Here is a 288,358-nt window from a genome sequence, read left to right as displayed (position 1 = left end):
GGTGCAGCGTACTCAAGTTGTGTGTAATAGAGTTTCTGGGTGTAGTAGTGCAATGACACTAACCTGAGACGGCTGACTCTCTGCATAGGCAGGTGATGGTACAAATTGTTCGTGACGCCAGTGCCAATTAAACGGTGGCACGCCGTTTGCGGATAGCAGGAATAAATTGAGGAACACGTGGTATTAAAACAGAACTCCAACTTTAGTAGTTTTCATGCAGAGACAATATTGGAATCGCAGTTCCTTGGCATACAGTCGATTTTGCAATACGGTTGATGCAGGCAATTACAGATTTAGCAAGGTGATTACAGAGTGTTGAACACAGGACTTGCAGTACAGGAGCTTGCACTCTATTTCTGTCTGATCCTGGAATATAGCAATTCTTCACCAAGGCCCAATAACCTAGTTCTGGCTTTATATCCTTGGCTATAGCTTTAGAAAGTACCTCCTCTGTTATTTTTAGTACCTCTTGCTTCTCTGCACTTTGCCTCGGTCTCTCTCTGCTGCTTCCTTCCTCAGGCTCTTTAGCTAAGATATTCCTGTTTCTGCATATGGGAATTCAGGAGGGAATCTTCTCCTGAACAGCAGGCTTCAGGCCTGGACTTGTCTCTGACATTGTCTAATCTCCAACTGTAGATTACAGACACTAGACTCCGTCTCTCTTTCCCTTCCCTGACTGGGCCTTATATAGACTAGGGCTCCCTAGCTCCCTCTAGTGACTAGAAGCTGGAATGACACCCCTAGCAGGCCTGTACATGCAAGTTTCATAGTAACAGGGAAACACACAGCATTGCATTACATGACATTTTATAAAACTGACATACACCAACTTCTCCATAACTAAGGAGGGACGACAGCACACCAAGTGACACTTTGGTAGTGACGGGTATTACAGTCCCCGTACACTACATATGCCCTATCACTTCAGGAGGCTTTAGGGGCTGTAATCCAGATAGATCCCAAAGAGGCTGATAATCAGGACCAGACCTTGAGGGAACAATTTATCACCGGGGTGTCTATTGAGCAAATAAGGACCCAATTAAAGATGCTGTCCGCCCAGCACCCTAACAGTGCCTTTCTGGACTTTAAAGAACTGGCTATAAAAATTCTGGGGTCAGCAGTATCTACGGAGTTGAGCACCCCACCTGAGTCATCAGCCTGCAGGGTGAAACCGCTTATCTCTAACCGAGCTCAGGCCGGTCAAGCTGTTCAAGTGTCAGCTACCGATACTATTGCCATGCTGACAGAGCAAGTAAATCACCTCACTAAAAGTCTAGAGAAAGTGTGCAGAAAAATAGAGGAATGGGAAAAACCCATAATGTCAGAAGAAGAGCTCCTGTCACCTCCTAGGCCGTTCCCACCTGTATACCAAGAGACTCACCCCAGGGATCCTGGGAGGCGTAATAGAAATCGCAAGCGGCCCGTGTGTACATACTGCTAAAAGGTGGGACACACAGAATCCACGTGCTGGCAGTTAAACGGGCAACCCCTGAGGCTGAGGACCACCCCTCGGGAGGTAGAACAATAGGTCCAAAAGATCCAAGTTGGATGCCCCGGTATGTAGGATCCCATCCTAAAATCAATATAGAGATCAACGGGGTCCCCTTTGAAGCCCTATTAGATACTGGGTCCCAGGTCACTACCATTCAGCTGCCTGCATTTGAAAAGTTCTGGGACAACAACCAGTTAACCCAGCCGCCTGAATCCTGGGTGGAGATTATCGCCAGCAATGGCAAACCAGTAAAGATTCACGGATACTGGGAACCCACCCTGCAGGTGGGAGAAGTAACCTTACCGCAACAGGGGGTGATAGTAGTACAGGCCGGTGACAGAGGAGGACATCCTGTCATTCTAGGCACCAATGTCTTCAAAAACTGTTATTCAGAAGTACTTGCCGTATTACACCAGACTTTGCCCACTGCTTCCTCTGCATCCAAGAGGGTGATTCAGAAGACTATTACGGTGTTAAGTGCCCAGCAGAGGTTTGCTAATGGGAAAGGAGAAATTTGTACTGCCAGGATTAGTGATATTAAGCCTGTGACTTTGCCTCCTAATCAGGGCCGTCTTTAATATTGATTGGACCCTGGGCAAGGATTTCCTTGGGCCCCCTGGATCCCGCCTTATAAACGCCTGTAGCTGGGAAACATCATAAACCTACCCATTCCCTAGTCTAGATCAATAGGCATGATGGTGGCCAGTATATAGCATTTTAACACAGTATGGAGACAGTAATATGTGGGTATTACATAGTAGCGTGCTGCATGTACCTACTATGTGGCAGTATTATGTAATGTTGGTGTTATATTATTATTAGGTGAACACTGTATGGGGTTATTGGTTATATGTGCACATTGAGAAGCAGTATTATTTATTTAGGGACTGTAAGGCCTCATGCACACAACTGTGCCGTTTTTTGCGGTCCGCAAAAAACATAAGCCGCACGTGTGCCTTCCACAATTTGCGTAACGGAACGGGCAGCCCATTGTAGACATGCCTATTCTTGTCCACAAAACGGACAAGAATAGGACATGTTCTATTTTTTTGGTGGGGCCATGGAACGGAGCAACAGATGCGGACCCAAACAACGGCCGTGTGCATGAGGCCTAAGCACAATGCAGTCTCATGATTGGTCCACACCCCTGCCTTGCAGCCTCACAGGAGTACAGGACCAGTATCTGCACACGTATGTATGGCATAATTGGGATGCACATCACACATGACATGACACAGGTCTTTACCAGACACATTATTATTACCACATGTGTCACATGCCACTACTGACTGTACAGCCGTTCAGACAGTTCACAGTTCCACTGCCTAATGTGCACTCCAGTGACTTACAGATAGAGGCAGTGGCGTTGCTATGGCTGGTGTCACCCTTTGCTCAGGGGGGCCCTCATGGTGTGGTGTGGACTGGTCATTTTTTTCTAAGGAATATAGTTTAACCGTTTATGTTCAAAAGAGAAAAAAAGAGGTCACTAAGTCAGCTCCAATCAGATATCTGCACATTGACCCAGAGTCTTGGTCTATGTGTAGATATCTGATTGGAGCTGACTTCTTATTTTTTCTTTTCACATAAATGGTTAAACTATTCCTTAGTGAAAATGACCAGTCCAGTCCACACCATGAGGGCCCCCCCCCCCCCCCCCCCGAGCAAAGATTAGTAAATGTGGCAAGTGATGGCCCCAGGCCACAGTTCAGCAGCAGAGTCAGACAGAGAGAAGAACCCAACCCCTGCCCTTGTCGCCTGGGGCTCTCTATAATAATCCCCCACAAATTTATGAATGGTCTGGTGACCTGAGTCCTGACCGGTTTCTTCAAATATAAAATAAAGTCAATATATATATATATATATATATATATATATAATGCCTATGCGCAGCGTGCCACTGCTTTTTGCTTACCTCCTCCTCAGTCTTGTCCTCCCCTCCTGGCGCGGCAGTGTAGTCTGTACTATTAGGTAGGTAGGTAGGTAGGTCACTAGGTCAGGTCAGCAGGTCAGTGACTACTTGAGACTGGTCTGGACTTCTTATCTGGTAAGTGGTCACATGATCACATCACGTGAGGCTGTGTGTGACTCACTCACCACTGCCAGCCAATCCCTTTAGCCTCTGGACCGGAGGCTGGGACTTAGTCCCTGCTGGTGCCTGCTCCGCCGTGGCGCTTCACCAGGCTGCGGACGGTGATGACTCATACAAACACTCACACCCCCTTTTACCACGTGAGACGTGAGTGACGGGGGCCGAAGTGCTTCGGCGGTCGGCGCTGTAAGTTCAAGTTGTCTAGACGTCACATCTGTGTGGGTGACTGGTGATGAGTAGACTGTCTGTGCTGCGCTTGCAGCGCTTCTGCATATTAGATTATTAGAGAGACTGAGTCAGAGTCGCGAGTTGGGCCAGCCGCCAGGGCCCCCATGAGCAACTGGGCCCGGGGCAGCTGCCCCTTTTGCCCTGCGGCAAAGACGGCCCTGCTCCTAATTCTCAAACTCTTTTATGGTGTCGTGCTGTCCTGGGAGTCCAAGGCCGAGATTATCCAGCCCTGGTGGAACCAATCCAGATGGAGAACTACCCTTATGTGAGAGCTGCCAAGTGCCTGGTGACCGTCTCCCAAGGTAAAGTACCTGTCCGTCTGATTAACCTGAGTGATCATCCTGTTGCGCTTACTAAGCATTGCCGTGTTGCCCAGCTGTCCGAGGTGTCCTTCCAAGACATCATTCGTCTTCCAGTGACAGAAAAGCCGCCAGCTGCAGTCAGTGGATGTTCGCCGGTGACCCAGCCACAGGTGCCCTGGTGGGAAGAGCTCCATGTCGGGGACGAGACTACCCCCCAACAACAACAAGAAGGGATTATACAGCTTGTCAAAGAGCACCACCAGGCCTTCAGTAAGCATGCTACTGATTATGGAGAGGTTAGTGCCATACAACACACCATACCTACTGGCTCTCAACCTCCTATCAAGGAGAGATACAGACCTTTACCGCCTACTTCATATCAGACTGTAAAAGAGATGATCCAAGAGATGAAAGACTCTAATGTAATCCGGGACAGTCGTAGCCCGTGGGCGGCACCCCTGGTCCTTGTAAAGAAGAAGGACGGTGGTATCAGTTTCTGTGTGGATTATAGGAAAATTAATCAAATAACCCACAAAGATGCATACCCACTGCCCCGCATTGAGGAGTCACTAACTGCTCTGGGCTCCTCTGCCTATTTCTCCACATTGGACTTGACCAGTGGCTACTGGCAAGTACCCATGGCCCCTGCAGATAGGGAAAAGACTGCTTTCACCACTCCCATGGGCCTGTTCGAATTCAATTGTATGCCGTTCGGGTTATGTAATGCCCCAGGAACTTTCCAGAGACTAATGGAGCGGTGTTTGGGTCACAAAAACTTCGAAACAGTGCTGCTGTATCTAGATGACGTCATTGTGTACTCAAAAACATATGAAGACCATCTGAAACATTTAGCAGAAGTATTTGAAATCCTTATCAAATATGGCTTGAAGGTAAAGCCATCCAAGTGTCACCTGCTCAAACCTGCAGTAAAATACCTGGGGCATGTGGTAAGCGGAGAGGGCGTGCAACCTGACCCTGATAAGCTCGCGGCTGTCCGTAATTGGCCGGTTCCTACTACCGTCAAGAAAGTGAGGGGTTTCCTTGGTTTTGCAGGCTACTATAGACGGTTTATCCCCCATTTTGCTCAAATAGCTGATCCTATCCAGGAACTCTTGAGGGGGCAACCCAAGAAAAGTCCTAGAACTCCTGTGCCCATTGAGTGGAATGAGGAAAGAGAGATAGCGTTCCAATTGCTAAAAAAGAAACTGACCGAGCCTCCTGTGTTAGGTTATCCAGATTATAGCAAGCCCTTCCATCTGTATACCGATGCTAGCAAGCGAGGCCTGGGAGCTGTGTTAGCCCAAATCCAAGAGGGAAAAGAGAGAGTGATAGCATATGCAAGCCGCTCCCTGAAAGGAGCTGAGAAAAATGACCAGAATTATAGTTCCTTCAAACTAGAGTTCCTGGCATTAGTGTGGGCAGTGACGGAAAAATTCAAAGATTATCTAGCCGCCACCCCGTTCATTGCATTCACTGACAATAACCCTCTGGCACATCTAAATACAGCTAAATTAGGGGCCTTGGAGCAGAGATGGGCCTCTCGCCTCGCCAACTATGATTTCTCTGTAAAATATCGTGCTGGACGTACTAATGATAATGCTGATGCTTTATCCAGGCTTCCCACAGAGACAGCTCCTGATGATGTGCGAGATGCTTGGGAAGATGTAGAGATGCCGGCCTTCTATAACAAATTTGCTCAACAGGATCAGGCTCGAGCTACCAATGACAGAGCTGCAGTTCCTTCACCCTCCAGTAGGCCTGAACCTAAAGAAGAAAGGTGGGTGAAACTACAGTCTGAAAGTAGAGTGCTGGGTGAGTTGTTGGACTTCATTACTAGTGGCAGAGCCCCTGAGAGGATTCGGCGTAAGAGTGCAGATCCTGAGCTCATCAAACTGTGGAGACAGCGCCATCAACTCTTCATACAAAAGGGCCTATTGCTACGGAGAAGCCTAGACCCAGTGTCCAACGAAAGAGTACACCAGATTCTCATACCCCGACGAGATGCAGGTATGGTGTTGGATATGTACCACAATCAATCCGGTCACTTTGGGGTCCAAAAGACTGAGGCTAATATCCGCCAGCGGTTTTACTGGGTGGGCATGAGAGAAGACATTGAGAAGTGGTGTCGGGAGTGTGTAGCCTGTGCCTTAAAATGAAGTGAGCACCATTAACAGAGGGCACCACTGAGACCCATTGTAAGTACCCGTCCTCTTGAACTTGTCGCCATCGACCATGTGAAACTGGAGCCTAGTCGCTCAGGGTATGCTTATGCCATGACTATTATTGACCATTTCACTAAGTTTGTTGTAGCGGTGCCTGTGAGAGACCAGACGGCCAAGACTACAGCCGAACTGTTCTGGAAGCATTTCCTCCTGCCCTACGGATGTCCAGAAAAGATCCTCACCGATCAAGGACCTGCTTTTGAGTCCCATCTGTTCCATGCCGCTTACACAACTGTAAGAAGATCCGGACAACGGCCTACCATCCTCAAGGTAATGGATTATGTGAAAAAATGAATCAGACCTTGATAGAGATGCTGAGGACCGTACCTCCTGAAACCAGAGGAGATTGGCCTAATCTGTTGCCACAGCTCATGTTCACGTACAATCATACCATCCATTGTTCCACTGGGTGTACCCCTTTTTATTTGATGTTTGGGCGCCAAGGGACATTGCCTGCTGATCACTCCTTGGACATACATGTACCTGATTGCATCAACCCATTACCTAATACCGACTGGGTTGCTGAGCACCAAAGGCGATTGAATGCAGCCAAAGCCATTGTTCAGGAACGGATGGACAATGTTAGAGACCGACAGCAGAGAGACTATGATCAGGCAGCCCATGCAGAACCCTTGACAATAGGGGCTGTGGTATGGTTAAAAAATAACCGTCGTACAAGTAAACTGGACAGTAAATGGGAGCAAAGTCCCTATGTTGTCACTGCAATCCCAAATGTTGGGACTCATACTTATGAGATCACCCGGGAAGGCAAGGGATCCCAAATTGTACACAGAAACCGGTTAAAACTCTGCCTGACACCAGAACCCAGTGCCGAGAGTTCTAGATCTGAATCCCCTGTGTCAGAGTCATCAATACAGCCCGAGGATCCTATGCAGGCTGTCAGTAATCTAAGGTATGACGCTGATCCCATGCATTGGCTTCTGACACCATGGTTGAACTTGCTGGTGCCTGCTCCGGCACCTACTGTATCTTCACCTCCAGAAGAGCTGGTTCAAGATGCCCCGGATCCAGTTTCCCCTCTAGTGGATCTAGTTGTTCCTGTTGTTCCTGACCAAGGTCTCACTGATGGAGACCCTCCTTTTGCTCCTCTCTCTTCTACCTCGTTGCTAAGGGAGGAGGAGACCCCTGTGTTGAGAAGGTCCACCCGGATGACCAGGGGACGTCCGCCAGTCCGTTTAGGAGACTTTGACTATACTGGTGGTGTCTCCTCCCGAGCAGTTGCTACTGGTAATACCTTGCTTGACATTTGTGCGCAAGAATGGACTCCCCCACGTGAGCCCTTGCCTGTGATACACCCACAGGAAACCCCTGGGTAGTTCCGTTATTATACTGCCACCAAAGAAAATGGACTAACCTGGCTCACCCTAAGTCCGCTGTGCCAGGTCAGCGGCCGTGCCTAAGAAGCAAGAAGACGCCCCTTTTCCTTACGTCATTTGTTCATGAAGTTACCAATGTTATGTTTTCTGTGTGAAATAATTATTTATTGTATTTATAATAGAATGCTTATGTTATGTACCATGTTATGCCGGTTCAGGAAGGTGTGTGTGAGTACGAGGCCTTACTCACGTTAAAGTCTGGGGGTGTGCAGCATACGGGTAGGTTACCCGACACTGCTAGATTGTGAGGTGTATTTCCCTTTAAGCCAGTTAGGCCTGTTGCAGGCAATCATTATTACAGCCAGCAGAGGGAGCCCCCAGTTCAGTATAAATAGGCTAGGGCCTAGCCTAGGAAGTTAGTTAGAAGTTTCTGGAGAGAGTGCTGAGAGATTCAGGGCTCAGTCAAGAGTGCAGAGATTGCACTACTGGTGTGGAGGGTCATACCCACCCAGCTTCCCAGGTTAGTTATACCTGAAGAACCCAAGAGATAGAGCCTGCCAGCAGGAGGGAAGAAGACCTCTACCAATTATTTGCTCAAGGGTTATCACCAGGAATTAGGTGTCCGGACCTTGAGGATATTGCTGCAAGTAGCATAAGAGGGAATCCCTGAACCTAGGAGGCCTGTCTCGAAGTTAACCTTGTTGTAAGTAAAAGCCTGAACCACTACTGTTAACTGTATGGTAAAGTGTGGAATAACTTTGGAACTGTATTCTCTGGCTGTTCAGCCTACTACAAATCCATGCAGTAAAGTTGACCTGTTGTATGAATACCTGGACTCCTCCATTATTCCACCTATCACTACACGGTGTGTCACCGTTCAATTGGCACTGGCGTCACGACATTTATGAACTGCCTGTTCCAGTATTTACCCAGATTGAAGACGACAGTGAATCCCAGGTTAGTGGGTTGCCCTGCACTACGACTCCCCGCATACCCAAAGCGGGTACTGACCCCCTGGGATACTGCAGACATAAACACTGCCATAATACTAAATATACAACCATAATAAATACACCAATATAATACTATACACAATATGATACTACCAAGTACACTGCCATAATGCCATATACACTAGCACAATACCATATACAGTAGATATGAGACAGATAGACAGATATGTAATAGATAGATAGATAAATCATACCTCCCAACCGTCCCGTATCTGGCGGGACAGTCACAGATTTTTCAGTGGCAGCCCCGCGGTCCCGGTATGGGAAGGTTGGTCCCACTCTCAGGCAGCTGTCCCTGATTCAGCAGAGACAGTTGCCTGTATTGATGAAGCAGAGAGCCAATCGTCTCCCTGCTCCATCATTCCTCACCCCTGCCGACGCTCCACACTGCTGGTCTGTGCAGAGGGCAATGTCGGCCGTCAGCCTCTGCTCCTCCTCCTACACAGACCAGTAGTTTTTTTTTTTTTGTTTGTTTGTTTTTTACTTTCTGTGTAGGGAGCACAATCCTGGGCATATTACTGTGAGGGGGGAACAACTGGGTATAATACTCTGATGGAGCAAAATCCTGGGCATATTACTGTGAGGGGGCACAACTGGACATGTTACTTTGAGGGGGCACAATCCTGGTAATATAACTGTGAGGGGCACAGCTGGGCATATTATCTTGAGGGAGCACAATCCTGGGAATATTACTAGTAGGGGGCACAACTGGGTATTTTACTTTGAGGGGGCACAATCCTGGGCATATTACTGTGGGGGACACAGCTGGGCATATTACTTTGAGGGGGCACAATCCTGGGCATATTACTGTGAGTGGGAACAATTCTGGGCATATTACTGTGAGGGGGCACAATCCTTGGCATATTACTGTGAGTGGGAACAATTCTGGGCATATTACTGTGAGGGGGCACAATCCTTGGCATATTACTGTGAGGGGGCACATATCTGGGCATAACTACTGTGAGGGGGCACATATCTGGACATAACTACTGTGAGGGGGCACATACCTAGACATAACTACTGTGAGGGGGGCACATATCTGGACATAACTACGGTGAGGGGGGCACATATCTGTACATAACTACTGTGAGGGGGCACATATGTGGACATAACTACTGTGTGGTGGCATAAAGGGGTTAATAATTACCATGTGGGGGCATTTAGGGGACTGGGTGTGGTTAGGTGTTTAGTTATGTTTAGATTTAGTTATGTTTAGATTAATGTTTGCAAATGCACACAGGAACACAGACCTACATTTTTGGAGACGTCCTGTAGTCTGACGAAACTAAAATGGAACTTTTTGGCCATAATGACCATCCTTACGTTTGGAGGAAAAAGGGATAGGCTCCGAAGCCTAAGAACACCTTCCCAACTGTGAAACACGGGGGCGGCAGCATCATGTTGTGGGGTTGTTTTGTTGCAGGATGGACTGGTGCACGTCACAAAATAGATGGCATCATGAGGAAAGAAGATTATGTGGAAATACTGAAGCAACATCTCAAGACATCAGCCAGGAAGTTAAAGCTTGGGCGGAAATGGGTCTTCCAAATGGACAATGACCTGAAGCATACTGCCAAACTGGTTACAAAGTGGCTTAAGGATAACAAAGTCAATGTTTTGGAGCGGCCGTCACAAAGCCCTGATCTCAGTCCTATTGAAAATTTATGGGCAAAGCTGAAAAGGCAGGTGCGAGCAAGGCGAACAACAAACATGGCTCAATCACACCAGTTTTGTCAGGAGGAATGGGCGTTTGACCCAAGTCATACAGTTTAGGGGCAATGGTACCAAATATTTATGAAATGTATGTAAACTTTTGACATTGCAGAAAGTAATAAAAATGCCTTAAAACATTCTCTCTCTCATTATTCTGGCATCTGGCAAATAATAATAATGATGGTAATCCTAATTGACCAAAAACAGGAAAGGTTTATTCTGATTTCATGTCAGATATTGAGGAAAACCTGCATATGTGTCTTTTAATATAGTGCATGTAAACTTCTGGTTTCAACTGTAGATAGATAGATAGATAGATAGATAGATAGATAGATAGATAGATAGATAATTAGACAGATCTCAGATTTCATGCTCTAAGGACTTTATGAAAAGTAAAGTAGTCAGACATATGTTTTGGGGCCTTTAAGAGCAGAGCCCCTCCATGCAGTCCTTGATCCGCAGGATAGACTCCGCTGCAATCCATCAGTGGTGGCCGCGCTTGCACGCTATAGGAAAAGGCACCGGCCTCTCTGGTGGCTGGGATCGTAGCCGTGTAAATAGGCCGGCATTTTGTCCTATAGTGCGCAAGTACCTCCACCACTGCTGGACTGCAGGGTGGTCGTAACCATGGAAACGAGCAGTGTATAATGTGATGGAAAAATGAATCCATCCAGCAAAGGAAGCAATATGGACAATCACAATACATTAGAAAGTGCCTTTTATTAACTCTCTGTACATGATAAATGCCATCTGCTGAAGTGAGACAACCCCTTTAATGGCTTCAGACTGAGCTAATGAATTTCGTGTTAGGGAGACATAAACGGTGCAGTATGAGGAGCTATTAGTGAGTAAGGGGCCCGTATACTGTCCCTGCACTGTGCATGGGGCCCTCTACTGTGGGATCCAGGACTAGAGCAGCAAACTGACGTCGTACCCCTGGTTCAGGAACAGGCACAGTGCATACGTAATTAATGTTATTAGCGTGAGAAAATATTAAATTAGTGAGGGGTCACTCTAATGATCTATGATCTGAAGACCCTGCCCCACTGACAATCACATGAGATACCAGAGGAAAGAATTGGATGTCTGTGTTTGGCATAGGAGGCCTCATGCTGTGAGATAATGAAGTAGCGAGGTCTCCCGGCTAATAAATGAATGAAAAGCCAAGATAGTGAATGGCTCTCCAGCCGAGGGAGGAAATCCCGGCTGCCCTGCCAAACCGGCTCCTGCTGCTGCAGATTTACATCCCCGTTTGCTTTTATTTAAAGGGCAGGGACGCCAAAAAGTCCAAGACAAATTCAGGAAAATGGGAGACAAGAGAGAGGCACGAAGCAAGTGCAAACACCCGACTTCTGACATTCTTGTTCAAGGCAATTTTGGCCTTAACCCTGCAGCATAAAATGACTTACGTGTGCGATCACCTCGAGAGCATGACTGTGACTGCAACAGCTGGAATCAGAGATAAAAAATAATTCAACTAACACTGTGAACAGTACAAAGGGTTAATAAAAGATAATCAATAAATTATATCTATCCCTCAAATGTGCAGAGAGCCCCTGAGGAGCCGATGCAGAGGATCAGGTAGTGGCCCTGATTAGATCATGTGTCACGGTGTAGGGCCATTTCTACCTGGGGATCTGTGCAGTGAAGATATGGTGATCAGACCAGAAGTAAAAGAATAAAAGTCTTTCTTTGCTAAGTTCAAAATAAGAGTTGTAGTACATGCAGCAGTAGTTGTACACAGTGCAATATCTCTCTGAGTCCTCAGATGATGAGGTATGGTGGCAGACAGTGTGACAAATGATGGCACCTCTGGTATGCTATCTTGCTGAGGGCTCTCTCCTGAGCCTTTGGCTAACAGCTGTAAGCTAACACTTGTGACTGTGAGTGTCCACTCTGAAATGCAGGTTTTTGGAGTTTGCCTGAACTGAACTATGGTGATGGATGTCTTAACACGTTTCCCCTCACCTGCAGCAGAGTCTGTGTAGGTGTGGTTGCTGATCATTCTGCTGACTGTAAACACTTTAGCTTTGAAGAATATCTGTAGCCGTGGACTTTGCAGTCTCCTTGGAGTAGTGTTCTTCACAGCTGGAGCTGGATCTCCGGTCCCTGAGGCCCTATGGAGCAGGAGCAGGTGGTCGCGGTGCCTCACTCCTCACATCCTATTCTAGCTCTGCCCTCTCTTGACAGGAAGTAGGACAAGCCCACTCCTACCAAGAAGGGAGGAATGGGGTGGTTAGTCCCATCCCTTTTGCCAACCATACCTCACCTGCTGGTGTACAGTGCAACCATTACATAACATTGCATTACAGAACAAACATTGCATCATTATTAATGTCTTCCTTTTTACACCCCACACATCATTAAAGCCTCTCTTCGTGCCCCCACATAATAGCAATGCCCCCCTTTGTGTCCGGACATAATAGTAGTGTCCCCCTTTGTGCCCCCACATAATAGCAATGCCCCCCTTTGTTCTCCCATCGAATAGTAATGTCCCCCTTTGTGCCTCCACTCCTACAGCATTAATATCCCCCTCATTATTAATCGTCTTGTGCCTCTTTTGTGACAATGAAAATGTAAAAATAAAAAATAATTCTCCCCTCTCCCAGTTTCTACGACCGGCGGCTGGGTGCTCTTCCTGCTGCCTTTTAGCAAGATTTCCAGCACTTGCACCACTCACAATCCTGAGGATTTATAACAGTTGAAAGAGGATCATGATAAGCCAAATTGTGTCACTGTATCTGTGTGCACAAATAAAAGTAAAAAAAAGAACAGTGCTGAGGGGACCTCCCCTTCCACATGCACCCTTGCCACCTACGTGCCAACCACCAAAAACCTCAACTCTTCCTGCTGCTCGGTGCACATTGTGCATAGCAGTAATGTCCCCGCACCACCTGTACCAGGTAATGATGTCATCTTCCTGCTCCCCACCCCTGTAGAGTAAGTGGTGGGTCAAGGAACCAATGGCTCTCTGCCCCACCATAGCTTTTAACAGACTCTGCCTCCACAGGTCACCTTCAAGAAGAAGGCGGCCTGGTCTGATGAATCATGTTACATCATGTGGACCAATGGGTGCATTTGCGTCACCTGGTGAAGAGATGGGAAGAAGACAGCCTGGTCTTATGAATAGAGATGAGCGAACTTCTGTTTTAAGTTCGGCGTCTAAAGTTCGGCTTCCGGTTAGCGGAGGATCCCGATATGGATTCCGAATTCCGTTGTGGTCCGTGGTAGCGGAATCAATACTGGCCGATTATTGATTCCGCTACCACGGACCACAACGGAATTCGGAATCCATATTGGGATCCTCCGCTAACCGGAAGCCGAACTTTAGACGCCGAACTTAAAACAGAAGTTCGCTCATCTCTACTTATGAATCATCATGTAAATGGGTAGGTACGTGTGTGTTACTTAGCTGGTGAAGAGATGGCAGCAGGTGCACTATTGGCAGAAGGTGTTCTGGTCTGATGAATCACATTACATCATGTGGACGGACAAGTGCGTGCCTTGACACCAGAAGCACTGTGGAGCAAGGGGATCTGGTCTGATAAATCATGTAGCATCATGTGGAAGGCCAAGTGCGTGTTCGTCACTTACCACGGGAAGAGATAGCACCAGGTGGACTATGGGAAGAAGGTGGCCTGGTCTGAATTCTGATGAATCATTTTATATCATGTGGACAGGTCTGGACAACTTGAGTCCTGACATCGTGTGGATGTGACCAGGGCCGTTTCTAGGGGCGGGCGGAACGGGCGGCCGCCCGGGGCGCTGTCAGAAGGGGGGGCGCCCTCTTGTCGTTTCTCTGCCGTGGTTATATATAATTGCCGGCCGGCGGCGCCCCTCATGCTGCGCCTCCTGAGCGGCTGAGCGCTTGCCGCTCCTCTAAAGAATCTCCTGCCTGCGCCTGCTGTCTCTGCTCATGTTAATGTAGCGTGGCCGAGCTCTGTTCGGTCCGCGGTACAGGAGCATTTGTTTCCTGTACCCGGCCGGACTGACAGGAAGTGCTCACTTAGTGTGCACTTCCTTTCAGTCCGGCCGGGTACAGGAAACAAATGCTCCTGTACTGCGGACCGAACAGAGCTCGGCCACGCTACATTAGAGGTGACAAACTGACAATAGAATGGAAATGAGTGACAAGGGGGGGGGGGAATGGAAATGAATGACAAGGGGGGGGGGAATGGAAATGAGTGACAAGGGGGGGGGGGAGGAATGGAAATGAATGACAAGGGGGGGGGAATGGAAATGAGTGACAAGGGGGGGAATGGAAATGAGTGACAAGGGGGGGGGGAATGGAAATGAGTGACAAGGGGGGGGGAATGGAAATGAGTGACAAGGGGGGGGAATGGAAATGAATGACAAGGGGGGGGGGAATGGAAATGAGTGACAAGGGGGGGGAATGGAAATGAGTGACAAGGGGGGGGATGGAAATGAGTGACAAGGGGGGGGGAGGAATAGAAATGAATGACAAGGGGGGGGAATGGAAATGAGTGACAAGGGGGGGGGAATGGAAATGAGTGACAAGGGGGGGGAATGGAAATGAGTGACAAGGGGGGGGGAATGGAAATGAATGACAAGGGGGGGGAATGGAAATGAGTGACAAGGGGGGGGGATGGAAATGAGTGACAGGGGGGGATGGAAATGAGTGACAAGGGGGGGGATGAAAATGAGTGACAAGGGGGGGGGAATGGAAATGAGTGACAAGGGGGGGGATGGAAATGAGTGACAAGGGGGGGGATGGAAATGAGTGACAAGGGGGGGGAATGGAAATGAGTGACAAGGGGGGGATGGAAATGAGTGACAAGGGGGGGATGGAAATGAGTGACAAGGGGGGGGATGGAAATGAGTGACAAGGGGGGGAATGGAAATGAGTGACAAGGGGGGGGAATGGAAATGAGTGACAAGGGGGGGGGAATGGAAATGAATGACAAGGGGGGGGAATGGAAATGAGTGACAAGGGGGGGGGAATGGAAATGAATGACAAGGGGGGGGGGAATGGAAATGAGTGACAAGGGGGGGGATGGAAATGAGTGACAAGGGGGGGGGAGGAATGGAAATGAATGACAAGGGGGGGGAATGGAAATGAGTGACAAGGGGGGGGAATGGAAATGAGTGACAAGGGGGGGGAATGGAAATGAGTGACAAGGGGGGGGGGAATGGAAATGAGTGACAAGGGGGGGGGAATGGAAATGAGTGACAGGGGGGGGGGAATGGAAATGAATGACAAGGGGGGGGAATGGAAATGAGTGACAAGGGGGGGGATGGAAATGAGTGACAAGGGGGGGGATGAAAATGAGTGACAAGGGGGGGGAATGGAAATGAGTGACAAGGGGGGGATGGAAATGAGTGACAAGGGGGGGGATGGAAATGAGTGACAAGGGGGGGGGATGGAAATGAGTGACAAGGGGGGGGAATGGAAATGAGAGTGACAAGGGGGGGGGGAATGGGAGTGACAAGGGAGGGGGGGGGAGAAGAGAGTGACAAGAGAGTCCCCAGAGCCAGACCAAGAGCCAGACTGCAGCCAGAGACCAGATCATCTTATTGTCCTGGTGGTAAGTAGACAATGCAATATGTTTATTATGTAATTGTTTAGTTATTAATGCTACATTGGAAACTAATTTACCTCACATTTAGGGCCCATTCACACGTCCGTATGTGTTTTGCGGATCCACAAAACACGGACACCGGCAATGTGCGTTCCGCATTTTGCGGACCGCACATTGCCGGCACTAAGAGAATATGCCTATTCTTGTCCGCTATTGTGGACAAGAATAGGACATGTTCTATTTTTTTCAGGATCGGAATTGCGGCCCCATAGAAATGTATGAGTCCGCAATTCCATTCGGCAAAAAGAGACAGCTACAAGAAGCTGGAATAACAGTAAAGGAAGCATAGCAGTTCTTTTAATTTAAAAGCTGAGAAAGGGGTGGAACATATGTGATGTCTGATAAGGGGGGGGGGGGGGCGGCAATTTTTATCTTGCCTAGGGCGGCAAAAATCCTCGCCGTGCAATGTGGTTCCACATTTTTTACAATGGGGAGACACTTATTTCATCGAGCAGTTTTGAGGGGGGGGGGGGGGGGAGTTTTTTTGACACTCGCCCTGAGAGAAATTTTACCTAGAAACTGCACAGGATGTGACACATGCCACCTACCTAAACAGTGTACAGAAAAGTACCCCCTTCACTGCCCCTAATGGCAGTGCTTTCAATCAGCAGAATAATGGCCACACTCAAAAAACGTCCAGGAACGAGGAACATGACAAAAAAGTCAAGGTGATGACTTGTCTTCAAATTCCCAGATCTCAGTCTGTTCTTCATCTGTGGGATGTGCTGGAAAAACAAGTCTGATCCATGGAGGCTGCACTGAGCAACTTACAGGATCTAACACCTCAGAGGTCTTGTGGAGTCCATGCCTCATCAGGTCTGAGGGGGAGCTACAGAATATTAAGCAGGTGGTTTTGTCTAATGGGTAAAATTCCCAATTTTCTTCCAAGATCTTAGCACTGTCAAAAGGAGGGTGCTTTGCCTCATATCTGTGACTGACCGCTCCCACCAGTCTCTGTTCCCAGTTTAATCTCCTGATCTCCAGATGAAGCTGAGTGATTGTGCGCTCCAAGATGCCATAAATTATTTCAAGGAGAAGGACCTAATTACTACTGTAAGGAGCCTCCCACAATCTACACAGAGATGACAACATCCATTACACAGTAAAGACCTACCACAGAAACCCATGAGAGGCAGCGTCCATAAGATGGGGGTAGTCTGCGGTTCTTCCTTCCTTTCTCTCCTCGTTAATTATACATCTTGTGCACATGAAGATTTATGGTTTGTTGGTTTCAGTCATAATTTCAGGATTTACATATGAATGATTTATGTTTTTGCTATAAAAAAAAATCATGACTCCCCCCTCCTAGTAAATATACCTATGCACTTGAAGAGCAGATATGCATGAGTTAGAAAATGAGCTCTTTAGTAAAATGCAGCAGTTTAACTTTACTCACAGGAGGCTCTGAATCTTGGTGGTTTCATAGTACGGGTGTAGTACCCCAGAGTGGGCACTACCATTCCTACACCCTGCTACTGTCTCTAATGGCAAACAAATAATGTCATCTGTGCATTTAATTCCAGGTTTTTTGATACTGTACCTTAATAATATTGCTATGTAACTTATGTATTGTATTACATGCAATGTTCCTGGTTGTCCAGTAGGTGGCAGTGTACCTGGCAGAGAGAGATCTTTAGATAGAATGGAACTTACCATTCCATTCTCCCCCTTTTTGGGCGGAAGTGGGCTAGTCCTGCTTCCTACCAAGGGGAGGGTTGTAGGAAGCTATAGGGAGTTGAGAGTTGGAAGGAGAGGAGATAACCAGGCGCAGTGTACCTTTACATATAGGTGTAAACCACATTACACTCACCCCAAATATACTATTAAGGTGCAACATTTCATAAATTTGCCGCAGGCACACAAATCAAAGACAGAAGTTAAACACCAAAAAACCCACAAATGATTAATGTCCCTCAAGGTGTCAGGAGTTTTCTTCCAGTGCCTGAACATACATTGGAGCATTGGCCATCTGCTTAAAAGAATATCCACATCCCACAGAGGACATCGTGGAAGTGTACTTTAAGTACAGCAACCCATTCAAAAAGGTACACAGCATAGTCTGATGTTTAGGGTCCACCCTGAGGTTGCATTGCAGAGAGAAAATGTTGCACCCCATGCCTGGATGCTTATGTCAAAGTCAGCTAGAGAAGTGTCGTGTAAGGAACATTTCTTTAAAAGAAACACCTTGGCCTATTAACTACTTCTGCTGCTCTGTCACCTGTGAGAATTGTGAAAAGTGCATTTATGTAACACCTGCCAGTCCATTGCATGCTGAGAACTGTAACTGATGTCCTTCAACTTAATCCTGCTAACCTGGCTTCATTATTCTTCGCACCACTACACTGCACCAACAACCGCAGCTGCACAAAGGGACCCTGTCTTGTACCTCAAAACCATTAACATCAAGGGCACCCCATCCTACATCAGGCAGGAGGACCCCAAAAACCAAAGAGTGACCTTAAGGGAAGAAAAGGTCCACCTTTCCCATCACTGCACAGACCAGGGGAGCAACGTACTACGACCGAAATTCTTGCTACTATCACTCCTATATTCCTCTCCCTTCTCCTGGTCTCGCCGCACATTCAGGTCACGCTGGATAGGGATACATACGATTAGTACGAGAGGGTACAGTAGATGACATCTCTAGCAGTCACCAGAGACAATGGGCCCTGTGCCATTTCTCAGGTATTGAACATGCTTCCAACGTATCTTCCAATTTACAAAGTCAGAATTTGTCCAGCTGAAAACAGCAGTCTAGAAATGACTTAAATAAATCATAGGATTCTTGATGCTGCCATATAGCGAGGCCTTGATAAAAGGCATATAAAAAGATGCATAACATAAGGGGACCTTATTGAGGATGTGTTCTTACAAGTATTGGTACACAGCAGTCTCTGATGGGTGTACTCGTTAGTGGTACAGTCTCTATTTGCCCAGCTCACAATATAAAATGAACACATGGTCTGTGGGCTGGCAGTTTATGACCACACTCCCAGGCTGGAGAGTACCATCACTTGAGAACCACCGGTCTATATTAGTGAAGGAATTATTGGCAATATGCCTAATGATCTAGGGTGGTAAAGGGGTTACCATCACTGGTGGTCTGGAGCAGAAAGGGATTATGGGTAATATTCCTGTGTACTCCCTAGGTAACTTAGTGGTTAATGGCTGTATCAATAGTGGTCTAATGCTGAGAGGTTAATAGTGACTACCCTAATGGTCTAGGTTACGAAAAACATAATGATAGCATCCCTTGTAGTCTATGTAGCCAAGGGGTTCATGATAACATCCTTGGTGGTCTGGGGTGGTCAAGGGAAGACTGGCCATATACCCTACTGGGATAATTCCCAGAGAGACGTCCATGCCCTCCTCGTGACTGCTGGACAGGTACATAGCAATTTGATGCGTCCAACATTAATTTGTTCTGAATTCAACAGTATTGCAATCCTCCTCCCAAGAGAATTATGATCAATTTACTTTTTTTTGAGTGGGAATTTTTTTATTTTTTTATAGTCAAGCTCTGTCAGCACACAAATGTATACAACTTATATGGGAAACGTGGAACAGGTGCTTCCTAATTTTGGTACTCATTCTGATACCATATTTTTCAATGTATTTACAGCAGACAACTAGGGAGCTCAGTGTATAGGAATGTCAGCTGTAAAATCTCTTTGCACTGAGCTTCCCCTAGTGATAGTTACAGGAAAATGCTGTGGACTAGGCTAGAACCCCTTTTATCTGCCTCTTTGGTATATATTCTCTTGGGCCTCAAGCTACCTCTAATATACAATACTTACTAGAAAGCAATGGTGTAATCTGCATGCCGGCCTCTATGGCTAGTAAGACTGACCAACTTCTGTCTATTACAGGTTCCTCAAATGTTTGGAAGACTGGTAAGTATTACCGTGGTGTAGAGTTTGCAGTTACACCCGGGTCCTAGTGCCTGAAGGAGCCCATAGTTCATCAGCAATATAAACAGCACATGGTAGGTGGGGGGTCCTTTCACAGATTTGGCATTGGGCCCCGGGAGCTTCAAGTTACACCACAGAGGGAGATTAGACTTCCTTCATTGGCCTCCCATACAATGGACAATACTAGATCTTGAGAATCTGATGTTTAGTGAAGAAACCGGTTTTACTGGAAAATGAAAGTGTGGAAGAAATGTTCTTCTTTTTGGAAATTCTGTACAATAATAAAACAAGGCGGTTTCTCATATACCAAAGCCAGAACCAAAAGATGTGATTTTATGTAGAGGGGGCTTCATAAACACTGCTGGATACTCAGAGAGTAGGAGCCTCTGTTATCCTATCTGGTCTAGGGTCTGCATTTGTTTATGGTGTCTGATATGAGATCTCGAGGAGGTCCATTCTGATTCCTCCCATGGACATCCTTTCTTCCATGCACACCATTGTTCTGGCCCTTATATATGAGGCACAACCATATATTGAGGTCCTAAACCATGGTTGGGGATCTCATCCTCCGCAAGAGTTTTCACCAGATTGGGTTGTGCAACCGGTTCTATGGAGCTGCTGTGGGTCTCTAAGGTGCTACCCCGTGCAACACAGCCTCCCCACCTACACTCACCTAAAGAATTATTAGGAACATCTGTTCTATTTCTCATTAATGCAATTATCTAGTCAACCAATCACATGGCAGTTACTTCAATGCATTTAGGGGTGTGGTCCTGGTCAAGACAATCCCCTGAACTCCAAACTGAATGTCAGAATGGGAAAGAAAGGTGATTTAAGCAATTTTGAGCGTGGCATGGTTGTTGGTGCCAGACGGGCCGGTCTGAGTATTTCACAATCTGCTCAGTTACTGGGATTTTCACGCACAACCATTTCTAGGGTTTACAAAGAATGGTGTGAAAAGGGAAAAACATCCAGTATGCGGCAGTCCTGTGTGCAAAAATGCCTTGTGGATGCTAGAGGTCAGAGGAGAATGGGCCGACTGATTCAAGCTGATAGAAGAGCAACGTTGACTGAAATAACCACTCGTTACAACCGAGGTATGCAGCAAAGCATTTGTGAAGCCACAACACGCACAACCTTTAGGCGGATGGGCTACAATAGCAGAAGACCCCACCGGGTACCACTCATCTCCACTACAAATAGGAAAAAGAGGCTACAATTTGCACGAGCTCACCAAAATTTGACTGTTGAAGACTGGAAAAATGTTGCCTGGTCTGATGAGTCTCGATTTCTGTTGAGACATTCAAATGGTAGAGTCCGAATTTGGCGTAAACAGAATGAGAACTTGTATCCATCCTCTGATGGCTACTTCCAGCAGGATAATGCACCATGTCACAAAGCTCGAATCATTTCAAATTGGTTTCTTGAACATGACAATGAGTTCACTGTACTAAAATGGACCCCACAGTCACCAGATCTCAACCCAATAGAGCATCTTTGGGATGTGGTGGAACGGGAGCTTCGTGCCCTGGATGTGCATCTCTCAAATCTCCATCAACTGCAAGATGCTATCCTATCAATATGGGCCAGCATTTCTAAAGAATGCTATCAGCACCTTGTTGAATCAATGCCACGTAGAATTAAGGCAGTTCTGAAGGCAAAAGGGGGTCCAACACCGTATTAGTATGGTGTTCCTAATAATCCTTTAGGTGAGTGTATATGTCACCAACAGGGGTCCACTGGTATTGTAGCAGCTACATCTCTGCCTTTTATAAATGTTTACCTCCCAAGGTCATGTACAGGCAACGTGGCCATCGCGTTATTTCTATACTGCTACCAAAAGGATGGCCACAAGCCCGACAAGTTGATTCTAGTCCAAGTCCAAACAATTGAGGGCACATCTCTTTAAAGGCTATGGACACCTTTTAAGGCAATTTTTTTTATGATTGCATTTTAAAGTCATTTTTTCAATTGCTTTTTATTAAACATGTTCCGCCATTTTTGAGAAACAAGGGTTAAAAATCGGTTTGTTCGCAGATTATCACTTCTCAGTCCCGTCAGCTGATCACCCCTGTTTTAGTAATCATGGGGGCACCACCATTGGGTGCAGCCATCATATATTTATAACCTACCCTGTGGAGGGGGCATACAGGTGTTTTGTGGGAAAACCAAGAACACATGAGAACAGCCTAAGAGTACAGATGAGCGAATCAATAGAAATCTAAGATTCATCACAAATTTTAAAAAATTTCTTCATCCAAATGAATCCAAAGTTTTGGAGATTCTCTTTAGACAAATTGCACAAAAGAGAGCCCATTTTTATATATAAAATTCAGTAGACTAATGAGGAAAATAGGGCAGAGAGGATGAAGACGGAGGATCATGACACCATGTAGGGCCCCGGCCGGCCGGCTTTCAGTCAGCCTGACAGCCAATTAAGGAGGAGATATTGGCTGGTCTATCAGGATCTATGCTAGCTCTGATGCCCAGAAGCCATTGTGAGCTCAGACACTGATGTAATAGGACATGTCTGCCATGTTTCTGACAGACACAGCAATCAGACACAAGTCAGCTGTAGTGCCCTAGAACAGGGCTACTTTGAAGTCTGGACGTTTGTGGATATTTGCCCTTATTTATCCTATGCAAAGTCATCAACTCCTTACTTTATTGCACTTTAAAAGATTAACTTGCACTGACTTGGTACTGTTTAGTACATGTAACTGAACTGCATTTTATGTTTGTTGTGATATATATCCTGTTCCTTTGCACTGTGTTTGCATGGCACTGTGGAAAGGGTTAATAATAACTGAGAGACTTTTGGGACTTTCTAGCTAATAATGAGAAGCTAATAATTTTCCAGTTACCATAAGAGTTTCAGAAGAGTATGTTATGGAGGGAAAAATACAGACTTATTTACCACAAGAACCAGACAGACTGACCTTTTGGATGTCTGGTTTAGCTCTGTTATTATGTCTGACAAGACTTGTTTTTGTCTGGAAAAACTGCTTGAAGTTCTAATGCAAGTCTTTCACAGACGAAAATTGTAACTTTGTATTTGTTTGGGCTGCGTTTCTCCACTCCACCCCTCCCACTAGAAGGCTCTAGTTCAGATAGAATCTGTATACCTGTATAAGGAGAGCAGTCAGAGCCCCTAGTTGACTGCAGTTAGGGATCTGTGCTTAGAAGAAGAGACTCTGCCAGACTACTTGAGTGGCCAGAAGAAGACGCTGAGACGGAGTATACTCTGCCACAGACCCTGGGTCACCAGCCTTGGACCAGGGTACCAGCTGTCTGACAGCGAGAAGGACATCTAGCTCAGGCCTTTCCTTAGCACCAAACCTTCTTCTTCCACAGAGGAGACTGGAGAAGCCAGCCCAGTGCCTTGCCTGTATTGTTTTGCTCCGGCGGTAAAAAAGCACAGTGGTTTACTGCAAATCCTGACTATCTGGACTTATTTCTCATTGGGGTGCCTTCCCATCCCCCAGAAAGCATCAACACATGGTGACACCTTGACCATGTGGGGACCCTGAGTAGCATTGGGGCCACCCCAAACCCAGCCACTGCACAGCCATGTTAGGGGATTGCAGGGACAGTGTAGGGATTGTGAAGAAGATATACTCTATTTAGTCAGGTAGATTGAATTACTAGGTAGAAAGTCACGTTTTATCATTAGGGACAAGATAGGGGCAATTACGGTTGTGTATGTATCACTGCCAAAGCTAAAACTGTTCACATGTGTATACAGGATGCTGCACAAAGATCCTTAAAGAGACCGTACACAATTTTATGTGCAGGAGCCAACCTTTTCCCCCAAAAGCCTGTTGCAAAATTTCTATAGTTCATACGTATGCAATAAGCACATTTTAAGAGGTGTCAGGATGCCAAAAAGTTTGTAATTCATTTGTTTTACTGACAGGCATGTGGCTCTTGTATTAGTTTAGATGGCAGAATTTGTTTTTTGTTTTCGCCTTTCCACATTCACAGCTGTAACAGCCATTTTTACGTCTCCATCGCTCTGAGAATATACATTTTTATCTGGAAGGCAGTGAAAGAAAACAGCTATACTACCAGTGAGATTTGTTTTTATGGCATCCTGTATGATTATGTTGAAGTTTAGATTTTTTTTTCTTTCTTTTTATTCTTTCAGAATAAAAACAGTTGTTGTTTTTTTTTAATTATTTGTTTTTGTGTGATTGACATTGCTTTAATAGTCTGTGCCTTCACAGCCCAGCCACTCATGCCCCATTCCAGACAAATATGCCCCACTGAAGCCACATATGCCCCATGCGAGCTACATATTCCCCAATTTAGCCACATATGTCCCATTGATGCCATATATGCCCCAATCCAGCCACATATGCCCCATTTATATCATATGTGTCCCATTCAAGCCACATATGTCCCATTGAAGCCACATATACCTCACTGAGGAGATATATGCTTCATTCCAGCCACGTATGCCCCATTTAAGTCATATGTGTCCCATTCAAGCCACATATGCTCATTCCAACCCTAGCTACCTCCACCCCAGCCCCAGATGCCTAGGAGGGCCAGCCACAGATGCCACATTTCAGACACAGACACCTCCACATATGTTTGAATCCCGTGCATCGTACTCCAGCCACAAGTGCTCTCATCCTAGCCACAGATCCATTAGAGAGCATGCCACAGGTACACACATGCATGAAATGCATCCATCCTTATCACAGATCTCCCCAGAGAGGATGCTACAGATGCCTCAACTGTAGTCACAGATGCCACCACTCCAGCCAGACAAGGTCACGACCAATGACTTCTCTAGATACTTTTTTTTAAAGTGTTCATTGATTTATGGTGGAGTTTTGCAGTTGTAGCACTTTGTGCAGTTTTAGATCACCTTTGAGAAATGAGGAGTCGAAGAGGCAGGAGGACCTCGGTGCCTCCCTGTGGGGGTCTAACTTTAAATAGTTACTGTATCTCCAGTAATGAAAAGAATGTTTAGTTCGCTGTGTAATTCCTACTGTGCTTAAGGGAACAATAGGAAATAATGAAACTGATTTACATCCAAGATTTCAATCTGTTCAAAGTAGTAAAATGGCAGTCAGGAAAATTGTCTATTTATACTTAATGCAGCGGCAAAAAGACGGAAAATAAAAACCGCCTGATCTGTCTTTTGTCAGCAGTCCTGCACCTTATAGTCCCCTGTACTCCTCTGTATAATTGGTTGCCGGAGGCAGCAGCTCTGATTTGTTTCCCATGATACAATATTGATGCATAAGTTGCAGAAAGTAAATATTTTGGTGGAATGTTACATCAGTATGGATTATACCAGGGTGTTAACGGTCCAGGAGATCAAATGACTTTGGAGCTAGTGGTTCACCATTACGATGGGTTGATTCACAAATAACATCACCTAGCTTGTACCCTGCCGGTATAGTGTCTGCATAGCCAGTGCTATAGATCTGCATTCTGTGAAGTGTCATCTGATGTAAGAAAAACTGACAGTGCACAAACGAGCATTACCCTACAGGAAGCTATATGATGTGTAATGTATGTAAATAATTACTCCACCAGCAGAATAGTGAGTGCAGCTCTGGAGTAAGAAACTCAGAATCAGAACAGGATAAGAAATGTATATATACAGTGACTCCAGCAGCAGAATAGTGAGTGCAGCTCTGGAGTATAATACAGGATGTAACTCAGAATCAGAACAGGATAAGAAATGTATATATACAGTGACTCCACCAGCAGAATAGTAAGTGCAGCTCTGCAGTATAAAACAGGATGTAACTCAGGATCAGTACAGGATAAGTAATGTAATGTATGGACAAAGTGACTCCAGCAGCAGAATAGTGAGTGCAGCTCTGGAGTAAAAAACAGGATGTAACTCAGGATCAGTGCAGGATTAGTAATGTAATGTATGTACACAGTGACTGCACCAGCAGAATAGTGAGTGCAGCTCTGGAGTATAATACAGGATGTAACTCAGGATCAGTACAGGGGAAGTAATGTAATGTATGTACACAGTGACTCCACCAGCAGAATAGTGAGTGCAGCTCTGGAGTTTAATACCAGATGTAACTCAGGATCAGTACAGGATTAGTAATGTAATGTATGTACACAGTGACTGCACCAGCTGAATAGTGAGTGCAGCTCTGGAGTATAATACAGGATGTAACTCAGGATCAGTTCAGGGGAAGTAATGTAATGTATGTACACAGTGACTCCACCAGCAGAATAGTGAGTGCAGCTCTGGAGTTTAATACCAGATGTAACTCAGGATCAGTACAGGATTAGTAATGTAATGTATGTACACAGTGACTCCACCAGCAGAATAGTGAGTGCAGCTCTGGAGTATAATACAGGATGTAACTCAGGATCAGTACAGGATAAGTAATGTAATGTATGTACACAGTGACTGCACCAGCAGAATAGTGAGTGCAGCTCTACAGTATAATACAGGATGTAACTCAGGATCAGTACAGGATAAGTAATGTAATGTATGTACACAGTGACTGCACCAGCTGAATAGTGAGTGCAGCTCTGGAGTATAATACAGGATGTAACTCAGGATCAGTACAGGATTAGTAATGTAATGTATGTACACAGTGACTCCACCAGCAGAATAGTGAGTGCAGCTCTGGAGTATAATACAGGATGTAACTCAGGATCAGTACAGGGGAAGTAATGTAATGTATGTACACAGTGACTCCACCAGCAGAATAGTGAGTGCAGCTCTGGAGTGTAATACAGGATGTAACTCAGGATCAGTACAGGAGAAGTAATGTAATGTATGTACGCATTGACTCCACCAGCAGAATAGTGAGTGCAGCCCTGGAGTATAATACAGGATGTAACTCAGGATCAGTACAGGATAAGTAATGTATGTACACAGTGACTGCACCAGCAGAATAGTGAGTGCAGCTCTGGAGTATAATACAGGATGTAACTCAGGATCAGTACAGGGGAAGTAATGTAATGTATGTACACAGTGACTCCACCAGCAGAATAGTGAGTGCAGCTCTGGAGTATAATACAGGATGTAACTCAGGATCAGTACAGGAGAAGTAATGTAATGTATGTACACAGTGACTCCACCAGCAGAATAGTGAGTGCAGCTCTGGAGTATAATACAGGATGTAACTCAGGATCAGTACAGGGGAAGTAATGTAATGTATGTACGCATTGACTCCACCAGCAGAATAGTGAGTGCAGCCCTGGAGTATAATACAGGATGTAACTCAGGATCAGTACAGGAGAAGTAATGTAATGTATGTACACAGTGACTCCACCAGCAGAATAGTGAGTGCAGCTCTGGAGTATAATACAGGATGTAACTCAGGATCAGTACAGGGGAAGTAATGTAATGTATGTACACAGTGACTCCACCAGCAGAATAGTGAGTGCAGCTCTGGAGTGTAATACAGGATGTAACTCAGGATCAGTACAGGAGAAGTAATGTAATGTATGTACACAGTGACTCCACCAGCAGAATAGTGAGTGCAGCTCTGGAGCATAATACAGGATGTAACTCAGGATCAGTACAGGAGAAGTAATGTAATGTATGTACACAGTGACTCCACCAGCAGAATAGTGAGTGCAGCTCTGGAGTATAATACAGGATATATATGTAACTCAGGATAGGCTCATGGTAAATAATATAACAGTAACTCTATAAGATATCTTATAGTTAGTGACCCCATTTTCACTTATATTTCATGCTTTACAATTATTGTCAAACCAACAGACTGTAGTTGAACCTTGTCTTTTTTGTAACAAGAGATAGGAAAAAGAAGAAGATAAGTAAATCAGATTACATGGCTGACCTCAAATAGATTGTATATTTATTTCAGCAATGTGAAACTTATCCTGATACATGAGCCATTCTTGAGTGCTCTGCCTGCAAATATGCAGTAGCTGCCAGGATGGAGGTGATGACTGATATCGACTTGAATCAGGTTCCTCTGACCGTTTGAACCTTGCACGTTGCATAGTTCGACTTCAAGAAAGGAAAACTTGTCAAATACCTGAAAGTTATCAGGTGCCCTGTGTGATCCTGAGCCAAGGAGACCCAGAAACATTAGAAACCGTCTAATGGAAGGTCATGGAGAAACATAATCCAGGCACAGGCAGTTGTATATTGACATTATGGGGCGTGCCAATCTATGCCTACTGTGCCATGCATTTTTCTTATTTGGTCATGGTCATCAAAGAAGTGTCTGCAAAGAGTAATTCTCAAATCTCCATCTATGTGGTTACATCCAACTACCAGCAGTGTACTTATGGGGGGTTTCCTTTTACAGTTCAAGAAAGAAAATCCAGGCTGAAATTCATTCATTCACCACTAGTCGGAGCTCACTGTGTATACCAAGCATGTCAAACTCAAAGGCTAACATGGGCCAAAAAAAATAAATGTAAGTTTATGTGGGCCGCATCAAAAAAAAAAAAAAAATTTTTACAATATAATGCAGACGGATCCGTTCTGAACGGATCCACCGTCTGCATTATATGAGCGGATCCGTCTCAGACGGATCCGCTCTGAACGCAAGTGTGAAAGTAGCCTTAGGGGCGAGAACCTGGGATCTTTCATCCCTTGTCCTATTCAGCTCTATTAGGGTGAATAGGACTTCACACTGTCCCTGCTGCTCTGTGCCTTGTGCACACAGCATCAGGGATGTTACCATGGCAACCAGGGCTTCTGTAGCGTCCTGGCTGCCATGGTAACTGATCGGAGCCCCAGGCTTACACAGCTGGGGCTCCGATCAGAAGCTGCCACTGCACCACCAATGAGGGGGAGGGGAGAGGTCCCTGTGGCCACTGCCACCAATGATTTTAATACTGGGGGGGTTGAGAGGGGCTGGCGCACTGTGCCACCAATGATTTTAATGGGATGGGGGGTTGAGGGGGGCACACTGCACCACCAATGATAAATTTCCCCTTTATACAGGAGGCTGGTACTGGCAGATCAGCAGTTAACCCCTCAGGTGCGGCACCTAAGGGGTTAACTGCCTCTGATCGCAGCTCCCTGTCAGCGGCAGGGTGCCGGCAATGCGATTCTGCTGCCGGCACCCGCCTCCTGTATTGTGTTAAAGACTGACTCTTACTATCAGGCCACACAGAGCGGCGCCCAGCGATGTCTCAGCACTCACCATTAGTTCTGTTCGCCTGCAGTGCTCCATTACTGTCTCCTCTCCTGCTCCACATGCTGCTGATTACTATCGGAGCGATGGGAGGAGACATCAGCTTCACTAGTGGGCGTTCCTTCTTCCTGGCTGTAGCGCTGTCCAATCGCAGCGCAGGGAGAAGGAACGCCCACTAGTGAAGCTGATGTCTCCTCCCATCGCTCCGATAGTAATCAGCAGCATGTGGAGCAGGAGAGGAGACAGTAATGGGGCACTGCGGGCGAACGGAACGGAGCGGCGCCCAGGACTAATGGTGAGTGCTGAGACATCGCTGGGCGCCGCTCTGTGTGGGAAATGGGAATAGTCCTATCATTGGTGGCTCAGTGCGCCCGCCCCTCCTCCGCCCCTCTCTCCTCATTGGTGGCGCAGTGCGCCCGCCCCTCCTCCCCCCCTCTCTTCTCATTGGTGGCAGCGGCAGCAGCACAGGGGGGAGGGAGGACAGCTTCCTTCTCCCCGTGCTGCTGAGAGAACATGAGCGCGCCGATAGCAGCGCTCATGTTCAGAGATACTAGACTGCCGGGCCGCAAAGATATTCATTGCGGGCCGCATGCGGCCCGCGGGCCGCATGTTTGACACCCATGGTGTATACACTTATTGTTGCAAACTATTAGAGCTGTAAAATTCTCGATGCTGTGAGCTCCCCCTAGTGGCAGCTTCAGAAATACACAATTTCTCATGTTACATGAATGAATGTGTGAATGCATAAATCTAACTCTCATCGGCTGTCAAGAAAAATTGGAAGATGTAGTTTTGCATGCAGATGGCTTCTTCTCCACCACCATAAACCACTCTTATGAGAAAAGTTGGTCCACATAGTGCAAATTTTCAACACAGCATTGTGCGGTATTATTGCATCCATCCGTTTCTGTACCTAACAGGGCTGAAAATCTAATTTCTTTCGCTTCAGATATACCACGGGGCCAGAACAATACAGAAAGAGAGAAGATTTGCCAGTTTCTGAACTTGCAACAGGGCCCATGGGTTCAATAGTGGAAATCCCCAATGCGATGTTGACATCGGAGCAAATGTTGTAGCTAACATTCTTTCACATGTTATTAGAATAATTTTAAAAATAATCAAGGGCTTAATATACTCAATGTACAAACTGTGCACTTACAGTGGCAAGAAAAAAATAAGTGAACCCTTCGGAATGACTTGGATTTCTGCATTGTCTACTAATAAAATGTCATAATGTAAATCGGCTAATAACACACAAACAGTTGTGCCATCCATATCTTTTATTATGTCCATCCACAGTACAGGGGGGGGGGAATAAGTGAACCCTTGGGTTTAATAACCTGTAGATCCCCTTTTAGCAGCAATTACCTCTAACTAATGTTTCTTGTAACTTCAAATAAAATTTGACCAATGTTGAGGAGGAATTTAGACCATTAGACCATTCCTCCCTGCAAATGTTGATCAATATTTCTGTGATGCCAGCGCTTTCCACGTCATTCCAAAACTGTTTGAGTGGTAGCTACAGTCTCATTCACATGGGGGGAAATATTCAATTTTCTGCCCTAACTTTGTTTTTATTATTGTGGAAACTGCAGAATAGATTAGCAACCCCAGCACTCAGCACGTCCTGCCAGCCTTAGCAGCACCTCACCTGCAATGGTTTCCTGTGGTAAACCCGGGATCCCCATCTAACCCTATGTGAATCACTCCTGCCCCATGGTTGGAGGACAGAGCAGAGACAGACTAACCAGATCATACACTAAACACAACCACATAAATTATATATATAGAACGTGACTAAAACAAATGAAACAGAAAAACCACACTGAGCAGTTACAAAATTGCTCAACACCGACCTGTGAAGAACACATAGGCCTGTAATGTCACGTACTGTCCTACTAATCCATCAGCAGTTGGATGATTTGTTTCCTCCTGAGCTATCGAAGGAAGTCACGCAAAATCTTGACTGCAACAATGGCGCCCCTCCGAGGAACGGAGGGTAAAAAAGACACAACATTAACCCTTTAAAGGGTCAATGAGTTTTCAGGAAACTTTTGCTATATCAAGGAGACGTCAAAAGTTTTGACCGACTCCAAACGATCGCTAGAATGAGGAGAGAGAGAGGCGTTTGTATATCACGCTCGCTCCTCACTGCAGGAGAGGAAGCGAGATGGACTGACAGAAAGTCAATTCCCTGCCCTGCAGCCAAAGAGAGAGTGTGATATTTGAGTGATTCTCTCTGCTCCTTCTAGCGATCAGTGGGGGTCCGAGTGTTGAGTTTTGATATGTCTCCATGACATATCAAAAGTTTGCTGAAAACTCAGTGACCGTTTAAAGGGGTTTTCCAGGTTCAGAGCTGAACCCAGACACAACCTGATCTGCACTCATTCACCATGAATGAGTGGAGCATCGGAGCATGAAATGCTCCGATGCTCTCCCTTGTCCTGCGCCGAATCCCGCAGGGCATGGGCTGTTTGTTTACATTTGGACACTGCTAGGCGGAGGCTTCCACCAAGCAGTATTCCCGGTGACGTCACCAGCTTTGATGGGCTGGCTTTAGCGCTAAAGACCACCCATTAGTGCCGGTGATGTCACTGAACTCACTGAAAGCCTCCGCCTAGGTTACCCATGGTATATCACCGGATCTCCACAAAATTCCCTTGTCCTGCACGATTCAGGGCAGGGCAAGGGGGAGCATCGTAACGCGAAAAGCTCTGATGCTCTACTCATTCATGGTGAATGAGTGCAGAACAGGTTGTGTCCAGGTTCAGAGGTGAACCCGGACAACCCCTTTAAGTGATATTAAAGGGGTTGTCCATGTGTATGCCTAATGCCTATTCTCAGAATAAAATAATGAAGACAAGGCTGGCCCCCTTTCCAGTGATGAGCAGTAGCATGCCACCCGCTCCGGTGGATGTGGGCCATATAAATGCAGGACATGGTACCATGTAGATCCGCGCAGCATCAGCAACATGTTGTGCACCTACTTCCCCCACTGCAGCAGGTGATAATCCATCTCATCTCTCAAAATGGATTTTAGTTCGGAACGGAGGATGAATGATCAATCGGTGCAGGAGGCAGGGGGTAGGCAAAGTGGTTTATAAGTGGAGAAAGCATACATTCTTCTCTAAGGGTATATTCACATGTAGCAGATGAGGTGCAGTTAAACTGCATCAAAATCACATTCAGTTTTCCTGTGACTGTAAAAAATCACAACTGCATCAATAAATGTGTTTTCAGTGCAGTTTTTACTGCCCCTTAAAGGGGATGTCCACTTTTGTCCTCTCAGGATAGGCCATCACACCCCGCACTGTTTCCGTGTAGCTCTAGCGCCGGAAGTTGCAGTGGACAGAGCTGGTTACTGCAGCGCTGCTCCCATAGAAGTGAAGGGTGTATCAAGCTCCTCAGACATATAATACTCCACAGCGATGTAACTAGAAATGACTGGGCCCCACAGCAAATTTTGGAATGAGCCCCCCCCCCCCCACCCCTTCACTACCCAATCCTTCTGTGCATCCCCCGACTCCTGTGGCTAGTCTAGATCCCGCTCTCAGATGAGGCTCGGAAGCAGCTCCCTTCATTTCCTAGTGTCACTGTATGTAATGTCATTTTAGAATATTGTTGAGGGGCCCTGACGATAAAGCCTTTTAGTCCTTTCCCTAGGTGGGCCCCTTCTGAAGCTTCCCCTATAGCTACGCCCCTGATACTCCAGTATTATAAATAGTGGGTGATCTGCTATAAATTTGGCATTCGGAAGCTGGTCTCCAGCTGTGATAAAACTGCGACTAGCAGTGGATGCTAGGGGTTGTAGTCTTCACAGCTGGAGAGCCTCATGTTGCAGACCTATAGCATTGGGGTATATAATATGTCATATAACAACCCAGTCTGCATGCAGATAAAACGCACAAGGATTTCAGAATAATTGGATAAGCAGATCAGTCCGCTCAGCCCATCAGTCAGGCTTACAGAGGCATCATCTGCACCATATTAGTGAAGGCGCCAATGAAAAATGAAATCATGCACCACGTTCACAGCCCCAGAGCGCCCTCTAGTGGACGGCTGGGACTCCGCTCTGCTATTTAGGTGCTTCTGTTTTTGCGATGGATATAATTTACTGTGTTCACAGCGGTGGAATTTGCTGACTGTCAGCTGTTTTACTGGACTGTGGACTACGGGATATTCCTGTACCCAAGCTGAACTCTTGCATCAGGGCCCACAAGCCTTTTGCTACTGCCCCTGGCTCTTAGTATAAGTTTTGATCAAAATGCATACTTTAGTTCCATTCACATCAAGGTGGCCTCCTTATGAGTGGGTCCCTACTCTGTTTTGGTGCAGCACCACGTGGTAACCACTGCCGCGACCATGCAGTACTGCATCATGTGAACAAATCACAAATGGTCACGTCTTTAAATGTGTTAAAAGGGTTCTCCATTTTGAACCCTACTTCTCAGAAGGATTTTGTGTCCTCCTGATGGGATCCCCAGTGATAAGCTGTGATCTGTGTGGAAACCTGGCAGTAAGTGTTCAATGACCCTGCAGCGCCACCACAGTGGAAATTAAGTATTACACAGTGTCCATTCACATCAATGTGTTGTCTGTGTAACAGTGGACAGGGCAGGTCCTCCAGAGTGAGAGAAGTTCTGTTCTCCTGAATAGAGGACCCCCCTCTATTAACCCATAATTCACCAACAGACAGTTTTCTAGACTGGACAGCCAATGAAACAATAGTTCAGAATTAGGGGAAATATTTCAAGTTTGCCTCAATGCAAAATGTCTACCAGGGCCACTAGGTCCTTCTACAGACTCCAGAAGCTGGGTGCAGCTGTTACCCCTGCACCCCCTATACGTGATCTTGCTGACCTTTAAGGCTGGAATCACTTGGATAATACATGACGGAAATGAATTCCCTGTTGGTCTGTATAGATTATATCATTAGTGTTAAGGTTATATCCTTATCTTCTAAAGGTTTCCAACAATCTATTTACCCTGAGTACATTTTCCAAATTTCGTCTACAAGCCCTGTGTCCCTGGCTCGGGATAACGCAGCCAGTCTGATCCTTACTGAGTGATTTAAGAGGAGACGTCAACACTTTAATGTTGGCCAGAGCCTTGGCAAAGGCTAAAGTGTTGGTTTGGCACTCAATCAGACAATCCGGCCTTGGCCAGTGTACTCTGTAACTTTACACTAGTTTTCTAGGTTTTCTAACCCAAGAAAATGAAAATCACAGCCCTCGGCATTGGGATGAATACATTGCTGTTCCTCGACATCGTGGTCAGAGTATGCGATATGTCTGACTCACATCTCCAGGAAATAGATCTTGTGTTACTTCTAGGAGGCCGAGAATTTACACGGGCGATCTTTGAAGTATATGAGAACGGATCCAAAACGGTGGAAGGTCTTAGAGGGGTTGTGAAAGAATGGGAAGAGTTTTGGCAAACCTCCTCATTTGGCCGGACCTGTAAAGGAAAGATAACTTACCTGCTACTAGGCACCCGTTTCCACTCCTTCTCCTCCCGGTCTGAGATGCCTTTGTGGCTGCAACAAATTGTTACATGATGCAATGGGATTCAGTCTCTGCCGTTGCTAGTGATTTAGGGATGTCAAACCAGATGTTCACATCAATCGATTCCATGGGTGAGAAGAAGCAGGGAGACGGTGCCAGGAACCTAGCAAGTCATCTTTCCTTTACAGGTCTGGTCAAGTGGGTCTGGTCAATTCTCACCAATTTCCTGCCGCTCCCGTTCCTGCACTTCTGTGATCCCCCGTCAGTCTCTGTTCACAGTTGGTGACAAGACTTCATCACTGGAGTCCAGTGCACAGAGACCGGCAGTCAACCAGAAAAGTGTTGGCATGGAAGAAGTAGGGCATTAGTAAGATACTATTTTTTATTTTATACCTGGAAATTGCTATTGAAATTTTTGTCTCCACAGCCAAGTCTTCTCCATTTCTACCTGCTGTGATTAGAGTGAACAGCGAAGGAGGGAGAAACAGTAAATTGAATGCAATTTGTGCATCAGCTTCCTGTAAGAGAGGAGATCCTGATGGAGCCTCAGGAGGTGATAACCCACCAGCAGTGATTAGCCTCTTCACCACACAAGGCTTCCAGGGATGCTTATATCAAAGGGGTTATCCTGGATGCAACAAAAACAGGGAAGTGGTGGGAAGTGCCATAAAATTATAAGTTGCCCAAACTGCCCATCATCCGAAGAGACAGACAGTGGTTACATTCACAGTTCTAAGCTATGGTCTGCCACGGCTGCACTTTATTTGTGGTTGTTGCAATACAGAAATCAGCTCCTTAAGATCTACACTTCTCAGGATATGCTGGGAGGTGTAATTTCCCAAACAAATTAAATGGGCTATTCCATAAATAAAATAAAAAATCTCTGGAGTAATATACACTATTATTATAACTATATTAATGCAATGCTCGCTGCTCTCCAGTGTCATATTCTACCTTTTTCACTTTTTTTTTTAGACTAATATATAGCACTGTGGTACTGGATGCAATTTCCTTCTCCAATGTCTAGAAAAGGGGTCTTAAACTCAGCCACACATAGAAACAATTTCCAGTTGACAGGCCGCTTTCATTTCAAATACGATACAATACAAAATTATTGTCACTAGAATACAGCCACACATACCTCTTCCATCCAGTGATCAGTCTCCTCTGGTATAGACATTCTCTTTCCTCATCTTCTCCATTTGGACCAGACCACCTTGATGACTTCTTTCAGATGCATCCCATCTCTGCAGAGTTTGGTACATAGAGATCTTAGATTTCTCACTTTTCCATCATCCTCCACTCGAACTCCTTTAAGCCTACGCATTTCGAACAGTTATGTTCTCCGTCATGGCATAAAGTAGATTATATTCAGAATCATTTCTGTAGTTTAATCCCTTTGGGATACCTGGTGTTCTGTTTTAGAATCCAATATGCTTCCCTCGTAAATAATTTTATTTTCCGATTACCTCCTCTCGCTGGATAATTAACCCGTTTAAAAGCAAAGCACCTCAAGTCATCTACTGTTCTGTTATGTATTTCTATAAAATGTTTTACAACTCCAGATGTATTTTCTATTTTTACTAATTCTATTACTTATTATGTGTGTTGCAATGCGTTTTTAATTTTTATTTTATTTTCTTGTGGTGCATCCCACGTGATATAAATCACATGTGGTTCACCATATTGCTTACACCACATGGTGTGAATTGCAGTTTATAAAAGATTTGATAACTTTTTTTTTTTCTGCAAATCTACTAACGTTGCATCATATATCTCCACATTTAAAAGAACCTTTCTGTGACAACCATGTTTTCCTCTCTGTTTTTGGTTTTATCATACTAGGTGCTAAAATACTCATTTATATGCTTCATTCCATTGTCATACCCTCTCACCAATAATGCTGTATGTTTTTTCTTTGAAACTTATCTCTCCTGAACATATTTCCCTGGATCTTACAAACTCACCATACGGAACTGATTTTATTGTGTGTCCAGGATGGTTACTAGCTGCATTCAGTATTGTATTTCCCCATCCTGGTTTACAATAAATAGATGTATAAATATTTCTATTCATTATGTCTCCTTTTAGTTCCAAATCAAGAAAATGTGTAGCATCTCAAGGTAAAGATACTGAGAACCTGAGGTTAAAACTGTAACTATTTATATATAATTCCCGGTATGGCCGCCCCATTGCCCCTCCATATATATCATTGATGAAGCAGCTATACCAGATCACAAATTGAGAAAATGGAGTAGAAGGAGAAAACAATAAATAATTTTTCCTAAAAAGCCACATTCAAGATTGCTAAAGAAGGTGAGAACATAAAACCCATAGGGGGACCTTAAAGGGAACCTGTCATGTGGATATTTGATTATAATCTAACTAATTATATACAATCATTAACTACTAAAAAGTACCTTAGATGTATTCACTTACTGGTGTGACAGATGGTTACCTCATAATATACACACAAAGATGCCACATGCTAATGAGCTGATTTGAGTCCAGCATGATGTCATTGAGTCCAGCGTATATTTAATTCAGAGCTATAGCCACTCCCCTGCCCACCTGCTGCTGATTCATATGGAAACAAACTGTCATTCAGCAGCAGGTGGGCGGGGAGAGTCAGGAGCTCATGAATATTCAGGACTCATCATCATTATCAGCTGGAGCTTTTCAATACAAGATGTTGGCAGATTGACTGGGTCAATTAAAGAAAGTGACCCAACATTGTGCTAAGAGAATCAGTCACTTATTTATGTTGCCCTTAGTTAGGACACCATAAAACTGGTGACAGGTTCCCTTTAAAGTTGTGAGTAATAATCACTATTAAAAATTAAAAAAAATTACGTTGGAATACATATTTAATTTCTTGCAAATTAGCACTAAATCATAAGGTATGCAAGAATATAAATCATATAAGGATATAATCACATTGCATGAAAACAAAATCCTGTTGTCCCTGAAAATCTTAAAATACTTCTAATACTAGTACCGGTTCCGAGGTACTAGTTTGAAATGAAGCCGAGTTCGGTTTCAAGTTTTAAAGTAGTTTTCCACTTTAAAAATCAACTACTGAAGTCATTCAACGAAGTCACCACTTCTTGAATAACTAACTTCGGCTCATCGGAGCCCATACATTCTAATAATGTAAGGAGACGGATCTCCGTTGTCACAGTCGTTACCTTTGACTGTGACCTTCTGTTCTTGCTCATTCGGCGCTCCTCGCTGAAGTTCTGTTCCTGTGTATTATTTGTGGTTCTTTATGGGTTAACTCCCCTGTGTGCCTATTAGGAGTTAATCCTCTGTCTGCTCCATGGGTGTGGTCTCTCTGCTGCACCCATGGAACCTGTATATAAGGCTGAGGTTTCCTCAGTTCTGGGTCAGCTCTCCTGGTGTGTGTTGTCTGTCCTGTTCCTGGTTTGTACTCTCTCCCATGCTGCTGACCCATGGGATCTGTGTCTGTCTGTCTGTGCTCTGTGAGTTTCCCTACTTGTTCATTTGCGTCCTTTTTCCTGTCTTTCTGTTCTGCCAGTTATGTTTTAGTTACTTTGTGTTTATTCTGATGTCTGTGTTCAGCAAGCCTTTGCAAAAGAGTGGCATGACAAGGCCATGCAGATTACTACTGGTGGAGCAAGTCCTTCTCTGCTCATTGCCACTCCTGCTCCCTTGTGTGAACTCCTGTTTGTATTATTAGTTGCCCTGTTTTGTATTCATATGTCTGTGTTCAGCAAGCCTTTGCAGCAGAGTGGCATGACAAGGCCATGCAGATTACTACTGGTGGAGCAAGTCCTTCTCTGCTCATTGCCACTCCTGCTCCCTTGTGTGAACTCCTGTTTGTATTATTAGTTGCCCTGTTTTGTATTCATATGTCTGTGTTCAGCAAGCCTTTGCAGCAGAGTGGCATGACAAGGCCATGCAGTTTACTACTGGTGGAGCAAGTCCTTCTCTGCTCATTGCCACTCCTGCTCCCTTGCATGAACTCCTGCTTGTGTTATTATTTGCCCTGTTTTGTATTTACCTGTCTGTTATGTTTGCCTATGTGCCGTCGGTACCTTCTGGTACCTGTTGTCCATTCGCTCCTGCTGTCACTGTCTAGTTCACGCTCCTGAGTGGACCCTGGCAACTTCCTGCGGCAAAGTCTATCCCTACCATCTAGGGCTCTAGTGAATACCAGGAGTTGCTTAGATACGCCCCTCTGGAGTATTACTAGACAGTGGCGCAGTGGGGGTTTTCTCCCACTGTGCTGACGGTACATAGAGCTCTTGTTTTGTTTGTGCAATAAACTCTTATGTGTCTGTACCTGATTTCCGTTTGTTTATTGCATGACGACGCGGTGGTCTCTCCTGGGACCTCCAACTCGTGACATCCGTACAGTATTATTCTGAAGTTTTGAACTAAGCGACTTCAGATGAAGCATCCCAAGCTCACTTTACTCATCACTAGTAGTGAAGTTTTTAAATGAATCACGAGGATTACTCAACAATCTACAGAATGTGATACATATTATTATCAAATATATCATAAGCAAACTTTAGGTATAATTTTTATCCATCGCTATAACACAACCTGCTTTATCCGATTGTGGTGTTATTATTTTCTATTTCTTCCAATGCTTTTGTGACCCGCTGGGGGGGGGGGGGGGGGTCCCGACACAGACTCACTCTATCCAATCAGTGCTGCCATTGTCAGTCTGTGCAGGTACACCCCCCCTTCCCCTTCCCAACTGGTTACCTGCCCTCTGTACCCTTACTGCAGACTGCTAGCAATTCAATCATAACTTCTAGTAGAATTTTTTTGGGGATGGCACAACATAGAGCCATAAGAATAGATGCTCCAGAATTGCTATTACATGGGGAATGCATGAAGCTATTAAAACAGGCATGTTACAGGCGTTATGTTTGAAGAAAGGAAAACCCTGCACTCCAGCATAAAAAACATATCCCATCAGTGACACTCAGTGGTGATAGTGTCACGGTTAAAGGATAACTGTCGTATTTTTAAAAAAAAATTTGGAGTATTGGATTGTGGTGATTAATATCACCTTGGTGGCCCTATTTAACCACTTAAGGACCACAGGTTTATACCCCCCTAAAGACCAGGCCCTTTTTTACAAATCGGCACTACACTACTTTCACCGTTTATTGCTCGGTCATGCAACTTACCACCCAAATGAATTTTACCTCCTTTTCTTCTCACTAATAGAGCTTTCATTTGGTGGTATTTCATTGCTGCTGACATTTTTACTTTTTTTGTTATTAATCGGAATTTAACGATTTTTTTGCAAAAAATGACATTTTTCACTTTCAGTTGTAAAATTTTGCAAAAAAAACGAGATCCATATATAAATTTTGCTCTAAATTTATTGTTCTACATGTCTTTGATAAAAAAAAAAATGTTTGGGTGAAAAAAAAAATGGTTTGGGTAAAAGTTATAACGTTTACAAACTATGGTACAAAAATGTGAATTTCCGCTTTTTGAAGCAGCTCTGACTTTCTGAGCACCTGTCATGTTTCCTGAGGTTCTACAATGCCCAGACAGTACAAACACCCCACAAATGACCCCATTTCGGGAAGGAGACACCCTAAGGTATTCGCTGATGGGCATAGTGAGTTCATAGAACTTTTTATTTTTTGTCACAAGTTAGCGGAAAATGATGATTTTTTTTTTGATTTTTTTTTTTCTTACAAAGTCTCATATTCCACTAACTTGTGACAAAAAATAAAAAGTTCTATGAACTCACTATGCCCATCACGAAATACCTTGGGGTCTCTTCTTTCCAAAATGGGGTCACTTGTGGGGTAGTTATACTGCCCTGGCATTCTAGGGGCCCAAATGTGTGGTAAGGAGTTTGAAATCAAATTCTGTAAAAAATGACCAGTGAAATCCGAAAGGTGCTCTTTGGAATATGGGCCCCTTTGCCCACCTAGGCTGCAAAAAAGTGTCACACATCTGGTATCTCTGTATTCAGGAGAAGTTGAGGAATGTGTTTTGGGGTGTCTTTTTACATATACCCATGCTGGGTGAGATAAATATCTTGGTCAAATGCCAACTTTGTATAAAAAAATGGGAAGTTAGTCTCACAAGTTAGTCTCACCATTTCTTCTTGTTGCATGTTGAAGCTCTACTTGGAACCTTGTTAAGATCCAACAATGTAAAATATGATTTTTTGCCATTTTTCAAGTGGTCTTAAACTTTTGATCAGGACTGTATGTGTGAGGTCACGGTGTGAGTAATAGGTGGGCCGAGGTAAATACAGTTCTGGTTACTCACGGTTATGTCGTCCCTGGGCAGGCTCGCATAAGTGAAAAGGAGAATGGCACAAGGATTCTCTGGGGCACGCTCTGGCGTAAGGGACACTGGCCAGATGGTGGTTGGAGGTGCCCTTGGTGGTCTGCATTAATGTGCCAGTGGCAAGGTCCCTTGTAATCGTGACGCCAGTACCTTTTGGATGGAGGTACAACCATTTACTATAGTGTTAATAGAGGAATTAAGTCTGAGGCAAACAGGGTGAAACTCCAAATGGCACTTTACTGATGATGACTCTTAATTACAATACATCCATAGGCATTAAACAGTCTCTTGATACAATCCGGCATTAAGCACAATCTCCCATACATATGGGGAAAGGGAAATGCAAATCCTCAATGAAGTACAGACTCTTGTAATACATAAGAAAGCTACTGCTCAGACTAGGCTGGTAATAATGAAAAGTCTTACACTGGTAACAACTCCGGCCTGATTCTAATTCTTGAACAACAAGGTGCTTTTCTGAATCCTGAAACTTCTATTCCAATGTTTTTCTGACAGTTGGCCTGACTGTTCTCAGGATTTGAACTGGAGATGTGAATGCTTCAAGCTATCTCCTAGACCAAATACCTGCCTAATAAGTCCTCAGGTTATGACTATCTTGCTAATCCTTTGTCTTCCATAAACGTGATAATTCCTTAAATACTCGGCTGCATACAGTTTAGACATTGGTCACCCTGGAAGAGCGATCTATAGCAGTGGATTGCTCACCTCTAGGAAGAATACTTGCAGGCCTTAACCCTGGGCTGTGGAGCCGACAGGGACAGAGTAGAGAGGCTAGGAAGGGGCCTCCCTCCAGACATTCAGCTACATGGCTGTAGCTTTCTTGTAGGCTCATGAGAGAACTGCATTCAACTGAACTCTCACTTGGATTTACCTGAGCTCAACTGCACTGGTCTGGATTTACCTCAACCAGGAACTGAACTGCTCTGCACAGCACACAACTGCACGGCACATGACTGCACAGCACATGACTGCACTGCACACAACTGCACGGCACACAACTGCACGGCACATGACTGCACAGCACACAACTGCACATGACTGCGCAGCCTAACTTAGGTCTGAGCTAAGCTATTTATACACACTGACACTGCTCCATCTTGTGGAGAAACAAGTGTAGTGCACCCTGACTAGGCCTGTGTAAAGGATGTTTACATGTAAAATCACATTGTGACATGGAGAATATGACAGGAGATAAAATACAAAATACAGGCATATCACATGACATTAATACATGGTAAAAACACGTTTGCGGGGCCCACGGTTACTTGAGTGGGACACTGCACTGGCTAGTGCATGTGAGGAGCTCAATGCTTGTGGGTAGTGAGGGCAGGCGGGATTAGACTCAGGGTGAGGGCAGTGGCGACCATCTTAACTGAATAGTGAAATTGCAGTTTTATGCAGACTGGTTGCTAAGGGCTGAATCTTAATAAATATGGGGTAAGTCAGTCTAATAGGAACTGATTCTGGAATATCGTGTTATTAGTAACTACATATATGAAAATTTAAATTAGGGTCTAAATGTGACAGTTATCCTTTAAGGCCTGTTTTGCTGCATCTGCGCCAGGACAGCTTACCATCATTGATGGAGCAATGAATTCTGAATTATATCAGCAAATTCTAAAAGTAAAATGTCAGGACATCTGTCTGTCAGCTGAATCTCAAGAGAAGGTAGGTCACACAGCAATACGAAGAACCTGAGCACTCAAGTCCTTCTACCAAAGAATGGTTAGACAAGAAGAAAGTGAAAGTTCTGAAGAGGCCGAGTCAAAGTCTTGACCTTAATCTATTAGCCGTGTTAAGGGAGGACCAGAAGTGAGCAGTTCATGGGAAGAAACCACCGACATAGCAGAGTTGAAGCTGTTTTGCATAGAGGAATGGGCTAAAATTCCTCCATGCCGATGTGCATGACTAATCAACATTTACCAGAAACATTAAGTTGTAGTTATTGCTGCACAAGGAGGTCACACCAAACGCTGAAAACAAAGGTTCACATACTTTTACCACCCAAAGATGTGTGCCATTGGATCATATTCCTCAATAGATAAATGGGCAAGTCTAATATTTTTGACTCATTTGTTTGGGTTGGTTATCGTTATCTACTTTTAGGGCTTGTGTGAAAATGTGATATAGTTTTAGGTCAAATTTTTCTATAAATATAGATGATAATAAATATAGGAGAGCCAGAACCCAGCAGCAATGATCAGGTAAGTATGATTCCCATTACAGGTCCAGCCATGTTGGGAGGTCTGCAGAAAAGATCCTCAGGGGTGAACAGCCCCTTTAAAGCTCTGTACTAAGCTATCTCTGGTACCCCCATAGAAATTAGTGGTGCGGCCGCGCGCTGGTGCGACCTATCGCTCCGTTATTTTTAGGGTGGTTACAGGACCCCCGTTCTCGTGAACAGTGATAGTCCCAGTGGTAGGATGTCCACCAACCTAATAGGTATCTCCTATCCACAGGGGACATGATACAACCGTAATACCCTTTTAATGTTATAACTGCTAGTGATGAGCGGGAGGTGCCATATTCGATTTCGCGATATTTAGCGAATATTCGATTGAATATTCGTCTTATATTCGTCGAAATCGAATATTCGTCATTATTCTATTTATCTTGAATAATATGCAATTAAATTTTTCGCGGATTGCGATTTTCTGCAAACTGTATAAGGCAACTTTCATATTGGTTGGCTAATATGTGTATTTTACGAATATTCGCTGTATTGCTATAACTTCAGTTTTTTAGAATATTACGAATATTCTAAAATACGAAGTTATAGCAATATATCGAATATTCGTAAAAATACACATAATTTAGCTAATATAGTGCTATAATCTTTATTTTTATTTTTTTGTCTCTTCTGAACTTCATTTTTGAAAAAAATTTACACTATTAAAAAAAAATACTACAGCACTATATTAGTTAAATTGCAGTCTATATGTGTATATTACGAATATTCGCTATATTGCTATAACTTAGATTTTTAGAATATTACGAATATTAGAAAAAACTAAGTTATAGCAATATAGCGAATATTCGTAATATACACATATAGACTGCAATTTAACTAATATAGTGCTGTAGTATTTTTTTTTTAATAGTGTCAATTTTTTCCAAAAATGAAGTTCAGAAGATACAAAAAAATTTAGACTATAAAAAAAAGATTATAGCACTATATTAGCTAAATTGCAGTCTATATGTGTATTTTATGAATATTCGCTATATTGCAATAACTTTGTTTTTTCGAATATTCGTAATATACACATATAGACTGCAATTTAGCTAATATAGTGCTGTACATAAAGAGGAAAATTATAAATCAGTAATGAGAATCGTTACTGATTTATAATTTCCCTCTTTATGTAGGATAGTTTATGTTATGCGACAAATAGGCAATTACATATGCGAGTGAATCGGGTCGCATAAGGGCTGTATGCTATTGGGTTGGCTTGGTCAAATAGACGAAGATAGAGAATATAGCGCGATATTTGACAATTTTACCAAGCTAACCCATTAGTGATAGTAGTAATTTTTACTATCACAAAATTTGTGATCCTAAATTACTAGCACTAATTTAGTGATATTAAAGTAAATTACTAATATGACTAATGGGTTCAGATGGAAAAAAAAACGAATATTCGTTATAACGAATATTTAAATATTATTTACGAATATTTCGCTATTTGAATATTCACGTTCATCCCTAATAACTGCTGCCAAAGGTAAAAGGTCCCCTAAACTAACTGATACGGATGCTTCTTTAAGGGGTTTCCCAGGCTCCTGACACTGATGACCTATCCTACAAAAATATACATGAATAATTTTTTTCCTCCTCCTCAATGTCCTGTATCAGATGTGGGGATTCGCTCTGGTAGTTAGGACTATCGGATGCAGTATAGAGGCAAAGTACAAGGTTCTTGAATCAAACAGCGGTGTTTATTCACACATTGGTGTATAACAAAATGCAGATAAGCTGTATCACAAAACGCAGGTGGCTTGGTGTTTGTTAACACACAAGGAAAGTCCATAAACAAAAAAAGTCACCTTTTCTCCTGGGTGTTAATTCACACCCTGTTAGCAGTTCAGCCTCATTAAGTCCATAGGCGGCCTGAGTCCTCCAGCCAGGCTCAAACCTCAAATCCCAGCACAGCCCTCAGTTCACATCACACAGACTCCTGAGCTCCACTGTCAGAGGGAGGTAAATCCACCACACCTGGCAGTGCTGGCTGGTTTTTATGCCTGGCAAAACCCGGCCTTGAACATGGGGAATAGTCACCCACCCAGCACTTTGACTACTCCCAGTAGGAGCCGTCCCGGATCAGCTATGATAGCCATGCTAAATCTCAAGGTGTCAAACAGCAATAGCTGCTTCTGACACATAAAATATCTGCTCTTTTTAAAAAAAAAATCAGATAATTTTTATTTGACATTTTTTGAAAATGACAAAAATACAAAGAAAGAAAATAGCCTGCACATTATACATGCATCAGTTGATAACAATAGTATCATAGTATTACATGATCGGCCAAAGAGTTACTTCCATGAGTATGTAATATGTCAACAGGCATATCATAAGATGCACCTAAGATCAAGTAATCTAGTTACACAGTATACCATGTACAAACCACCTTTCCATCCATTGTAATTAATGAACATAGGATCAACCCTCCCTGCCCAACTATAACCCAATTCCCCCCCCCCCCTTACCCGAGCGATGGAACGGATCCGATCTCCAACATCAGTTATTTTATTAATGTATCTTAAGCATAGCCTTTGGTGTACTTCTCCTATCTGTTTAACATTCTTCTTCACACCCATCCTGTGTAGTGCTAAACACTTTCATACATCGTACGTCTATAGCTGATTAAGCTGAAGAACAAAAGAAATCAGGGACTGTGCCTCTACCTTCTCATAGTTCAACTAAGAAGAGAGGCTAATCCGGACACTGTATCCTAAATTTCTCCCACTTATCCCATATTTTGGTAAACTTCGTTACACATTGCCTTTTAACATATACACCTTTTTCTAGGCGTATTATATCTGACATCCTATTAAGGAATTCTCCCCTAGACGGTGGTTGAGGTCTAAGCCAGAATCTGGCTATCAATTTCCTAGCCTGGAATAACAGACGCTGCACTCCCAAACGGTGATGGCGATTTTTGATGATAAAATATCTGCTCTTACTTCACCGAGGCTAGGAACCTCAGTGAAACATACCTTCCATCCACAATGATTCCAGGTACCTTCTTACACAGACTATAAATCAAGTGACTACTATAGACAATGCATTCTATGGCTCATTGTTAGTGTATCTACCTCCTATAGACAGCAGTGCAGCCTGTGGTCACTGTTAGTGTATCTACATCCTATAGACGGCAGTGCGGCCTGTGGTCACTGTTAGTGTATCTACATCCTATAGACGGCAGTGCAGCCTGTGGTCACTGTTAGTGTATCTACCTCCTATAGACGGCAGTGCAGCCTGTGGTCACTGTTAGTGTATCTGCCCAAGATGGAGCCCTTTAATGAGTATCACAGCGTTAGGCAATGTCCTCCCAGCTCCGAGGATGTACATACATTATGGTTCGCAGTGGACAAAAATGTGCAATTCTATAGAACCGCTTCGTAATTGCTGCCATATATTACTCCTCATCATTTTCAATACTTTGACTGTAATTCCAGCATCTTATTTGAATGCAGTCAATTATCTAGGCAGAGTAGAGGATACAACGGAAGAGGCTTAGAGCTCGAAGAGGCAATTATTGTGCATTAAGCACTTGTGGACTCCTCAGATTTACGATACTTAAGAGTAATTTTATGATATGTTTTAAGAACCAGTATCCAAGTTTCATGTGAGAGAATTATGGATAATCCTATCTCAAATCTAAAGCTGAGAATATATCAATATATCCTGACGTGTCTATGATAACACAGAATGATGCAGGCCATTTTTTTTCTGCTTCAGTTCATATGCGTCTTCCGGCGCCGCTAGGGTTCCCTTTAAGAGGGAAAAAGTTACTTAGTTTTTTCGTGACGCCAGTTGCCTTGAAGCAACAAGGGCAAAGGGCCTCTTTTAGTGATGTTGTGGATGGTACCCAGGTGTAAGAATGCCAGAGTGGTGTAGGGTGGCCTAAATGTCCCGTAATGGTGTTGCATGTGTCACGCTGCTCCTACATGGATACGCTGAAACCCCAGGCGTTGTCGTCCGCAGCAGAAAAAGGGATAGTGTATGAAGGGGATAATCAAATAAATTGAGATCAGACCTTGTTTATAGTTGATAACAGCTTTAATTTTCATTAAACACTTCTGCAAACGATTTACAGGCTTTGTCTTGGTTCCCAGCAGGCGTTGGCATTTACTGTGGCAGGCAAACTCCTCTTTGCTACGTCTGTTGCTCTCTGGCACTGCTGTGCTAACAGGATTGCTATAGAATTCAGCTTCTTCTTAATGCTGTACTTCACTTTCTGTGGTCTGGTCTGTCTCTGACTTTATCCAGGGAACACTTTACTCCTGGTACAGGCTTCTGCCTCCAGATCCAGCTTAGCTGATGGTGCTCCAGCTGGTACAGACAGGGCCCCGTCCTACAGGGACGAGCACCTGCTGCCTTCCCCTAGCAAGGGGTGCTCTAAACTAACTTCTAACTAGTCTCCTCCTTCTATGCAACAAGAGGGAAAAACGCCCACCACACCAACACCACGGGGGGGGGGAATGGAAAGGCAGGTTGCATGCTAGGTACCTGTAGCTCTGCCATGTATGATGCCACCTGCTGGTGAACCAGGTACATTACACTTAAACAGTTACATAACAGGAAATGTGAATACACATTTTGCAAGACCGGGAAATTAGTACATAGGATGACATTAGGTTAACCATAGGAGACAGTAGCAGGGTGCAGAAGGTGGTAATGTGCCTCTAGGTGTCACGGAACCATGAACCAGACGTACAACAAGGGATAAGTGAAAATAAGAAGGCTTTATTGAAAATAAAGCTGTAAAGCAAAAGTCCAAACGGATGGCGAAACCGAAGCAGAGTCTTTGCGAAGCCAGAGGTCAGGAACCAGAAGGGTAGTCAGACGAAGCCAGGATCAGGAACCAGCAGGGTAGTCAGACAAAGCCAGGATCAGAAACCAGCAGGGTAGTCGGACGAAACCAGGATCAGGAACCAGCAGGGTAGTCGGACGAAACCAGGATCAGGAACCAGAAGCAGCAGCAGTCTAGAAGCATGTGAACACAGGAGGACCAAGCGAGGAACTGAAGCCACAGACCTCCTATATATATGAGCTAGGCATCCAGCTCCTCCCAGTGGGAAGGAGGAGCCGCAGGGTGGGAGGTTACAAGAAACCCAGAAACCAAGATGGCCGCCAGCACATGTCAAACGAAGGAGAACAGCAAGAAGGTAAGACCATGACACTAGGGCATTACACATACACCACTGCTGCCGAAAACACCTGATTGGTGGGGGCACTAACTGTTGACCACCACCGATCTGATATTGATGGGCTATCCTGAAGAGGCTCACAGTCTAGTTGCCATATCTCACATACACACTGGGTCAAATCTCATACGAAAACAATTAACTCAGTAGGATGTTTTTAGAGTAAGGCCCGAACGCATTCGGACCTAACACACGCTCATGTGAAAGAGGCCTAAGGGAGGATATCGGAGATCCTGAAAGGAAAGCCACAAGATCACAGGGGAGAACATACAAACTCCATGCAAGGTTTTCCTTCCTTAGATTTGAACCCAAACCTACAGAGCTGCAAGGTGCCACCATGAGGCTCTGGCTATGAACTTCATTGTGTCTTTAGGGCCAAACTTGTATGCTGGTTAATCACATTATATATCTTTGTATTTATCTATAAGCACTGCATAGACATAAAGTAACATGATAACATTCTTACTGCCTGCAGTTGCCACTAGGGGGAGCTGAAGACAAGTTTATCTTTGAGTTTAGTGGGACACCTAAGGCCCAAAATCTACTTCGGTTCTAGATAGACTCTGGCATAGATTTCCTTTTCTGCCACCAAACTCCCAATGATGCACCCCAATTATTGCCTCTAAATAATTCTGACGCATCATGCACCAGCGGGTTTACTATTAAGACTGGTGTAAGAAGCCTCAGTATTAATATATTCCCCCTTAAGTGTTTGTTGAATTGAACATAACCATATTAAAGAGGTTTTATAAGAATGCTAAAATCTTGGCCCATGGCAGGGGGCTGCACAAAATGAAGGAGAAACCCCTTACTCACCTTTTATGTGCCCACCTGCTCCAGCATCTCACTTGGGTGCCAGTACCTGCAGTTACAATTGGTCCCACAGAAACAACGTCACATCCAACATTCTCAGAAAGGATTAAATCTGTCAGCCTCAGATTTCTGCCGCAGATTCTACAATGAACCTTTCCAAACCTTGCATGAGGGTGCCAATATTTCCACCTTCTGCAAAACCACTAAAGGTTCTTGGTTCCAGAGAAACCCAAAGACAAACCCAAATAGATCACTTTTCCCTAAGACTTTAACTGGCTCTTGGTATTTTAGTGGCCCCTGGACATTGGTGTAAGGTTGTGTTTAACAGTCACCACAAAAAGTGCTGGAAAAACACAGTCATCTAGCTCTAGCGTAGAAATATAAACTGTTGACAAGATTAAAGCAGAATTGTTGGCAAGAAAATATACTGTAGTTGGAGAAGTGTAGGTTGACGATGGTTACCCGTACAGTACAGAATCAGAAGTAATTGGAGTAAATTAAAATATGGGGCAGATGATCAGCAATGGTCAGTTAAACGCAATACCATAGGATGAGACAGGAATAAGGTCAGGTGTAATCAGTAAGGACTTGTTGGACAGTGAGGTGGAAATCCTAGGTGGCCCAACTCTCTGGGTAGTGGTTGGTTCTACAGGAAAATAAACTTCAAAAGGGAAAAAAATAATTTCTTTAAGGTTCGGAGCTTTCGCTGGTCAGTTGTTGACCACTGCAGTCATGATCCATCTATCATGACCTATGATAGACTATCAGGTCCACATGGTCATGGAGGACATCATGAAAAAAAAAAAAATCTTTAAGATTTGGAGCTTTCGCTGGTCAGTTGTTGACCACTGCAGTCATGATCCATCTATCATGACCTATGATAGACTATCAGGTCCACATGGTCATGGAGGACGCTCTTCATTAACAACGTCTTAGGGTACTTTCACACTTGGGTTGTTTGATTCCGGCAGGCAGTTCCGTTGCCTGAACTGCCTGCCTGATCAGGCAAACTGTATGCAAAGGCATGTCATTTTTTCTGACTGATCAGGCATTTTTCAGACTGATCAGAATCCTGATCATTCTGAAAAATGCCTGATCAGTCAGAAAAATGCATTGCAATACCGGATCAGTTTTTCCGGTATCATCAGGCAAAACGGATTCGGTATTTATTTCTTTCACATTTTTAAAGGTCTTCGCATGCATTTGAATGCCGCATCCGGCACTAATACATTCCTATGGGAAAAAAATGCCGGATCTGGCATTCAGGCAAGTGTTCAGGTTTTTTTTTTAGGAGATAAAATTGCAGCATGCTGCGGTATTATCTCCGTCCTGAAAAGTCAAAAAGACTGAACTGAAGACATCCTGATGCATCCTGAACGGATTGCTCTCCATTCAGAATGCATGGGGATAAAACTGATCAGTTCTTTTCTGGTATTGAGCCCCTATGACGGAACTCAGTGCCGGAAAAGTAAAACGCTAGTGTGAAAGCACCTTTATATACTTCTGACTACTTAAACTTTATTGTGATACTATTTATTTTCTTTGATCACAAAAAACCTATGGAGTTTATGAAAAGTCTTTAGCTGATGGACACAGATAATGGTTTGTTTGCAGTTTTCTGCTGGATGACAGCACTTAGCATCATGAAAGATGTTTTTGTGTTACAATATGTGGAATATGGACATATATTATAAGTGATCATGATGACTTTTCCATGTTTTGCAGAGTGTCTAATTAATGGTCTAATGATGTTTATTTCCCTCAGCTGTTCACAGTAGATGTTCACCTCCTCTTCTGGCTCTCACTATGTTCTCATGACTTAATGTCATTAGAGTAATTCTAAGATCTATCATGATGGAATACCATGTGTCCTTGTGATAAAACACCCAACCAGTGAAGGACCATGTGACTTGATTAAAAGGTATTGAGCAGTGTCACGACACAGGGTGTGGAGGTGGATCCTCAGAGCAACAATCCAATGTGTGCAGGGTAAACCTTAGTGAAGGATCTAAGGAGTTATGTGTTCTTTTGGCTCTCTGCAAGATGTGAATTCCTAGTTTGCACTCACTTGGAGTAGTCCTGGATTGACAGTGGTGATGTGGCGGTAGCAAACTTCCAAAAGTCCAATAACAGGCAGAGAATGGCAACAGGAGGTCAGCAGGAGTACCAGAGGCAATAAGAATAACAAAGTCTGAAACAAGTCAGGGTCAGAGCCGAGGAAGATCAGGTGTCAAGAATCCAAGGGGCAAAGAAAGCAGCAAAGTCATGAGCAAGCCAGGGTCAAAGCCATGGAACCACAGGAGTCTGTCATCAGCATTTCACGTTTGTAACCCTTCCCATAGCTTTCAAGCATGCTTACAGTTAATAAAAAACGTTACCTTTAGCATCAATCCTGGACTTATAAAACCGTCAAAAAACATCTTTGTAGCATATGCAAATGAGGGCTCGCAAGTGCCCAGGGGCGGCGTTACCCTCGTAGGTGCCCTGCTAGCTCAGCCCTTTCTTCGCTTCCCCCCGCCCCTTCCTTCCCTCCGCCCGCCCATCCTTTCCCTCTGACCGCCTATCTACTAACTTGTTGTTTCGCCGAGATACCGCGCCTGCGCACTCAGTCCGTCGGCCGGCGCATGCGCACTGCGATGCCCATTCCTTGTACGGCATCACAGTAACTATTGCGCATGCGCCGGCTAACGACGCGAAAACACAACAAAGGAGGCGGTCCATCGGCACATGCGCATTAATTACTGTGACTCCGGGAGTCCGCCGTGAGGATCACTCAGAGAAAATATAGTGCGCACTAGATAATATTGTCTCAGGGAGACAAGGATGGAGCTTGGTTTGACTCTTTTAAAGTTGTTTTAAAGTATAAGATTATTAGAGTTGAGATAAGGATACTGATGTCCGGGTGGTAAGTGTACGGACTGAAGTTCACTATTTGCATAGAGTTTTAAGGACATTGCATTGTTGTTTTACTGTGTTGCAGAGGTCTGCAATACGCCCCACCCCTGGCTAGGAGCAATCCATTAACCCGGGGATAGGTGAACACAAGTGGCAGACCAAAGCAACAAATTATATGTTTGATGAAACTCTCTGATATTTTGTGATCAGACCTGAGTCCTTTGCCTAGTTGACAGGATTAATTTGTCAAATCCTTAACGCTTCAGTACAGCCAGTCCTAGGAAAGTAGCATCATTAAAATATCAGACGGAATGGGGTCACAAGGGAAACATGCAAAGTTTATGTTGCACGGTGTAGTCCCACAAATTACTTCCTAGTTAACCCATGGGTGGATAACTTAGCTGGATGGACTGAGTTCATGCAAGCTGCTAGCCCCTTTTCCCAGGGACGGCGATAATAGCCCGTACTACATGGACATGATAAAGGGTCTTTGTCTGGGAGACAAAGAAGCATGGCCACATTTTGACCATGACCCGTCCTAGGATATGGATTACATGATACAAAGGGGTAGGGAATCCTGCAGAGTAAGTGATGTTATATGTGTAATATTATTATAGAAGACAAAAAAAAATTGTTCAATAATTTTTTTTCCCAGCAGTGTAATGTGAGAATCCAGCTTTTAACAAGAATTATTATATATGTACAACATTAACTAAGAACATCTGACATATAAAATGATTTGGGTTTAACAAAATGACTGTATGATTATAACATGTATATTGTCTTCTTATAAGAGTTGATTAATCACAGAGTGAAGACCAGAAAACATTGGAAAACAGCACAACAGCAAGATATACTATTAGCAATTCTGGGTTTGGTGTGGCTATCTGTTTCCAGGAAAGCTGTGTTTGTCTGTGCTGCAAGTTTTGGGATGAAACAAAGACAATTGTGTGATTAGGTTGGAAGACAAATGATTCAGTGGAATGTGAATGGGTGTGGCTTTGAGTTGTAGTGGAGTTGAAAATGGATAAATGGATGCTTTTAGCAGAGCTGTGTGTGCAATTCAGTTTTTATGTGTAAGGGCGTGGTTATGAGATGTTTGTGAAAATGAGTACATGAAAATGTGAATAATATGCGCATTGAGAATTTTATTTTATTTTTCTTGGAAGTTTTTGGTTTTTATTGGTGCCAACAGCATTGATCAAGCTGTACATTTTTTTTATTGAAGTCAATTAAAAGTTTTTATGGGCCCTTTGTGTGTTTAGGTCTGTATTGTCAGATCTGTTTGTTTCTATGTTTGAAGTTATGTGTTACATGTTAATTGTTGTGCTTCACATCAGAGCTCGGTTCTCATGGGCAGCTGGGACACTAATGACAGACAGAAGGTGGACCACAGCGTCCGACTAAAAGGGGTGGACTTAGATGACTGAGAGTAGGATTCATGGTAGATAGCAGTGCAACCTCAAGTGTGTTAAGTAAAGATTTGTTTAAGCATGACTTACAAGTGTCAGCCAAAGATCAGGGCATAAGAGTACACTCAGATCTTATTCCAGTCTCTACACCAGTGCCACAAATTCTTGCAAACATACAGAACCACCCAGAACTTAACAACATTAACCCTGCATTATGGTCTTCAAATGAATATGACACAGGATTCATAGATTGCACACCTTACAAAGCTACTGTAAAACCAGGTGTCATTTCAGTGTTCCAGAAACAATACCTACTGCCAAAAGAGAAACTCGATGGACTTAGGCCAATGATAAAAGAATTCCTACAAAAAGGGAATCCTGGAAGAGGTGATTTCACCCTACAGTACGCCTGTAAACCCAGTGACAAAGGCAGATGGTACTACCCGCTTTGTACAGGATTTAAGGGCCATCAACAACATCATTGTGCCTTAATCCCCTATTGTACCTGACATCACTCAATTACTATCTGCCATTCCAGCAGACGCTGTTTGGTTCAGTGTGATAGATCTGAAAAATGCATTCTTTTCTGTCCCAGTTGACAAGAAGACCAGACTAATTTTTGCTTTTTCCTTTGACAGACGTCAACTGACCTGGGGCAGAAATGCCCTAGGGATGTGCTGATTCACCTGTAGTGTACAGCATAGTCCTCCAAGCCGCGTTAGAACCATGGTACCCCCCCAAGGTTCCGTGTTGTTGCAATACGTGGATGATTTACTGTTGTGCAGTATGTCAGTGGAGGCCAACATTGAGGATGGTATATCACTGTTACAATGGTTGTTTGAATGTGGACACAAAGTATCATTAGGGAAAATGCAATGGTGTAAACAGCAAGTCGAATACTTGGGGTTTGTCCTCACAAAGGGGGAAAGAAGGATCAGTCCAGGGAGAGTTCAGTCTGTAGCGGGCCTGGTCACCCCGCTTTCCAAGAAGGAAATGCTATCCTTCCTTGGAATGATAAACTACTGCAGACAATGGATCCCAGACTGTTCCTACTATGACAATATCTTGAGGCAGGCAACACTACAGGACAAACCTGATTTAATAATATGGTCTTCAGAAATGTACAATGCATTTGATTATCTGAAATGTTCATTAATGTCAAGTCCAGGATTGGGCCTCCCTGACTACAAACTGCCCTTCCACATGTTTGCACGACAAAATTGTAAAACCATGGCGGGTGTACTGACACAAGAACACGGAGGCAAGTTGCGTCCTTGTGTATTTTTCTCAAAGGTAATGCCCACCCCTGTTCAAGGGAATGCCGGCATGTCTGTGTTCTCTTGCAGCCTGTGCTATGATGGTAGAGTTGGCAACTCCTTTCACAATGTGACGGTACACCATTTTTGCACACTACACATGATGTTGTAGGCCTACTCAAGGGCATCCACACTCAACACAGCAGGCAGCTGAGCTCATTGCACTCACTAGAGCATGTATTCTACATGCTGGCAGATCTGTCACCATCTATACTGATAGTAGATACGCACATGAGGTAGTGTGGGACCATGGTATGATTTGGCAGAGGAGAGGATTCACGGCAGCAGATGGTAAGGATCATGTCTCACAGGGCAATGCGCTGGCAGAAAAGGTGGCGAAACGAGTGGCCAAATGCAACCCCACAGGTCCATGTAACCATTGGGAGATGCCATGTCCGGCACCTCCAACCCCTGAGATGTCGCAAATGCTTAGTGATCTTCAAAGGTATGCCACTGAACAGGAACAGCAAGACTGGTGTTATCCAGTATTGCAGAAAAATCCTAAGACAGGATTAGTCTGCAAAGAGGGGGTAGGATATAACAGCATTGAGAATCCTTACAGATACTCATGGTAAGGCCTTTCCCCACCCGCCCAACAATAGTGCAGGAAGGAGACCTTGATTTAATAAGGGAAGAAAATGTCACCAAATTGATACAGGCACTTAATAAAACTGAGGAAAAAAGTTGCTTGTAAGTCTCCCTCTCTTCCACAGGAACCCACCCACCCATACAGGGTGGGGGATGAGGTAGTGACCAAAACACTGAAGAAAGGAAAATCCCAAGGTGACTTTGCATATGGCCCACCCACTACCGTGGTCGCAGTAACCAGAACAGCCGTGCTGACTGAACAGTCTCCAACTTGGATCCACGCCACCCGAGTGAAGCTTGTGAGAGCAAGAGAGGAGGCAGGAACGGAGGCAGACAGCCTTGGCCTTGAAGAAGGACAATAGGTACTAACGGGGGCAGACAGCCCTGACCTCCAACAAGGCCCAGAGGTACTAACGGGGGCAGACAGCCCTGACCTCCAACAAGGCCCAGAGGTACTAACGGGGGCAGACAGCCCTGACCTCCAACATGATGAACTCCTCACTCTTTTCTGGAAAATGGTTGAATGTACTGACTAAGATTGCTTCAATAATCTTGTTGATTTTACCAATTAGCAGTATGGGAGAAGTAGCCGCAACTAGCAAGGGCGGCGTCATCACCTTTTGGTATAATTCATCTAACACTCACGTAGCTACCTACACCTTTTGTCTTTGTGATATATTGAAAACATGTTCATATTATAACTACTGTTCCAACAACTATGTAGAAGGACAGGCCTATATATGTGTAACAGACTCATACTGGGGAAAAGGTTGTGCATATTGGGGATCAGTAGGATGGAATACAGGGACAGAAAGCGCCCTCAAAAGGAGGGATAAAAATTCTAAGTCCCTTTTGACTAGAATGACACTCCTTGAGAGAGGGACGTGTTATGTGGACACCTCCTCATTGAATTATTGCAAAAAAAGGTCAGCGGAAATGAAAATTGTACTGACAATAGAAAACCCTGGTAAATATGATGAAGGAGATTATGTATTGGGATGGTACTTCCATAAAATGTGGGGAGCTGCGACTTCCCGGGTAACACAAATGTTCAGACTTAGAGATATGTATAAGTCTAAGGAATACCAACCCATCACAGGTGTCCCCAAAAACCCACTAGCCCCACATATAGTTTCTCTAAATGAGGATACTTTGGCCACGGAGACGGGTTTTTCTGATGTTAATTTGTGGCTGGAGTGGATGAAGTATAGTAGAGCCTCTGTGAATTAAAGTAACTGTTACATATGCGGTGCTGCCAGGCCACACCTAGGTACCGTACCCCTAGTGTTACCAGAAAGTGTTGAAGAATGTTTTTTTTGACTCTTTTTGTTAATATGTCTTATAACCACAGTGCATGTACAGAATGGAAATCAAAATACCCTCTGTTGTTAAAAAAATCCTCGCCCTGGGGCAGGAATCCAGGTATATCCAGGTAACTACACATGTTACAAAGGGAGTACACATGGGAGGAATGTACAGAATTTCACCAAAGGTTATTGTCACAAATACAGCAATCTGAACATATCCCTCACTCAGAACCAAGTATACTCCATAGGAGTACTGGATCTGTGTACTGGATCTGTGGAGATGGAAAAATAAGATCCAGATTGGAAGGTGCCTGGAAAGGTGAATGTGCGCTTGCCAAAGTTATAATGAACATGCACATTTTTACTGAATCAGATATTACAGACAAAGGGGTGCTAAAGATAAACAAAAGAAGCAGCCCCCTTTCAAGTTTTGATCCCCATGTGTATATAGATGCAATAGGTGTTCCAAGAGAGGTCCTAGATGAGTTCAAAGCTAGAGATCAAGTAGCCGCCGGATTTGAATCAATATTTCCCATCATCGTTATCCACAAATCTCGGATCCGGTTATACGATCAGGGTGTAATATCGCGAGAGGTGAACTTATACTTGTACTGACCAGTTTGAATGGCTGAAATTCCGGGTCTTTATCTTTGGAGCGCTCCAATTTCTTTGTATATCTCCGGATATTAATAGACGAGCTTCCAGTGGGGGTCTATTTTTGGGGATGTCTTTGAAAAGCACCAAACGTGTTTTGGGATCTCCTTTCCCCTTCCTCAGTGGACCACTGAGGAAGGGGAAAGGAGATCGCTGAGATGCGTTTGGTGCTTTTTAAGGAATCCCCAACAAGAGACCCCCACTGGAAGTTTGTCTATTAATATCCGGAGATACTGTACTGGTCAGTACAAGTATAAGTTCACCTCTCGCGATATTACACCCTGATCGTATAACCGGATCCGAGATTTGTGGATAACGATCGAGAGAGACCAGTGACGAACGAACCAGGTGGGACTTTAATTATTGAGAACCACGGGAATATGAACAAATACCGTGAGTAAAAATCAAAAGGATAGAATATTGGGACTGCAGGATAATCGACATTCACCTGTGAGTAAAAACTTGGTGTCCGATTGGATACTTTATTGAATATTTATATCGGACAATTCCGAATATTTGAAAAGGTGCCTTGCATGGATTTTGCATGTTACATTGCATATAAGAAAGAAATGCCAATACTATTATAAGGAATAGACTGACACTTTTGGCTTGCGATATTTTTGCACATTCAGGACGTATGGTCCCCTTCTTTTTGGACTTTTTTTGAGTTTTTATTGAAGTTTTTAGATTTTTGTTATTTTTAGCGATTGATATTGTTTCCGCTGCAGCGATTGTCATTTTAATATTGCATTGTAACGTTGTATTTTAATATAATTTGCCAATTAAATATTGTGTAACAACACTATTACTATTTCTCTATTTCCATGCGAGGGAGTGCCAGTCTCATACTACATAATATATACTTTTTATTACGCCTTTGTTGATTTGAGTGAATCAATTTGAGACTAGAGCACCCAATCCAGAATTGTAAGGAGAGTGAGCGGTTTGTCTATATTACTTTTTTCATTACCATACACCTTGTTAGGGAATTCTTGGTCATTAGAGGGGGTCCCCATCTCTTGGAGGGCTTGTCCTGTCCTGTATTTCACAGACAACCAATTGATGTGAAACGACCCTGTGTAATGCTTCATTTCCCCTGTGGTGGCGCTGCAGGGAAATTGAACACCTACTGCCATGTCCAGATAAGAGCCGATCACTGAAGATCAATTCATGTTAGGGAGAAAATCTAAAGTTTGGCCCTCTATAATCTGTATATACTCATGATGAAGTACTACGGTACACGACTCTTAGAGAGTCAGAACTAGTAAGTACTTCTCCTTCTGTGTAATGAGTATGGAATGCTCCACATGAACATGGGGGGAGGGGGTGTAATGTACGTGTAGATTACACAGTGATGTACGAAACCACTAATCGCTGCGGTACAACATGTACTGTGCACTCAGGTGACTGCAGTTTGCAATGCATTAGAGCCCACGTGAACAGCAGCTACCTTTATCGAAGTAGCAGTGCTGAGTTTGTAGTTTAACATGGTGTATTAATTTATTATCTGTGATTTTACATAGGACTGCAGGCACCCTTAAAGGGGTTCTCTGGAAATTAAGAAAATGAAAATACCTAAATATTACTTTAATATAAATATATTCCCAAATATCTTTTTATTAGTTATAATGGCTCATTTTGTCTGGGGAGCAATCATTAGGAGAAATAAAATGGCCGCCGTCAAATTAGTGCACACAAAACCTGTCCTAATCACACAGGAGGATAAGTTACTTCACAGCACTGAGCTACAGGCCTGCCTCATCCTCCTCAATGCTCTGCTTGTCAGGGGTTGTCAGAGTTCATAAGGAGACATGAAGTACAGAGAGGAGGTGGGGATGTGGCTGATGAGCAGCTGCACTTGTATGCAGTCTCCATTACCACAGTGTGTCCTGTCCATCCTCTCTGTACCTCATGTCTCCTCATGAACTCCATTCCTACAGAGATTCAGCTGAAGATCATATTAAACTGTATTCAGGACCATAACCCCTGACAAGCAGAGCAGAGAGGAGTCTGAGGCAGCTCTTTAGCTCAGTGTTGTTGAAAGAGAACCAAGGGCTGAGTCCATAGGTACAGAGGGTACATGATGCCACACAGACAACGGTTCTTACCCAGCAGTAAAGTTTACTGAAAGTAGTAATGGATAATTGGCAAGGCATATATAAACAGGATAACAACAGAGCATAAATCCAACAGTAACAGTAATACTGCCTAACGCTAAACTAGCTATTGCAAAATATTCCCCCACAGTCCATAAAGCAGCCTGGCTGCGCCTGAATGTTCCTGAGCGAGATTTGTCTTTGGGGTGCACTCTTAAGTATTGCGCAATACTATTTGTAATCCAACAAGGTGAAGTCTGTATCTTGCCGCTTTCTTATATGTCCCCAAAGTGTCACTGGTACAGTACAATGAGGTTTGACGCGGCAGAGCCGCACTCACAGTTCTTGGCAGTGTCTTGGTGCTTTTCCTTGATCCCCTGGTTCACTCTAGCACGAACTTGACCGTCAGCCACGTGTTTCCTGGGGCCAATGCTTCAAGTGTCTTCCTTGGGGGTGATGTCCGTCTCCCCTGTGAGCCACAAATCCCTTTCTGACTCCACAGGGGTTCTCTCCTGACGTCCACACCTTTCACCAGGCAGCCTCCGTGTCACCGCCAGATCTCTGAGAAGTTCTGACAGACGTTCTTCAGTACCTCTTGCATGATGTTCTTTTGTTTTGGTTTCATTTTGTCTTCTCTCCTCCCTCTCCCAGCTGTCATCTATTAGCAGTGATCGCTTCCCTTTATATCCCCTCCCATACTGCTTCACTTTGCGGTTTATACCATTTCCTGGATTGTGCTCACTGCTAGATGCTGCAACTGCTGGTTCCTCAGATAAGTCTATTCCTTTATTTGTGTTTTCCTGTTGGCTTGATTCTAGGTGACCCTGACTCCCTCTGTATTGAGTGCAGGGAGCCGGTGGTCGTGTCCCTTCACTATTATAGGATTTTCAGGTGTCACTCAGTCTAGGTACCAGGGCATGCAAATTTCTATAATAAAGATCTTTGCATGGGCTGAGCAGTCAGGGAGAGCTCTAGGGCTTTTATAGGGCTCACCCATTTGTTCCTTAGTTTGGGATCAAGTCAGTTGGATCTTTATTTGTGACTTCTAGTTTTCTGCATAACCATCCGTGACACTCCATCTGGTCTCTTCCTGCTCTGCCAGGAAACCCCTCCCCTTCACAGGAATACTGTGATGCAGCAAGTCATTTTCAAAGTGCAGCCTCAAACCTGCATTTAAAGTTCTCCATAACCCTTCTCAGAGTCCTAGCCTGCCCGTAAATTATCCGTATTTTGACTTTACAGGGTAAATGATTATAAGAATTTTCTCTATAGTAAACTTTAATGTAGATTAGTCCTTTGCTGCCATCTACTGACCAAACGAATTATAGCAGGCAATTTACACTCTACATTCAATTACATTGGTAAATCATGCTTACACCCTTACATTGTGAAGTAACTTGTCCTGTGTGTGATTAGGACAGGTTTTGTGGGTACTAATAGGACGGCAGCCATTTTATTTCTCCTAATGATTGCTCCCCAGACAAAATGAGCCATTATAACTAATGAAAGGTATTTGGGAATTTATTTATAATAAAGTAATATTTAGATATTTTCATTTTCTTAATTCCCGGAGAACCCCTTTAAGAGTTTGTCTAGCCATTTATATTTTTTAAGGAAGGCTCTCCTACCAAGTGGATGGCATGCATTGCAAATAACAAAGAGGTCACAGCTCACCCGAGTGCCGAGGTACTGTCACGAGGGTGTCAAGAACCACGCCTGACTCCGTTATACCCGGGGTCAGGAAGTCGCATCGGTTGGCTGCGCGCTCGATGTAAGATAGGGCTGTTTCCTTATGGTAGCTTTCTGGGTTTGCTTTGCAACCCTTTTTGGCTCACTCAGGGGTTAAAAAAAAAATAAAAATAATTTAACTCACCTTAATCCACTTGATCGCGGAGGCCGGCATCTCCTTCTGTCTCCTTTGCTGAACAGGACCTGTGGTAGCTCCTTCTCCTCAGCTGTTCCTTGTCCAGCACTCCCAACCTCCTTATATTCCCCTCTCACACTTCTCTGGTTGCCAGATATAGAGCTTCCTGCCTGGACTTCTATACTGACCCTCTGGAGCTGTGTTGCTGCGTTCTTTAGTTGTTGGTCCAGAACGTTACCCTCCGGATCCCTGTTGGACCTTTGTGGTCTGCTGTGGTCGCCCACCTGGGTTTATGTGTTTGTCTGTATTGTCTGTCCTCTCCCTGGTGTTTCCCTCTTAGTGTCAGTGGTGCGGACTAGCGATCCCACCGGCCCGTTCACTATCTAGGGCTCATTTTAGGGAAAGCCAGGGTTTAGGCACGTGATCGCCGCACGGGTGAGGAACCCGTCTAGGGATGTCAGGGCAGTCAGGTGCCAGCCGCAAGGTGAGTCAGGGGTCACCACCTTTCCCTCTCCCTTGGGCAGGGCTTTCCCTTTTCCCTCCCTGTGCGTGACGCCGGTCATTACATTATATCTGGCCCTTATTTTGTGTAGGTAAAAAATTAAAATAAATAATATTTTTTTTTTACCTACTTAGAATCCAGTATGGATCCAATTGCTGCTCTGTCCAAACAATTTCATGGCCTGTCTTTGGAGGTGGCAGGATTGAAGGCGTCGGTCCTCCAGCAACAGCAGCAATTACAACTGACCGCAAGCCCAGCGTTTTCTACTGGTAACCAGGTTGTTGCGGAACCCAAGGTCCCTCTCCCTGACAGATTTTCCGGGGGAAGGGACAAGTTTTTGACATTCCGTGAGGCCTGTAAATTATATTTTAAACTGCGCCCTTACTCCTCTGGTAATGAAGAACAGCGGGTGGGGGTTGTTATTTCCCTGCTGCAGGGGGACCCGCAGTCCTGGGCGTTCTCTTTACCCACTGATTCCCAGGCTCTTCGGTCAGTGGATGAGTTTTTTACTGTCACGAGGGTGTCAAGAACCACGCCTGACTCCGTTATACCCGGGGTCAGGAAGTCGCAGCGGTTGGCTGCGCGCTCTATGTAAGATAGGGCTGTTTCCTTATGGTAGCTTTCTGGGTTTGCTTTGCAACCCTTTTTGGCTCACTCAGGGATCCATAGCTCCTTCTCCTCAGCTGTTCCTTGTCCAGCACTCCCAACCTCCTTATATTCCCCTCTCACACTTCTCTGGTTGCCAGATATAGAGCTTCCTGCCTGGACTTCTATACTGACCCTCTGGAGCTGTGTTGCTGCGTTCTTTGGTTGTTGGTCCAGAACGTTACCCTTTGGATCCCTGTTGGACCTTTGTGGTCTATTGTGGTCGCCCACCTGGGTTTATGTGTTTGTCTGTATTGTCTGTCCTCTCCCTGGTGTTTCCCTCTTAGTGTCAGTGGTGCGGACTAGCGATCCCACCGGCCCGTTCACTATCTAGGGCTCATTTTAGGGAAAGCCAGGGTTTAGGCACGTGATCGCCGCACGGGTGAGGAACCCGTCTAGGGACGTCAGGGCAGTCAGGTGCCAGCCGCAAGGTGAGTCAGGGGTCACCACCTTTCCCTCTCCCTTGGGCAGGGCTTTCCCTTTTCCCTCCCTGTGCGTGACGCCGGTCATTACAGGTGCCTTCAGGTGATCAGAGAACAAAGACTCTAATTTCGAATTTATGTCTTTCCTTTAGCTTTAGGTGCAGCCTCTAGACATTGGGTAGAATCATCAAGGTACTTACATGTTTTTAGTGAGGCCACAAAATAATTTTATGTTTAGGGGGACGTAAATTCTGTGTGACATAATACATCATATAGTAAATGAAGATTCCTTTATGACAAAGTTAGAACCAGCCCTGTACCTCACATGGATCCAGAGATCTCACTATTCATTGCCCCAATTGCTTTGCTAGATTCTCTTCAGACTGGCAGCTCAGAGGATGTGTCCTTTCTTCTGCAACTCTTTCCCTATCATAGGTCAGGGGTTAGCTCTCTCTCGGGGGTGTGTCCTTTCTGCTGAAGCTCTTTCCCTATTACAGCTCAGTGGGAGTGTCCTTTCTCATGAAGTGTGCCCTTTCTGCTGCAGCTCTCTCCCTATTACAGCTCAGGGGAATGTGTCCTTTCAACTGCAGCTCTCTTCCTATCACAGCTCAAGCAGTCTGTTCTTTCTGCTGCAGCTCTCTCCCTATCAAAGTTCAAGGTGCGTGTTCTTTTGTCACCGCCAGATCTCTGAGAAGTTCTGACAGACGTTCTTCAGTACCTCCTGCATGATGTTCTTTTGTTTTGGTTTCGCTTTGACATATCTTCTCCCTCTTCCAGCTGTCATCTATTAGCAGTGATTGCTTCCCTTTATATCCCCTCCCATACTGCCTCACTTTGCGGTTTATACTACTTCCTGGATTGTGCTCACTGCTAGAAGTTGCAACTTCTGGTTTCTCAGATAAGTCTATTCCTTTATTTGTGTTTTCCTGTTGGCTTGATTCTAGGTGACCCTGACTCCCTCCATATTAAGTGCAGGGAGCCGGTGGTCGTGTCCCCTCACTATTATAGGGGTTTTAGGTGTCACTCAGTCTAGGCACGTGGACATGCAATTTTCTATCATAGAGATCTTTGCATGGGCTGAGCAGTCAGGCAGAGCTCTAGGGCTATTATAGGGCTCACCCATTTGTTCCTTAGTTTGGGATCAAGTCAGTCGGATCTTTATTTGTTACTTCTTGTTTTCTGCAACACCATCCATGACATTATAAACCGCCAAAACCGTCTTAAGCATGGATCCGGTTTCAGCCTTGAAGGACCGCATGCGGGGTCTTTCAGTGGAGGTAGCAGAGCTCCGTAAAACTGTATCTCAGTTTCAGGTGACCGGATCTGCTTGCGTTCATGGAGTTTGTTCGGAGCCTAAGATCTCGCTTCCGGATACCTTCTTTGGGGGTAGTGAGAATTTTGTTCGTTTTAGAGAGGCTTGCAAACTCCATTTTCGCCTACCTTCCCATTCCTCTGGTGATAAGGAGCAGAGGGTGGGGATCATCATCTCGCTGCTCAGGGATAACGCTCAGTCTTGGGCCTTTTCGCTGCCGGTGGGGGCACGGCCCCTCTGTTCAGTGGATGAATTTTTTGTAGCCCTGGGTCAGATATATGATGATCCGGATCGTATTGCTCTGGCTGAATCTTTTATGCCAGGGTAAACAGTCCGCAGAGATATACTGTTCAGAATTTCGGAGATGGGCAGCTGATACTGGTTGGAATGATGCTGCACTCCGAAGTCAATTTTGCCATGGTCTTTCAGAGGGATTGAAAGATGCATTTGCCTTTCATGAGAGACCTACCTCCTTGGAGTCTGCCATGTCTAGGGCTGTTCGTATTGACAGGCGTCTTAGAGAGAGAGGAGAGATCACTCCTTCCTGTCATACTCAGTCCAAGGACAGTGGGGCGGTCTCATTCAGTGCTCAGGGGTCCCAGTCTCTCTCAATCCCCTCTGAGCAGGAGCCCATGCAGCTGGGTTTGCTTGCCTCTAAGAACAGAGGATTCAACTCTCAGAGGATGGTTTGTTTCTGTTGTGGAGGTATAAATCATTTGGCAAATGTTTGTCCCTCTAGGAGGTTCAGGGAGTTTTTTGAGGGTAATAAAGAAACAAAAAGAAAAAAGTCCTCTAAAAACGTTCCATCTGTTACTATTGGCAAGGTTGATGCGGAAATTGAAGGTTTTCCGTTTGCTTGTAGTTCCCGTTTTGTCCTACCTGCCAGGGTGGCGCTAGAGAGCAAGAACATTGTTTGTGAGATTTTTGTAGATAGTCGAGCAGCAGTCAATCTCATTGATAATCAATTTGCTATAACACATGGTTTCCAGGTATGCACTTTGGGAAATGACATACCTGTTTTTGCTATCGATTCCGCCCCACTTTCTCAAAAATCGTTAAAGGGCATAGTTCACAATATCCGTTTGACTGTGGGTGATGCTCATGTTGAGGATGTGTCATGTTTTGTCCTAAGCAGATTAACTACTCCTCTAGTGTTGGGGCTACCCTGGCTCACTAAACATAACCCCACCATTGATTGGCAAGCGAGGCAAATAAATGGTTGGAGTGACTCTTGCAGAGAGAATTGCCTCTCGACGTCTCTTTCAGAGGTTTCTACTAAGACTGTACCATCTTTTCTCTCTGAATTTTCGGATGTGTTTTCTGAGAGTGGTGTTTAGGAGCTGCCCCCTCACCGGGAGTACGATTGCCCTATTAATCTCATCCCAGGCGCCAAAGCTGCCAAAATCTCGTTTATTCAATCCCTCCCAACCTGAAAGGGTCGCTATGCGTGCTTATATCGCTGAGAGTCTGAGAAAGGGACACATACGACCCTCGAAGTCACCTGTTGCCGCTGTTTTTTTTTTTTGTTAAGAAAAAAGATAGTTCTTTAAGACCATGTCTAGATTTAAGGGAGCTGAACAGTATCACAATTTGTGACCCTTATCCGCTTCCTCTGATCCCGGATCTGTTTAACCAGATTGTTGGGGCTAAAGTTTTTTCCAAGTTGGATTTAAGAGGGGCATACAACCTAGTCAGGGTCAGGGAAGGGGACGAATGGAAGACGGCCTTCAATACCCCTGAGGGCCATTTTGAGAATTTGGTTATGCCTTTTGGTTTGATGAATGCTCCGGCCGTCTTCCAACATTTTGTGACCAGCATTTTTTATCATTTAATGGGGAAATTTGTACTAGTGTACCTAGATGACATTTTGATTTTTTCTCCTCATTTCAAAACTCATAGGGACCACCTACGTCAGGTCTTGCTCATTCTGCGGGAGAATAAATTGTACGCTAAACTGGAAAAATGTGTGTTTGCGGTTCCAGAAATACAATTTCTGGGTTTTCTTCTCTCCGCTTCTGGTTTTCGTATGGACTCCGAGAAGGTCCGCGCTGTTCTTGATTGGGAGCTTCCTGAGAATCAGAAGGCGCTGATGCGCTTTTTGGGTTTTGCCAATTATTACAGGAAGTTCATTTTGAATTATTCCTCTGTTGTTAAGCCACTCACTGATATGACTAAAAAAAGGGGTAGATTTTTCCTCCTGGTCGGTAGATGCGCGTAAGGCTTTTTCTAGTATCAAAGAGAGTTTTGCTTCCGCTCCCATCTTGGTACAACCTGATGTCTCTCTGCCCTTCATTGTTGAAGTGGACGCTTCTGAGGTGGATGTGGGTGCGGTCTTGTCTCAGGGTCCCTCTCCTGCCAAATGGCGACCGTGTGCCTTTTTCTTGAAGAAACTCTCCTCCATAGAGAGAAATTACGATGTGGGAGATAGGGAGTTGTTGGCCATCAAGTTAGCTTTTGAGGAATGGCGCCATTGGCTAGAGGGAGCCAGACACCCTATTACCGTGTTTACCGACCATAAGAATCTGGCCTATTTGGAGTCAGCCAAGCATCTGAACCCGAGACAGGCTGTAGTATACGGGAGTTGTAATACCCGTTACTACCAAAGGTCACTTGGTGTGCTGTCGTCCCTCCTTAATTATGGGAAAGTTGGTATATGTCAGTTTTATAAAATGTCATGTAATGTGTGTATTTTCCTGTCACTGAAACTTGCATGCACAGGCCTGCTAGGGGTGTAATTACAACTTCTAGTCCATAGAGGGAGCTAGGGAGCCCTAGTTTATATAAGGCCAGACAGGGAAGTGCAAGTGAGACGGAGTCTAGTTTCAGTAAGCTACAGTTGGAGATTAGACAATGTCTGAGACAAGTCCAGGCCTGAAGCCTGCTGTTCAGGAGAAGATTCCCTCCTGAATACCCATATGCAGAAGCAGGAACATCTTAGCCTAAGGGCCTGAGGAACCATTCAGAAGCTAGGAGAGACTGAGGCAAAGATCAGAGGAGCCAGAGGTACTGAGAGAAACAGAGGAGGTACTTATTTAAGCCATAATCAAGGATATAAAGCCAGACTTAGGTTAATGGGCCTTGGTGAAGAATTGCTACATTCCAGGATCAGACAGAGTTAGAGTGCAAGCTCCTTTGCTGCAAATCCTGTGTTCAACACTCTGTAATTACCCTGCTGTACTGAATTGCCTGCATCGACCGAATTGCAAAATCGACTGTATGCTGAGGAACTGCGTTTCCAATATTGTCTCTGCCTGCAAACTACTAAAGTTGAAGTTCTGTTTTAACACCACGTTTCCTCAAATTATTCCTGCATCCGCAAACGGCGTGCCACCGTTTACTTGGCACTGGCGTCACGAACTATTCCCTACCTATACCTGCCCTTGCAGAGAGTCAGCTGTACCAGGTTAGTGTATATTGCACTACATCACCCAGAAACACCTACTGCACACAACTTGAGTACGCTGCAAGGCCAGATGGTCTTTGTTCTTTTCAAGGTTTAATTTTGTTGTCACGTTCCGCCCTGGGGTTAAGAATGTGAAGGCGGATGCCCTGTCACGTTGTTTTCCGGGAGGGGGGAACTTTGAAGACCGGGGTCCCATTTTGGCTGAAGGCTGAAGGGGTGGTTGTCTCTGCTCTTTATCCTGAATTGGAGGCAGAGGTTCAGGCAGCCCAGGCAGAGGCTCCTGATCTTTGTCCTCCTGTGAGGTTGTTTGTGCCTCTCGCTTTACGTTTTTAAGGAGCACCATGATACTGTCCTTGCTGGGCACCCGGGGGGTAGAGCCACAGTGGATCGCATTGCTCAGAGATTCTGGTGGCCGGCTCTTCGTAAGTCGGTTGAGGGTTTTGTGGCAGCCTGCGAGACCTGCGCTCGTGCCAAAGTCCCTCATTCACGGCCATTGGGTCCTCTCCTCCCGTTACCCATTCCTTCCCGTCCTTGAACACATCTGTCCATGGACTTCATTACGGACCTGCCTCGTTCCTCGGGGAAGACTGTGATTCTGGTGGTGGTGGATCGTTTTAGCAAAATGGCGCATTTCATTCCTTTTTCTGGGTTGCCCAATGCTAAAACGCTGCCGCAAGCATTTATTGATCACCTTGTCAAATTGAATGGTATTCAGACATAGTCTCTGATAGGGGCACGCAGTTTGTTTCCAGATTCTGGAAGGCTTTCTGTTCTCGCTTGGGGGTTCGGTTGTCATTCTCTTCTGCTTTCCACCCGCAGTCGAATGGCCAGACAGAGCGCGTCAATCAGAATCTGGAGACATATCTGCGCTGTTTTGTGGCGGAGAATCAGGAGGATTGGTGTTGTTTTTTGTCCCTTGCTGAGTTTGCCTTAAATAACCGTCGTCAGGAGTCCTCTGATAAGTCACCATTTTTTGGTGCATATGGGTTTCATCCGCAGTTTGGGACATTCTCTGGAGAGGGGTCTTCTGGTTTACCTGATGAGGAGAGATTCTCCTCGTCTTTGTCATCTATTTGGCAAAAGATTCAGGATAATCTAAAGATAATGAGTGAGAGATATAAGTGTGTGGCGCATAAGAGACGTGTGCCTGGTCCGGACCTGAATGTTGGTGATCTGGTGTGGTTGTCTACTAAGAATATCAAATTGAAGGTTCCCTCCTGGAAGTTGGGTCCTAAGTTTATTGGGCCTTACAAAATCTTGTCCGTCATCAATCCTGTTGCCTTCCGTCTTGATCTTCCTCAGACTTGGAAGATCCATAATGTTTTTCACAAGTACCCTCCTCTTTGCCTCCTCCTCCGATTGTGGTTGATGGTAATCTTGAATTTCAGGTCTCTAGGATTGTGGATTCTCATATTATCCGCGGTTCTCTCCAGTACCTCGTTCATTGGGAGGGTTATGGTCCTGAGGAGAGGATGTGGGTCCCAGTGGCGGACATTAAGGCCACTCGTCTTATCAGGGCGTTCCATAGGTCCCATCTTGAGAAGATGGGCTCTGAGTGTCCGGAGTCCACTCGTAGAGGGAGGGGTACTGTCACCGCCAGAACTCTGAGAAGTTCTGACAGACGTTCTTCAGTACCTCCTGCATGATGTTCTTTTGTTTTGGTTTCGCTTTGACATCTCTTCTCCCTCTTCCAGCTGTCATCTATTAGCAGTGATTGCTTCCCATTATATCCTCTCCCATACTGCCTCACTTTGCGGTTTATACTACTTCCTGGATTGTGCTCACTGCTAGAAGTTGCAACTGCTGGTTCCTCAGATAAGTCTATTCCTTTATTTGTGTTTTCCTGTTGGCTTGATTCTAGGTGACCCTGACTCCCTCTGTATTAAGTGCAGGGAGCCGGTGGTCGTGTCCCCTCACTATTATAGGGGTTTTAGGCGTCACTCAGTCTAGGCACGTGGACATGCAATTTTCTATCATAGAGATCTTTGCATGGGCTGAGCAGTCAGGCAGAGCTCTAGGGCTATTATAGGGCTCACCCATTTGTTCCTTAGTTTGGGATCAAGTCAGTCGGATCTTTGTTTGTTACTTCTTGTTTTCTGCAACACCATCCGTGACATCTTTCTGCAGCAGCTCTCTCCCTATCATAGCTCAGGGTGGTTATCTTTTAGCTACTGCTTTCTCCCTGTAACTGTCACAGCTTCTAACAGTAGATATGACTAGTGACATTTAACGGATGGAACAGAGCATGTGTGACCACCTTATTAGGCTGACATGCACATTATTAAACATATTAAACACCAGGGGACGCCTATATGATGAAATAACATGAATAGCTCACAACTGGTGCATTTTTGTAACAGAAAGTAAATTACAAAAGTGACTAGTTTTTTAAGATGAATTATATTAAAATAACATTAAGGGTCCATTCACACGTCCGCAACTGTTTTGCGGTTTGCAAAACACGGACACCGGCCATGTGCGTTTCTGCATTTTGCGGACCACACATTGCCGGCACTGTAATATAAATGCCTGTAATAGAAATGCCCAAGAATAGGACATGTTCTATTTTTTGCGGGGCGGTAGAACGGAAGTGCGGATGTGGACACCCCTTAATGGTGGTTCAACCTCTTTGCCTGAGCACCTGACGCCTGTGCAAAATGCATTTATGTTACCCGGGGTGTCTAATGGCAGTGTGTATGGTTTCAGAGAAGTGTACACTTTTTTGGGGTGAGGGCATTTTTTCATGGTTTTCTTCTTTTTCCTCATTGTATGTATTATTATACAATTAACTGCACTTATATAATTATTTTCATTACTATGAGGATTCAGGAGGAGGATGGGGGTTGTGTTCTCATCTGCGATGCGCTGTCGTATTTATCTGTACCATCATAGGAGCAGAAAAACAAAATTAAAGTTGTGACACCAACAATGCCCAACGGACTTTATTGACTTCTAATGAGTTTCCATCAGTTCTCCCTGAAGACGAACCCATTAATTAAAGGGGTTATCCCATGACTAATATAAAAAAAATAAGATCAGACATCATATAGGACATGACAGTCTCTTTCCAACACAGCTAGAACCAGCCCTGGACCTCACATGGATCCAGAGATCTCCCGATTCATTGCTTTGCTGGATTTATACCAAGTGTCTTTTCTGCTGCAACTAAGGGTGTGTGTCTATGCTCTCCCTATCACAGGTCAAGAGGCGTGTCCATGCTCCACCTATCACAGCGCAGGAGGAAGTTGAAGGATGAAACTGAGCATGTGCGGCCTTCTCAGTGAGCCGGACAAAGAAATAAGAAATAAGGAAAAAAAAAACAGCAGGTGGCGCTATACTGATACATTTTATTGATCTCGGTGACTATCCAAAAATTTTAAGTACAAGCAATTACAAAAGTATTCAGATCCAGGTGCAGGTTTGAAAACTGTAGAATATTTTTTGAGGGACAGCCCCTTTAAATGGTGCAATTCACGCTGTGTGGGTCTGTGCAGAGAAACTCACGGAGTGCACCATTCTTCTCTGGTTTCCATCCAAGGCTCATTCATTCAACACGTCATACGACCATGTTTTGCAGATGTTAATTCGGAACAGATGTCTGAATCTGGCCTTAAAGGGGTTTTCGAGAATTTTACTATCGACCTATCCTTCGGATATCATATCGGCAGGGGTCCGACCCCCGGGAGAGAAAAGCAGCGCCCTGTACGAGCACAGCCTTCCCTTAGTTGTTTACCTGCTTGCCATCGACATTGCAGCGGCGAGCAGTTGTAATCACAAGAACCCATCGCATTCACTTCTATGGGACGGCTCGTTCCCATTCAAGTGTACGGGAAGGAGCCATCCCATAGAAGTGAATGGGACGGGACGGCTTCTTGTATTTATACCTGCTCATCGCTGCGATGTCGAAGGGAAGGCTGTGCTGGCGCGGAGCGCGGTCTTCTCTTCAATCAGCTGAGGATAGGTCATCAAGATTAAAATCCCAGAAACCCCCTTTAATGTTTTCAAATATTTCCTAATAATTTCAAAACTAAAGCCGCATGCAGGTGACAATTTTCTGGTGTAAAAGAGGTGCAAATTTTGGTGAGTGCCATATTTGTGCAAAAATTAGCCTCTTTTTTTTTTGTCACACTTGAAAAGTGGATGTGGTCAGCTAGGCGGTCACATTTACAGTAGATTTAAGTAAGGCGCCAGTTTTTTTTTAAAATGTCATCATTTTGCTCCAGGGGGTGATAAAAATTTAAGATGTGGCAAATTTATAAAAAATGTGTGATGTCTGATAAATCTGGCGTAAATTATGGTAATGCAGAGTTATGCAAAATTCCCATCATGATGACGCACACGTTTCTTGGATAGCTGGGTGACAACACGTACAGTCACATTAACCCCTTACACCGTTTGTGAGCTCAACTGTACAGTACATTCTATCTACAGGGACACACTAGCAAACAGGACAGGAGACAGATCTGAGTGGAGCTAGACAATAGAGATCACCACTGTGGAACCATCCAGCACATGGAAGTATTGTAGTATTGTTTGGATATGGCATGTTATTTGAGCACTATATGGTGGTATTATGTGGGCTATATTTTCTGGGCTATATATTCAGTATTATGTGGACACTGTATGTGTCTATTGTTTAGACCTCATATAATGGTAATATTTGGACACTAAATGGCAGTATTATAGTATTCTTTGGATTCTGCCTATTATTTGAACACGATATAGTGGTATTACAGTATGTGAGCTGTATGTTCAGTATTATGTAGATACTATATTTATTGTTTGGGCAGTATAAAATAGTATTATTTGGACACTAATTGGTGGTATGATAGTATTATTTGGATACTGCCTATCATTTGAGCACGATATGGGGGTATTATGTGAGTTGTGTATTCAGTATTATATGGACACTCTACAGGACTACTGTTTTAGACTAGTTTCACACTAGCGGCAGGGGACTCCGGCAGGCTTTTCCGTCGTGTGAACAGCCTGTCGGATCCGTCCTGCCGCTAGTTCACGTGTGCCGGCAGCAGCACAGCAGCGCATGGCGATCGGCAGCCAGACTAAAAGTACTGCATGTCGTAGTTTTAGTCCGGCTTCCTCTCGCTGTGCGCTGCCGTGCTGCCGCCGGAACTCCGCCCTCTCCCCCATTATAGTCAATAGAGGGGCAGTCCGGGGGCACACGTGAACTAGCGGCAGGATGGATCCGACAGGCTGTTCACCCGCCGGAACAGCCTGCTGGACTCCCCTGCCGCTAATGTGAAAGTACCCTAAGCAGTTTATAATAGTATTATTTAGACATTGGATGACAGTATTATAGTTTTATTTGGATCCAGCATATTATTTGAGTAATATATAGGGGTATTATGTAGGCTATATATTCATTATTTTGTGGACACTGTATGGGACTATTGTTTAGGCAGTTTATAATGGTATTATTTGAACACTGGATGACAGTAGTATAGTACTATCCTATATTATCCTGATTGAGTACTATGGTGGTATTATGTGGGCTGTGTATGCCATCTTATGTGGACACTATACGGGTCTACTATTTAGGAAGTATCCAATGGTATTATTTGGACAGTGAATGGCAGTATTGTGTGTGGAGTTTAAGGCAGTGGTATGTTAGTAGTTAGATAATGGATTGAAGTATTGAACAGTGGTAGTATATGAGCACTCAGTGGCTGTGTTATATAGCCATAACAGTATAAACATCTCGGTAAAAATGTTCTCTTTATTCTTCTTTAGGCTACATAAATATTAAAATATATAAATAATTCATTTTTGCAATTAGGTCAAACATGGCAAGTGAGGGCCCCTACTTTATTGTTTTGTTATATCCTGTAAAGCCACTGCTGTCCTTAAATGTCTGAGCCCTGTTTTGATGTGACCTAAGCAGCGCCCTATGATGTAAGACACTAAAGAGGTTATCCCATGATACATGCAATAAATGAAAATCATATAGCACCTGTACCTCACATGGACCCAGAGACCTTCCCATTCATTGCTCTGCTAGATTTATTTCAAGCTGGTAGCTCAGGGGGCATGCCCTTTATCAAGGGTCATATCCTGTCTCCTGAGCATGTGCACCCACCTCAGTGAGGTGGACAGAGAAGTTGGAAGAACAAACAGCAGGTGGCGCTATACAGGTAGATTTAAGTGAATAAGGCTACTTTCATACTTGCGGCAGAGGAATCCGGCAAAACATATGCTAACTGATTGCATTTTAAGACTGACCAGGATCCTGATCCGTCTTACAAATGCATTGCAAGAACGGATCCGTCTGTCCGTTTGTCATATGGAATTTTTTTCTAATTTTTACCGGTCTAAAGGACGGATCCGGCACTAATACATTCCTATGGAGAAAAAAATGCCGGGCATTCAGGCAAGTCTTCAGTTTTTTTGGCCAGAGATAAAACCGTAGCATGCTGCGGTTTTATCTTTTGCCTGATCAGTCAAAAAGACTGAACTGAAGACATCCTGAACGGATTGCTCTCCATTCAGAATGCATGGGGATAAAACTGATCAGTTCTTTTCCGGTATAGAGCCCCTAGGACAGAACTCTATGGCGGAAAATAAAAACGCTAGTGTTAAAGTACCCTAAGGCCCCTTTGACACGGGCGAGAATTCCGTGCGGGTGCAATGCGTGAGGTGAACGCATTGCACCCGCACTGAATCCGGACCCATTCACTTCAATGGGGCTGTGCACATGAGCGGTGATTTTCACGCATCACTGGTGCGTTGCGTGAAAATCGCAGCAAGCTCTATATTTTGCGTTTTTCACGTCCCCATAGAAGTGAATGGGGCTGCGTGAAAATCGCAAGCATCCGCAAGCAAGTGCAGATGCGGTGCGATTTTCACGCATGGTTGCTAGGAGACGATCAGGATGGGGACCCGATCTTTATTATTTTCCCTTATAACATGGTTATAAGGGAGAATAATAGCATTCTTAATATAGAATGCTTAGTAAAATAGTGATGGAGGGGTTAAAAAAAACTAAACAATTAATAAACTCACCTTAATACACTTGAACGCTCAGCCTGGCATGTCTTCTTTCTTTTTTGATGAAAAGGACCTGTGGTGACATCACTGCGCTCATCACATGGTCCATCACCATGGTAATGGACCATGTGATGGACCATGTGATGAGCGCAGTGATGTCATCAAAGGTCCTTTAGCCAGGTCCTGAAGAAAGAAGAGGAGATCCGCTACGCAACCAAGTGGATGGGGTGAGTTAAATTTGTTTATTATTTTTAACCCCTCAATGGACATTTTACTAAGCATTCTGTATTAAGAATTCTATTATTTTCCCTTATGACCATGTTATAAGGGAAAATAATAAAATCTACAGAACACCGATCCCAAACCAGAACTTCAGTGAAGAAGTTCGGGTCTGGGTACCAAACATGCCGATTTTTCTCACGCGCATGCAAAACGCATTAAAACGCTTTGCACTCGCGCTGAAAAATCTCGCATTTTCCCGCAACGCACCCGCATCTTGTACGGCCCTCAGTGGCTCTACTAAATTTTTAATTACATGCAATTACAAACGTATTGAGATCCAGGTGCTGGTTTGAAAACAACCACTTTAACACCCAGTCTGAAAATACAGACACAAGGACGAGGCGGATTAATCTTACTGCTAATAAATGTAAAGTAATGCACCGCAGTAATCGTATGGCTGCATACACATTCCATGGAATAACAATCGGTACAACAGAACAAGAGAAGGACTTGTGTATTCTGGTTCTGAGTAAGCTAAGCAGCAGTACACTCAATGTCAGGCAGCAGCTGCAAAAGCAAGTAATATTTTACGTTGTGCAATATGACCCCCTATAGGGCCAACCAACATGCTAGACACAATTTCATACAAATATTCATATACCTATCTATATATTTTGGGGAATTGAGTCAGCACAACCTGTATATAGGTGCAGACCACTATGGCGAAATACATATACAAACGGAGAATACAAATGTGATCGCACTCTATATCCAGCATTCTGCCCTGCCTCCATGCTGGATGAGACATTGGTGTACATTTTGGCCAAAGCGTAATAAGCCACTCACCACGTCAAGGTTGCCTCCATTTGAGTGGTCCCTAACGCTAGTTTCCACCTGTTCATGGGCCATGACAGCCACACAAAATCCAGGGAATGCAGGTGCAGCATGCACGCCAAGCACACTCTGCTTTTAACCCCGTCCGGTGCCATTACAGCTTTCATCGGATCCAGGGATGCAAGTACCAACATGCACGCTGAGCCCACCATATACTTCTCCTGGAGCCAAATGGCTACTGGTAGGTTCTATATAAGCAGACTCAGTTTTATACTGACTTTAAAACCAGCCTCCAGGACAGATTGACTGGTCAGGTGTGCATGACTCAAAGGAGATCGCCACGCCTCCAATATATGCTACAAAGAAAAAATTTTGGGGAATTGAGTCAGCACAACTTGTATATAGGTGCAGACCACTATGGCGAAATACATATACAAACGGAGAATACAAATGTGATCGCACTCTATATCCAGCATTCTGCCCTGCCTCCATGCTGGATGAGACATTGATGTACATTTTGGCCAAAGCGTAATAAGCCACTCACCACGTCAAGGTTGCCTCCATTTGAGTGGTCCCTAACGCTAGTTCCTACCTGTTCATGGGCCATGACAGCCACACAAAATCCAGGGAATGCAGGTCAGCGTGCACGACGTGGTTAAAAGCAGAGTGTGCTTGGCTTGCATGCTGACCTGCATTCCCTGGATTTTGTGTGGCTGTCATGGCCCATGAACAGGTGGGAACTAGCGTTAGGGACCACTCAAATAGAGGCGACCTTGACGTGGTGAGTGGCTTATTACGCTTTGGCCAAAATGTACACCAATGTCTCATCCAGCATGGAGGCAGGGCAGAGCGCTGGATGTAGAGTGCGATCACATTTGTATTCACCTATCTATATATAACCAGGAAATATTCATAGCAGTCCACAAAGAAGATGAAAAAGACAAATATATATGTGGTCAATACAAAGAACTGTGACTGAGGCTGCAGCCTCAGGGGGCAATGTCCACCGGGGACTGGATGAGATATGGACGGGAGCCATGGAGCTGGATTCGAGTGGTAAGTGCCTTTTAAAAAAAATTATGTTGAACACTTTCCCAAAGGTCAGACAACCCCTTTAATGATGAAAGGCATTATAGGGTTATGACTACCTTATTCCAGGTCCTCCTACGCTATGCATTAATAATATTGCTATGAAACTGTTATGCTCATGTAATATGCCTGGTTCACCGTCAGGTGGCAGTGTATTTGGCAGAGAGAGATCTTTAGATAGAATGGAACGTACCATTCTATTCTCCCCGTTTTTAGGCAGAAGTGGGCTAGACCGGCTTCCAACCAAGGGAAGGGTTGCATGAAGCTATAGTTCAGTTTAGATTCAGTGGTGGAGCTGGTAAGACACAAGAGATGGCTCAATGAGGAAAATAGCTCTGCACCCTCCTGCAGCAGGAGTCTCCCATGGGAAGCAGCTCATAGAGCACCTTGACCCCTTACAGATTAAGAGACAGAGTATCACGAGGGGTCAACAGTCAAAGGCACCCTGCTCAAAAGGTACCAGAACAGTCAAAGTCCAACTACCAGACTAAAGCTTGAGTTTTGCACAGCAGAAAGAAAAAAGCCAGCTATACCAGTTTGCCTGCCAGTTTAGCTCAAAACCTGCTGTAGCCAAGGGAAAGACTAATTATTGTCTGTATGCAAGTTTATTCAAGTAAGCCTACATGCGCACGAACGTGGTTTGGTTCCGCATCTGAGCCGCATTTTTTACGGCTCGGGTGTGGACCCATTCACTTCAATGGGGCCGCAAAAGATGCCGACAGCACTCTGTGTGCTGTCCGCATCCGTTGCTCCATTCCGTAGCCCTGCAAAAAAAATAGAACATGTCCTATTCTTGTCTGTTTTGTGGACAAGGATAGGCATTGTTACAATGGATCCACACAAAAAAAGGATGCCATACGGACGTCATACGTTTTTTTGCGAATCCGCAATTTGCGGACCACAAAACCCCAGCGTTCATGTGCATGTAGCCTAAAGCTGTTGAACTTAGCCTGGACTCGACTTATTCTCCACCTCCTACAACTCTCCTTTTTATTGCTTTGGAGCCTAACCCCGGGGAGCGACGGAATTCAGTTAGGAGCACCATGACACACACAAAACTACTAAGGCTGCAATATATCACTAGGCAATTCCTAAAAACTTGGGACACGATTGGCCCTAGGGGGCGGCACGTTGCACATGTATAATACAGTGTGATACAGAATTGCCGTATATTATACTACCGATCAAAGTGACTGTAAGTTCAAGTCCCCAGTGGGACTAAAAATAAAGATAAAAAAAAATATTTAATTCAATAAAACTTTGCTCCCTTATTTTGTAAAATAAATAAATAAATGAAATCAAATTTGGCTACAAATTGGAATCACTACACCCGTAACACAAACAATAAAATTATCATGTTCAAAAACTAAATAAAAAGTGATCAGAAATATGTGCCACAAAAATGATACCAATAAAAACTACATCTCGCCCTGCAAAACAAAAAACAAAAAATGGGTCTTTGAATGCAGCAACACAACATACTATAAAAATAAAATTGCGAAACATAAAAAAACTATGTAAATTGGGTATCATTGTAATAATACTGACCCACACAATATAGTTAACTAGTTAACTTGTCACCTATACAGCATGTTGTAAAAATAAATAAAAATAAAAAATTTAGAATTTTGTTTATCCTGCCTCCTAAAAAAATTAATAAAAGTGATCAAAACGTTTTATGTACCCCAAAATGGTACCTTTGAAAACTACAGTTCATCTCACTAAAAAAGCCCACACACATTCGACAGAAAAATAAAAAAAAGTTCTAACTCTTGGAATAGGGCGATTCAAACACAAAAGATTTTTTTACAATGTATTTATTGTAGAAAAGTAGTAAAAAAATAAATACATTTTTTAAACATTTGGTATCGTCAGAATAAAGTTAACTGTTGAACACCATAAAAATAAAAAGTTGCTGTTTTCTTTCCATTCCCTCCTAGAAAGAGTTAATTATTTTTTTCAACACATTATATGTACTCTAAAAGGATGCCATTAAAAATACATTTTGTTCAAAAAAAAAAACCTCTATGGGAAAAATGCTGAAAAAAATGGCAAGGTTGCAAAGGCCAAAACTGGCTGTGGCAGTAATCGTTAATTTCTAACGATAATTTGTTTTCCCTTAGTCCTAACAGTAGCACAGATGGGGTTAACTGCCCCTGTGGACTGGTAGGACCGGCGGAATTTTAATGAGCCCAAGAACCAATAAACGATCTTCAGCTCCCTGAAAGGGAGGAGATCACCCCCCAGCCCACCGTGTTTTTAACAAGCATAATGTATTTAGGGTGGGATATTTGTGTGCTGCTGTTAGGACTAAGGGAAAACAAATTATCGTTAGAAATTAACGATTCCCTTACGTCCTACCAGCAGCACAGATGGGGAGATAGCAAGAAGAATCCCCTAGGGAGGGTCCTCATGCCTGGCAGTACTAAGAACAGTCTGCCCAAAAGCCGAAAACTCTGCCATCCTAGCATCTATCCTATAATGGGAGATGAAGGTTGACTCAGAGCTCCAGGATGCCGCCTTACAGATAAACTCTAAGGGGAGGAGTCTTCTCTCCGCAACCGAGGTGGAGACCGCCCTAGTAGAATGGGCTCTCACAAACTCAGGAGGATCTAAGGATTGGGAGACGAAAGCTTCCATAATGGCCTCCTTGATCCAGCGACTAATGGTAGCTTTAGACGCTTTACGGCCTTTAGACTTACCGGCAAACAGGATAAGAAGATTCTTATCTATCCTGAACTCTCTAGATCTATCCACATAGATCTGGAGGCATCTTGAAATATCCAGCGGGTCTCTAGCTGGAGTATCAGAGGAGGAGGCTGTAAACAGAACTGGTAAAGAGATTACCTGATTGATGTTCTGGAAAGTAGGCACCTTAGGCCTGAAGTAGGGTAAAAACTTCAGGAGTACTCTATCCTGTAGGAAAATAATGTACGGGTGAATTGCAGAGAGCCTGCAATTCAGAAATTCTTTTGGCTGAAGCTATAGCCAGAAGAAAGACCATCTTTAAAGTCAAAAATTTGAAATTTACCTCCTCCAAGGGCTCGAAGGGGGGAGATGCTAGCCCCCTGAGCACTACTGAAAGATCCCACTGGGGGATAGGTTTCAGTATAGTAGGCTTTAGTCTTTCAGCTCCCTTCAGGAAGCGTTTAATGAGTGGGTCCCGAGAATGTGGCCTGTTGAGACAGGCCGAGATGGCATAAACCTGTACCTTCAAGGTAGCTGGAGATAGGCCTCTATCTAATCCATCTTGAAGAAATTGAAGTATCGCAGGAAGGGGCGGATCTGCGGACGCCACCTGTCTGGAATCACACCATGCCACGAAGATTCTCATGATCCTGGAGTAGGCCTTCTTTGTAGACTCTGCTCGGGAATGCGACAAAGTTCTCAGGACCGACTCGGAAAGCCAATTCTATGTTGGGAAGGGACTGATCAACCTCCAGGCTGTCAGGTTGAACCTGTGCAGATCTGGGCAGAGGTGAGTGTCCCACGACACCAGGGTCTGCTCCGGGGGGAGTCTCCAGTATTGTCCCCGACTCATCTGAATGAGCTGGGTAAACCAGGATCTTCTGGGCCAAAACGGTATGATGGCTATTACCGAGGCCTGATCCTGACGGATTTTCATCAATACCCTCGGTATCATGGAAAACGGAGGGAAGATGTAAGCCAGCCTGAACCTCCACGGTATTGACAGAGCATCTATCGCCAGGGGGTTGTCTTCCCTGTAGAGGGAACAGAACCTCAGCACCTTGGCGTTGAACCTGGTTGCCATGAGATCCACTTCTGGCATACCCCATCTGTGAACTAGCTGCCTGAAGATCTCCGGATGCAGAGACCACTCCATGGTCGGTAATCCTCGACTTAAGCGGTCCGCCTCGAATATGAACGGCAGATAGATGGGAAAGGTTTGTCTCTGCCCACCGAAGAATCACCCCGATCTCTGACAGAAGGGGCAATGATCTTGTGCCTCCCTGTTTGTTTATATAGAGAACTGCAGTCATATTGTCTGACTGGACTTTCACTGCTTTGCCCCGGATCTGAGGGGCAAAGTGAAGGAGGGCTAGCCGGATAGCTCGCATCTCGCGAAGATTGGAAGAAAGACGCCGCTCCAGAGGAGACCAAGATCCCTGTATTGGGGATCCGTCCAGGTGAGCGCCCCAGCCTACAAGGGACGCGTCTGTAGTCAATATGACCCAAGCTGGTTGGGTCATAGACTTCCCTGGTGGTAGCTGAAACCACCATCTGAGGGAATTCCGGGTTTGACCGGACAGGGAGCACAGGGAATCTAGCCCCGCAGGGCTGCCGTTCCATAGGTGTAAGACCTCCGACTGAAGAGGACGGAGGTGCCATAGCGCCCAAGGGACTGCATCCGCAGCCGCTGATATGAGCCCCAGCATCTTCATGAGAGTCCGGATAGAGACTCGACGAGGGACATAAAGGACCTTTGCCAGGTCCTGAATCCGCGCTCTCCTTTCTGGAGTCAACCGGAGGGACATCTCCACAGAGTCGACCACGAATCCTAAGTAATGGATTGAAGTCGATGGGCTCACATTCGACTTCTGCCAGTTGATAATCCAGCCTAGGCGGAAGAGAAAAGAGATTGCGACCTGAAGATGGTGGGTAAGGATCGGAACTGAAGAGGCTATGAAAAGCCAATCGTCCAGATAAGGAATAATAGTCAGTCCTTGAAGTCTCAAAGCTTCCACCACCGACACCACCACCTTGGTGAAGATAAGGGGGGGCAGAAGAGATTCCGAAGGGAAGCGCGGCGAACTGAAAGTGCCTGCGAACCCCTGAAATCTGGACCGCGATCCTGAGGAGTTTCCGGGACGCGGAATGGATCGGAATGTGAAGATACGCATCCTTGAGGTCCAGAGTAGCCATGACGTCCCCAGGGTTGAGGATATGGCTGACTGACCTTATGGTTTCCATGCGAAACCTTGTTTTCCTTATAAATCGATTGAGAAATCTCAAGTCGATGATCATCCGGAGATCTCCCGTCTTTTTGGGAACCAGGAACACTGGTGAATAAATCCCTAGGCCCCTCTCCCCTGCCGGCACCTCCTCTAGGGCTCCCTTGGAAATATAGTCCTGAATGTAAGCTTCTAGGACCACTTGTTTGGCAGACCCAAAGTTTCGTGTGGCGATGAATCTCTCTGGGGGGAGAGAGATAAGATCTACCCGGTACCCGAGGGAAACTATGCCCTGGACCCAGGGGTCTGCAATCAACCGGCTCCAAGAGTCTTTGAAATGGGTAAGACGACCCCCCACGGGAATCTGGGGGAGGGGTACGGGAAAATCTATGGGAGATACTGCAGGGGCAGCAGGGCTTATCCAAGAGCCTCGAAGAGGCCCATAGTCAGGAGGGTTTTGCCTCCCTGGTGGGTTTACGGGAGCGTCTCGAATATTTACGAGATGGTCCCCCCCAATCTCTGCGCCTAGACTGCTGCCCTGGACGACCTCCGCCTTTCTTCTCCTGCCTGGGGCGTCCCCGAAAGGGCTGCTGGGGGAGGCTCTTCCCCTTTTTATCGGAGAGCCCCTCCATTATCTTGTCCAATTCGGACCCGAATAGCCTATCCGGTTCGAAGGGGAGCCCACAAAGATTGAACTTGGACGCGTTATCAGCGATCCAAGGTTTCAGCCAGAGTGGTCTGCGGGCAGCTGAAACTAGGGCCATAGTTTGGCGGCCAGCTTCAGCTGCATCTGGGTAGAATCGACCAGAAAGTCCATGGCCAGATTGGCCGACTTGAAGGCTGCCAGGATATCATCCCTTCATACGCTCTGATCAACGTCCGTCTGGATTCAGTTAAGCTTAGAGCGTAAATAGGCGGCTACCTCCGTGGCCGCAATAGAAGTTGATGCGGAGGCAGCAGCCGCCACGTAACTCCTCCTAAGGGTGCACTCTGCCCTCCGGTCTAGAGGGTCCTGCAGACTAGACCCATCGTCTGCAGGAACTAGAGTGCGCCGGGACAACTTGGCAATAGCCATGTCCACCTTGGGAACGGAACCCCACGATTCCACCAAGGGTTTAGCCATCGGGTACATCAGTTTGAATTTTCTAGTGAGAACTGGACCTTTCTCAGGCTTTCTCCATTCCGTGCGCATCACGGAGAGAAGGGTCTCATCCGCTCTAAAGACACGCTGTGTCCGTCCGGCGGGATCGGAGGACTCCCCCATGTCAACATCATGGTCCCCCGATCTGATGGACTTGAGTAACTTCTGCGTCTTTTCTGGAGGTAAAAAGCAAGAAGTAGATTCTTCTTCCTCAGAAGAAGAAGACCCCGGAGAACAGGGGGTAGGTCTTTCGACCGGTGCGACCACCTCCATGGGAGTCTGAGAGGGTCCTGGTAGCCTCTCATTCAGCAGCCGCACCACTCCCTTAATGGAGTCATCCACGTATGTCTTCGTCCACTGAAACATTTCTTGCATCGTGGGTTCCGTGGATGCCATGCGACAACTCTCACATCTGGCATTCGTAACACGCCAGATGCTTCCTCTTGGCCCCAGCTTTACGCTGATCCGGATCCTTAGGGGAAGCCATAGTCCAGCACTAGCAGAAAATAGAGCTGTAAAAGAGGAAACCACAATCCCAAGCCAAGCAATACTAAATATCTCAAGGCACAGGGAACTCTGGAGCTAGCTTGTGAAAGCGACGCAACCAGAGCACTGACTGACAGGCTCTGGGCGCTTAAGAGGAGGAAGCCCCGCCCCCTGGGCGGGGCCTCAATCGTAACTAGCCCAGAGGGATAACAGAGCCTAAACAGGCTCAGCAAGCCCTAAATGTCTCCCCCACCTAATCCTGGATCCCAGGGTGACATGGGGAGAAAGTTTTAATAGAAGTAGTGAGGTTTAAACCCTCACGGCATCGCTATGGAAAAACCGGAAGTGACGTAGCGCACCTAGTGCCGCCACATGCGGCGAGAGAAGGACGGGATACCGCAGCACTCGAGTGGAAGAAGAGGGGAGGGGACACCCCCCTCCCCGACAGTACCCCAGCGGCACCCGACGGCCATAGCGCCGCTCACATGTGGCGAGGGAGGACGGGATACCACAGCTGGGTTCAAAGAAGAGGGGAGGGGACACCCCTCACCCCGACGGTACCCCAGATAGAAACGCCGACCAGCCTATAATAAAGGCAATGAGAGGCCATGGAGGGCAAACTTTAGATTTAAAGAAAAATAGAGCCCCTAGCACTCTTCAGCTCCCTGAGGGGGAGCGACACCGCCAGTCCACCTGTCCAGAGGACATAAAAAAAACACGGTGGGCTGGGGGGTGATCTCCTCCCTTTCAGGGAGCTGAAGATCGTTTATTGGTTCTTGGGCTCATTAAAATTCCGCCGGTCCTACCAGTCCACAGGGGCAGTTAACCCCATCTGTGCTGCTGGTAGGACGTAAGGGAATGTAGAATTTATTGAGAAAGGTGGAACTTGATGGACAAACCTATATTACTATGTCCTCACTCCAGTGACATCACCGTTCCCATGAGACTCAGTTTGAAATATCTGCTTTAAAGAGGTTTTATGGTTTGCATCAACATCCTGACTATGAAGGTTGCTGTCAATTTGTAATGTATTTATTTTCCCTTTATTACTTCTATGTGGTCACATGACCATGTCCATGGAGCTATTTCTTATTTCCTGTGAGGGTAGTGATAGGGGAGTGTCTATGTAACTAGTTTGGTGGGAGGAGCTATAAACTAGCTGGGCGTTGTTAGGGGCAGTGATACGGGAGTGTCTATGTAACTAGTTGGGTGGGAGGAGCTATAAACTAGCTGGGGGTTGTTAGGGGCGGTGCTGGAGAAGGAGAAGTGCATCCTGGGTTTGGCTGGATACAGGAACAGGAAGTGCTGCATACAGGAAGGAAACAAACCAGAGGGATCGGTTTACATGGTGAAAAAAGTCCAAATTGAAAAAGTAAAAAGCACAGGGAAGCTGTACATGAGGTGAGCAGCTACATGAGCATGTCTGCTAAACACCATAGTAATCCCAGAATACCCCTTTTCAGCTGTACCTGTACCTACATGAGCATGTCTGCTAAACACCATAGTAATCCCGGAATACCCCTTTAAGCTGTACCTGTACCTACATGAGCATGTCTGCTAAACACTATAGTAATCCCGGAATACCCCTTTAAGCTGTACCTGTATTCTGATGACTGGATGGTTACGATGTGAAGAACGGGTTACATTTGCTACATTACATGTATTTTTTCAGGAAATAAAACATGGATTATGGTAGAATCTCCAGTTTCTCGGTTGTTTGACATTACATATTGAGAGAACTGATCCGTCTATTTCTCCAGAAAATTTAATTACGCTATCGTGTTACCAGTAATCCGTGCACAGCCGTAAACATGTCCGAGGGATGTGGTATCATTCAGAACAATCTGGAGGGGGCGACTCTCACGGTGGGGTTATGTAGAGGTGGAATGGACAAAGGGTGGTGTGTTGCCTCAGCAAACAGTTCAATCAAATTAAAGTGAACCTGTCACATTAACCCCTTAGTGACTGCCAATAGGCTATTTTACGACGGTCACGAAGAGAGTAGAGGCTCAGATCTCACATGAAAGCCATGCTCCTGATCTAACAGCCCAGTTCAGCAGAATTACCGATCATAGCTGTTTAACACCTTAGATGCCACGGTCAATAGCAACAATGGCATCTAAGTGGTTTAGAGAGAGGGGGCTTACTATGCCTCCCATCAGTGCCCTGCGAATGCAGGGTGTCAATGTATTTGCATGGCAACTGTAACACCCCAGAGTGGTGTTATCACTTCTGCACCCGGCTACTGTCTTTAATGGTCTAATATCATGTAATCTGGCATATTTATTTCCAGGTCTCTCAAAACTGTGCATTCCTAATAATGTTGTGTAACTGTTGTAGAACATGTAAAAAACCCGAGAGATTAATTGCCAAAGAGAGTAAAACTAACCCTAAAATGTTCTTCAATTATATAAATGTTAAAAAGTATAAATCTGAAGGTGTCGGCCCTTTAAAGAGTAATGAGGCTCCCCCAGAGCAGAGAGCGACGAGGAGAAAGCAAAGCTGTTAAATATTTTTTTCTCCAATGTATTCACTGAGGAAAATAAACTGTCAGATGACATGCTGAATGTAAAAATAAATTCCCCATTAAAAGCGTCCTGTCTGACCCAGGAAGAAGTACATCAGCGACTTAAAAAGATCAAAATAGACAAATCGCCAGGACCGGATGGCATACACCCCCGTATCCTAAGGGAATTAAGTAATGTCATAGCCAGACCCTTATTTCTGATATTCTCAGACTCTATACTGACAGGGAATGTTCCACAGGATTGGCGCATGGCAAATGTGGTGCCAATATTCAAAAAGGGTCCAAAAACAGACCTCGGAAACTATAGGCCGGTAAGTTTAACATCTGTTGTGGGTAAACTGTTTGAAGGTTTTCTGAGAGATGCTATCTTAAAGCATCTTAACGGAAATAAGCAAATAACGCCATATCAGCATGGCTTCATGAGGGATCGGTCATGCCAAACTAATTTAATCAGTTTCTATGAGGAGGTAAGTTCTAGACTTGACAGCGGCGAATCAATGGATGTCGTGTATCTGGACTTCTCCAAAGCATTTGACACTGTACCACATAAAAGGTTAGTATATAAAATGAGAATGCTCGGACTGGGAGAAAACGTCTGTATGTGGGTAAGTAACTGGCTCAATGATAGAAAACAGAGGGTGGGTATTAACGGTACACACTCAGATTGGGTCACTGTCACTAGTGGAGTACCCCAGGGGTCAGTATTGGGCCCTATTCTCTTAAATATATTTATTAATGATCTTGTAGAAGGCTTGCATAGTAAAGTATCAATTTTCGCAGATGACACTAAACTGTGTAAAGTAATTAACACTGAAGAGGACAGTATACGGCTGCAGATGGATCTGGATAGATTGGAGGCTTGGGCAGATAAGTGGCAGATGAGGTTTAACACTGACAAATGTAAGGTTATGCACATGGGAAGAAATAATGCAAGTCACCCGTACATACTAAATGGTAAAACACTCGGTAACACTGACATGGAAAAGGATCTAGGAATTTTAATAAACAGCAAACTAAGCTGCAAAAACCAGTGTCAGGCAGCTGCTGCCAAGGCCAATAAGATAATGGGTTGCATCAAAAGGGGCATAGATGCCCGTGATGAGAACATAGTCCTACCACTTTACAAATCACTAGTCAGACCACACATCGAGGACTGTGTACAGTTAAGGGCTCCTGTGAACAAGGCAGACATAGCAGAGCTGGAGAAGGTCCAGAGGAGGGCAACTAAAGTAATAACTGGAATGGGGCAACTACAATACCCCGAATGATTATCAAAATTAGGGTTATTCACGTTAGAAAAAAGACGACTGAGGGGAGATCTAATTACCATGTATAAATATATCAGGGGTCAGTACAGAGATCACTCCCATCATCTATTTATCCCCAGGACTGTGACTGTGACGAGGGGACATCCTCTGCCTCTGGAGGAAAGAAGGTTTGTACACAAACATAGAAGAGGATTCTTTACGGTAAGAGCAGTGAGACTATGGAGCTCTCTGCCTGAGGAGGTGGTGATGGTGAGTACAATAAAGGAATTCAAGAGGGGCCTGGATGTATTTCTGGAGCATAATAATATTACAGGCTATAGCTACTAGAGAGGGGTCGTTCATCCAGGGAGTTATTCTGATTGCCTGATTGGAGTCGGGAAGGAATTTTTTATTCCCCTAAAGTGGGGAAAATTGGCTTCTACCTCACAGGGTTTTTTTTTTTTGCCTTCCTCTGGATCAACTTGCAGGATGACAGGCCGAACTGGATGGACAAATGTCTTTTTTCGGCCTTATGTACTATGTTACTATGTTACTATGTAACTGTTCATGTAAGGTGCCTGGAGGTGGCAGCAAACACGGCAGAGCTGTACAGAACGGACACGGAAAGAAAATACGTTTGTGTGCATGAGCCCTTACTTGAGTAAACTTGCATCCAAACAATGTTCAGTCATTCTCTTGGTTCCAGCAGGCTTTGACATAAACTGGCAGGCACACTTGATAACTCTGCTGTGCTAAACTCGGCTTGGGCCTGGCTACTGGATTTTCGGTCGGTTCTGGTATCCCTGGATTGGGGTGCTTTGGCTGTTGTCCCCCTCCTAACACTCAGTAAGTAAAATAGCAAGGAGTCAGGGGGCTCTATGATCTACTTGCCTTTGGAGAGACTCCTGCCGCAGCTGGAGAACTTTTTCCCCCTGCTGCTGCTTCTTTCATGTCCTCTCAGCTCCACTATCGAGTCTAAACTGGAATCAACTAGAACCGTAAATCCTCCCTTTGGTAGGAAGCAGGACTGGCCCAGTTCTGCCGAAAATGGGGAGAATAGAATGGTGAGTTCCATTCTATCTAGAAATCTCTCTGCCACCTGCTGGTAAACCATGCATATGACATGTACAAAACAGTTGCATAACAATAATATCAATGCACAATTGTGAAGGACCTGGAAATATATACAAAGATGACATTGGTGTTAGCAATAAAAGACAGTAGCATGGTGAAAGAATAGTAATACCCACAAAAAATATGCCAAATATCGTTAAGTGAATGAAAAAGTAAAAAAGTTACGATGCTTGGAAGGTGAGGATGAAAAGATGAAAATGAAAAAATAAAAATAGGCTGTGGGCTGAAAAGGTTATTGGGCAGTGAACTTTCTATTTTTGCACTGTAAACTTGTTCTTTATCCATTCAATCAAGACACAGCCTAACTGAGACCCTGCCAAACCTTGTTTAAAGGCCATGCACACCTTCAGAGGCAATTTTTTTTTATTTTTATGATTGCATGTCACTAATTGTTGGCTAAAAATCATTTTTTCAATTGGCCTTTATTAAAAATATTGAGGTTTTTCTGCCACAAAGGGTTAACTGTTTTTCTAGCTTTCACTTTGTGGCGGTCAGGGGCGTAGCTATAGAGGGTGAAGAGGTAGCAGTCGCTACCGGGCCCGGCACCCTTGTGGTGCATAAGAAGACGTAATAAGAAGTATTATAGAAAGTGCATGCTGGTCAAGTTACACCTCTGGCTGGAGGGAAGGGGTTAGGTCAAGAATTTGACATGGGGGGGGGGTGCCATTTAAAGGACTGAGGGAAGGGGGGCTGAACTCTTGCATCAGAGCCCTCATCTAATAACCCTTATCTCTAAACTACTGAGAGGTCATAGACACCTATTTAAGCCACATTGTTGGCTAGTAGAGAACCCGGCGGTCGGTTCGCGGCAAACTTTGCTTGTTTGTGATTCGCCGAACATATGGCGATATTCGCACCCGACATATTCTTTTACATTGTAAAGAACTTTGACCCATGACACATCCATCAGGTGGTACAGGACAGCCAATTGAAAAGTTTCAGCACATGGACATACCCCCTACCTTATAAATAGACCCGATCTGGCGGCCATTTTACATTCAGTCTTTTGTCAGTGTAGGGAGAGGTTGCTGTGTGGAGCAGGGACAGACTGTTAGGGACACCAAACGCTAGCTAATAGGGCCACAAAAGTCATTTTAAGGACTGGTATAGGTGTGCTATTGATAGGTGTGATATACTGAGGGGTGTGATATACTTATAATATACTTTCTAACATAGAAAGTATATTATAGTATATTATAGTGCAGTGGTGAGCGGTTTTGCCAAACACAAAAAATAAATATAACTGGTGTGATATACCAGTTGCCCCCCCCCCAAAAGAAAAACTGATAGAAGCGGGGTGTTATATACCAATAATATACTTTCTTTATAGTGCATTGTACAGCAGTATTTGTTTGCGGTTTTGCTGCGTTCCCTCTGCTACACACAGTGACAAACAGTATTGGAAAAAACAATTATAACTTGTGTGCGCATGCGCGTACGCGAAAATTATATTGCCGATATTTCGCATTGAAAAAAATAATGAATGGAGATCGCAAATTCAAATAATACATCTGGTATGTCACTGTCCATGTTGTGGGACTATTTGTGCACTTCTAGTAATTATTTATTGGCTGCAAATATGAGCTGAAGATGTTTCAGGTTCGCCTGCCATTAAAATGAATGGGACCTGCCGCAAACTTGCGGTTCGTGAACATTTGATCGCGTTCGCGAACCGTCCCTGCAGATGTTCGTCCATCACTAATTATCAGTAAGATAAGGATTGAGCTAAAATAAGTGTTTAGGAGGTCAGAGAGCAGAGATAAGGAGTTCGTCTGCTCCTGGTCTGACGGAAAAGACAGAAAATCCAAAGGGTGCTACCAGAGCATCTCAGCTCTGTACAGAAAAAAAGACACCATATTTTTAATAAAGACCAATTAAAAAAAAAAATTTTAGCTCAAAATGAGTACAATGCAATAATAAATTTAAAAAAATGCCCCCAAAGGTGTACATAGTCTACATAGAGATCTCACACCGTGAAATTCTGGTCAGATAAAAAGAAAACAAATGGCGTTCGAGTTTGGATCAATAACGTTTCAGTTATATTTTCTGAACCTATTTTTCAGAATGGAGCTGATTGTTGTTTTTATACTGATCAGCCATAACAGGTGAAAGGCTGGAAGGGGCAATCCTGATTTGTAATATGGCCCCAAACTTAAAGGGGTTATCTAATGATTAATTTAAGAAATGAAAATCAGACATCATATAGTATATGACAGTCTCTTTCTAGCAAAGCTAGAACCAGCCCTGTACTTCACATGGATCCAGAGATCTCCCCATTCTTTGCGCAAATTGCTCTGCTGGATTTATTTGGCAGCTTAGGGGAGTATCCTTTCTCAGAGGGCGTGTCCTGACTGCTGCAGCTAGTGGCAGTTGAAGGATGGAACTGAGCTTCTGTTTACTTCTCAATGAGAAGGACAGAGCAAACAGCAGGTGGCGCTATACAGATAGATTTCATTGAATAACTCAGTAGCTGTAATACATTTTTTATTACATGCAATTACAAAAGTATTCAGATCCAGGTGCTGGACTGAAAACTGTAGAATATTATTCATGGGACAACCCTTTTAACATCAGAAATTAACACACTTTGGAGAAGTAAAACCACTGCTGCAACCAGAACGGTAAATATGGAAATTCATAGGGAGCTCCCAAGTCTTCAACAACGTGTTGAGGGTAAGACGATGACCTCATTTATGAACGGACTGCAGGAATTGATGGCAGTGGAGAAGGGTATAGACTGAGGAACAAGGGTCTATCACTTTCACGAATGCTGACATTGTGCTATGGGTTCAGATCATACTAGGTCTCAGAAGTCAACCACTGCAGAGAGAGAGTCCTGCAGGAGAGCGAGAACGAAATTTGTACACCAGGTGCTGAAGAAAGTAGTCACTAGAGAAAAGGAAGAACAAGATGGGACAAGTGCAGCAACACAACAGGTGAAGTCAGTATCTGAAAGGGAAAAGATAATGGGGGCCTGAATGAAGTCCCTAGAAAGGATGGCGTGTCTCTGTTTAAAGGGTTTGTCACCAGATTTAACCCTATTAAGCTAGCTGACATTAGCGATGTGCTAATGTCAGCTAAACCTATTCCTACTTTTATCTATGCCCCCGTTACGCCAGAAATCTAACTATTATAATATGCTAATTAGCCTCTAGGAGCAGGGGGGGCTCCATTCTCCCACCTTTGTCGCCTCCCTCCAAGTCCTGATTGACAGGGCCAGGCAGCGCTCTCATCTGTCTGCCAGCCCTGTGCTCTGGTGAAATCTCGCGCCGTTCGGTATTTGGCGCAGGCGCGGTGAGGAAGCTGGCAGCCTGCAAGCGTCTTTCCCTCACTACGCCTGCGCCGAATGCTGAACGGTGCGAGATTTCACCAGAGCACAGGGCTGGCAGACAGATGAGAGCGCTGCCTGGCCCTGTCAATCAGGACTTGGAGGGAGGCGAAAAAAGGTGGGAGAACGGAGCCCCTAGAAGCAGGAACAACGCCCCCCCCCCCCCCCCCCCGCTCCTAGAGGCTAATTAGCATATTACAAAAGTTAGATTTCTGGCGTAACGGGGCATAGATAAAAGTAGGAATAGGCTGGTTAGGTTTAGCTGACATTAGCACATCGCTACTGTCAGCTAGCTTAATAGGGTTAAATCTGGTGACAGAAACCCTTTAAGCATTTTTTGTGGTGGTCGCTGACTCATACATTGGCCCCAGTGCATTTACCATTAGTCCATCAAACTCTTTCAATATGTTCATCCTCCACCATCACTCCCTTTCTCTGGCCCCAGATTGAAATGTCCAGTTGCATCTCTGCTACAGTTGGGTGTTGACTGCCATGAGATGCACGCCCTCCTCCTGCCACAAAACAAGACAGAAATAGGTCTCAAACGTGGTATTTTCCATGGTGGTCACTTAGGACCCAGTGTCTTTTGTTAATTTATTTTGAAAACCATGTATCATTTCCTTTTCTTTTCACTTCACACATACTTGCTACTTTGTGTCGGTTTATTACATAAAATCCCCAAAAAATACATTTAAGTTTGTGGTTGTAACGTGAAAAACGTGTACTTATTCAAGGCACTGTAGCAAGTCTCTCTTTACTTAGTGTATAATATAACTTGTTGTACATCCAGCAGGAATAAAGGGGTCGTCTCACTTCAGTAAGTTGCATGTATCATGTAGAGAAAGTTAATACAGCCACTTACTAATGTAATGTTATTATCCATATTGCTTCCTTTGCTGGCTGGATTCATTTTTCCATCACATTATATACCGCTCGTTTCCATGGTGGTGGTCGTGCTCCATGGTGGTGGTCGTGCTTGCACACTATAGGAGAAAGCACCCGCCTCTCTGGTGGCACCCGCCTCTCTGGTGGCCGGGACCATGGGAGCGCACATAGGCTAGTGCTTTTTCCTATATTGTGCAAGCACGACCACCACTTATAGATTGCAGGGTGGTCTGTAACCATGGAAACGAGCAGTGTATACTGTAATAGAAAAATGAATCCAGCCAGCAAAGGAAGCAATATGGATAACAATATATTAGTAAGTGGATTGTATTAACTTTCTCTACATGACAAATGCCACTTACTGAAGTGAGTCAACCCCTTTAAGTACAAAGTGCATATTCTGGCACCAGATGAGAAGGTATAGCTGGTATGGCTGGTTGGATGGCAATTTAATGGCATTTGTGGTTGTGGATATAGGTGTCCACTGTGATACTGGTTTGATATTTGTCTGGCCTGGTTGTTAGCTAGGGGATGGTGTCTGAGCCATAGTCCCTCACCTGCAGCAGTGTCTGTAAAGCTGTAATTTCGCTCATCACTCCGCTGACTTGCCACACTGATGCTTTCTCGAAGAATTAGATACGGTTACTAGGAGCAGGAGCTCTGACATGGGCTATCTCTCTATTCATTCTCTGGACTGGAACTCCTCCTCCTGGCAGAAAGTAGGACCAACCCACTCCTACCAAGAGGGGAGGGAAAAAGTGGTTAGCCCTGTTCCTGCCATCCATTGCCAAACATTACCCATTACCTCCTCTATGGGTAATTATGTATTATGTATTGTACATAACATAAATATAACAATACGTAATACAATAACAGCAATTGCAGATACTCCCAGGTCTGGGCTGTTGCAGGTGCCTACTGCAACTTACCTGTATAGGGCCCTGAAATTCCTGTTGGCAGCCCTGGTGACCCTAGGATAGCAGTGACCTCTTTCAGCAGGATAATGGCCGACCACACAGTGCTGGAAAAACAAGTCAAATCATGAGTAAGTGCCTCGCAACTTACAGGATCTGCTGCCAACATCTTGGTGCCAAATACCACAGGAAACCTTCCGAGGTCTTGTGGAGGCCATACCTCAACATGTCAGAACTTTATACAGAGATTTCACTTAATACAGATGGGTAGACATCAAGGATCTGGCTACCAGAGGCTTTACATCTCACTAGGTCATTATCTCTATACCTTACAAATTGCTATTGACCGGCATGTGGTTATTATAGCATATAATATATTCACATACTAACTGGTCTGCATTCTCCACCACATTCTCCAACATGACAAAGACTCTGTGCCTTTGATATTTAACAGCCCAATAAATAGTTTCTCTACTACATCACCCAACATTTGCAGTAACACACCATCCGTAACTAATGTTTTTGACCTGGAACGTTTGAAGACTTTAACTCTGTGTTATTTCCCTTTTAACACACTCACAAGCCCCATTACATGGATGATAAAAAAAAATATATATATATAGGTTTATTAGTATGACCTTGCAATTGCTACACAGATGTCTTAAAGGACCCCTATTCAGAATACAGCTCCCAGTGATAGAACCCCTACAAAGCTGTTATCACAGGGGAGATGCTGGACATGGCTCTAGGTAATGAAGGGGATGGGACCTATGAGTAGACAATTCTGTTTTCTGCAGCTCACTAGTCAGGTTGGTTTGCTGTGTAGACTGGAACAATATGAGCAGAGTCACATCAGTATCATTAGAGGGCATGGGCTCATACTTTGGGGTATTGGATTGGGATGTCATGGCCTGAGAGGGGTATTTGATGGAGGATGTTAGTCACTGCTTGGGAAAATTATTTCTCAGGAATATTTTGGCCAAGCTTTATTTTACTGCATTCATCCTTCATCAAACTGGAAGAAATTTAAGGCTAGACGCTAAGGCCACTATTAAAGGGGGTTTCCAGAGCTTAACCTCTTAAGGACACAGGGCGTACAGGTACGCCCTGATGTCCTGGTACTTAAGAACACAGGGCGTAACTGTACGTCCTGTGTAGTTCCGATCTACAGCGGGCGGTGATCGGAACTGGGTGCCTGCTAAAATCAATCAGCAGGCACCCTGGGACAATGCGCAGGGGGGTCCCGTGACCCCCCCCCCCCCCCGTATCGGCGATCGCTGCAAACCGCAGGTCAATTCAGACCTGCGGTTTGCGGCGTTTACGGGTCGTTGCAGGTCGTTGTGATCGGAGGTGCCATCAGGTCCCCGTGCTGCTGTAATGGGGACCCAATGGCATCGGCGCTGCCTTCTGGTGAAGAGAGCCTGTGAGATCCAGCCCCCTGTATTACTCATACAGCCAATGCATTCCAATACAGAAGTATTGGAATGCATTGTAAAGGGGATTAGGCCCTCAAAAGTTGAAGTCCCAAAGTGGGACAAAAAATAAAGTGTAAAAAAGAGTTGAAAAAATAAAGTTTTCCCCCAAAAAATTGAAAGTTTCAAGTAAAAAAATTGTAAAAGTAATTTCCCCCAAATAAAGTAAAAAAATAATAATAAAAAATAGGGGAAGTAGACATATTAGGTATCGCCGCGTCCATATTGACCAGCTCTATAAACATATCACTTGACCTAACCCCTCAGACGAACATCGTAAAAAATAAAAAATAAAAACTGTGCTAAATAAACCATTTTTTGTCACCTTACATCACTAAAAGTACAACAGCAAGCGATCAAAAAGGCGTATGCCCACCAAAATAGTACCAATCTAACCGCCACCTTATCCCGCAAAAAATGAGCCCCTACCTAAGACAATCCCCCCAAAAATAAAAAAAACTATGGCTCAGAATATGGAGACACTAAAACATCAATTTTTTTTGTTTTTAAAAAGCTGTTATTGTGTAAAACTTAAGTAAATTTAAAAAAGTATACATATTAGGTATCGCCGAGTCCGTAATAACCTGCTCTATAAAAATATCACATGACCTAACCCCTCAGGTGAACACCGTAAATAAAAATAAAAAACGGTGTGAAAAAAGCCATTTTTTGTCACCTTACATTGCAAAAAGTTTAATAGCAAGTGATCAAAAAGTCATATGCACCCCAAAATAGTGCCAATCAAACCGTCATCTCATCCCACAAAAAATGAGACCCTACCTAAGATATTCGCCCAAAAACTGAAAAAACTATGGCTCTCAGAATATGGAGACACTAAAACATGATATATTTTTAGTTTCAAAAAGGAAATCATTGTGTAAAACTTACATAAATAAAAAATAGTATACATATTAGGTATTTCCGCGTCCGTAATAACCTGCTCTATAAAAATATCGCATGACCTAACCCCTCAGGTGAACACCGTAAATAAAATAAAAAAAGGTGCAAAAAAAGCAATTTTTTGTCACCTTACATCACAAAAAGTGTAATAGCAAGCGATCAAAAAGTCATACGCACCCCAAAATAGTGCCAATCAAACCGTCATCTCATCCCACAAAAATCATACCCTACCCAAGATAATCGCACAAAAACTGAAAAAACTATGGCTCTCAGACATTGGAGACACTAAAACATGATTTTCTTTGTTTAAAAAATGAAATCATTGTGTAAAACTTACATAAATAAAAAAAATAGTATACATATTAGGTATCGCCGCGTCCGTGACAACCTGGTCTATAAAAATACCACATGATCTAACCTGTCAGATGAATGTTGTAAATAACAAAAAATAAAAACGGTGCCAAAACAGCTATTTCTTGTTACCTTGCCTCACAAAAAGTGTAATATAGAGCAACCAAAAATCATATGTACCCTAAAATAGTACCAACAAAACTGCCACCCTATCCCGTAGTTTCTAAAATGGGGTCACGTTTTTGGAGTTTCTACTCTAGGGGTGCATCAGGGGGGCTTCAAATGGGACATGGTGTCAAAAAACCAGGCCAGCAAAATCTGCCTTCCAAAAACCGTATGGCATTCCTTTCCTTCTGCGCCCTGCCGTGTGCCCGTACAGCAGTTTACGACCACATATGGGGTGTTTCTGTAAACTACAGAATCAGGGCCATAAATATTAAGTTTTGTTTGGCTGTTAACCCTTGCTTTGTAACTGGAAAAAAAATATTAAAATGGAAAATCTGCCAAAAAAGTTAAATTTTGAAATTGTATCTCTATTTTCCATTAATTCTTGTGGAACACCTAAAGGGTTAACAAAGTTTGTAAAATCAGTTTTTAATACCTTGAGGGGTGTAGTTTCTAAAATGGGGTCATTTTTGGGTGGTTTCTATTATGTAAGCCTCACAAAGTGACTTCAGACCTGAACTGGTCCTTAAAAAGTAGGTTTTTGAAAATTTATGAACAATTTCAAGATTTGCTTCTAAACGTCTAAGCCTTGTAACATCCCCAAAAAAATAAAATGTCATTCCCAAAATGATCCAAACATGAAGTAGACATATGGGGAATGTAAAGTAATAACTATTTTTGGAGGTATTACTATGTATTATAGAAGTAGAGAAATTGAAACTTGGAAATTTGCTAATTTTTCCAAATTTCTGGTAAATTTGATATTTTTTTATAAATAAAAATGATTTTTTTTTTCTCCATTTTACCAGTGTCATGAAGTACAATATGTGACAAATAAGTCAAAGCATTTTAAAGTTATCACCACATAAAGTAACACTGGTCAGATTTGCAAAAAATGGCCTGGTCCTTAAGGTGAAAATGAGCCCGGTCCCTAAGGGGTTAAATGAGTTGTGCAGGCAACATATATTGATGACCTATCCTCAGGATGGGTCATCAGTATCAGATTGTCAGGATCTGACACCCAGCACCCCCGCCGATCAGCTGTTCCATGGGAATGCTATTTCCTCTTTATTATACTGCCTGTCACCTCAGAGGTCTCGGTGGTGCAGTGTAATTACAAGTACTTGCTCCATTCACTGAAAAGGGGTTGTCCCACGAAAAATATTCTACAGTTTTCAAACCAGCCCCTGAATACTTTTGTAATTGCATGTAATTAAAAATGTAGCAGAGCCGCGGAGTTATACAATGAAATGTATCTGTATAGCACCACCTGCTGTTAGTTTTTTCTTATTTCTTTGACCTGCTCACTGAGATGGCCGCACATGCTCAGTTTAATCCTTCATCTGTCTCCTGAGCTGTGATAGGGAGAGCTGAGACACGCCCCCTCAGCTTCAGCAGAAGAGACACTCCCCTTGAGCTGTCTGCTTGATATAAATCTAGCAGAGCAATGAATGTGGAGATCTCTGGATCCATGAGGTACAGGGCTGGTTCTAGCATTGATAGTACTGTATGATGTCTGATTTTCAATTTTTAGTCATGGGATAAACCCTTTAAATGTAGGGAGTACTTGTATTTAAACCAAGCAACTGCTGCAAGGCAGACGACACGCATTGTAATAAAGAGGAAGCAGCATTAGCATGGAGCGCCTCCTCCTCTTCAAGGAGCTGATCGGCAGAGGTGCCGGGTGTTGGACCCCTGCTAATTAGATATTGATGACCTATATTGATCATTGTATACCAGCCACCTAACCAAGGATTGGTCATCAGTATTAAAGTCCTGGAAAACCCCTTAAAGGGGTTATCCGAGTTAACTTAATTTCTCTCTATGGCTTTATTTCTCATATACATTAGTTTTCCTAAATCACTTGCAGTACCTATCTTGTGCCGTTTCTCTGCTATACTAAACAGTCATGTGACCGCCCACGTCATCAGCTGTGACGTTCCGTTTACATGGAGCTCTCTGCTTGTCGGAGTGACTAAGCCATGTAAACGGAACGTCATCAGCCTTGGCCACGCCCCCACCTCTCTGGATTACAGTCCGTGCGGCTGTGAGTTGATCGAGCATGCGCGATCCTCACTTGTGCCGCGGCTACCTCCAAGTTCCTCCCTGCGGCTAATAGCTGATCGCATATGCGCGATCCTCAGGCCAGGCAAAACAAGCAATAGCTTGGGGCCCCGAACTGGTTGGGGCCCCGAGCTGGCCAAGCAGAGTCACAGTCAGAAGATCCAATGGTATAAAATATTCTAACCCCCAGGCGTTCCCATGGTGACGGGGACGCTTGCCTGGTTAGAATATACCATCGGATCTGAGTTTTTCGAGCTCAGTGAGATCGTAAAAAACTCAAATCCGATGGTATATTCTAACCCCCAAGCGTTCCCATGGTGACAGGGACGCTTGCCTGGGGTTTAGAATATACAGGGCGCTGTAGTGAGCTCTTTACTTGGATTATTACAGGATATCTCTTACTTTGTCTTAGCTCTGTACTCCGGTAATAGCAGAGCAGGCAGTTCGGGGGGCGGCGCTCACTCACTGTCACTGACGTCACGCGCCTGCTCCTCCCACTAGGCGGAGCAGGCGCGTGACGTCAGTGAGTGAACGTCGCCTGCACTGCCTGCTGTTGTTACCGGAGCTAAGCCAAAGTAAGAGTCAGAGACTCAGAGATTTCAAAATAATAAGAAAATAGCTCTGCATTGAGAAATGAAGTGACTGATTAGTTTATTAATATACTGCTGCTGTGAGCGTCGGGGAGGGGGATCTGTGGATGGCACTGTAGGGGGATCGGTGGTCTGTGGATGGCAGGCAGTGCCATCCACAGATCCCCCTACAGTGCCATCCACAGACCACAGATCCCCCTCCCCTAAACAGTGCCATCCACACAGATCTCCCCCCTAAACAGTGTCATCCACAGATCCCCCCTCCCCTAAACAGTGCCATCATGATGATCAACCCCTCCCACAAATATTCATGAGGGAGAGATGAGTCATTGTTGTTACTGCTGCATGTAAACACAGCAATAACAGAACCTAGAAAAGGTGTAAAGATCGTTGTTTTTTTTCAAAAAATCAAGCTTGACTAATGTATATGTATATCCTGATTAATTTTGTTAGGTTTTATTTTTTTTCCCATAACTCGGATAACCCCTTTAAGCTGAAGGCTCTTTTTGCACTCACACAGGTCTGCTCTGCACAGAGTCAGGCTAAGCAATAATGGCTTTTCCTAAGTATGTCAGCAAATACATGCTGAAAGAAACTCTTCAGGACAATGGGATGTTATGGATGTGTTCTATGCGTGCATCAGTATTCATGCCGCATATTCTGCTGTCGATGTACATGAGAATAGTCTGTGATGAGTGAGAGTGGCAATCTCTTGTGCAAGCAATAAAAGATAGTGAACTCGCTATAATAATTCCCCTGGTGACACCAGTTGTATGTAGAATTCCAGTGAGGGATTCATTGAATATCCCTTTAGGTAATTTATTGAATGTACCTTGAAAATTGATAGAGGTCAAAGGAAAATCCTCTCTCCAGCTGTGTAATGCATGTCTGACAAACAGGAAAAGACTGAAGGACACAGGATGTGAGCTCACAGAGGAGGATGAGTTACAAGATGAACGACATAATGAATTACAACCATAGATAAGTTCATAAAACCAAATATAACAATGGCTACTAGATGTCAGCAAAGTACACTAAGTATAGTGGTTAACAGATATAACAGAATACAATAATGAATTCTAGTTTAGAAGCCATGGCTGGGACAGCATACCGCTTATGCCAAAAGTATCCATAAAAGACAACTGTGGCATCAAGAGCAGTAATTGTGCTGCCTGGGAGGGTTTTGCTGCAGATTTAACTTTGAATTCCACCCCTCGACACTGAATACTACCTGTGAACGTAATCTCATAGGGATTTCTAGAACTTGTTTTCCACTTGCACATATCAATGTGTAACGCCCCGCAAGGGGGGCATTACCACTCTTTTTGCCCCATCACTACTTTCTATGGTTGATCTAATGTCATCCTGTGCATTTATTCAAGATCCTGCAAAATGTATATATTTATTTCCTATTAAACTGTTGTATTAATGTAATGTGCCTGGTTCACCAGCAGATGGCGGCAACATTGGAAGAGCTAGTTTGCCTAGAGTGAAACCTGTTTCCATTCTAGCCCTCTGGAGGAGTTAGTTCAGTCTAACTAGTGAGAGTTAGTCCCAGCCTACCCCCCTTGGGGAGAGGTTAAGGTCCAGCTTGTCCCCTGCTGGGGAAGGAAGCAGGCCTTGTCCTGTCTGGACAGGCCCTGCCTGTTAGTTTTAATGGTTGCATGTCCCCTCCTGGGCTTGCATTACCTAAAGCCAAGCTAAAGTGAGCTTGAAGTCAGGAAGAAAGATTCCCTAAACAGAGATAAAGATAAATACCAATATACAGATCAAGATAAAGACAGACCCAGACTACAGACAGTTAAGTTAGAGTCTACAGCAGAAAAGGATGAGTTCTATTTAATCCAGCCAACATAGCAGAGCTGAGAGAGTACAGACATAGCAAAGCTGATTGTGTTTGCCAGCCAAAAGTTAAGCCAAAGTCTGCTGATGACCAAGATAAAGTTTGGAAGATTGTTTCCTGATGCAAGTTTATTCAAGTAAAGCTGTGTTCAACGTTACTTCAAGTCTGGACTCCATTTCTTCTACTTCCTTCATTATCCAAGTTACTCACCCCTTTTGCACTGCAGCGAACGACATATATCGTAAAAACCTCTTAAGGGGCAAGGGATACCCCAGACACCTGGCCCCCGCCCGCTGCAAATGGAACCATGACTGGGGAGAGGGGACCCCATAGCATAATTGGCCAGAGTCAAATTAAGGTTGGTTTAACATCCCAAATGTGGCATTATAAAAACTGCAAAGCCTGCCGCTATAGCATGTGCGCCTATATGTATGGCATATATTATCATCATGATATGCAGAATATGCTGTATATTGCAGCAGGATGTATTTAGCAAAATATGCACAGATGGCCATGTTTTAAAATATTACAAAAGTAGATAAAATGACAAAAAAAATCTGCAGAGTAAACCGACCTGTGGTGGGGATTTAAGATCCGCAGCATTTCCAACTATGCTGCAGATTTCCAGAGAGAATTTCCCCCTTTGCAATGTAACCCTGCAAATTTTGCAGTGGATTTGCAGCGAAATTTGTGGCAGATTTTTATATGAAAATCTGTAATATTTTATGCAGATTTTGTTGAAGATTTCCCGCTGCATTTTAATTCCTCTTTGGGCGTAACCTGAAGGGGAGGTTACGGGTGGCTACATGTTTGCCTTGCAGATGATACAAAGGGGGCCATTATCCAGACCCCACACTATGGGGCCTATATGTACATTTAAAACACAAGATTAAAATGACTAGAGATGAGCGAAGTTTGGTCAAATTCCATTTGGCTGCTTTACCGAATTTCACCCAAAAAATCTGGTTGTGACAAATTACTTCGTCACGAAGCTCATTTCTTTGTAAGTAGTGGGTGCAATGACAGGGAGTGGCGATTGCGCCGCTCCCCATCATTGTACCCCTCCGATGCCGCATTCATACATGATCGCGGCATCTGATATACATAAGAGTTAAAAAAAAATAAAAAAATTAAAAAACACATCCATTTGCTTGTCGCCATCTTGCTTTAAGGTCTGGAGTGAAATCTCGTGTGGCCCGAGATCATACGTCATCACTGCGCATGGGATTTCGGCCAAGATCTTCAAGCAAGATGGCAGCTCGTATTTTTTGTTTTTTTTACACTATTTCAGGTTAAATCGATTCGCTACCGCGAAGCACAAGAAAATTCGGCTTCGCGACAAATTACAATCATCATGAAATTCGGATCGAAATTCACTTCATGAAATTCGATTCGCTCACCCCTAGAAATGACATATATTAATTGTTATGACAAAGTAAACCTTAAAGGGGTTATCCAATTTTTCAAAACACCTCCACATTTGCCGGGCCCCTCACCGGTAATATACTTACCCTGCTCCCCGCTCCCGGCGCCGCTCCTGGTCCCTGCACCGCCGCTGCTGCTTCTCCCTGCGCGGAAGCAGCAAATGGCAGGCAGGGACGGGGACGAGCCTCCCCAGCATCACTGGTGACGCTAGGGAGGCTCGTCCCCGCCTGCCATTGGCTGCTCCCCCCAGCACAGGCTGTTTTCATCCATGTGCAGGGAGAAGCAGCAGCTGCGGTGCTCGGCACATGTGGGGGCATTTTGAGAAATTGAATAACCCCTTTAAAATCCCCATTAAAAATATGGACACGACTACAATTCTGGCAATTTATATATACATTTTTTTTTCTTTAGAAAGCCAATTAACCTATTAGTATATTTTTGGAATGTGGGAGGAAACCCATGCAGACATGGGGAGAACATACAAACTCCATGCAGACGCAGTCTTTGTTTGTTTTTTTTGGCACCCAGGGATGAAGCGCTGCAAGACATGGTGTTGAGGATGAGACTCTCCAGAGGACACTTCTTGGTTTACTCTGTTGGTCAGCGATGGTCAGTAGAATCCAGCAGAGCATGCATCTGAAGTATCTAAGGTGGAACCCTTTGGAGGTCTCATGAAGAAAGATGGTATTGGGGGATCTTTGAGTATACTGGTTTCTGTGCTGATGTTTTTAGGTCCATGGTGAAGAAGTAGAAGACTGGATGGTACTGTAGACAAAACAAAACATAATCAGACCTCACATTACTATACAGAGTCTGGCTGAAAGTGAACTTACCCGTGTCTTTTGCATCTCAGGGTACCTACTTCCTCCTATTGCTTTAAATGCAATGAACACGGCACAGGGGGCAGTGTGGATTTGCCCGAATCCAGCGTGCTATGCAAGGCAGGCGGAATACGTGGGAACATGGCAGAACAGTGATTTGCTCTCCAATCTCGTAGTCCTAACATTGCAGTTGGTAAATTTGGGGTATGTAGGTCCCAAACCCACCCAGAAGTACCCACTTATGGGCAGGGTTACCGCAAGCCCAACCCATTTTGAATTTACGAGACCGTCCCTGCAAATTCAGGACTGTTGGCAACTATGCAAAGGGGGCATGAAAACTGTAAGTATTTAATAACGTGGACATTTTTGGGAAGTTTTGTGCCATTTCTGGACAAGGATTAATGTCCTTTACATACTGCGGGATGTGTCTAAGGGGTTAATATTCCTGAGAATGTGCAGACGCCGCTCACCATAGCCATGGAGGGCCTCATTTATACAAGACAGGAGAACAGGCCTCGTTGCTCTTGGCAACCAATCAGAACGCAGCTTTCATTTATTCAGAGCAGTTAAGGAAATGAGAGCCGCTATCTGATTGGTTGCTAGGGTTAACAAGGCAAGATTTGTAAAATGGGGCCCATGACTAGCACCTGGCCGCCATCTTAGAATTAGGCTGAGCTGCCTGCCCTCCTTGAAGGCAGAATAAGCTGTTTTTGAAAGACCAACAGACCCAGCCTCCATTATAAACCAATGGGGACCAGCAGTCACTGTTCGAATGTATAACAGAAGCCATGACACTAGTGTGAACATACCCATAGCTTTACTTATAAAAATGTACACTTTATCAAGAGGTTATTACCTATGTGTACCATTATATTACTTATTACACTGAGGTGAATAGTGCAGCAGCAGGTATAAGCTAAAATCATTCTGTCCTGCAGAGCAGGGGGCCTGACAGCAGAGGGCGCGCCAGAGTGAACAGCCAGCCGAGTCTCTATGGTGTACGCTGCGACAATGGTAACAGTCGCTAGGGCGGCGGTTGTCATGGAGACGCGACGCGACCTGGAAGCTCCTGTGATAGCAGAGCTATAACCAGTGGCGTGTGATGGTCCCGGGCTGTGGAGAACCATGACAGAGATCATCTGCCAGTGGCTGAACGAGGAGCTGGGGCTGTCCAGGCGCGTGGGTGAGTACTGCTCCGGGTATATCAGTGTGGTTGTCAGGACATGCTGGGGCTTGTAGTGTCACCATAGCTCCGGAGAAACTTGGGTGGCACTTGCTTTAGCGACCATTGCAGCTTTCACAGGGCCATGAGAGATGCACCGCCTGTATGTGCCACCCCGACAACCCCTGTGGGAGCGGTATTGGCAGCCATGATAGTTGTCACCCAGCTTTCCCAGATAGTGATATATAGCTGGAATATGGCTGAAAGGAATTTCTTGGTTTCTTCCATCTCTGTCATAGGAAAGGAGATTGGGGTGTGATCTCTGGTGGTCTCCTGCAAAAATCAGCACGTTCCAGGTGGTCTAGGGTCAAAAAAAAGTTTGCCAGTGGCTCTGGAACTATCCATGGTGGTCTCTGGCATTGAAGTGGTTAATTGGCACACTCCAGGTAGTCTAGGGGTGTTAAACAGTTAATTGGCGTGCCCCTTAATAGAAACACTAATGACGGTCTAGGGAAGGGATGCCCAACCTGCGGCCCTCCAGCTGTTGCAAGACTACAACTCCCAGCTTGCCTGGACAGCCTAGATCTACTAGGGCATGCTGGGAGTTGCAGTTTTGCAAGAGCTGGAGTGCCGGAGGTTAGCCTTAACAGGTCTGGGGCAATGAAATAGTTTATGGACTCATCTCTGGTGTGAGAGGGTGAAAGGGCGCATCCTTGGTGGTCTCTGGCAGTGAAGGGGTTTATAAGAACATCCCTGGTGGTGAGGACTTTAGTTAATGGATACATCCCTAGTGGGCTTAGGAAGTGAAAGGGTGTAAGGGCACATCCATGGTGGTCTCTGGCAGTGAGGGGGTTAGTAGTATATCCTTGGGTGTCTAGGGTCATCTCTGGTGATCTGTCAGGGAAGGGGTTAGTGGTCACCCCCCTGGTGGTGTCGGGCTTTGACAGAGTTAATAGATAGTTGGTCTAGTGCTGTGAAGGGGTTGGTTAATGGGTGCATTCTTGGTGGTCTACAGCTGTGAAAGAACTAGTGGGCACTTCTGGGGTGGTCTAGGGCTCTGACTTAATATGTACGTCATTGATGGTCTATAGGGTTCTGAAAGGCTTAAAGGGCCCATCACTGGTGGTCTTGGGTAGTGAAAGGGCAGGAGGGCACATCCCCGATGGCTTAGTATTCTAAAAAGAGTTAATGAACACGTCCTTGCTGGTCTCCAGGATTAAAGGGGTTAATAGCACCAGCCTGGGGGTTTAGGGCAGTGGGCACATCTCTGGTGCCTAGGGCTCCTAATGAATTAATAGGTACATCACTGGTGGTCTGGGGCTCTGAAAGAGTTAATGGGCACATCCCTGGTGGTCCTGGGTAATAAAAGGGCAGGAGGACACACCCCATCACTCAGTGTTTATACCCTGGGTGCCGATAATTGGTTCTTTGGGGGGGGGGGGGGGGGGGGGTCTAACCTCCTTGAAGGAAGACGCTGCTGAGCTAGGCAAAGGGGGACAGCAATGTCACCGCATGGTCACATTCCGAGAGCCATAGTATTTTTAACTCCTTCATTGACGCGGCCGCACGAGGTACTGTTTTTTGAGTAGTGATGTAGGCCTCGTGTACAAAGATGTCAGTGACTCCTGGAGGCCCTCATAACAGTGGGAGGCCCTACTTTTGGGATCCTGGGGGCCTCCAGTGAAAAGCTGATGTTCATTAGCGCACTCTATGGAGTAAAGAAATGCCGCTGCATGTGGGTACATCTGTGTGAGGGGTGTGCGGGGCATATTCCGCCCAGGTGATGACCGTTGTGTGTGTCTCCGATGGCCGCTAGCACATCCGCAATACCCAGTCCCCATAGCTCTGTGTGCTTTTTTTGTGTAAATAAGGTCCACCCGACTGTAGAGGGCAGTGGGCAGAGCTGGGCACCGGACACTTGCTTTGTCGGCAAGAACAGCTATTTCGGAGGAGCCTGCCCTGTGAGCTGCCTACAGGGGGTCTGAAGAAAGAGACCCCAGAGGCTACTCTAGTAGTAGTGAGCGGAGAGGGTCACAGGTGATGAAGGTGTAAGAGAGGAACGTAAATCCGGACCAGCGAGTACAGGAATCCTGCGAGACAGGAGCGCTACCCAATCCCAGAGACCCAGCGCGGGCGGACATACTCATTCCTCCGTCTGGCAGACCTCAGGTTGGCACAGATCCCACCGCTATGTGCCAGTGTTGGGAAGAGACTTTCTGTTGCTGTGCGGAAGATGCCAGAGAGACCGTGTCCAGGACAGTAACTAGCAAATGTGCGGAGGAAGAAACCGTATCAAGCTGTAAGGGTGGAAAAAACGTAGCATACCGCACTAACGCAGCGAGGTCAAAGCACATGGAGGCCCTCGCTGGGTCCTATATTATAGGAGTCAACTGTCTAATACTGTAATAGTTCCATACAGTTCACCTATAATACCTCTGTACAGTGCCCCTATAATACCTCTGTACAGTCCACCTATAATACATCTGTACAGTCCACCTATAATACCGCTGTACAGTGCCCCTATAATACCTCTGTACAGTCCACCTATAATACCTCTGTACAGTGCCCCTATAATACCTCTGTACAGTGCCCCTATAATACCTCTGTACAGTCCACCTATAATACCTCTGTACAGTCCACCTATAATACCTCTGTACAGTTCACCTATAATACCTCTGTACAGTCCACCTATAATACCTCTGTACAGTGCTCCTATAATACCTCTATACAGTCCACCTATAATACCTCTGTACAGTCCACCTATAATACCTCTGTACAGTCCACCTATAATACCTCTGTACAGTCCACCTATAATACCTCTGTACAGTCCACCTATAATACCTCTGTACAGACCACCTATAATACCTCTGTACAGTGCTCCTATAATACCTCTGTACAATCCACCTATAATACCTCGGTACAGTTCACCTATAATACCTCTGTACAGTCCACCTATAATACCTCTGTACAGTGCTCCTATAATACCTCTATACAGTCCACCTATAATACCTCTGTACAGTCCACCTATAATACCTCTGTACAGTCCACCTATAATACCTCTGTACAGTCCACCTATAATACCTCTGTACAGTCCACCTATAATACCTCTGTACAGACCACCTATAATACCTCTGTACAGTGCTCCTATAATACCTCTGTACAATCCACCTATAATACCTCGGTACAGTGCCCCTATAATACCTCTGTACAGTGCCCCTATAATACCTCTGTACAGTCCACCTATAATACCTCTATACAGTCCACCTATAATACCTCTTTACAGTCCACCTATAATACCTCTGTACAGTCCACCTATAATACCTCTGTACAGTCCACCTATAATACCGCTACACAGTGCCCCTATAATACCTCTGTACAGTCCACCTATAATACCTCTATACAGTCCACCTATAATACCTCTATACAGTCCACCTATAATACCTCTGTACAGTCCACCTATAATACCTCTGTACAGTCCACCTATAATACCTCTGTACAGTCCACCTATAATACCTCTGTACAGTGCCCCTATAATACCGCTACACAGTGCCCCTATAATACCTCTGTACAGTGCCCCTATAATACCTCTGTACAGTCCACCTATAATACCTCTGTACAGTGCCCCTATAATACCTCTGTACAGTCCACCTATAGTACCTCTGTACAGTCCACCTATGATACCTCTGTACAGTGCCCATATAATACCTCTGTACAGTCCACCTATAATACCTCTGTACAGTCCACCTATATATAATACCTCTGTACAGTCCACCTATAATACCTCTGTACAGTCCACCTATAATACCTCTGTACAGTCCACCTATATATAATACCTCTATACAGTCCACCTATAATACCTCTATACAGTCCACCTATAATACCGCTACACAGTCCACCTATAATACCTCTGTACAGTGCCCCTATAATACCTCTGTACAGTCCTCCTATAATACTTCTATATAGTGCTCCTATAATACTTCTATACAGTCCACCTATAATACCTCTGTACAGTCCTCCTATAATACTTCTATATAGTGCTCCTATAATACCTCTGTACAGTTCCCCTATAATACCTCTGTACAGTCCACCTATAATACCTCTGTACAGTCCACCTATAATACCTCTGTACAGTCCACCTATAATACCTCTGTACAGTCCACCTATAATACCTCTGTACAGTCCACCTATAATACCTCTGTACAGTTCCCCTATAATACATCTGTACAGTCCACCTATAATACCTCTGTACAGTCCACCTATAATACCTCTGTACAGTCCACCTATAATACCGCTACACAGTGCTCCTATAATACCTCTGTACAGTCCACCTATAATACCTCTGTACAGTCCACCTATAATACCTCTGTGCAGTCCACCTATAATACCTCTGTACAGTCCACCTATAATACCTCTGTACAGTCCACCTATAATACCTCTGTACAGTCCACCTATAATACATCTGTACAGTCCACCTATAATACCTCTGTACAGTGCCCCTATAATACCTCTGTACAGTGCCCCTATAATACCTCTGTACAGTCCACCTATAATACCTCTGTACAGTCCACCTATAATACCTCTGTACAGTGCCCCTATAATACCTCTGTACAGTGCCCCTATAATACCTCTGTACAGTGCCCCTATAATACCTCTGTACAGTGCCCCTATAATACCTCTGTACAGTGCCCCTATAATACCTCTGTACAGTGCCCCTATAATACCTCTGTACAGTGCCCCTATAATACCTCTGTACAGTCCACCTATAATACCTCTGTACAGTGCCCCTATAATACATCTGTACAGTCCACCTATAATACCTCTGTACAGTCCACCTATAATACCTCTGTACAGTCCACCTATAATACCTCTGTACAGTCCACCTATAATACCTCTGAACAGTCCACCTATAATACCTCTACACAGTCCACCTATAGTACCTCTGTACAGTGCCCCTATAATACCTCTGTACAGTCCACCTATAATACCTCTGTACAGTGCCCCTATAATACCTCTGTACAGTCCACCTATAATACCTCTGTACAGTCCACCTATAATACCTCTGTACAGTCCACCTATAATACCTCTGTACAGTGCCCCTATAATACATCTGTACAGTCCACCTATAATACCTCTGTACAGTCCACCTATAATACATCTGTACAGTCCACCTATAATACCTCTGTACAGTCCACCTATAATACCTCTGTACAGTGTCCCTATAATACCTCTGTACAGTGCCCCTATAATACCTCTGTACAGTGCCCCTATAATACCTCTACACAGTCCACCTATAATACTTCTATACAGTCCACCTATAATACCTCTGTACAGTGCCCCTATAATACCTCTGTACAGTGCCCCTATAATACCTCTGTACAGTCCACCTATAATACATCTGTACAGTCCACCTATAATACCTCTACACAGTCCACCTATAATACCTCTGTACAGTCCACCTATAATACCTCTGTACAGTGCCCCTATAATACCTCTGTACAGTCCACCTATAGTAACTCTGTACAGTCCACCTATAATACCTCTGTACAGTGCCCCTATAATACCTCTATACAGTGCCCCTATAATACCTCTGTACAGTCCACCTATAATACCTCTGTACAGTGCCCCTATAATACCTCTATACAGTGCCCCTATAATACCTCTGTACAGTCCACCTATAATACTTCTGTACAGTGCCCCTATAATACCTCTCTACAGTGCCCCTATAATACCTCTGTACAGTCCACCTATAATACCTCTGTACAGTGCCCCTATAATACCTCTCTACAGTGCCCCTATAATACCTCTGTACAGTCCACCTATAATACCTCTCTACAGTGCCCCTATAATACCTCTGTACAGTGCCCCTATAATACCTCTGTACAGTCCACCTATAATACCTCTCTACAGTGCCCCTATAATACCTCTGTACAGTGCCCCTATAATACATCTGTACAGTCCACCTATAATACCTCTGTACAGTGCCCCTATAATACCTCTGTACAGTGCCCCTATAATACCTCTGTACAGTGCCCCTATAATACCTCTGTACAGTGCCCCTATAATACATCTGTACAGTCCACCTATAATACCTCTGTACAGTGCCCCTATAATACCTTTAGACCAGTGATGGCTAACCTCCGGCACTACAGCTGTGGTGAAACTACAACTCCCAGCATGTTCCATTTATTTCTGTGGAGTTCTGAGAACAGCCACGCAAGTGTGCATCTTGGGAGTTGTAGTTTTACCACAGCTGGAGTGCCGGAGGTTAGCCATTACTCACTATACAGTCCACCTATAATACTTCTCTACAGTTCATCTATAATGCCTCTATACCAGGGGTGGCCAACCTTACAGATACAAAGAGCCACACAAAAAAAAGTATGACTACCAGGAGCCACAAGCTATACATTTACACACGAGTCACCATATTTTTCGCCCTACAAGATGTACCTAGGTCTTAACAAAGAAAAATGAGAGAAAAAAAATATTTTTCATCTGATCTGAGGTCTGATAAAAATATTTTTTTCTTATTTTTCATTAGCAGAGAAAAAAAGAAAAAATATATTTTTCATCCGACCTCAGGTCAGACTCCTAAATCAGATCCCCAAACCTCATCAGACCTCCATATCAGACCACCATAATAAGACCCCCAATGCTCGGATCAGACAACACAAATCAGTCTCCCAGTGTCAGACCCTCAGTGCTCACATCTTTCCCCCATGCTCAGACCTGACCAAGCCATGCTCAAACAAGACCTTCCCCCATGCTCAGATCTGACCCCCCATGCTCAGTTTTATAATTTAAAGGGTTTCTGCCACCAGAAATACTGTTATGTAGCTGACTAATATAAGCGATGCGCTAATGTCAGCACTACATAACAGTATGTTTTTTACATTTCTCCCTGCAGCTGTTCTGCTAAAATACCCTAACCCTAAAAACACTTTTGTAATATGCTAATGAGCCTCTAGGTGCTATGTGGGCGTAGATTCAGCACCTAGAGACTCCGTCTACTCACCCTTTATCCCGCCCAGGTCCTCCGTTCTGCCTGCCCCGCTCCTCTTGATTGATGTCCGAGTTCAATCCACCGTTGATGAAATCCCACGCCTGCGCCGTTCGCTTCTGTATTCGGCGCAGGCACAGTGAGGGAAGGACACGCCCCTGGTGCCGGCTTCCTCACTGTGACGTAGTCGGCGCAGGCGACTTCGCCTGCGCTGGAGAGTGAGCCGGCCTGACTGTTTCCCGGCTCCACAGCTAGAGCCGCACTTGAAGAAGCAAAGAGCCAGTGCGGCTCAAGAGTCACGGGTTGGCCACCCCTGCTCTATACAGTGATCCTATAATACCTCTACATAGTCCACCTATAGTACCTCTACACAGTCCACCTATAGTACCTCTGTACAGTGCCCCTATAATACCTCTGTACAGTGCCCCTATAATACCTCTGTACAGTCCACCTATAATACCTCTGTACAGTGCCCCTATAATACCTCTGTACAGTGCCCCTATAATACCTCTGTACAGTGCCCCTATAATACCTCTGTACAGTGCCCCTATAATACCTCTGTACAGTGCCCCTATAATACCTCTGTACAGTGCCCCTATAATACCTCTGTACAGTGCCCCTATAATACCTCTGTACAGTCCACCTATAATACCTCTGTACAGTGCCCCTATAATACATCTGTACAGTCCACCTATAATACCTCTGTACAGTCCACCTATAATACCTCTGTACAGTCCACCTATAATACCTCTGTACAGTCCACCTATAATACCTCTGAACAGTCCACCTATAATACCTCTACACAGTCCACCTATAGTACCTCTGTACAGTGCCCCTATAATACCTCTGTACAGTCCACCTATAATACCTCTGTACAGTGCCCCTATAATACCTCTGTACAGTCCACCTATAATACCTCTGTACAGTCCACCTATAATACCTCTGTACAGTCCACCTATAATACCTCTGTACAGTGCCCCTATAATACATCTGTACAGTCCACCTATAATACCTCTGTACAGTCCACCTATAATACATCTGTACAGTCCACCTATAATACCTCTGTACAGTCCACCTATAATACCTCTGTACAGTGTCCCTATAATACCTCTGTACAGTGCCCCTATAATACCTCTGTACAGTGCCCCTATAATACCTCTACACAGTCCACCTATAATACTTCTATACAGTCCACCTATAATACCTCTGTACAGTGCCCCTATAATACCTCTGTACAGTGCCCCTATAATACCTCTGTACAGTCCACCTATAATACATCTGTACAGTCCACCTATAATACCTCTACACAGTCCACCTATAATACCTCTGTACAGTCCACCTATAATACCTCTGTACAGTGCCCCTATAATACCTCTGTACAGTCCACCTATAGTAACTCTGTACAGTCCACCTATAATACCTCTGTACAGTGCCCCTATAATACCTCTATACAGTGCCCCTATAATACCTCTGTACAGTCCACCTATAATACCTCTGTACAGTGCCCCTATAATACCTCTATACAGTGCCCCTATAATACCTCTGTACAGTCCACCTATAATACTTCTGTACAGTGCCCCTATAATACCTCTCTACAGTGCCCCTATAATACCTCTGTACAGTCCACCTATAATACCTCTGTACAGTGCCCCTATAATACCTCTCTACAGTGCCCCTATAATACCTCTGTACAGTCCACCTATAATACCTCTCTACAGTGCCCCTATAATACCTCTGTACAGTGCCCCTATAATACCTCTGTACAGTCCACCTATAATACCTCTCTACAGTGCCCCTATAATACCTCTGTACAGTGCCCCTATAATACATCTGTACAGTCCACCTATAATACCTCTGTACAGTGCCCCTATAATACCTCTGTACAGTGCCCCTATAATACCTCTGTACAGTGCCCCTATAATACCTCTGTACAGTGCCCCTATAATACATCTGTACAGTCCACCTATAATACCTCTGTACAGTGCCCCTATAATACCTTTAGACCAGTGATGGCTAACCTCCGGCACTACAGCTGTGGTGAAACTACAACTCCCAGCATGTTCCATTTATTTCTGTGGAGTTCTGAGAACAGCCACGCAAGTGTGCATCTTGGGAGTTGTAGTTTTACCACAGCTGGAGTGCCGGAGGTTAGCCATTACTCACTATACAGTCCACCTATAATACTTCTCTACAGTTCATCTATAATGCCTCTATACCAGGGGTGGCCAACCTTACAGATACAAAGAGCCACACAAAAAAAAGTATGACTACCAGGAGCCACAAGCTATACATTTACACACGAGTCACCATATTTTTCGCCCTACAAGATGTACCTAGGTCTTAACAAAGAAAAATGAGAGAAAAAAAATATTTTTCATCTGATCTGAGGTCTGATAAAAATATTTTTTTCTTATTTTTCATTAGCAGAGAAAAAAAGAAAAAATATATTTTTCATCCGACCTCAGGTCAGACTCCTAAATCAGATCCCCAAACCTCATCAGACCTCCATATCAGACCACCATAATAAGACCCCCAATGCTCGGATCAGACAACACAAATCAGTCTCCCAGTGTCAGACCCTCAGTGCTCACATCTTTCCCCCATGCTCAGACCTGACCAAGCCATGCTCAAACAAGACCTTCCCCCATGCTCAGATCTGACCCCCCATGCTCAGTTTTATAATTTAAAGGGTTTCTGCCACCAGAAATACTGTTATGTAGCTGACTAATATAAGCGATGCGCTAATGTCAGCACTACATAACAGTATGTTTTTTACATTTCTCCCTGCAGCTGTTCTGCTAAAATACCCTAACCCTAAAAACACTTTTGTAATATGCTAATGAGCCTCTAGGTGCTATGTGGGCGTAGATTCAGCACCTAGAGACTCCGTCTACTCACCCTTTATCCCGCCCAGGTCCTCCGTTCTGCCTGCCCCGCTCCTCTTGATTGATGTCCGAGTTCAATCCACCGTTGATGAAATCCCACGCCTGCGCCGTTCGCTTCTGTATTCGGCGCAGGCACAGTGAGGGAAGGACACGCCCCTGGTGCCGGCTTCCTCACTGTGACGTAGTCGGCGCAGGCGACTTCGCCTGCGCTGGAGAGTGAGCCGGCCTGACTGTTTCCCGGCTCCACAGCTAGAGCCGCACTTGAAGAAGCAAAGAGCCAGTGCGGCTCAAGAGTCACGGGTTGGCCACCCCTGCTCTATACAGTGATCCTATAATACCTCTACATAGTCCACCTATAGTACCTGTATACAGTCCACCTATAATACCTCTATACAGTCCACCTATAGTACCTGTATACAGTCCACCTATAATACCTCTATACAGTCCACCTATAATACCTCTGTACAGTGCTCCTATAATACCTCTATACAGTCCACCTATAATACCTCTACACTAGGGCTGCAGCTATCGACTATTTTTGTAATCGAGTATTCTATCGATTAATCTAACGATTAATCAAGTACTCTAATAGCAAAAAACTAATTAAAAGAACGTTTTTCTTTATAAAAACTCCTCAGCCCCCCCAATGCCACCAGTTGCCCCCCTACTGCCATCAGCTGTCTGCCACCAGCTTCCCCCCAGTGCCACCAGCTGCCCCCCACCCAGTGCCATCTGCCTCCACCCAGTGCCATCAGGCTCCCCCCTACCTCCTTCAGCTGTCCCCCCCAGTGCCATCAGCTGTCCCCCCCAGTGCCATCTGCTGTCCCCCCCAGTGCCATCTGCTGTCCCCCCGTGCCATCTGCTGTCCCCCCCGTGCCATCTGCTGTCCCCCCGTGCCATCTGCTGTCCCCCCCGGCCATCTGCTGTCCCCCCCAGTGCCATCTGCTGTCCCCCCCAGTGCCATCTGCTGTCCCCCACAGTGCCATCTGCTGTCCCCCCCAGTGCCATCTGCTGTCCCCCCGTGCCATCAGCTGCCCCCCCCCCGTGCCATCAGCTGCCCCCCAGTGCCATCAGCTGTCCCCCCCAGTGCCATCAGCTGTCCCCCCCCCCAGTGCCATCAGCTGTCCCCCCCCAGTGCCATCAGCTGTCCCCCCCCCAGTGCCATCAGCTGTCCCCCCCCAGTGCCATCAGCTGTCCCCCCCAGTGCCATCAGCTGTCCCCCCCAGTGCCATCAGCTGTCCCCCCCAGTGCTATCAGCTGTCCCCCCAGTGCCATCAGCTGTCCCCCCCCAGTGCCATCAGCTGCCCCCCCCCCAGTGCCATCAGCTGCCCCCCCCCCCAGGGCCATCAGCTGTCCCCCCCCAGTGCCATCAGCTGTCTGTCCCCCCAGTGCCATCAGCTGTCCCCCCCCAGTGCCATCAGCTGTCCCCTTAGTGCCATCAGCTGTCCACCCCCAGTACCATCAGCTTTCCACCCCCAGTACCATCAGCTGTCCCCCCCAGTGCCATCAGCTGTCCCCCCCCCAGTGCCATCAGCTGTCCCCCCCGTGCCATCAGCTGTCCCCCCCCCCAGTGCCATCAGCTGTCCCCCCCCAGTGCCATCAGCTGTCCCCCCCAGTGCCATCAGCTGTCCCCCCCCCAGTGCCATCAGGCTCCCCCCTACCTCCACCAGCTTGCCCCCCGTGCCATCAGCGTCCACCCAGTGCCATTAGCTGCCTTCCGCCAATGCCATCAGCTGCCTTCCGCCAGTGCCATTAGCTATCCCCGCCAGTGCCACCATCTTCCCCTCCTAGCCATGTCCCCAGCGCCAGTGAAATAAAATACTTACCTCTCCTGTAGGGGTGCCGCTCCACAGATCCTTCATCTTCTTCTCCCCACGCTGCACTGTCGTCCTGACGTCACACAGCGTCAGGTCATAGTGTACGCTTACGTGCACTATGTCCTGGCGATGTGTTAGGATCCAGTGCAGCGCGGTGGGGGCCGGTGGGTGACCACATAGCAGTGAGTAATAGCAAGAGTTGCACTCCCGCTCCGTGGTCACATGACACAAACGAATCCTTGATGCAAAAAATTTGCTTCGAGAATTTTTGGGTCTAATTACTCGATTCAGTCGAGTAATCGTTTCAGCCCTACTCTATACAGTGCTCCTATATTACCTCTGTACAGTCCACCTATAATACCTCTGTACAGTCCACCTATAATACCTCTGTACAGTCCACCTATAATACCTCTGTACAGTCCACCTATAATACCTCTGATACCTCTGTACAGTCCACCTATAATACCTCTATACAGTCCACCTATAATACCTCTATACAGTGTCCATGTAATACCTCTATACAGTCCACCTATAATACCTCTGTACAGTGTCCATGTAATACCTCTATACAGTGTCCATGTAATACCTCTATACAGTGTCCATGTAATACCTCTATACAGTGTCCATGTAATACCTCTATACAGTCTACCTATAATACCTCTGTACAGTGTCCATGTAATACCTCTATACAGTGTCCATGTAATACATCTATACAGTGTCCATGTAATACCTCTATACAGTGTCCATGTAATACCTCTATACAGTGTCCATGTAATACCTCTATACAGTGTCCATGTAATACCTCTATACAGTGTCCATGTAATACCTCTATACAGTGTCCATGTAATACCTCTATACAGTGTCCATGTAATACCTCTATACAGTGTCCATGTAATACCTCTATACAGTGTCCATGTAATACCTCTATACAGTGTCCATGTAATACCTCTATACAGTGTCCATGTAATACATTTATACAGTGTCCATGTAATACCTCTGTACAGTGTCCATGTAATACCTCTGTACAGTGTCCATGTAATACCTCTGTACAGTGTCCATGTAATACCTCTATACAGTGTCCATGTAATACCTCTATACAGTGTCCATTTAATACCTCTATACAGTGTCCATGTAATACCTCTATACAGTGTCCATGTAATACATCTATACAGTGTCCATGTAATACCTCTATACAGTGTCCATGTAATACCTCTATACAGTGTCCATTTAATACCTCTATACAGTGTCCATGTAATACCTCTATACAGTGTCCATGTAATACCTCTATACAGTGTCCATTTAATACCTCTATACAGTGTCCATGTAATACCTCTATACAGTGTCCATTTAATACCTCTATACAGTGTCCATGTAATACCTCTATACAGTGTCCATGTAATACCTCTATACAGTGTCCATGTAATACCTCTATACAGTGTCCATGTAATACCTCTATACAGTGTCCATGTAATACATTTATACAGTGTCCATGTAATACCTCTGTACAGTGTCCATGTAATACCTCTGTACAGTGTCCATGTAATACCTCTGTACAGTGTCCATGTAATACCTCTATACAGTGTCCATGTAATACCTCTATACAGTGTCCATTTAATACCTCTATACAGTGTCCATGTAATACCTCTATACAGTGTCCATGTAATACATCTATACAGTGTCCATGTAATACCTCTATACAGTGTCCATGTAATACCTCTATACAGTGTCCATTTAATACCTCTATACAGTGTCCATGTAATACCTCTATACAGTGTCCATGTAATACCTCTATACAGTGTCCATTTAATACCTCTATACAGTGTCCATGTAATACCTCTATACAGTGTCCATTTAATACCTCTATACAGTGTCCATGTAATACCTCTATACAGTGTCCATGTAATACCTCTATACAGTGTCCATGTAATACCTATATACAGTGTCCATGTGATACCTCTATACAGTGTCCATGTAATACCTCTATACAGTGTCCATGTAATACCTCTATACAGTGTCCATGTAATACCTCTATACAGTGTCCATGTAATACCTCTATACAGTGTCCATGTAATACCTCTATACAGTGTCCATGTAATACCTCTATACAGTGTCCATGTAATACCTCTATACAGTGTCCATGTAATACCTCTATACAGTGTCCATGTAATACCTCTATACAGTGTCCATGTAATACCTCTATACAGTGTCCATGTAATACCTCTATACAGTGTCCATGTAATACCTCTATACAGTGTCCATGTAATACCTCTATACAGTGTCCATGTAATACCTCTATACAGTGTCCATGTAATACCTCTATACAGTGTCCATGTAATACCTCTATACAGTGTCCATGTAATACCTCTGTACAGTGTCCATGTAATACCTCTGTACAGTGTCCATGTAATACCTCTGTACAGTGTCCATGTAATACCTCTATACAGTGTCCATGTAATACCTCTATACAGTGTCCATGTAATACCTCTATACAGTGTCCATTTAATACCTCTATACAGTGTCCATGTAATACCTCTATACAGTGTCCATGTAATACCTCTATACAGTGTCCATGTAATACCTCTGTACAGTGTCCATGTAATACCTCTATACAGTGTCCATGTAATACCTCTATACAGTGTCCATTTAATACCTCTATACAGTGTCCATGTAATACCTCTATACAGTGTCCATGTGATACCTCTATACAGTGTCCATGTAATACCTCTATACAGTGTCCATGTAATACCTCTATACAGTGTCCATGTAATACCTCTATACAGTGTCCATGTAATACATCTATACAGTGTCCATGTAATACATCTATACAGTGTCCATGTAATACCTCTATACAGTGTCCATGTAATACCTCTATACAGTGTCCATGTAATACCTCTATACAGTGTCCATGTAATACCTCTATACAGTGTCCATGTAATACCTCTATACAGTGTCCATGTAATACCTCTATACAGTGTCCATGTAATACCTCTATACAGTGTCCATGTAATACATCTATACAGTGTCCATGTAATACCTCTATACAGTGTCCATGTAATACCTCTATACAGTGTCCATGTAATACCTCTATACAGTGTCCATGTAATACCTCTATACAGTGTCCATGTAATACCTCTATACAGTGTCCATGTAATACCTCTATACAGTGTCCATGTAATACCTCTATACAGTGTCCATGTAATACCTCTATACAGTGTCCATGTAATACCTCTATACAGTGTCCATGTAATACCTCTATACAGTGTCCATGTAATACCTCTATACAGTGTCCATGTAATACCTCTATACAGTGTCCATGTAATACCTCTATACAGTGTCCATGTAATACCTCTGTACAGTGTCCATGTAATACCTCTGTACAGTGTCCATGTAATACCTCTGTACAGTGTCCATGTAATACCTCTATACAGTGTCCATGTAATACCTCTATACAGTGTCCATGTAATACCTCTATACAGTGTCCATTTAATACCTCTATACAGTGTCCATGTAATACCTCTATACAGTGTCCATGTAATACCTCTATACAGTGTCCATGTAATACCTCTGTACAGTGTCCATGTAATACCTCTATACAGTGTCCATGTAATACCTCTATACAGTGTCCATTTAATACCTCTATACAGTGTCCATGTAATACCTCTATACAGTGTCCATGTGATACCTCTATACAGTGTCCATGTAATACCTCTATACAGTGTCCATGTAATACCTCTATACAGTGTCCATGTAATACCTCTATACAGTGTCCATGTAATACATCTATACAGTGTCCATGTAATACATCTATACAGTGTCCATGTAATACCTCTATACAGTGTCCATGTAATACCTCTATACAGTGTCCATGTAATACCTCTATACAGTGTCCATGTAATACCTCTATACAGTGTCCATGTAATACCTCTATACAGTGTCCATGTAATACCTCTATACAGTGTCCATGTAATACCTCTATACAGTGTCCATGTAATACATCTATACAGTGTCCATGTAATACCTCTATACAGTGTCCATGTAATACCTCTATACAGTGTCCATGTAATACCTCTATACAGTGTCCATGTAATACCTCTATACAGTGTCCATGTAATACCTCTATACAGTGTCCATGTAATACCTCTATACAGTGTCCATGTAATACCTCTATACAGTGTCCATGTAATACCTCTATACAGTGTCCATGTAATACCTCTATACAGTGTCCATGTAATACCTCTATACAGTGTCCATGTAATACATCTATACAGTCTCCATGTAATACATCTATACAGTGTCCATGTAATACCTCTATACAGTGTCCCTTTTATTGTTGTTGTTATTATTGTACTCAATTATATAGCGCTGACGTATTCCTCAGCCATGTACAGACATCATCATCTCTCACTCTCCCCACTGGAGCTCACAATCTAAGTTCCATATCAATATGTCTTTGTAGTATATAATACCTCTGTACAGTCCACCTATAATACCTCTGTACAGTCCACCTATAATACCTCTGTACAGTCCACCTATAATACCTCTGTACAGTCCTCCTATAATACATCTGTACAGTCCTCCTATAATACCTCTGTACAGTCCACCTATAATACATCTGTACAGTGCCCCTATAATACCTCTGTACAGTCCACCTATAATACCTCTGTACAGTCCACCTATAATACCTCTGTACAGTGTCCCTATAATACATCTGTACAGTGCCCCTATAATACCTCTGTACAGTCCACCTATAATACCTCTGTACAGTCCATCTATAATACCTCTGTACAGTCCACCTATAATACCTCTGTACAGTCCACCTATAATACCTCTGTACAGTCCATCTATAATACCTCTGTACAGTCCACCTATAATACCTCTGTACAGTGTCCCTATAATACCTCTGTACAGTCCATCTATAATACCTCTGTACAGTGCCCCTATAATACCTCTGTACAGTCCACCTATAATACCTCTGTACAGTCCATCTATAATACCTCTGTACAGTCCACCTATAATACATCTGTACAGTGCCCCTATAATACCTCTGTACAGTCCACCTATAATACCTCTGTACAGTCCATCTATAATACCTCTGTACAGTCCACCTATAATACATCTGTACAGTGCCCCTATAATACCTCTGTACAGTCCACCTATAATACCTCTGTACAGTCCATCTATAATACCTCTGTACAGTCCACCTATAATACATCTGTACAGTCCACCTATAATACCTCTGTACAGTCCATCTATAATACCTCTGTACAGTCCACCTATAATACCTCTGTACAGTGTCCCTATAATACCTCTGTACAGTCCATCTATAATACCTCTGTACAGTCCACCTATAATACCTCTGTACGGTCCACCTATAATACCTCTGTTCAGTGCCCCTATAATACCTCTGTACAGTGCCCCTATAATACCTCTGTACAGTCCACCTATAATACCTCTGTACAGTGCCCCTATAATACCTCTGTACAGTCCACCTATAATACCTCTGTACAGTCCACCTATAATACCTCTGTACAGTGCCCCTATAATACCTCTGTACAGTGCCCCTATAATACCTCTGTACAGTGCCCCTATAATACCTCTGTACAGTCCACCTATAATACCTCTGTACAGTCCACCTATAATACCTCTGTACAGTCCACCTATAATACCTCTGTACAGTGCCCCTATAATACCTCTGTACAGTCCACCTATAATACCTCTGTACAGTCCACCTATAATACCTCTGTACAGTCCACCTATAGTACCTCTGTACAGTCCACCTATAATACCTCTGTACAGTGCCCCTATAATACCTCTGTACAGTGCCCCTATAATACCTCTGTACAGTCCACCTATAATACCTCTGTACAGTTCCCCTATAATACCTCTGTACAGTCCACCTATAATACCTCTGTACAGTCCACCTATAATACCTCTGTACAGTCCACCTATAATACCTCTGTACAGTCCACCTATAATACATCTGTACGTTGTCTCTATAATACCTCTGTACAGTCCACCTATAATACCTCTGTACAGTCCACCTATAATACCTCTGTACAGTGCCCCTATAATACCTCTGTACAGTCCACCTATAATACCTCTGTACAGTCCACCTATAATACCTCTGTACAGTCCACCTATAATACCTCTGTACAGTGCCCCTATAATACCTCTGTACAGTGCCCCTATAATACCTCTGTACAGTCCACCTATAATACCTCTGTACAGTCCACCTATAATACCTCTGTACAGTCCACCTATAATACCTCTGTACAGTCCACCTATAATACCTCTGTACAGTCCCCCTATAATACATCTGTACGTTGTCTCTATAGTGTCTCTAAATTTTGTATGCCCCAGGTTAAATGCTTTTTTCCTCGTGTGTTAACCCTTACCTGGCTGTGATTACAGAAGTAACTAGGTTCCTCACACCCATTTGCTGCCTTATGCTCCTGTTGCTCAGCAGTGGCCTTAGGGAGTCTGAAGGAGTCCTTACTGAATTATTACAAAGGGAATCTCCTCTGTTTACTGGAGTCTCCCTTTAAGGATTACCTTCCACCCTTCTCAATAACACAGATGTTGTAGAGTCATGGGGAGTTGTGCAGAGATCCGCTCTGCTACATCTGGGCAAACAGTGCATTTGGAAAGTCTTCAGACCCTTTCACTTTGCTCACATTTTGTTATGTTGCTCCTTGTGCCCCTCATTCTGCACTTAGGCTACTTTCACACTAGCGGCACGGACCTCCGGCAGGCTGTTCCGTCGGGTGAACAACCTGCCGGATCCGTCCTGCCGCTAGTGACCGTGTGCCTCCGTCCTGCCGCTCCGTCCCCATTGACTATAATGGGGGCGGTGCGGAGTTCCGGCGAAGGCACGGCGAGAGGCTGCCGGAATAAATGTCGGACATGTCGTCGTTTTATTCCGGCAGCCTCTTGCCGTGCCTCTGCCGGAACTCCGCCCCCGCCCCTATTATAGTCAATGGGGACGGAGCGGCAGGACGGAGGCACACGGTCACTAGCGGCAGGACGGATCCGACAGGCTGTTCACTCGACTAGTGTCAAAGTAGCCTTAGTCCTCCATAATGAGAAAGTGAGAACAGAATGTCTGAAATCTTTACTAATTTACTGAAAAGGAAAAACTACAATCCTGCACTGACATAAGTATTCACAGCCTTTACTCAGGACATAAGTATTCAGCCCCTTTACTCAGGACATAAGTCTTCAGACCCTTTACTCAGGACATAAGTATTCACAGCCTTTACTCAGGACATAAGTATTCAGCCCCTTTACTCAGGACATAAGTATTCAGACCCTTTACTCAGGACATAAGTATTCAGCCCCTTTACTCAGGACATAAGTATTCAGCCCCTTTACTCAGGACATAAGTATTCAGCCCCTTTACTCAGGACATAAGTATTCAGACCCTTTACTCAGGACATAAGTCTTCAGCCCCTTTATTCAGGACATAAGTATTCAGACCCTTTACTCAGGACATAAGTCTTCAGCCCCTTTATTCAGGACATAAGTATTCACAGCCTTTACTCAGGACATAAGTCTTCAGCCCCTTTACCCAGGACATAAGTATTCAGCCCCTTTACTCAGGACATAAGTCTTCAGCCCCTTTACCCAGGACATAATTATTCAGCCCCTTTATTCAAGACATAAGTATTCAGCCCCTTTACTCAGGACATAAGTATTCAGCCCCTTTACTCAGGACATAAGTATTCAGCCCCTTTACTCAGGACATAAGTATTCACACCCTTTACTCAGGACATAAGTATTCACACCCTTTACTCAGGACATACGTCTTCAGCCCCTTTACTCAGGACATAAGTATTCAGCCCCTTTACTCAGGACATAAGTATTCAGCCCCTTTACTCAGGACATAAGTATTCACACCCTTTACTCAGGACATAAGTATTCACACCCTTTACTCAGGACATAAGTATTCAGCCCCTTTACTCAGGACATAAGTATTCACACCCTTTACTCAGGACATAAGTCTTCAGCCCCTTTACTCAGGACATACGTCTTCAGCCCCTTTACTCAGGACATAAGTCTTCAGCCCCTTTACTCAGGACATAAGTATTCAGACCCTTTACTCAGGACATAAGTCTTCAGACTCTTTACTCAGGACATAAGTATTCAGCCCCTTTACCCAGGACATAAGTATTCAGCCCCTTTACTCAGGACATAAGTATTCAGCCCCTTTACTCAGGACATAAGTCTTCAGCCCCTTTACTCAGGACATAAGTCTTCAGCCCCTTTACTCAGGACATAAGTATTCAGCCCCTTTACTCAGGACATAAGTATTCAGCCCCTTTACTCAGGACATAAGTATTCAGCCCCTTTACTCAGGACATAAGTCTTCAGCCCCTTTACTCAGGACTTAGTTGAAGCCCCATTGGCATTGATTGCCGCCTCCAGTCTTCTTGGGGATGATGCCTCGAGGTTTACACACCTGGATTTGGGTATTTTCTGCCTTTCTTCTCTGCAGACCCTCTCAGGCTCCGTAAGGTCGGATAGAGACTGTTGGTGGACAGACATTTTCAGGTCTCTCTGAGATTTTCCATTAGGTTCAGGTCAGGGCTCTGACACTAAAGGTCATTCACAGAGTTGTCCCTAAGCCGCTCCTGTGTTGTCTTGGCTGTGTGCTTAGCGTCATTGTCTTGTTGGAAGGTGAACCTTCGGCCCAGTCTGAGGTCTAGAGCTCTAGGTTCTCATTAAGAATATCATTCAGCTTTCCCTCCACCCTGACCAGTCTCCCTGTCCCCCCAGCACGATGCTGCCCCCACCATGCTTCACTGTAGGGATGGTATTGGGCAGGTGATGGGCAGAGCCTGGTTTCCTCCAGACATGACGAATAGAATTGAGGCCAAAAAGTTCCATCTTGGTTCCATCAGACCAGAGAATCTTGTTTCTTAGTTTGTGATTCCTTTGGGTTATTTTCGGTAGACTCCAGGCAGCTTTCATGTCTCTTTTACTGAAGAGAGGCTCCTTACTGGCCCCTCTGTCATAAAGCACATCTTCCATGTAAGAATTGTGGAGGCCACTGTGCTCTTGGGAACTTTTAGGGCAGCAGACATTTTTTGTCCCCTTCTCCAGATCTGTGCCTCCACACAATCCTGTCTCGGAGCTTTACAGGCAGTCCTTTCCTCCTCATGGCTTGTTTTTTTGCTCTGATATATATTGTCAGCTGTGATATCTTATATAGACAGGGCTGTGTCTTTCCAAATTATGTTCAATAAACTGAATTTACCACAGGTGCCTCCAATCAAAGTGTAGAAACATCTCAGAGATGATGGAGAGAAAAATGGCAAGTATCATAGCACAGGGTCTTTAGTTTTTCCATTTTAATAAATTTGTTCTGTTTTCACTTTCTCATTACTGGGTACTTAGTGAAAAATGATGGAGAAAACTTGTTTTTTTTTTATTTTAGCACAAGGAGCAACATAACAATGTGAAGAAAGTGGAAGGGTCTGAAGACTTTCGGGATGCACTGTGCATTCTGTAAGCAGCCTTTTTCAATGAAATCAAAGTGTTAAATTATTGTTACTAGCGAGCTTCAGATTTTGGCAGCCTCCCTATATTTGCTGTAGTTACAGAGGTATTTTACCTTAGTGGACCTTGTGTATGTCCCCAGCGTCTCACCTGTGAACACCTGGGAGGAACTTCCTGCTCAGCAGAGCGATCCTAATCATCCTGCTGAATGACTGCAGGTACAGTGCTAATGAGGAGCATTATACTGCCAGTGCGGGTGAATGGGGGATTGTGTATGTGATAGACAAGAGTTAGAGGAGTCAATCCCAGATTTAAAGGATAGATAGATAGATAGAGACAGTTACATATCAAATAGCATATTAGATAGATTCTTACCACCAGCCCCACAACATGATGCCCCCTCCACCATCCCCACAACATGATGCCTCTCCATCAGTCCCAAATTATGATGTCCCCTTTACCAGCCCAATACCATGATGCCCCCCTACCAACCCAACAACTTGAAGCCTCTTCATCAGCCCGAAACCATGATGCCCCCTCTACCAGCCCCAAACCATGATGCCTCACCACTAGCCCCAAACCATGATGCCTCTCCACCAGCCCCAAACCATGATGCCTCACCACTAGCCCCAAACCATGATGCCTCACCACCAGCCCCAAACCATGATGCCTCACCACTAGCCCCAAACCATGATGCCTCACCACTAGCCCCAAACCATGATGCCTCACCACCAGCCCCAAACCATGATGCCTCACCACCAGCCCCAAACCATGATGCCTCTCCACCATCCCCACAACATGATCCCCCCTACACCATCCCCACAACATAATGCCTCTCCATCAATCCCAAACCATGATGTCCCCTTCACCAGCCCGAATTCATGATGCCCCCCTACCATCCCAACAACTTGAAGCCTCTTCATCAGCCCCAAACCATGATGCCCCCTCTACCAGCCCCAAACTATGATGCCTCACCACCAGCCCCAAACTATGATGCCTCACCACCAGCCCCAAACTATGATGCCTCACCACCAGCCCCAAACCATGATGCCTCACCACCAGCCCCAAACCATGATGCCTCACCACCAGCCCCAAACCATGATGCCTCTCCACCAGCCCCAAACCATGATGCCTCTCCACCAGCCCCAAACCATGATGCCTCTCCACCAGCCCCAAACCATGATGATACTATCAGCAGCCCCAAACCATGATGCCCCTTCCTACATGCAGCGCAGTGGGGAAGAGATTTAGGAAGACATAGCATCTTGAAAGGACACCACAAAGGAAGCCACCCCTGTTTTAAAAAAGCCATTGTGTCCCCTCTCAAAGTTTGCCAAGGACCACCTGGATATTCCACAATGCTTCTGGGAAAATGTTCTATAGACAGATGAGAAAAGAAATTGAACTTTTTAGCACAAATGTACAACACTATGTTTGAAGGAAAAAGACTTAGTTCCCAAACCACCTCCAACCCGTTATCCAGAATGGTAACAAGTTCTCAGTGATGTTCTTCTAGTTGCTTGCTGGTTCAGCATCATGCCGAAAATAACTTTGAATGCTGCATTCCTATACTTTTAGAGTCATGGGAGCTTTTCGGAGAAGTTACTCTGTCCGGTTTGCCTCCTAGCTTGATTGAGGTTGGGTAGGTCATCATAAGCCACCTCCAGTGCAAACACAGATGAAGCTGACTCCAGTACATATTACTTCACTGTGCCTCGGTGGAAAATTGTGATGACGTACCTGGCCAGTAGGACCTCAGTCAAGCCAGGAGGGGGTCCTGCCAGCATGCCTTCTCCAAAAAACGACCTCACCCCTTATGACTTTATAAAAGTATCGTCTTCAAAGTTATTATTATTTTATTTTTATTTTTTGCATGATGCTGAACCTGCAAGCAAGTGGAAGAACATCATTGAGAACCTATTAGCGTCTTAAGGGTTGCTATAAAAAAATATATCAAAAAAATCAGATTGACCTTATCGATCCACTGCTTCCCTCATCCTGATGGTTTCTGATCCCCCTGCCAGTCGCTACACCCTGGTGCCTCTCATCACACAGGAAATGACCACTCTAGAAGCCACTCGGGAGTAGGTCACTACTACGGCCAGTGATTGCTTTAGTGGTCACTTCCTGCATGGCAGAAGAGTGTTAGGACGGGCGTGGTGGGGGATCGGTGAGGTATGATTTCTTTAAAACAATTTTAGAAAATTCTAAATTCTGAATATTTTTTATCACTTGGACCCCGGATAGTCAATCAGAACTTATTTCTCCCTGCCTGTAAGGGCCCCACTTCTGCACAGCTGTGGGCTCAAAAATGTTTTATTAGTCAAAGAAAGAAATTGAGCAGTGACCACATCGTTCACCGCATATCACAGGAGGAACAGTGTGAGGATCCAGCAAACTGTGAGGTTCCAGTGGGATCATTTTCAATAAAACCCGTCCTGTACGTGGCGTTTACACCCGCTCCCCTGTTCTGTTAGTCACCTCCAGCAAACAAACAAGCACCAGCAGGAAAACAAGCAGTTCTCAGTCCCCACAGAATTGACTTCACATGCTTGTACTGGTGCGGAGCTGAGTTGGTGCATGGCGTCTCGTTTTCATACTGTAATGATCTGTTTTTCCCCTTACTGACCCCATAGACGAGGCGGCTGATCATTGGCTGAAATGTTTGCTGACCCACGCTTACCTTTCCACCTAACCTGGTCAAGGATTTATTATGCTTTTGGTACTGACCTCTTTGGTGGTGTAACCTTTGACCCCAGGGATTAGTCCATCACTGTTCTCTCTCTCTCTCTCTGGACCTCCAGATTTCCACTTCTGGTCCTAGCTCTGGATGGAGGGTTCAGCTCTTCTGGCTCATGTGTTGGGCAGCAGGACCCAGGTCAAGTTTTTCTAGAGATAAGCTGTGACTCTGCTGAACCCAGGAACCTGAAAACGTATCTGTGGGGATGTCTTAAAGGGATTTACTTAAGACTTAGATACTGAGCGTTCCTCAGGATAGATCATTGATATCTGATCAGTGGCACGAAGCTCAGAACCCCCACCAATCTGCTGTTTCGGGCAGCTGCCCTTGCTGGTAACTGTACAGTAGTTAGAGCAGGAAGAAGAAGTCTCTGCACTCTGTGCTTGGGTAATGGAAGGCGAGCTGCAGTATGCTGGCCCCAAAAACTACACAGTGGATGGAGCCTTCTGTCCACTGTATTTTCAGCCAAAACAGCGGATCTGTGGGAGAGCCCCCACGTTGGACCCCCATGATCTGATGATCAATGTGAAAGTACCGGAAAACCCCTTTAAGTCTACTTTCTTCATCATAAAAAATCTACTAGATAGGAGGCAGGGAAGTGTTTGGACAGGGAGAGGGAGTTTATTGTGGCCCTGTTTTAATATGAATTTGATGATTTGAGAATAAATAGGCTTAACAGGCTAAGTGATAAAAATAATTACTGTGTCATTAAGCACTTCCCCCCCTGTTCACAGCACTTCCCCCCTGTCCACAGCACTTCCCCCCTGTCCACAGCACTTCCCCCCTTTCCACAGCACTTCCCCCCTGTCCACAGCACTTCCCCCCTGTCCACAGCACTTCCCCCCCTGTCCACAGAACTTCCCCCCCTGTCCACAGCACTTCCCCCCCCTTTCCACAGCACTTCCCCCCTTTCCACAGCACTCCCCCCCTGTCCACAGCACTTCCCCCCCTGTCCACAGAACTTCCCCCCCTGTCCACAGCACTTCCCCCCTGTCCACAGCACTTCCCCCCTGTCCACAGCACTGTCACAACCCTTGGCTAGGTTGTGACTCTGTGTCTGCACGTGGGTTTGTAGGGCCTGCTGGGTCCCGAAAAACCTCTTTTTAAATTTAAAAAATAAAACATTATGTGGTAGGCAATTAAGAGTGCCGTGTTTGTGTGAGGGGAGGCGGGGCTTTAATTATTTAAACCTGGCTCTCCTGCCCCCACTTGTCGGTTCGAATGCTTTCGAATCGGCTCGTGGGTTGGCTGTCCTTCCAGAGAGGTCGCGTGTCTCGTTGTTGATTCGTGTGGTCGGCTGCGTCGGGCCCATCGCTGCGGAGTATAGGTAGGTCGGGGGGATGCCCACCCGTCTCGTTTATTTATGTCATGTTACGCGGCCGAGCGTTGCCGTCTGTCCCCAGCCGCACCTGGGACTGCCCTCACTTTCCGATCCGGTTTAAGGCTCCCCCGCTCACATGCAGCGTCCCCCAGGCTAACGGTGCAATAGCCTCCTCGGTCACCCCTCACCTGTGGCTCCGCTGCGGCGAGTCACACTCCCGCTCTCATACCACCGGCTCCACAGTGCCATCGGCTCCACAGTGCGGCTCACTGGCCTTCGGCGCTCCAGCAGGTCCTGGTCTAAGAGAGGGCGACACCTACAGGCCATGCTGGTACTGCAGTCCAGGTGCTGGGCTCCTTGCTCCTCACCAGTGGCTAGGCACTAAGGCAGGCGTCTTTTAAGTATTAAATAAAGAGAGGGTTCAAGGAAGGGGGATGGCCACTTCGCCTTGCGCACGCAGCCTGGCTGCCCATAAGCCCATACGGTACGTCGGGAGTCAGTGGGTCGGTTTCGGGCGCAGCCGCGACAAACAGGTGGTTAGCTAGGGAGCGGTTGCGTGGGTGAAGGGTCACTCAGCCGGGGTTCGCTCACTCACATGTCTGTCCTTGTTTATTCAGGTCCACAGGTTGTTGGCTACTTTGTGATACTGTGGGGTTTGTGGCTGTCATGGCCGCCAGGTGAGTCAGGTGTGGTGCGCATGCGTGGGCCAACCCCCTCTTTTACTCCTGCGTGGGCTTGGGGGACTGGGTATGGTGGCCTATCAATGCCCAGGCCACTGGCGCATGTCTTGCAGGGTGGCGCCTACAGTCTTGACCTTTGGTGGGAAGTTAAAAAAAAATAATAAAAAAAAATATAATTTTTTTTATTTTATTTAGATAGAAATTTTGCTTTGCCAGGTCTGTCACGTCTACAGACTCGTTATAAAGCCCTGCCACGACTGCAGGCATCAGTCTGTCACGACTACAGACCCGCTCTAAAGCCCTGCCACGACTGCAGGCACAAATCTGTTACGACTACAGACTCATTATAAAGGCCGGCCACAACTGCAGGCAGTAGTCTTACGACAACAGACTCGTGAGGTAATACTACCACGTCTACAGGCGATGGTCCGTTACCGCTACTCTCGATGTAGGGTCCCCTCACGACTACAGGGGCTAGTCGGTCACATCCACAGACTCGGGCGCACTCCCGTTGACTACAGGCACTGGGTGGGCATCTACGGGTAGTTGCGTCACGTCTACGCACGCGGGTCAGCCACGGCCTGGGAGGTCAGCCTTCACGGTCACAGGTAGGTCCGGTCAGGCTTCAGTCTCCCAGCGGGTTCCAGTCACAACAACCAGCCCCTAGGTGAGGGGGGGCACTCCCGCACCGGCACACAATGCCAGGGAGCTGTGCGGCTCCTCACGCGGCACACGATTCAAACCAGCCGGGGCCCACGGTAAAGGAAGGGCTCCCTCTGATCCGGTGCACATTGCCAGGGAGCGGCGCTGCTCCCCACGCGGTACGAGTGTCCAGCCGGCGGTGGGTCGGCCCTAGAGGAGGGGGGGGCTCCCATTCTGCCAGGGAGCAGCGTGAGCTCCCCACGCGGCTGGGGGTAAAGGCTCCTCATCTTCAATAAAGTCTGGCACGGGCCGCCGTGCCGTTAGGTAGGCAGGGATCAGGGGAAGGAGTACTAGGCTCGGTCAGGGGGAGCAGATCATAGGCGGTGGCTGGCTTCCTGCTGCCGGCTGTACATAAGGTTCCAAGGGGGTTATTTAGGCACAGGATGTTAGTTAGTCCGTGCAGGTGATCTGCGTTATACCATGCTCTTCATGCTCGTACTCAGAGCTGTGCCCATACAGGAGCTGCTTAAGTGGTTGATAGTGAAAAAAAAAAAAAACAATTTGAGTCTCTTACGCATGGCTTCTCCGCGTTAGTTTTACACAGATGACTCCGCCATTAGAGTCTCTCACGCATGGCTCCGCCGTTAGTCTCTCGCGTATGGCTTCTCCGCTTTAGGTTTACACAGATGACTCCGCCATTAGAGTCTCTCACGCATGGAGGAAAAAAAAAAAAAAAGAAAAAAGTTTCCTCACCAGGCCCAGCTGCGCTGGGACTAGTCTCCCATCTCACCATAGCTAAGAGACTGATGGCCAATTCCTTGGCCAGTAATACTCTGAGGGCTTACAAGACAGCTTGGCGCCTGTTTCAGAGATATGAGAACACCTACCCGGGGGCCTATCACTCACCTATTGGGCTTTGTCGGGGTTTTTGCCACTCTCAATTAAACCTGTCCTATAGCACTGTTAACTATACCTGGCAGGTATTCAGCACCATTGGTACAGGCTACATCCGGACCTACCGTCACTCTTCTCCGCCCACCCGATCAAAGCGGCGTTGAAGGGTTTGCGCAAGATGTCTGTTGTGAAACGACATGGGCGTCAGCCATTTACCGGTAGCTTGTTCAGGCCGTGACAGACAAACTGCAGGGTAAACCGTTCGGGCCGCAGGTTAGCGCTCTGGTAGAAACAGCCTTGTACCTGGCCTTCCATGGATTCCTCAGGTCAGGCGAGCTCATGGGCACCAATACGCTGGCTGGGTGCTTGCAGAAAGGTCAGCTCATCCGGCGCGGGTCCATCTATGTCCTCACCTTGGCCTCGTCCAAGACGTCACGGCCGGGGGAATCGGTGGCGGTCAGATACTTTCCCACGGACAGCAGATGGTGTCCGGTGCAGGCCTTGGAGGCTTGGCTGCGTAGTATTTAGTCCAAGCCGGCATGTTCTCCCATACTTGAACTAGGCAATGCCCGGCTAACCACCGCGGCCTTTCTTAGGTACATTCGGGTTTAGTTGACAGGTTCAGGGGTCGGTCCTCTCTGGAGCACAGGACATTCCTTCCGCATGGGCGCGGCAGCTGCGGCGTCCATGCATAAGGTGCCAGTACATGTCATCAAACGGTTGGGTCGTCGCAGTTCCGCGTGTTCCATACGTTATATCCCGGATCCTTAATACGAAATGTCACTGGCTTTCGAGTTTTGGTTTTGTAGTTTCTGTTATCAAAGTCTTTTCAAACTCCTATGCATGGTTCTTTTGGCCCCTTTAGGCTACCCTTCGATAAGCAGTTCCGGCATAACTCTGCTGCTTCTAGGTAGGAGGGGGAGTATAGGCTTAGGTAGGGTACCCTCTCATCATGAGCCGATCCGAGCACAAGTGGTAGGCAATTAAGAGTGCAGTGTTTGTGTGAGCGGAGGCGGGGCTTTAATTATTTAAACCTGGCCCTCCTGCCCCCACTTGTCGGTTCGAATGCTTTCGACCCACCCAGAAGCCCTCCCTTCTTCTCAGGACTCATCATTGGTGTGGCCCCCTTTAGGCTACCCTTCGATAAGCAGTTCCGGCATAACTCTGCTGCTTCTAGGTAGGAGGGGGAGTATAGGCTTAGGTAGGGTACCCTCTCATCATGAGCCGATCCGAGCACAAGTGGTAGGCAATTAAGAGTGCCGTGTTTGTGTGAGCGGAGGCGGGGCTTTAATTATTTAAACCTGGCCCTCCTGCCCCCACTTGTCGGTTCGAATGCTTTCGACCCACCCAGAAGCCCTCCCTTCTTCTCAGGACTCATCATTGGTGTGGCCCCCTTTAGGCTACCCTTCGATAAGCAGTTCCGGCATAACTCTGCTGCTTCTAGGTAGGAGGGGGAGTATAGGCTTAGGTAGGGGACCCTCTCATCATGAGCCGATCCGAGCACAAATCCTCACCTCATCCTCCTTTTACGTTTTCTACGCCACAGCTCTGGTCCTGTCATGTGACCAACACTCTGATCTCCAACTGACACAGAACAGGAAGTCAGTTACTTCTCTATTCATTCCTATGAGACTGACATTGAGGCTGCCATAGGACAACATAGAGAAACTGACTTCCTGTCCACACATAAGATGCTGTTATTTGAACAGTCAGTGTTGGTCACATGACACAGCTGAGGATCAGAAGGGAGGTGATAACTCACAAATGCAGTCACTGGTAAGAAAATTAACTTCTGTACAGTTTACATCATGCACCTTTCTGAACAGGTTAGAGAATAAACATTTTTGTGGGAGTGCTTCTTAAAGGGATTTGGTGGACATTCCCTTTAACTCTTTCATACAGCTATAGGAAAAATTGTATTTACTTAAAGGGGTTGTCCTATCTTGTCATTTCCATGACTAGATGGGACTAAGAGCCAGCCTTAAATGTGTTGTCTCATCTCAGACAATTGGGACATATTTCTAGGATATGCCGCCATTGTTTTATAGGGACGGGTCCACGGCTGGGACCTGCACATATATCGGGAGCGGAGCACCACAAAGTGTTGGCTGGAGCACTCCAGTCCGGCCACCACCAATCGCTCTCCCTATACTCCAGAGCTGCACTCACCATTCTGCTAGTGGAGTCACTGTGTACATACATTACATTACTTATCCTGTACTGATCCTGAGTTACATCCTGTATTATACTCCAGAGCTGCACTCACTATTCTGCTGGTGGAGTCACTGTGTACATACATTACATTACTTATCCTGTACTGATCCTGAGTTACATCCTGTATTATACTCCAGAGCTGCACTCACTATTCTGCTGGTGGAGTCACTGTGTACATACATTACATTACTTATCCTGTACTGATCCTGAGTTACATCCTGTATTATACCCCAGAGCTGCACTCACTATTCTGCTGGTGGAGTCACTGTGTACATACATTACATTACTCAGGGTACTTTCACACTAGCGTTAAAGTTTTCCGGTATTAAGTTCTGTCCTAGGGGCTCAATACCGGAAAAAAACGCTTCAGTTTGTCCTAATGCATTCTGAATGGAGCATGCTGCTGTATTTTCTCCGGCCACAATTCCGGAACACTTGCCGGAATGCCTGATCCGGCATTATTTTCCTTTAAAATGTATGCGCAGACCCTTAAAAATGTTAAAAAAATAAATACCGGATCTGTTTTTCCGGATGACACCGGAGAGACGGATCCGGTATTTCAATGCATTTGTCAGACGGATCCGGAAACAAATGGTATCCGTTTGCACACAGATTTCCGGATCCGGCAGGCAGTTCCAGCAACGGAACTGCCTGCCGTATTCCTATAACGCTAGTGTTAAAGTACCCTTATCCTATACTGGTCCTGAGTTACATCCTGTATTATACTCCAGAGCTGCACTCCCTATTCTGCTGGTGGAGTCACTGTGTACATACATTATATTACTTATCCTGTACTGATCCTTAGTTACATCCTGTATTATACTCCAGAGCTGCACTCACTATTCTGCTGGTGCAGTCACTGTGTACATACATTACTTATCCTGTACTGATCCTGAGTTACATCCTGTATTATACTCCAGAGCTGCACTCACTATTCTGCTGGTGGAGTCACTGTGTACATACATTACATTACTTATCCTGTACTGATCCCGAGTTACATCCTGTATTATACTCCAGAGCTGCACTCACTATTCTGCTGGTGGAGTCACCATGTACATACATTACATTACTTATCCTGTGCTGATACTGAGTTTCATCCTGTATTACACTCCAGAGCTGCACTCACTATTCTGCTGGTGGAGTCACCATGTACATACATTACATTACTTATCCTGTGCTGATACTGAGTTACATCCTGTATTATACTCCAGAGCTGCACTCACTATTCTGCTGGTGCACTCACTGTGTACATACATTACATTACTTATCCTGTGCTGATCCTGAGTTACATCCTGTATTATACTCCAGAGCTGCACTCCCTATTCTGCTGGTGGAGTCACCATGTACATACATTACATTACTTATCCTGTGCTGATACTGAGTTACATCCTGTATTATACTCCAGAGCTGCACTCACTATTCTGCTGGTGCAGTCACTGAGTACATACATTACATTACTTATCCTGTGCTGATCCTGAGTTACATCCTGTATTATACTCCAGAGCTGCACTCACTATTCTGCTGGTGCACTCACTGTGTACATACATTACTTATCCTGTACTGATCCTGAGTTACAACCTGTATTATACTCCAGAGCTGCACTCACTATTCTGCTGGTGGAGTCGCTGTGTACATACATTATTTATCCTGTACTGATCCTGAGTTACATCCTGTATTATACTCCAGAGCTGCACTCACTATTCTGCTGGTGGAGTCGCTGTGTAAATACATTACTTATCCTGTACTGATCCTGAGTTACATCCTGTATTATACTCCAGAGCTGCACTCACTATTCTGCTGGTGCAGTCACTGTATACATACATTACATTACTTATCCTGTACTGATCCTGAGTTACATCCTGTATTATACTCCAGAGCTGCACTCACTGCTTACATTTCCTGCACTTTAATGAGAGATCCAGGGTTTATTGTTACAAGTGGAGTTGACATCAGTAAGGATATGTTTTGCACAGTCAGCATCTATTAATGCTCCCACTACATCTTATACATGAAATAAAAAGAATGCAGTAAATCCCAAAGATAACAAAAAACATTCTGATTGTCGCCCTGCTATTTGCATCCAGGAGGGGGCGATAAAGTAGCACTTATTACAGCGGTCCCTCAAGTTACAATATTAATTGGTTCCAGGACGACCATTGTATGTTGAAACCATTGTAACTTGAGTAATCGGTTCCAAAGTGTCATCCAAGATAAGAGAAAATAAAGATTTAAGAAAAATAAGCAGATAAAAAGAAGACAAAAGAAGTCCTTACATATAACAGTCAGAAATGGCTGCTAACTTGTAACTAATCCAGCTAGTTCACCAGAGAGGTGGCCTGGATTGGTTGGATCTGGGACATTGTCTGTTGAGTCTGGTTTCAACTTACGATGGGTCAGAAAAGACCACTGTATGCTGGAAATATTGTATCCTGAGGATCACTTGTACTGGGCCAGTACGCTGTGATGGTAATTGTGTCAGTAGAGTTTTTTTTTATGAGTCTTCACCCCACATATGACTGGAGCAGGGGGCGAGCGCGCACGCTGCAGCCCCCTTCATCTCTGTGGGACTGGCAGCAGTGGAGCAGTGCACATGTCTGCCCACCCCTCCGTTCCTACAGAGGGGGCACACGACCTATATTCTGGTGAAGGGTGGGGGTCTCACCAATGAGGCACAGAAGTTGAAATCTTGGAACAGATCCATTGAGGGTATGCTGCAGTCTCTGGGTGTCTGGGAGCGCCGCAAAAAAGAGCGAAATGGTCACAGCCTTAAAGGGCATCTGTCAGCAGTTTTGTACCTATGACACTGGCTGACCTGTTCCATGTGCACTTGGCAGCTGAAGGCATTTGTGTTGGTCCCATGTTCTTATGTGCCCGCATTGCTCAAAATAATGATGTTTCAATATATGCAAACGAGCCTCTAGGAGCCAAGGGGGCGTTACCGTTACACCTAGAGGCTCTGCTCTCTCTGCAACTGCTGCACAATCTGCACTTTGATTGACAGGACCAGGCAGTGAAAACATCATCACACCTGCTTGGTCCTGTCAATCAAAGTGCAGAGGACGCGGCAGTTGCAGAGAGAGCTGAGCCTTTAGGTGTAACGGCAACGCCCCCGTTGCTCCTAGAGGCTCATTTGCATATATTAATACTTCATTTTTCTCAGCAATGCGGGCACATATGAACATGGGACCAACACAGATGTCTTCAGCTGCCAAGTGCACATGTAACAGGTCAGCCAGTGTCATAGGTACAAAACTGCTGACAGATGACAGACAGGATTGGTGGTGGTCTCAGGATGGGTGGTGGTCCCAGAGGTCGGACCCCTGAATGATGGCATATCCTAGCACTATCACATAATGACCCTTTTAATAGCACTGAGCCTGGTCATATGAAAATACAGTAATGCTGAGGAAGATTTATTTATAATGGTGCAGTCCTCACTCCTGCCCCCTATATTGTGTACTGCCATACAGTGTACAACTGATTATACCGTACAGTGCCTAATGATAAGGTCTTTGCAGTACAGTCACCAACTAACACCTCCATACCATAGCCCAAATAGCTATTATATTCAATGCAACCACCACCTAGTGGAAAAATAATACAGTACCTAGGTAGCAGTGCCACACAATATCTGATAAATACCGCCATACAGTCCTCAAATACGAGTGACCAAATAACAGCCCCATACATGAATTCATCAAATAAAAGAGCTAGACAATGACCAAATAATACAGTGGGGCAATTCATACTAAAATAGTGTTTATAAGATTAGAAAAACATGGCTGCTTTCCACCAAAAATAGCGCCACACCTGTCAACAGGTTGTGTATGGTATTTCACCTTAGCCTTATCTGCGTTATTGGAGCTGAGCTGCAATACCAGATACAACCCCTGGACAGAGGTGGCGCCTTTTCTGGAAGAGCGCAGCCATGTTTTTCCTGGACATTTTTTTTGCGGTGTTCATGCACCTCAGACGGTGCTTCCCAGCCGTGGAGCAGTAATGTAAGTGCCCAGGCGGCATTGCTTGTACCTTAGCGGCACAACAGGGCAGAGCTTAGGGGTGCGATCATAACTTTGCTTAGGGCCAAATGCCAAATCCGCCCATGGGCGCGGTGGAGGCTGTTGGATGAAAGGATCAGGTTCTTAGGAAGTTGTAAATGAAGGAGAGTTAGATTAGGGATTGTGATAGACCACCCTGAAATGATGTGACCTTAGGGAATGCCTAACTTTTGGGAGTTCTCCTGATTGCCTGGGGTAGCGCATTCCAGAGAACCGGTGCAGCTCGAGAGAAGACTTGTTGGTTCGCCTTGTGGAGGATCCATTCGTAATACAGTTATTAAAGTGTACCTTTGGCCTCAGAAAATGGCTGACGTGTGTAAGAAGTATTATTGGTAATGGTGTCGGTGCTGAGACCCCCATCGAACACTGAGATGAGGGGCAGGATCACCCACTTCATCGCTCTGCCCTGGCTCTGCTGGGCTGATCCCCAGACAGGCAGGAATAGTCTAGGCTCCCAGGGGGAACTTACCGATGGCCATACACCACAGCTGATGGTTTCTCACAAGCCACATTTTTTGCGAAAATTTTCAACATTTTGTAATTTTATCCCAACTCATTTTAGTGTCGTATACATAGTAACACAGTAACATAGTACATAAGGCCGAAAAAAGACATTTGTCCATCCAGTTCGGCCTGTCATCCTGCAAGTTGATCCAGAGGAAGGCCAAAAACCCTGTGAGGTAGAAGCCATAAATTCTAGTGGAAATGGACACCAGCTCATTACTGGTCTTCTTCCAAGAGATGCTGCATTTGACCCTCCTCAGGTTTAGGGCTCATGCACACGACCATATGTATTTTACCGTCCGCAAAAAAAAACCGATCAGCAAAAAATACAGATAACGTCCGCAGGCATTCCATGTTTTGCGGAATGGAACAGCTGGCCCCTAAGGGCTCATGCGCACAAACGTATTTTCTTTCCGTGTACGTTCCAGTTGGTTTTTTTTGCATACCATGTGCGGAACTATTCATCTCAATGGGCCCGCAAAAAAAACAAAAACTGAAGTTACTCCGTGTACATTCCATTTCCGTATGTCCGTAGGACTGTTCTATTAGGGGCCAGCTGTTCCGTTCCGCAACATACTCAATGCACACGGACGCCATCCGTATTTTGTACGGATCCGTTTTTTTGCGGACCGCAAAATATATACGGCTGTGTGCATGAGCCCTAATAGAACAGTCCTATCCTTGTCCGTAATGTGGACAATAATAGGACATGTTCTATTTGTTTGTGGGACGGACATACGGAAACAGAATGCACACGGAGTGACTTCCGTTTTATTTTATTTTTGCGGATCCATTAAAGTGAATGGTTCCACATACGGTCCGCCAAAAAAACGGACGCAGGAAGAAAATACGTTTGTATGCATAGGCGGAGCTCTCGGCTGTGTGATTTGTGATCGGGGAGATGTCTTGGCTCCCACACCCACCAATCAGAAGGTTTTCTGACCTCCTACATACAGGGGGAGCTGGAATAATAATGATATGTATCACACGTCAGCGGCGTCTCCACCGTACTGTATTCTCACATTCGTTTTTTTTTAATCTCCTAGAACCGAAGACCTTTGCCAAGGAGTTTGCCACCGGATACCTGATTGGGGAAGTTCTACACAAATACGAGCTTCAAAATGACTTTGATAAGTTTTCCCAGAGCAGGTGAGGTCCACCCCTTCACAGGAGGTCATTGCTGTGATATCATCCCATTGGCGGGCTGCTATTCTGTCAAATGGAAGGCGACGGAGTGACAGATACACTTCCCTGTCTCTGTCTTGCTGCTTAGGCTACTTTAACACTTGCGGCAGAGTGATCCGGCAAGCAGTTCCGTCGCGGGATCCGGCAAAACGTATGCCAACTGATGGCATTAGTAAGACTGATCAGGATCCTGATCAGTCAGAAAAATGCATTGAAATGCCGGATTCATCTTTCCGGTGTCATCTGGCAAAACGGATCCGGCATTTATTTTTTTCACCTTTTTTTCGGTCTGCGCAGACCAGAAGGACGGATCCGGCATTTCCGGTATTTTGAATGCACTAATATGCACTAATACATTCCTATGGAAAAAAATGCCGGATCCGGCATTTAGGCAAGTCTTCCGTTTTTTTGGCCGGGGATAAAACCGTAGCATGCTGCAGTATTTTCTCCGTCCTGATCAGTCAAAAAGACTGAACTGAAGACATCCTGATGCATCCTGAATGGATGGCTCTCCATTCAGAATGCATGGGGATAAAACTGATCAGTTCTTTTCCAGTATAGAACCCCTAGGACGGAACTCAGCGCCGGAAAAGAAAAACGCAAGTGTGAAAGTACCCTTAGATGTCGCAGCCCCTATGGACCCCAGCATCTAAGAGGTTAAAACAGTTGGGAATGGTACTAGCTCTAATTCCAACTATTGCAGCAGGAACCTCTCTGTAAATGACAGCTGACTCTCGCTGCAGACGGCACAGGCTCAGCTTCTGAGCCCACCACCATGCTGTAAATGTAGATTTGACCTTAGCATCTTGCCGCCTGTGATGTAAATGTACGTTATGGGGGTAGACAACGGTTAATTATTGTATATTCTTTGTATCGATCATAAAAAGGTTTGTTATCACATTTACATAGTATGGCGCCACCTGGTGGTCAGTGTGTGTAGCAGTGTGCGTGTCCGCCCTATGAGTACTGCTTTTCATACATGCTCAGTGATGCCCTCTATGGCCAGGTCTCACCTGTTTACTGCAGGGCAGCCAATAGAAATATTTTTCTGCCTACCAGGAGCAGCGTCTCTGCAGTGACATGGCAATATGTTGTCAGCTGCCAGAAGAGGAAGGAGACTGATTCTGCCCCAAGCTCTCCCCTGAGAAACAGAGAAAAAAATTGATTATTTTTTTTATTTTTTATGCTACGCTCACTTTAAATGACTTTAGTTATAAAGAGACTTTCTATATTTGTATTTTTACAGGACAGCAACTTCCAAGCTGAACAATTTCACACGAGTGGAACCCACCTTACAACTTGTGGGCATCCCGTTTGACCAAAATGTGGCCCAGAACATCATGTCTGAGCAGCACGGAGCTGCCACTGGGCTCCTGTACCAGTTGTACGTTGCACTGCAGAAGAAGAAGAAAGCTGGGCTGACGGGTGTAGCCTTGGAGACACTAAGAGCGGCAGCTCCTGCCAAATTACAGAGCATTGGAACTGAAATGTACAAGGAGGTAAGTGCCCCCATCCGCTCCAGAGGGTCACATAGACTCCAGAACACAGTGCTAAACTATTATTTTTTTTTGTTATTCTGATTCATAGAGATTGAAGACCTTGGTCCCTCGCCAATCTGACCTAAATCTGCAGCAAGTGACGAAACAGTTTGAACTAAAAGCCAAAGAGATGGAAGAAAGACTCTCCCAGATTCAAAATAATGAGCTGAAGAAAATCCAAAAGATACAAGAAGAGCTAAGAATACAAGATATTGAAAAGGTAAATGCTGCAGTTAGATATTGCACCTTTTAGATATTGATGGTCTGTCCCTCAGATAGGTCACTATATCAGATTGGTGGGGGTCTGATTCCCGGCACCCCCATTGATCAGTTCACAGCAGGCGCTGGCACCGAAAACATGACAGTGGACGGAGCTGGAAGCAGAAGGCTCCCTCCAGTGTGCAGTGGTGGTGCCGGCAAGTGAATGGTGACCCGGTACGGCTACTACAGACTTGCGTCTTCCTCCGTTACGGTATATTCTACGGTTGATACATATTAGTAAACGGGCGTAGATCAGGTCCGATAGAGTTGAAACAATAAACAAGGTCAGAAGCAGTTTGGGTTGTCCACAAGATGTCAGAATCGGCAATGACACCTACCTGCCCAGATACGCAGCAGAACTGCCTTTACTCCTCAGCACTGAAATTGCAACATCAAGAAGGAAAAGTCTTGGAATTATAGAAATCACAGGATGCATAGATAGGTTAATGGAATGCAAATGATAAAAACTGGCAGACTAAGCAGATAATTAGAAATATCTTGATTAATTCAGTATGGAGTATGAGCGCCACGAACAGGAATACCCGCACTTCAATCTTTGACATGCTATCAGTGAGGTTATTAATGTTTGTCTGAGGAATGTTCTCCACGCTGAATGCTCTTGGGCACGCAAATCATCAAGATCCGCTGCTGACAGCTCCGTTTGCAATTGGACGACCAATGATGTCCCAGATGTGCTCGATGGGAGACAAGTCTGGTGGCTGTGCTAGCATGTATAGGTGACGCAGGCAGCTCATAGTAGTGTGAGCAACATGCAGCCTGGTATTGTCCTTTTGCAAAAACGGCTCCTGGTACACATTGGAGAAACCAGGGTACCACTAGTCCCACGACTAAGGCTACTTTCACACTGGCGTTTTGGCTTTCCGTTTGCGAGATCCGTTCAGGGCTCTCACAAGCGGTCCAAAACGGATCAGTTTTGCCCTGATGCATTCTGAATGGAAAAGGATCCGCTCAGAATGCATCAGTTTGCCTCCGTTCCGCCACCATTCCGCTTTGGAGGCTGCTTGCAGTGTTTTGGTGTCCGTCTGACGAAACTGAGCCAAACGGATCCATACTGGCACACAATGTAAGTCAATGGGGACGGATCCGTTTTCTATGACAAAATCTGGCACAATAGAAAACGGATCCGTCCTCCGTTGACTTTCAATGGTGTTCAAGACGGATCCGTCTTGGCTATGTTAAAGATAATACAAACGGATCCGTTCTGAACGGATGAAAACGGTCGTATTATCTAAACGGATCCGTCTGAGCAGATCCATGACGGATTCGCACCAAACGCGAGTGTGAAAGTAGCCTGTTAGTGTACCTGAAATGAAGACTAGAGGGATCCGGCTACTGTACATTATGCCACCCCACACCATAATCCTGGGAGTAGGAGCGGAGTGACGTTTCCTTATGAAGGCCACGTGGCCTCCATACCAATCTCCAGCTATCATTGCATCTGAGACCAAAGTGGGACTCCATTCCAGCCTCCATTGCCGTCTTGCTGTGCATCGTGATAGCCTTTGAGAGCAGTGGTGTGAGGTCAGTGCAACCCCTATAGCTGGATGTCCGGCTCGTAGCCCAATGTTGTGCAGACGCCTTCTGATGGTTTGTGTAGACCAGGGGTGTCAAACTCAAATTCATCGGGGGCCGCATCAGCAGTTTGGTCACCCTCAAAGGGCCGGAAAACTTACAGTTACTTGGATTGGCCCTTGGGGATCTCGGACGCCACTTCCACACTTTGGCCGGGGGCTCGTTGGAGCTGATGAGGTGTTTTATCCTAATGAGAAAGATTTCATAATAAGTATTTGGAGATAATATCAGCCCCCAGTAATAACAGCCCCCAGTAATAACAGCCCCTCTGTGCCAGTAATAACAGCCCCCTTTGCCAGTAATAACAGCCCCCCCTTTGCCAGTAATAACAGCCCCCCCTTTGCCAGTAATAACAGCCCCCCCTTTGCCAGTAATAGCAGCCCCCAGTAATAACAGCCCCCAGTAATAACAGCCCCTCTGTGCCAGTAATAACAGCCCCCAGTAATAACAGCCCCTCTGTGCCAGTAATAACAGCCCCCACCAGTAATAACAGCCCCCTTTGCCAGTAATAACAGCCCCCCCTTTGCCAGTAATAACAGCCCCCCCTTCGCCAGTAATAACAGCCCCCGCCAGTAATAACAAACAGCCCCCCCTTTGCCAGTAATAACAAACAGCCCCCCCTTTGCCAGTAATAACTAACAGCCCCCCCTTTGCCAGTAATAACTAACAGCCCCCCCTTTGCCAGTAATAACGAACAGCCCCCCCTTTGCCAGTAATAACAGCCCCCCCTTTGCCAGTAATAACAGCCCCCCCATTGCCATTAATAACAAACAGCCCCCCCTTTGCCAGTAATAACAGCCCCCGCCAGTAATAACAGCCCCCCCATTGCCATTAATAACAAACAGCCCCCCCTTTGCCAGTAATAACAAACAGCCCCCCCTTTGCCAGTAATAACAGCCCCCGCCAGTAATAACAGCCCCCCCTTTGCCATTAATAACAAACAGCCCCCCCTTTGCCAGTAATAACAGCCTCCCCTTCGCCAGTAATAACAGCCCCCCCATTGCCATTAATAACAAACATCCCCCCCTTTGCCAGTAATAACAGCCCCCCCTTTGCCAGTAATAACAGTCCCCCCTTTACCAGTAATAACAGCCCCCGCCAGTAAAAGTATTGTACATAATAAAAAAAAAAAAAAAAAACACATACCTACCTCCATGTCAGTGATGCGATGCAGGCCTCTTCTGGCCTGTGTCCCACGCTGTATGGCTCAGGCAGCGCGATGACGTCATCGCGTCGCCTGCTCCGGCCTCTGATAGGCTGCCGGCCTAGTGCCTGCAGCCTATCAGAGGAAGGGAAAGGGACACGCCTCTCCCTCCCCTACCGCAGCACAGGCAGGCATCTGTATCGCTGTTCTGAGGACGGCGATACAGATGACTGGAGATGAGCGCTTCCACAATGGAAGCGCTCATCTCCCTGTGCCCAGCCGCCGCCGCCAGCTCGCTCGCCTGCCGCATATCGGCGGCGGCCGCGCGGGCCACATGACAAGGTCTGGCGGGCCGGATTCGGCCCGCGGGCCTTGTGTTTGACACCCGTGGTGTAGACACTGTTTGCTGCCCTAGGCTTGGAATGTGAGAATTTTGCTTGCAGTACAGAAGGGGTCACTGTTCTCTGTCATCGTCTTCTCCATTCGAGCCGGACATCTTCTCTCAGCCGCCTCGTCTCTGCAGAGTGTGACACACGGACATCTGAGATTCCTCACATTTCTATCATCATTCCCCAACCTGGAGTCCCCACAGTGTTATCCTGCTGCTCGCTGTGCTCCCCAATACCCCCAAATACTATCCTGAAGAAAAATGAGTGCCCCCCATAGTAATACTGCTCCTCATAGTGCCACCAATAGTAATTCCCTTCTAGAATGCCCTCATTAGTAATACTGCCCCCTACAGTGCCCCCCAACAGTGATAATGCTCTCCAAGAATGCCTCCATTAGTAGAAGAGCCCTCCAGTATTAATAATACCCTCTCAGAGCCCCAGTAGAAATAAGGCCCCCTGTTGTTCCCCCAGTGGTAATAAAACTCTCTACAGACCCCTCAGTAGTAATAAGAACGTCTATAATGTCCCCTGGATTTATAATACCCCTGAAGTGCCCCCAGTATTTATAATGCCCCCTGTAGTTATATTCCTCCCTGAACCATACAGTCCCATGTAAATAACATAACACCATCTCTCCTGCCCCCTCCAAAATACAGTCCCATGTAAATAACATCACTCCCCTCCCTTCATCCCATACAATATATAGTCCCATGTAAATAACCTCCCTCCCTTCAGCCCTAACATACAGTCCCAGTTAGGCTACTTTCACACTGGCGTTTTGGCTTTCCGTTTGTGAGATCCATTCAGGGCTCTCAGACGAGGTCCAAAACGGATCAGTTTTGCCCTAATGCATTCTGAATGGAAAAGGAACCGCTCAGAATGTATCAGTTTGCCTCCGTTCAGTCACCATTCCGCTCTGGAGGCGGACACAAAACGCTGTCCGCCTGACGAAACTGAGCCAAACGTTTTCTCTGACACAGTATGGCACAATAAAAAACGGATCAGTCCTTCATTGTCTTCCAATGGTGTTCAAGACGGATCCGTCATGGCAATGGTAAAGATAGTACAACCGGATCCGTCATGGCTATTGAAGACATAATACAACCGGATCCGTTCATGAGGGATGCATGCGGTTGTATTATGGTAATGGAAGCGTTTTTGCAGATCCATGATGGATCCGCAGAAAAATGCTAATGTGAAAGTAGCCTTAAATAACCACAACTCCCAGCATTGCTCTGCCACTCCCTTCACTTACCTCTCCTCATGTAGCAGACATCACCACAGCTTCTTCCCCAGGACTTCTCCTCTTCACTGCTGTCCTTTCCTGCACTGGTCACATGATGATCACATCATCGCAGGTCCTTCTCATCCACTGCCTGTTTTACTGGTCACATGACCTGTGATGTCACCACAGGTCCTTCAGATCTTCCAGAGCATTAGATTCAATTGTATTCCTGTCCTGAGGAGGGCAATACAGTTGTATTTAACTGGCAGGCAGGACATTCGGGGCCTTGGAAAAAACATCAGGGGCCCAGGCCCCGAATGTTTTAACCTAGCAATGCCCCTGGCCACCATAATTCCTATCTAAATGCTATCTCCTTGTGGCAGGGGTCCGATCACTGGGAGCCACATGATCATTAAGGGCCGCTGCACTAATTTAGATCTCTTTCCCGTTTACTTTCATTCCCTGCCCAGCGGAGTCTGCCGGCCACCCCTGGGCAGGGACCGGAAGCGCAGCCCCTGTCAAGTAAGGGAGAGTTCACATCACCGTTATTTTTCCGTAGTTCTGATCCTGTGCATCAGTTAGGGCGGGTTCACATCACCGTTATGGATTCCATTTTTGTTTTCCATATAACATGGGTTATAACAGAAAATAACGGAATCCATAAGACAGAAGTCAAAACTGAAGCCTTCAAGAGGCATTCCGTTTTGATCCTTCATAATACAAGTCTATGGGCAGCAGAACGGACCCGTCCTGGTTTCCATTATGCAGGAGTCCAGTCCTGGATAACGGAAACCAGGACCGAACTGTTATTCTGCCCATAGACTTGTATTATGACGGAATGCAAAACAGAATACTTTAAAAGGCTTTCCGTTATAATAGAAGTCTATGGGAATCCTAATGGATCCGTCTGGTTTCCGTTATGCAGAACGGAAAAAAAGGACTTAGTTTTCCGTCTTGCATAACGAGAACCAGACGGATCCGTTATGATTCCCATGGACTTCTATTATGACGGATCAAAACGGAATGCCTCTTTTAAGGGCTTCAGTTTTGACTTCTGTCTTATGGATTCCGTTATTTTCTGTTATAACGGAAAACAAACGGAATCCATAACGGTGATGTGAACCCGCCCTTATGCACATTTGAGCCATTTGCGTCTGAGATCCGTTTTTTTTTAGACAGAACAAAAAGTAATTCATGCAGGACCTCAAACAGGAATGGCTCAAACAGATGGAAATTGTGCATAACTGATGCACAGGGTCGTTTTTTTTCCTTTATTTCTTTGTTCTTCTGACAAAAAATAGCCGTCATGTGAACTCTTCCTAAGGCTACTTTCACACTTGCGCTTGATCGGATCCGTTCTGAACGGATCCGATCATATTAATGCAGACGGAGGCTCCGTTCAGTACGGATCCGTCTGCATTAATAACTTAGAAAAATTTCTAAGTGCGAAAGTAGCCTGAGCGGATCCGTTCAGACTTTCAATGTAAAGTCAATGGGGGACGGATCCGCTTGAAGATTGAGCCATATGGTGTCATCTTCAAGCGGATCCGTTCCCATTGACTTACATTGTAAGTCTGGACGGATCCGCACGCCTCCGCACGGCCAGGCGGACACCCGAACACTGCAAGCAGCGTTCAGCTGTCCGCCTGGCCGTGCGGAGGCGAGCGGAGCGGAGGCTAAACGCCGCCAGACTGATGCAGTCTGAGCGGATCCGCATCCATTCAGACTGCATCAGGGCTGGACGGAAGCGTTCTGCTCCGCTCGTGAGCCCCTTCAAACGGAGCTCACGAGCGGACAGCAGAACGCTAGTGTGAAAGTAGCCTTATTAAGACTGCCTTGTAATACCAGGTACTGCCACTATGAGACATGTGGTGCTGTGATACTTTAATATTACAGATATCGTTCAACCCTTTTGGTTTTAATGTTTCCATTTTTGTAATCCATCTAGTTTCATGCTGCAGCAATTTATTCTTATATTTTTTTTTTTTGTATTTTTACATCTCCCTTAATTAATCTATTACCTATTGTTCGCCCTTTTCGGTACGCAAAGTTAGGTTTTGATTTAAAAAGGTTTCCATATTTTTTATCATGTTGCAAGATATCCCAGTATTTATTGATAGTTTTTTTTTATTACAGTCGTAGGTGCCTATATATACTGGGTGCTCATTTGCATTTTTCTTATTTTTCCTGATAAATAGGGTATCTCTTGGAATATGTTCAATTTCTTTTTCTGCTGTATCGATAATATTTTTGGGGTATCCTCGGTCTAGAAATGTTTTAGATATAACTTTTTTTTGTTTTATATAATCTTGATTTGTTTTAGTTATACGTTTAGCTTGTATTAGCGGACTTGGTTTCGTATACCTTAAAAAATATACGGGGCGTGGTGGCTAGTGTAAAGCAATAGATTGTCTCGATCAGTAGGTTTGGAGTATAACATGGTGTTAAAACCTCCTGTTTCCTCTTTTAGGATTTCTACATCTAGGAATTGTATTGTAGTGTCGTTGAAATTTTATTGTTTCGTGACATGAATTGAGATATTCAATAAATGTCAATAGGGCTTGTTCAGTATCTCTCCATAGAAGGAAAATATCGTCCACATAACGTAACCATGTGGTTGTGGCAGATAGTTTTCCTGTACTGAAAATAAAATTTTCCTCAAACATAGCCATGAAAATATTTGCAAAACTTGGTGCTGCGGAGGACCCCATCGAAGTCCCCCACAGCTGCAAGTAATAGGAATCGTCAAATCGAAAGTAGTTTTTAGTGAGGAGGACGAATTCTAGGAGGGTCATAAGAAAAGCTATGGTCCTGTTATCCATTGTTGCATCCTGCATAAGGATCTCCCTGATGGACTGCAGACCCTCCTGTTGGGGAATGTGGGTATATAGACTTTGTACGTCAAGGGTACATAAATATGTTACCCCTTCGCTGGTTTCTGTATTTAATCTTTCTAAGAAGTCAGTAGTATCTAACAGGCATCTATTTAATTTTTTAACCTTATCTTGTAGAAAGGAATCAATGTAAATCGATATAGGTTGTAAGAGGGATCCTATGCAGGAAACAATGGGTTGTAATGGGGGTTTTTCTCGATCCTTTTGGTTGTTCACATAGCAGTGCGTTCGCGGTTTTCTCATTTATGATATCCGCATTGGTATATTCTGTTAGTAATATTTTCAATTCTTAAGTAAATATAGTGGTGGGGTCGCCTTTGGGTTTTTTATAGGTGTTTTCATCATTTAGTTGTTTATGTGCCTCTGCTATATATGCCTCCCGATTACAACGACGATCGCCCCTCCTTTATCGGCTCTTTTCACTACTATAGAAGTATCTTTTTGTAGTGTTTCTAATGCCATTCTTTCTTTTTTTGGACATCGGACCATTTAGATATCATTAGTGACAACTCACCATCACCACCTCCTCAGGCAGAGAGTTCCATAGTCTCACTGCTCTTACCGTAAAGAATCCTCTTCTATGTTTATGTACAAACCTTCTTTCCTCCAGAGGATGTCCCCTCGTCACAGTCACAGTACTGGGGATAAATAGATGATGAGAGATCTCTGTACTGACCCCTCATATATTTATACATAGTAATTAGATCTCCCCTTAGTTGTCTTTTTTCTAAACTGAATAACCCTAATGTTGATAATCTTTCAGGGTACTGTAGTTGCCCCATTCCAGTTATTACTTTAGTTGCCCTCCTCTGGACCTTCTCCAGCTCTGCTATGTCTGCCTTGTTCACAGGAGCCCAGAACTGTACACAGTACTCCATGTGTGGTCTGACCAGTGATGTGCAAAGTGGCAGGACTATGTTCTCTCTGTAGTATATATATATATATATATATATATATATACAGTATACTGTCCTCTGTAGTGTATATATATATATATATACATTATACTGCCCTCTGTAGTATATATATACAGTATACTGTCCTCTGTAGTATATATATACAGTATACTGTCCTCTGTAGTATATATGTACAGTATACTGTCCTCTGTAGTATATATATATACAGTATACTGTCCTCTGTAGTGTGTGTATATTTATATATATATATACAGTATACTGTCCTCTGTAGTATATACAGTACAGACCAAAAGTTTGGACACACCTTCTCATTCAAAAAGTTTTCTTTATTTTCATGACTATGAAGGCATCAAAACTATGAATTAACACATGTGGAATTATATACATAACAAACAAGTGTGAAACAACTGAAAATATGTCATATTCTAGGTTCTTCAAAGTAGCCACCTTTTGCTTTGATTACTGCTTTGCACACTCTTGTCATTCTCTTGATGAGCTTCAAGAGGTAGTCCCCTGAAATGGTCTTCCAACAGTCTTGAAGGAGTTCCCAGAGATGCTTAGCACTTGTTGGCCCTTTTGCCTTCACTCTGCGGTCCAGCTCACCCCAAACCATCTCGATTGGGTTCAGGTCCGGTAACTGTGGAGGCCAGGTCATCTGGCGCAGCACCCCATCACTCTCCTTTATGGTCAAATAGCCCTTACTTTCAAATATTTCCCAATTTTTCGGCTGACTGACTGACCTTCATTTCTTAAAGTAATGATGGCCACTCGTTTTTCTTTACTTAGCTGCTTTTTTCTTGCCATAATACCAATTCTAACAGTCTATTCAGTAGGACTATCAGCTGTGTATCCACCTGACTTCTCCTCAATGCAACTGATGGTCCCAACCCCATTTATAAGGCAATAAATCCCACTTATTAAACCTGACAGGGCACACCTGTGAAGTGAAAACCATTTCAGGGGACTACCTCTTGAAGCTCATCAAGAGAATGCCAAGAGTGTGCAAAGCAGTAATCAAAGCAAAAGGTGGCTACTATGAAGAACCTAGAATATGACATATTTTCAGTTGTTTCACACTTGTTTGTTATGTATATAATTCCACATGTGTTAATTCATAGTTTTGATGCCTTCAAATGTGAATCTACAATTTTCATAGTCATAAAAATAAAGAAAACTCTTTGAATGAGAAGGTGTGTCCAAACTTTTGGTCTGTACTGTATATATTCAGTATACTGTCCTCTTCTTTGTCTTTACACAGTTTAGTGTCATCTGCAAAAATGTATACTTTGCTATACAAGCCTTCTACAAGATCATTAATAAATATATTGAAGATAATAGAACCCAATACTGACCCCTGAGGTACTCCACTAGTGACAGTGACCCAATACTGACCCCCGATGTACCCCACAAGTGATAGTGACCCAATACTGCCCCCTGTGGTATCTCTCAAACTTTCCAAGTTGTTTTACACATAATTGTTTTCCTCATCAGCTTCGCCGAGCGAGAAGACGACAAAATGAAATCATGGCGAGAATTCAAGCTGCCATTGTGCAGATCCCTAAACCACCAGCGAACCGCACATTAAAGGCCATCGAGGCACAGAAAATTCTCAGAAAGAAGAAGGAAGCAGAGGTTGTATATGGTTAACCATTGTGTATGGGGGCTTAATAGACGGTAACCAGTCGCTCCTCCAGCTTCTGAATTCACATTACCAGTGCTGGACGGGGTGACACTGGGCTACCGAGAGGAATCCATTATGAGGACCCGATTATACAGAACAAGTGCAGGTTCTCTTTAAAATGGGTTAAAAGTGTTGTCAAGCTTATATCACATAATGACCTACCCTCAGGATAGGCCATGACCGGCTGATCGGCTGGTTTGACACGCCACATCTCCACCGATCTGCTATTCGGCGCTAGAACTACTCAGCACTACCAACTTTGTAGAGGAGGGAGCTCATTACTACAGCACTGCTCCCATTAAAGTCAGTGGACCGGCGCTGCAGTGATGAGCTCTGTCTACTACATAGTTGAACAGATCTGTGTTCACCCAGTCACCCGATTGTGAGGGATGCACAGTGTCATCAAACCCCCGCCAATCAGCTTCTGATGGCCTATCCTGGGAAGAGACCATCGCTTAGTAAAAGCTGGACAACCCCTTATATCCACTATCAAATATCATATTATAGAAATGAGGGCGAGGCCGCATTTAAGGCTGCGCTATTCTAAGCAGCCAGAGAATAGATACCGCCAAATGGAGACCAAAAGGGGCGAAGGGTCACAAGGGTGCACCGGGAGCTTTCCCAGCGGATCCTTTAAAGGGACACACAAGATGCAGTCTGAAAAGGCTACGTTCACATGTTGGATTTTGATGGTGGTGTGTTTCTGTAATTTTTTTTCCCTTTTATTTAAGCCCACCCTCGAATAGCTGTAGTGGAGGGCGCCGTCTCTTACCGCTTGTTACAGCATTTTATAGATAGACCATTGATTTCCGTGGACCCCGTGTAATAACTCAGAATGTCAGTTTCCATCTGTGACTCTGTTGATAAAGTTGTACATCGTGAAAAATTAAATTAACATTCTTGTTTTTCCAGGAGGTTTATAGTGAATTAACAAAATTTGAGCAGTCGGTGAAAAAGGACGGCTTATCTCACAGTGTCACCCCCAATGGCAGGTAAGGCTGTCGGTGTGTGTATTGGCAATTCCGTTTAATGTATGATCTCTCCGTGGGATCACAGCCCCCCCCCCCCCCCCCCCATGGTGATCCATTTCCCCCCTGTCTATTAAATCAGTGTTTATTCTCTATTTCTTGGTTGGCACCAGTCTCCTGAACTCACGTTTATTAACCCTTTCACGCATTTGGACGTCCAAACTGCAAGTAACTTACTGCACTTGGACATTCAGTCACGTCCAATCTGCTTATCGGGGCTGTGACACTATAAAGTGTCACAGCCCTGGAGTCTCCGCTCTACCGGAGAGTAGAGCCACCGGGGAAGCAAGGAACCAATCAGAGTGGTGCCTTACCGGCAAGCGCTCCGATTGGCTAACCAATGCCGGTTTCAGGCTGTGATCTCCATGCTGGAGATCAGTCTGAAATCACGCATGACTACCACCATGCCCCCAGTGCCCCTGATAATTTAAGAGCCCCCCACATGCGGCCCTTGTCCCCCATCGCCCCCAGTTGCCCCCTGCATCAATGTCCTCTTTTACGGCATTGATAGCAGAGGCTCTGTAACTTACAGCTGACACTCTGCTGCAACGGCCGAAATCGGTGCTGGCACCTATCTCGGCCGTTTACCCCATAGGTGCCGCGGTCAGCAGCCGCCCGCTGCATCCATGGGGTCGAGAAGGAGGGAGCTCCCACTCTCTTCCATTTGGCCGCCGCAGCGGCCTGATGGTTGCCATGGCAACCGGACGCCTTACAAAGGCATCCGGGCTGCCATGTACCTAAGACTGATCAACAGGTGTTGATAAAGGCATGTTTGCCGAAACGCGTCCTGGCTGATTGTAGGACATACTGAGCGAATACTATAATAAAAGAATATACAGTCCTGATCAAAGGTTTAAGACCACTTGAAAAATCATATTTTACATTGCTGGATCTTAACAAGGTTCCAAGTAGAGCTTCAACATGCAACAAGAAGAAATGAGAGTGAGACAAAACATTTTTTGAGCTTTCAATTTAATGAAAACAACGAATAAACTGAAACAGGCTGTTTTTCAGCTGATCAAAAGTTTAGGACCACATGCCTTTAAAAGGCCAAATCTGTGCAAAGATGTGGATTCATTGTCATTTTCCGTCAGGTAGTCACACGTTGTGATGGCAAAGGCAAAAAAACTCTCCCTTTTTGAACGTGGTCGGGTTGTTGCATAAGCAGGGTCTCTCACAGCGCGCCATCGCTGCTGAGGTGGGACGCAGTAAGACAGTCATTTGGAATTTCTTAAATGATCCTGAGGGTTATGGAACAAAAAAGTCCAGTGGAAGACCCAAAAAAATTTCATCAGCACTGAGCCGGAGGATCCAATTGGCTGTCCGTCAAGACACTGGACGATCCTCGACCCAAATTAAGGCCCTTACTGGTGCTGACTGCAGCCCCATAACCATCAGACGGCATCTGAGACTGAAGGGCTTCAAAAACAAAAAACCTCTTCAAAGACCTCGTCTCCTTGAACTCCACAGAACTGCTCGTTTGGACTTTGCAAGAGAGCACCAAACATGGGACATTCAAAGGTGGAAGAAAGTTTTATTCTCTGATGAGAAAAAATGTAACCTTGATGGTCTTGATGGTTTCCAACGTTACTGGCATGACAAGCAGATTCCACCTGAGATGTTTTCTACGCACCACAGTGGAGGGGGCGCCATAATGGTCTGGGGTGCTTTATCCTTCAGTGGAACAATGGAGCTTCAGGAAGTGCAGGGGCGTCAAACGGCCGCTGGCTATGTCCAGATGTAGCAGAGAGCATTCCTCATGACTGAGGGCCCTCGTCTGTGTGGTAACGACTGGGTTTTTCAACAGGACAACGCTACAGTACACAATGCCTGCAGGACAAGGGACTTCTTCCAGGAGAATAACATCACTCTTTTGGCCCATCCTGCGTGTTCCCCTGATCTAAATCCAATTGAGAACCTTTGGGGATGGATGGCAAGGGAAGTTTACAAAAATGGACAACAGTTCCAGACAGTAGATGGCCTTCGTGCGGCCGTCTTCACCGCTTGGAGAAATGTTCCCACTCACCTCATAGAAATGCTTGCATCAAGCATGCCGAAACGAATTTTTGAAGTGATAAACAATAACGGCGGAGCTACTCATTACTGAGTTCATGTTTGGAAGTTGGATTTCTGTTTTGGGGGGGGGGGGGGGGTTTAGTTTTTTTTTTGGAGGTAAACTTTTGATCAGTTGAAAAACAGCCTGTTTCAGTTTATTCGTTGTTTTCATTAAATTGAATGCTCAAAAAATGTTTTGTCTCACTCCCATTTCTTCTTGTTGCATGTTGAAGCTCTACTTGGAACCTTGTTAAGATCCAGCCATGCTAAATATGATTTTTTGCCATTTTTCAAGTGGTCTTAAACTTTTGATCAGGACTGTATCTTTAAAGACACAACTGCTGGGATTTTTTACATGCAAGCTGTTTGAGAAGACACCGATTCTCGCAGCTTAGCCTAGGTCATGTGACATCACGTTCATCGATCACATGGCCTAATTGCAGCTCAGCTCCATTGTAGTGAATGTGGCTGAGCTGCGATACCAAGCACAGCCGCTATACAGTGTATGTGCTGTCCTTGGTGAGCAGAGAGAAGGTTGCGGCGCCACTGTGAGTGCCGGTGCTGGACCCCCGCCACCGGAGGACAGGTCATCAGTGTGAAACTCCCAGGAAACCCTTTACCTCACAGAGGTCTCCCATCAATTGCGCCAATTGCATTGCTAGATTTATTTCAAGCTGGCAGCTCGGAGTATATCCTTTCATCCACAGCTCTCTCCCTATCACAGGTGAGGGGTATGTCCTTTCTGCTGCCGCTCAGGAGGCATATCCATTCTGAAGCTCTCTCCCTGTAACTGTCACAGCTTTTAAGAGTAGATACGGCTGGTGGCAGTGGGACCACCTCAGCGATGTCACTGAGGTGGACAGAGAAAAAAGGGAAAAGGACCAACAGCAGGTGGCGCCATACAGAAACATTTTATTGAGTATCTCAGTGGCTCTAATAAATTATTAATTACGTCTAATTACAAAAGTATTCAGATCCAGGTGCTGGTGTGAAAACTGTAGACTATTGTTCATGGGACGACCCCTATAATCCTTATGCAGTGCGATCAGTCACAATTGCTGTGCCGAGAAATTGTAGGGGGTCACTTTGTCCTGTCCTGACTCGGTGACTGCTGGGGCTGATGGGTAAATACTGACATAGAGCAACGCTACTGTCTTTCAGGAGCCCAACCTTACAGAGCCTCAGGTCCACCGCCAGCATCGGGGCCGCCCTGGTAAAGCTGGATTGTTCTGAAGACTATGTGAAGAAAATTCAGAAGCGAGTAGAGGAGGATGCCGTCGCTCGCGAACAGCGGGAGAAGCGGCGCCGCCGAGTCTTAGTGGAACAACTTATTGCTCATGGGGCGCAGGAGGTAAAATACTTTACGTGGAGGCTGTGGCTGACCACAGACATGACATGAAGCAGTGTCACTGCTGCCCGTGTCCATGTCTATAAGGCTGTGGCTCACTGACGTGTGAGAATAGCACATATTGCCGCAGGTTTTACCATAAACACCCATTTCCGTATGGTAGAAGAGGGCATCTATCAGTGTGTATAGTGTGTGTTTTACCCTATGGGCAATGTATGCCTATAGAATGGGATTCCTCTGGACCTTCTGTGGAGAAATCTTCTAAGATCCAATGTGCACACAGATGTGTGACCACCATTAAAACCCCGTAGGGACAGGGGCGTAACTACCATAGCGGCAGACCATGCGACTGCTATGGGGCCCAGGGCAAGAGGGGGTCCAGTCTTAGTTGGAATTATCTCCTCTTCTACTGGAGGTGAAAACTTGGTCAGGACTCTACCCTCTAAAGCAGGGATCAGCAACCTTTGCCACTCCAGCTGCTGTAAAACTACAATTCCCAGCATGCTTCATTCATTTCTTTGAGGGTTCTGAGAAGAGCAGAGGAAGTAGGCATGCTGGGAGTTGTAGTTTCACAACAGCTGGAGTACCTGTTGGTTGCCTAATCCTCCTCTAAAGGAACAACTTTTAGCAAATGAAGCAGTGGAAAAATAGCCATGGGGTCATTGAAAATGCGTTAGGCAGAAACCCTTCTGTCCTGTGTGGGGAAGTCTGGTTTGATCCTTGCTATGGGGCCCTTACTTCTCTATGTGCGCCACCTCGTAGGGACTGTAATCCATCTTTTCTGGACTCCTGAATGACTAATATGACAGTTCAGCAGTCGTATTGGCTGTCACCACGCTTTCCCAGCAACAGATAGACTACAGGGAGTGCAGAATTATTAGGCAAGTTGTATTTTTGAGGATTAATTTTATTATTGAACAACAACCATGTTCTCAATGAACCCAAAAAAACTCATTAATATCAAAGCTGAATATTTTTGAAGTAGCTTTTAGTTTGTTTTTAGTTTTAGCTATTTTAGGGGGATATCTGTGTGTGCAGGTGACTATTACTGTGCATAACTATTAGGCAACTTAACAAAAAACAAATATATACCCATTTCAATTATTTATTTTTACCAGTGAAACCAATATAACATCTCAACATTCACAAATATACATTTCTGACATTCAAAAACAAAACAAAAACAAATCAGTGACCAATATAGCCACCTTTCTTTGCAAGGACACTCAAAAGCCTGCCATCCATGGATTCTGTCAGTGTTTTGATCTGTTCACCATCAACATTGCGTGCAGCAGCAACCACAGCCTCCCAGACACTGTTCAGAAGGGTGTACTGTTTTCCCTCCTTGTAAATCTCACATTTGATGATGGACCACAGGTTCTCAATGGGGTTCAGATCAGGTGAACAAGGAGGCCATGTCATTAGATTTTCTTCTTTTATACCCTTTCTTGCCAGCCACGCTGTGGAGTACTTGGACGCGTGTGATGGAGCATTGTCCTGCATGAAAATCATGTTTTTCTTGAAGGATGCAGACTTCTTCCTGTACCACTGCTTGAAGAAGGTGTCTTCCAGAAACTGGCAGTAGGACTGGGAGTTGAGCTTGACTCCATCCTCAACCCGAAAAGGCCCCACAAGCTCATCTTTGATGATACCAGCCCAAACCAGTACTCCACCTCCACCTTGCTGGCGTCTGAGTCGGACTGGAGCTCTCTGCCCTTTACCAATCCAGCCACGGGCCCATCCATCTGGCCCATCAAGACTCACTCTCATTTCATCAGTCCATAAAACCTTAGAAAAATCAGTCTTGAGATATTTCTTGGCCCAGTCTTGACGTTTCAGCTTGTGTGTCTTGTTCAATGGTGGTCGTCTTTCAGCCTTTCTTACCTTGGCCATGTCTCTGAGTATTGCACACCTTGTGCTTTTGGGCACTCCAGTGATGTTGTAGCTCTGAAATATGGCCAAACTGGTGGCAAGTGGCATCTTGGCAGCTGCACGCTTGACTTTTCTCAGTTCATGGGCAGTTATTTTGCGCCTTGGTTTTTCCACACGCTTCTTGCGACCCTGTTGACTATTTTGAATGAAACGCTTGATTGTTCGATGATCATGCTTCAGAAGCTTTGCAATTTTAAGAGTGCTGCATCCCTCTGCAAGATATCTCACTATTTTTGACTTTTCTGAGCCTGTCAAGTCCTTCTTTTGACCCATTTTGCCAAAGGAAAGGAAGTTGCCTAATAATTATGCACACCTAATATAGGGTGTTGATGTCATTAGACCACACCCCTTCTCATTACAGAGATGCACATCACCTAATATGCTTAATTGGTAGTAGGCTTTCGAGCCTATACAGCTTGGAGTAAGACAACATGCATAAAGAGGATAATGTGGTCAAAATACTCATTTGCCTAATAATTCTGTACAGGGTGTATAACTTACTGTTCACATCATGATTACAGCCTTCTTTGGACATATACTCTAGGACAGGGATGTCAAATTCCTGGCCCTCCAGCAGTTGCAAAACTACAACTTCCATCGTGCCCGGACAGCCTACAGCTATCGGGGCATGCTGGGAGTTGTAGTTTTGCAACACCTGAATGGCCACAAGTTTGCCATGCCTTGCTCTAGCTGGTGGCCTATACGCCCAGCATATCCATAGAGTCTCATGCACCCGATGAAGGCCAAAAGTATGTTCTTTTGGAGTCCATGGGGGGGCGAAAAAGGTTAGTAGACTGCGTTATTCCATACAGAGGTATAGAGGAAAAAGCCTGCACTGTGTGGGACACATTTTTTTTCCATTGATGATATATATATACTTCGCAGGTGTCAGATGTGGGCTCTAAAACTGATGTGAACATATTAAAAGGCGAATAGATAAAGGGGTATTCCGGTTATTAGAAGTTATCCCCTATCCACAGTATAGGGTATTAAATTGGATCGGTGGGGGTCCAACCCGATCACAAGAATGGGGCTCCATACCCTCTGCAGCACTACTGAAATAAAGGGAGCGGCCGATCGCACAAGCGCTTGGCCGCTCCATCCATTTTTATGGGAATTCTGGACATAGGTGAGTGATGTAGAAATGAATGGAGCTGCCGCGTGCGTGCCCGACCAGCTGCTCCGTTCATTTCAGGAGGGCTGCAGGGGTACGGTTCTCTTGTTCTTGTGACCGGTGGGGGTCCCAGTGGTAGCGATCTGACAGTTATCCCCTATCCCAGGGATGTGCAAACTGCGGCTCTCCAGCTGTTGCAAAACTACAACTCCCAGCAGGCCCAGACTGCCTACAGCTATCAGCCTACAGCAGGGCATGGTGGGAATTGTAGTTTTACAACAGCTGGAGGGCCGCAGTTTGCCCATCCCTGCCCTATCCTGTGGATACAACAACTGGAATACCACTTTAAGGACTTTTAGAGGGGGATGTTCTGCACCTGGAATGCCATAGATGCAAGGAGTAATGGAAGTATATGTGATTGATACGTGAGTGCGCCATTGTACTGCACACCGTCCCATACTGTAAAATGATGTCTTGTCAGGAGGCTTTTCGGGAAGAGCAGCTCATTACCCGTTTGATGAGGCAGTCTCAGCAGGAGCGCAGGATCGCAGTACAGCTAATGCACTCTCGACACGAGAAGGAGGTCATGAGACAAAACCGAGTTTTCCGGGAGAAGCAATATCAAGAGAGACGGGAGCAAGAATTCCAAGAGGCTCTGGACCGGGAAGCGGTATGATAGACATTTTGCCATTATTTCCAATTAGTATACAGACTTATTACTTTGCTCGATCTGTGTTTTCGCCTCTTTTTTATTCCTTTAACTTATTAAAGGCATCTGCACAGTTGAGTCCCATTTTTCTGACCACTTCCTACTTTCATCGTTGGCAGCATGTAGCTCATGAAGGACGTCACGTGTGGTCAGCTGGCTCGGCGGGTATGTAAGGTGTGCGGAGCTGGCTCGGTGGGTATATAATGTGTGCTGAGCTGGCTCAGTGGGTATATAAGGTTTGCGGAGCTGGCTCGGTGGGTATATAAGGTGTGCAGAGCTGGCTCAGTGGGTATATAAGGTTTGCGGAGCTGGCTCGGTGGGTATATAAGGTGTGCAGAGCTGGCTCGGTGGGTATATAAGGTGTGCGGAGCTGGCTTGGTGGGTATATAAGGTGTGCTGAGCTGGCTTGGTGGGTATATAAGGTGTGCAGAGCTGGCTCGGTGGGTATGTAAGGTGTGCGGAGCTGGCTCGTTGGGTATATAAGGTGTGCTGAGCTGGCTTGGTGGGTATATAAGGTGTGCTGAGCTGGCTCGGTGGGTATATAATGTGTGCTGAGCTGGCTCGGTGGGTATATAATGTGTGCTGAGCTGGCTCGGTGGGTATATAAGGTGTGCAGAGCTGGCTTGGTGGGTATATAAGGTGTGCGGAGCTGGCTTGGTGGGTATATAAGGTGTGCGGAGCTGGCTTGGTGGGTATATAAGGTGTGCGGAGCTGGCTTGGTGGGTATATAAGGTGTGCGGAGCTGGCTTGGTGGGTATATAAGGTGTGCTGAGCTGGCTTGGTGGGTATATAAGGTGTGCTGAGCTGGCTCGGTGGGTATATAAGGTGTGCGGAGCTGGCTCGGTGGGTATATAAGGTGTGCGGAGCTGGCTTGGTGGGTATATAAGGTGTGCTGAGCTGGCTTGGTGGGTATATAAGGTGTGCTGAGCTGGCTCGGTGGGTATATAATGTGTGCTGAACTGGCTTGGTGGGTATATAAGGTGTGTGATAGGCTGTCTGCACACATATACCTCGTTGCTGTCATGGGGAAAAGCGATTAATCAGAGTTGCAGGAAGGGATGTTTATTGACTTCCAGGCCCCGGGTGGCAGTATTTCTGAAACTGCGCAGTGTGAACTGTTCACGTGCTGCTGTGGTGAGTGGTCACATGGCAGCATTGTGAATAAGCGATATGGAAACTGCGGGGCGCCACGTGCCATTGATGTGAGAGGTGAGCGTTGGCTGTGAAGGTGCGCAAGAGCGTCCCAACAGGCTACAATGGTGCAGCTCACCACCAAAATGATCCAGGGGGCTACCAGATGTGCGTCTAACACAACAGTTCAGCGAACCCTACTGCGTACGGGGCTCCGGATTAGACGGACGGTCACCGCACCTCTGATAACAAGGCTTCAGTTAACCAAATATCTAAATGCATCATTGTGAACTCTCACGAAACAATAATTCTAAGATGGCATCTAACACCAGTAAAACTAAACCATATTAACTCTAACTACCCCGACTTATGTTGGAAAAACTGTGGAGCCAAAGGAACCCATCTACATTTATGGTGGTCATGGCCAGAAACTCGAATATTCTGGAATATGGTATTTGATAAACAAGATTCTTCATACAAACATCCAACCATCTCGGCATTTTGCCTTATGTTTTCTCCTCAACCATTCTATTTTACATCAACTCAAAACTGTGGGATCTCACATAATATTAGCCGCAAGAAGAAATGGAAAAGCCCAGAAATCCCCACCATCACTAAATTTGCCTATTATTCATTTTCCTTGAAGAAAACCACAAAATATTGGTCCTTATGGAATCCAAAAATTTTAAGGACTATACCAGACTCAACTTTCCCTTAATTGTAGATATTGATTATTTTATTTAAATTACATATCTGTGTGATAACAAACCCTTTATTAAACATAGCTATATTTTTGTTTATATGTATGTATATAGATTTTTGCATTTACTTGTTTAGCTATATCCAACCACCCCATCCCTTTTATTAAACCAATTACAATTCGAATATTTAATAAATATCATAATAATTTGTCTATATTTGTATACATTATATATATATATATATATATTACATTTTTTTTTTAAATAGTAAAAACAAACTAAAATCAAATATAAAATTATAATGACAAATTATTCTTCACATTTCCTACTATTTACTAATTAATCTACTACAACCTAACTATTCAAATCAGGGGAAAAAAACTGATGTAAAATGTACCGGTATATTTATTTATTTATTACTCATATAATATAACATGATTGTAACTTTAAAATATATTATAAACCAATAAAAATTTACTGTTGAAATAAAAGAAAGGCTTACATGTTCACGGCAGTATCAGAATTGGACCTCCGCTGATTGGTAAAGGGTTGTCTTTTATAAGTCCTGTTTTCTGGATGGACGTTGGCCTGTCAGGAGAGAAACATCAGAGAACTAACCCCCTGCAGCCATTGCTGGAAGAACACAAGCCGGTGGTGGCAGCGTTATGGTCTGGGGGAGGTTTTCGAGGCAGTCTCTGGGCCACTCATCCATGAGGAAGGCGCTTTTAACCTATGTGGGTATGAATCCATCCTTGCAGATCACGTCCACCCATACATGCTGATTGTCTTCCCTGGGGCAAAAGGGTTCTTATAGCAAGACAATGCGACCTGTCACACGGCTATAAATATCTGACACTGGTGGGAAGAACATGACCAAGAAGTCCTACCCTGGCCCACCAATTCCCCAGACTTGAACCCAACTGAGCATCTGTGGGACAACCTTTATGGTCATGTTCTCTCTATGGATCCTCCCCCCCCCATGTACCCTCCCGCGGCTGCAGTCAGCGTGGCTCCAGATACTAGGGATGAAACATCCGAAGTCGATTCGCATAAAACTTAGTTTCAATACTGTAAGGAGCGAGCGATCCGCACAGTATTAGAATGTATTGGCTCCGATTAGCCTGAAGTTATTACTTCGCGAAGTTTTGCGAGACTTCGCATAATAATTTCCGAGTTCGGGAAATGTTTTTTTACAGTAGGAATCAATTTCTGGAGTTATTATGCGAAGTCTCGCGAAACTTCGCGAAGTAATAACTTCAGGCTAATCGGAGCCAATACATTCTAATACTGTACAGTATTCAAACGAAGTATTATGCAAATCGACTTCGGTTGTTTCATCCGAAGTCTATTTGCTCATCCCTACCAGATACCTGTGACAACCTACCAGGACCTCATGGAGTCACCCCCAGCCTGTCTAGCTGCTGTTCGTGCTGCACACGGTGGTTACTCTGGATATTAGCTGCTGGTCATAATAATGGGACTGGACTGTGTATTATATAAAATATAATATTGGAAGACAATTCTTTATATTAGGAATTCATTAAAATATTAATTGGGATATGCACTGTGTTCCAAATTATTATGCAAACTATATTTTTCTCCGATTTTCCTAAATGGTCAGGGCAAATGACAGTCAGTATAATTTTCACCTCATCAACCGCTATAAGTATAAATCAAATTTTATTGAAAAAAAACTCCCAATGATAACAGTATTTCTATATTATTATGCACAACAGGATTTCTAAACATTTTATAGGTTGTAAAGATCTGAAAATGTGTTGAATTTGCAGCATTAAGAGGTCACATTTACTGAAAGCAAAAGCTGTTTCAATGAAAAACATCTTAGCGGGCCAAATGACATGTAACACAGGACCCCTTCTTTGCTATCACCTTCACAATTCTTGCATCTATTGAACGTGTTGCAGGATGTCAGTAAGATGAGAACTGAGCTGTAATGAGTGGAGAGAGCGGAGATAAGGAGTCCGTCAGCTCCCCAGCTGGGAGAGAAAAAAATCCAAAGGGTGCTACTAGAGCGTCTCAGCTCTGTATAGAAAAAAGGACGTCATATTTTTAATAAAGACCAATAAAAAAATATATTTCTAGCTCAAAATGAGTACAATGCAATCATTAAAAAAAAATCGCCCCCGAAGATGTACATAGCCTTTAAGGCAGCAAGGGAGCTGGCGTAGATTTAGACTGACGGTGGATGCGCCAAAGTTGTAACTTTGGCAGATCCAGCGCACGGGGTTATTATGACCAGCGCCTGAAACGCCGGTCTTAATAAATGACCCCGTATATATACTTTGCCGAGGTCATTTTCACACCTACAGGGACCCTAAAGGGACCTACCGGCTCTCTCCCTCTATGATTCCGGCCCAAAACATGACTCTTCCACCTCCTTTCTGACGTCGCAGCCTTGTTGGGACATGGTGGCCATCCACCAACCATCCACTACTCCATCCACCTGGACCATCCAGGGTTGCACGGCACTCATCAGTAAACAAGACTGTTTGAAAATTAGTCTTCATGTCTGTCTTGGCCGACTGCAACTGCTTCTGCTTGTGACCGCTGGTTAGGGGTGGGCGAATAGTAGGTTTGTGCACAACTGCAAGTCTCTGGATTTTCCTACAGAGCCACCACCGCTTCAAATACCTGCTTGCTGCACTGTAATGGCATTCAAGCAGGAGCTTTCCTAATCCGATGAATTTGTCTGGCAGAAACCTTCCTCGTTCTGCCTTTATCTGCACAAACCTGTCTGCGCTCTGAATCAGCCACACATCTTTTCACAGTACGATGATCACGATTAAAGGGGTCCTCTCACTTCAGCAAATAACATTTATCATGTAGAGAAAGTTAATACAAGGCACTTACTAATGTATTGTGATTGTCCTTATTGCTTCCTTTGCTGGCTGGATTCATTTTTTCCATCACATTATACACTGCTCGTTTCCATGGTTATGACCACCCTGCAGTCCAGCAGTGGTGGCCGTGCTTGTACAAAATAGGAAAAAGCACCAAGCCTACGTGGGCTCCCACGCTCCCAGTCACCAGAGAGGCCAGCACTTTTTCTGTAGCGTCCAAGCATGGCCACCGCTGATGGATTGCAGGGTGGTCGTAACCATGGAAACGAGCCGTGTATAATGTGATGGAAAAAATGAATCCAGCCAGCGAAGGAAGCAATATGGACAATCACAATACATTAGTAAGTGCCTTGTATTAACTTTTTCTACATGATAAATGCCACTGGCTGAAGTGACACAAACCCCTTAAAGTTTTCGTGAAATATCTAATGTTTTCATACCTTGTCCAAGGCATTGCACATTGCACTTTGACGGTTTTCGGCACCAGAGAGATGCTTCTTCTTTCCCATATTGCTGGAAACCTGTGGCCTGCTTAATAATGTGGAACGCCTTTCTGAAGTAGTTTTTTGGGCTCACTTGGCAAACTAATTATCACAAGTGTTTGAGATTGATTTCAGTGATCCACAGACTCCTGGGACACAATACCATCCATGAGGTTCATTGAAAAACAAAAAAGGACATCTTTATGACACTTAAATCCAATTTGCATAATAATTTGCAACATTGCATATGTATACGGTATATTATATTTAGTGATGAGCGAAGCGAGCTTCAGGTGTTACATCCGAAGTCGCTTCGTTCATAACTTTGGATTAATTCTGTACAGAGATCCGTCTCAGTACAGTATTAGAATGTATGGGCTCCGATGAGCCGAAGTTAGTCATTCGCAAAGTCGCGCCTGACTTCGTTGAATAACTTTGGTAATTGATTTTTAAAGTGGAAAACCACACGGAGATGGATCTCAGTACAGTATTAATCCGAAGTTAGGAATGAAGCGACTTCGGATGAAGCATCCCGACCTCGCTTCGCTCATTCCTAATTATAATGATTACATTTGTGACGTGCAGAATAGAATAAAATCCTGTCTAATATGAAAACGATCCATTGCCCTGTGATGTATGATGGCTGGTTCTTGATCTAGTACTTAGTTCTAACCTATGTATTTACAGGCCCTGCAGAAACAAGCCAAGCTGGACCGTGAGGAAGAGATCCGAAAAGTCCAGGAGCTGTATGACCAGATAGCAGCAGAGAGGGCCGAGGCTCGATACAAGAAACACTACTCCACCTGTCAGGCCATAGCGAGTCAGATTGTGGATCTGGTCACTAAAATCGGAGAGTACCGGAAGCTCACAAATAAGTAAGACTATTAATCCTATTCTTCTATTGGCCCTGATAGTGGGAATAAGGGCTCGTGGATGTTTTGTGGTCCTCAAATTGCAGATCCGCTAACCACGGATCACCGTCCGTGTACATTCCTCATTTTGTAGAACGGAACAGCCGGCTCCTTTAAGACCAGTCCTATCCTTGTCCGTAATGTAGACAATAATAGGACATGTTCTATATTTTTTTGCGGGACGGCCTTGAGAACACGGAATGCACACGGAGTCATTTCTGTTTTTTGCGGTCCCATTAAAGTGAATGGTTCCACATAGCGCCTGAAAAAAAAAAACTGAGCGGTCGTGGAAAAAAAATAAGTTCTTGTGCATGAGCCCTAAGTGATTCTATGCATGCATTTCTATATTTATAAAGTTTGGAATCTATAGATTTTGCATGTACTTTCAATGTGATATTTTTTTTTTTTCACTGTCAATGTCACTGTCCATCCACAGGAGAAATCCACTGTATAAATTGACACGCTGCAGATTTAAAATCCGCGGTGCCGCCGCACCTTTTCCGCTTTGTTTTTTGTTCATAGCTTATACAATAGCTCTGCTCTATTTATCTCAGGTTGGCAGCTCAGGAGGAGTGTCCTTTCTGCTGCAGCTGTCTCCCCACCACAGCTCTGGGCGTTTGTTCTTTTTCAGGGGGGGCATCTCCTTTCTGCTGCAGCTCCCTCCATTCAACTGTCACAGCTTCTTAACAGTAGATATGACAGGTGGCAGTTGAAGGATGGAATTGAGCATGTGTGACCACCTCAGTAGGTGGACGTGCACATTACTGTACATATTAAACACTAGGGGGTGCCGTTATGTAATGTAGTATAGAGGGAATATTTATGTAACAGAAAGTAAATCATGTAGGTATCTAATTTTTTTTACTAACCAAATTCAGTTTTGTTTTTTTTCAGCAATATTGGCTTTTTATTGTGTGAAAAAATACCCTTTTCAGGTTTATCTGAAATGTTTAATGGGGTAAAACAAAAACTCTGTATTTTTTTTGCTATCTTGCAATAATTTTTATTATATATGATGTGCCCTAGTTGGGGATCACTGTGTCTGGCACAGGACTTTGTATATGGTTGGCAGGAGTGTATTTTTATTGTTTAAAGGGGTTTTCCGAGATTGGTGGGGGTCCAACACCCAGGACCCCCACGATCAGTGGTTTGTTTCTCTCTGCTTTTCCTAGGCCACTGACATCACGTTCATCAGTCATGTGGCTGCGCTGCGATACCAAGCACGGCAGCTATACTATGTACCACGCTGTGCTTTGTGGGGGTCACGCGTGTTGGACCCCTGCCGATCAGATACTGAGATAGGCAATCAGTATAAAAATCCCGGAAAACCCTTAAGTATTCATTACAGTTTTCTTAATTTTTTTAAATATTTTTTATGATGTTTCCCCAAAAAGGTCTGAAAAAATTGGGTTGTTATATAGATTTTTATTTTATTTTTTACTTATTTTAACACTTATTTCCTCTATAACTGGAACTGCCGTAGCTTCCCCAGTACAGTAACAACTATCAGTGTCTGGGCTGTGCTGGTCTCGTGACCTGTCCCCTGGCAATCACATTATCATTGAGAGCAAGCAGTGGGGTCAGAAGTAGTAGAACATGACAGCATTTATTCAGTTGTTAAAGGGATTTTTCAGGAGATGACCCATCTTTGAGATAGGTCATCAGTATCATATTGGATGGGGGTCTGACTCTGCACCCTCGCCTGTGCCTGGTATACATTGAAGAGGCCGCACTGCTCATATGAGCGCTACAGCCTCCTAAACTGCTGATCGAAGTAAGACCTACACCAGTCGTGGACTTTATTATTTTTTTTTATTGTTTATTTATTTTTCTATGTAAAGTTGGGAAGGAGGGGTGATTTGGATTTTTGATAGTGTGGGAAGGAGGGGTGATTTGGATTTTTAATAGTGTTTATTAATTTTTTTTAAACATTTTTTTAAACTTTTTTTATTGTCATTTTTTAGTCCCCTTAGTGGACTTGCACATACGATCTTCTGATCGCTTGTACCATAGACTGCAACAGAATACTATTGCTGTATATGGGATTTTTACAGGCTGCCTGTCAGGCTGTGCCTTGGGCACAGCTCCACAGGCAGCTTGCTATGACAGCACTGGTGGTCTTCACAAGGCCCCAGGCTGTAATGGCAACTGATCGGAGCCCCTCAATCAGAGGACAGAGGGATCCGCCTCCTTCTCCATTGTTCCTCAGAAGCCACAGTTGCTATTGACTGGGATTGGAGTTACCTCTGATCCCGGTCTTTGCGGCCACTTGCCGTCTGTATTCCACAGCCACCACTCGCTGCTTATGGAATGGGCTCAGCGTGTGACCCTTCTAAATACATTTATATTGCACAAACAACATACAGTTACGTTGTGGTGTGTGTGTAAGGGTTAATTTAGATTCCAGATCTGAACCCTACATTTAATCCAGACCCCAAAGTTAAATCAAATCCCAGACCAGACACCAAAATTAATTCAGACCCCAGTCTTCTTCATTAATGCAGACCCCCATACCAAACCTGATGCCTGAAATCAGACTAAATTAGTTGAGACTCCAGATTGAATGTGGTCCCTAGTCCAGAAGCCTAGATTAATTCAGACCCCAGACCAGACCCCCAAAATAGTCCTGACCCCAAACTTAATTCAAACCAGACCCTAGTCCTCATCATTAATGCACACCTCATACCAAACTGGATGGCTAAATTCAGGCCCCGGACCAGACCTCTAAATTAATTGAGACTCCCTGACCCCTAGATTCATTCAGACTCCAGACCAGAACCCTAATAAATCCAGACCCCTAAAATAATTCAGACCCTAGATCACAACCCACAATTAATCCAGACTCTAGACTAGACCCCAAAATGTAGACCCAGACCAGACCCCTCCATATACATGCCCTCTTCAACTTTGAGTGCCTCTGCAGAGATGGTCCAAATGTTGGTAGCATCATTATGTAGTGTGCGCAGCCAATAAAAAAAAAAATGGTGTCACCCCTTTAAATCCGCCCAAGCTGTTTGCGTCCGATAAACGTGGATTTTTTATTTTTTCTCCTCAGACTCATCCCTGGTAAACTAATGCGGGAATGGAAGGAGATCTTTTTTACGGGGTTGCCTCTGTATGAAGAAGCTTCGATAGACCCGCTGCCTTCTGACCCGACTCCAGAACAGCGTGCAGAACTGGAGAAAGAAAGCCTGCTAGATGAGAAAGACTATGAAGAGTACAAGGTACGGCAAGAAATACATCAGCCATGATTGACCTGACTGTAACTATAAAATCCTAGACTTCAGGATTTTGCCTGCGATTTGGGTTCTGTTCTCATTTATGAATTTCAGATTTCTTCCACTGATGTCACCCACTAGGAGATAACTAAAGATTATTTTGGACTGTCGTAGATTTGCCTAATTTATGACAAGGCGCACACCTCGTCATAAATTAGCAAATCTTTCGGCAATGTAGGGGGCAATCTAAAAAGCCCGTCTTAGCCAATGACCCCCATACTGTACTGACATCGCCATCTATGTGCATGAAATGGATTTTGAGTTGCAGGGATTTCTGCCGCAAATCAGCTACATGTAAGGGTCCGTTCACACGTCCGCATCCGTTCCGCAATATCGGGAATGGGTGCGGACCCATTCATTCTCTATGGTGCCGGAAGAGATGTGCTCTCCGCATTTCCAGAGCGCGGCCCGCCAAAAAATAGAACATGTCCTATTCTTGTCCGCAATTGCAGACAAGAATAGGCAGTTCTATGGGGTGTGCCGGCCGGATCCGTAATACACTACAGACGTGTGAATGGACCCCAAATCTAGCAGCTTCCTTTAGAGACAGTTTCACAGAAATGGCTGAATTGTTTTCAATTTCTGCCCTATAAAAAGGCAGAAAGTGGGACCCCCACCGATCACGAGAACAGGGGCCTCGTACCCCCTACAGCTCCCCTGAAATGAATGGAGAGACCAGTCGCACATTTCCGGAGATAGGTGAGCCCTGCACTTGACTATCTGCAGAACTCCCATGGAAAAGGATGGAGCGGTCACGCGTTTATTTCAGGGGGTGGCAGGGGGTTTGAGGCCCCTGTTGTGATCAGTGGGGGTCCCAGCGGAAGGACCCCCAGAGTCCTGATAGCTATCTCCTATGATAGGGAGCCCCATTGGGGACAGTTTGATGCTAATGTCTGTAAAGTGCTGCGGAATATGTCAGCGCTATAGAGGTGCATAAAATAAATCCTGTGGATAGGAGATAACTTCTAACAACCAGAATACCCCTTTAATTCAGGTCTGACCTCTCTTGGTAGGAGTACCCCTTTAATGCCAAATACTAAACCATGAATGATGATATCCAAAATGTAGTGAGACAGTATATAATATGTGTGAACAATAATAACCGTAAGCACCTTCATTTCACAAGAGTTAACCCTATAGGTGCTGGAAGGTAAATTGCTGTTTACAGTTGCAGGACTACATTTTGTACTCCGGAGCTGTAAGCGTACAGAGATGATGGTGATAACCACGGCCTGATCGTCACTAATCATGTTCTTAAATCTACCTTGATTGTAATCTGTCCCGCTGAGGTTCGAGAAAAACAAGAGGTGTGACTTGGGTTAGACTAGGACACGCTGGAGATCTGCCCCATCAGTAGATCCTCAGGCGTACAGTATCTCACAAAAGTCAGTCCACCCCTCACATTTTTATATCTTTTCATGGGACAAGACTGAAGATCTGACACTTTGATACAATGTACAGTAGTCCGTGTGCGGCTTGTATAATGGTGTAAATCTGGTGAGCCCTCAAAATAACTCAACACACAGACATTACTGTCTAAACCGCTGGCAACAAAAGTGAGTACACCCCTAAATGAAAATGGCCAAATTGTGTCCAAAGTGTCAGTATTTAGTGTGACCACCATTATTTTCCAGCACTGCCTTAACTTTCTTGGGCATGGAGTTCACGAGAGCTTCACAGGTTCCACTGGAATCGTCTTCTACTCCTCCATGACGACATCACGGAGCTGGTGGATGTTAGAGACCTTGCTCTCCTCCACCTTCTGTTTCAGGAGGCCCCACAGATGCTCAATAGGGTTTAGGTCTGGAGACATGCTCGGCCAGTCCAGCACCGTTACCTTCAGGTTCTTTACAAGGCAGTGGTCGTCTTGGAGGTGTGTTTGGGGTCGTTATCATGTTGGAATACTGCCCTGCTGACCACTTTCTGAATGGAGGGGATCATTCTCTGCTTCAGTATGTCACAGTACATGTTGACATTCATGGTTCCCTCAATGAACTGTAGCTCCCCACAGCCGGCAGCGCTCATGCAGCCCCGAACCATGACACTTCCACCACCATGCTTGACTGTAGGCAGGACACACTTGTCTTTGTGCTCCTCACCTGGTTGCCGCCACACACGCTTGTCACCAACTGAACCAAATAAGTTTATCTTGGTCTCATCACAAGACGGTTCCAGTAATCCATGTCCTTAGGGTCCATTCACACGTCCGCGAAATGGGTCTGCGGATCCATTGGTTTTCAATGGGGCCGAAATGTGCTGTCCGCATCTGCATTTGCGGATCCGCACTTCCATTCCGCAAAAAAATAGAACATGTCCTATTCTTGTCTGGACAATTGCGGACATGAAAAGGCATTTTCTATGAGAGTGCCGGCAATGTGCGGTCCGCAAAATGCGGAATGCACATTGATGGTGTCCGTGTTTTGCGGATCCGCAATTTGCATATCCGCAAAACACATACAGACGTGTGAATGGACCCTTAGTCTGCTTGTCTTCAGGAAACTGTTTGCGGCTTTCTTGTGCATCATCTTTAGGGCTCATGCACACGAACGTATTTTCTTTCCGTGTCTGTTCCATTGTTTTTGCGGACCGTATGCAGAACCATTCACTTCAGTGGGTCAGCAAAAAAACGGAAGTTACTCTGTGTGCATTCCGTTTCCGTATGTCTGTATTTCCGTTCTGCAAAAAAATAGAACGTGTCCTATTATTGTCCACATTACAGACAAGGATGGTACTGTTCTATGAAGGGCCAGCTGTTCTGTTCCTCAAAATACAGAATGCACAAGGATGTCATCTGTATTTTTTTGCGGATCCGTTTTTTGCGGACCGCAAAATACATACGGTCGTGTGCATGAGCCCTTAGAAGAGGCTTCCTTCTGGGACGGCAGCCATGCAGACCCATGTGATGCAGTGTACGGCGTATGGTCTGAGCACTGACAGGCGGGCCCCCCACCCCTGTAACCTCTGCAGCAATGCCAGCAGCACTCATACAACCTCTGGATATGACGCTGAGCTCGTGCACTCAGCTTCTTTGGTCGACCATGGTAAAGGCCTGTTCTAATGGAACCTGTCTTGTTAAACCACTGTATGGTCTTGGCCACTGCGCTGCAGCTCAGTTTCAGGGTGCTGACAATCTTCTTATAGCCTCGGACATCTTTATGTAGAGCAACTATTCTTTTTTTTTCAGATCCTCAGAGAGTTCTATGCCATGAGGGGCCCTTCCAGTGACCAGTAGGAGAGAGTGTGAGAGCGAATGTAACACACCTGCTCCCCATTCACACCTGAGATCTTGTAACACTAACCAGTCACATGACACCGGGGAGGGAAAATGGCTAATTGGGCACAATTTGGACATTTTCACTGAGGGGTGTACTCACTTTTGTTGCCAGCGGTTCGGACAGTAATGTCTGTGTGTTGAGTTATTTTGAGGGCACACCAAATTTACATCGTTATACAAGCCGTACACTGACTACTTTATATTGTATCAAAGTGTCAGATCTTCAGTGTTGTCCCATGAAAAGATATAATAAAATATTTACAAAAATGTGAGGGGTGTACTGACTTACCTTAGTGAGATACTGTATATAGCAATCATATTTTGGACCTTTTTAAGTTATTGGGAGGAACAGAGTTAAACCATGTTTGTCCTTCTGTCAGTGGCAGCACATTACGATATATGCAATGCAGTCCCTTTAATTTGGAATCTAGTAATCCAGAAAGTCTGATAATCCAGCTTTGAACTGCAATGTAATGTGGAATTTACATAGTAACATAGTACATAAGGCCGAAAAAAGACATTCGTCCATCCAGTTTGGTCTGTCATCTTGCAAGTTGATCCAGAGGAAGGCAAAAAAAAAAACCCTGTGAGGTAGAAGCCAATTTTCCTCACTTAAGGGGAATAATAAATTCCTTCCCGACTCCAATGAGAATAACTCCCTGGATGAACGACCCCTCTCTAGTAGCTATAGCCTGTAATATTATTACGCTCCAGAAATACATCCAGGCCCCTCTTGGACTCTTTTAGCGACTTCACCATCACCACCTCCTCAGGCAGAGAGTTCCATAGTCTCACTGCTCTTACCGTAAAGAATCCTCTTCTATGTTTATATTTCATTAAACTAGAGACAGAAAGGGAGGAAGAGATCCCCGAACCTGAGACTGCCCTGATGAAAGGTGCCCATACACACTGCCGAACCCGTCAGTTTTGTCGGGACTAGTGATGAGCGAGCTTGTGTTTTCAAGTTCGGCCTACAAGGTTCGGGATCAGGTTATCTAAGAATTCCGTATTGGATTCCGCTACCACGGACCATAACTTATGGTCTGTGGTAGTTGAATCCGTAACGGAATTCTTAGATAACCTGATCCCGAACCTTGTAGGCCGAACTTGAAAACACAAGCTCGCTCATCACTAGTCGGGACCAAACCGGGCTCTAATGTGCTTGGGGATATCTTTCCTCTAATGGCAGATGTCAAGGGAATGAAGGATCGGGCATGTTTTATTTTCACATGCCCAATCTTTTATTCTCCCCATTGAAAACTCAGCAAGCGTCCAAGTGTATGGAGGAAACGGGAGGGATGGCGGTTGAGAGCTGCAGTATCTAAAGGCCCCTTTACACAGGCCAAGTATCGGGCATGAATGTTCGAGTGCTTATTTGACCCATGCAGAGGTGCCGCTAATCACTCAATGACTGGCTCCTTCTTTGTGCTCTACAGACACCAGAATGATTGTTTCTGGGCGGCAGATCATCAAGGAAAGTGGTGCCCAGAGATAGTGGGGGTCATTTACAAAGCATTTTACACTCGTGGCTCGCCTGGAGTGAAAACTACTATAGCCCCTGACTGTATTAGCTTTAACTCTCTTCTTTTGTGCCTGTTTCCCGGTGTAAAAGATGGTTAATTTGTAGGGGCCAAAATCCCGGACACTTCCAAGTGTCGAACGTGTCGCAAATTCACCTATGTGACAATTTTTTTTTCCATGAGTGTCTAAAAAGTCACAAGACAGGGGTTGAGCGATGCAGTACTAATGGCTATTCTCCATACAAAGGATGGAAATACAGCACTTACTTCCTCTGATAAGCAGGCAATTATTGGGAATGAACTGTTCATTCGTATGGCTGCCTTAAAGGGGTTTTGCCATGATGGAAGTAAAAAATTCTGATCAGATATTGTATAGTACAGTGATGCCCTACCTGCAGCTGTGTCATGCGGCCCATGCAGTGACCGAAGGCGGAGCTTGCGCACAGTTGCAGAAGAGACGCGCCTGCGCCGCCATTCTTAATTATACTGTGGGGCAGTACTATTATTAGTTTTGCGGTGACTGAAGACCCCATCTCCACACACCCGCCTGTACAGACCCCCCCTGGACTCTCAGCCAGGCATCAGAGCATGTCGAAGGAGAAGGTGAGGACGAGTCAGATGGGAGCAGGAGGTCTATGGTGGATGTGAGTGGCAAGGTGTGGTAGTGGTGGAAGTGATTGCACCTGAGCCTATTTCTTAATATGTGATCACTATTTCTGGTGCCTATGTGAGCCGCCTGGGTTGCTCCTCAGGACCCTCCTCATTTTTTGCAGGACGATCTGTTCTTTTCAGTGATACCAATTTGAAGTGTGTGCGACTTTTTGATCACTTTTTCAAAAAAAAAATATTGGGTAGTTGAAGTGACCAAAAATGGCAAATTGGCTGTTTTTATATTTTTTCCCGTTACGCCATTTGCCGTTAGCCATTAATATTGTTATATTCCACTCCTTAGTCTTGCTTAGCCCAGATATGTGCCCCCTTCACAGTAATGCTCACATGCTCCCTTCACAGTGGTAATGACCAGATGTGCCCCCTTCACAGTGGTATTGACCAGATGTGCCCCCTTCACAGTGGTAATGCTCACATGTTCCCCCTTCATGGTAAAAATGCCCAGATGCGCCCCCTCTCCAGTAAAAATGCCCAGATGTGCCTCTTCTCAGAAAAAATGCCCAGATATTTGCCTCTTCACAGTAGTAATGCTCACACACGCCCCCTTACAGTGTTTGCATTTCTTTCTGGCAAAGCTACCTGGTCCTGGCCCGCAAAATGTATACCATGTCTAGTGCAGCCCTCGGACAAAAAATGGTTGGGCACCACTGGTATAGTACATGACCATCTCTTTCTAACAAAGCTAGAACCAGCCCTGTACCTCACATTGGTCCAGAGATTTCATATTCACTGCTCCAATTGATTTGCTAGATTATCTTCAGCCTGGCAGTTCAGGGGACATGTCCTTTCTGCTGCATCTCACTCCCTGTAACTGCCACAGCTTCTAACAGTACATATGACTGGTGACAGTTGAAAATTTTAACTGAGCACGTGCGACCAGCTCAGTGAGAAGGACAAAAAAAAAATAAGGAAAGAACAAACAGCAGGTAGAGCTATATTCCAAAAGGAGGAATCTTGGCATATATCTGTCGCAGATTCGGTCGCAAAGGGGATTTGCGGCCGAATCTGCGACTTTTCCCCTATCACGCCAGGTTTAAAAAAGGGGGCGCGGATGGGGAAGGGGGCCGGCCGCCCTGTCTCATTTATCATTTTCTACGACTGTTTTAGGCGTAGAAACTGATCTAAATCTACTCTAGTAGTAGCACTATTTCTTAAAGGGAGTTGGATTTATCCCTTTAACTGCAGTGCTACATGAACAGTACTGCAGACAGTGAGTCCAGATTCCTACTTTTTATTCTCCTATCCCCCCCATCCTGTTCCCCTTCTGTGTGCTGGCAAATATCAGCTGAAATACATTGGTGGACATTTACTAAGGGACTTACAATTATTTTTAGGCGTAAAATAGTCGCAATTCCCCTTTTCTAACTGGCTGTGCGACAAAATATTGTCGCACAGCTGGTTTTACTCCATGTTCGCCAGTTGGGCATGACAGAGGAGTGTCTCAGCCCCGGCAAATTTACTAACCGCAAATGTTAGCTAAAAACTAGTTCTTACATCAGGCGCATGGACTGCCACAGATGCGCCAATTATATGATGAGGCGCGCGTCATAAATTAGATGAATCTAACTGCAGCACGGGGTGGGGGGGTGGGGACTAAGACCAGCACTCAGGAGGTCCTCTACATTATGTGTGTCCCACAGCAGGAGAACGAGTGGTATGAGAATAAGAAGTGATCCGGACTCCATATCTACTGTACTACTCATGTAGTACTGAAGCTGATAGCTTCGTCCAGGTGACAGAGGCCCTTTAACTTAAATGTTTATTAAAAAAGAAAGAATTTTTGAAAGATGATACTAAAATCATGTCTTAAAGGGGTTAACTTACAAAACAAAATCCATTCCATGTCTTGTCCATGTATTTGAATGGCTTCTGCGGGAGATGTGTAAGGTCAGCAGCAGGTTCCTCCATGTGTTTGAATGGCTTCTGCTGGAGAACGGTTTGGTCAGCAGCAGTTTCCTCCATGTATTTGAATGGCTGCAGGAGAAGTGTATGGTCAGCAGCAGGTTCCTCTATGTATTTGAATAGCTCCTACAGGAGAAGCATATGGTCAGCAGCAGGTTTCTCTATGTATTTAAATGTCTGCTACAGGAGAAGTGTATGGTCAGCAGCAGGTTCCTCTGTGTATTTGGCTGCCACAGGAGAAGCATATGGTCAGCAGCAGGTTCCTCTATTTATTTCAATGGCTGCTGCAGGAGAAGTGTATGGTCAGCAGCAGGTTCCTCCGTGTATTTGAATGGCAGCAGAAGAAGTGTATGGTCAGCAGCAGGTTCCTCCATGTATTTGGGTGCTGCAGGAGAAGTGTATGGTCAGCAGCAGGTTCCTCCATGTATTTGGCTGCTGCAAGAGAAGTGTAAGGCCAGGAGAAGTGTAAGGCCAGCAGAAGGTTCCTCTATGTATTTGAATGGCTCTTGCAGGAGAAGAGTATGGTCAGCAGCAGGTTCCTCCATGTATTTGAATGGCTGTTGCAGGAGAAGTGTTCGGTCAGCAGCAGGTTCCTCTGTGTGTTTGAATGGCCGTTTCAGGAGAAGTGTATGGTCAGCAGCAGGTTCCTCCATGTATTTAAATGGCTGCTGCGGGAGACGTGTAAGGTCTGCAGCAGGTTCCTCCATGTATTTGAATGGCTGCTGAAGGAGAATTGTAAGGTCAGCAGCAGGTTCCTCCATGTATTTGAATGGCTGCTGCAGGAGAATTGTAAGGTCAGCAGCAGGTTCCTCGATGTATTTGGCCGTTTCAGTAGAAGTGTGTGGTCAGCAGCAGGTTCCTCCATGTATTTGAATGTCTGTTGCAGAAGAAGTGTAAGGTCAGCAGCAGGTTCCTCCATGTATCTTAATAGCTGCTGCAGGAGAAGTGTATGGACCTGCTGTGATCATCAGGCCAGCTTAACCGTGTACCCCCTGAGCTCTGAGGTTTGTGGTGCAGACCTGTCCTTTTTAATTCACTTGATGTCAGCCATGTTAAAGATACACAGTGGAGATACAGCTCGGTCACTGATCACTGTTTCTAGACTGCTAACATTATACATTTCCAGAAATTGTGACGTATCCATACATAGAATTGTGTCAATTAACAGATACATTTTCAATATGACCTTTGTGTTGGTAAAGCTGCCATTGAAAGACACTTGAACGTACTGGTGGACAACAAACCTAACTTTAGCAACCAATGCCAGGAAGCTGCTGCCAAGTCGGATCATGAGATGCAAAAAAGGGGCATAGACACAGATGATGAGAACATAGCTGTGCTATCATACTGTAGACAGAGGGCAGTCATGTGTAGGTCTGGGCACCATTACATAAGATAGACAACATGAAACTGGGGAAGCTACGGAGGAAAAGTGGACCAATGTAATGAGGCTATTCTAATACAAGAAACATGAGATAACTTGAGGGACGTTTAGAAGACTTTTAAGCTGCTAATAACTGTGTACAAATATATCAGTTGTGAGTAAAGACGTATATAGAGTGCACTCGGAAAGTCTTCAGACCCTTTCACTTTTTTCACATTTTGTTATGTTGCTCCATGTACTAAAATAAATAAGTCATGAGCAGGAAAGAACTGCCTGTAGACCTCAGAGACAGGATTGTTTGGAGGCACAGATCTAAAGAAGGGGACAAAAATGTCTGCTGCCCTGAAAGTTCCCAAGAGCACAATGACCTCCATAATTCTTAAATGGAAGAGGTTTGGAACAACCTGGACTCTTCCTACAGCTGGCCTCCCCACCAAACTAAGTAATCAGGTGAGAAATGCCTTGGTAAGAGAGGTGACCAAGAAAGAACCTAATGGTCACTCTGGCTGAGCTCCAACCATCACTGCAGCATCCAACATTCTGGGCTTTATGGCCAGAAAGAAGCCTCTCCTCAGTAAAAGATACATGAAAGTCGCCTGGAGTTTGCAAAAAAGCACCTAAAGGAGTCTCAGACTGTGAGAAACAAGATTCTCTGGTCTGATGAAACCAAGACTGAACTTTTTGGCCTCAGTTCTAAGTGTCATGTCTGGTCGAAACCAGGCACTGCTCATCACCTGCCCAATACCATCCCTACAGTGAAGCATGGTGGTGGCAGCGTGGTGGGAGAACAGGGAGACTGGTCAGGGTGAAGGGAAAACTGAATCGAGCTAAGTACAGAGATATTCTTAATGATAACCTGATCCAGAGCTCTAGACCTCAGACTGGGCCGAAGGTTCACCTTCCAACAAGACAATGACCCAGAGCACACAGCCAGGACAACACAGGAGCGGCTTAGGGACAAAACTGGGAATGTCCTTGAGTGGCCCAGTCAGAGCCCTGACCTGAACCTAATGGAACATCTCTGGAGAGACCTAAAAATGTCTGTCCACTGACATCCCCATCCAACCTGACAGAGCTGGAGAGGATCTGCAGAGAAGAATGGTGGAAAATCCCCAAATCCATGTGCAAACCTCTTGGTATCATTCCCAAGACAACAGAAGGCTTTGATCACTGCCACAGGGGCTTCAACTAAGTCCTGAGTAAAGGCTGTGAATACTTATGTCAGTGCAGGATTGCAGTTTTTCCTTTTCAGTAAATTAGTAAAGATTTCGGACATTCTGTTCTCACTTTCTCATTATGGAGGACGGAGTGCAGAATGAGGGGCACAAGGAGGAACGTAACAAAATGTGAGAAAAGTGAAAGGGTCTGAAGACTTTCCGAATGCATTGTACTTACAGTATGTCTATGACTATGGTAAGGGGGCATCCACTAAGTCTAGAGGAACGGTTTCTAAATCACAGAAAATAATTCTTTACAGTAAAAGCTGTGAGACTATGGATCTCTTTACTGTAACAGCAGTCACACTGTGGAGTCTCTACTGTAAGAGCAGTCAGACTATGGAGCTCTATAATGTAAGTGAAGTCATACTATAGAGCTCTCTACTGTAAGAACAGTCACTCTATGGAGTCTACTGTAAGAACAGTCACTCTATGGAGTCTCTACTGTGAGAGCAGTCACACTATGGAGTCTCTAATGTCAGAGCAGTCACAATATGGAGTCTATACTGTCAGAGCAGTCACACTATGGAGTCTCTACTGTCAGAGCAGTCACACTATGGAGTCTCTACTATCAGAGCAGTCACACTATGGAGTCTCTAATGTCAGAGCAGTCACACTATGGAGTCTCTAATGTCAGAGCAGTCACACTATGGAGTCTGTACTGTCAGAGCAGTCACACTATGGAGTCTTTACTGGCAGAGCAGTCACACTATGGAGTCTCTACTGTCAGAGCAGTCACACTATGGAGTCTCTACTGTCAGAGCAGTCACACTATGGAGTCTCTACTGTCAGAGCAGTCACACTATGGAGTCTCTACTGTCAGAGCAGTCACACTATGGAGTCTCTAATGTCAGAGCAGTCACACTATGGATTCTCTACTGTCAGAGCTGTCACACTATGGAGTCTCTACTGTCAGAGCAGTCACACTATGGAGTCTCTACTGTCAGAGCAGTCACAATATGGAGTCTCTACTGTCAGAGCAGTCACACTATGGAGTCTGTACTGTCAGAGCAGTCACACTATGGAGTCTCTACTGTGAGAGCAGTCACACTATGGAGTCTCTACTGTGAGAGCAGTCACAATATGGAGTCTCTACTGTCAGAGCAGTCACACTATGGAGTCTCTACTGTCAGAGCAGTCACACTATGGAGTCTGTACTGTCAGAGCAGTCACACTATGGAGTCTCTACTGTCAGAGCAGTCACAATATGGAGTCTCTACTGTCAGAGCAGTCACACTATGGAGTCTGTACTGTCAGAGCAGTCACACTATGGAGTCTCTACTGTGAGAGCAGTCACACTATGGAGTCTCTACTGTGAGAGCAGTCACACTATGAAGTCTGTACTGTCAGAGCAGTCACACTATGGAGTCTCTACTGTCAGAGCAGTCACACTATGAAGTCTCTACTGTCAGAGCAGTCACACTATGGAGTCTCTACTGTGAGAGCAGTCACACTATGGAGTCTGTACTGTCAGAGCAGTCACACTATGGAGTCTCTACTGTCAGAGCAGTCACACTATGGAGTCTCTACTGTGAGAGCAGTCACACTATGGAGTCTGTACTGTCAGAGCAGTCACACTATGGAGTCTCTACTGTGAGAGCAGTCACACTATGGAGTCTCTATTGTCAGAGCAGTCACACTATGGAGTCTCTACTGTCAGAGCAGTCACACTATGGAGTCTGTACTGTCAGAGCAGTCACACTATGGAGTCTGTACTGTCAGAGCAGTCACACTATGGAGTCTGTACTGTCAGAGCAGTCACACTATGGAGTCTCTACTGTCAGAGCAGTCACACTATGGAGTCTCTACTGTCAGAGCAGTCACACTATGGAGTCTCTACTGTCACAGCAGTCACACTATGGAGTCTCTACTGTCAGAGCAGTTACACTATGGAGTCTCTACTGTCAGAGCAGTCACACTATGGAGTCTCTACTGTCACAGCAGTCACACTATGGAGTCTCTACTGTCAGAGCAGTCACACTATGGAGTCTGTACTGTCAGAGCAGTCACACTATGGAGTCTGTACTGTCAGAGCAGTCACACTATGGAGTCTCTACTGTCACAGCAGTCACACTATGGAGTCTCTACTGTCAGAGCAGTTACACTATGGAGTCTGTACTGTCAGAGCAGTCACACTATGGAGTCTCTACTGTCAGAGCAGTCACAATATGGAGTCTCTACTGTCAGAGCAGTGAGATTATGGAACTTTCTGGACGATGTGCGTTTTGATCTGTTGAATGAGCATGAATGGATCGTGAATCTATTGTAGTGTTGGGGAGGAATTTTTGATGCAGGGTTTTTGCCTTCCTAAGGATTTTAGGTTCTTCTTGATGGACATTCTTCATCCTTTTATATAATATTTCTTATGTAGAAGAAAATGAATGAATTGTTTGTATTTTTCACAAAACACTTGAATTTATTATATATTTCCTGTCGTGTTTGGGGAAGATTCACCACAATAATTACGCCTTTGAGCCACTTCCTGACACTAGGTGCCTGCACCCTTATCTACGGAGGAAGTAACAGCAGTATTTTAGGTAGGCTGGAGTTAATTACACGCCTGCTACCTGAAGTATAAGCCTTTCATCCTCCTGCAGAACATGTGTATGATGAGGCGTCCTTGCAAGTGAGCAGATCTGAAGTTTACATCAGCTGCACAATTTTAGAATCTATGACAACTTTTTAACCGTTGCCTCTTATTATCTTCGAAGTGTTATAATTCAAATATAGAATGCCAAACAGAGAAGAATCACTTTCCAGTCACCTACCTTCTCAACACACATGTAGCAAAATGCAGGAGAGACAAACACTAAATAGAGGAAAGTATTGGGACACTCCAGGAGCTTTTCTGACCTTCTATTCTACATTCATGGGCATTAATATGGAGTTGGTTCCCCCTTTACTCTTCTGGGAAGGTTTCGGAGGGTGCTCATTTCTCTAGATCATGCTGGAGCAGAACAAGGACTTCACCCAAACAGTTCCCTCGAAATTGGAAGCATACAATTGTCCACAATGTCTTGGTCTGCTGAAGATTTCCCTTCATTGGAACTAAGGGTCTAAGGCCAACCCCTGGTAAACCCCCCATAGCATTATCCCTCCTCCACCAGACTTTACAGCTGGTACAATGTAGTCAGGATGGTAACGTTCTCCTGGAATTCATAAGACTCGTCCATCAGACCACATGATAGAAATGATCCATCACTCCACAGAAGACGTTCCAACTCCTCCACAGTCCAGTAGTGATGTGCTTTACACCCCTCCATCTGACGCCTGGCATTGTGCTTGATGATGCCAGACTTGCATGCAGTTGCTCTCCCGTGAAGTTCTGAAGTTTTTGTGGTGATGTTAATACCAGAGGAGGTTTGGACTCTGCAGTTATGGAGTCAGCAGAGCGTTGGTGAATTTTATTCACTATGCTCCTCAGCACTCGGGACCCCACTCTGTAACTTTATGTGGCCTCCACTTTGTGGCTGTGGTTCCTTCCACTTTACAATAATGCCACTCACATGTGATGGTGGAATATCTAGGAGGGAAGACATTTCAGGAGGTAACTTGTGGCAGCGATGGCATCCTGTTACAGGATCCAGTCAGCTCTTTAGAATGAGCCATTATTTCACAAATGTCAGTAAAGAAAGACTGCATGGCTGTGGGCTAGATGTTATACACCTGTGGTAAAGGCAAACTGCATGGCTAGGGGCTGGATGTTATACAACGGTGGTAATGGCGGACTGGATGGTGAGGGAGGGCTGGATGTTATACACCTGTGGTAATGGCAGACTATAAGGCGAGGGGCTGGATGTTATACAACGGTGGTAATGGCGGACTGGATGGTGAGGGAGGGCTGGATGTTATACACCTGTGGTAATGGCAGACTGCATGGCTGTGGGCTGGATGTTATACACCTGTGGTAAAGGCAAACTGCATGGCTAGGGGCTGGATGTTATACACTTGTGGTAATGGCAGACTGGATGGTGAGGAAGGGCTGGATGTTATACAACGGTGGTAATGGCAGACTGGATGGTGAGGGAGGGCTGGATGTTATACAACGGTGGTAATGGCAGACTGGATGGTGAGGGAGGGCTGGATGTTATACAACGGTGGTAATGGCAGACTGCATGGCTAGGATCTGGATGTTATACACCTGTGGTAATGGCAGACTGCATGTTGAGGGTGGGCTAGATGTTATACACCTGTGCTAATGGCAGACTGCAAGGCGAGGGGCTGTATGTTACACATCTATGGTAATGACAGACTACAAGGCGAGGGGCTGGATGTTATACACCTGTGGTAATGGAAGACTGCATGGCGAGGGGCTGGATGTTATACACCTGTGGTAATGACAGACTACAAGGCGAGGGGCTGGATGTTATACACCTGTGTTAATGACAGACTACAAGGCGAGGGGCTGGATGTTATACATCTGTGGTAATGGCAGACTGCATGGCTAGGGGCTGGATGTTATACACCTGTGGTAATGGCAGACTGCATGGTGAGGGAGGGCTGGATGTTATACACCTGTGGTAATGGCAGACTGAATGGCTAGGGGCTGGATGTTATACACCTGTGGTAATGGCAGACTGCATGGCTGTGGGCTGGATTTTATACACCTGTGATAATGGCAGACTGCATGGCTAGGGGCTGGATGTTATACACCTGTGGTAATGGCAGACTGCATGGCTAGGGGCTGGATGTTATACACCTGTGGTAATAGCAGACTGCATGGCTAGGGGCTGGATGTTATACAATTGTGGTAATGGCAGACTGCATGGCTAGGGGCTGGATGTTATACACCTGTGATAATGGCAGACTGCATGGCGAGGGGCTGGATGTTATACACCTGTGGTAATGGCAGACTGCATGGCGAGGGGCTGGATGTTATACACCTGTGGTAATGGCAGACTGCATGGCTAGGGGCTGGATGTTATACAACGGTGGTAATGGCAGACTGCATGGCTAGGGGCTGGATGTTATACACCTGGACAACCCCTTTAAGGGCCGATTCAGACGACCGTATGAATGAGTCCACATCCATTCAGCATTTCAATGGGACCGCAAAACATGCGGACACCACAGCGCGTCCTGTCCGCCTCCGTAGTTCCGTTCTGCTGCCCCGCAAAAAATATAGAGCAATTGCGGACAAGTATAGGCGTTTTCTATGATAATGGCATCCATGTGCGGTCCGCAGATCGTGGAACGCACACGGGCCAGTATCCGTGTATTGCAGATCCACAAAACACTACGGTTGTGTGAATGTAGCCCAATGGCTGAGGCTAAGGTGATACTCAGAATGTTCCCTCTATTTCCTAGTTTTTGGTGGTCCTCCATAGAAATGAAATGGTTAAAATGGAGGACGTTCTTATCGTCTTTACGCCGCTCCATCTTTACTTCAGCTTTCTGCTTCTGGTGAAATATGCTGACATTAGTTTCACCTCAGAGTCGTGGATTCCACAGACCATATGACCTATATAAAAGGTAAAAATGACTCACCTCGCGGTCCGCCGGCTGTTTGTGGGGCCGGGAAGTGATAGAAAAAGATAATAAAACTATGCTGCGAGACAGTATGTGCGGAGGAACCCCGAAGGGACCGCTCTGCCGCAGCTCCCTGGAGGTCGGAGCCCCGTAATGGCATTTACTATTAATTACGTGACCTTAGAAGGTGGGAGTACCCCTTTAAACAGAAGCTGTTGCAGAGTTCTTATGGCTGCTGAAAACCGAGTAGCCGCTTTCCCTGGGAAGGCAAGGGCGGCTACATGTGATTCGCTAGGTGGGGGACCCCCATTCTTCGGCCTTCATAAGGTCTAAACTGGGGTCGTCCAGTTTCATAAAACTTGAGTCTATGAGGGTACGACCACATGTAGCGGTGGGTGCAGCGCAGCCGAAAAACCGTGCGAACCTGTGACCTTCAAATTTATTGAAAAAGGCTGCCCTGTTTAAAGGTGCTATTCCGTGTAGCGGTCACGGGCCCCGTGCAGTGCATGGCTTCTTATGGTGATACACATTGGCAGGGCGGCACTTTGCCATCCTGCGGTCCCTGTATATAACAGCACCCACAGCACAGCCATTAACAGCGACGCTCTGACCTTCCGCTGGTGCGGTGCTCGGTGGCGTCCGGGCAGCCATGCCCATATGCTGGTGTCGCGGGGACGTATCTCCGCGCTGTCTGACGTTTTCTCTCTCTCTCTCCTTTTACAGACCATGACCGGAGAGTGGATATCGTCTGATACCGGGGCGATAAAACCTGCCCCCAATAACAACGTTCTGGGCCACGTGGTTCACAGACTGAAGGATATCGTCCATCCGCCCCCAGCGCCATCAGCGCCGCCTGCATTCCCTCCATTCCCCATTAAAGGCTGCGTCCTTGGAAATATATATTCGGGAAAGAGCACCTGCCTGGAGCATTTAGCCCAAGGTACCGCTCCATCTTCTGCTATATTCAGACTGTCTGGTGACCGTTTCTTGTACGGTTTATGGGTCGGCACCCGTTAAGGCACCCGTCCCGTTAAGGTGACACATGCCTACATGCAGACCTGGCAGGTGCAGCAAAGATAAGTCTGGGTTTATGTATGGCTTAGAGCTAGGATGCCCAATCTTCGGCCCTCCAGCTGTGGCAAAACTACAATTCCCAACATGCTGGGATAGCTGTAGGCGGTCAGGGCATGCTGAGAGTTGTAGTTTTGCAACAGCTGGAGGGCTGCAGGTCGGGCATCCCTGGCTTAGAGGGTTTTCAAGGTTTTATATACTGATGACTTTTCCTTAGGATAGATCATCGGAACAGATTTTTTTTTGTCCGCGTCCAATCCGCCTTTTTGACGGTTCGGGCGTGGACCCTTTCATTTCTACGGGGCCACCCAGCCAATGTTCACATCCTTGCGGCCATTCCGCAAATGATAGAACATGTCCTGTTCTTGTCTGTTTTGTGGACTAGAATAGGCATTTGGCGCACACTTGTGAACAGGGCACTGAAGCACGATCCTTCAGCATCTGTCCCATGACACAGTCCTGCTGCTTTGCAAGTTCTGATTATGCGCAGGATGTTCACAGATTATTTACGTGACTTTCTAAATTTAAAGGGGTTGTGCAGCCAGCAATGTTGATGATCGGCCGATCCGATATTTATGACCTACCCTGAGGATAGGTCATCAGTATTACTGGCTGCACAATTCCTTTAAGCAAGTTTAATGAATATACCCACCTGGGAAGGGAAAACACAGATCACAGGACATATTACATGTCACCAGTACATAGTAAACGGAAAACGCTGACCTAGAAAGGAATTTCAGTAAACTTCACTGTAGCAACCAACGTCAGGCGGCTGCTGCCAAGCAGAGCCGAGCCGGTTCAAAGGCAGCAACTAAAGTGCATGTGATATTTGGGCATGTCTCTTGATTTTGTCGTTCGTGACCGTGTCCTTATTAGTATGGCACATAGTGGTACTGCATTAGTGCACAGACCCTTAGGGTCCATTCACGCGTCCGTATGTGTTTTGCGGATTCGCAAAACACGGACACTGGCAAGGTGCGTTCCGCACATCGCCGGCACTCTCATAGAAAATGCCTTTTCTTGTCCGCAATTGCGGACAAGCATAGGACATGTTCTATTTTTTTTTGCGGAACGTAAGTGCGGATGCGGACAGCACATTCCGGCCCTGAATGGTTTCGGCACCTGTTCCGCAAAATTGCGGAACGGATGCGGACCCATTTTGCAGACGTGTGAATGGACCCTAAGGCTGGGTTCAGACCTGAGCGTATTCGCTTTTTACAGGCGTTTTTATCGGGTGTTTGTATCGGGCGTTTTTAATGGGCGGAAACAAGCAAACGCCCATTTAGGCGCGTTCCCGCTAAAGTCTATGGGTGGGAACGCGCGACAATACGCCCCAAAGAAGCTCCTGTACTTCTTGAGGCGTAGGGCGTTTTACAGCGCGTTCGTACGCGCTGTAAAACGCTCAGGTCTGAACCCAGCCTTACAGTTAAAGGGGTTATCCAAGACTATACAATGCGCCCCCATGTGCTGGACCCCTCACAATGAATATGCTTACCTGGCTCCCCGCACCGCCACCGCTGCTTCTCCCTGTGCGCGGATGAACACATCCGGTGTCGGGAAGGGATCAGCCAATGGCAGGCGGGGACGTCCGTGTCTGTGTTGACATCCGTGACAAGATGGTCAGTGGTTCACTCATGAAGGATCCGTGTCTGGTCAGTGTGTTTGGTTTTTGGCCTCCGTGTGTTATCCGTATTCTATGGACACTGCTCGGCTGAAAATTAATTTCCAGAGCATCTCCTACCAACGGTCCGTGAAAATCAAAGACCAAACACGGATGGCAAGGGATTGCCAGCAAAACAATTCCTTAATTGAATAGTCGCTCAAAACAGGAGTCGATAAAAATTTGATGTTGTCCAACCCTAGAGGTGTCTATTCAAGGGGTTGTGTGGGACGAGAAAAACATGGCTGCTTGCTTTTTCCAATCCTGGACAACTCCTTCAACCAGGCTTGTATTGTCTGTCTTCAGCCCACGGTGTCCAGGTGCTCGGTGTGGAGGACCTAGTGCAGGCATCTGTGAAGGCCTTTCATGAGAATGAAATGAATGATGAGGTCGGCGGCGTGCCTGCAGCTGATCCCGAGGCAGCGGGTGACAATAAGGTAAAGAACACGATGGAAGGAGGACGGATGATTAGATCTTTCCCGTCTGTTGTTGTCAGGGGCATTCGTGGACAGTCATATGTCATTGAAGGGGTTTCCACCAGCCTAATCTTGTAGGTCTCAGGGGTCCTACCCTCACCAGTCACACACTGAAGTCCTGCCCTATACATGCCAGCCCCCATTGAGTTCACCGGATCCTAATATTGTGCCAAGTAGAGGAGGGTACATCACTGCATACATAGGCAGAGTTGTCATTCAGGACCCCAGGACGACTCAAGCGCCTATGTTTCCTGAAGGCCTAGAGGGATTTTTTGATGTTTACCAAGTTTTACAAGATGCAGTATTAAAACCGGTTTACAAGGCCCAATGGAGCAGATGATTCCTTCCCGATAACTGCCTGCTCGTCAGTGGAGGAAGAAAGCTGCATTTACTTGCAGCGATCCCCTCCACTGTATGGGGACAAGCAATCGTTACTGACACCGCTCGTCCTCATACAGACTTTGTCCATCAGAGGCAGCGCTTTAAAGGGGTTTTCCAGGATTTAGTTATTGATGACCTTTCCTCAGAAAAGGCTTCCAGCCGGCAATGCCAGAAACTATACAGTGTATGTAGAGCTCCATAGTTTCTGGCGTCAGCTCACATTCAGCCGTTACGCATGACCTTACCCTAAATCTGATGCAGTTTGTGTTTTTATTCCCATACAGCCGTCAGAGAGCTTTTGTGCACCTGGGCCTGAAACACAATCCTCTGAAAGTATTACTACAGCTAAAAGTAAGTCACAAAATGATGCCCATTTCAGCAGGTGAATTTGCTGGGGACTATAATTACAGCTGCCAGATGGGGAAGGAGACTGACTGAGAACTTACTGAAAACCATAATTACAGATGTCGGGGGAGGGGGGGGGGGGCGAGGAGACTAACTGGGGACCTAGCTGGGAATCGAAATTGCAGATGTCAGAGGGGGAAGGAGACCGAATTGGAATTTACTGAGAACCATATTCGCAGATGACAGAGGGAGAAGGAGACTCAATTGGAACTTACTGAGAACCATAATAGCAGATGTCAGAATGGGAACAAGTCTAACTGGGAATCATAATTACTGGTGTCAGCTGAGGACTATAATTACAGCTGCCAGATGGGGAAGGAGACTGACTGAGAACTTACTGAAAACCATAATTACAGATGTCGGGGGGGAAGGAGACTGACTGGGGACCTAGCTGGGAATCATAATTGCAGATGTCAGAGGGGGAAGGAGACCGAATTGGAATTTACTGAGAACCATAATCTCAGATGTCAGAGGGAGAAGGAGACCAAACTGGAACTTAATGAGAACCATAATCACAGATGTCAGAATGGGAAGGAGACTGAGTGACAGCGTACTGTGAACTATATTTACAACTGCCAGAGGATGGAGTAGACCGACTAGGACATTTACTGAAAAACTGACAGGGAGAACATACAAACTCCATACAGATGTTGTCCTTGGTCAGATTCGAACCTGGGACCCCAGTACTACAAGGCACCAGTGCTAACAACTGAGCCACCGTACTGCCCGTAAACCAGGCATAGAAAATGGTAAATGAGACGGGTATGAAGGCTTGACTGTTTCCCGCCCACACCACACCCACTTTTTTAGACCTGGCGTGATCGGGGAAAAGTCGCAGATTGCAGTGCAAAGGACCTTTGTGCCACTATCTGCTCCAGAAATACGCCTAATAGGCATATTTAGGCATATAGGCATATTTCTGGTTAGTAAATTACCCCTATAGAGTGCATGCAAGGGGTTTTAAGAGGTGAAGGTAGAAAACAGACAAGGTCATATGCAACACTGCAGAGCAGACTGCCCAAAATAACACAGAAAAAAAAGATGAAAGGGTATATTTTTGGATGGCAAGTATTTTAAAATATCATTGAATAGCTTTTTTGTGAACTTGGTTGTGGGTAACCCCTCTCCATACACATGAAATAGCTAACTCCTACAAAAACATGCACACTTTTTTTTTTTGCAGTTAAAAGTTTGCCATAAAAACCACTTGCATTTTTTTCCTGTATATATATATATTTTTTTTTGTGGTGTGTTTTCTTCACATAGTGAAATGCATGTTTTCAGGGTTTTTTTCCCCTATAGAGAAGGGAATGGAAAATGCAGAAAAAGATTTACCCAAAAAGCGCATGGCAAAAAAACACTGTAAAAGTCAGCAAAAAAACTCCATTAAAAAAACAATGCCTCTGATTTACTAAGGCTACTTTCACACTAGCGTTTTTGCTGGATCCACAAAAATTGCTTCCGTTACTGATAATACAACCATCTGCATCCGCTATGAACAGATCCGGTTGTGTTATCTTTAACATAGTCAAGACGGATCCGTCATGAACTCTATTGAAAGTCAATTGGGAACGGATCCGTTTTCTATTGTCAGATTGCATCCCAGGACGGAAAGCAAACCGCAGCATGCTGCTCTCCGGTATGAGAACAGAACGGAATGCGCTCCGTTCTGTTCAACTACGTTTTGTCCCCATTGAGAATGAATGGAGACAAAATGGAAGCGTTTTTTTCCGGTATTGAGCCCCTATGACGGATCTCAATACCGGAAAATATTAACGCTAGTGTGAAAGTAGCCTAAGACTAGCATTTCGTATGTCAGTCTTAGTAATCAGGTTGAGTTGTTTGAGATCCACTACATTTATTAAGGGGGCACACCTCTTAATTTTGAAACATCTCCAATCCTAGACGGAGATTGACCTTATCTACACCAGCTTGGAACTGTAAAGATTTCAGCTATAATTTATATCCGTTTTCTGACATAAATAATAGTAAATATACCAGCCCACCATAACCCGGCCCTCATCAGTACCCATTTAAGAAAAAATCTGGCGTGCAGGGTATTCACATAGGAAACCTCTACATAATATGACATACTCTAACAGCCCATGATATATCAACTTTGAATCTGTCAGCAGTTTTGACCGGGCGAAACTGCTGTCATCACTAGGTAGGGGCTGGGGAGAGCAGGATAAATGTACCTTTTGTGGAGCTTTTCTCATCAGGAGTAGTCAGTTTTATCCTGCCAGATTCTGCTCTCCCAAGTGCCCACTGTGAAGTGCTGTCTGCAATGAGCTCCTTCATAAGCCCCTCTCTTCTGCATCCAACCTGAAGACCCCCTACAGCTGTCACTCAGAGCAGAAGGGAGGGGCTGTGAAGCAGCTCAATGCAGAGAGCACCTCACTGTAAAGCCCCGCCTCCTGGACACTGGCAGGAGGAGAACCTGGTGGAATAAAACTTCATATTCACACTACTCCAGATGAGAAAAGCTCCACAAAAGGTGTACATGCACTGCTCTGTCCAGCCCCTACCTAGTGCTGTCAGCAGTTCAGCATATTTCAGTTTTTTTTTTTTCATGTATTTCTAAAGGAAATAGGGAATAGTGAATATACCGGTGGAGAGCGGTACTAGAGCCCTTATACAAGGAGAGCTATTTCTCCATTTATATATATCTGCCATAAGGCAGATGAACGCTCGATTCCTGCTAAAAGCATCCAGTATCAATTAGCCTGATTGCGACTGAAATCTGTGCCAATGTCTGCATCCCTGTTTTTTAGAGAGCGATGAATCATCTCACTCACAGACCCTGAATTCACCACAAGAGCATACAGCACCACAGGTAAGGACAGTATAGTACATTAATGTCAGTGCAGGGCACAGTGGGGCAGATTCACTGACCCTGTAGATGGCGTAACCTTAGACCGGCTGTCTAGACCTGCACCAGATTTATCACGGGGGCTCAGGCTGGATGATAAATCTGTGCTGGGGTAGACACTTTTCTCCGACTCTGTGCCCATTATTATTGGCTTACTTTCTGACAGAATTGGGCGCCAGAATTATGGCAAAATTTTGGCGCAAACACTGTATCTTAGGCCACGCCCCTTTGCACAAAAACACGCCCTTTTTCTGACTAGGCACGGATAACTTTCCTAAACCTCGAGGTGCCAAATTGCGGTGTCATTTATTCTAAAAATCTAGGTCAGCAACCAATCACAGCACAGCTCTCATTTTTCAACAACACAAATATCAAATGATAGCTGCGCTGTGATTGGTTGCTGTGGACAACCAAGGTGGTTTTTATTTTAGACGGTTTTATAAATCCCTACCCCCCCCCCCCCTTCCCCATTTGTGGGCGAGGAGTAGTGGATCACATTTTTTTTTCCCTACTTGCTTGATAAATATTGGAGATTAGCAAATTTCGTGAAATTGAGATTTGATTCAGGTACAAATAAATTCGACCCGAATCAAAAGTGCTCCAAATAGCCTGAAAATTGGTGTATGACATTCTAAAGTCTCCTAAAACTTTATTTTTTTCTCTCCTCTTTCTCTCTTTTTTATATTTTTTAAGTTTTCTCGAAAAAAAATAATCTGTTCTGTTTTGGGATTCTCCAGGCTTTTCAGTAAATCCGTCCTTTCTTCTCTCCTGTCCTTGCCCCTCTGTCACGCCTCCAATGCCGCGATCACCACTGCCCTCACACAGGCCACCGCAGGCTCTTCTGCTTATGTCCTGACCAGATGTGTGCCCTTCTCTTCTTGTTCAGCTGCATAATAGTAAATTGTAAATTAGGGTTAAAGAGGTTTTTCGGAGAGTAAAAAAAAAATTCCCTTGCCCAAAAGCCAGTTTTCGGTATACTCGCCTCGCTATTACGGTGCAGTTTGTCAGATATAGAGCTCCAAATCTCCTATGTAGACATCATTCTAGTTACCTGAAGTCACCACTAGAGGGAGCTCAGGAGCTTCCTGCATAATGTGCATGTAGCCATACAGCAATAATAGCTTAGTCTGCGCTAATCTCCTAAACTCCCTCTAGTGGTGACTTACCAAAATGTGCTTTTTTTAAAAATCTACGAGGAGAATTTATTATCCAGTTTTCTGGTGTACAAAAGTCACAAAACCCAGTTTTACGACTTTTTGACTGCCATTGCTTTTAAAAGGAGGCAGGGGCAGAGTATGGGCCATGGGTCCCGGCACTTTTATCATCATTTACACCAGAAAACTGGAGTAAATGATGACTGAAATCTTACTGCAGCTAGGAGCTGGTGTCGATTTCAGTGCCTGGGGCTGTCTTTTCTGATCAGCGAGTGTCCAACACCCCACACTCCCCATGATTAGCTCATCTGCAATAGCTCCAGGCCTGGAACCAGGTACCGGACCTATGCAGCTATGTCCTACAGACCTGGTAATGCAGGGCTTCTTCCATTCTTCCATGGATGGAGCTGTGTGGTTCCATCACCTACGTCCAGCATCAAAGCCAACAGCTGATAGGCGGGCGTGTGGGGTGTTGGACCTCCGCCAATCTAATATCGATGGGCTATCCTGAGCATGTACCATCACTATCAGAATCCTGCAGACCCCTCTTTAAATCCCCAAACTGCTCGTGTGAACAGAATGTTGTGGTACCTGGGGATTTGTATCTACCTGTGTGATTATTTCTCTGGAGACTTTAAGACGAAACTATGGTTATACGAAGTGGTCTCGCATAAGGTGAGGGGGCCATCCTATGTCAAAAATGTGGATTACTCTTAGGTCATCCTATAATGGACTATCTCTTTTCTTAAAGCTCTCAAGACGAGCGCAGCTGGGAGGGATGATGGAGAAGCTTTTGAAAAAAGGAAAGCCAGTACCGGATGAGCTGCTTGTTGAGATCCTGGTGGAGACCATCAAGTAAGAATGAAGTCTTGTCATTCCAAGTTGAAGCCCTATTAATATTTGTGAAGTCATTTAAAGGGATTGTGCACATTTGGGGGTGGGGGTTGGTAAACTTCCCTCCTGGGCAGCATAGTTACCTGCTCCCGATGCTGGCTCCCAGCTCCTGCCTCTACTGCTCCGTTCAGGTCCCTGGATGTAAACTTATGGTCTGACCTCACTGGCCGCTGCTTCCCTTGAGTCACATGACCATTTGTTATGATACAAGGGTAGCAGGTCACCTCTGCTGCCAACGATTGGCTGCAGCAGCGGTAAAATGGAAGTTTACATCCAGGGATCCGATGTGGCGTCTGACTGCAAATTTCAGGACAGGCTGTCTCTTGCCTCTAAAAAATAAAGAGGGGTTAATTAGTACTCAACTACACAGCACGGTTTCATACAATTTTATGCAAATAACCTCACGAGATTACTCACCCAGTGGAACAAACAGCGTCCGTTAAACCAATCTCATTTCTCAGAATTCCTTCTAGCAGAATCTCGTGAAGGAAACACGTAGTTGCTGCTCTCAGCGTTCATGGGGCAGGGTTCACGTCAAGTCATTCATTGTCAGGTTGTGTGGCTGAAGAAGGTCTCAGAAAAAGTGGAAGGGTAGCCCGTAACAACCAATCAGATTACGGCTCTCATTTTTCAGAGTCCTTTTGGAAAATGGAAGGGACAATGTGACTGGTTGCTTGACGTAGCTGCGCCACTTTTGATAAATCTGCAATGAAAGCCCACAACCTAAACTGATTTAAAGGGAACCTGTCATGTGGATATTTGATTATAATCTAACTAATTATATACATTCATTAACTACTAAAAAGTACCTTAGATGTATTCACTTACTGGTGTGACAGATGGTTACCTCATAATATACACACAAAGATGCCGCATGCTAATGAGCTGATTTGAGTCCAGCATGATGTCATTGAGTCCAGCGTATATTTAATTCAGAGCTATAGCCACTCCCCTGCCCACCTGCTGCTGGTTCATATGGAAAATAACTGTCAATCAGCAGCAGATAGGCGGGGAGAGTCAGGAGCTCATGAATATTCAGGACTCATCATTATCAGCTGGAGCTTTTCAATACAAGATGTTGGCAGATTGACTGGGTCAATTAAAGAAAGTGACCCAGCATTGTGCTAAGAGAATCAGTCACTTATTTATGTTGCCCTTAGTTAGGACACCATAAAACTGGTGACAGGTTCCCTTTAAGGTCCACAGTTGCAGACATTTTCTACAGCCTGTGGATACAATCTTTCTATATTTTTTCATATCTCATCCACTATGCTGCTACTGCATTACGCTGCTGATTTCCTGCACGCAGTTTCGCTCCGAAATACTGCAGCGTCTTCCCGTAGGCAGCTGTATCAGTGTATGTGTGTAAGGTTATGTTCACACAGCAGTTATTTGACACTGAGAAACTTGAAATGCAAGAGAACCCACCGCAGAAATCCAAGGCAGACATTTGGATTTGCAGTTGGATGTGAAGCGGATCTGTGTGCAGATTAGCCCCATTCAGTGTGTGAACAGCTGCACGGATTTACCATTGAAATCAATGGGAGGCAGATAGTGGGCGGGTTCCACCGTGGTTAATAACGTTGTGTGAACATATCTTAAGGGTGCATTCACACTGCATTTGCATCTGGAACACGTCAGAAGATTGTCCCAACATACTGTACAATGCACTCGGAAAATCTTCAGACCCTAAAATAAATAAGTCCCCCCCCCTCATTCTGCACTCAGTGCTCCATACTGAGAACGTGAAAACAGAATGGTAGAAATCTTTTCTAATTTATTGAGAAGAAAAGCTAAAAAAAAATCTTGCATAGACATAAATATTCAGCCCCTTTACTCAGGACATAAATATTCAGCCCCTTTACTCAGGACATTAGTCTTCAGACCCTTTACTCAGGACATACAGTGGGGGAAATAATTATTTGACCCCTCACTGATTTTGTAAGTTTGTCCAATGACAAAGAAATGAAAAGTTTCAGAACAGTATCATTTCAATGGTAGGTTTATTGTAACAGTGGCAGATAGCACATCAAAAGGAAAATCGAAAAAATAACTTTAAATAAAAGATAGCAACTGATTTGCATTTCATTGAGTGAAATAAGTATTTGAACCCCTACCAACCATTAAGAGTTCTGGCTCCCACAGAGTGGTTAGACACTTCTACTCAATTAGTCACCCTCATTAAGGACACCTGTCTTAACTAGTCACCTGTATAAAAGACACCTGTCCACAGAATCAATCAATCAAGCAGACTCCAAACTCTCCAACATGGGAAAGACCAAAGAGCTGTCCAAGGATGTCAGAGACAAAATTGTAGACCTGCACAAGGCTGGAATGGGCTACAAAACCATTAGCAAGAAGCTGGGAGAGAAGGTGACAACTGTTGGTGCGATTGTTCGAAAATGGAAGGAGCACAAAATGAACATCAATCGACCTCGCTCTGGGGCTCCACGCAAGATCTCACCTCGTGGGGTGTCAATGGTTCTGAGAAAGGTGAAAAAGCATCCTAGAACTACACGGGAGGAGTTAGTTAATGACCTCAAATTAGCAGGGACCACAGTCACCAAGAAAACCATTGGAAACACATTACACCGCAATGGATTAAAATCCTGCAGGGCTCGCAAGGTCCCCCTGCTCAGGAAGGCACATGTGCAGGCCCGTCTTAAGTTTGCCAATGAACACCTGAATGATTCAGAGAGTGACTGGGAGAAGGTGCTGTGGTCTGATGAGACCAAAATAGAGCTCTTTGGCATTAACTCAACTCGCCGTGTTTGGAGGAAGAAAAATGCTGCCTATGACCCCCAAAACACCGTCCCCACCGTCAAGCATGGGGGTGGAAACATTTTGCTTTGGGGGTGTTTTTCTGCTAAGGGCACAGGACAACTTATTCGCATAAACGGGAAAATGGACGGAGCCATGTATCGTGAAATCCTGAGCGACAACCTCCTTCCCTCTGCCAGGAAACTGAAAATGGGTCGTGGATGGGTGTTCCAGCACGACAATGACCCAAAACATACAGCAAAGGCAACAAAGGAGTGGCTCAAGAAGAAGCACATTAAGGTCATGGAGTGGCCTAGTCAGTCTCCGGACCTTAATCCAATCGAAAACCTATGGAGGGAGCTCAAGCTCAGAGTTGCACAGAGACAGCCTCGAAACCTTAGGGATTTAGAGATGATCTGCAAAGAGGAGTGGACCAACATTCCTCCTAAAATGTGCGCAAACTTGGTCATCAATTACAAGAAACGTTTGACCTCTGTGCTTGCAAACAAGGGTTTTTCCACCAAGTATTAAGTCTTTTTTTGTTAGAGGGTTCAAACACTTATTTCACTCAATGAAATGCAAATCAGTTGCTATCTTTTATTTAAAGTTATTTTTTCGATTTTCCTTTTGATGTGCTATCTGCCACTGTTACAATAAACCTACCATTGAAATGATACTGTTCTGAGACTTTTCATTTCTTTGTCATTGGACAAACTTACAAAATCAGTGAGGGGTCAAATAATTATTTCCCCCACTGTAAGTCTTCAGCCCCTTTACTCAGGACATTAGTCTTCAGACCCTTTACTCAGGACATTAGTCTTCACACCCTTTACTCAGGACATAAATAATCAGACCCTTTACTCAGGACATAAGTATTCACACCCTTTACTCAGGACATAAGTATTCACACCCTTTACTCAGGACATAAGTCTTCAGCCCCTTTACTCAGGACATAAGTCTTCAGACCATTTACTCAGGACATAAATATTCAGCCCCTTTACTCAGGACATAAGTCTTCAGCCCCTTTACTCAGGACATAAGTCTTCAGCCCCTTTACTCAGGACATAAGTATTCAGCCCCTTTACTCAGGACATAAGTATTCACACCCTTTACTCAGGACATGCGGTAAATATTCACACCCTTTACTCAGGACATAAGTATTCAGCCCCTTTACTCAGGACATAAGTATTCAGACCCTTTACTCAGGACATAAGTCTTCAGACCCTTTACTCAGGACATAAGTCTTCAGCCCCTTTACTCAGGACGTAGTTGAAACCCCTTTAGCATTGATTGCCGCCTCCAGTCTTCCATAGCTCTGTATTTTGCTCCATCCAGCTTTCCCTCCACCCTGACCAGTCTCCCTGTCCCCCCAGCATGACGTTGCCACCACCATGCTTCACTGTAGGGATGGTATTGGGCAGGTGATGAGCGGCGCCTGGTTTCCACCAGACATTTCTACCAAAAAGTTCAATCTTAGTTCCATCAGACCAGAGAATCTTGTTTCTCACAGTCTGAGAGTCCTTAAGTTGCTTTTTTTGCAAACTCCCAGAGGGTATCATGTGTCTAAGGAGAGGCTTCTTTCTGGCCCCTCTGCCATAAAGAACAGATTGGTGGAGGCTGCCCTGATGGTCTGCACACAGGGTCTTTAGAGCTCAGCCAGAGTGACCATTGGGTTCTTGGTCACCTCTTACCAAGGCTCTTCTCCCCGATCACTTAGTCTGGTGGGGTGGCCAGCTCTAGGAAGAGGTTGTCCCAAACCTCTTCCATGTAAGAATTATGGAGACCACTGTGCTCTTGGGTACAAAACATTTTTCTGCTTTGAAAGTTCCCTTCTCCAGATCTCTTCCTCCACACAATAGCTCCACAGGCAGTTCTTTCATCCTCAGGGCTTTGTCTTTCCAAATCACGTCAACTCACCTGACTTTACCATGGGTGACAGAAACATCTCAAAGATGATGATAAGAAATGGGAGGTTGAATGTCACGTGTCCTAGTGAAGGGTCTGAATACTTACTGTATGTCCTGGAGAAATTTAAGTTTTTCCATTTTAATAAATTAGCAAACATTTCTAACATTCTGTTCTCATTTTCCCATTGAATGGTATTGAATGCAGAATGATGGTGGAAAACCAAGTGAAAGGGTCCGAAGACTTTCCGAATGCACTCTATACCTGCAACGTATGCCGCCATATGGGTGTACAGTGGTATATGTCACCCATAGGCTGTAATGTTAAAAATTGTCTATACTGCGTGGGATACATTTTGTGTAACCCTCCCTTAACAACGCTAAAAAGCAAAAAAGACTATACTGTATACCTACTATACAGAGAAGAAAGGTGATACAATTTGTCTGTATCAACTCCTCAGCACTTCCCAGATCTCTGCTTGCTGTCATCCAATGGATAATCCTGGTCATGTGATGGACGCACAATTATGAAAGCCATGGTTTGTAGAAAGCTCCTCATCTGCATGTCCATCACTTCACTGGAAGTAAACATGGACATTTCCTATTGAATTAACTGCAAGCAGATATTTTAAAAGCTCGGTACAGAATGCTGAATATCAACAAAATATACAGTTGAGACCCCTCCCCCTTTAATGATCCCGAGAACTGGGGTGCCTAGTCCCTATCCGTAAGACTGTGCATGTACTATTGCAGTACTTTAGAGTATGAGATCAGCAGGGGTCCCAACAGTAGGACCCCCACCAATTACTCTCCTATAGTATATGGATATGCCATGAAAGTCCCTTGTCTGAAAAATCCCTGTAAAAGTCTGCCTTTGTAATGTGAGCAGAATATCCATATGAACTTTGCTTTCAGTCATGTCCCAGCACACACAGGATGGATTCTGGACGGATTTCCAGTTACTCTGAATCAGGCAAAGCTGCTTGAGAAATCTCTCACTGGAGCAGATCCGGAAAAAAACACAGCAAAAAGCAAGAAACCTAAAGCATCAACTTTAGTAGAAGATCCAGCTGCGGCACAGGAGCCTCCACCACAACCTCCAGGCCTGGACTTCGTGGCATTCATTGATGTATCAGACACAGTAGTGTTACAGCGTGCCGCTGCATTAACTGGTGAGAGTCATATTGTCACTGCTGGCATACAGTGGTACCCCCTGCAAAGCCCAGCATGCCCTGCTAGTCAGTCTGATCGATATGGTACTAAGGGCTCTTTCACACTTGCGTTGTCCGGATCCGGCGTGTACTCCATTTGCCGGAATTACACGCCGGATCCGGAAAAACGCAAGTGAACTGAAAGCATTTGAAGACGGATCCGTCTTCAAAATGCGTTCAGTGTTACTATGGCACCCAGGACGCTATTAAAGTCCTGGTTGCCATAGTAGTAGTGGGGAGCGGGGGAGCAGTATACTTACAGTCCGTGCGGCTCCCGGGGCGCTCCAGAATGACGTCAGAGCGCCCCATGCGCATGGATGACGTGTCCATGCGATCACATCATCCATGAGCGTGGGGCGCCCTGACGTCACTCTGGAGCGCCCGGGGAGCCGCACGGACGGTAAGTATACTGCTCCCCCGCTCCCCACTACACTTTACCATGGCTGCCAGGACTTTAGCGTCCTGGCAGCCATGGTAACCATTCAGAAAAAGCTAAACGTCGGATCCGGAAATGCGACGAAACGACGTTTAGCTTAAGGCCGGATCCGGATTAATGCCTTTCTATGGGCATTAATTCTGGATCCGGCCTTGCGGCAAGTGTTCAGGATTTTTGGCCGGAGCATAAAGCGCAGCATGCTGCGGTATTTTCTCCGGCCAAAAAACGTTCCGGTCCGGAACTGAAGACATCCTGATGCATCCTGAACGGATTTCTCTCCATTCAGAATGCATTAGGATAAAACTGATCAGGATTCTTCCGGCATAGAGCCCCGACGACGGAACTCTATGCCGGAAGAAAAGAACGCAAGTGTGAAAGAGCCCTTATTCTAGTCAAATGTATGGTCATTAAAGGGGTCGTCTCACATCAGCAAATAGCATTTATCATGTAGACAAAGTTAACACAAGGCACTTACTAATGTATTGTGATTGTCCATATTGCCTCCTTTGCTGTCTGGATTCATTTTTCTATCACATTATACACTGCTTGTTTCCAGGATCTGTCAGCTCTGCTGTGTGGTGTAGTATAGAGGATCTGTCGGCTCTCCTGTGTGGTGTAGTATAGAGGATCTGTCGGCTCTCCTGTGTGGTGTAGTATAGAGGATCTGTCGGCTCTGCTGTGTGGTGTAGTATAGAGGATCTGTCAGCTCTCCTGTGCGGTGTAGTATAGAGGATCTGTCAGCTCTCCTGTGTGGTGTAGTATAGAGGATCTGTCAGCTCTCCTTTGTGGTGTAGTATAGAGGATCTGTCGGCTCTGCTGTGTGGTGTAGTATAGAGGATCTGTCAGCTCTCCTGTGCGGTGTAGTATAGAGGATCTGTCAGCTCTCCTGTGTGGTGTAGTATAGAGGATCTGTCGGCTCTCCTGTGTGGTGTAGTATAGAGGATCTGTCGGCTCTCCTGTGTGGTGTAGTATAGAGGATCTGTCGGCTCTCCTGTGTGGTGTAGTATAGAGGATCTGTCAGCTCTCCTGTGTGGTGTAGTATAGAGGATCTGTCTGTTCTCCTGTGTGGTGTAGTATAGAGGATCTGGCAGCTCTCCTGTGTGGTGTAGTATAGAGGATCTGTCTGTTCTCCTGTGTGGTGTAGTATAGAGGATCTGGCAGCTCTCCTGTGTGGTGTAGTATAGAGGATCTGGCAGCTCTCCTGTGTGGTGTAGTATAGAGGATCTGTCTGTTCTCCTGTGTGGTGTAGTATAGAGGATCTGTCAGCTCTCCTGTGTGGTGTAGTATAGAGGATCTGTCTGTTCTCCTGTGTGGTGTAGTATAGAGGATCTGGCAGCTCTCCTGTGTGGTGTAGTATAGAGGATCTGTCTGTTCTCCTGTGTGGTGTAGTATAGAGGATCTGGCAGCTCTCCTGTGTGGTGTAGTATAGAGGATCTGTCTGTTCTCCTGTGTGGTGTAGTATAGAGGATCTGGCAGCTCTCCTGTGTGGTGTAGTATAGAGGATCTGTCAGCTCTCCTGTGTGGTGTAGTATAGAGGATCTGTCGGCTCTCCTGTGTGGTGTAGTATAGAGGATCTGTCAGCTCTCCTGTGCGGTGTAGTATAGAGGATCTGTCGGCTCTCCTGTGTGGTGTAGTATAGAGGATCTGTCAGCTCTCCTGTGTGGTGTAGTATAGAGGATCTGTCAGCTCCCCTGTGTGGTGTAGTATAGAGGATCTGTCAGCTCTCCTGTGCGGTGTAGTATAGAGGATCTGTCAGCTCTCCTGTGTGGTGTAGTATAGAGGATCTGTCAGCTCTCCTGTGTGGTGTAGTATAGAGGATCTGTCAGCTCTCCTGTGTGGTGTAGTATAGAGGATCTGTCAGCTCTCCTGTGTGGTGTAGTATAGAGGATCTGTCAGCTCTCCTGTGTGGTGTAGTATAGAGGATCTGTCAGCTCTCCTGTGTGGTGTAGTATAGAGGATCTGTCAGCTCTCCTGTATAGTGTAGTATAGAGGATCTGTCAGCTCTCCTGTGTGGTGTAGTATACAGGATCTGTCAGCTCTCCTGTGTGGTGTAGTATAGAGGATCTGTCGGCTCTCCCGTGTGGTGTAGTATAGAGGATCTGTCAGCTCTCCTGTGTGGTGTAGTATAAAGGATCTGTCGGCTCTCCTGTGTGGTGTAGTATAGAGGATCTGTCGGCTCTGCTGTGTGGTGTAGTATAGAGGATCTGTCAGCTCTCCTGTGCGGTGTAGTATAGAGGATCTGTCAGCTCTCCTGTGTGGTGTAGTATAGAGGATCTGTCAGCTCTCCTTTGTGGTGTAGTATAGAGGATCTGTCGGCTCTGCTGTGTGGTGTAGTATAGAGGATCTGTCAGCTCTCCTGTGCGGTGTAGTATAGAGGATCTGTCAGCTCTCCTGTGTGGTGTAGTATAGAGGATCTGTCAGCTCTCCTGTGTGATGTAGTATAGAGGATCTGTCGGCTCTCCTGTGTGGTGTAGTATAGAGGATCTGTCAGCTCTCCTGTGTGGTGTAGTATAGAGGATCTGTCAGCTCTCCTGTGTGGTGTAGTATAGAGGATCTGTCGGCTCTCCTGTGTGGTGTAGTATAGAGGATCTGTCGGCTCTCCTGTGTGGTGTAGTATAGAGGATCTGTCGGCTCTCCTGTGTGGTGTAATATAGAGGATCTGTCAGCTCTCCTGTGTAGTGTAATATAGAGGATCTGTCAGCTCTCCTGTGTGGTGTAGTATAGAGGATCTGTCAGCTCTCCTGTGCGGTGTAGTATAGAGGATCTGTCGGCTCTCCTGTGTGGTGTAGTATAGAGGATCTGTCAGCTCTCCTGTGTGGTGTAGTATAGAGGATCTGTCAGCTCCCCTGTGTGGTGTAGTATAGAGGATCTGTCAGCTCTCCTGTGCGGTGTAGTATAGAGGATCTGTCAGCTCTCCTGTGTGGTGTAGTATAGAGGATCTGTCAGCTCTCCTGTGTGGTGTAGTATAGAGGATCTGTCAGCTCTCCTGTGTGGTGTAGTATAGAGGATCTGTCAGCTCTCCTGTGTGGTGTAGTATAGAGGATCTGTCAGCTCTCCTGTGTGGTGTAGTATAGAGGATCTGTCAGCTCTCCTGTATAGTGTAGTATAGAGGATCTGTCAGCTCTCCTGTGTGGTGTAGTATACAGGATCTGTCAGCTCTCCTGTGTGGTGTAGTATAGAGGATCTGTCGGCTCTCCCGTGTGGTGTAGTATAGAGGATCTGTCAGCTCTCCTGTGTGGTGTAGTATAAAGGATCTGTCGGCTCTCCTGTGTGGTGTAGTATAGAAGATCTGTCAGCTCTCCTGTGTGGTGTAGTATAGAGGATCTGTCAGCTCTCCTGTGTGGTGTAGTATAGAGGATCTGTCAGCTCTCCTGTGTGGTGTAGTATAGAGGATCTGTCAGCTCTCCTGTGTGGTGTAGTATAGAGGATCTGTCAGCTCTCCTGTGTGGTGTAGTATAGAGGATCTGTCAGCTCTCCTGTGTGGTGTAGTATAGAGGATCTGTCAGCTCTTCTGTGTGGTGTAGTATAGAGGATCTGTCGGCTCTCCTGTGTGGTGTAGTATAGAGGATCTGTCGGCTCTCCTGTGTGGTGTAGTATAGAGGATCTGTCAGTTCTCCTGTGTGGTGTAGTATAGAGGATCTGTCAGCTCTCCTGTGTGGTGTAGTATAGAGGATCTGTCGGCTCTCCTGTGTGGTGTAGTATAGAGGATCTGTCTGCTCTCCTGTGCGGTGTAGTATAGAGGATCTGTCAGCTCTCCTGTGTGGTGTAGTATAGAGGATCTGTCGGCTCTCCTGTGTGGTGTAGTATAGAGGATCTGTCAGCTCTCCTGTGTGGTGTAGTATAGAGGATCTGTCAGCTCTCCTGTGTGGTGTAGTATAGAGGATCTGTCGGCTCTCCTGTGCGGTGTAGTATAGAGGATCTGTCAGCTCTCCTGTGTGGTGTAGTATAGAGGATCTGTCGGCTCTCCTGTGCGGTGTAGTATAGAGGATCTGTCGGCTCTCCTGTGTGGTGTAGTATAGAGGATCTGTCAGTTCTCCTGTGTGGTGTAGTATAGAAGATCTGTCAGCTCTCCTGTGTGGTGTAGTATAGAGGATCTGTCAGCTCTCCTGTGTGGTGTAGTATAGAGGATCTGTCAGTTCTCCTGTGTGGTGTAGTATAGAGGATCTGTCAGCTCTCCTGTGTGGTGTAGTATAGAGGATCTGTCAGCTCTGCTGTGTGGTGTAGTATAGAAGATCTGTCAGCTCTCCTGTGTGGTGTAGTATAGAGGATCTGTCAGCTCTCCTGTGTGGTGTAGTATAGAGGATCTGTCAGTTCTCCTGTGTGGTGTAGTATAGAGGATCTGTCAGCTCTCCTGTGTGGTGTAGTATAGAGGATCTGTCAGCTCTCCTGTGTGGTGTAGTATAGAGGATCTGTCGGCTCTCCTGTGTGGTGTAATATAGAGGATCTGTCAGCTCTCCTGTGTAGTGTAATATAGAGGATCTGTCAGCTCTCCTGTGTGGTGTAGTATAGAGGATCTGTCAGCTCTCCTGTGCGGTGTAGTATAGAGGATCTGTCGGCTCTCCTGTGTGGTGTAGTATAGAGGATCTGTCAGCTCTCCTGTGTGGTGTAGTATAGAGGATCTGTCAGCTCCCCTGTGTGGTGTAGTATAGAGGATCTGTCAGCTCTCCTGTGCGGTGTAGTATAGAGGATCTGTCAGCTCTCCTGTGTGGTGTAGTATAGAGGATCTGTCAGCTCTCCTGTGTGGTGTAGTATAGAGGATCTGTCAGCTCTCCTGTGTGGTGTAGTATAGAGGATCTGTCAGCTCTCCTGTGTGGTGTAGTATAGAGGATCTGTCAGCTCTCCTGTGTGGTGTAGTATAGAGGATCTGTCAGCTCTCCTGTATAGTGTAGTATAGAGGATCTGTCAGCTCTCCTGTGTGGTGTAGTATACAGGATCTGTCAGCTCTCCTGTGTGGTGTAGTATAGAGGATCTGTCGGCTCTCCCGTGTGGTGTAGTATAGAGGATCTGTCAGCTCTCCTGTGTGGTGTAGTATAAAGGATCTGTCGGCTCTCCTGTGTGGTGTAGTATAGAAGATCTGTCAGCTCTCCTGTGTGGTGTAGTATAGAGGATCTGTCAGCTCTCCTGTGTGGTGTAGTATAGAGGATCTGTCAGCTCTCCTGTGTGGTGTAGTATAGAGGATCTGTCAGCTCTCCTGTGTGGTGTAGTATAGAGGATCTGTCAGCTCTCCTGTGTGGTGTAGTATAGAGGATCTGTCAGCTCTCCTGTGTGGTGTAGTATAGAGGATCTGTCAGCTCTTCTGTGTGGTGTAGTATAGAGGATCTGTCGGCTCTCCTGTGTGGTGTAGTATAGAGGATCTGTCGGCTCTCCTGTGTGGTGTAGTATAGAGGATCTGTCAGTTCTCCTGTGTGGTGTAGTATAGAGGATCTGTCAGCTCTCCTGTGTGGTGTAGTATAGAGGATCTGTCGGCTCTCCTGTGTGGTGTAGTATAGAGGATCTGTCTGCTCTCCTGTGCGGTGTAGTATAGAGGATCTGTCAGCTCTCCTGTGTGGTGTAGTATAGAGGATCTGTCGGCTCTCCTGTGTGGTGTAGTATAGAGGATCTGTCAGCTCTCCTGTGTGGTGTAGTATAGAGGATCTGTCAGCTCTCCTGTGTGGTGTAGTATAGAGGATCTGTCGGCTCTCCTGTGTGGTGTAGTATAGAGGATCTGTCAGTTCTCCTGTGTGGTGTAGTATAGAAGATCTGTCAGCTCTCCTGTGTGGTGTAGTATAGAGGATCTGTCAGCTCTCCTGTGTGGTGTAGTATAGAGGATCTGTCAGTTCTCCTGTGTGGTGTAGTATAGAGGATCTGTCAGCTCTCCTGTGTGGTGTAGTATAGAGGATCTGTCAGCTCTCCTGTGTGGTGTAGTACGGAGGATCTGTCGGCTCTCCTGTGTGGTGTAGTATAGAGGATCTGTCAGCTCTGCTGTGTGGTGTAGTATAGAGGATCTGTCAGCTCTCCTGTGTGGTGTAGTATAGAGGATCTGTCAGTTCTCCTGTGTGGTGTAGTATAGAGGATCTGTCGGCTCTCCTGTGTGGTGTAGTATAGAGGATCTGTCAGCTCTCCTGTGTGGTGTAGTATAGATGATCTGTCAGCTCTCCTGTGTGGTGTAGTATAGAGGATCTGTCAGCTCTGCTGTGTGGTGTAGTATAGAGGATCTGTCAGCTCTCCTGTGTTGTGTAGTATAGAGGATCTGTCAGTACTCCTGTGCGGTGTAGTATAGAGGATCTGACGGCTCTCCTATGTGGTGTAGTATAGAGGATCTGTCGGCTCTCCTGTGTGGTGTAGTATAGAGGATCTGTCAGCTCTCCTGTGTGGTGTAGTATAGAGGATCTGTCAGCTCTCCTGTGTGGTGTAGTATAGAGGATCTGTCAGCTCTCCTGTGTGGTGTAGTATAGAGGATCTGTCGGCTCTCCTGTGCGGTGTAGTATAGAGGATCTGTCAGCTCTCCTGTGTGGTGTAGTATAGAGGATCTGTCGGCTCTCCTATGTGGTGTAGTATAGAGGATCTGTCGGCTCTGCTGTGTGGTGTAGTATAGAGGATCTGTCAGCTCTCCTGTGCGGTGTAGTATAGAGGATCTGTCAGCTCTCCTTTTTAATTCTCTATACTACAGCACACAGGAGAGCTGACAGATCCTCTATACTACACTTCCGTTCCGCATCTTCAGATTTGCGGACCCATTGAAGTGAATGGGTCTGCATCCGTGATGCGGAATGCACACGGAACGGTGCCCCTGTATTGCGGGTCCGTAATACGGCAACCGTCAGTAGGTATTGGTTGGGTAGTGACCCCTTTGAGAGCTGTTATAGCAGACAGATTGGATCGGCAATACTCCGTGTGCTGCCATTCATGGTCCATGTGTGCAGTAATGCTGTGTGTATGGACCCTAGTATCAGATAAAATAAGGTATAACATTCTTGTAATTCTCTTCCACAGGTGAAATCAGTGCTGGAGCAGTCTCTTCTATGAACCAAATACCGCACAGGTAGGTGTCTGACTGGTAATATGGTTCTAGTATGTTTTAAAGAGTCACTAACTTTTCATAAAAAACTTTTAATGTGTCATAGACATAGAGACATATTAAAGTTTAGATTGGTGTGGTCTGAGCGCTGAGACCCACACTGATCTCTAGAACAAGGGGAGAGAAGCACTTGTACTCTCCTTGCTGCAGAATATGGAATTGAGCCGGGCCTGTAGACTCCTATGTGGCGGTTTTGGTGCAGAGAGGAAAGGGAGCAACGATATGTGTGAACACTGCCCCTCCGATATGAATTCACAGCTTAAAGGCTATGAACACCTTTGGGGGCGATGACTGCATTTTACTCATTTTGGGCTAAAAATAATTTTTTCAATTGGTCTTTAGTAAAGATTTTCAGCAGTTTGTCATAAAAGGATTGCATAGCTGTGAGCCTCTTACTTTCGCTTTCACTTTGAGCTGTTATTTGCCCGCTATATATATCCTTTATCTTTAAAGTATGAACAGCTCGCTCGTAAACACTTATTTAAGCCATATTCTTCTCAGTAAGATAAGAACTGAGCTCTAAGGAGTGTTTATGAGGTCAGGAGATCAGAGATAAGGAGACGTCAGCTGAGCTGCCTCACAGGAAACACAGAGCTTGGTACTGGAGAATCTCAAGGCTGTGCAGAGAAAGGGGCTGTACATTTTTTAATTAAAAAAAAAGAAAAAAAGATTTTTAGCTCATAATGAGTAAAATGTAATACAAGAATTCCCCCAAAAGTGTCCTTAGCCTTTGGTAAGGGAGGGTCTACTGTGCTTTACTCAAAGAATGTCTTGACTACAGTCCAGTAGGCCTTTACACACGTTCATGATGACATCTGTGACAAGTTGGTCAGTGTTTTATCCGTGAAGGATCAATGTTAGGTCCATGTGTCCGGTTTCTGCCCATCGTGTGTCATCTGTATTCCACGTGCACTGCTAGGCTGAAAATTTCCAGAGCATCTCCTACCAGTGATCCGCGAAAACCAATGACACAACAAGAATGCCATCTGTGTTTTGTCAGTGGTTTTCATGAACCATAGACTTCAATGGGCGTGTTTGGTACATGTGTCGGACCAAAATATTGCATGTCTCTTTGATCGTCCACTGACCTATGGTCAGTGTAAAATCATAGTTGTGTGAATAATCACAATAAAATCAATGGGTGTGAATCAATGATGTGTGAAAGATGCTTAAAGAAGACCTATCCCCTCCCCTGACATGTCTGTTGTAGTAACTGCTTGCATTCCCCATATAAGGGCTCGTTCACACGAACGTGTGCTGACGGTTGCCGTATTGCGGAACGCATTTGCAGACCCATTCACTTCAATGGGTCCGCAAATCTGAAGATGCGGAACGGAAGCACGGAACGGAACACTACGGAAGCATTACGGATGTGCTTTCTGGGGTTCCGTTCCGTGCCTCCGCACCGCAAACAGCTAGAACTTGCTCTATCTTTTTGCGGAACGGACGGATCGTGGACCCATTCAAGTGAGTGCGATCCCCATGCGGCTGCCCCACGGACGATGCCTGCACGGGCACAGGCTTCACAGGTTGTGTGAACAAGCCCTAACAATCATTCAGAAGCATCTGTTCTTATGACTCTATGATCTCAAATTACTCTGTTATTTCTACTAGAAGTTTATGAATAAATTGCCAGCAGCTTGCAGTAAAGGTACAGATGGGTGTTACCAGTTGGGGGTTGTCCCTGCAAAGTCTGACACCAGCAGCACTGATTGGACAGAGTCAAATACACCAGCTACCGGTAACACTCAGCAGTACCTTTACGGCAGACTGCTGGCAATTTATTTGTAAACTTCTAGCAGGAATAAAAGAGGAATAGCACACCATAGAGTCATAAGAATAGATGCTCCAGAATTGGTATTACATGAGGAATGCACATACTGTAGTTACTAAAACAGACATGTCAGGAGAGGAACACACAGCATCATAAATCATTATTCTACTGTGAGTTCATCTCAGAGTTGCAGTTTCTGGTCCGGGAAATACAGTCGTCACACGGATTGTACCGGGACTGAATCCAGTTTCTGGAATGAATACGCTCGTGAGAAATTGACCTTAGGGAATTGCATTTAGTGGGAGGCAGGTTACTGTTACATCACTTTTTCCCCCAGAATGTATGTGGCAATGTCCCTTTAAGAAGCAGTCACAAATTGTCATATGTGTTTCAGGCCGAGGCTAAGCGGCGATGTATCGTGCCGCAGAAAGTCGCCAAAAAGCAGAGCAACAAAAAAAAATACGTTGCCATGTCGGCAACTTGTTGTGGGGAAAAATAAACCTAGATGCGCCAACTTATGCAACTTTTTAGATAGTTGTTTAGTGAATCTGAGCCATTGCTCTCAGGTGCTCCCTCTTCTGCCGGGATCGGTTACTACAGGCTGATTTTGCAGCAATTATTTGAATGGTGTATTTTCCGGCAGTAGATACTGTAGATGCGTTTCTCACTCAGACGTGATGTGCATCTATGATGGTTTACCAGCATTCTGCCATAAAGTGTGCCTTCTATGTCACTTATCGCCATCAGTGTAGAAAACCACACTGAAAACTGCAGATTTGTCGCACGGTTTTGTAGCGCTGTGACCTTCTGTACAGTGATTATTACGGTGCGGCAATGTATAGCGATCAGTGTGGCCTGCACCATCACAGTCCCCGTGAAGTGCCGGATGCACGTAGCTGCTGTGTTATTCATGTGGTGGGCAGTCACACCTCGACCACACATGAAAGCTGAAATGACGACAACCAGGTGTGAACATACACCGCTTTGCCCTGACCAGTTGTTCTGTTTTCTTAAAGGGGTTGTCCCGGCCCTGTCTCATATACAGGTTCTTCTCCAAAAATTAGCATATTGTGATAAAGTTCATTATTTTCTGTAATGTACTGATAAACATTAGACTTTCATATATTTTAGATTCATTACACACAACTGAAGTAGTTCAAGCCTTTTCTTGTTTTAATATTGATGATTTTGGCATACAGCTCATGAAAACCCCAAATTCCTATATCAAAAAATTAGCATATCATGAAAAGGTTCTCTAAACGAGCTATTAACCTAATCATCTGAATCAACTAATTAACTCTAAACACCTGCAAAAGATTCCTGAGGCTTTTAAAAACTCCCAGCCTGGTTCATTACTCAAAACCGCAATCATGGGTAAGACTGCCGACCTGACTGCTGTCCTGAAGGCCATCATTGACGCCCTCAAGCAAGAGGGTAAGACACAGAAAGAAATATCTGAACGAATAGGCTGTTCCCAGAGTGCTATATCAAGGCACCTCAGTGGGAAGTCTGTGGGAAGGAAAAAGTGTGGCATAAAACGCTGCACAACGAGAAGAGGTGACCGGACCCTGAGGAAGATTGTGGAGAAGGACCGATTCCAGACCTTGGGGGACCTGCGGAAGCAGTGGACTGAGTCTGGAGTAGAAACATCCAGAGCCACCGTGTACAGGCGTGTGCAGGAAATGGGCTACAGGTGCCGCATTCCCCAGGTCAAGCCACTTTTGAACCAGAAACAGCATCAGAAGCGCCTGACCTGGGCTACAGAGAAGCAGCACTGGACTGTTGCTCAGTGGTCCAAAGTACTTTTTTCGGATGAAAGCAAATTTTGCATGTCATTCGGAAATCAAGGTGCCAGAGTCTGGAGGAAGACTGGGGAGAGGGAAATGCCAAAATGCCTGAAGTCCAGTGTCAAGTACCCACAGTCAGTGATGGTCTGGGGTGCCATGTCAGCTGCTGGTGTTGGTCCACTGTGTTTTATCAAGGGCAGGGTCAATGCAGCTAGCTATCAGGAGATTTTGGAGCACTTCATGCTTCTATCTGCTGAAAAGCTTTATGGAGATGAAGATTTCATTTTTCAGCACGACCTGGCACCTGCTCACAGCGCCAAAACCACTGGTAAATGGTTTACTGACCATGGTATTACTGTGCTCAATTGGCCTGCCAACTCTCCTGACCTGAACCCCATAGAGAATGTGTGGGATATTGGGAAGAGAAAGTTGAGAGACGCAAGACCCAACACTCTGGATGAGCTTAAGGCCGCTATGGAAGCATCCTGGGCCTCCATAACACCTCAGCAGTGCCACAGGCTGATTGCCTCCATGCCACGCCGCATTGAAGCAGTCATTTCTGCAAAAGGATTCCCGACCAAGTATTGAGTGCATAACTGAACTTATTTATTTGAAGGTTGACTTTTTTTGTATTAAAAACACTTTTATTGGTCGGATGAAATATGCTAATTTTTTGAGATAGGAATTTTGGGTTTTCATGAGCTGTATGCCAAAATCATCAATATTAAAACAAGAAAAGGCTTGAACTACTTCAGTTGTGTGTAATGAATCTAAAATATATGAAAGTCTAATGTTTATCAGTACATTACAGAAAATAATGAACTTTATCACAATATGTTAATTTTTTTTAGAAGGACCTGTATGTACATTTTGGTGTCATTCATTACATATCAGCCTGTAGAAAACAGATTATGTTTTTTTTCTGTTATTTTGAATGTTGCAGCTATTTTTTTTTTTTTTAAAACCTTACCATGGGGGCGGCCATATTGGAGAAACAAAGTCCTTCCTGTATTGTCAGTATAGACAGTGCAGCAGGGGGTGTGCTTTTCATGGCAGCTACAATAAGTGACAGTCAATAGTAATGTTAAAGGGTTTATCCCACAAAAAAATATATTCTGCAGTTTTCACACCAGCTCCTGGATCTGAATACTGTTGTAATTAAAAATTTAATATTGCCACTGAGGTATTCAATAAAATGCATCTGTATAGCGCCACCTACTGTTTGTTCATTTTCTTATTTCTCTGTCCACCTCGCTGAGGTGGCCGCACATGCTCAGTTAAATCCTTTAACTACCTCCTGAGCTGTCATAGGGAGAGAGCTGCAGCAGAAAGGACACCCCCCGAGCTGCCAGTTTGATATAAATCTAGCAGAGCAATGAATGAGGAGATCTCTGGATCCATGTGAGGTACAGGGCTGGTTCGAGCTTTGTTAGAAAGTGACAAAGTCATGTACTATGTGATGTCTGATTTTCATTTTTCTGTTAATTGGCAGATAACCCCTTTAATAGACTCTCTCAGTCAGAGTTATGGAGTACAGCTATCCTCCCAAAAACAAGACGGAGCTGCATACCGAGCCTTATCTGTGTGCATAGTGTATAATGTAGTGTATACTGTCCATACACATTAGTGTATTGTCGGCTGAATCCGCCATTTTCCACAGGACCAGGCACCAGTCTAATATGTATAGGGAACTCCCAATCCCCCCCCTCCCCCAACTGATGATGTGGGGAGAGAGAAGGATCAGGCAAACTGAATTTTCCATCTGATCCTTTTGTTCCCCCATCAGAGGTGTCTCATATCTACCCCTTAATAAAATGCATACTGTACACTCTCGGCCTAACCGAGCATGCAATAAGCATTCAGGTGTTCAAGGTGTACAAGCAGCTTTATCTAGATCTGAGTGGGACCTGAGAAGAGACCAGAGACCTATACTTACCTGCTCCCCACCATGTTTGAGTTCCACAGATGGGGTCACGTGTGCCGCTGCAGCCAATGACTAGCCTCAGCGGTCACATGTCCACAAGTAGCACATCACTGCCGGATCACGAGCTTCTTGTGGACCTGTCACTGTTGAAGTTAGTCATTGGCTGCAGTGGTGCACATGACCCTGTCCTTGCAGGAAGTTTACATGTGTAGAGGGAAGTCCGATGAAAACAGCCGAGGAACCACAGAGCATCAGGGAGAAGGCAATTATAGTTCTATTTACAGGTTCCATTGAGGGGGAGAGATTTGAAGAAAAAATCCGGCACAAGCCCTTTAGCTCCGCTGTAATAATAATGAGATGACTCTGCTCATTGTGTCATAGTCTATACAGCAAAGCTGAATGAGCTGCAGAAATCAGGACGCATCAGCCTTTTGTGTCTGCTTCAGTGACCAATGGAGCCTTTTACAAGATTTTTTTTATTATTTTATTAAAATCACAACAATTCAAAATATCCGTCAAAGTCAAAACGCCATGGACGGGACATGCTGTGGCTTGGAAATCATGCAGATCTATGTCCCATTGTGTGATTTGGGGATGGACACCAGCCAGATGAGCGTTACATGTGAACCTGGCCTGAATGTGTCAGCCATGTGTAAGGGGCTGCACGATATAATATTGTGGCTGCTGCATCTTCACATAGGTAATACGGTTTTTGTCTTCCAGGATAAAAGGATTCCTCGAGAACTGGCACAAGCTAGAGATGTGGTTTTCAGAGCAGCCGAACGTTTTAGTAAAAGTAAATGGGGAGGTGGAGGAGGACATTCTGTGCAAGAAGATTGAAGAAGTATTTCTAACAGCTTTGTGCAATAGACAAAATCAAGGTATGCTGTTACTTTAGACCTGCAATGCGTTAGCTTGCCAGTACACCATGCAACCCTGGTAGCGGGATCCACATGGGGCTCACCACTTATTGCTGGGCAGCACTTGTGCATGCTACTTGAAACAAATAGCATGTATAGGTGCAGCCCAAAATTACAGGTACAGCCTGGCAATTAGAGGTGAGCCCCATGTGAATACCTTTGCCAGGGTCGCAACTTGTACGGGTAGCCTTACATTGAAAACCTGCTCAATATACACTAGGCAGGGTTCAGCAAAAACGCTTCTGTTACTGATAATACAACCATCTGCACCCGTTATGAACGGATCCGGTTGTATTATCTTTAATATAGCCAAGATGGATCCGTCATGAACACCATTGAAAGTCAATCGGGGATGGATCAGTTTTCTGTTGTATCAGAGAAAACGGATCCGTCCCCGTTGACTTTCATTGTGGGTCATGACGGATCTGTTTTGCTCCGCATCCCAGGACGGAGAGCAAACTGCAGCATGCTGGGGTTTGCTCTCCGGTATGAGAACGGAACGGAATGCATTGACATTGAATGGGGACAAAATGGAATCGTTTTTTTCTGGTATTGAGACCCTATGACAGATCTCAATACCGGAAAATATTAACGCTAGTGTGAAAGTAGCCTAATGTCACACAATGCTCCTAATGTACCCAAACACTCAGATAAATAATATAATGCAGTGCCCAGATAGTTCCACAATGTGACCATACAGTTCCCACACAATAAAAACCCTGCATTAGCACCTCAAAGGCTATGGTGTCACAGCCTCGGTGTTGTGCGACGTGACACATTGCCGTGCATGCTGGTTGCCAGGGGTAACGCCTTGTTGTCGCAGCATGTATGTGCTTTGCTCCCCTTCTCCTGGTTCCTCCCCTGTCTGGTGCTGGAGGGGTTAACTACCTGGTTGGGTGTGTCCACTTGGTTTTTATCACCTGTGTCTTCCATGCTGGAGTCAGTTGTACTCCAGCCTTTGTTGGTGCTGGAGCTTGCTCTTGTCCTGGGTGTTTTATCTGTTCAGTCCTTGAGGGCCACCTAGTGGGACATACTGTCACGGTGGGGAGTGGGGGAAACTCCCCACCGTACAATGGGGAGCAGACAGGATAGCAACTAGGCCTGGATGCCGGGAACAGGGAGCAGGTCACCTCCTACAGCGTCCCTAATCCTGACTCTAACTCCTAACCGTATGAGCAGACCTGGATGGTAGGACGGCTCATACCCAGGAAACCTAGGACCCTGAGCCGCCCTGATAATCCCTCAATTAGAGAAAGGGGCTGAGACAACCTGTTCATCCCAGACACCTAGCTGGCCTAGCTGCCAGAGAAGGGACAGACAGTGCACCGCTACTAAATCGGCAGGCAAGAGCCAACAGACAACACACGCTTACCTGCTGCGACAACAACTGCAACCGGACCCCATGCGGACAGGATGCATGGCGGCCCCCGGCAGAGCTGCACACTGACTTATGGTTCCCCCTCCGGGGAACCCTGAGACCCCTTTCCGGAGGAACACAACACAGGGGACATGTCTAGCAAACATGCTGGACTACAGATACTAACAGACTAGACATGTAACAACAACTAGACAAGACAACAACCACCCATACATAAACATCACCAAACATATAATATGCAAGGATAGTGAGAGGAAGGAAGACATCGGGGAGACATCGATGTCCCACTAGGTGGCCCTTAAGGACTGAGCAGATAAAACACCCAGGACAGAAGCAAGCTCCTGCACCAACAAAAGCTGGAGTATAACTGACTCCAGTCTGGAAGCCACAGGTGATAAAAACCAAGTGGCTACACCCAGCCAGGTAGTTAACCCCTCCAGCACCAGACAGAGGAGGAACCAGGAGAAGGGGAGCAAAGCACATACATGCTGCAACAACAAGGCATTACCCCTGTTAACACAGAGGCCGTTACATATGGACACTCTTGGGGGAATTTTGTAATCATTGCATTCTAGTCAGTTTGAGCGAAAATCATGTTTTCAATTGGTCTTTATTAAAAAAAAAAAAAAAAAAACTGTTTTCCTTCATCCACAGACTGTTCCTCCCCCGTTCTCAGTGAATTTGTCAGAGAATTGCTCTGTAGGTCGATCTGGATCCTTATCTGTACTTTCCTAACAGCTCATAAACACTCGTTATAGCTATCCTCATATCAGTTTACTAAGAATTTCGCCATCATGAGTGTTTATGAGCTGTCAGGAGTTCAGAGTTAAGGTCTACAGATCCAGCCGTCAGAGCAGCTCCCTGACTGAGTCACAGTCTGCAGATGTACTGAAAGTGCCGCCTATCGCTGATCCTTCATAGCAGTACATGGTAGTACATAGGGATTACATGACTGATAACAAAAAGTGCAATATTGTGGCCGCAGTAAGAAAACCATGACACGACTGAAACAGCACATTGTAAAGGTTAAATATAGAAATGAATGCGTAATTAGTGGATAAGAGCCCAGCAGAATGTGGAAGTGAAAAGCAACATGTGTTCATTCATAAAAATGTTTACTAAAACCAGGAAAAGGCAAAGTAATGCACTAAAAGAAACTCCTAATGTGTTCAGTGGCCTCATTAGGGCCCCTCGGGGTCATACTTTGCAGCCTGTACCTCCAGTAGACTTCACCGATTTACAATTAGTTGAAAGGATTTCTAGTAGTAGAAATCTTCAGGATAATTCCCTATTGAGTCTCATAGAACAGGTCCCGTCTACTACTAGAAATCCTCAGGATAATTCCCTATTGCCTCTCATAGAACAGGTCCTGTCTACTACTAGAAATCCTCAGGATAATTCCCTATTGTGTCTCATAGAACAGGTCCCGTCTACTACTAGAAATCCTCAGGATAATTCCCTATTGCGTCTCATAGAACAGGTCCTGTCTACTACTAGAAATCCTCAGGATAATTCCCTATTGTGTCTCATAGAACAGGTCCCGTCTACTACTAGAAATCCTCAGGATAATTCCTTATTGCGTCTCATAGAACAGGTCCTGTCTACTACTAGAAATCCTCAGGATAATTCCTTATTGCGTCTCATAGAACAGGTCCTGTCTACTACTAGAAATCCTCAGGATAATTCCTTATTGCGTCTCATAGAACAGGTCCCGTCTACTACTAGAAATCCTCAGGATAATTCCATATTGAGTCTCATAGAACAGGTCCTGTCTACTACTAGAAATCCTCAGGATAATTCCTTATTGCGTCTCATAGAACAGGTCCTGTCTACTACTAGAAATCCTCAGGATAATTCCTTATTGCGTCTTATAGAACAGGTCCCGTCTACTACTAAAAATCCTCAGGATAATTCCATATTGAGTCTCATAGAACAGGTCCTGTCTACTACTAGAAATCCTCAGGATAATTCCCTATTGCGTCTCATAGAACAGGTCCTGTCTACTACTAGAAATCCTCAGGATAATTCCCTATTGAGTCTCATAGAACAGGTCCTGTCTACTACTAGAAATCCTCAGGATAATTCCCTATTGAGTCTCATAGAACAGGTCCCGTCTACTACTAGAAATCCTCAGGATAATTCCTTATTGCGTCTCATAGAACAGGTCCTGTCTACTACTAGAAATCCTCAGGATAATTCCCTATTGCCTCTCATAGAACAGGTCCCGTCTACTACTAGAAATCCTTTCAACTAATTGTAAATCGGTGAAGTCTACTGGAGGTACAGACTGCAAAGTTTGACCCCGAGGGGCCCTAATGAGGCCACTGAACACATTAGGAGTTTCTTTCAGTGCATTACTTAGCATTTTCCTGGTTTTAGTAAACATTTTTATGAATGAACACATGTTGCTTTTCACTCCCACATTCTGCTGGGCTCTTATCCACTAATTATTCAATAATTTCTATATTTCTATATCCAATCTTTACAATCTGCTGTTTCACTCGGCGCATGGTTTCCTTACTGCGGCCACAATATAGCACTTTTTGTTATCATTCATGTAATCCCTATGTACTACCATGTACTGCTATGGAGGATCAGCGATGGGCGGTACCCGCGATACCCGTTACATTTACCTCAGCCCCCACCCCGTCCTGGCAGGAGGTGACCTTCCTAATTTACACTGATGAAGGGGGTGATTCACCCCTGAAACGCGTTGTGCTGACCTCCTAGTTTTATACATGATTCTCCATTTTATGTCATTAATAAATATGTTTTTAGCACCAGCAGCGGCCCGTTACCTGCCTTTTTCTCTTCACGTTCCACGACATTTTATTCTACATAACGGCAGTGGTCATCATCAGTCTGCATCTCAGCTGGAGGACCACAGGATGTAGACCACTGCACTTATGGTATAGGAAGCCTCAGACCACATCTTTTAATATTATGTAACCCTTCAATACACAGGGAAGACGCCTGAGAAGAAAGAGGAGATCCCTTCACCGCCACCACCAGCCACACCACCTCCACCACCACCTCCCTCAGATACCACTCAAGATACCCCAGCTACAATATCAGAAAAAAAGACCTCTGCTAAAAAAGGAAAGGGACGATCCAAATCTCCCAAAGGTTTTGTAACTTCTGTTTCTTCTTAATTGAGGATTTCCTACAAAAACTGTCATAATCACTGGCCGTCCATTCTGATATAGATTGTCCTCGGTGTCTCGTCAACTAAGCCAACCTGAGACTCATCCACTCCTCTGGTTCCTCATGCTTCCCTGGTGCCTGATTCCTGTCCCCTTTCTTGTACTCCCCTCATTGCTCTTTTTCTCTCATCTTGCCATCATGTGTCCTCTGCTGGACCACACATGGATGTCTATAAACCCCCACATCATGCTGACTTCTTACTAACCATCTGTCAGATGTTCCCTTGAACCTTTAAGACTGTTCTGGTCCTATTGATCCGTTCAAGTTTTCTGAACTTAACCTTCATCTTAACTTTGCTGGACCATTTCCATTAACCATTTTTATGGAACTCTGTTGATGCCCATCTACCCCAACCTCATGTCTGAAATATTCCACCACTTTAGACTGTAAGCTCTCCGGAGCAGCAATATGTTGTTAGTTTGTATATTTGCATCAACTTTCATCATTTACTCATTTGTACAGCTACAGTATACATTTGGCACCTCCTAAATAAATGCATAGGTGTAAAAATAGGGGGTACAGTGATTGCAACCCATTGGCCGTGACACCAACATCAGCTGAGTTCCTGCATCTCCTTCGACTGTGATACGTACAGATAAGGACTGGGTACTCTCCATGTAGGTCTATACCATGTCCATGGACCTTCTGGATGTAAACAAACAGTTCTAGCTTCCAGGGACCACTGTGCTGCAGCACATGTATTATACGGTACCTGATAACTGCTACCAGGGACCACTATGCTGCAGCATATGTATTATATGGTACCTGATAACTGCTACCAGGGACCACTATGCTGCAGCATATGTATTATATGGTACCTGAGGACTACTACCAGGGACCACTGTGCTGCAGCACATATATTATATGGTACCTGAGGACTGCTACCAGGGACCACTGTGCTGCAGCACATGTATTATACGGTACCTGATAACTGCTACCAGGGACCACTATGCTGCAGCATATGTATTATATGGTACCTGAGGACTACTACCAGGGACCACTGTGCTGCAGCACATATATTATATGGTACCTGAGGACTGCTACCAGGGACCACTATGCTGCAGCACATATATTATATGGTACCTGAGGACTTCTACCAGGGACCACTGTGCTGCAGCACATATATTATATGGTACCTGAGGACTACTACCAGGGACCACTGTGCTGCAGCACATATATTATATGGTACCTGAGGACTACTACCAGGGACCACTGTGCTGCAGCACATATATTATATGGTACCTGAGGACTGCTACCAGGGACCACTGTGCTGCAGCACATGTATTATATGGTACCTGAGGACTGCTACCAGGGACCACTGTGCTGCAGCACATATATTATATGGTACCTGAGGACTACTACCAGGGACCACTGTGCTGCAGCACATATATTATATGGTACCTGAGGACTACTACCAGGGACCACTGTGCTGCAGCACATATATTATATGGTACCTGAGGACTGCTACCAGGGACCACTGTGCTGCAGCACATGTATTATATGGTACCTGAGGACTACTACCAGGGACCACTGTGCTGCAGCACATATATTATATGGTACCTGAGGACTACTGCCAGGGACCACTGTGCTGCAGCACATGTATTATATGGTACCTGAGGACTACTACCAGGGACCACTGTGCTGCAGCACATGTATTATATGGTACCTGAGGACTACTACCAGGGACCACTGTGCTGCAGCATATGTATTATATGGTACCTGAGGACTACTACCAGGGACCACTATGCTGCAGCACATGTATTATATGGTACCTGAGAACCACTACCAGGGACCACTGTGCTGCAGCATATGTATTATACGGTACCTGAGGACCACTACCAGGGACCACTGTGCTGCAGCATATGTATTATATGGTACCTGAGAACCACTACCAGGGACCACTGTGCTGCAGCACATGTATTATATGGTACCTGAGGACTACTACCAGGGACCACTGTGCTGCAGCACATGTATTATATGGTACCTGAGGACCACTACCAGGGAGCACATATTTTATGTGATTACATGAATCCCTTTATGTGTTTGAACCCCTAAGCGTTAGACTGGAAAATGAATGCCACCTTGGTACACGGCTAGCTTGTTACAGACTTGTGCCCCACCAACTTCATAGACAGTTGGGGTCATTACACTCCTATGTGATAGTGACCCATGAATGTGTCCGGAATGTGCTCATCCGAAACTGGCCTTAGTAGTTAGGCTGCGGTCACATCAGCGTTCAGCCTTCCCATTCTCCTGCTCCGCTTCAAAAATCTTCTTCTGAACGGAAACCTAACGGACCCTATTATAGTCTATGGGGCCCGTAGGCTCCATTTATCTGCTGATTCTGTCCTATAATGGTGCAGGAGAACGGAAAGGATGAAAGCTGATGTGAGCGCAGCCTTAGAGGCGCAGAGATTTCATCCGGCTGTGCACTGCAATAAACACTTTTATGATCATGTTTCACTGAAGTATCAAATACGTATTTCCAGTTGGTGGAGGGATTCTGAGGTCACCTATCATGTCAGGTTAAGGAAGACCCCAAAAGGGCTGGCTCTAAGGTCATATCATAAGGTCGTATATGCGAGTTTAGCTGAAGTCTTCTATCACCTTTAATAGTATTATCCTCATGTTATAAACTCGTTTGTATGAATTACGCATCCAGCAATGGCCTCTTTATTGTATTTTATTCTCATAGAAAGCTCTGTGGAGAAGACCGATAGGAAAGACACCCCTCGTGGCAAAGACGCCGCGCCAAAGTCTCCAAAATCAGGTAGAGTAAGATACTGCCGTGTTTAAAGCTTGCATCCGTTTAACGCCATCCATGTGCTTTCTCCATGTATATGTCTGTTCCGCCCAAAAAAAATGTCGACCACGGACCCATTGAAAATAATTTGTTGACAAATAAAATGCGGGCGGCACATGGACCGTATCTGTATTTTGCGTCACATCCATGGGGTTGAATTGAATTTCAATAACCATATACCTATGTGACTCCAGATGATGCAGATCTTCTTTTTATCTAAACTGTTTTTTATTGTATGTTCTGTACATGATTATTGGAGCGGCCATCTTGGCTGAGCTGCTGCTAACAGAGATTTGCATTACAGCAGCCACGTGGACCATAGGAACCTGTAGACTGGAGATGACTCATTGACTTGTATGCAACCGTGTTGTAGAGGCTCAGACGTGCCCGCCAGATTGCTGCTAAATCCCTTGGTGGGCCCGTATTTACTTCCATCCCTCCCCTCCGGCGGCACATAATACATTCAGTATACAGTGCCTGACCTGCAGGACTACTGCCATCCCAGTCGCTTATGGCGGCATGTTATCTGCAGGAACCAGGAGGCCCTACTTCTCTCTTCCGATTCCCACGGCCTCTTTCACAAAGGCTTTGCCGAACCTATCAAGTTGCAGCTTCTTGCACATGGGCACGTCCTATAGTAGATCCCTAAGAATTATTTCAATAAACTTAGGCACTCCTTAAGATGTGTTTGAAAAGGCGTCAGCTTACCCATGGCGTGTTCACACCTTTCCACTACTCCTGCTAAGCAAAATCTTCTCTTCTATGGCAACTAGCGTTTGATAAAGGTCCCAGAGGGAGCGAAACGTCACGTGTACACACTCGAAGTTGCCTTGCCTATGAAAGCCAAATTTAAAAAAAGCACAGTATTTCAAACGCACCTTCAGGAGTGCCTACGTTTATTGAAGTGATTCTTATGGGATTGGGACCCCATGACTAGGGCACCCGAACAACAGGACACAAGTGGCACATTTTTTCCAATAGTAGACGGCCCCACTGCCGCGCCGCTCCGCTGTTTTCCTGTTGGTCGGCGCTCAGTCCCATCTTGCCTTAGTAACAGCTATATTGGACAACCTCTTTAAATAAATAGTAACACGGCTAAGTAGCTCTTTAGGCGTAGAAAATCCTTCTCTTACATCAGAGAAGTTATATAGAGTAGTGGCAAGCTTTCTGCCTGCTATACGGAGGGTCTAAGGCTCCATTCCCACCAGGGATCTGTCAAGTAGTTTAGGTTATGGCAGAAAATCTTTAAAATATTGCTGATATAAAAAATAAAAAAAAGCAACAGCACAAAAATTTAAGATCGCAAAAGAGTATTTGATTTCCCTGCAATCATAATAAGCTGTAAAATATAGTGAGCACATTATTCATGGTGATCGGTGAACGGCTTTAATAAGAATGGCGCAATTTTTTTCCCCGTCCCTATAAATAAAAGTTGATAGAAATTTAAATCTAACATAGCAAAAAACAAAACATGCTATTATGGCTATGAATGTGAGAAGAGCCAGGGGGCCCCCACATGGTTTGCCTGTATGGGGCCCTGAATTAAAGGACTAGGAGGTGTAGTTTTTAGGAGTCTAAATTCACACATTGAGATTTTGTGATTTTCAGTGGGGCTAATCCATAGCTTTTTTTTTAATCTTCAAGAATAGTGAACATTAATATTCTCATGGATGGCAGTAACAAAAATCCAGACAGATATTTTTGCAGAGCATGTGACAATGTCCACCATATTCTATGGATTTGTAGGTGGAGAGGTGGTCATATCTAATATGGAGAATGCGGCAGCTAGAATTCAGAACGGAGGTCAGAGGACCCCCTTTCATTAGATAGGTGAGGGTCCTAGGCATAAGTTTCCTCACATTTCGATGTGCATGGTAAATCCTTAAAGGAGTTGTCCCATTACAACATCTTAGCCCCTATCCATTCAGCTCCCCGAGACTGCGGAGTACAGGCCCCCCATACAGTTGAGCGGAGCAGCAGCAAGTATGCGTGTCCACCGCACCATCTGGAGTTCATGATAGCAATCAATAACATATTGAAAGAGGTTCTCCGAGACAGGAACCCCTGTTGAGATTGTTGGTCAGCATGAAAAAGTAAAAAAAAAACTGTCTCCCCTGTCACAGGTGCTCCAAGGCACCTTTTCCTCTGCTGGACCAGAAATGTGACGTGTCTACATGCACGTCACCGGCCAATCAGTGGTCTCAGCAGTGACGTGTTCACGCATGGCACGTGACATTAATGTTAGATAGGTGCAGGTCCAAAGTCTGAGACCCGCTCCCGTTTCCAGAACAGCCCCATAAAGTGAAGGAGAGCGCACCCTGCATGCACGGCCACAATCCATTCACTGCTACGGGAGCTGTGGAAATAGCCGAGCGTTGGACCGGCTATTAACGGCAGTCTAATTGTGGTGAATGGAGAGCAGGCCACGCATGCACAGTGTGCTCTCCTTCACTTTGGGGGGACCATTTTTTTGGGATAGAAGCAGGTCCCAGAGGTGGACTTATCAGACATTGATGGGATATCCTTGCAATGAAAATGAGAATATACCTCAAAGCAGGTTTCCCATCATAGAAAGTAATGGTAATATCTCTTGGATAAGCAATCATACCCTGATCGATGGGGGTCAAACTGACGGGACCCCCAGGGTTCTGGAGAATTATATTTTTTCCATGCAGGTACAGCTCCAGTGCACCGTGGATCGCTGGGAGTGCTGCGGTGCAGAAGAAAACTGGACATTAAAGGGGTTTTCTGAGACTTTTATACTGATGATTAGTGTTGATCGAGCACACTAGTGCTCGGGGGCTCGGGCCGAACACATCGGGATGATGGAAGTCTTTGGGAGAACCCAAGCATTAAACCAGACACCCCCTGCTCTGAAGAGGGGAGGGTGCCTGGTTCATAGGAAAAGGTCAGAAATTGATGGAAACACCACTGAAATGGTTCAGGAACAGCATGGGGAGGATGTCTGGATGCATCTTGGACTCCCAGGTCGTTGCTGGGAACGATTTTGAAAAAGTATGATTGATGGCCTGCTGGGGACCCTCAAAATCATTTGGAGCAAGGGCCTGCTGATCTGACCATCTGAAACATTATGGCCGAGGGCCTGCTGCCGCTTTGGTGACTCTAGATAACCTGGGACCGATCGCACGGCCCCGTGACGGCGACGATCCATTCGGATGTCTGCCCTATCAACTTTTGATGTTATTTTCAGCGCCGACCACGGTGACCATGGGTAAGCGGGAATCAGTTATTCGATTCAGGAGCGGGGAGCCTGAGAAACGGCTACGCCTACCACATCCAAGCAAGGCAGCATGTGTGCAAATTACCTATTAGGTATAATTAGGTGAGGGCCTGCTGGTGAGCTGACCCTTTAAAAGATTGTAGATGAGAGCCTACAGGTGAGCTGACGCTCTAAAACATTATATGCGACGGCCTGCAGGTGATCTGACCCTCAAAAATAATGATATGCAACGGCCTGCTACTGAGCTGACCCTCAGTCTAAAACATTATCATTGAGGGCCTGCTGCTGAGCTGACCATTAAAAAAATGATGGGAGAGTATCTGCTGCTTAGCTGACCATTGAAAAAATTTACAGTGTTCAAAGCAGGCCGGGTCGCCTGAATACTTCAGCTAGGAATAATGGAATAGGACTCCGGTTCTATTTTGTTGGTTTTCGGAACTGGGGCCATGATTAAGAGGGACGGCTGGGGGCATCCGCATTGTGCCGCTATAGGTGAAATTCGTGGACCGGCGCAAGACGAACCAAAGCAAAAGCATTTGCCAAGAATGTTTTCATTAATCAAAAACAAAAGTCGGAGGTTCGGAGACGATCAGATTCCGTCGTAGTTCCGACCATAAACGATGACGACCGGCGATCCGGCGGCATTATTCCCGTGACCCGCCGAGCTGCTTCCGGGAAGTCTTTGGGTTCCGGGGGAAATATGGTTTCAAAGCTGACAAAGTATAATGTATGTCACAGAGAAATTTTTGAAGCGCACAAGTTACACTGCAGATGTGGTCCTGGTCAGGTCACTGTCAGAAGCAGACACCGTCTACGAAAAAGTTACATTGTACGTTACAGATAAATTTTTGAAGCGCACACGTTACACTGCAGATGTGGCCCTTGTAAGGTCACTGTCAGAAGCGGACAACGTCTACGGAAAAAGTACACTGGATGTCACTGATATTTTAGGGATGCGCACACTTTACACAGGAGATGTGACGCAGCTAATCTCACTGTCCGCAGCGGACACCGTCTACGGAAAAAGTGTACTGGATGTCACTGATATTTTAGGGATGCGCACACTTACACAGGAGATGTGGCGCGGATAATTTAACTGTCCATAGCGGCCTATTACATGGTATTTTGTGCAGGATGCGCTAAAAATATATATTGCTGCTGTCACACACAAAGGTCCTTACCCCCTTAGGACTTAGGACGTACCGGTACGCCATGTTTGCCGAGTCCTTAAGGACCCAGGGCGTACCGGTAGGTCCTAACTTTAAAATTACATTGTGGCGGGGGTTAATCGGAACAGCATGTCCGCTGAAATCATTCAGCGGGCATCCTGTCACAACGCCGGGTGGGGTGGGGTCCCGTGACCCCCCGCATCGGCGATCGCCGCAAACCGCAGGTCAATTCAGACATGCGGTTTGACCTTATCCGGCGGGCGGCGGTGCTATCGGGTCCCCATGGAGCTGTAGGGGGGACCCGATGGCATGGAAGGCAGCGCAATGCCTTGCTTAGGCATCTGCGCTGCCTTCCGGTGACGAGCCTGTGAGATCCAGCCCCCTGGATCTCACAGGCCGGAAGCTGTATGAGTAATACACACAGTATTACTCATACAGCCAATGCATTCCAATACAGAAGTATTGGAATGCATTGTAAAAGGGATTAGATCCCCAAAAGTTGAAGTCCCAAAGTGGGACAAAAAATTAAGTAAAAAAAAAGTTGAAAAAATAAAGTTCCCCCCCCAAAAAATTAAAAGTTTCAAGTAAAAATAAACAAAAACGTCATTTTCCCCAAATAAAGTAAAAAAAAATTGGTAAAAAATAGGGAAAAAAAAGTTTAAATATTAGGTATCGCCGTGTCCGTATCAACCGGCTCTATAAACATGTCACATGACCTAACCCCTCAGATGAACACCATAAAAAATAAAAACTGTGCTAAATAAAAAAAAAATTTGTCACCTTACATCACAAAAAGTACAACAGCAAGCGATCAAAAAGGCGTTTGCCCACCAAAATAGTACCAATCTAACCTTCACCTCATCCCGCAAAAAATGAGCCCCTACCTGAGACAATTGCCCCAAAAATAAAAAAAACTATGGCTCAGAATATGGAGACACTAAAACATCATTTATTTTTGTTTTAAAAAAGCTGTTATTGTGTAAAACTTACATAAATAAAAAATAGTATACATATTAGGTATCGCCGCGTCCGTATCGACCGGCTCTATAAAAATATCACATGACCTAACCCCTCAGATGAACACCGTAAAAAATTTTAAATAAAAACTGTGCTAAATAAACAATTTTTTGTCACCTTACATCACAAAAAGTGTAATAGCAAGCGATCAAAAAGTCACACGCACCCCAAAATAGTGTCAATAAAACGGTCATCTCATCCCGCAAAAATCATACCCTACCCAAGGTAATCGCCCAAAAACTGAAAAAATTATGGCTCTCAGACAATGGAAACACTAAAACATGATTATTTTTGTTTAAAAAAAGAAATCATTGTGTAAAACTTACATAAATAACAAAAAATAAAAACGGTGCCAAAACAGCTATTTCTTGTTACCTTGCCTCACAAAAAGTGTAATATAGAGCAACCAAAAATCATATGTACCCTAAACTAGTACCAACAATACCGCCACCCTATCCCGTAGTTTCTAAAATGGGGTCACTTTTTTGGAGTTTCTACTCTAGGGGTGCATCAGGGGGGCTTCAAATGGGACATGGTGTCAAAAAAAACAGTCCAGCAAAACCTGCCTTCCAAAAACCGTATGGCATTCCTTTCCTTCTGCGCCCTGCCGTGTGCCCGTACAGCAGTTTACGACCACATATGGGGTGTTTCTGTAAACTACAGAATCAGGGCAATAAATATTGAGTTTTGTTTGGCTGTTAACCCTTGCTTTGTTACTGGAATTTTTTTTTATAAAAATGGAAAATCTGCCAAAAAAGTGAAAATTTTGAAATTGTATCTCTATTTTCCAATAATTCTTGTGGAACACCTAAAGGGTTAACAAAGTTTGTAAAATCAGTTTTGAATACCTTGAGGGTGTAGTTTATAGAATGGGGTCATTTTTGGGTTGTTTCTATTATGTAAGCCTCGCAAAGTGACTTCAGACCTGAACTGGTCCCTAAAAATTGGGTTTTTGAAAATTTCTGAAAAATTTCAAGATTTGCTTCTAAACTTCTAAGCCTTGTTAGATCCCCAAAAAATAAAATATCATTCCCAAAATGATCCAAACATGAAGTAGACATATGGGGAATGTAAAGTAATAACTATTTTTGGAGGTATTACTATGTATTATAGAAGTAGAGAAATTGAAACTTGGAAATTTGCAATTTTTTACAAATTTTTGGTAAATTTGGTATTTTTTTATAAATAAAAATGAATTTTTTTTACTTCATTTTACCAGTGTCATGAAGTACAATATGTGACGAAAAAACTATCCCAGAATGGCCTGGATAAGTCAAAGCGTTTTAAAGTTATCAGCACTTAAAGTGACACTGGTCAGATTTGCAAAAAATGGCCAAGTCCTTAAGGTGAAATAGGGCTTAGTCCTTAAGGGGTTAAAAGGACTTTTGGGTCTCTGAAAAGTTTTTTGTATAAAAATCTCCCTATTACACTCCCTACACTGTCTGTCCCTTCCTATGCACAACTCTCCCTAAGGCCTCCTGCACACGACCGTTGTGTGCACCCGTGGCCGTTGTGCCGTTTTCCGTTTTTTTTCGCGGACCCATTGACTTTCAATGGGTCCGTGGAAAAAACGGAAAATGCACCGTTTTGCAGCCGCATCCGTGATCCGTGTTTCCTGGCCGTGAAAAAAATAAGACCTGTCCTATTTTTTTCACGGCCAACGGTTCACGGACCCATTCAAGTCAATGGGTCCGTGAAAGAACACGGATGCACACAAGATTGGCATCCGCGTCCGTGATCCGTGGCCGTAGGTTACTTTTTATACAGACGGATCCGCTGATCCGTCTGCATAAAAGCTTTTTCAGAGCTGAGTTTTCACTTCGTGAAAACTCAAATCCAACAGTATATTCTAACACAGAGGCGTTCCCATAGTGATGGGGACGCTTCTAGTTAGAATATACTACAAACTGTGTACATGACTGCCCCCTGCTGCCTGGCAGCACCCGATCTCTTACAGGGGGCTGTGATCCGCACAATTAACCCCTCAGGTGCTGCAGCTGAAGGGGTTAATTGTGCATATCATAGCCCCCTATAAGAGATCAGGGGCTGCCAGGCAGCAGGGGGCAGACCCCCCTCCCTCCCCAGTTTGAATATCATTGGTGGCCAGTGTGCGGCCCCCCCCCCCTATTGTAATATCATTGGTGGCCAGTGTGTGGCCTCCCCTCCCCCGCCCCCCCTCTATTGTAATATCATTGGTGGCCAGTGTGCGGCCCCCCCTCTATTGTATTAATATCATTGGTGGCCAGTGTGCGGCCTCCCCTCCCCCGCCCCCCCCTCCCTCTATTGTAATTTCATTGGTGGCCAGTGTGCGGCCTCCCCTCTCCTCCCCCCCCCCTGCCCGATCATTGGTGGCAGCGGAGATTCCGATCGGAGTCCCAGTTGAATCGCTCTGGGGCTCCGATCGGTAACCATGGCAACCAGGACGCTACTGCAGGCCTGGTTGCCATGGTTACTTAGCAATATTACAATATTCGAAGCATCATACTTACCTGCTGGGCGGCTGCTGCGATGTCTGTCTCCGGCCGGGAGCTCCTCCTACTGGTAAGTGACAGGTCTGTGCGGCGCACCAATGAAATTACAATAGAGAAGGGGAGGGGGGCCGACGGAGGGGGGGGGCGCACACTGGCCACCAATGATATTAATACAATAGAGGGGGGGCCGGGGGGGGGGGGGAGGGGAGGCCGCACACTGGCCACCAATGATATTACAATAGAGGGGGAGAGGGGGAGGGGAGGCCGCACACTGGCCACCAATGATATTCAAACTGGGGAGGGAGGGGGATCTGCCCCCTGCTGCCTGGCAGCCCCTGATCTCTTACAGGGGGGCTATAATACGCACAATTAACCCCTTCAGGTGCGGCACCTGAAGGGTTAATTGTGCGGATCACAGCCCCCTGTAAGAGATCGGGTGCTGCCAGGCAGCAGGGGGCAGTCAGGTACACAGTTTGTAGTATATTCTAACTAGAAGCATCCCCATCACTATGGGAACGCCTCTGTGTTAGAATATACTGTCGGATATGAGTTTCACGATGTAACCTCAATGTGTTCTGCACGCGCGTGATAAAAAACCAACTGTGGTACCCAGACCCGAACTTCTTCACAGAAGTTCAGGTTTGGGTTAGTTGTAGTGTAGATTGTATTATTTTCCCTTATAACATGGGAAAGGTTTGTAGTATATTCTAACTAGAAGCGTCCCCATCACTATGGGAACGCCTCTGTGTTAGAATATACTGTCGGATATGAGTTTCACGATGTAACCTCATATCCGACAGTATAGTCTAACATAGAGGCGTTCCCATGGTGATGGGGACGCTTCAAGTTAAAATATACCATCGGATTGGAGAAAACTCTGATCCTATGGTATATTAACTCCTGACTTTACATTGAAAGTCAATGGGGGACGGATCCGTTTGAAATTGCACCATATTGTGTCAACTTCAAACGGATCCGTCCCCATTGACTTGCATTGTAATTCAGGACGGATCCGTTTGGCTCCGCACGGCCAGGCGGACACCAAAACGACAGTTTTTTCATGTCCGTGGATCCTCCAAAAATCAAGGAAGACCCACGGACGAAAAAACGGTCACGGATCACGGACCAACGGACCCCGTTTTTGCGGACCGTAAAAAAAAACGGTCGTGTGCATGAGGCCTTTTAACACTGAGCAATTTAGCGCAGGTTGCGCTACAAACATATATTGCTGCTGTCACACACAATAGTCCTTACAAGGACTTTTGGGTCTCTGAAACGTTTTTGTACAAAAAAAAATATTCAATTACACTCCCTACACTCTCTGTCCCTTCCTATGCTCAGCTCTCCCTGGCTACGAATAAGCCGAACATGTCTCGTGACGCGTTCCGGCCAGCCAATCACTAATGCAAGTAGCCAACATGGCTACTGGCATAACAGTGAGGTCAGTACTTAGTGAGAAACGTGCGGGGAGGAGACTCGAGCATGGCGCTCGAGCACATGCGGTACTCGGCCGAGTACCGCCATGTGCCGAGCATCGAGATGCTCAAGCCGAACAGGTGTTCAGCCGAGCATGTTCGATCATCACTACTGATGACCTATTCTCTGGCTAGGTCATCAGTATCTGACACCTGGGACCCCTGCCAGTCAGCTGTTTGTGGAGGCATCTGCACTCGCAGTAGCACCGCGGCCTTCTCTCTGCTTGCCAAGCACAGCACTATACCTTGTATAGCGACTGTGCCTGGTATCGCAGCTCAGTGCCATTGACTTCAATGAGGCCGAGTTGAACCTAGGCCACGTGACCATTGCAAACAGCTGGAAAACATCTCGGAAAATTCCTTTAAAGCAATTTTCCACTTCCTTGACTGGATGTCCATTCAGGACCCTCCATAGGTTAAAAAAAAAAAAAAGATGCTGGTGGGTTAAAAAAAGAATTGTATAAAAAAGGAATACTCACCTAGCCTTTGTTTCCAGCAGATCCTCTTCAGTATTGGTTGGGATTTGGTCTGAAAATCAAAAATGCCATAGTACAGTACATGGCAGTACTGTCACGGCAGGGAGTGGGGGAAACCCCCCACCGTGCGGTGTCAAAGGGTAAAAGGGGGATCAGCCTGGCCAAAAGGAGTAATAAGGGAGCAGGTCATCTCCTACAGCATCCCTAATCCTCTCCCTGACTCCTCACCGTATGAGCGGACCCCGATGGTAGGACGACTCATACTCAGGATTCCTAGAGACCCTAAGTCGCCCTGGTAATCCCTCACCAAGGAGCAGGGAAGAGACGACCTGTTCATCCCAGTCATGAAGGAACAGGAGTCTCTATCTGAGGCCAGGCTGCAAGGAGAGGGGAACACATACAGCATAAGGAGATGGCAGGTAAGCGAGACCAGTAACACACTTACCTGCCACAGACACACTGACTGGAACCCGTGCACAAGTGCTGGTGTCCACACCAACATTAAAGGACACAGCACACACCACAAACCACACAGGAACCCAGGACACCATAGATGCAATAACTTGAGACAGGGGAATGTCTAGTAAACATGACAACAAACACCACCAGACATGTAACACCAAACTAGACATACAAACACCCTGAACATAACCCTCTCCATACAAATAGGGACAGGAAGGGAAGGAGACATCGATGTCCCACTAGGTGGCCCTCACACAGGAAGAAGGAAAATCCAGACAAGGAGCATAAGGCTGGGTTCACACGAGCGTGTCCGGATTAGGTCCGGATGCGTCCCGGTGTGTTGCGGCAAACCCGCGCGAGTAGGTACGCAATTGCAGTCAGTTTTGACTGCGATTGCGTTCCGATGTTCAGTTTTTATTGTGTTCTGCACGCGCGTGATAAAAAACCGACTGTGGTACCCAGACCCGAACTTCTTCACAGAAGTTCAGGTTTGGGTTAGTTGTAGTGTAGATTGTATTATTTTCCCTTATAACATGGTTATAAGGGAAAATAATAGCATTCTGAATACAGAATGCTTAGTAAAATAGCGCTGGAGGGGTTAAAAAAAATAAAAAAATTAACTCACCTTCTCCTCTTGATTGCGAAGTTCCCGGTATGATGAGTTGTGGGCTAAAGGACCTTTGGTGACGTCAGATCACATGCTCCAATCACATGGTACATCACCACGGTGATGGACCATGTGATTGGAGCATGTGATCTGACGTCACCAAAGGTCCTTTACCCCACAACTCATCATTAAAGAAGTAAAGAAGAGACCGGGAACTTCGCGATCAAGAGGAGAAGGTGAGTTAATTTGTTTATTTTTTTTAACCCTTCCAGCGCTATTTTACTAAGCATTCTGTATTCAGAATGCTATTATTTTCCCTTATAACCATGTTATAAGGGAAAATAATACAGTGAATAGACTGTCACCTAGCAACCATGCGTGAAAATCGCACCGCATCCGCACTTGCTTGCGGATGCTTGCGATTTTCACGCAACCCCATTCACTTCTATGGGGCCTGCGTTGCGTGAAAAACGCAGAATATAGAGCATGCTGCGATTTTCACGCAACGCACAAGTGATGCGTGAAAATCATCGCTCATCTGAACAGCCCCATAGAAATGAATGGGTCCGGATTCAGTGCGGGTGCAATGCGTTGACCTACCGCATTGCACCCGCGCGGAAATCTCGCCCGTGTGAACGCAGCCTAACTCCGGCGCAAACAGCCAAAGCCAAGACACTGCCACCACATGCCAGAACAGCAACACGTTGCCACCGGCAACCGCAAGCATGGCACAAGTGTCACGGCGCACACCAAAGGCTGTGACAAGTACTTTCTGAGGTGTAATAACCAACATTATTATACAGATGAGCATTCAGGGTGCATTTGAAAAAGTTAATATTTAGAGGTTAGTCGGACTGGCCAAGGAAGAGCATGCCAGAGTTCAGGTGCAGCGCAGGAGAAACTTTGGGGACATGAGTTTCAGATTTTGAGCTCATTTTTCATTCACAAAACAAGGTCTACATTTTGGCCTGTAAATTTGCTGAAGTGCTTATGTGAAGCAGATCTCCAGTATAAGACCTAGTTCACACAGTCAGAGTTTTAGTCAGTGATTATCATCAGTGATTGTGAGGCAAAACCAAGTACGGGTCAGATAGTGCAAATCTATCCATTACACCTTATCACTGTGTAGGCTCCATTTCTGGTTTTGACCAATAGTCACTGATGGAAAACACTGACCAAACACTGAAGTGTGAACTAGGCCTAAGCAGTCATTATGTTCACAGACAGATGGATGTAGAATCTATGCTCTTTATCTTAAATAATAATTAGCGACCTTTTACTTTGTATTTAATAGGATCCGCGAGGGGTCGATCTCCAGGCAAAAAGACCAAATCCGTTCCAGTGACACCTGAGCCGTCTACTCCACCGCCTGTTGGTCCTCCCCCTATAATGCCGGGGTCAGCGGAGTGGGTGTATGTGCACGAGCCTCTCCCAAAGGTATGTGTGAATCAATCAAGGGGTTCATGATGGCATTTATTAACATATTCAAAGGGGCTCTGTCAGACCTGGAACCCCTCTTGAGATGGCTGGTCAGGATGCAGGTGAACGGAAATATAAAAAAGTTATGGCTTAAAGAATATAGGGAAGGTTTTTTTTTCGTTTTTGCATTTTCATTTTTATTCCCTACCTTCCTTGAGCCAATACATTTTTATATTTCCGTTCACATAGCTGTACGAGGGCTTATTTTTTTGTGGGACAAGTTGTACTTTCTAATGCCACCATTAATTATGGCATACATGGAAGCGGCAAAAAAAATCGAAATGGGGTGGAATTGGAAAAGAACGCAATTCCTCCACTGTATCACAGGTTTTGTTCCAACGTTGTTTCATTTGCGACAAAACTGACCCATGCCCTTCATCGGACAATACGATTACAACGATACCCCATATGTATAGGTTTTTAATGTCTAAATAGTGTAAAAATAAATTTAAACTTTGAAAAAAAAAAAGTTTTTTTTACATCACCATATTCTAACCCCCATAACTTTTTTATAGTTATATCTACTGAGCTTGGTGGGGGCTAATTTTTCGCGGGAGTTTTTATTGATACCATTTTGGAGTGTGTGGGACTTTTTAATCACATTTTATTTCATTTTTTGGGTAAAAGAAGCAATGAAAAAATTGCAAATTGGCCATTTTGACCCTTTCGCCGTATTGGAAAAATATTTTTATATTTTAATAGTACAGGCATTTTCGGTCACGGTGATACCCATGATGTTTATATTTTTGTTATTTAGGTATTTATTTTTTTATTATACGGAAAGGGGGGTCGAGTTAAACTTTTATATTATTTTTAATTTTTATGGGTTTTTTTTAACTTTTGAATGATTTTGAAGCTTGTATCTAAGCGTATAAAATCCATTTTTTATTTTTTTTATTTTGAACAATCATTGATTTTTAAAATGCATTTATTACTGACTATTGCTCATTTCTTATGTTGGCCAAAATAAGAATTGCAGCTTTAATGCCCTCAGCTTCTTCAGCGAGGCTGAGCGGATTGAAACCAATTACCGGCATCTTTATTGGCCTCAGAGGATGCCGGTAACAAGCCCGGAAGCTTGATCACGGCATCTAAAGGCTTTAATTGCCGCGATCGGCATTAACTGCGGGTCTCTGCTGTTTGAAACATGACACCTGCTGCATGTGCGAGCAGGTGACATGTTTGCCTATCGCTCCAGTGCCATACATGTATCTCTGGTGGTCTGGGAAGAATAGGGGTAAGTACAAGCATCTGTGGTGGTCTAGGGCTGTGATAGGGCTAATGTCTGTATGACTGGTGGTCTAGGGCTAAGAAGGGGTGTTCTTTTATATGTGTTGTCTACAGTAGGGGAGGGATATAGAGTACTGTGTGTCTGTGATAACCTAGTGCAGGGGAGCTGCGGAAAGGGGGCAGCACTCTGTAGTAGTGTTCAGTCATGGCCAAAAGTTTTGAGAATGACACAAATATTAGTTTTCACAAAGTTTGCTGCTAAACTGCTTTTAGATCTTTGTTTCAGTTGTTTCTGTGATGTAGTGAAATATAATTACACGCACTTCATACGTTTCAAAGGCTTTTATCGACAATTACATGACATTTAAGAGAGTCAGTATTTGCAGTGTTGGCCCTTCTTTTTCAGGACCTCTGCAATCCGACTGGGCATGCTCTCAATCAACTTCTGGGCCAATTCCTGACTGATAGCAACCCATTCTTTCATAATCACTTCTTGGAGTTTGTCAGAATTAGTGGGTTTTTGTTTGTCCACCCGCCTCTTGAGGATTGACCACAAGTTCTCAATGGGATTAAGATCTGGGGAGTTTCCAGGCCATGGACCCAAAATGTCAACGTTTTGGTCCTCGAGCCACTTAGTTATCACTTTTGCCTTATGGCACGGTGCTCCATCGTGCTGGAAAATGCATTGTTCTTCACCAAACTGTTGTTGGATTGTTGGAAGAAGTTGCTGTTGGAGGGTGTTTTGGTACCATTCTTTATTCATGGCTGTGTTTTTAGGCAAAATTGTGAGTGAGCCGACTCCCTTGGATGAGAAGCAACCCCACACATGAATGGTCTCAGGATGCTTTACTGTTGGCATGACACAGGACTGGTGGTAGCGCTCACCTTTTCTTCTCCGGACAATCCTTTTTCCAGATGCCCCAAACAATCGTAAAGAGGCTTCATCAGAGAATATGACTTTGCCCCAGTCCTCAGCAGTCCATTCACCATACTTTCTGCAGAAGATCAATCTGTCCCTGGTGTTTTTTTTGGAGAGAAGTGGCTTCTTTGCTGCCCTTCTTGACACCAGGCCATCTTCCAAAGTCTTAGCCTCACTGTGCGTGCAGATGCGCTCACACCTGCCTGCTGCCATTCCTGAGCAAGCTCTGCACTGGTGGCACTCCGATCCCGCAGCTGAATCCTCTTTAGGAGACGATCCTGGCGCTTGCTGGACTTTCTTGGACGCCCTGAAGCCTTCTTAACAAGAATTGAACCTCTTTCCTTGAAGTTCTTGATGATCCTATAAATTGTTGATTGAGGTGCAATCTTAGTAGCCACAATATCCTTGCCTGTGAAGCCATTTTTATGCAACGCAATGATGGCTGCACGCGTTTCTTTGCAGGTCACCATGGTTAACAATGGAAGAACAATGATTTCAAGCATCACCCTCCTTTTAACATGTCAAGTCTGCCATTTTAACCCAATCAGCCTGACATAATGATCTCCAGCCTTGTGCTCGTCAACATTCTCACCTGAGTTAACAAGACGATTACTGAAATGATCTCAGCAGGTCCTTTAATGACAGCAATGAAATGCAGTGGAAAGGTTTTTTTTGGGATTAAGTTAATTTTCATGGCAAAGAAGGACTATGCAATTCATCTGATCACTCTTCATAACATTCTGGAGTATATGCAAATTGCTATTATAAAAACTTAAGCAGCAACTTTTCCAATTTCTAATATTTATGTAATTCTCAAAACTTTTGGCCACGACTGTATATTGAGGCGTCATTAGATAATGTATGTATTTTCCTTTCTCTCCCTTCCTGACATTTAGGAATTAGACTCTTTGGTGAGGTCACTGTAGCACATGATATGATAATACAATCAATTAATACTATGAAATTTTAATTTTGCCAATTCCTATTGGACAGGAAGTTCCCCAATTCCTGGTGCCGTACTGGGAGACCATAGAAAAGACCTACGAAAACCGTGCTAAAGTTGGATTGAGGAGCCTGAGACAAGAGCGGCTCCTTTTGATTCATTATCTGTATGACATCAGGTACGTGATAACATTCACATCCTCAGTGGTCCTGTATATAAAGTAAGTGCGCCCTGACCAATCAGATTGAGGCAAGAGGTGCTTGTGACTAGTTATAGGAGTCTGTGCTTCCCAATATTTGGTGATGTTGCTTTCCCACACTACCGTCTCACCCTGTCGTGGCTCTACTAATAAACCCTAATATCTCGGGAGTATAATGCCCATTTTCATCAGTGCCATTCACTGCTTTACTTCAGGGGAACTGGAAGGTCTCATCTTTACTATGCTCTATGAAAATATGACATTATTATTATTATTTTTATTTTTTTCAGGAATAGATTTAAGGATTATTTGCAGCGGCCGGACCATAAGCAGGAGTTTGTATCTCAGTGGCAGTCCGATTTCAACTCTATTGCTGAGGATATGCGGGAAGATGAGGAGACGAAAGCAGAATTGCACCAAAGAGTTGATGTAAGTGATGAATAATGAGAGCATATGAAGCTGCTCTGGTCTGGGGTTTGTAAAACTTAAAGTATTTTAGGGGAAGGCCATGGACACCTTTGGGGGCGATGACTGCATTTTACTCATTTTGGGCTAAAAATAATTTTTATATATTAAACATTTTCAGCAGTTTTTGTAGTAAAGGATTAACTCTTTGCCTAGCTGTTAGCATCTTACTTTCACTTTGAGCCCTGGTCTGTGTACATCCCTTATCTTTGAACTACTAACAGCTCATAAACACTTATTTAAGCCATATTCGTATCAGTAAGATAAGAATTCGGGCGATAATGAGTGTTTATGAGGTCAGGAGATCAGAGATAAGGAGCCGTCAGCTGAGCCCCCTGACAGGAAATACCGAGCCCGGTACTAGAGAATCTCAAGGCTGTACAGAGAAAGGGGCTAAACATTTTTAATAAAGGACAATTAATCAATTTTATTTCAAAATGAGTACAATTCAAAGGTGTCTATAGCCTTTAAGTACAACCCCTGGTGGGGCAGGGTATAAATCTCGTTGTTGATAAATCTCCCCCATAGTTTTAGTCATATTTATTAGGAAGAAAGAAAGTTTGACAGTGGTGCAAACTTTGGAACAATTGTACGCCTGCAAATTTTGATTTTCTAATTGCAATTCCACGTGTGCCAGATTAAGAGAGAGGCGTGCATTTTAAATAAATTTGTCACAGATCACTATGGGGGAGATTTATCTAAACTGATGGAAAAGAAAACTGGCTTAGTTACCCACAGCAACCAATCAGATTGATCCTATAATTTTTCAAAGGAGCTCTGAAAAATTATAGGTGGAATCTGATTGGTTGCTGTGGGCAACTAAGCCAGTTTTCCTTTACACCTTTACAGTCTCCTATTTCTTTTACTTAGCCTGGCTTGCCCAGCAGCGCAGATGACTCTTGCGCATGTGACGGCGCAGTATTCAGGGGCAGACTGGGAACTTAAAGAGGCCCTGGAAAAAATATTTGTAGTGGCCCCGTTTTGTAGTTTGGTCCAAATTGATGGAAGGCAGGGCCAACACAAGTACGCGGGCCCAGCAATACCATATTGTGGCACATTATACCACCCCAACAGAGCCAAATACCACAGTCCATCACAAAATACTGCCGCCAACAACACAAAATACATCCCCAAAAACTTCCACTAGGAGGGCTCAGGCGGCCCCTTGGGAATCGGCCCACCGGGAAATTTCCCTGTACGGTCTATGGCCAATCCGCCCTTGGCAGTATTACAGGGCTAGGCGAGAGGAGGGAGATGATGCCTGGCCCTGTCAATCAAGGGAGGAGCTAAAGTGCACCAAGGAGCCCTGCCCGCCCCTTGGTGCACTTAATTCCTCATTGGCATACACATTAAAAGATAAATGTTTCATTAACAGAGCATCGGATCTTCACATTAAAGGTATGCTTTGCTCATCAGGGACAAACCTATCAGGTATTATGCATGGCGTGTTAGGGTTGATCCTGCTGGCAGATGCCCTTTAAAAAATAAAATGTGCCGTTGAAAAATCAGGCTCAAAAAAAATCATGTCTTCATACATTTATGTCAATGGGGAAAAGGGGTTATAACTCTTGGAGTGCAGTGAAGAAGAAGCAAAAAAAAAAAAAAAAAAAGTTTCACCCTAAAGCCAAAAAAATAAGCCGGTCCTAAAGGGGTTAACAGTAGTTTATATGTATGCAGGGGATTTGGAGCATCGACCACGAGAAGCGAGAGCAATTCTATGTTTAAGCTCTTGGTGACGAAACATTTTGTGGCTTTTGTTTTTAAGGATTTAAGAGATTGTCTGTGGGATATCTGTGACAACAGGAAGGAGGAGGCCGAGCAGGAGCGGGCCGATGTCATGAGTGACGGCTGGCTGGAAGACCACCTGGGAATCCTCATGAACCACTTCTTTTCTTTGATGCAGGTAAGATTGTTTTCTTAAAAATATTAAATATTGATGACTTAGACTCCCGATAGGCCATCAATATCAGATCGGTAGGGGTCCGACACCAGGCAGCTGTTTTTGGCAGCGCCAGAAACTAAACAGTGGACGGAACCAGAAGCAGAAGGCTCCATTGTGTAGTGGCCGAGCCCTGTACTGCAGCTCAGCTCCTGTTCAAGTGGTGTTTCGGTTGTTACAAGTTATCCCTATCCACAAATCCCTATCGGTGGGGTTCCTACTGCTGGGACCCTTACTTATCACACCAACTGTGACCCTGTACCCGGAACGCTCCTTCATTGGGTGACTGGGACGTTCTGCCAGCACCAAAATCACAGTTTTTATGCAGCAGATCATGGTGTCTAAGCAGTGATCTGCTGCACAGGAATAAGGGTTTTCTACAGGGATGAGAGATTGCTGTATTGATCGCTCGTCCCCATACAGCGGAGGCATACTAACTGTACCTCTCAATTTTTGAAAAGAAGAAAGAGGAACAGCATGTGCGGCGCACAAAGCTAATTTTTCCGCACTAGGCCACGCCTCTAACTCCGCCAAAAACATAACTGAACACCTAATCCCAGCCAGTCCCCTAAATGCCCCCACATGGTAATTATTCCTCCTTTATGCCACCGCTCAGTATTTATGCCCACTTTGTGCCCCCTTCACAGGTTATGTCCAGATATGTGTACCCTCACAGTAGTTATGACAGATATGTGCCCCTTCACAGTAGTTATGCCCAGCTGTGCCCCCTCACACAATAAGGCCAGCTTGTGCCCCCTTCACAGGATTATGCCCAGCATTGTTACCCCTTCACAGGTTATGCCCGGCTGTGCCCCCTCACAGAATTATACCCAGCATTGTGCCCCCTTCAGGTTATGCCCAGCTGTGCCCCCTCACAGAATTATGCCCAGCATTGTGCCCCCTTCAGGTTATGCCCAGCTGTGCCCCCTCACAGAATTATGCCCAGCATTGTGCCCCCTTCAGGTTATGCCCAGCTGTGCCCCCTCACAGAATTATGCCCAGCATTGTGCCCCCTTCGGGTTATGCCCAGCTGTGCCCAATCACAGAATTATGCCCAGCATTGTTCCCCCTTCAGGTTATGTCCAGCTGTGCCCCCTCACAGAATTATGCCCAGCATTGTGCCCCCTTCAGGTTATGCCCAGCTGTGCCCCCTCACAGAATTATGCCCAGCATTGTGCCCCCTTCAGGTTATGCCCAGCTGTGCCCCTCATAGAATTATGGCCAGCATTGTGACCCCCTTCACAGGAATTAGCTGACTGCTGGCCCCGGCCCCCGCACAGAACTGCAGCGTGGAGCGCTAGTAGGCGGGAGGAATGATGAAGCAGGGAGACGACCGCGGGACAGCCACTGCAATCCGGGACTGTCCCGCCGGATCCAGGACGGTTGGGGAGGTATGCGGAGGTGATTGCTGCATGTAAATGCCGCTCTCATCTCCGCTGATTATCTGACAGATACAGGTAAAAGGAGCACACAGGGGAATGAGCCCTGCCATACTGTGCCCAGGCCTGTTAACCCGGCTCTGACTACGAGAATATTACTAGAACTAGACACTGACTAAAGAGGACCTCAGTATTTCTTAACATCTTGTTCCCTTTGGTGTAAAAACAGGTGGTGCAGGTGGAAGATGAGATCAGTAGTTACCAGTATAGCCTGCGCTCTGCATCTGATCATTGGGAATGTGGTTTTTGCACAGTTCCCAGGCTCGGGCATCGCCGGTTGTGTCAGTTGTTCATACATTTCCACCGCTGGCACAATAAATCTCGCTGGCAGGTGCTGCTGCCCCCACTAAGGGAATACCAGCCTCACTCTGCCTGTATGCCACCAGCGCTATATGCCCAGCAAACGATACACATAGACGTTACCACGCGTCCTGGACATACGGTGGGGAAGGGGGGCTGTATGTGATTAGGTAACTGGTTCAGGATTACAGAGGGCCATTAATCTTTACAGGGGACCCTGAAGACATTGGGGGGAGGGGACGTGACGTTCTGCAGGAAACTTTGGTAGAATGCCTCAAATACCACAGAGGCCATTTTTAGAAATTTCTCAAACTTCTTTTTTTTTTTTTTGTTAGTTGTCTGTTTGAATTTCATTTAGATTAAAGGGATTTTTCAGGTTCTGGATACTGACTGTATCCTCAAAATAGGTCAACAATATCAGATTTATGGGGGTCTGACACCCCGCACCACCACCAATCAGCTGTTGTGCAGGAAATAACAAAGTGGAAGAACCCAAACGGCTCCATCCACTGTGTAGTGGCAGTGCCAGGGTACTGCAGCTCTGCTCCCATTCAAGCGAAGTTACTGTAGTCTGGCATCTGATAATCCAGAAAGCCTCATCATCTGATACTTTTTGCCAGCACAGAACATTAAGGCGGAGTTGAGTTTAGATTTTAGATTGTCCTTATCATACCCTACAAGTGTTTTATACAGTATTCTATGGCCATCTGATAATCCAGAAGACCTGATAATTCGATATCTATCAGGTGCCATGCAGAATTAAAGGAATTCGAGTTAGACTGGGTTCAACCTGACATCTACTGTGAAACTGCAACTCCCAGCATGCACAACATACTTGGCCGTTCCTGTAACTCCTACAGGAGTGAAAGGAGGATTCTGGGAGTTGTAGTTTCAGATCAGCAGGAATGCCAGGGGTTGGCGATCCCTGGTCTATTCTCAGGATAGGTCTTCAATATCAAATCAGTGGGGATCCTACTCCCGGCACCCCCATTGATCAGTTGTTTGGCCTCTTCATAGTATACCTAGCACAGCGCCGTATCCTGTATAGTGGCTGTATTTGGTATTGCAGCTTGATCCTATTCATTTAAATGGGACCAAGCTGCACATAAGCCATGTGACCAATGGACGTGACATCACAGTCCCACCTAGAGGCTGCAGCCTGCGGCGCTCACACAAACACTCCGGCCTCCTCAAACAGCTGATCGGTGGGCATGTTGTGAGTTGGATCTGCCCCACCTGTCCTGAGGATAGGTCATCAATATTTAATTCCTGGAAAATCCCTTTAATATTGGCAGCCAACCACAACAGGGCTGAGTTCGCAAATTGTGCATCCAAAAACCGCCTGGCAAAACTGCACGTATTTTGCTATAATTTGCCTCGATTTGGCAATGATGTTATTGGTCCCATCATTTTTACAGGTGATATACATTTTTTTAACTTTCACATGTAAAAACAGCGCATCCATGAACTTAATCACAAAACTGCGGTCATTTTCATGAAAGTCACTTCAAGCAGTATATACATATCCTTTTTTTTAGCACTGTGTGTTGCGTTCTTGGAGGATGGGGGCAGCGACTGCCTCTATGAACCCAACCTGGTCACCACACGATTGTTCACGTGGCCGCATTTCTGTAGAGATGAGTTTATTCAGTGGGCAGTCATTAAAGGGTTAAAAAAAAATCTGTACATTAATGACGTGTCCTCTCTTGCCTATGGAAATAAAGGTAGAAGTGGATCGTTTCCAAGACACAATGCGGTTTCTTCACGATTACTATGAAGGGATGGAGAATAAAATCCCGTCGGAGAACGGTCAGGAGTTTGTCCGCATCCCGCTCCTGGACATCTCTAATTCCAGCTCCCCAGAGGAATCCGAGAATCCAAGAAGGTAAATCAGAGATTCTATGCATATTAAAGAATGTATAGTTTCCCATATATATGATATTAATCACTATTGTCTACGCCATCATGTCTGTGGTAATAAATATAGGGGTAATAAGGAGTATCTATTGTATATCGTAGGTGAGGGCACTTTAGGACTGAGGGGGGAGAGGCTGCGTAGTTTTGTATTTTTTATTCAGTATTTTCATGTCAAAAAACTATTAAACTGCCACCAGGACTGATAGAGAAAGCCTGTGAGTCCTGTTTCCCTGCACACTCATAAAAAAAGCCTGTGAGTCCTGCTTCCCCGCTCACTCATAGTGAAAGCCTGTGAGTCCTGCTTCCCTTGTCCATTCATAGTGAAAGCCTGTGAGTCCTGCTTCCCTTGTCCATTCATAGTGAAAGCCTGTGAGTCCTGCTTCCCTTGTCCATTCATAGTGAAAGCCTGTGAGTCCTTCTTCCCTTGTCCATTCATAGTGAAAGCCTGTGAGTCCTGCTTCCCTTGTCCATTCATAGTGAAAGCCTGTGAGTCCTGCTTCCCTTGTCCATTCATAGTGAAAGCCTGTGAGTCCTGCTTCCCTTGTCCATTCATAGTGAAAGCCTGTGAGTCCTGCTTCCCTTGTCCATTCATAGAGAAAGCCTGTGAGTCCTGCTTCCCTTGTCCATTCATAGTGAAAGCCTGTGAGTCCTGCTTCCCTTGTCCATTCATAGTGAAAGCCTGTGAGTCCTGCTTCCCTTGTCCATTCATAGTGAAAGCCTGTGAGTCCTGCTTCCCTTGTCCATTCATAGTGAAAGCCTGTGAGTCCTGCTTCCCTTGTCCATTTATAGTGAAAGCCTGTGAGTCCTGCTTCCCTTGTCCATTCATTGTGAAAGCCTGTGAGTCCTGCTTCCCTTGTCCATTTATAGTGAAAGCCTATGAGTCCTGCTTCCCTTGTCCATTTATAGTGAAAGCCTGTGAGTCCTGCTTCCCTTGTCCATTCATTGTGAAAGCCTGTGAGTCCTGCTTCCCTTGTCCATTTATAGTGAAAGCCTGTGAGTCCTGCTTCCCTTGTCCATTCATTGTGAAAGCCTGTGAGTCCTGCTTCCCTTGTCCATTTATAGTGAAAGCCTATGAGTCCTGCTTCCCTTGTCCATTCATAGTGAAAGCCTGTGAGTCCTGCTTCCCTTGTCCATTCATAGTGAAAGCCTGTGAGTCCTGCTTCCCCGCTCACTCATAGTGAAAGCCTGTGAGTCCTGCTTCCCTTGTCCATTCATAGTGAAAGCCTGTGAGTCCTGCTTCCCTTGTCCATTCATAGTGAAAGCCTGTGAGTCCTGCTTCCCTTGTCCATTCATAGTGAAAGCCTGTGAGTCCTGCTTCCCTTGTCCATTCATAGTGAAAGCCTGTGAGTCCTGCTTCCCTTGTCCATTCATAGTGAAAGCCTGTGAGTCCTGCTTCCATTGTCCATTCATAGTAAAAGCCTGTGAGTCCTGCTTCCCTTGTCCATTCATAGTGAAAGCCTGTGAGTCCTTTTTCCCTCGTTCAGTCATAGAGAGAGTCTGTGAGTCCTGCTTCCATTGTCCATTCATAGTAAAAGCCTGTGAGTCCTGCTTCCCTTGTCCATTCATAGTAAAAGCCTGTGAGTCCTGCTTCCCTTGTCCATTCATAGTAAAAGCCTGTGAGTCCTGCTTCCCTTGTCCATTCATAGTGAAAGCCTGTGAGTCCTTTTTCCCTCGTTCAGTCATAGAGAGAGTCTGTGAGTCCTGCTTCCATTGTCCATTCATAGTAAAAGCCTGTGAGTCCTGCTTCCCTTGTCCATTCATAGTAAAAGCCTGTGAGTCCTGCTTCCCTTGTCCATTCATAGTAAAAGCCTGTGAGTCCTGCTTCCCTTGTCCATTCATAGTGAAAGCCTGTGAGTCTTGTTTCCCTCTTTAAGTCATAGAGAAAGCCTGAGAGTCCTTTTTCCCTCGTTCAGTCATAGAGAGAGTCTATGAGTCCTGATTCTCCTGTCACAGAGAACAATTACACATATAAGGCCAGGGGCGCACCACCAATGAGGCCAGGTGAGGCGATCACCTCAGGCAGCACCAGGAAGGGGCAAGATGGGGGCTGCAGAAGGGCCATGGGCAATGAGCGCTTTCATTGTGGCAAAGGGGTTAGGTTAAGAAACTGGCATGGGGGGGGGGGGGGGGCAGTTTTAGTTTTCACCTCAGGCATCAGAAAGGCTAGGTGCACCCCTGTATAAATAGTTATAAAATTAGGTGCACTACTGTGGTGGATGCAAACAGTAACAAACATCTGACTAACCCTCACACTGATGTTAAAAATGAGACATTAGCCAGTATATCCTTATATTAAGGACACACCTGGTGTAGGATGTCTCTGTGGCACTTGTGGTCTGCTGCGGGCATCCTCCATTGTATGCATTTTTTGCTGGGGATCGCCCTTAGCAACAGACCACAAGCGCAGTATCTGCTCCCCCGAGCATAAATGCACAACTGCATTTGGGGTTGAGCATTTCCTGCCTTTTGAGACCACTTATTTTTGTCATTTATATCGCACCCCTGTATAAGGCTATGTTCCGCTCAGATCGTTCATTACATATTCCTTTGTATTTAACATGAAAAATAATGCTGCATACAAAGCTATTTTTTCCATCCAAACGATGGACACCTTGTAAATAAAAGGGGTCTTTCTTGTGCTGGATCCAGCTATGCAACGTGGTTTCCATTTATGATGCAGCTGTGAACAGACGTATACAAGAGATCTGTGCAACCACAGAAACCCGTCGTTTCCGGGTTAAAGGGGTTATCCGAGGCTGGAAATGGCCCCCCATATGCCTGGGCCCCTCACACTGATTTTACTCGCCTGGCTCCCCACTCCCTACGCCGGTCCTGGTCCCCACACCGCTTCTCCCTGTGCGCGGATGAAAACATCCGGTGTTCGGGGGGAGCAGCCAATGGTAGGTGGTAACGGGGGGGAGCCTCCCTAGCATCGCGGGTGACGCCTAGGGAGGCTTGTCCCCGTCACCTCCTGTCATTTACTGCCCCCCCCCCCCCTCCCCAGACACCGAATGTTTTCATCCGCGCACGGGGAGAAGCAGCAGTGACGGTGCGGGGACCAGGAGCAGCACGGGGAGCCAGGTAAGTATATTCAATGTGAGGGGGGCCATTCCCAGCCTCAGATAACCCTTTAAAGAACCTCTGCTCTTTTCATGCATCATGTGGGTGGTGCCGCTGCTTAGTCATACAGAGTTACCTGTCAGTCATTGAGTGGTAACGCCCACGTGACTCCAATGCATAAAAAAGCAGAGGTTTAAAGTTCCCCTGGTAGACAAAAATATGTGGGTTCAACAGTGAGTGAAAGCAATGAGCATGAGTGTTTCTCAGTGTAACCCCGGGGCTCCCCCTGAGTGATCATCCCCGGTGCCGCTCTGTGGTCGGGGTGTCTTCTGTCCTCATCACTAAACATTTCTGTGTTTTTTCCTGACCTTTTCTTGTGGCACGTGGGCAAAAACTGATGTCACATTACACAGCAGGAAGCACAGGTTCTGCAGCGTCATCTTACCATCTGTGCCATGTGTAGTAAAGGGCAGGACATTCCCCCATATGAGTCAGGCTTCCGCATCTCAAGACCGAACGTATTGCTTAAGGTATGACTATATTAAAGGGGACCTCCGGTGATCTGCTTCTGGCCTCGTCATTTATATCCCCCTCCTCCATTGAAATACCATGTGTATTACAAATGAACAGTTCAACCAGTCTCCCCCCAAGTACAGAAAGTGCTCATGATATGGAGGAGAGGGTCAAACAAGGAGCACAGCTCTGAAGCCCACTCACTTTTTCTGATAGGGGCCAGTATGACATTCAGCTGCAACACCGAATGTCCTATTTGATCACATTTTGCTGATTTTTGCCTATTCTCTTGTCCATAATTGTGGCGTTTCGCCTTTTTCTCATCAATTCATTTTCTCTTGCTTTTTACTTTGAACTACATGCCCCTTCCTTATGTGTCACAGATAATGCTCATAGATTTGTGTGATATCTGACCTGGGAAAAAAAAATTCTGTGAAGCGTCAGCAGATTACAGGCTTCTTAGAAGTGTTCTGACCACTTTTGAAGAACGTCTGTGCTTTCCACCCTCTGATCATCTTTACCGCATTCTCAGGCATCAGCCGTTGTATCCGACCTGCATCTCGGGGACAGAAGTCCATGACTGACCCTGGGATTCCTGCCATGGATGTGCAACAGATCCGTACAAGGATCAGCCCTATTGTCATTCAGTGGGGCTGATACTCGGCAGTTCCATCTACCATAAGTAGCGTGGTGCTTTTCTCGCCTGTGTCATTTAAACAGTAGTGCCCCATGTGCCATCATTTAGAAAATATATAAGTCCAAGGCACTGTAACTAATAAAATCACAAATGTATTCTTTTCTTCATTAAAACATGCTTGTTTGGCACATTTTGGTAACACACGGTCTTGTCTACATTCAAATGGAGTAATGATGGTTTTCAACACATACTCAGATTCCCGTGGTTAGATGGCTGTGTTCACAATTACTGTAAACAAGTCACAGAAGATCGCTGGAGAAACTGAAGAACGCTGTTGCATAGGCAAGGTATCTTCTGGGGAAGGCTGACTCTTGCCAGACAAAGTGGGACAAATCCCCAACTTCCCTGTTTTTTCAAATACATGTACCAACCTCAACTTGTCACTCCCTGTCCTCCCACAAGTTGACGTCAGGTCAGTCCTTTCTCCCTCTCTAATGGAAAGTGATCATCACATCAGACACCAGCCTTCGACGCCAAGGGGAATGGTCTCGAGAGAAGTCATTCCTAACTATCAACATATTGGAGCTGAGAGCGATGCTACTGTCCTAGGTGCATTGGACTGACCAGCTGGCCAAACATACAGTCTGCATCCAGACAGACAATTCAACAGCAGTGGTGTACCACAACCATCAAGGGGGAAATACAGAGTCCCACAGCCATGGAGAAAACAGATGCAGATCTCCAAGTGGGCAGAACACTAGTGCCATCAGCCGTACAAATTCCAGGAGTCTGGATTTTCCAAGCAGAGAACGAGTGGACACAAGAAAATGGAAACTTCATCTTTAAGTTTTTCTGACAATTTACAACACTTGCAACTCCATCGTACATTAACCTGATGGCTTCTCACCTCAATCGGCAACTTCCCGCCTTCATGGCTTGGTTTCATGACCCCCTCACTCTGCTGATAGACACTGGGCATTCCATGGAGCCAATTCACATTCTCTTATGCGTTCCCTCCAATTCCTCTGTTACCTCGGCTTCTCAGCAAGATTCGGTGAAAGCGTCTGCCTTTCATTTAATCACTCTAGACTATCGACAGGTTTGGTATGTGTCTATGATCGCTCTTCTAGCGGACCAACCTTGGCCTTGACAATGTTCTCTCACATGGTCCTTTCCATCTCACAAAATTACCTCCACTGTGTTTAACGACATGGCTGTTGAAGCTGCTGTTTTCAGAGCCATGAGTGTCTGTCATCAAGACTGTGATAAAGGCCAGGAAACCAGCTTCCCCCCTTATCTACCACAGGACAAGGAAGTCCTTTTTCCACTGGTGCGAACAATTGTACATGTTGTTCTCTCTGCCTACCATCCTGATCTTCCTTCAGGCAGGTTTGGATTTGGGTCTCGGGCTCAGTTCTCTCAAGGGACATGTTTCCTATAGTCTATTCTTTTTTTAGCTACCTCTAGCTTCCAATTTGGCATTTTGCACCTTTTTTCAGTGCGTGGCTCATGCAGCTCTCCCTTACCGATGCCCTTTACCTCCCTGGGGCCTCAACCTTGTCCTAGACTTAATACAGCTGTCTCCTTTTGAACTCTTACAGGAGACATTTCACCTCTTTCACTCTCGTTCAAGGCAGCTTTCGTGGTCAACATCACATCTATCCATAGAGTTTCGGAATCATGTAAATCCCCCTTCTTGGTCCTTCACTAGGGCAAGGTTGTCCTCAGACTGGTCCCATCCTTTTTGCATAAGGTCGTGATGGCTTTTCACCTTAATCAGGATATTGTCTTGCCCTCGCGTTGAGACCCCACTTGGGCTAAGGAAGAATCTCCATACTCTGGAGGTAGTGCGGGCAGTACGCATTTACCTCCTCCTTGGCCCCTTTTGAAAGGTCAGCGTCTCTTTTGTTTTCTGGGACAGTCCTAGGAGTCTGGCGGCCTCCAAATCCACTATCTCCTGTTAGATCCGGCTGGTCATTTCTGAGGTATATTGCTCTAAGGGCATGGAGCCGAACCCCCTTTTGGCTGACTGCTCATTCTATCCGTTCCATAGGAGCCTCTTGGGGTGCTTCACCAAGCATCTGCACTTCAAGTGTGTAAGGCTGCTACCTGGTCATCTCTACACACCTTACCTTACCTACCTACCATACCTACACACATCCGCTGATGCAGCAGTAGGTCACAGGCAGCGGTTGATAACTGCACTTCTCTATTCAGAGCACATTCTTTTGCCACCCTGGGCACTACTTTGGAACAACCCAAGGCCTCTCTGTGTTCCTCAATGACACAGATGAGAAAAATAGATTTTGTCACTTACTGTAAAATCCTTTTCTTTTCCGTTCACTGGAGGCCACAGCTACCACCCTTTTTAATTCTATGAGATCCTTTGTTGAGTAGTTTGGATTTGCCCGAGTTTTCCGACCTGCTTGTTGCGGGTTCATTCAGTTCTAGGCTCCTATGTACTTTTTTTGTTTTGGCTTTCTCATTCTTGGTCTGCTTCTAATGTTCTGAAATACACATTAGTCTTTTGTCGGCCAAACCTGCTGAGAACTCTCAGATGTCGGGGGAGACCAGGATCGGGAGAAATATTTTTGCCCAATCCTTTTGTTCTCCCAAGAGATATGCCTCCTCCAGAAGTGTCTGTTGTTCTCTGCTCTCCTCATGGAATACACACACACGTTCAGCCATGCCAAACATGTATCTGTATGGGGAAGTTGGGAGAGAGAGGACATGGTCATGCAGAGGTACATAGCATTATAAATCAGTGCAATGCCCTGCGCTCCTGCAAGACCAGCAGTGTCCAGAACGGAGGACCCAGCTCACACACGGAGCGTTATTCCCGCACTGCCCTTAGTCCCTGTAGGAAGGGAATAGCTGATGGGAGAAGTGAACACTTTTAACTGCTTTACGTCCGCCTACTACATTGACCCCAAACAAACTACTGTGTGCAGTCCATATTGTTCATTATTGAGCTATGTATCACGGGCCCAAGTGCGTCAGGTTAACAAAAGTAATGTGCTGATTTAACAAACTTTTTAACCATTATATTTCTTGATTGTAGGATTCCTCTAGTTCCCAGAAGACCTCAGACTCCAGAGATGAACTCGGGGAAACAGAAGAGTAAAGGGGCAGCTGTGAAAGGAAAGGAGGATCCTAACATGGAGGTCGCAGGGCAGCTCTCCGAAGCCGATCAGAAGCTCATTCATGAAGCATGGCAGACAGCACTGTCAGCCATTGCTAATATGGTAAGCATGGGCTTTGGGAGTCCCACTGCAGCATGCCTGGCAAACAGCTGGTCCTGCTGGGGAAAGCTGCTGTGCCTAGCCAGACATCTTGTATTATCACATGGCATCATTCAGATGAATGGCTCTCTGTGTAATAAACGAAAGCCTGGAGTCCGCCAGAACAGAAGCCACATCTGCAGAGCGCGTGATTATTAGGACATTACAGTGCCTTAAAAAAGTATTCATACCCCTTGAACTTTTCCAAATTTTTTCACGTTACACCCTTAAACTTAAATGTATTTTATTGGGATTTTATAGCAAGTAGCAAATATGTGTGAAGTGAAAAGAAAATGATACATGGTTTTCAAAAATTTTTATAAATAAAAATCTGGATGGTATGGTGTGCATTTGTATTCAGCCCCCCTGAGTCAGTACTTTGCAGGACCACCTTTCACTGCCATTACAGCTGCAAGTCTTTTAGGGGATGTCTCTACCAGCTTTGCACATCTAGAGGCTGACATTTTTTCTCATTCTTCTTTGCTGAATAGCTTGCGCTCAGATAGATTGGATGGAGAGCGTCTGTGAACAGCAGTTTTCAAGTCTTGCCACAGGTTCTCAGTGGGATTTAGGTCTGGACTGTGACTGGGCCATTCTAACACATGGATATGCTTTGGTCTAAACCCTTCCATTGTAGCTCTGGCTGGATGTTTAGGGTTGTTGTCCTGCTGGAAGGTGAACCTCCACCCAGTCTCAAATCTTTTTCCTCCAGGATTGCCCTGTATTTAGCTCCATCCATCTTCCCATCAACTCTGACCAGCTTTCCTGTCCTGAAGAAAAGCCTCCCCACAGTGTGATGCCGCCACCAGCATGTTTCACGGTGGGGATGTTGTTTTCAGGGGGATGTGCAGTATTAGTTTACTACCACACATAGCATATTGCATTTAGGCAAAAATGTTCAACTTTGGTCTCATATGACCAGAGCACCTTCTTCCACATGTTTACTGTGTCTCCTACATGACTTGTGGAAAACTACAAAGGGACTTCTTATGGCTTGCTTTCAAAAATGACTCTTCTTGCCACTCTTCCATAAAGGCCAAATTTGTGGAGTACACGACTAATAGTTGTCCTATGGACAGATTCTCCCACCTTAGCTGTGGATCTCGGCAGGTCCTCCAGAGTGACCATGGGCCTCTTGGCTGCTTCTCTAATTAGTGCTCTCCTTGCCTCCGATGTCAGTTTAGGTGGACGGCCATGGCTTGGTAGGTTTGCAGTTGTGCCAGACTCCTTCCATTTTCGGATAATGGATTGAACAGTGCTCCGTGAGATGTTCAGAGCTTGGGATATTTTTTTATAACCTAACCCTGCTTTACACTTCCCTACAACTTTTTCCCTGACCTGTCTGGTGTGTTCCTCGGTTTTCATGATGCTATTTGATCACTAATGTTCTCTTACAATCCTCTGAGGCCTTCACAGATCAGCTCGAGTTATACTAATAATAAATTACATACAGGAGGATTCTATTTATTAATTAGGTGACTTCTGAGGGTAATTGGTCACACTGGATTTTATTTAGGGGTATCAGACTGCAGGGGGCTGAATATAAATGCATTTATTAAAATTTTGAAAACCATGTGCCATTTTCTTTTCCCCTCACAGATATTTGCCCCTTGTGTTGGTCTATCACATAAAATCCCAATAAAATACATTTAAGTTTGTGGGTGTAACTTGAAAAAATGTGGAAAAGTTCAAAGGGTATGAATACATTTTCAAGGCTCTGTATTTTGGAATAGGCAGTAAGGACTTTTTTACAAATATTCAAGAGCTGTGTCCATTGGGTGGCTCACCTGTGCATTTCCACCTGGCTTATCTCCCCTACCAGTCATTGGTAGAAGAAGAAGGGAAGATGGAGATGAAGGAGCCACTCATTGGACATCACTCCCACCCTGAGATTTTAGTGGCACGGAGCCCCTGTCCTTATAAATAGATCATGTTGTACAGTATGTACACTGTATTATATATACTATACTGTGTATAATGTGTGTGACTTGTGTCTTGTTCCTGTCCGTGCGTGCCTTTTACTGCAAATCAAACTCTGACTTTTCGCCCCCAGGTAGCAAATGAAAAACAAGCGCTGGAGGCGGAGGAAGAGAAGGAGCACCAATTGTTGGAGCTGAAGGAAAAGGAAAGATTTAAAGCCTCTCAGACCACGTCTCAAAGCAACCAAAAAGGGGCAAAAAAGAAATCGCCCAACAGGAAAAAAGGTAAGCCCCCCTCCTTAGTGGTGATGGGACTATGACTGGCATTGTCATGGAGGTGCTATCGCTGGAATTGTTATGGAGGCACTCTAGCGGACATTGTTTTGGTGGAATCACAATTGACATTTTTATGTAGTCTATGGCTTGCATTGTTATGGAGGCAGTATGACTGACATTGCTATGGAGGCAGTATGACTGACATTGTTATGGAGGCAGTATGACTGACATTGCTATGGAGGCAGTATGACTGACATTGTTATGGAGGCAGTATGACTAACATTGCTATGGAGGCAGTATGACTGACATTGTTATGGAGGCAGTATGACTAACATTGCTATGGAGGCAGTATGACTGACATTGCTATGGAGGCAGTATGACTGACATTGCTATGGAGGCAGTATGACTGACATTGCTATGGAGGCAGTATGACTGACACTGCTATGGAGGCAGTATGACTGACATTGCTATGGAGGCAGTATGACTGACATTGTTATGGAGGCAGTATGACTGACATTGCTATGGAGGCAGTATGACTGACATTGCTATGGAGGCAGTATGACTGACATTGCTATGGAGGCAGTATGACTGACATTGCTATGGAGGCAGTATGACTGACATTGCTATGGAGGCAGTATGACTGACATTGCTATGGAGGCAGTATGACTGACATTGTTAGGGAGGCCCGGCAGTTGAGGGTACGTTCACACAACCATATTTTCGGTCCGCGTCTGATCCGTATTTTTTGCAGATTGCACAGGGACCTATTAGTATCTATGTGGCTACACGGATATCATACGTGTGTAGTGCGCATCTGCTCGGCTGAGCCACAAATTACATAAAACATATTCCATTCTTGTCCGTTTTCCAGGCAAGAATATGCCTTTTTTCAATAGGGCCTGCAGAAGTGCAGGATGCACGCTGACCGCATTCGTATTTTGCGGCCGTGGAGTTTGAGGAGTTTTGTACAGTATCTCTGCTTTTTATTTCAGGGGAAAAATCACCTGGGCCTGCAGCTCCCACACCTCCACCCGCAGCCCCAGAGGACAGCTCAGAGCAGCAGAAGAAACAGGAAAGTAAAGTGAAGATGAGACAGGAATATCTTGCTGCTCTTGAATGCGAAGGTTGGTGATAGAAACAGTGCACACTTACTGTAGAGCAGAGCTGTATGCAGCAAACCCCCTAGTGACAATGAGTGTATTGGGGTCCTGCTGTAGGAGCCGTCTGTGATCAGATGCTATAATGAAGGTATGTAGTTGCTGGCCTGCCACAAGGAAATGCATTATATAGACCATAGATGCATTATGTAGACCACCCTGACTGCTTCGATAATGATCGGTCAGGGCATTCATGAACTACGCTACGCTGTCCTCTCTGTCACTGATCTGTATGGCCAGTGCATCCAGTAAGCCACAGGACACATCACTGTGCCTGTGGAGGTGAGTAGACCACCAGACCTCCTCATATTAACTCTCTTTTTTACCCAATAAATACCCCTCTTATACCATAGACCAACAGGTATTAATCCTATAGAACATTAGATATTAAAATCTCTATATCTCTTTTATACCCTAGACCAGCAGGTATAAACCAGTTTTTACTGTAGACGTTAGTAAATAAAGGATAAAATATAAACCTTACCCATCTACCCCTGACCACCATGGAATATACAGGGTGGGCCATTTATATGGATACACCTTAATAAAATGGGAATGGTTGGTGATATTAACTTACTGTTTGTGGCACATTAGTATATGTGAGGGGGGAAACTTTTCAAGATGGGTGGTGACCATGGCGGCCATTTTGAAGTCGGCCATTTTGAATCCAACTTTAGTTTTTTCAATAGGAAGAGGGTCATGTGACACATCAAACTTATTGGGAATTTCACAAGAAAAACAATGGTGTGCTTGGTTCTAACCTAACTTTATTCTTTCATGAGTTATTTACAAGTTTCTGACCACTTATAAAATGTGTTCAATGTGCTGCCCATTGTGTTGGATTGTCAATGCAACCCTCTTCTCCCACTCTTCACACACTGATAGCAACACCGCAGGAGAAATGCTAGCACAGACTTCCAGTATCTGTAGTTTCAGGTGCTGCACATCTCGTATCTTCACAGCATAGACAATTGCCTTCAGATGACCCCAAAGATAAAAGTCTAAGGGGGTCAGATCGGGAGACCTTGGGGGCCATTCAACTGGCCCATGACGACCAATCCACTTTCCAGGAAACTGTTCATCTAGGAATGCTCGGACCTGACACCCATAATGTGGTGGTGCACCATCTTGCTGGAAAAACTCAGGGAACGTGCCAGCTTCAGTGCATAAAGAGGGAAACACATCATCATGTAGCAATTTCGCATATCCAGTGGCCTTGAGGTTTCCATTGATGAAGAATGGCCCCACTATCTTTGTGCCCCATATACCACACCATACCATCAATTTTTTTGTTCCAACAGTCTTGGAGGGATCCATCCAATGTGGGTTAGTGTCAGACCAATAGCGGTGTTTTGTTTAACTTCACCATTCACATAAAGGTTTGCCTCATCACTGAACAAAATCTTCTGCGTAAACTGAGGGTCCTGTTCCAAGTTTAGTTTTGCCCATTCTGCAAATTCAGTGCGCCGATCTGGGTCATCCTCGTAAGGGTGCCATTTGTGAGTAGCTAATATCCGCCGAAGGGATGTTCGACTAATGCCACTCTCCAGTGACATGCGGCGAGTGCTACGCTGTGGGCTCTTGCTGAATGAAGCTAGGACAGCCACTGATGTTTCTTCATTAGAGACAGATTTCATGCGTCCACATTTTGGCAAATCCAACACTGAACCAGTTTCACGAAACTTAGGAAGCAGTTTGCTAACTGTAGCATGGGAGATGGGTGGTCTCGTAGGGTGTCTTGCATTGAAATCTGCTGCAATGACCCGGTTACTGCGTTCACCAGACATCAACACAATTTCTATCCGCTCCTCACGTGTTAACCTCGGCGACATGTCAATGGCTGTAAACAAAGAGAAACTTGTAAATAACTCATGAAAGAATAAAGTTACAAAAATTCGCTAGAGAATAAAATATGCACCCTCCTCTTCTACCCTAGACTACTAGGGAATAAAACATAAACCATCCTTTTTTACCCTAGACCACCAGAATGTAAGATATGAACCCTCCTCCTCTACCCTAGACCATCAGGGCATAAAATATGAACCCTCTTCTACCATTGATCACCAGGTTGTAAAATATGAACCCACCTACTTTACCTTAGCCCAACAGGAAGCAATACTGTATATAGATCCTCTTCATCTACCCTAGACCACGAGGGACTAAAATATGAACCCTCCACTTCTACCCTAGACGACCATGGAATCAAATTAGAACCCTTATCTTCTATCCTAGACCACCATGTAATAAAATATGATCCCTCTTCTTTAACCCTCAACCACCAGGGAATTAACTATACCTTTTCTTCTACCCTAGACCACCAAGGAAAATAGAAAACCCTCATATTCTACTGTAGACCACCATGTAATAAAATATGATCCCTCCTCTTCAACTCTAGACAACCAGGGAATAAAATACGAACCCTGCCTTCTACTGTAGACCACATATGAACCTTCCTCTTCTACCTTAGACTGCCAAGGAATAAAATATGAACCCTCCTCTTCTACCCTAGATTATCAAACTCCACTACCTTAGACCACTAGGGAAGTTTTGGCCCTATATATGATCATTATACTATTAGAGCCTTTTACTGATGCTTTTTTCTTATTTTATCTTTCTGTGTTCAGAGGCAACTGTGAGCTCCAGACTGGAACTGGTAAAGGCCAAAGCCTTAGAAATGTGCCAAGAGATTGTGACAAGATCGGAGCAGGCTTATAAAGACACGGACATGTGGCTGGGAGCACGATTTCTAGCGGAGATGTCAAGGTAGAACGTTTCACAATGAGTCAACTGGGCACATTTACAGGGTTATAGTTTTGGGGTCCTGGTGAGAAATCCTGTACTGCTAAGGCTACTTTCACACTAGCGTTTTGGCTTTCCGTTTGTGAGATCCGTTCAGGGCTCTCACAAGCGGTCCAAAACGGATCAGTTTTGCTCTAATGCGTTCTGAATGGAAAAGGATCCGCTCAGAATGCGTCAGTTTGCCTCCGATCAATCTCCATTCCGCTCTGGAGGCGAACACCAAAACACTGCCTGCAGCGTTTTACTGTCCACCTGATGAAGTGGAGCCAAACGGATCCGTCCTGGCACACAATGTAAGTCAATGGGGACGGATCCGTTTTCTCTGACACAATGTGGCACAATAGAAAACGGATCCGTCCCCCATTGACTTTCAATGGTGTTCAAGACGGATCCGTCATGGCTATAGAAGACATAATACAAACTGATCCGTTCATGACGGATGCATGCGGTTGTATTATTGTAACGGAAGCGTTTTTGCAGATCCATGACGGATGAGTACACAGCCTGTTGCTAAGCAACATCTCAAATATACAGTATACCATTGTCTAGAACCAACCGGGAATGCTTTGAATAGCAGCTTTATCCTAGGCAATGTCCACCATTGTCTAGTATCTTCTGATGACATTATTCCTAATATATATATATACACACAGACAGTATATAATCATGAAAAAATATTAGCCCCTCCCCCTCCTTCACAGCACGCTATCAGTTTTTGCCTCCAAAACCTTCTGTCGTTCTGCTTTATGATCTCTAATACTGGACTCCTATGTTTTCTCAGCATCGGGAAGCTGATTCAGATTGCTCATCACTGCATTGAAACCAGCACAAAGATACAGCATGAACTCGTCCTGGAACAAAGTGACTTCTACATAAACTCAGATATAAAAGTGATCCCCGATCCTGCACCACCACCGAGACCCCCACCGGTAGAGAGCTCTACGGCGGCCACCCTCACTGTCTCTCAACTCCAACGACTGCACAAGCAGTTTTTGCAAGTGGCTCCTGATGGTGAGTTATGTTTAAAGTTATTAAATGTGCAGTACTTTTCCATCATTCATTAGGGCAGGGGATGGTGGATAGTTCTGGTGCGGTGTGCAAGCCACTTTTTGTCACGTTGGAGACAAGTGAGGAATAAGCAATCCCATATCCTTTATAATCTGCATCAGCCTCACATGCCCCCAGTTACAAAATGCACCAGCCTCAGATGACCCCCGTGACAAAATGTGTCAGCCACAGATGACCCCAGGTTCGAAAATGCAACAGCCTCAGAGGTCCACAGTTACAAAATGCAGCAGCCTCAGATGACCCCTGTAAAAGGAAATATTAATTATTGATATTTATGCAAATCTCAAAAATGTATAATCAATAATAGGCGTGAGTCGTCTAGTGATGACTCCGCCTATTTATGCCTAAATATATATATATATATATATATATATATATCTGTTGCCTATACACTCCACTGAACTAAACTACGTGCGACTTACTGCTACTACTACGGCGGCGACCACTAATGACCATACACTGTACTATGAATATTAAAGTATTTATTACACAATACAATAATACAAGTCTAATTATACGCTATATCTATAGATATTTTTAAATATGGTTATAAATATATATACATATAGACACACACACCACAGTACAGCAATAACACTACAGTAAACAATATTATTAAACACAATACAAACCTAACTACACTACACAATACACAATTCCCAATTCCACCCCACACACACACACACTATCTATACATTACTTTCACACAAATATAAATACCAACCCACCCGTCTGGCTACTCACTGTCCCTACGGGGTAGAAAGGGTAAATCGTGGCACTGCAAGGGTTAATACTTGCAGGCCAGGGATGTAGCCATGAGTACAGGTTAAGGGAATACAGGGTCAATACAGCCCAGCAATGCAAGGGTTAAAGTGGGGCTGTGAACCACACAATCACTGCAATGTAGGGGTAATCACAGTGCAGGGGATGATGGACATAAAGGGGTAAACCCAGGGCTGGACACCAGGGGTTACCTGGGTCAGGGGTATTGGGGCTATTGCAGGGGCTGAGGTTAATGCTGCAGGAGGTCAGCAGCAAGGGTTAGGGGATGGTTGGTGGAGCAGGGGTTAATGCAGGGGTTATGCAGCAGGGGTTATCGGTGGTATAGGGAAAAAGGGGTTAAATGCAGGGGTTAGGGTTAACCCAATGCAGGCCAGGGGTGAATAGGGGTAAATCAGGGCAGGGGTATTAGGGGTACTGCAATGCTGGGGGGAAAGGGTTACTCAGCCATCTCCAGGGGCATGTGGGGCTCTGCCTCTCTTCCTTCAGGGAGCTGTTCCCATGTGTCTCTGTTTGTAGTCCAGTTCCAAGAGAGAGCGCCTTTGTCCTGGCTTGGGCTAATATAGGCCCAAAAGCAGCCCACCTCCCCCCTCTTCAACAGGAGGGCGATGACATCATCATGGGTGTGTGATGGAATGCTTGAACTGCCAGTTGGCCACCTGAGGCTAGCTCAGGATCTGAATCAAAGGACTTCCTGCCCAAGGTGTAAATGAGGGCATCCCCCCAGATGCCACACCATAGCATCACACACTCCCACGTCATAACAGAACTAGGCTGATTAATTATATATATATATATATATATTATATATTCAAATATCACCCTCCCCTCTACAACCCCATTTAGAAAAATGACCAGCCTCAGATGTCCCCAGTGACAAAAACGCACCATCCTCAGAGACCCCAGTGACAAAATGCGCCAGATTCAGATGCCCCAGTTACATAATGCATCAGCTTCATAGGCTCCCTGTTACAAAGTGCACCAACCTCAAAGGTCCCCAGTTAAAAAATGCACCAGCCTCAGATGCCCCAGCTTGTGCCAACCACAGATGTCCCCCTTTCAATGTTCAGTATGCCAACCAGAGATGCCCCATCATATTATGCAGCAACCAAATTCTCACACCTGCAATCTGCCAATGCTGAGCAAGTTTCTCATTCGAGGAAGTGGGCTCACTCACAATTTTGCCTAAGAACACTGCCATAGGTAAAACATGGTATCAAAACTTCCCCCAAGAGCAGCTTCTCCCAACCATTCGGGATCAACTTCTCCCAACCATTCGGGATCAACTTCTCCCAACCATTCGGGATCAACTTCTCCCAACCATTCGGGATCAACTTCTCCCAACCATTCGGGATCAACTTCTCCCAACCATTCGGGATCAACTTCTCCCAACCATTCGGGATCAACTTTTCCTAACCATCCGGGAGCAATGTAATGAACATTGCTTTTTGTAGCATGATGGAGACCATGTTACAAGGCAAAAGTGTCAACTAAGTGGTTCCATGAACAAAACATTGAAATTTTGGGTCCATGGCCCGGAAACTCCCCAGATCTCAATCCCATTGAGAACCTGTGGTCAGTTGTTGGATTGTAGAGATGCTCTTTTATGAACTCACATTATATTTTATGTTTTATAGGTCTGATGTCAAGTAAGTTATTCTCAGACGTTTTGATGGATCTTACATCAGTGGCGTTTGGGGATGACGCTCTCCCAGACTTTTGGATGCATAGGTCACTGTCTGAGGTGAGATTACATCGACAGCAATTTTCCAAGTTCCCTGGAGATGGTGATAACTTCTGAACTGTAGACCTTAGGTTGAATGGTGTCCTATGCAATACCTTCTATTGACCCCCTCATGTTGTATCATAAAATGGCCATATAAATAAACAATATGTGTGTAAGTAATACTGCCAGACGGTTTCCCATACTACACTACGTAGTTACATACTGTATGTATACTGCATGGAAAAGCATGCCCAAAATGGCCCTAAAGGGAATGTCCATTTTTTAACACTGTTGTTTTGGATAATTACATTCTTTTCTGAATACAATAGTAATAATAGTTTTACCTACAGCTAACACTAGGGGATCTTTTGCGCTGTATATATCTGCATGCAGTAAGTTCCTGTGCTCCCTCTAGTGGTGGCTGTACATGACTGTATGCAGTAATCTCCTGAGGTCCCTCTAGTGGTGGTTGTATATATCTGTATGTAGTAATCTCCTGAGCTCCCTCTAGTGTTGGCTGTACATATCTGTATGCAGTAATATCCTGAGCTCCCTCTAGTGGTGGCTGTATATATCTGTATGCAGTAAGTTCCTGTGCTCCCTCTAGTGGTGTCTGTATATATCTGTATGCAGTAAGTTCCTGTGCTCCCTCTAGTGGTGGCTGTACATGACTGTATGCAGTAATCTCCTGAGGTCCCTCTAGTGGTGGTTGTATATATCTGTATGTAGTAATCTCCTGAGCTCCCTCTAGTGTTGGCTGTACATATCTGTATGCAGTAATATCCTGAGCTCCCTCTAGTGGTGGCTGTATATATCTGTATGCAGTAAGTTCCTGTGCTCCCTCTAGTGGTGTCTGTATATATCTGTATGCAGTAAGTTCCTGTGCTCCCTCTAGTGGTGTCTGTATATATCTGTATGTAGTAATCTCCTGAGCTCCCTCTAGTGGTGGCTGTACATGATTGTATGCAGTAATCTCCTGAGGTCCCTCTAGTGGTGGTTGTATATATCTGTATGTAGTAATCTCCTGAGCTCCCTCTAGTGTTGGCTGTACATATCTGTATGCAGTAATCTCCTGAGCTCCCTCTAGTGGTGGCTGTATATATCTGTATGTAGTAATCTCCTGAGCTTTCTCTAGTGGTCACTGTATATATCTGTATACAGTAAGCTCCTGAGCTCCCTCTAGTGGTGGCTGTATATATCTGTTACCAGTAATCTCCTGAGCTCCCTCTAGCGGTGGCTGTATATATTTGTATGTAGTAATCTCCTGAGCTCCCTCTAGTAGTGGCTGTATATATCTGTTACCAATAATCTCCTGAGCTCCCTCTAGTAGTGGCTGTATATATCTGTTACCAATAATCTCCTGAGCTCCCTCTAGTGGTGGCTGTATATATCTGCATGCAGTAAGTTCCTGTGCTCCCTCTAGTGGTGTCTGTATATATCTGTATGCAGTAATCTCCTGAGCTCCCTCTAGTGGTGGCTGTATATATCTGTATGCAGTAATCTCCTGAGCTCCCTCTAGTGGTGGCTGTACATATCTTTATGCAGTAATCTCCTGAGCTCCCTCCAGCGTTGGCTGTATATATCTGTATGCAGTAATCTCCTGAGCTCCCTCTAGTGGTGGCTGTACATATCTTTATGCAGCAATCTCCTGAGCTCCCTCCAGCGTTGGCTGTATATAGTTATCTCCTGAGCTCCCTCTAGTGGTGCTTGTATATATCTGTATGTAGTAATCTCCTGAGCTCCCTCTAGTGGTGGCTGTACATATCTGTATGCAGTAATCTCCTGAGCGCCGTCTAGTGGTGGCTGTATCAATCTGTATGTAGTATTCTCCTGATCTCCCTCTAGTGGTTGTTGTATATATCTGTATGTAGTAATCTCCTGAGCTCCCTCTAGTGGTGGCTGTATATATCTCTATGCAGTAATCTCCTGAGCTCCCCCTAGTGGTGGCTGTATATATCTGCATACAATTCCCACTAGAGGGAGCTCAGGAGATTACTGCATAATGTAACTCTTGATCTATTCAAGGCACCAACCACTATAAAGAAATTAATCAGGGTACAATGTTGGCCCAAAGATAAAAAGACTAAACTGTGCTCAAAGGTGGACATTCCCTTTAAGCAATTTACTATCATAACTTAATCCACCATATGAATGCTATTCCATTTGTATTCTAGATCCAGGAAATTACCTCTGCGCTCTCCGATGGCTCGGATTGCGTTAATTGGCGAAAGTTCTTGCTGTGTGTTTCTTCTCCCTGGCCGTACCCTTCTCTGCACCAACTCCTGGAGACCCTGCAAAGATTTAAGGCTGTGGATGAGAATAATGCATGTGGCACTGTCCATGAAGAGCAGTACAATCAGGTGATTAATGAAATATATAAAAGCATCATTTGGGTGTATAGATGTAGCACGGCTGAGTTTGTCACTTGACACAATTCATCATGGTTTGACAGCCTATTTTAGTTTTTTGCAGAAGTACAGGTAAACATGCTGCATTTATAAGCCAGAACCGGTGTGGACCCTAAATATATATATGGATATTATAAAAAGTCATAGCAGAGATGTAAAGAAAGCCTTATATATTACAAAATTACAAATTTTGTCAATTTGCAGATACATCACACTACTTATCCTGTACTGATCCTGAGTCACATCTGTATTTCTTTTATTAACATTTTAAAAACATAACAAATAAATACAGAAATCCCACCAAAACATAACACAAAACCCAAACCAAAAATACAGGACATAATTGCACCTCAGCACGGTACAGACAACACCGGTCCAGCCCAAATCTCACTTCCCCATAGAACACCCACTATATACAGTATTTACAAAAATTTTCAATTTCTATTTCAATATCAATGTAATAACCTTCCTGATTCGGTTGCACCCTCCCTACACACAGCAAACTGAAAACTTACCAAAAAAAAATACAAAAATCCCACACACCAACACCGCAAATAAACACACACTTTTTTTTTTCTTTTTTCTTTTTGGCCTTGAGCTGGTCCCGCATCCTATGCCCCCAGTACATGATAACAGATGTCCATGAACCAGCCCAGAATTTCTCATATACCCCAAAAGTCCCCAATGTCCCTCCCTCATTTACCCACCACCCAACCTAACTCTACACCCAACAACTCAAATTATAAAATATATACATCACTATACAAATATACAACATATATACACACTACATACCAATATACATATAGACATTTATACTAAAATACATGGCAGACCACCCAAAGTGAGGCTTTTCAGCCACACACAACCAATAAAGCCCAAGTTCGGCGCCTGCAAGCCCTATGTCCTCATACAGCCACCAAAACCAAACAAAAATCTACAGTTTCAGCATCAGCCCACCACCAGGAAGGGAGACAACAGGCTAGGGTACCCTAAAGGCAAAACCCCTCCAGAGGAGAGAGGCTCTACCAACCCCCAACCTCTCATACTCCACAGAGCGCACCTTCACCAGGTCTCCAAGAATGTTCCCAACCACCTCATCCACAGGGAGGATTTTGCGCTGCTTCGAGACTAAACATCGTGCATGCCACATGTAGTACCTGACCACTGAGTTGACTAGGAATAAAGTGCAGCGGTCCCTACCATCCAGGTGTCCGAATGCTCCATAGGCCCATTCCAGTGACCAGCCTGGGCCAGCCGATGGAGGTCCCCACCCTGGTGTAAACCTCTGTGTTAGGCCTCTTTCCCACGGGGGTGTGCGCCCCGTGGTCGTGCTGCGGCCCGCAAAATGCGGACCCATTCACTTGAATGGGTCCGCGATCCGGCCGTTCCGCAAAAAGATAGGACATGTTCTATCTTTTTGCGGAACGGAAGTATGGGACGAAACCCCACGGAAGCATTCCGTAGTGTTCCGTGGTTCCGTTCCGCACCATTCCGCATCTCGGATTTGCGAACCCATTGAAGTGAATGGGTTCGCATCCGTGATGTGGAATGCCCACGGAACGGCACCCGTGTATTGGGGATCCGCAAAGGTGGTCCGCAATACGGCAACGCCCGTGGGAAAGAGGCATTAAAGGGACAATGAAGCAGGAAGTGGTCCATGCTCTCCAGCACACCACCGCACTCCTCTCGGGGACCCCCCCCTGTCCTCAGAGCTCCTACACTTCAGATTGTCCTTCACACAGTTTCCCATGGAAGCAGCGCCAAGTCAAGTCAAAAAACTGCAAAGGGATCCTAATGGAATTCAAAAGCCATAACCCAGATCCCAGGTGTCTCCTGTGGCAGCTCATCACCAAAGCACAAGTCCTAGAAACGCACTAGGGACTCCAGGAGCTGGATCTCCCCCATGAGGGCTCCTCTGGGGCTACAGGTCTCACACTCATCCCCAGAGCTGCAGTTGGGTGACATTGCTGCTTGGCATGCAGGGGGCCCACTGTACAGAACCTGCTGCTGCTCCTGCAGGCTGCCAGGTGGATCTTGCTGGTCACCATCATCATCCTGCTCAACTGCTTGGTCCTCCTCCACCTGGCTGTCAGGCTGCAGCCCTATCTGCCTTCTCTCCTTCTCCACTGCCATCTTCTGAAAACAATCTTCGTTTAGGAGTTTCTCCTTAAACGGGCCGCTTTTCTCTCTGATTACAGTTCTTCTTTCCTCCAACTCGCCAATCTCAGCTTGAAGGTGTTTTATTTGGTTCTGCAGCCCCTGCTTCTTCCTCTTGGGGGCCACTTTGGCACAAGCCCTCAAGCCGCTTCTCCCAGAGCCTCCTCAGGGTCTTACTGGCGTCTTCATATTCACTGGGGTGAGCCGCAGGTAGAAATGGACTCCGGAGCCCTCAGTACGCCCCAGCCTTCCTCCTCAAGATCTGCTTCACCTCTGTGAACACTCGGCTTTCGCTGAGCCCCAGAAGGGCCACTCTCACCTGAGCTGGCATTTAGGTCGTCCTTAGTGGATCCAGCCTTGCGGCTCTTCCTACTGTCCGCAGGCTCAGGGGAGACAGAAGACACATTGCTGCGACTCCTGCCAGATCTTCTTACCCCTGAGTCCTCCATACAGGCCAAACGCTGCCTCCTCCTGTCCCCTGATGGCCTGCCGTTGGGAACAGGAGCCTGGGGCTTGCTTCCCTCGCTCATGCCTGAGAACCCACTCTCTCCCTGGGAAGGAGAGAGCCGGCTTCAGGTGGATAGATTTTTCCTCCAAGCGATTCAGGAGCACATGCAGCCACAGGCGACCACACCCACAGGTAATTGCAGCTCAGGAACAGCTGGTCCAGAGCTGCACTCACTATTCTGCTGGTGCAGTCTCTGTGTACATACATTACATTACTTATCCTGTACTGATCCTGAGTTATATCCTGTATTACATTCCAGAGCTGCACTCACTATTCTGCTGGTGCAGTCACTGTGTACATACATTACATTACTTATCCTGTACTGATCCTGAGTTACATCCTGTATTATACTCCAGAGCTGCACTCACTATTCTGCTGGTGCAGTCACTGTGCACATACATTACTTATCCTGTACTGATCCTGACTTACATCCTGTATTATACTCCAGAGCTGCACTCACTATTCTGCTGGTGCAGTCACTGTGCACATACATTACTTATCCTGTACTGATCCTGACTTACATCCTGTATTATACTCCAGAGCTGCACTCACTATTTGTTAGGCTTCAGATCTAAAATGTCCCATGCCTCAGGCCACTGAGTATTCTGTATTTGTATTCTGTGATATGTCATTTTCACATCAGACACCGATGAATCATCTCATGTACAAAAAATCAACTTCCCCTCTTCGTTATGGGAGTTTTTGTGATGACAATGGTGCAAACTCGTTGACTGTTTTGACTGACAGCCAGGAAGACTGTGACTGCAGATACAGGGATAACTGCAGTCAGTCATATATACTGGTGTCCTCTCTCCTGACAGGTGGAGCTGTGGTTTACAGTAAAAACAGAAGAAACTGAACCTGAAGACCCCACAGAACGTCCTCCATTCAACAGACTGAAGCATCTCATAAGGGTATATTACTGCAGTGTAATAATTGGTTAAAGGGATTGTCTCAACTCACTGGATATGCCACCAATGTCACAAAGGTGTGGACCTCTCTGTAGAACAGGGGCCCCCAAAGTGAACGAGGGCACACCAGTATCCCAGCAAGTGCTGCACTCGCCAGTTTTTGCAGTGCAATAGACTGAATGAAGTGACAGCTCGACTGTCAATTCACTTCATAAGGGGGACTCAGGACCCCCGTTATCGGGATCAATATTGGTCCAAGTGGTTGGACCCCCAACAATCAGACACTTAACCTCTTTCCTGTTGATAGGACATAAGTTTAAAGGGTGAGGTAACAATCACAGCATCACAAACATACCTTCTTTCTTCATCAGCAAGTCCATAGATGAAATCCTGCGCAGGCGCACTGCTGGACTCAGCTTGCACCTGCGCACTCAGTACCCCTCTGTAGGCAGAGGTGTCATCAAATTTACTGCACATGTGCAATAAGCTTGTGCAGCTCGGGGTTAACTGCTAGACTCCTCTCATACCTGCGCAGGATTTCATCTTGGGACTTATCAATGTAGAAAGCTGAAGGAGGTGAAGAGAAGACTCTGAGGGGAGGAATGGAGCTCCATGTAGATGGGAGTGCCTGGGGACCATTAGCCCTGGGGACCACCCCTTTGGCTCTTCTCAACTAATTTCCACATGGCTCAAATGTAATTTCTTTTTTAGCTATGAAAATGGACAAATGACTAAGAGGTTTGTTTGTGATGCTGCGATTGTCCCTTACAGGGTGCGAGGACCTCTTTAATGCGTGAGAATGTGGTGACAGACCTCCTTTAAACCTTGGGATGACCCTATTAACCTTTCGTTTTATAAAACCTAAAATTCCCTTAACCTCCTAACAGTCCCGTTAAAATTGGAAAAACCCTCCCAAAAATGTCCCTTTTTTTTATTGTAGATTTTTAATATGTGTCTGCAGTAAATCTTGTTGGTGCACATCTCAGGGGACACTATTGCATTTTTAACCCCTTAGTGACATAATTAATTTTTGCCTTAAGGACCAATAATATTTTCCCCCTTTGTGTTCTAGCATTTTTTCTTCTATATTTTTATTTTATTTTGTTGGATTAGTTGTAGGTACTCCCTCATTCTCCTCCAGACCGAGTGGGGAAGGGGGGGGGGGGGGGCAGATGTTTTAGCTACTCATATCTCAGGTTTGGTACCAGCTAGAGATATGAGTAAGGATCTTGATGTTTCGATCCGAAACGTGTAGTTGAGAGTGTATCTAACTGTGGGAGTTTTTACTGCTTTTACTGGGAAGCTGGAGATTTCTCTTATCTTTTGGATTTACAAGTCCGCCGTGTTCCATGCATCTCCGTGCATCCCACCCAGCCAGCAGGTGAGCACTATTTTACTACATTGGACTGCAGCTAGAGATATTATTGTACTTTGTACTGATTGAAAGCTGGCATTCCAAATTTTCAGACAATACCAGAACGACAGCAATATCTTCAGTACATGGGAAGATATCACTGTTAGAAATCAGGATGCAGTGAATGCAACTGAAAGTAAAAGCAGCTTTTACCCGCGATTATTCCCAACTTGATTTCTAACAGTGATATCTCTTCTGTTGCTTGGACTAATGCTGTCATTTTGGTCTTGTATGAAAGACCAGTTACATGTTTCTAGCTGCTACCATTGAGGAGATATCACCATCTAAATCAGCCCTCCCCCCTCCACTTTCTGCCCAAGGTTGTTAAAGTGGTCTCATCACTTTAATATAGGAGCCGTGATGGCGGTCAGGTGATTGTCACAGGTTTGGCTCTCCGGACCCAGACAAACTACTTATTTATCCAGTGGAAGTTGCCATTTGCTTCTCTTTTGCATCAGCCATAGGTTAATATACTATTACGTGCTGCCATCGAAATGAACGTCCGTCCCCTAATAAATGTATGATGTCACTGGTGCTGCCCGTCAGCATTGAGGCACCAGAGCAAAGCAGCTGGGCTGCGCTAAAGTAATTCTTTTCCCATCATGGCTGATTATACTGATTGTACATATTACATAAGTTAGCAATGGTGCCTTGCAGTGCTGGGGTCTGAGGTTCAAATCTGAGCAACAACAGGATCTGTATGTTCTCCCAGTGTTTGTGTGGTTTCCTCCCACACTACAAAGACATACTGATAGGGACCTTAGATCGTGAGAGTCACTAGGGACATGTCTGTAAAACACTGCTGAATATAAGTGAGCAAAATAAATGTTGCAGATAGACTTTGTTTTACTGGATTATAATTGTTTTCTTTGCATTTGATTCTTTTTAGTTTTTCTTTGACTTGTTTGCGGAGAGCGCCGAGCCTCCTCGTCTTGACTACACAGACATGTTGCTCTATTTTGCTTCTCACCCAATTCCTATGGAAGGATTCTACCGAGCATTAAGTGTCACAGTCGGGAGACCGGTCATGCAGGCGTCAGATGATCATCTGCTTGTAAAGGTATCTGCCATGGTGGGACGGTCCCCTCCAAACCTCCCTATTAGATATCTAAAAAATCAAAAACAATATATACTTACTTTAAAGAGGATGACCACTCCTTTACTATCGATGGCCTTTACTCAGGATAGGCCATCATTATCTAATCAGCAGGGGTCCGACGCCCTGCACCCCCACAACCAGTCGGTGCTGGTACTACAGAGCTCTGTCCATTGTGCAGTGGAGGGACCATTCATTTCAGTGGGAGCAGCGCCGCAGTAACCAGCTCCACCAGTTGCACAATGGACGGAGGTGTATAGTTCCGGCCAACTACTCTGAAACAGTTGATCGTTACGGATACAGGGTTTTGGACCCCAATTGGTCAGATATTGATGTCCCTTCAAAAGTAAAGGCGTGGACAACCCCTTTAAAAACCTCCACAGTACAGGCTGTGGAAATGTGACCCTCTATGAGCTAATCTTAGGATTATTATGGATGATAGGAATGGCTCTGAAGTTGGAGGTCCCCTTCAATATACACTTAAGAGTGTCCTCTTCTCATCCAGATCATTTTTAGTCTCTTCCAGCCATGGATGCCCTAGAAGAGGATAAGGAGAGAATTATAGAGAATGACGGAGATGATGTCACCACAAACCCAGATCAGTCAATCACACTGCAGGAAGTTCTGCGAGTCTTTCAACATGGTGCCGGAGATGATGGGGATACTCATAGGTTTCGTCAGATGGAGAAAGAAACAAATAATTATCACAAGGTTAGAGAAGTCATTCTTATTCTTATTGCACACGAACGTGTGCGCTCCGTGGCCGTATTGCGGACCCCATTTGCAGATCCACAATACACGGGCACCGTTCCGTGTGCATTCCGCATCACGGATGAGGACCCATTCACTTCAATGGGTCCGCAAATCCGGAGATGCGGAACGGAAGCACAGAACGGAACCCTACGGAACCACTACGGAGTGCTTCCGTGGGGTTTCGTCCCGTACTTTCGTTCCGCAAAAAGATAGAACATGTCCTATGTTTTTGCGGAACGGCCGGATCGCGGACCCATTAAAGTGAATAAGTTCGCGATCCGCTGCGGCTGCCCCACGGTCGGTGTTTGTGCATTGCGGGCCGCAGCACGGCCCACGGGGCGCACACGTTCATGTGCAAGAGGCCTTATAGTGATGCCTTCAGATGTCTCGCTTTACTGGGGTACCCCAGAAACACATCGGGGGAGGCTCACTGTTCATAGATTCTTTGAAAAACCATGTCGTGCAGACTTTACTGCACACTTGCCGTGGAACCACAGCAGGAACATCACCTCGTCACATGCGATATTATATTTTCATATATAACAGAATATTTCCATCTCACCTGCTCCACTCCATAAGCGTGCAAGGAACCCCGGATCAGGGAGACACTTTCTTGAAAAAACAGAAAAATCCAGCACATGCACCACGGATAAAATCCAATCTCTTTATTATGATCCTTTAAAATTCCATGAGCTGATCAGAAAGCTTTACACTGGCCGTAAAGCTTTGTCATCGGCTCATGGAATTTTAAAGGAAAGTAATAAAGAGATTGGATTTTATCCGTAGTGCATCTGCTGGATTTTTTTATATTTTCATGTTTCATAATTTCATTTTTTTTACAGATAATCAAGAACATATTCAATGAAATGCAGCCAAATGCTTCAGGTGGTGTGTCCCTCCCTGCTCTCCTCAGACATCCTATATTTCATGAACTTGTGGAAGATTGTCAGCTTTATAAACTCCCAGTGAGTAAATTATTACCTCTGCTTAAGCCCTTACACATTGGACAATCCTTACTTGTTAGAAGGGTCCCTTGACAATAAGAAGATCACAGTGTTCTCCAGCGATAAGCTGTGATCTGTGGGGAAACCTGGCAGTAAGTGTTCTGTTTCCCTGCAGCGCCCCCAGAGGTGAAATGAAGCATTACACAGAGTCCATTCACATCAATGGATTGTCTGTATAATTCCAGATTGTTAGGGTGCTCATGAAGACAGTACATGTCTTATTGCCTTATTACTCTTCTGTAAGAGTTTATCCAGCATTAGAAAAGCATGGCTGCTTTCTTAATATAAAAAAAAAAGCATTGCTACACCGCTTCATGGCTTGCTCAACTCTATTGAAGTGAATTGGACTGAGCTGCAATACCACACACAACCTGTAAGCAGATGTGGCGCTGTTTGTAGAAAAAAGTAACTAGGAGTATTATTTCTCCATGTAGTGAGCACCTAATAGAAGTGAGGAGTCTTATAGACCATGCAGCGCTCCTCTGGTAAAAAGGTATGCAAATGAGCTCTCCTTCCAAAAAGAAAAGAAAGCTAAGGTAGCCATCCTATAAGTCAGTGATCGACCTTAAGACATAACTTAGGGTTGTAGCCAAGCCAGTACCTCATCTGCAGACCGCTATGCGGGGCGCAGCAGGTGTGTTTTTTCTAATCTTACAAAAGACTAAAAATGTATAAGCTCTTTCTTAATGCAGTAACACAAAAGAACAATTCTTATTTTTGCAGGATATCCAAGACGTACTTGAGAAGTCTAAAGCCACACAGTCCAATGAAGGAGACAGCGCGACGACCAGCTCGACCGCGTCATAACAGCACATTACATATCCCTGTACCCTCTGCTCAGCAGGAATTCCATCAACCTCAGTATTTTATACTTTATTGTACTGTTTTTTTAATGCTTGGGGAAAAGGAAACCTCTTTCCCATGTGAACTTGGATCTTAGAGTGACCGTATAAATGGCAGTGATAATAAAGCAACATGCTGCACAAGCCTCAGTATTATTTACTCACCTCTACCCTCCTCTGCTTCTTGCTCACTTGCTATTCGGTACCACACAACATAGCAGTATGTAGTCCCTTGCTATGGACCATTTAAAGGAATATCCCAGCTTCAGTATATTGACGACCTATCCTTAGGACTGGCCATTAATATCTAATTGGGGGGGTCCAGCTCTCAGCACCTCACCTTTAGACGACCTGCTGGTAAACGTTGAAGAGGTTGGAGTGCTCTCAGAAATACTTATCAGCCGAACTTAGTCATATGCCCTTATTCCCCCAGGCAGCATTTCATGCGCCGATGCTCTCCCTTGCCCTGCGCTGGAGCGCGCAGGGCGAGGTTTTTTTGTTTTGTTTATATTTTGACACAGCTAGGCAGAGGCTTCCGCCTAAAAGTGTTGCCGGTTACGTCACCGGCTCTGATAGGCGGGCTTTGGTGCTAACGCCCTCCCATTAGTGCTGATGACTAGTGATGGATGAACATTGGCCGGGACGATTCGCGAACGCGTGTTTGCAGCGGGCCCCATTCACTTTAATGGCAGGCGAAACTGAAAAACCTTCAGGTCACATTTGCAGCCAGCAAACACTTACTAGAAGTACACACATAGTCTCACAACATGAACAGTGATATACCAGAGGGTGCATACGTTAACGTAAAAAAAAAATTCTACCATGGAACTGTATGGTGAACGGACGCCACTGTACGGCATCAGTCTGAGGCATCTGTTAACGCATACGTTTTTGGTATGCAATAAATGGATGGCAAAAATGTGATGTGAACCCAGCCCTAGGGTCAGACTAAGCCCCAGTACACAGCGGAGCAGCGGAGAGGGGAGGCCGCCATGTACTGACAGAGCGCTACCTGGTCCTGGTGGTCAGGGATGAGGAATGTGTTTCCCAAGGATAATTTTCTACTGGGAAATACAGGGCACAGTATAAAACACTAGAATCTATATAATATAAAGATATTAGCCCTACCCCCGAATAATAATACAATTAGGTGGTCATTTATTATATAGAAATACATCTATGTTAGGCATATCTCTGACACAGATTGTGGTGCAAAGGTCCTTAGCACCGCAGTCTGCATATTTTTCCCACTCATGCCAGGTCTAAAAAAGGATGGCGTGGGCAGGGAAAGGGATACAGTTATGGCCATCCAGTTATTGGATACCACCGCCATACATTGACCAGATAACACCTCTGTACAGTGACTGGATAACACCGCCATACTGTGACCGGATAAAAGGGTATAAGAGGGCACAGTACAGGGAATGACTAGGGGCACTGCACAGGGTGTGGTAAGAGGGTAGAATGCAGGGTATAAGGGGGCACCGTACGGGGTGGGGGGCACAGTCACATGACCTTGTGACATTAGAAGGTCCTTATAGTGAATGCGGTTTATACACCACCGTAATGAGAGGCAGAGGAGTGAGACAGGGGTGTGATGCTGGTACATGTCCACCATTTTGTGTTTGTACCGGGGGTCTAAGTACGTTGCCACCCAGGACAGGTTCTTGACCTTTATGCTTTTTATACGCTAGAGCATGAAGGCCCCCATTTGCACTAAATTGGAAGCGGTGGAGCGCCCTGGCTCCTGCTCATCGCCCAGGAGAATGTCGTCCTCGGTCTCCTCCCCCCATCCACGGACATCACCAGGGATCCCCGAAAAGTTTAAAGCCAGCTCTTCTTGCTCCTCCTCCCCCCAGCCACCATCCTCCTCTGACTCCTCTTGAGACTTCTGCTGACTTGTCTCAGATGGAGTAGCCCCCTCTGGGAATTCATTCAGCATTGCGACTTCCTCATCTTCCTGCTCCTCGATGACTTGATCAATGACACGACACAATGCACGCTCCAGAAAGAAGGCGTAAGGTACGATGTCACTGATGGCGTCCTGGCTGCGACTGACTAGTTTAGTGATCTCATCAAATGGCCGCAGAAGTCTGCATGCATCGCGCATGAGCAGCCACTGGCGCGGTGAAAAGAAACCAAGCTCCCAGAACCTGCCCTGCCGCAGAGTTCGTACAGGTAGTCGTTAACGGCACATTTCTGCTAGAGCAGCCTATTAAACATATACAAGGTGGAGTTCCAGCGCGTCGGGCTGTCACAAATCAGACGTCTGACCGGCAGGTGGTGTCGCCGCTGAACGTCAGCAAGGCAAGCCATGGCCGTGTAAGATCTTCTAATATGGCCAGAGATTTTCCTGGCCTGCCGCAAGACGTCCTGGACCCCGGGGTATTTGGCAACGAATCGCTGCACGACTAAGTTCAGGACTTGTGTCATTTTGCCCAGTTTTATTGCGCATAGCAGATTGGCACCGTTGTCGCACACCACTTTACCAACTTTCCAATTGAGCGGGGTTAGCCAGTGATCGGCAGGTGACCGCAGAGCTGAAAGCAGTGCAGGACCGGTGTGGCTCTTGGCTTCCAGGCACAACAGCTGAAGCACAGCATGGCAACGTCTCACCTGGGACGTCGAATAGGTTCTGGGGAGCTTGGGGGGGCGCAGTGGAAGATGCAGTAGCAGTGGAAAAGGAGGAGTCAGCCGAGGAGGAAACAGAGGAAGGAGTAGAAGGAGGAGAAGAAGAGGCAGGCCTGCATGCAATCCGTGGCGGTAACACCAAATCCACACAGGTGCCACGGGTTACATGCTAGACCACGTGTCTGCGGTCAGATGTATCTTGCCACCGACACTGTGTGCCAGAGATGTATTCTCTTGCCGCTGAATGTGGCAATATAGCTCTGGGATGCCCTTCTGGGAGTAATATTTCCTTCTGGGGACCTTCCATTGTCGTGTGCCAAAGACAACAAATTTTCTAAAGGCCTCTGAGTCCACCAGTTTATATGGCAGTAGTTTGCGGGCTAGCAGTTCCGACAAGCAAGCGGTCAGCCGTTGGGCAAGAGGTTTATCCGGTGTCATCATTTTTTTACGCTCAAACATTTGGGCCACGGAAGCCTGCCTTGTGCCAGATGAACGTGACGACGGCACAGTGGAAGGTGAAGTGGAGGACCAATGGGAGGAGAGAAGAGAAGGAGAAGAGGCTGGACGTTGAGATCCGGGAGTGTGGCTTTGTGGGTTCTGACGGCGTTGCTCCCACTGGGCTCGGTGATGGGAGGCCAGGTGCCTTATTAAGGCAGTCGTCCCTAGGTGAGTGTTGGGCTTACCGCGACTTATGCTTTGACAGCACAGGCTGCAGATGGCAACACTATTATCAGCAGCTGACATGTTAAAAAAAAGCCCACATTGTGGAGCCATGTGCCAGCGTCCTGGGAGCGCAAAGATGTGACCGTGCATGGTGGATGGCTCGCTCCAGATACATTTGCAGTCTGCTTTTTGTCTCCTGTGCACTGCGAGTTCTGCCTGCTTCTCCTCCTTCTCCACCCTATCTGCTGCTCAGTCTCTCCCTCTGAACTCCCCTCCTCTTCCTCTCTTGTGGGCACCCACGTGACGTCCATCGACACTTCATCATCGTCACCTTCACCACCACTGACATTAGAGATCTCAGAGTAGGCAGCAACAGAGGGGACCTCCCTCCTTGGGCTGATCTGGGAACTGTTGTCAGACCGCTGGGTGGTGGCCGTTGCTTCCTCCTCTTCCTCATCCGATGCCAAGAATGGCTGCGCATCGGTAAGGTCTGGGAATGGATGGGAAAATAATTCCTCTGACTCCAGTGGAGGGGCTATGGTGGTGGTGGTGTCTTTGGGGGTGCACACAGCAGAGCGTGAGGAGGGTCCAGATACAGAGGATGAGGAGGGTGCAGAAGCGGAAGGCTGAATGAGCCACTCAACCAACTCTGGTGTGCCCTTTGAAGTTATCGCACGTGTCTTCTCCAACTTCCCACTTAGGCTCCGGCCTGGTGCATCTGCCTGACCCCTACCATCCCTGCGGAACGGTCTGCCTTTTCCTCTGCCTGTCATTTTCTAAATGACCCTCTGCCTAAGTCCGTAGAGAAGAGCAGTATTTTGGGAAGAAGGTATATCGCAGCCCTCAATCGATATTTGGTGGAAGAAGGTATATAGCAATAGCACCCCTCAATCAGTATTTGGCGGAAACAGGTATTTAGCACCCCTCAATCAGTATTAGGCGGAAACATGTATATGGCACCCCTCAATCAGTATTTTGTGAAAGAAGGTATATGGAACCCCTCAATCAGTATTTGGCGGAAATCGGTATATAGCACCCCTCAATCAGTATTTGGCGGAAACAGGTATATAGCACCCCTCAATCAGGATTTGGAGGAAGCAGGTGTGCAAAGAATGTGCCTGGGCCCCCTCCCCTCCAAGCCATTGCTCTCTTATAGCAATACAAAACATACAGGTTAAGGCTACTTTCACACCATCAGCACTACGCTCCGGCCACCTGATCTGGCAAAGAATGCAAGGAATTAGCCAGACACAAAGTCAGGCATGCAGTAGTTTGTGTCCCGCTGATTCTCTGCATTTTTGGCAGATTGTGGCCGGATCTTTGCCAGACCCCATTATAGTTAATGGGGCCGGTGGACATTCAGTGCTGGAGCATTCCAGCAGGCTGTTCTCTGCTGGAAGAGCCTGCCAGAATCACTATCTCAGATGTGAAGGTAGCCTAATACAGGTTCACATACCTCTTCCATCCAGTGACGTCTTCTTTAATGTAGATGTTCTCTGTCCTCATCTTCTCCTTTCAGACCAGACCGCCATGATGATTTTTTTTCAGTCATCTCTTCTCTCTGCAGGGTTTGATAGACAGACAGACATCTTAGTTTCCTAGTTTTCCATCATCCTCCCACCTAATCAACACCCCTCTAATATTGTGCCCGCTGTGCTCCATATACAGGTTACACAGATAGTTCCCCTTCAATAATTATTGGCACACAGTGTCCTAAAAAATAACTGCGCCCAGGAAACAGTGTCCCTGACACTAATAGTGTAAACATAATGTTCCCCAAAAATAATTGTGCTAAGCTGATACCGCGCCAGGGTGCCCACCAAAGTAACAGTGCTCCCCAAAATCCCACCAATAGAAATAATTATCTACAGACAACATATAGAAACATAGAATGTGTCGGCAGATAAGAACCATTTGGCCCATCTAGTCTGCCCAATATACTAAATACTATGAATAGCCCCTGGCCCTATCTTATATGAAGGATGGCCTTATGCCTATCCCATGCATACTTAAACTCCTTCACTGTATTTGCAGCAACCACTTCTGCAGGAAGGCTATTCCATGCATCCACTACTCTCTCAGTAAAGTAATACTTCCTGATATTATATTTAAACCTTTGCTCCTCTAATTTAAAACTATGTCCTCTTGTAGCAGTTTTTCTTCTTTTAAATATTCTCTCCTCTTTTACCTTGTTGATTCCCTTTATGTATTTAGCGGTTTCTATCATATCCCCTCTGTCTCGTCTTTCTTCCAAGCTATACATGTTAAGGTCCTTTAATCTTTCCTGGTAAGTTTTATCCTGCAATCCATGTACCAGTTTAGTAGCTCTTCTCTGAACTCTCTCCAAAGTATCAATATCCTTCTGGAGATATGGTCTCCAGTACTGTGCACAATACTCCAGATGAGGTCTCACTAGTGCTCTGTAGAGCGGCATGAGCACCTCCCTCTTTCTACTGGTAATGCCTCTCCCTATACACCCAAGCATTCTGCTAGCATTTCCTGCTGCTCTATGACATTGTCTGCCTACCTTTAAGTCTTCTGAAATAATGACCCCTAAATCCCTTTCCTCAGATACTGAGGTTAGGACTGTATCACTGATTGTATATTCTGCTCTTGGGTTTTTACGCCCCAGGTGCATTATCTTGCACTTATTAACATTAAATTTTAGTTGCCAGATTTTTGGCCATTCCTCTAGTTTTCCTAAATCCTTTTCCATTTGGTGTATCCCTCCAGGAACATCAACCCTGTTACAAATCTTTGTGTCATCAGCAAAAAGACACACCTTACCATCGAGGCCTTCTGCAATTTTGCTGATAAAGATATTGAACAATATGGGTCCCAGAACAGATCCCTGAGGTACCCCACTGGTAACAAGACCATGGTCTGAATATACTCCATTGACTACAACCCTCTGTTGTCTGTCCCTCAGCCACTGCCTAATCCATTCAACAATATGGGAGTCCACGCACAAAGACTGCAATTTATTGATAATGTCACCGCCAGCTCTCTGAGAAGGTCTGGCAGACGTTCTTCTGTACCTCTTGCATGATGTTCTTTGTTTTGGTTTCACTTTGTCATCTCCTTTCCTTCTCCCAGCTGTCACCTATTTACACTAATTGCCTCCCTTTATATTCCCTCCCATACTGCCTCACTTTGCGGTTTATACTACTTCCTGGATTTGAAGTGTTCACTGCTGGAGACTTCTGTTACTGCTTGTTCAGATAAGTCCTTTCATTTATTGTGTTTCCTTGCTGGCTTGATTCTAGGTGACCCTGACTCCCTCCATATTAAGTGCAGGGAGCCGGTGGTCGTGTCCCCCCACTATTATAGGGTTTTCAGGTGTCACACAGTCTAGGTACGAGGGCATGCAATCGTCTACCTCTGAGACCCTTGTATGTGCTTAGCAGTCAGGGTGAGCTCTTAGGGTTTTATAGGGGTCACCTTTATGCTCCTTAGTTTGGAATCAAGCCAGTCGGATGTTTATCCATAACTTCCAGTTATCTGCAACATCATCCGTGACAGATAAGCCTTCTATGTGGTACAGTATCAAAAGCCTTACTAAAGTCCAGATAAGCGATGTCTACTGCACCTCCGCCATCTATTATTTTAGTCACCCAATCAAACAAATCAATAAGATTAGTTTGACATGATCTCCCTGAAGTAAACCCATGCTGTTTTTCATCTTTCAATCCATGGGATTTTAAATGTTCCACAATCCTCTCCTTAAAGGGGTTGTCCGGGTTCAGAGCTGAACCCGGACATCCCTCCATTTTCACCCCGGCAGCCCCCCTGACATGAGCATCGGAGCAGTTCATGCTCCGATGCTCTCCTTTGCCATGCGCTAAATTGCACAGGGCAAAGGAATTTTTTGGAGATCCGGTGACGTACCGGGGCTCTCCATGGGGCTGACAGGAACCCCAGTGACGTCACCCCCACTGATGGGCGGGATTTAGCTCTGCCCTAGCCAGTAAAACGGCTAGGGCAGAGCTAAAGCCCGCCCCTCAGAGACGGTGACGTCACCGAACACACTGCCGGGCGGGAGTTACCGCCCGGCAGTGTGTTATTGAAAACAAAAAAGCCCGTGCCCTGCGCGATTTAGCGCAGGGCACGGGAGCGCATCGGAGCATGAGGTGCTCCGATGCTAGCCTCAGGGGGGCTGTCTGGGTGAAGAAAAGGGTATGTCCGGGTTCAGCTCTGAACCCGGACAACCCCTTTAAGTATGGTTTCCATTACTTTCCCCACTATTGATGTCAGGCTTACTGGCCTATAGTTGCCCGATTCCTCCCTACTACCTTTCTTGTGAATGGGCACACCATTTGCCAATTTCCAATCTTCTGGGAATACTCCTGTTGCCAGTGATTGGTTAAATAAATCTGTTAATGGTTTTGCTAGTGCGCCGCTGAGCTCTTTTAATAGCCTTGGGTGTATCCCATCAGGCCCCTGTGACTTATTTGTATTAATTTTAGACAGCTGACTTAGAACCTCTTCCTCTGTAAAGACAAAAGATTCATTAGTCTTCTTTCCTAACTGAGGTCCTTTTCCTTCATTTTCCTTTGTTAAAACTGAACAGAAGTATTCATTGAGGCAGTCAGCTAGTTCTTTATCTTCTTCCATATACCTTCCTTCTTTTGTTTTTAATTTGGTAATTCTTTGTTTTAGTTTCCTTTTTTCATTTATGTATCTGAAGAATGTCTTATCGCCTTTTTTCACTGACTGAGCTAATTTCTCTTATGCCTGTGCTTTAGAAGCTCTTATACAGTCATGTGAAAAAATTAGGACACCCTTTGAAAGCATGTGGTTTTTTGTAACATTTTTAATAAATGGTTATTTCATCTCCGTTTCAACAATACAGAGAGATTAAAGTAATCCAACTAAACAAAGAAAACTGAAGAAAAGTCTTTTCAAGATCTTCTGTAAATGTCATTCTACAAAAATGCCTATTCTAACTGAGGAAAAAGATAGGACACCCTCACATGTATTCCCTCTTAAATTGGCTCAGATCTCACACAGGTATATCACACCAGGTGCACATAATTAGTAGATCGTTACTCTGCATGTTGAATGAGGCTTGCCCTATTTAAACCTCAGACATTTAGTTTGGTGTGCTCCTGACTGTTGAAGTGAGAGTGAGCACCATGGTGAGAGCAAAAGAGCTGTCAGAGGACTTCAGAAAAAAGATTGTAGCAGCCTATGAGTCTGGGAAGGGATTTAAAAAGATCTCAAAAGATTTTGAAATCAGCCATTCCACTGTCCGGAAGATAGTCTACAAGTGGAGGGCTTTCAAAACAACTGCCAACATGCCCAGGACTGGTCGCCCCAGCAAGTTCACCCCAAGAGCAGACCGCAAGATGCTAAAAGAGGTATCCAAAAACCCTAAAGTGTCATCTCGAGAACTACAGCAGGCTCTGGCTACTGTTGATGTAGAAGTACATGCCTCTACAATCAGAAAGAGACTGTACAAGTTTAACTTGCATGGGAGGTGTGCAAGGAGGAAACCTTTGCTTTCCAAGAGAAACATCGAGGCCAGACTGACATTTGCCAGCGATAAAGTTGACAAAGACCAGGACTTCTGGAATAATGTTCTTTGGACAGATGAGTCCAAAATTGAATTATTTGGACACAACAGCAGAGGACATGTTTGGCGTAAACCAAACACAGCATTCCAAGAAAAGAACCTCATACCAACTGTGAAGCATGGAGGTGGAAGTGTCATGGTTTGGGGCTGCTTTGCTGCAGCAGGACCTGGTCAGCTCACCATCATAGAATCCACGATGAATTCTACTGTGTATCAGAAGGTGCTTGAAGAACATGTGAGACCATCAGTTAGAAAATTAAAGCTGAAGCGGAACTGGACCATGCAACATGACAATGACCCAAAACATACTAGTAAATCAACCAAAGATTGGCTGAAAAAGAAGAAATGGAGAGTCCTGGAATGGCCAAGTCAAAGTCCAGATTTGAATCCCATTGAGATGCTGTGGGGTGACTTGAAAAGGGCTGTACGTGCAAGAAACCCCTCAAACATCTCACAGCTGAAAAAGTTCTGCATTGAGGAGTGGGGTAAAATTTCCTCAGACCGATGTCGAAGACTGGTAGATGGCTACAAGAACCGTCTCACTGCAGTTATTTCAGCCAAAGGAGGTAACACTCGCTATTAGGGGCAAGGGTGTCCTATCTTTTTCCTCAGTTAGAATAGGCATTTTTGTAGAATGACATTTACAGAAGATCTTGAAAAGACTTTTCTTCAGTTTTCTTTGTTTAGTCGGATTACTTTAATCTCTCTGTATTGTTGAAACGGAGATGAAATAACCATTTATTAAAAATGTTACAAAAAACCACATGCTTTCAAAGGGTGTCCTAATTTTTTCACAAGACTGTAACTTGTTTGGCCTCTCTCTGCCTAATCTTATAAATGTGCCTGTCATCCTCGTTAGTTTTTTTTTAATAATTACTAAATGCTATCTTTTTGTTTTTAATGATTTTGGCCAATTCTGATGAGTACCACAGTGGTCTCTTCCTTTTTTTGCTTTTACTGACAAGCCTAATGCAATTTTCTGTTGCCTTCAATAGTGCCACTTTTAAGTAGTCCCAATCCTCCTGGACTCCATTGAAACTGTTCCAATCTGATACCACTAATCTAATTTTAGAAAAGTCAGTTTTTCTAAAATCTAAAACTTTTGTTTTTGTGTGGTGTGACTCAGTCACTGTACTTATAGTAAACCACACTGACTGGTGATCACTAGATCCCAAGCTTTCCCCTACAGTAATATCAGATACCAAATTAGAATATCTGTACTCCTGGCAGAACTAGCTATTTGGGTTTTCCAGTTTACATCTGGAAGATTGAAGTCTCCCATAATGATAACTTTCCCCTTCAATGTCATTTTAGCTATTTCCTCAACTAGTAGATCATCTAATTCTTTGACTTGGCTAGGTGGTCTATATATCACACCTACACGAGTTATCTTATGATTATCAAGCTGCAGGGTAACCCAAACTGACTATAAATTGGTCTTGCTAACTTGTATCAAATTAGATTTCATGCTATCTTTCACATACAGGGCCACCCCTCCCCCTTCTTGCCTTCTCTGTCTTTCCTGTATAGAGAGAACCCTGGTATTGTTATATCCCAGTCATTACTTCCATTGAACCACATCTCAGTAACAGCCACTAAATCTATATTCTCAGATGCCATTATAGCCTCAAGTTCATTGATCTTATTCCCTAAACTGTGAGCATTTGTAGACAAGAATCTGAGCTTGTCATTTCTTAACCTATGTTCTACTGGCATCTTCTGGCATTGTTCCGGGGGCAATCGGACTGCTGGATTATCACTCTTTTGCCCCCCTTTCCAAGTTTAAATGCTCCTTAGCAAATACTTGGAACTGTTCACTGAGGACATTCGTTCCCTTGAGAGAAAGATGCAAACCATCTTTCTTGTACAGTTCTTTTCCATTCCAACGAGAGCTAACATGAGACACAAAGCCAAACCCTTGGTTCAGACACCATTCACCAAGCCATACATTGAATTCCTTAATGCGCATCTTCCTGTCATGCTGAAGGTTATGCACAGGCAAAACTGCAGAGAATGAACCAGTTGATGCAACCTCCCATATATCATTTCCAAGTGTGTGAAAATCTTCCTTCACCATTGAAACCTCATTGCAAGCCAGATCATTTGTCCCAAGATGGACAATAACATCCACCTCCCTTTCCTGCTTTGCTTGCCTAACAATATTAAGGATCCGTCGTCTATCCCTGCTAGCGGTAGCACCAGGGAGACATCTCACAACACAATTTTCCTCAAACTTCACACCTCTTATGATGGAATCGCCCACCAACAGCTGCTTACTATCAGTCCTCACCTTCTCCTTTTTGTCTTTGGCTGCAGTCTTGCATACTTTAGGCATGGGAGATGATTGTTTCTCACCCACTGCTTGAGCCATCCTCCATGTTGCTCTTGCACTCTGAAAGTGCTGCAAATGAATTATGGAGATCCACAGACTGTGGGACATGTCTCACAACTCTCAGTCTACCAGAACCTGCAGTAGCCCATCTTCCATTTCTAGGGGGCCTCTGTGGCAGTGGCATTGCAACGTTCTCAGCCTGAGTTTGTTTAACGGTTAATTTACTAACGTAGTAATAATAGTGCCCCTACAGTAATAATGTCATCACTGTTTCCCAGAAGTAATAATGCTCCTATAGTGCTCATACTAGTATTCAAGTTCCTCATAGTCCCTCAACTGTAATAAAGCCCACCATAATGCCCCCGGTAGTAATAATTATCTTTATAACTCTTTGTGTAACAGTAGAAAAATGCCCCCTTATAATGTGCGCCAGTACATAAAAGTGCCCTGTTGTGTGGCAGTATAAAAAATAACTCCTCTTAGTGCCCCCTGTAGAGCCAATGTCCCTATAGTACCTTCATAATGTGTGCCAATGCCTGCCCAAAAAACTCTCTTAGTGCCCCCAGTTGAGCCAAAGTCCCCATAGAGCCCTATAATTTGCACCAGTATAAAATACTCCTATATCGCGCACCAAAAGTGCACCTCCCCTTGTCCCTATGGTGACTGACAATAAAAGTATAAAATGCCCCCATAATGTGTGCCAGTATAATGCCCCTATATAATGATCCCATTCTCCATAGTGGCCCTTATGTGTGCCAGTATATGAGATAGGGTCCCCATAGTGCTCCTCCCCCTCCATAGTGCCCCCCATGTCTGCCAGTATATAAGATAGGGCCCCCCATTGTGTTCTTTCCCCTATATAATGCCCCCCATGTGTGCCGGTATATAAGATAGAGCCACCATATTGCTCCTCCCCCTCCATAGTGCCCCCCATCTGTGCCAGTATATAAGATAGGGCCCCATAGTGCTCCCCCCTCCATAGTGCCCCCCATGTGTGCCAGTATATAAGATAGGGCTCCCCATAGTGCTCCTCCCCCTCCATAGTTCCCCCCATGTGTGCCAGTAACTAAGATAGGGCCCCCCATAGTGCTCCTTCCCCTCCATAGTGCCCCCCATGTGTGCCAGTAAATAGGATAGTGTAACATCCCAGAGTATGTCACTAAAACTCTTTCACCCTGCTATGTGATGTTAAAGTGTAAATGTGTTAACATCCTGTGTAATATGACATTGCATTTATATTATCTGGATTTACTGTGACTGTTTAATATATATTTGCTGTAAATCTTAATGTACACCAGCAGGTGGCAGCAATATGTAGGCAGCCCAGAGTTAGTTAATAGACCTAGACTGGAATATACCATTCCAGGCTAGCTTCCCCCTATCTGAGGAGGAGTGGAATGTTCCCACATCCTACTTCAGGAGGAGGAAAGAAAGTTCTAGGCAGTGTACCAGCCACCCCCTGTTGGGGTAGGCTGCGTTGATAGGAGCTCCCAGAAACAGGGACCCCAACTAAGGATCAAAGTCTCGGGTGAGGCCCCAGATCAACCTTCCCAGCCTGAGTCCCTTACCTCAGCTGGTGACCAAGAAAGCAGCCAACTTCAGAACTATCAGATCTCCAGGACGAAACCACCATACCCTGCGAGCAGTCCTGTAAGTACAGATTCCAAAACAAGGAGAAGATAAGTACCTCCACAGCTAGTCAGGCCCAAACAAAGCAGACTCAAGACAGAGCAGAAGATAGATACCTGCCAGATCAATAGGCGTATGATCAGATACAGAATATATATAAATTCCTGTCACATATTGCCAATACCTGCTGGGACACTAGACTAAAGCTGTATAATTGTATGGATCAAAAGCGGCATCTTATAACACCAAGTAAAGACAAGTTGGACCCTATTTTCTGTGTGGAATTCTATCATTCCTCAGTTACTCCTATTAACAGCACTCATTTTGTTGCATGTGAGCCAGCATACAGGAGTCCAGCCGTACTACAGGTAGGAGACACCGTTGACACAATACAGAGACAATATCCCCCTCTGGCATTCCTAACCTAGTACATGAGCTATACCATCTTAAAGGGCCCTTTTATAGTACCTGCGCAAGCTGCAACTGGCGTCACAAACTTATACACATCTAAATCTGACCCACTGCATAGCAGCCCCAATGACCCAGTGTCCTGCTTATTGCAATAGGGCCCCCCATAGTGCTCCTCCCCCTCCATGGTGCCCCCCATGTGTGTCAGTATTTAAAATAGGGCCCCCATAGTGCTCCTCCTCCTCCATCGTGCCCCCCATGTGTGCCAGTACATAAGATAGGGCGCCAGTAGAGGCCCCCATGAGTGCCAGATAGGGCCCCTAGCAAAGTGTAAATAAATATACTATATATACTTATTACTTACCTCCTTGCTGCTTTCAGCGATGCGATGCAGGCCTCTTCCGGCCTGTGTCCCGCGCTGTACGGCTCACACAGTGCGATGATGTCATTGCACCACCTGCGCCGGCTTCTGATAGGCTATAGGCACTAGGCCTGCAACCTATGAGAGGACTGTGGAAGGGAGACACCTCTCCCCTGCCCCACCGCAGCATCCATCTGTATCGCCATCCTAAGGACAGCGATACAGATGAATAGAGATGAGCGCTTCCACAATGGAAGCGCTCATCTCCCCCTGCCACCGGTAATAAGGGGCCCCCTCCTGCTCTGGGCCCCTGTGCAATGAACCGGCTCAATCAGTATTTTGTGGAAACAAGTATATGGCATCCCTCAATCAGTATTTTGTGGAATCAGGTGTATCGCAGCCCTCAATCAGTATTTGGTGAAAGAAGGTATATAGCAATAGCACCCCTCAATCAGTATTTTGTGGTAGAAGGTATATGGCACCCCTCAATCAGTATTTGGCGGAAACAGGTATATAGCACCCCTCAATCAGTATTTGGCGGAAACAGGTATATAGCACCCCTCAATCAGGATTTTGTGGAAGAAGGTATCTGGCACCCCTCAATCTGTATTTTGCGAAAACTGGTATATAGCATCCCTCAATCAGTATTTGGTGGAAGAAGGTATATAGCAAGAGCACCGCTCAATCAGTATTTGGCGGAAACAGGTATATAGCACCCCTCAATCAGGATTTTGTGGAAGAAGGTATATCGCAGCCGTCAAGCTGTTTTTTGGGGGACAACAGGTATATCACACCTGTTGCAATTAGTTACTCTAATAGTGTTTGTCCCTCTATATAGCTGCGGTATCGCAGCAGAACCGCACACAACTGCTGCACAATACAAATACACTATAATATAATTTATATGTTAGAAAGTATATTATAAGTATATCACACCCCTCAATATCACACCTATCAATAGCACACCTATACCAGTCCTTAAAAGGACTTTTGTGGCCCTATTAGCTAGAGTTTGGTGTCCCTAACTGTCCCTGCTTCACAGAGCAACCTCTCCCTACACTGGCAAAACACAGCATGTAAAATGGCTGCCAGATCGGGTTCTGTTATAGGGTGGGGGTGTGTCCATGTGCTGAAACTTCTCAATTGGCTGTCCTGTCCCACCTGATGGATGTGTCATGGGTCAAAGTTCAGCACTATGCAATAGCACTATGCAAAACGAATATCGCCATATGTTCCCATGTTCGGCGAATCGCGAACGAGCAAAGTTTGCCGCGAAACGACCACCGGGCAAACCGCAAGGACATCTCTACTGATGACATCACCGGGCTCACTGCTAGGCGGAAGTCTCTGCCCTGCTTTCCCCATGGAGATCCCGGTACGTTACCGGATCTCCAGAAAATGCCTTTGCCCTGCGGTATTGAGCACAGGGCAAAGGAGAGCATCGGAGCATGAAATGCTCTGATGCTCATATCAGGGGGGCTGCCTGGATGAAGAAGGGGATATGTCCAGGTTCAGCTGACCAAGCCCAGCCAGGAGTCCTCTATGTCTGTGCTGAAATCAGCGTACAAGCCATTACAGTAGTTTCAAGTCTCAAGCACACTCCTTGCTGCAGGAGACAGACTCCATAGAAAGTCTACGGTCCCATCTCAATTTCATCTTCTGCAGCAATGAGAGAAAACACGCTATGCAAACGCTTTTCTCTCTCCTCCTTCCAGGGATCAGTGGGAGTCTCAGTGCTCAGACCCCCACCGATCAAAACCTTTGTTATGTCTCTATGACCTATCTAAAGTTTTATATAAACTCAGCATAAACTTTTGCTTTTAAATGGCACTTTAACAGTTGGCTCTCTCATTCATCAGCAATACAGCGGATAGTATTTCCCATATGTAAACCATTTATTATAATAAATATTTTAGTATTTCAACAAACAAGAAAAAAATTCAAAATAATAAATACAGTTAATCCATTATGATTAGTAGAGATTAGCGAATTTCATGTTATGAAATTCGTTCACGCTTCGTTTGGTGGTAAAAGCAGAATTGCGTTATGGATTCCATTACCGTGGACCATAACGCAATTCCATAATGGAATGCCTTTAGAGCCATTCCGTTATTCATTCCATCATAATAGAAGTCTATGGGCTGCATAACGGATCCGTCCTGTTTCCATTATGCAGAAGAGGACTCCCCTGTGTTCACATATACGGCGCAAACTCCGGTAGTCCGCTCCAGAAGAGGAACAGAGTTCACCGTATCTGGCATAGCTGTATACTGCCATGCACCTCCAGATCCTCATTGACTATCATGGGATCCAACAGGGATCCTGCAGCTTTCCGGCATAAATAACTGCTTCAGACAGACAAACAAACAAAAAATCAGGATGCATAGGTGAACGTAGCCTAAGGCAGGATGGGAACACTATACACTGCCGATCCTTGGTCCCTGGAGGGGGCCTGTACCCCATCATTTCCTGCAGACTGTAATAATCTATGACATTTCTCTGTCCGTTAACTCCCATTGATTGCAGATGCCTTAAAGCGCACACACACTGCAGCACTGTCTATGCACGAATATGTGCTTCCAATATGGCCGCCACCTGGAACGGTTCTTAAAGAAAAGAAGATAGCTACAACATTTTAGAAAAAAAAACAAAAACATGAATTCTCTTCTAAGACAGTGATAGACCCTTAAATTACATCCACGAGACATTCCCTTTAAAAGTTGAAGGTGGGTGTCCATCTAAGAAGACGTGTCCATTCACAACTACTTGCTCATCAACCATAGGAGGTTTTGTCAATGTCTCAGCAGCATTGCCCGACGGCTTCTTTGCCAAAATTGTGGCGACAGTTGGTGTTTTTTTCCACATATCCATGGGACCTCAAGTTCTGCACCAAGACTCAAGAGACATTAGGCATTAGCCGCATGGAAGATGCGCATGGTAATTTCCTGTTTACATCTGTAAAATTTCTCTGTCACCAATAGGCCTTGATAGGTGTCAGATTATTGAACATTCTGGATTGTTGGATGGCCATAGATATGACGCGCTCTTGACCAAAATAAGAATGTTAGCATGAAATCTGCTGCTATAACTTCTTCAGAGGAGGCTGGTAATCGCTTGTCTCTGCTCAGTCTTCTGTGTCTGGCCTTGTAAAATTCCACATTATATTCCAGATCTGAGCTGGAAGCAGTTTTTTTCATTTCCAGAATGTGAAGACTGTCTAGAAAGAGAGTCTCTGTCTTTGGAGGCCAGGGTATATACACTGCTCAAAAAAATAAAGGGAACACTTAAACAACACAATGTAACTCCAAGTCAATCACACTTCTGTGAAATCAAACTGTCCACTTAGGAAGCAACACTGAGTGACAATCAATTTCACATGCTGTTGTGCAAATGGGATAGACAACAGGTGGAAATTATAGGCAATTAGCAAGACACCCCCAATAAAGGAGTGGTTCTGCAGGTGGTGACCACAGACCACTTCTCAGTTCCTATGCTTCCTGGCTGATGTTTTGGTCACTTTTGAATGCTGGCGGTGCTTTCACTCTAGTGGTAGCATGAGACGGAGTCTACAACCGACACAAGTGGCTCAGGTAGTGCAGCTTATCCAGAATGGCACATCAATGCGAGCTGTGGCAAGAAGGTTTGCTGTGTCTGTCAGCGTAGTGTCCAGAGCATGGAGGCGCTACCAGGAGACAGGCCAGTACATCAGGAGACGTGGAGGAGGCCGTAGGAGGGCAACAACCCAGCAGCAGGACCGCTACCTCCGCCTTTGTGCAAGGAGGAACAGGAGGAGCACTGCCAGAGCCCTGCAAAATGACCTCCAGCAGGCCACAAATGTGCATGTGTCTGCTCAAACGGTCAGAAACAGACTCCATGAGGGTGATATGAGGGCCCGACGTCCACAGGTGGGGGTTGTGCTTACAGCCCAACACCGTGCAGGACGTTTGGCATTTGCCAGAGAGCACCAAGATTGGCAAATTCGCCACTGGCGCCCTGTGCTCTTCACAGATGAAAGCAGGTTCACACTGAGCACATGTGACAGACGTGACAGAGTCTGGAGATGCCGTGGAGAACGTTCTGCTGCCTGCAACATCCTCCAGCATGACTGGTTTGGCATTGGGTCAGTAATGGTGTGGGGTGGCATTTCTTTGGAGGGCCGCACAGCCCTCCATGTGCTCGCCAGAGGTAGCCTGACTGCCATTAGGTACCGAGATGAGATCCTCAGACCCCTTGTGAGACCATATGCTGGTGCGGTTGGCCCTGGGTTCCTCCTAATGCAAGACAATGCTAGACCTCATGTGGCTGGAGTGTGTCAGCAGTTCCTGCAAGACGAAGGCATTGATGCTATGGACTGGCCCGCCCGTTCCCCAGACCTGAATCCAATTGAGCACATCTGGGACATCATGTCTCGCTCTATCCACTAACGTCACGTTGCACCACAGACTGTCCAGGAGTTGGCAGATGCTTTAGTCCAGGTCTGGGAGGAGATCCCTCAGGAGACCGTCCGCCACCTCATCAGGAGCATGCACAGGCGTTG

At 45.3% G+C, this 288,358-nt stretch overlaps 1 protein-coding gene across 1 annotated transcript; it reads left to right on the top strand.

Moving 5' to 3' along the window:
- Nucleotides 1-103,935: 103,935 nt before the first annotated feature.
- On the top strand, nt 103,936-270,347 carry SPEF2 (sperm flagellar 2). Its single transcript, XM_040420983.1, has 37 exons — nt 103,936-104,047; nt 139,326-139,428; nt 140,711-140,963; nt 141,052-141,222; nt 150,917-151,057; nt 152,019-152,098; nt 155,351-155,540; nt 159,065-159,253; nt 165,155-165,342; nt 168,434-168,602; nt 184,815-185,031; nt 187,129-187,259; nt 187,964-188,030; nt 190,859-190,920; nt 192,862-192,965; nt 198,584-198,840; nt 206,288-206,336; nt 212,581-212,738; nt 217,120-217,281; nt 220,055-220,129; nt 232,375-232,517; nt 235,702-235,829; nt 236,141-236,279; nt 238,081-238,218; nt 241,718-241,878; nt 249,182-249,365; nt 251,455-251,605; nt 252,589-252,720; nt 255,378-255,516; nt 256,334-256,563; nt 259,038-259,144; nt 261,301-261,486; nt 265,024-265,116; nt 267,417-267,587; nt 268,140-268,334; nt 269,219-269,341; nt 270,104-270,347. The coding sequence occupies exons 1-37, from the start codon at nt 103,990-103,992 to the stop codon at nt 270,185-270,187; spliced, it is 5,328 nt and encodes a 1,775-aa protein (XP_040276917.1). The 5' UTR covers nt 103,936-103,989; the 3' UTR covers nt 270,188-270,347.
- Nucleotides 270,348-288,358: the final 18,011 nt, after the last annotated feature.

Source organism: Bufo bufo, chromosome 2 (genome assembly GCF_905171765.1).
Source record: "Bufo bufo chromosome 2, aBufBuf1.1, whole genome shotgun sequence".
Classification (NCBI taxonomy): Eukaryota; Metazoa; Chordata; class Amphibia; order Anura; family Bufonidae; genus Bufo; species Bufo bufo.
This window is presented reverse-complemented; position numbering and strand designations above follow the sequence as displayed.

Coding starts and splice junctions, on each gene's coding strand:
- SPEF2 (XM_040420983.1), top strand. CDS start 103,990: ATGACAGAGATCATCTGCCAGTGGCTGAACGAGGAGCTGGGGCTGTCC. Junction 155,541..159,064: donor TTGCTCATGGGGCGCAGGAG/GTAAAATACTTT, acceptor ATGTCTTGTCAG/GAGGCTTTTCGGGAAGAGCA. Junction 261,487..265,023: donor ATGAAGAGCAGTACAATCAG/GTGATTAATGAA, acceptor CTCTCCTGACAG/GTGGAGCTGTGGTTTACAGT.